The 257,298-nt window shown below is 41.4% G+C and overlaps 1 protein-coding gene and 1 long non-coding RNA gene across 4 annotated transcripts; one reads left to right on the top strand and one right to left on the bottom strand.

Annotated features, from left to right (window-relative positions):
• The first annotated feature begins 91,540 nt into the window (after nucleotides 1-91,540).
• On the top strand, nucleotides 91,541-94,570 carry LOC131132428 (uncharacterized). The gene is made up of 4 exons (XR_009130362.1): nucleotides 91,541-91,648; nucleotides 92,261-92,317; nucleotides 92,906-92,955; nucleotides 93,041-94,570. It is a non-coding gene; the product is annotated as an uncharacterized LOC131132428 (long non-coding RNA).
• Nucleotides 94,571-119,847: 25,277 nt separating this feature from the next.
• On the bottom strand, nucleotides 119,848-242,658 carry LOC131132440 (chemokine-like protein TAFA-5). 3 transcript variants are annotated; one of them, XR_009130363.1, is made up of 5 exons: nucleotides 242,143-242,656; nucleotides 166,941-167,090; nucleotides 139,140-139,267; nucleotides 127,547-127,741; nucleotides 119,852-122,306 (listed from the first exon to the last, which is right to left on the bottom strand). XR_009130363.1 is itself a non-coding variant. In XM_058078050.1 (4 exons), exons 1-4 carry the CDS (start codon nucleotides 242,243-242,245, stop codon nucleotides 122,298-122,300), a joined length of 390 nt encoding a protein of 129 aa, XP_057934033.1. In that variant the 5' UTR covers nucleotides 242,246-242,658; the 3' UTR covers nucleotides 119,848-122,297. The 3 variants fall into 3 exon arrangements, 1 of the variants encoding a protein (XP_057934033.1); XR_009130364.1 differs by lacking the exon at nucleotides 242,143-242,656 and adding an exon at nucleotides 203,982-204,533 and having other exon boundaries at nucleotides 119,853-122,306; XM_058078050.1 differs by lacking the exon at nucleotides 127,547-127,741 and having other exon boundaries at nucleotides 119,848-122,306; nucleotides 242,143-242,658.
• Between the last annotated feature and the right edge of the window lie 14,640 nt (nucleotides 242,659-257,298).

Raw genomic sequence — 257,298 nt, 5'->3', positions numbered from 1 at the left:
GTGCCACCCTGCCCATGAGCAATCATGAGGGCTCATGGCACCGTGCATAAAATCCATATCCATGCTCCGCTGTAAAAAGGGGGGAATAAAAATGACAGCTGGACTTTAAAGTGTTACTGTGTCGCTTGTAATGGCGGACACAATGAGATACACAGTCGTTAAAGTGCCTGTAATCTGAAAGTTATGGGAGTTGAAATGGTGGATACATACTGCGAAACCAAATGTCTTTCCCATCTATCTGTCCACACATTGAGCAATTAATATATCTGTTTGCTTTAATATTTAATACCATCTGTTGGATTTCTTCCCCGACAATTTGGCTAAGGCTGTATGTGGCAGAACTCGACTCTGCTTGAAATTCTGACAATTCTGATAATTGTTGGTAGGGCTTTTGAAAAAAACTAGCGATGTGGTGACATCATGTGACTGACAGTCCCTCGTTTATCACAGTTAATTGGTCCCAGACCAGGACGGATGGAGTATTTCAGTAGTTAGAGTATTGAAAACCTGTTTATGACCAGTGTTGGGCACGTTACTTTAAAAAAGTAATTAGTTATAGTTACTAGTTACTTCTCCAGAAACGTAACTGAGTTACTAACTGAGTTACTCCACAAAAAAAGTAAATAGTTACCAGTAAAAGTAACAATTGCATATATCCCCCCGTTAGGTTTCTGTGGGTTTGAGTTGCTCACACAAGACAGGGACAAAGTTTTTTTTTTTGGGGGGGGGGGGGGGGGGGGCATAATGGACATTCGGCTGCACGGTGGTCTAGTGGTTAGCACGCAGACCTCACAGCTAGGAGACCAGGGTTCAATTCCACACCCGGCCATCTCTGTGTGGAGTTTGCATGTTCTCCCCGTGCATGCGTGGGTTTTCTCCGGGTACTCCGGTTTCCTCCCACATTCCAAAAACATGCTAGGTTAATTGGCGACTCCAAATTGTCCATAGGTATGAATGTGAGTGTGAATGGTTGTTTGTCTATATGTGCCCTGTGATTGGCTGGCCACCAGTCCGTCGGGAAAGTAAGTATTACATATTATCATGAATATGCCGGTTAGTTCACGGTGACAGCGTGTACATAAAACCATAAAATATTGTTGGAGGTAGGCTGCACGGCGATCGAGTGGTTAGCACGCAGACCTTACTGCTAGGAGACCCAAGTTCAATTCCACACCCGGCCATCTCTGTGGAGTTTGCATGTTCTCCCCGTGCATGCGTGGGTTTTCTCCGGGTACTCCGGTTTCCTCCCACATTCCAAAAACATGCTAGGTTAATTGGCGACTCCAAATTGTCCATAGGTATGAATGTGAGTGTGAATGGTTGTTTGTCTTTATGTGCCCTGTGATTGGCTGACCACCAGTCCAGGGTGTACCCCGCCTCTCGACCGAAGACAGCTGGGATAGGCTCCCGCACCCGCCGCGACCCTCGTGAGGAAAAAGTGGTAGAAAATGAATGAATGAATGAATAATGGTCATTCAACGTGTACATTTTTACCTTTGACTCCAATGGGGTTAAAGTAGTGTCTGTACTTCCTGTACTTCACTCACCATCCATTTGGATGTGCTCGAAACACCCGCCCACCCAAGTTGTCTGATTGGCTGAAGACGCAATCTTACTAAACCTTAATTTCTCATTGCTTATGTGGTTATCTCATCCCCTCCCTTGTCACTCTGCAACACCCTCACACTCCCACTGCACTGCAGATTAGTTATGAAGTTGGTCATATATTTTTAGGCGGCTTCAGTAACGGGGTGTCGAAAACGTTAATGGCGTTATGCTAACAGTAAAAGTAATGAGTTTGATTACCCGTTACTGAAAAATGAATAACGTTATTATAAATAATAAATAATAATAAATAATGTTATTCCCATCACTGTTTATGACCTTCTACAGTAAATACTGTATTTACCATTAGTAGAGCCCTTAGACATGATATAACACCCCTATAGTCAACTTTACGCCTGTATGCCCCAATGTAGTAGACATAGTAAACCATCTTAAACATAAACAAGAGACTCACATATTAGCCTGGACAGCGGACTTCGTGAGGCAGCTATTGGAGAGACTCACGATGAACTTCAATCGCTTTATTAACAAGCAGAGAACACATGAAGCGAACGAGGCAAAATATTCAAATGTTAAAACAAAAATCATACATTATAATTATATAATATGATAGTGAATTATTTAAAATGTTACTTTTTTGAATGATATTGTCAATTTGCATCTGGTATAGCAGTTCTAACATTGGGTGTTGCTCTCCTTAGGCCCCGCCCTCCCTCATTACACAAATACACATCAACAATGGAATAAGCAGTTCTGTTTATACACCTTGGAGTGGGAAAATATGTGGAAAAATGATCATATTCTCAAAATACTCACTTGCTCATAGTATATACCAGGCCGCCGCTTCCACCTGTATCACGGAAAAGATTTCTTTTGTATTTGCACTCCCAAACTAGATATCAGTTTGAAGCTTGTCTAGATGGACTCATGAGATTATAGCCCTGTGACCTTGCAGATGTGTGAGATTACAGACATGTACACCCACGAGTACCTTTGCCTATCAAGGTTTCTGAAGCCGATAAAATGACAAAAGACTATGAAAGGCTCTGATGTGCTTTCTGCAACAAAGAATGACACATAAAAGCTTATATAACGTTGGTATGTCAGCCTGCCTGTTAAACAGTAACCTTTTCTTTCTTTCATGCTTCAACCATTGTTGCTATGGTTTCAGCTTTGACTTTTAAAAAAATCCATGCCAGCAAATATTGCAGCGGAACACACATCTTGTTTGGAGTGGGGATCCATCACAAGCAGAGTGAATTTTTTTTTTTTTTTTTTAAACCTTAAACACTATCCGTCAGATGTGCTGGTCTATAAATGAATGTAGAGGCAAGGCAGCCAACACACACACACACACACACACACACACACACACAAAACAAACAACTAGTGGCTATTTGGGTATTTAAACATAAAATATCCTTTGGTGCAGGCTGCAGGGTGGACGAGTGAGAGGCCTCACAGCTAGGAGGCCCGAGTTCAATCCCACCCTCTGCCATCTCTGTGTGGAGTTTGCATGTTCTCCCCGTGCATGCGTGGGTTTTCTCCGGGTACTCCGGTTTCCTCCCACATTCCAAAAACATGCTAGGTTAATTGGCGACTCCAAATTGTCCATAGGAATGAATGTGAGTGTGAATGGTTGTTTGTCTATATGTGCCCTGTGATTGGCTGGCCACCAGTCCAGGGTGTACTCAACCTCTCGCCTGATAGCTGGGATAGGCTCCAGCACCCCTGCGACCCTTGTGAGGAAAAAGCGGTAGAAAATGAATGAATGAATGAATATCCTTTGGTGCAGGCTGCAGGGTGGACGAGTGAGAGGCCTCACAGCTAGGAGGCCCCAGTTCAATCCCACCCTCGGCCATCTCTGTGTGGAGTTTGCATGTTCTCCCCGTGCATGCGTGGGTTTTTTTCCTCCCACATTCCAAAAACATGCTAGGTTAATTGGCGACTCCAAATTGTCCATAGGTATGACTGTGAGTATGAATGGTTGTTTGTCTATATGTGCCCTGTGATTGGCTGGCGACCAGTTCAGGGTGTACTCAACCTCTGGCCTGAAGACAGCTGGGATAGGCTCCAGCACCCCCGCGATCCTCGTGAGGAAAAAGCGGTAGAAAATGAATGAATGAATCAATATCCTTTGGTGCAGGCTGCAGGGTGGACGAGTGAGAGGCCTCACAGCTAGGAGGCCCGAGTTCAATCCCACGCTCGGCCATCTCTGTGTGGAGTTTGCATGTTCTCCCCGTGCATGCGTGGGTTTTTTTCCCCCCACATTCCAAAAACATGCTAGGTTAATTGGCGACTCCAAATTGTCCATAGGTATGAATGTGAGTGTGAATGGTTGTTTGTCTATATGTGCCTTGTGATTGGCTGGCGACCAGTCCAGGGTGTACTCAACCTCTCGGCTGAAGACAGCTGGGATAGACTCCAGCACCCCTGCGACCCTTGTGATGTTAAGCGGTAGAAAATGAATGAATCAATGAATATCCATTGGTGTCTAGGCATGTGAGTCTGCCCCTCGGTCTGCATAGTATATGAACAGTTTATCATGAATAGTAAGACATTTCTCTAGTAGTCATCTTTTCGGATTTCCCCATCTTTTCCCATCTATTTTGGAGCAAGCAGCTTGACAATGTGATCATTTTTTCTCCTTCCACTGGTAAAAACCAATCTACCAGCAATATGCGGCAACAGTAGCTACCAGCAACTAGTTTTTATTAGTATTTATCAGATACGGATTGGATGGCCTAAATTCACAAATGAATGTAGAGCCAAGCAGCCTCACTGAGGATTACCAGCAGCCCCAAGGGGACGAGTAAAAAGATGAATACATAAAACCCAGTTCTGCTTTGTGCAAGGTATAGACTACAGAGCACATCCATGCCAGCGAATAATCTTGCATAGTTCCCATCACAGGCTTTTCATTTAAACACCCCGAGATGCTGTCAGCCCTTCTCCCCACGGGCCATTTGACGAGTTGTCATAGCAATGCTGTTAAACGGCTTGTGTGTATGTGACAAGAGAGGAGAAAAAGGAGGACGTTAAACACTCCATAGAGTAAATGAACCACTTTATGGTTAAATACAACAAACAACGCCCCCACCTTCAGATCAATCAATAGCCCATTTGTTGGTTTTAGGGCCTCTGTGTGAGCTGGGCCCCTAAGTACCGTCATCAATGAATTACATTTAGTTTCCATGCCAACCTACTTGCTCTGTCTGATTTGGATTAGGATTCCTTATTTCTGAATCGAATATTTGAAGTTTGAGTGTAGAAAACCTGTTGTCGACCTTCTAAATATGTTTTTGTAACATTATTAAAACCCTTGAGACAGGAAATAGTAGTCTCATATTATAGAAGAGAACATAAGCAACAATAAGTCATAAATAACACTCACAAATTGGTAGAGTTGTTCTGTTTTTAGGCTGCACGTTGGACGAGTGGTTTGTGCGCAGGCTACACAGCTAGGAGACACAGGTTTGATTCCCCCCTCGGGCATCTCTCTGTGGAGTTTGCATGGGTTTTCTGCAGGTACTCCGGTTTCCTCGCACATTCCAAAAAATTTGCATGTTAGATGTGCCCTGTGATTGGCTGACTAGTGTACTCTGCCTCGTGCCCGAAGACAGCTGGGATAGGCTCTAGCACGCCTGCAACCCTCGTGAGGATAAGTGGTAGAAAATGGATGAATGTTCTGTGTTGTTGTCTTTACTTCCTGTTTCTGTCTAATCGATGTAAGACTACTGACACCTAGTGACCAGTGTGCAATACTACATGTCATCACAATGTCTTTGAATGCATGTTCTGAATGCTATATATAGTGTATACAGTATGTATTTTAGTTCATTTAGATAATGTTATGCTTGAAAATCCTTCATTTAGGCGAAAAATATTTCAAATTTGCTTAAAAGTGCATATGTTTGGACACATAGTAGGCGATATTCATACACAAAATATGAATAATAATATATTTTTGAGAATGAAACCCTTAAATTCAAAGCCCAAAGTGGAGTGGGATTACTTTCAAACGCTGAATTAGAGATTCTTCTCTAATATTTTTGGGTGTTTCTTCTGTGTTGCAAAGTTTCTAATTTCCTGGTACAAATTCTCACCTGTGAGCCACTTGTCTATGTCGATTCAGCTCACACCCTATTTGGATCAGGTGGTGCATTTATTTCGCTATTTGTCACCCCCCCAAAGAAAAAAAGAAAAGAAAAGTTGTTCATTCCTGGCTTATTATTTCTAGTTTCTTCAGGAGAAAGTTAATCTAATGAGCATTATCGGCAGCTAATGGGAATTATAATTAGGCAGATGCAGCAGATTATCTGCGCGTAATTAGCTGTGTCTGTCAGCTCCAATTAGCATGACAGGAATTAGGAAACTTTGGAGTTTGTTGGTGATGAGGAGCGAGGGAGAAGGGCATGGAGACGGAGAGATTGATGAGAATGTGCCTGCAGACGCAGTGGAGGAACGTTTTAAAGGTCAGATATTACATGATTTGTCATTGTAAATGAAATTATTTACAATGTGTGTGTCTGTAGCTTTAATGCTAATGAGCTGTGGAGCAAGCTGAATAATGGGATAATATTCGCGACACTAGCATAGTATGGCTACAGCGCTAACACTACAGTCACATTTTAAAAGCAACATCATGCTAGGTTGTTTAATGCTAATGAGCGAGCTGAGGAGTGGGACATGATTGTTCACGACACTAGCATAGCATAGCTACAGCGCTAACACTACAGTCACATTTTAACAGCAACATCATGTTAGGTTGTTTAATGCTAATGAGCGAGCTGACGAGTGGGACATGAATGTTCGCGACACTAGCATAGCATAGCGCTAACACTACAGTCACATTTTAACAGCAACATCATGCTAGGTTGTTTAATGCTAATGAGCTGAGGAGCGAGCTGAGGAATGGGACATGAATGTTTGCGACACTAGCATAGCTACAGCGCTAATACTGCAGTCACATTTTAACAGCAACATCATGCTAGGTTGTTTAATGCTAATAAGCTATGGAGCAAGCCGAGGAGTGGTACGTGAATGTCCGCGACACTAGCATAGCATAGCTACAGCGCTAACACTACAGTCACATTTTAGCAGCAACATCATGCTTGGTTGATTAATGCTAATGAGCTGTGTAGCGAGCTGAAGAGTGGGGTGTGAATGTTCGCGACACTATCATAGCATAGGTACAGCGCTAACACTACAGTCACATTTTAGCAGCAACATCATGCTAGGTTGTTTAATGCTAATGAGCTGTGGAGCGAGCTGAGGAGTGGGACATGAATGATCGCGACAGTAGCATAGCATGGGTACAGCGCTAACACTACAGTCACATTTTAACAGCAACATCATGCTAGGTTGTTTAATGCTAATGAGCTGTGTAGCGAGCTGAAGAGTGGGGTGTGAATGTTCGCGACACTAGCATAGCATGGGTACAGCGCTAACACTACAGTCACATTTTAACAGCAACATCATGCTAGGTTTAATGCTAATGAGCGAGCTGAGGAGTGGGAAATGATTGTTCACGACACTAGCATAGCATAGCTACAGCGCTAACACTACAGTCACATTTTAGCAGCAACATCATGCTAGGTTGTTTAATGCTAATGAGCTGTGGAGCGAGCCGAGGAGTGGGACGTGAATGTCTGCGACACTAGCATAGCATAGCTACAGCGCTAACACTGCAGTCACATTTTAACAGCAACATCATGCTAGGTTGTAGCTGTCATTCCAGTTTAAATTGCATCCGGATGTAATCAGTGGAAAAAAATCAGTGGAAAACGTTTGGAAAACCGATGTAAAAGCTATTCAAGGATATACGAGAATAAAAGGCATATGCCATAGTTTCCCTATAATACATACACTAAATGGTCATTTTTGGTATAAAAGCCGCTTGATTCGATGAATGAAGAGTGTCGAATTGTTCCATGCGGTGAAATCCGCCAGAATCCACGGTGAAATTGACCGAGGTATTATTGAGCATTAGAAGGGCTTAGCTTGAAAGTGCCTTGTTTCATTGAAATGAGCTCATTTAAATGTAAAACTGACATTATACGTTTTCAGGCTCTCTTAAAGGTGAATCAACTAATTAAGGGATAGATTTAATAAATACATTGAAAATAAAATCATCGTCTCCGTGACTCATCTGTGCTAAGCAAATCGCTTCCTAATGTTTTTAATCAGCCTCATATCAGCACGCCAACACCCTCCCTGGGTACCTTGTCAATGAACACCACAGCCAACTAAATAGCTCTTGATTGAGAAAGCCTTGTTACATTTGCATGGATTATCTCTTGTCTATTTGACCAGGCTGCATGTGTGTCAGTAAAGCACGCACAGTCAACAGCTGCAGTCAATAGGCTGGGGGGAGGCGGATGCCTTGACTGCACACATCCCTCGCTGAATGCACACATCCCTCGCTGAATGCACACATCCCTCGCTGAATGCACACCACACGCCCGTATGAACAGACACGCATGCGCATATAAACCCATGGGGAGGTTTCTATATATTCACAGTGACAGTCAATTTGGGATGGGCTTAAGCTTCTCTTTGCTTGAGGTTATTGATTAGGCTTCACAATCAACGCTGCGATGCCTCTGGAATGCACGCACCAACCGACGTGTACTCCATGCCTTTTCAAGGACTTTTGTCCAGATTAAAAAAGGAATAATTATTAAATCATTGGCATGGAAATATGTCTATTTTGTGAAAAAAAGTAGCTCCTGTACTCCTGTATACACTATTTCTATTTTAAAATTGATGGTAAAATCCCGTCTAGTTTTGTTCTTCTGGATGGTTACAATGGTTGTTATAGTACAAGACTAAGTATTCAAACAGTCAGGAACACATGCACACAAAAACTAACCCCCCCCCCCCCCCATCATTGGCATGGAAATATGTCTATTTTGTGGAAAAAAAGTAGCTCCTGTACTCCTGTATACACTATTTCTATTTTAAACTTGATGGTAAAATCTCGTCTAGTTTTGTTCGTCTGGATGGTTACAATGGTTGTTATAGTACAAGACTAAGTATTCAACACTCAGGAACACATGCACACAAAAACTACCGCCCCCATCATTGGCATGGAAATATGTCTATTTTGTGAAAAAAAGTAGCTCCTGTACTCCTGTATACACTATTTCTATTTTAAAATTGATGGTAAAATCTCGTCTAGTTTTGTTCTTGTGGATGGTTACAATGGTTGTTATAGTACAAGACTAAGTATTCAAACAGTCAGGAACACATGCACACAAAAACTACCCCCCCCCCCCCCCCCCCATAGTCTCAGCTACATACTCCCCCATCACAGCTCAAGGCTACTCGCCATCCCCAACAGACTCATGCTGTGTCAGTGCGCCTCGCTGTCGTCCCCCCGTCCGCCCCATGTTGACGCCTCGCCGCTCTGACAGGCACACTGAAACTGACAGCATGATTTGTACTCCAGCGCAAACAAGCAACATCAATTCTCACGAGACGCGGCCCTCGTCAAAATGCCTGGGAATTCCTTCGACTGTGTGTTTTGCATTTTGTTTTGTCTTGAGAGCGAAGAAGGTGAGCTGCGACGAGTTCAACAACTCACTCGCAGAAAGTACTTTTCTTCTTTGAGTGAGATGTTATTTCATGGTCTCGTGGGTACTTAAAATGTATTATCTGAAGGGCAGATTAAAAAAAAAAAGAACATTGAACGCTGTGTACAAATTGACCATGCTTCGCAGAACCCAAATCGGACTCCCGCCGGAGTACTTGTACTGCTCATGCATATCCAGTGAAAAGTTAAGTGCAAAAGTATAGCAACTGTCTTTATTTGTGGGAAACCTGTAGTGGGAAAGCTCACGTGTCCTATAAAGTCTTCCTGTTTTCCTACCTGTTTGGAGGCGAGAGACGAGAGAAACAGACGCACATGCACATGTGGGTGAGGGAATGGCTGACTTTGGGCATTATGATCAGTTATTAACAGACCTTTTTGCAGTATGTTCTTAAAAAAAACAGAAGAATGGTCCTGCCGTATAGATGATCTTTGACTGTCATTAACTTAGTGTTTCTGTTTTGATTTATGACTGCATGTCCAAGTAATTCATACATCCACATTAGAAAAGGTAGCATTTTAGGAACTTGTAAGACCCCCCCCACCCCCCAAAAAAAAAAAAACGAAAAAGGTTCTGGCAGCCCCTCAGTACACCCGAGTCTATGGAAGAAGAGCCAATAGCTGGTGTATCTAAATGGAGGATACATGGCCAAACACTCACTGGTTAGACTACTGCGTTACTGTACCAACAGTACACTACAGTACTTTCTGTTCATTTACAGACAATTACCCTGAACTTTAAAGTAAAGTGAAAACACAAACCACACAAGGCATTAGGAAGCTTTTAGTTCCAGTCACTTTACTTTCCACGATCTCAAAGTTCTTGGTTTTTTAGTGGAGGGACTCACTTTTGGTTTTTGTTCATTGGGATTGGTGGAGCAGAGGTTTTCCCATCGATCTGTGCCTGCAAGGGTGAGCGTGGTTCAAGCTGTGGCTGAGCCTGCCACGCTGCAGTGTGTGTCTTTTGGGCAGAATGTGTGGATTAAGGGAGGCCTGAACTTGAAACAAGAAAGGACAGAACAGTCAATAACACACTGATTAATGATAATGGCATGCAAGCCAGGGGGCTAATCTTTCTAAGCTGTTCCCCCAGCCCCCGCAATCTCAGAAGCGATTGACTAACAACATGGAGGACAGGAAGAGAAGGCAAAGCGATGTTGTGTATCGTTTCACGTTTTGAAATATAATAGCTAGTAATACTCCAAGCTTTAGACCTGACTTGGACTTGCAACCTGGCTTAAATTATTATTTTTTTTTTACCAAGAACAAATGTTGCGTTGGGCGGCACGGCGGTCTAGTGGTTAGCGCGCAGACCTCACAGCTAGGAGACCAGGGTTCAATTCCACCCTCGGCCATCTCTGTGTGGAGTTTTCATGTTTTCCCCGTGCATGAGTGGGTTTTCTCCGGGTACTCCGGTTTCCTCCCACATTCCAAAAACATGCTAGGTTAATTGGCGACTCCAAATTGTCCATAGGTATGAATGTGAGTGTGAATGGTTGTTTGTCTATATGTGCCCTGTGATTGGCTGGCGACCAGTCCAGGGTGTACCCCGCCTCTCGCCCGAAGAAAGCTCGGATAGGCTCCAGCACCCCCCGCGACCCTTGTGAGGAAAAGCGGTAGAAAATGAATGAATGAATGAAATGTTGCGTTTTGTCTGTTTACTGATATTTTGAACTGGTAACCACCAATATTTTTCTCCATCTGCATTATACAACAATGACATCTTCCACGTGCACATCCATCAGTGCACTTTTCTCTCACCTTGCTCCAAAACATGATCATAAAAAGATCACTTATGATAATAGCAAATTTTCTCCTCCTGTTATCCTGCGGCATCTTGTGACTGAAATGAAATGGAAATGAAGGTTTATTCCGTTCTTTTCCTCACAAGCCGGCCCGTTCTATGACTTGGCAGCTATTTTCACAAATTTAGGTGCTGATCCCCCCCCCCCCCACCCTGTGCTCGTGCTTCATCCACTCACCTATGGATTTTCCCCAACCGTGCGTTAATTTATGCAGCCTCATGGATGCAATCACTTCCTATGTCCACAGTCGTGAAGGAGTGGCGGGATGCTGTGACAGTCTCAAGATGGATTGGACGCTCCTTCTAGTGTTTATCTGAGGAGCTTGTCATCAGTCAGTTGGATTGCAGATTGTTGGGAGAGGCCCACTCAGCTTAGCGAGCTTCAACTCGATGGGCAAGATAAAGTGATTCATTGATTTTGGATCATTACAGATTTTGTCAACCACTCTTGTATCAAGTTTAGGTTGTGGAGTTGCTACACTCTTCAGGCAATTGAGGCATACTTAATCTAATTGCTTTCTGAGAATGGAAGTGATATCTGGTCTATGATATCCCCTCGCCACTTTTAAATTTTGTGTAAGGATGTCAAAAACGATAAATTGGGATTTTAGGACTGTGATGTTCATATTAGCAATGGCAGATGCCTTCACCTTTGTGTTTGGATGAGAAAGAAAAGAACAGGAGACACAATAACATTGTCATCCATTGTCAACTCAGGTGGATTTTAAGAGGAATCTTCTGAGTCTGATCCTGTTCAGTTGGATTTCCAGGTGGACGACTGCAACCTGCCACTGCAACCTGGACAAAAGTCTGGGTTAAGATAAGATAAGATAAGATAAGATATGCCTTTATTCGTCCCTCAGTGGGGAAATTTGCATTGCACAGCAGCAAGAGTACAGAATCAGTTCAGCAGTACAAAATACACAATATAGAAAAATAAACAATATAAACAACCCAAGTATTAACAAAATCAACAGTTTTTCCCAGAGTTATATACAAATACAGTATGTAGATAATATGAAACGAAATGAGATATATGACCAGTCTGTACACTGAGATTTTGAGTTAAAGTGAGTTAATAAGAGGCTCGCTTTAAACCCACTTTAACTCAAAATCTCAGACATTTCAGACTCAGAGTCCAACCCCGTTACTGCCTCTCCATCATCCAGCATCTGTAGGACCATTTCAGCTGTATCTAGCAGCCAAGACATGGATGAGGAAACATAATGTTTTCAATAGATCAATATGTAGCCATATATAATTTTGCACTGTTGTACAGTATCCCAGTGCCATAGTATTCCAGATTGACAGTATCTCTGACAGGTGTAATACCTATACTGCATATTATATTTTACGAAAACTGTGCTAGTGTTAGCTATTTATAAAGTGTGCCCAACAATACATATAGGAATGTTAGCCAGCTAGTGTCAGCTAGTTATAAAGTAGGCTAATTTGTTGATAAATAATACTAACACTATCATGAAGGACACACATAATATCATATGAAGATAATACTTACATGTATTAGCACTTGATGTGTAAAATAATGTTCCTGAGGTGTGACACTTCTGATATAGTCTGTGTGGTCTACAGTTAATTTATTCCTGACAGCCAAAGTTGATAAGAATCAAAAATTCCTATTGGATTCCATAGAAAATGCATGTGACCCACTTATGGAAGGTTGGGGAAGGTTGCATTTTTTTATTCAAATGGATAAAAGGTAAGTAAAAATTTTAATGGCATTATATCAAAAACATGTTTTTTGAGGAATACCTGGAATATGAAATGACAACAATTTTTCAAATCCAAAGATATTTCAAGAAAACAACCTGACCGGGTCTCCCAGCTGTGAGGCCTGCATGTTAACGTTTATGACCTTCCAAATAGACTTTTTAACATTAGAGCCCTCTAGACATGAAAGAGCATCCCTATAGTCACCCTTATACTTCTATGACCAAACTCCACACAGAGATGGCCGAGGGTGGAATTGAACTCGGGTCTTCTAGCTGTGAGGCCTGCACGTTAACGTTTATGACCATGCATCTAAGGGTTAACAAATATAACATACCAGTACACTTTAAACCTGGTAACACTTTGTGACAGAGGTTGGTACGGCCCATACCCAGAAAAACAATGGTGTATGCTGTCCAATGCAGTCTTGGTCAGGTCAAGTGAAAGAGCACTCTTTTGAGGACAAAAATGTACATATTCTGGACCGAGAAGACAGATCGTTTGAAAGAGTAGTGAGGGAGGCCATCTACGTTATAGTTGAGAAGAGGGGGAGGTCTACGACGCCACCTTTCTCCACATACACAATCTTCCTAAAAGATTCAAGATCATCTAGACTCTAACAAATAAACAAGGCAAAGTTGATATGAATCTATTCTGAAAGTACATGTTCGATAGCAATAGAAGTAGATATTCTGCTACTATTGGCGATAATACATTTGTTTTTTGGTCTTGTTTTCCAATTACCAGCTCTCTTGGCCCTGCACTTCCTGCACAAATTCCTGCCGAGTAGTTTATTCACTTCACTAAAACACAAAAGGCATCAAGCTGACTGATCAGTGGGTAGGAGCCGGGCCAGGGCTGATCGATTGATCGAGGCCTTGGGTTGGGCGGTGATGAGGGGATGTGGTCATGTTGGTAGCAGACTGGACAGGTAGGCTGACAGACGTACAATCAGCGGGCCAATCAATGACGACTTTTGCTGAGCCTGCTCGGGATGTGCTATCATCTTAACTGATGTGTTTGCTGTGGCTCTGCAGATCTTTTTTTTTTTTTAATTCCTGTACTCCGTGAAACTGAAAATCAAATGCACGATAAATGCTCTCCTTGTGTGTGCAGAGCAGTTGGTTGCACTTCAGTCTGTTTTGTTTGTCTGACCATCACATTAATGGACTCTATTGATTAGAAGGACTCGAAAACAACGGCGGCAACTTCATGTTAGCTTGTCGTCTTTCAACCACTTTCTACCACTTTCAAATGCACATTTGCTTTTGCACACAAGATTTCCTGTTACAGTCGGTAGAATAATTCAGATTTAAAGCCCCGCCGGTGCCCTCATTAGGGGCAGGCTATTGAACCTCAGTAGGCACCAGAATGTGTCAAGGAAGCAGTCGCCTTCGGGCTCACGTAAAGCTTAAGTAAAGCAGTAAAGCTAAAGTTCAGCTTGCTTGAGGTGAAAATTAAATACTTAAGGATTCCTACTTATTTCAAGCCTTTCTTTGAATATGTTGCTGATAGTCAATGTGAGTTCACTTTCAACAGCAAAAAGAAATATTTGGATTGTACACTAGCTATTACCATGTTGGCTGAACCAGTGATTTTCAACCACTGTGCGGCGGCACACTAGTGTACCTTGAGAAACCGTCAGGTGTGCCGTGAGGAATTATCCAATATCACTTTTTATAGTTAACATCGATTAATCATCATTTGCAAATATTATGTCAATAGCCATGAATATATGGACCCAAATATTCCAATTGCATTTGGTATATTTGCTCAAACAGAAAGAATTGAACAGGGGTGGAATATTCCTTTCCCCAATCCGAATGAGGTATCTTGTACCCGCTCAAACGGTAATTTGTCAGGGTGCTTTCTTCTTCGTGGTGTTTTTCTTCTTCTGTTGTTTATTGGTGGTTGGCAAGCAGCTTTCGTGTGCATTACCGCCATCTGTGAAACAGAATCTAAACCCTTCTAAACTTTATTCACAAGTCCAGTTTTATTAAAAAAGAAAATATATATCTATATAAAACATGTCCCGAGTTTAATTATAAAATATTAGCAAGATTGAATTTGATCTTTTCCTGTTTAAATTTATCCCGGGTGCGTTCTTTCAGCGCATGCTCAGATATGACGTAACACGCAGATCCAGACGTTCTTCAGTTTTAAAAATGGAGGCCAGCAATCGGCACTGGACTGCTAAGCAAAGTTTGTTTTTGATTCAAACTAAATTTCAAGACTGGACAGACGAAAAACTGATAATACAGAGTTATTCCAACAAGTGAAAGAAAAACTTGGGGAAGTCGGTATCACGTTATGTTGATGTTTACGTTTTACCGCACATGACCCATTGACTATTCTGTTTTCACAGTGCATGTAGACAAGAGATTGCAATATTCCTTTCCATGGATACCATTGTTTCCCGAAAGGTCATTTGGAAAGAGAAAACTCTTCATGTAAACGTGGCTACTGTTGAGTGTCTGTGGTGTAAAGACTGTCAGAGCAATGTAATATTGGTCCGTGTGGCAACACCTACCTTGTTCCTCTGATAGACTTTTTGATGCACGTGTGAGGTCATGGTGACATTTTGTAACATTTTTGGTTAGTGGTGTGCCACAAGATTTTTCCAATGTAAAAAACGTGCCGTGGTTCAAAAAAGGTTGAAAATCACTGGGCTAGACTGTCTGGCAGATCTGGGTTTATTTGGGTCTTGAGTTTGCCACAATCCAAAAGTAGGTGTGGCGTTGGATTTTGGAAAACTCCAGCCAGGTTGAATACTTTCAAAACCGCCATTTTCAGTGTATGTATGTGCATGGACAGCAAAAAATGGCTTATAACGCAACAAGAAATTAGAGTTCTTGCATTGGATATAAAGAAAGCTTTTGATCGTGTGTGGAACTGTGGTCAGCTGTTAAAACTGACTTCATTTAGTATTCAAGAAGCTCTACATGGTAGGGTTTCATCTTTCTTGGCCTCTTCAGCATCTGGTGTGCCCCAAGGGAGTGTACTTGGTCAGTTACTCTCCCTGATGTATATTGTTGATTGAGCTTCATACTGTTTGCAGATCATTCAACTATTCACGTTACCATTAAGAGACATATCTGGGCGTCCAAGCGAGACTTGGACGCCCTTGAGAAATGGGCTTCTGACGGGTGCATCAGAAAACTGCTAGGATATTATACATCCTGGGACATACTAAAAAGTTCCTCCCTTTCTGAGCACGAATCACCATCTACAAGGCATACATATAAGCACTTATGGAGTATGCTTCTCCTATTTGGAGTGGAGGAGGCACCGCAGCACTCACGCTATTAGACAAGCTGCAGAGGAAAGCTCTCCGATTACTGAAAATTGAGGAACCACTCAGAGTAGGAATTCTCCCACTTCAGCATAGCAGGAAAGTTGCATCTCTTTGCACTTTTTACCGACACTTCTTCATGAAAGCAGCCGATGAAATAAAGTAGCTTGAATCTCTGGCCTAAAACAACAAATACACAGATAACCTGATCTTCTGTGAGTAGTCATATTCCCAAATCCAACACCCAGTGTCATCTTTCTTCCTATATCCCAAGAACAGCGGTTGTGGAACTGTCCGACCAACCAGATTTCCAGAGATTCCTAAAATGAAATGTTTCAAGTCAGCCGTTATTTTTGGATGCAGGTATTTACACCGTAATTTCCCGTGTAAGAACTGCTACTTTTTTCTCATCTTTGAACCCTGTAATTTGTAGAGTGATGATGCTTACAGTAGCGCTTCAACAAGTAGTGAAATAGACGCTGCGTTGTGATTTGACACATTTTAAGAAAGTTTGACCCAGTGTAGAATTACTACAGCTTCCTTTCGGACTACTCAGACCACCAGCTGTCTCTATTGAAACGGGGCACATGGATGACATCATATTGTAGCGATACGCTGTGCTCACATGTTGCACTGAATAAATTGAGCCAGTTCTTCCCTCTTGTCAAAGAGTGACTTTATATGCCCAACACCTCAGACACTACACTATCACCAACATGTTTGAAAAGGCTGGACTACTTTGTGATGCGGACAACTCAAGTTGTAGGGAATTTGCCTTGTGACAAAAGACACTTAGAGAGACTGACAACATGTGTGACAAAGGAATTATGAGGTTGTTCAAGTGTGAAAATGAGGATGACGTAAGTGGTGTTAATTGCCAGGAAAAGGACGAAAACATACTAAGAAGACTTTTTGCATACTTACAAAAATCTACTTTTGCTTTACATTGACGAGCAAAGCACTTTGAAAGACACTGCTGCTACTGCAACGACTGTGGGTTTTGATGGGACAATGTTTACTACGAAGTTATTGTTATTTTGGAAGAAAGGCGTGAGCATGTCAAGGACACGTTTTTGTGTGTGACTGAGCTGCTTTGACAATACATTGAAGGCTTCCTTTTGTTGTGACTACAGTATCTGTTTTGTTCTACATAACTACACTCATGGACAAAGTTCAGCAAGACAAGGTCAGACACACAAGATCGTTTCAGCACCACAGCAGAAAGAGAGAGGAGAGTTATTACGAGTTATATGTCAACTAGACTCATACTTTTTGTGTAGAACCAATTTTAATTCTCTGTATTATTGCTATACCAGACACCTTCTTCAATGCTCCACAATGGCGCTCTCAAACTGTGCAGCAGACGACGACAATGTAGGACAATTTATCCCGGATTAGCTCTTAACACATTGCTGCTGTGATATGTGTGGATGTTCCCAAGCAAACAATATCAATGATTCAGCAGGAAATAAAGTTGCTTGTCAGCAGTTGGCAATATGTCCAAAAAGTCTAGACAAATAAATATTGCACAAGTTTACAAAGAGAGCGTAAAGCGATCACAGCCGCAATCCATTGCCTTGAATTGCTTTAGTCCTTGTGTTGATGGGCTTGTCACTGTGGTCACACTTTTCTTATCACTGTGGCTTCAGCCTTTATTCACTCTTTTCCACGGAAAATACAAAGTAATAGACTTTATTTGCTACTTCCACAAAATGAAAACATTAGCGGAAAGTTTTTTTCATCACATTCCTGGCAAAATTACTATTTTTTGATCACATGCAAATCAAGTATCAAATGGTTCCAGCTTTCCTGGATGGCTTCGAGTGTGTGGTGAAATCCTGACAGAACTTGGACAGAGAAAGGCGTTAGTGAAAGGTACGCTGCATCAGGGCCGGAGAGCTGATCGATGGCGAGTTAATTGGAAAATGGGGGGCAGGAAATGTGATAATGTGGCCGAGTCACTGCGGTCGCACTCCTCAGCCTTCGCTGTCACTTCCTCTGAAGTGCAGGGGTCCTTAGTCTAGGGGTGCTCTAATAGGGTGAGTGCCACTTGTTGACCTAAATCACTGTTCCTCGAGCTGATGGCCACCTGAGTGCAAGCGTGCAGCTTAAGTGTGTGGATCCTATCCGTAGTAAATTTGCATAGACGCAGAGGTAACTATAGATAAAAACACACTGGTTTGTCACTTGGGCAGTAAACGCAGCAAGGAAATCTGACGAGATCCCTCTGAAGGTACCAGGGCGTGTTTGATTGACCAAGCGGAACCCACCAACATGGCTCACAGATGTGCTAATAGCAAACTGACAGGAAAAACTATCAGGCTGACAGGAAAGAACAAAAGCAATTACAGTGAAGAGGAGCCTGGAGCCAAAGAGCAATGGCGGCAACACTCACCAAAATAAAAACCAAACTATCGGTCCTAAAGTTGACTTTCAACATGTACAGTACATTCCACAGCCAATGTGAAGTCATTTCAATTTGGGAGGACATAAAACAAAAGGGAGAAAGGCTGCAGGACACAACAAAGTTTATTGGAGCGCTACATAAATGTCTATAGAATTGCTAAATTGACTATTTGGAGAAAATCGAAATGGACAAGAAAGCCGGTGCATGCTGCAAATTATTGCAATTTAAGTAGCGACGGGCTTCTTCCAATCTGAAAATTCTTATTTGTATAGCATAATAGCGTAGCTTTAAGTTCAGATCGCAATGTTTGCAGATGGATTTTTGTGTGGCTGTTTTTTTTTTTTACAAACATATCATCTGGTACAGTATACAATCACGTGTCACTGGGTAATGGTAATATAATGGTAATGGTAATGGTAATGGTAATGGTAATGGTAATGGTAATGGTAATGGTTTTATTTCATTTGAACATGCATCAGATTACAATCGAGTGCAGTTCCCAGTTCCACATGTCCAAAAGGAGTAGGAAGAAGCAAAGCTTATTAAATCCTACCCCTCCATCTGGTACTTTTACAATCAGTAACTGTTACATTTGTTCACTTCCTGCTTTCCATAATACAGTTTAAGGTTTTTTATTTTTATTTTTACTTTTTAATAACCAAAGTACGAGGTGATATGACCATACAATGACATAATGGGTACCATAGTAACTGTCAATATAGTGATAAATATAGCACATCATGACTGGTTCAAGACTCTTCAACCTTGTATTATTCCCAGTATAGATGTTAGCTGGTTCTGTATGTATATAGTGGTTAGCACGTTGGCCACAGTCGGGACAATCTGGGTTTGCATCTGTTTGGGTATTTCACAATCAACCCGAAGTTCAAGTCATTACAATATCTGCCTGTACAGAGCTAATGTCAATAGTTTGATGCTCAAAGGGCTTCACTTGGTTGGCTGTCTTCTCTTGAATGCCCCATTGAGTCGTTGTGGGGAGTTCATAGCATCTGCACTTAAAGTCCTCTTCTGCTTCACCAGCCTTTGCATCGCATAATAAGTGGAATTCCTCCTTCTGGGTGAATCCTGTTGCAGCTTCTTAACAGGCAGCTTCAGCTCTTTCTGTATGTCTTTAGGACGACTGTAGCAAGCGGTGAGTCCTTGAAGGGGCCTCCCCACAGCCTCAGCATCTGCTATGTTCACTAGGTGTGCGCCATACAGGGTATACTTGACTTGATATACCAGCTCTGATGTTGTTTTTGCATTGTCCCTTAAAAGTACATGCACGCATTAGATTAACGGGAATGGGTATTTTATAGGCTGGAGGAACTCCACAAGTTTAGTGACATCTCGTACCATTGAGAAGGTCTGGCTATCCATTGGGATGCTGTGAAATTTTGTCATTGATTCTTTTGCCCAGGGGCCATTATGCTATTTTTGTTTTTTTTCTCCATTGACTCCTTTGTGGGCGGCACGGCGATTGAGTGGTTAGCGCGCAAACCTCACAGCTAGGAGGACCAGGGTTCGATTCCACCCTCGGCCATCTCTGTGTGGAGTTTGCATGTTCTCCCCGTGCATGTGTGGGTTTTCTCCGGGTACTCCGGTTTCCTCCCACATTCCAAAAACATGCTAGGTTAATTGGCAACTCCAAATTGTCCATAGGTATGAATGTGAGTGTGAATGGTTGTTTGTCTATATGTGCCCTGTGATTGGCTGGCGACCAGTCCAGGGTGTACCCCGCCTCTCTCCCGAAGACAGCTGGGATAGGCTCCAGCACCCCCGCGACCCTCGTGAGGAAAAAGCGGTAGAAAATGAATGAATGAATGACTCCTTTGTGACACCTGGGTAGTTATTATTAATTATTAATTATTATTATATATAAGTAATTATTTATCACTATTTGTAATTTTTCAATGTGTGGCAAGTAAGGGCATTTCAGTGCTTTGGGAAAACTCCATAAGCCTGATTGGATTATTAGTTTGGTGTGGTAGGACACTTTGGAATGAACTGCATTGTCTGATCTCTGATCTCTTCTTTCCACAAAGCTAGGACCGAGAAAGAGAATTTAGTTAAGGATTTTCGATCTACTCCTCATTTGCCTCCATGGTTAATCAATTGCTGTTAGTCAGCTTGCCGTTTCAGTGCTCGATAGAAGCAGTTAAGTGAGGAAAGAAAACAAGAAGTTTGGTGAAAACAGAACAGGCGTCAGGACCAAACAAAAAGGGTCTGTAGCCCTATTTCATACTCGGGGGGGATCACAAACATGTCACCAGAATACGATGAACTGCCACACATGAGTGACAGTGATGGGCACTGTGGGTCTAGCATCCGTTCCCCCACCCCCTCAGCTCAATTCCCAAGGCCTGGTCTCTATCCCTGTGACAAGATGAGGAGATGTTGTGTGAGTCGCAGCGAGACCATCGTCTCACTCCAATTCACTATTTCACTCACTGTTGTCCTTTCTGTGGGATTTCTTCATTAGCATTTCTAGGAATGTAATAGTTAACAACAGTAGCCTCTTAGAATGACCGAATATGTTGCGTTAGGCGTTGAACAATACTTTATATAGCAGGAAACCTTACTTTCACACCTGGTCAAGAGCTATGTAAAGGTCTACCATAAATCACTGGATGCGGTCTCCCAATTCTGCCATCGCTAAGGGGGTTCAAAGACTCGAGGGATAAAGAAAACTAAAATGAACTCCATGCTAGATCATAAATCCCGTCCACAGTGAGCTGACGATGCAAACGGCAACCAGTGGGTTTCCTCTGTGATGTTCCGGTCCAATGTCGCTGATTGCATTGTTGGAAATGTCCTAAATTCCGTGCAAACTGTAAGAAATAGTATGGATGACGAATCGCTTCATGAAAGAACTGAGTTTTCATGAGCAGACTTTATTATTTTGCCACTAGAATATCTTTAATAGCTTTTTGAAGGTGAGAAATAGAAAACAAATACGTTTCCTTGATGAATAACAAATGTTATCATCAATCAAGCTAAACTATACTCATCATTCTTTTGTTATGGGCTTTTCCAATCACAAAACATGCAACTTAACGATATTTAACATTAATTACAAGTGCATTAAGCTCCTTTTTCTAATCACACAGCGCTGGCGTTATCAAACAGGCACCACCGTAAAAGCAGCCTCCTCTTTTCTTTCTTCCTTTGACTATCTCAGCCTTAACGCCGCCATTTATTTAGCTCGGGTGGACAAGCCAATCTTGTTTTGTGCGGCTGTTGCCTTCCTGGAAAGCTTGCCTGGCTTACTTGTATCTCCAACTTCATCAAGTTCCTGATGAAACCTATACCGGCCCTCCTCGAGATAAGCTAAGGCGGACAACCAGATATATCCATCATTCGCCTACTTAACACACACGGACATACGCTTACCTGTGTATGTGTGCCAGTGTTGATATATAACACTATAGATTCTCTTCTCAGGAGAATTTAATGGGATTTTGTACAAAGAGTAAGGTGAAACTACAGTCAGTAGAACTGATTGAAAATATGATAAAAACTAAACTAAGAAATAAATACAACATCAAATATACAATTAAAGTACTACTATTTCCTATGCAGGCCACATAGTTAGGAGACCTGGTTTGATACCCCGCACGGGGCATCTTTGTGTGGAGTTTGCATGTTCTTCCAATGTGGGCACACAGCTGGGATAGGCTCCAGCATGCCAGCGACCCTTGTGAGGAAAAGTGGTATAGAAATTGGAACATTGGAACATTACATTGATGAGACAACTGCCGCCATGTATGTAACATATTTAATGTGTCATTTATGTTTAAGATGTCTACTATTATGTCAACTATATTGTCTAATACAATTGTAAAAGGGACTAAAGAAGTGTTATAAAAAACATATTCTTAAGGAATCCTACTTGGTAGAAATTCACTTCTGGAACCAATGAACTACAATAAATGAGGGACGACTGCATCTGTACATTATTTTTATATATATTGTATTAGTTAGGGGCGGCACGGCGGTCTAGTGGTTAGCGGCAGGGTTCAATTCCACCCTCAGCCATCTCTGTGTGGAGTTTGCATGTTCTCCCCGTGCATGCGTGGGTTTTCTCCGGGTACTCCGGTTTCCTCCCACATTCCAAAAACATGCTAGGTTAATTGGCGACTCTAAATTGTCCATAAGTATGAATGTGAGTGTGAATGGTTGTTTGTCTATATGTGCCCTGGCCACTAGTCCAAGGTGTATCCCGCCTCTTGCCCGAAGACAGCTGGGATAGGCTCCAGCACCCCCCGCAACCCTTGTGAGGAAAAGCGGTAGAAAATGAATGAATGAATAATTAAAAACTACAAATATAATAAATACAACAATAATCCATCTAATAATTTCTGTGCAGGAGTAGATTTTTTTTGATTCAATAATGACTTGGAGTGCATGAGAAAGTGGCAAGGAAAATGTAGCTGTCTTTGACCAAACATCAAACATGCCTTTTAATGAACCTTGCTCAACAGTATCATTCCAAATGACATGGAAAGATGAACAGTTAGGATCCAGGCATGACTAATCAATCTGGTCAAATCCATATATTATGTCATGTCCATAGGTATGAATGTGAGTGTGAATGGTTGTTTGTCTATATGTGCCCTGTGATTGGCTGGCAACCAGTCCAGGGTGTACCCCGCCTCTCGCCTGAAGACAGCTGGGATAGGCTCCAGCACCCCCGCGACCCTCGTGAGGAAAAAGCGGTAGAAAATGAATGAATGAATGTATTAGTTAGGTCTTCGACTGAGTGTTTAAGATGAAAACAGAGGTACTGCTCTACACCAAAGATCATACATTGTGTCGCCTGAGTTCAGCTGGCTAGTTAATCATATTTGATAGCATGCAGTACTTGTACACAATATTTGTTTGTGCACCAAGACAGCGAGAAGTCCGCCTCGACCCCAGTTAGCTGTGATGTGCCTGGGAATAGTCGCTCATGTGAAAAAGGGTGCAAAGGTTTGCTCAATGTTTGTAATTGACTTGCTGTGCCAAGTACAAGTGCATGCATTAGAAAGAAGTAGAATTGGTTGTCATGGTAGTCCTCCTGGGGGGGGGGGGGGGGGGGGGGAGTGTTGCATAAATATGCAGAGAAAGATTAATTGCGCTCGGGACGATGCGGGGGCAGGTGTGTATGATGTTATCGGCCCGTCATTTTTGACTTCATGGAGACATGACAACCACACAAACCTTGACAACGATGTCTTCTCCGCAGTGTCTTCTTTTCGGTGGCTTTCCACGGTCAGTGCGTACACAAGGTCATTTAGTTACTGATCAATAGCTCGTATCGAGCCCCCACCTCCTCCCCTGTTTCTGAAGCGGCCGTTAAATCGATGCGAACAAATGAAATTAAGCTCCTGGGTGGCTCTGAGGAGCAAATGATCTTCCTGTGATTAATAACACACTGTAAACGCGCCGTGCTCATCGCACGTACGTGCGAGGATTTTCCTTTGCCTTGTTTTCTCGAGGTAAGACCTCGGGGAATAAAGCTCTGCTAATGGTGTTTATCTGCGGGAGCGCCATTTGCCATAACAGCGAAAGAACAAATGGTGTTGTTTACAGAAATGGAAGTATATTGCTTTTGGATTCCTGTCATTTGAGAATAATTTTTTTTTGAGGCTTAAGTTGTTTATCATCATTCTCATTGGTGACATCTCAGCCAGTGTTAGAAGGATTGTGGTGAATTGATGAAAAATAAACACAGGATACGTACAGTTGAGGTCACAAGTTTACATCCACTCATCATGGGCATGGATGTCATATTTGAACTGCTCTTTTTGCAGAGTGAATGAATGGAAATGCAGGAATTAATCTAAATGATGTCTTCTTTTCGCTTATTATGTCTACTATATTGGGTAATACGAGTGTAGAGTTGCTATAGGGGTGTTACTTCATGTCTGGAGTGCTCTAATAATGTTAAAAAAAACACATTTAGAAGGTTGAAAGCAGGTTTTCTATGCACTTCAATTCATAAATAAAAAGTCTGACTTTGTATGCTGTACATTTCCCCTGTATTATAACATATTTATAAACTAGTACCAACTTTGGGTAAATATGAATACAAAATAAAACAGCCTATTTTTGGAGGAAAAAAAATGTTTTGACAAATATGAACGTATACACCAAAAAAGTTACAAGTTAGAAAGTGGTATTTGAGTGTTTTTATTGAAGTCTAAAATGTACTTTATTGTAGTAAAAACCTTTTAGCATCCTCTCCTGCTCTAAAGTACATGACAGGAAGTTGTAATTCAGCGTAACGACACTAATAATTGCCTTGATCCTTTTCATTATATTCTGTGCATCAGCCTCCCTTTTGCTGCATTGGGGTCTAAATAGAGAAATGGTTTCCCGCTCTGCTCTCAGCCCAAGACCATTTATTAAGCCGTGTTTATCATTCATAGTGACCCCGGTTAAGTGTCCTGAGAATTATATTTAAGGCCGTGGGTCCCAGTCGGCAATTAAGTACAATTCATTACAGCAGTCATACAAGACCTGCAGGGGGGAGAAAGGTACGAGCGGTGGCAAAACACTCCAGCAAGGAGGGAGAAGGCATAACAGATGGAGGGAGAGGCAGTGTGAGATGAATATAAAAAGAAAGTCTACTGTAGAACATACAGAAGGGACTCTGTTTGTAAGCGAGCCAGCCGCCATCTTGTCGTCTCTTTCATTGTGTTGTATTGATGCTGTGGGATGTTGCTGTGTTTTCTAGTTTGGCAGAATGACGTCCCATCGGCGACACTATCTACACATGCAGCACCATGTTACTTAAGCTGGACTTGATTTTTTGCGTTAGACTTTTCACTGACATGCTATAAGAACAAGAAACACCACATACACAGCCGGCATGCTGAACTAAAGAATTAAAATGATGGTCATAAAAATGACTGATGAGTGAAAAGAGCAGGACACAGCACCCAAATGGCTGACATAAGGCATTGAAATAGCAAACGCTCCACAGAGATAGCTGATATTCTTCGCTGAAAAAAGCAATACAGTCCACAAATATGGCTAACAAAGCAAGGTACTATGCAAACATGGTTGACATGATGTCTTAAAACAGACACAGTACTCCACAAACATGGCCGACATGCTGCCCTGACAGAGGAACACAGTCAACAAAGATGGCCGACATCATAAAAGAGCAAGATGCTCCAAAAACATGGCCGCCAATGTGCTGAAACTGGTCAAAAACATGACCCGCAACAGTCCACAAACATGGCCGACATAAAGCAATAGAACAGAAACAGCGCTCCACAAAAATGGCCGACATGCAGAGCCGAATACTTAATTAATTAATTTTTAATTAATTAGTTAATTAATCAGGATTTTCCAGCCTTCGATTTAAAATGTTAATGTCTTGCTTAACTAAAGTACAGGAAGTAACATCACGTTTACACTTGCACAATGACCCAAACTTCATGACCACAGTTGAGGATCGATGGTTCAATTGAAAACTTTACCTTTCGTCTGAAGTTCGTCCTCAGTCTTGCGGGCCAACCTACAATTTGAAATAATACAATAGAATATTTAAAATATGGCATAAAAGTGAATACAAGTCCTAGGATGAAATAAGATCTGCTTCTTCCTACTACTTTTCAGGCATGTTGAATAGTGTGAGGGTAAACACGCGTTTCTCTTCAATGCCAAACCATGAACATGATTGTGTTTGCCACTATCGCTGTCGACGGTGTATGCCCCCTTGACACAATGGCATCTTTTATACTTACAAGCACTTAAAATATACCGCTGATGTTTTATCATGGCCAAGACTTTTCTACTTATTTATTGCCTTCCAAAGCAGCCCAAATTTGAACAGACTTATCAGAAAATTGAAAATGAAAAATGCAAACTGAGTTTCTATGAAAGTGCTGTTGTATGAATGTTATTTGGAAGGAGGAGGGAGATCAGTCTCTTCTTTTGCTTCCAGAACCCTTTGCAAACCTTGCAATCCTCCCTGTATTGTTAGCATGTGATAATCCTGATTGATTTCTAGTTGGTACAGTAGATCCTTTTCACACACTTGGAAGCATACTGTATCTCCTTTTTGTGTGCCAGAGCCTAAATCACAGTTTGAGACATGTTTGTGTTTTAACAGTCCTGACAAATGACACTTGTGTTTTTCCCATTAGACATTTGATCTGAAACCATGTACTCTCGACTCCTGCACACTTAAATATTGAAATATTGAACAGTTAATTGGTTTTGTAGTCATTCCGGGTCAAAAATGTGTTCTTTGCATGGTCACATCTTGATAAAGTTCCACATGAGCTCTGATAAATAGAAAAGTAATAATCCTTTATTATCTTTTATTTGAGCTTGTCCACTCACAATGGTTTCAGTAAACTAACATCAACCAACCAACGATAAAGCCTCATTTTTGGGAGAATCGCCACTCACAGTGACAGGTTACCACCACTGCTCAGTGCAGGGATGTAAACACCAGTATGAATGTTCCAGTCTGAACACTCGTAATGCACAAAATAATGACCAAACTTACTTATTTGTTTATGCTAAGAGTCCACTGGGCCGGCGCCAGTTTGCCGCAAAGCAATTTGCTGTGGCACCTCGTGTCACCAATAAGGTGCCTAGTGGCGTGCAGTGGCTCAAACTGCCTCCCAACTGGCTCGTGGTGGCCTGTAACGACGACAAGAACATTTCAAAATGTTTAAAATCTTTGTGGCGCCACTTGCATCAAACAATCGCTGTGACGTGTCCACCAAGTGGAACCAAATGTCGCAAACAATCCGCCTATTGGAATCCACTGGAATGTAATGGCGCAAACAATCCACCTTTTGGAATCCCCTGGAATGTAATGGTGCGAGCCAAGTTGCGCCAATGATGCTAGGAGTCCACTGGGCAGAGTGGACTCCTAGCATTATATGATGCGCACAGAACAATGAACAACTTCATGCTCTGTGTCCTTTCTGCTCTCTTCTTTCTGGGCCGTGAGGCGTTCATGCGCACTTGTAATTATGAGTGATCGGAGCTTACCCCCATGACGATTGGTGCACCCTTTTACCATATTGACCAGAATACAAGACACTATTTTTTCCCGAGAAAACAGTCTGTGTTGTCTTCAAATGGGGTCTTGAGGTTTGTATGTTTGTCATTTCTGTTTGTAATTTTAACACTAGTCCGTGTAGCATTCACAGGCCCTTAAATGTATAGTTTAGATGCTTTTTGTGAAATCTGAGCAGGAACATATAGCAGGATTTCATTGGAATATTCGAGGTTGGCCATGCAATAATAAACACCCAAACGCAGTCAAGGGAAGTCGCTCATTGACAGGGTTATATACAGGTTTAAAATTCAACTGGCGCCGACTGTCAAGAGTCTGAACTTTAATAGACTGAGGCAGTCCAAAGGCTCAGACATTGGGATTCTTAAAGAGACTGAAGTGCAAGTATGGCTAAATGAGTGAAATTTTCGGTCTTCAAGGCTTTTTTTTGTTGTCAGCGAACAGAAGGAGCCGGGAAAGAATTGTTAAAGTTGCATGCCAACGTTGATGCTCTTTGGATTGACTTTGCTTCTCGATAGCTTAATTGCGTTTAGGTCCATCTTCAATGAAAGGCATACAACATATATACATACAGTATAAATGTTGGCAATTTAATCAGGTTTTTCTCTAGATACTCTTATACTTACATCTATATATTTGACTGAAAAGTTGTTTAGCCATACCAATCAAATAAAAATCCTAGTTCAAGAGTAATCCATCCAAAACAAAGTTATGTGATTATATCGATTTTAAGATTCTCTTACTGGTTTTTAAATGTCTTAACGGCCTTGCACCTTCTTATTTATCTGATCTGCTTTTACCATATCAACCCCCGCGGACCCTGCGGTCCTCCGGCACTGGCCTTTTAACAATACCAAAACCCAGAACGAAAACCCACGGTGAGGCAGCATTTAGCCACTATGGCTGTTGACTGTTGATATTTTTAAAAAAAGATTAAAGACACACCTTTTTAATCAGGCTTTTAACTAATATTTTAAACTTTTTTTTATGTTTTTATCTTTTTAGTCCTATTTTATTCTTTTAGTTTTTAGCTATTAACTCCAGTATTTTCTCAGGGGGGGGGTCCTCCACACTGGGGGCTGTGTCGGGTCTGCTGAGGGGGTGCCATCCTTGGGTCCCTTCGACCCGGCCGGCTGGGGGTTCCTCCCTTTAATGTGGGGGTCCGCCCGTCTGTCGGAGTCGGGGGGCCCGGGTGCTGGTCCCCCGATTGACATGGCCTGCGGCTCCTCCCAGTGAGGACGGCCCCAAAGGTGGCGTTTCCTTGATACTCAGTGCCATGCCATGTCTCCCTACTGTGTGTGATTGTTTGATTGTGTGTGTGTGTGTGTGTGTGTGTGTCTAGTATGGAGGGTGGGAGGGAGGGGCTTTCATTTGTTTCTTTGTTTTTCCTTTTAATTGTGGTAATTGTTTTTAATTCTGTAAAGCACTTTGTGTTGCATGTCTTTGCAGGAAAAGTGCTATACAAATAAAGTTGATTTGATTTTGATGACACTGAATTATTCTGCTATAATGACATTTGTCATTTTACCTGCATATAAATCAAACACTGACTCCTCCCAGCCATAGATAGCAGTCATTACATTGTAATGCATTTTGTCCACCAAGTGACAACCCTTCAACATGTCCTGCAGAACAGTCCAATAGTCATAGTTGTGCCGTCTGCTAATGACTTTGGTGACCATTTGCCTTTTCCTCTAGTGCTGCTGCTCCGAGGTTAGCGTTTCTTGAGTAAACTGTTGTGACAGCTGTTGAATGGACTTGCCATTACATGAGACAGTCACGTTCCCCATGGCGTGGCTTGTAATAATTCCGCCAATCCCTTGACATTTGGTCTGGCGTTGTGTTCCATCAGGTCTTCTTTTGGTTTATCACCTCATACTCATCACTTTGTACTCTTTGTCGTCTACGGCAGTGATTTTCAACAACTGTGCCGCGGCACACAAGTGTGCCGTGAGAAATCCGAAGGTGTGCCGTGAGGAATTATTCAATATTACTTTTTTTAATTAACATGTATTAATAATTTTCTGCAAATATTATGTCATTGTCGTGTGTCATTGGTGTAAAGACTGGCAGAGCAATGTAATATTCGTTCGTGTGGCAATGCACGTGAGAGGTAGTGTAACATTGTTGGTTAAATTAGTATGCGGATCAAAAGAATCTGCTGTGGCGAGTCCGGAATCAGGAAAAAGCTGAAAGAAGCAAATAATGTTGGTTATTGGTGTGCCGCAAAATTTTTCCAACGTAACAAACGTGCCGTGGCTCAAAAAAGGTTGAAAAACACTGGTCTACGGGACTTCAAGAACATCCTGGCTACGTATATTTTTTGATATTTACTTTAGTAATAGCGGCAGGTTTATCCAGCGCACTGGTAGCCAGGCCTTCATAGCGCCTTCTCACAGTGCAACAAACATTTCACACTTCTGCCATTCATTGCAAGAGAGACCCAGCCATGTTTGCGACTGTATGAGTACATTAGATATTTACTCAGTGTGTATGTGTGTGTGTGTGTGTGTGTGTGTGTGAGAGCTAAGCCTTGTCATCTTTTCAAGGCGGCCAACAATAAAGGCAGCAACACCGCCTCAGTGTGATTGCAGCCACCCAGGTATATCGTCTTTTCTCCCCGTACTCAGTGGGGGTGGGGGGGAATGTTTCAGTAATCCAATTTAGAAGTGCGCAACAGATTTGTCATGCGGTGACTTTGGAACACAAACTCTCCCTAATGCGAAAATCTACTGCGTCAAACTGGGGGAAAATATAACTTGTAAGCTTTAAACCTTCCCTTTGCCGTCTGACTGACTGATTTGAGTCAAGGCTATTCATCATCTGTGATGAAAGGCACAGTGGGGTTAGAGGTCACATGGGATCTTTGAGAGATTTACAGAAATACCCTGCAGGAGGGTGAACCAAACGTCACCTCTCGTCTGGGCGGCCTGCCTTTAAATGTGCTTGTGAGGGTAAAGTCAACATATGAATCAATAACAATCCATCCTGTTAACCACAGCCTTAGAGACCGGTGAATCTATAGTGGATCCATCAATGGTACTCAAGGTTTGTGTACATTTAAGCTGTTAAATAAAGCTGCGTGTCAGGCTGTAAAGCTTTAGGAAGCTAGAATAAAATAACACCCGCGTACGATTCTAGCATTTATGGTACTTTTGTGTAATATGCAAGTAACTTTCTGTGAGTGAAGGCAAAATGTTCTTATGAGTCGCTCACTGAATTGAACCAGGTACTCAATTACCTCGAGTCACCCATCACAGACCACATGAGCAGAAACCTGCAGATTTGCAACACGTTTGACAGTCGTGGTGTCGATGCTAGGTGAGCACCGGTGAGTCTGAGGAAGTGAAACTCCAGTCTTCATCGAGTAAGGGTAAGTGAAACTGAAGTCTTAATCAAGTAGCTCCCCGTTCAGTCATTGAAACTCGAGTCTTCATCAAGCACCGGTGAGTCAGTGAAAGCCAAGTCTTTGTCGAGTACTCGTGAGTCAGCGATACATGAGTCTTTGTCAAGCACCCAGTGAGACTCAGGTCTTTGTCTAGTACTTGAGTCACAGAAACCTGAATCTTTGTCACGTACCCAAGTCAGTCAGTAAAACTCGAGTCTTCGTTAAGTCCCATGAGTAAGTAAACTTGACTCTTTGTTGTAAGTTTGTGAAACTCACTTCTTCATCGAACACTTGTGAGTCAGTGGCGCTTGAGTTTTTATTGAGCATTGAGTCATTTAAATGCAAGTCTTTGTCAAGGACCAGTGAGTCAGTGAAACTCGGTTCTTCACAGAGTATCTGAGTTAGTGAAACTCGAGTGTTTGTCAGGTGAAACTTGGACTTTCACTCAGCACCTGAGAGTCAGTAAAACTTAAATCTTCGTTGAACTCCTGTGAGTCAGTGAAACGGGAGTCATCATCCAGCATCCTTACGTCAGTGAAACTTGAGTCTTCGTTGATCACGCATGAGTCAATGAAACTCAAGACTTCGTCAAACACCTGTTTGCTAGTGAAATGCTTGTCTTTGTCCAGCACTGGTCAGTCGGTCGGTGAAACTGGAGTCAACATTGAACACCAATGAGTCGGTGAAATGCGGGTCTTTGTCGAGTACTCTTGAGTCAATGAATGTATACACACACCTCTACTCTTGTTGGTTTTCCACTAATGGATAGTACTGAACATGCCATGTACTGTTAATGGCAATCGAATCAAATAAAGTCGAATTGTTTAAAAATGGGCTGCACAGCGGCGAGTGGCTAGAGCACAGGCCTCATAGCTAGGAGACCTGAGTTCAATTCCACCCTCGGCCATCTCTGTGTGGAGTTTGCATGTTCTCCCTGTGCATGCGTGGGTTTTCTCCGGTTTCCTCCCACATTAATTGGAGACTCAAAATTATCCATAGGTATGAATGTGAGTGTGAATGGTTGTTTGTCTCTATGTGCCCTGTGATTGGCTGGCGACCAGTCCAGGGTGTACACCGCCTCTCGCCTCCCAAAGAGAGCTGGGATAGGCTCCAGCACTGCCCGGGACCCTCGGTAGCGGTAGAAAATGAATGAATGAATGAAAATGTATAGTGTTAAAAGGCTGCTATTTCATATACAGCTCTAGACATATATAGAGATATACATCTCGGGCTGTCATTTAAAGACTTTTAATGAGTTAAATGATCTTTGCAAACAAGCAAGCGGTGCCTCATCCAACACAGAGTAAGGGGCTTCATAATGAATTACAAAAGCTGCAATTAATAGCTAATTAAGCCTTATAAATCAAGTCAGTCAGGTTGAACTAATAATGATTAATGAGGCAACTCTTCAAAAATGAACCAACGCACATTTTTATCGAATACACTCCAATTTGCTGGCGGTGGAGATATGTGTAAATGAATAAATTGAAATTCTTTTGGGGAACGCATTGTCTCAGACAGTTGCACGCTAATTCTGTATTCATGAGAAAATAAGTACATCTACTGTGATCTCGCTTCAATCCGGCGCTGTCCAAATGTATATATCATAATTGCTAGACTTTGATGGAATACTTAAACACGGTAAATGAAACTGCAGCCTTCCCATAACAGTGCGGCAGCTGTGAAATGCACATTTTGGGACGATAATAATCGGACATATCAGGACACTTGCAGATAATCATTTTAGCTCATTAGAAATGGCACAGCTTTGAATGTATGAAGAGCCAATCATTATTCATTCAAATAGAGGTCACCCACACTAGGTGTCTTTTTTTTGGAGGGGGGGTTCTAGATTATAAATTGCTTCTCTCTGTCTATCCTCTTCGGCCTCTCTTCCGCCCACCACCCTGCAGCGTTTGAGCAAGTCGACTGAATTTAAATGGGATAAATCATAAATCTGATTAGGTGAATATTCTCTGTGATCTGGAGGGCAATATGGGAGAAAGGTGATGAATTGAAAATGATGAGGAGACTTCTCTCATTTTTATTTTCTCTCTCTCGCTCTCTCTCTGTCTCTCTCTCTCTCTCTCGCCACCCAGCCCCCCCATCAAGAGTTACGCTGAATAATTTACCAGCACGACAATAATGGGAAGTACTTCATTAGACGAAAACGCTCTCGTGGTGTCTGCAATGTCTCTTAATTGAGAGTCCTTAGATGAATCTCGATAGGGACCATTACAATTTCAACAGTCTGGAGATTTATTATCGCAACCTTTAATTTTAAAGCGCCACAGAGCTTGCCACGCTGCCAGGCAGGAAGGCAGGCAGTCGCTAACTTGCTATTAATGGCGACTCAAGGTGGACTGAAGTGCATTTTACTCCATTTCTATATGTTGACTTTCATTTTAAAACACATATTTTAATGTCACTGCCATCACATTCTAAAACCATGACAAGTATTTGACATCTTTACTGTATTCTGTTCAATATTTGTGCAAATTTGGCACCAAAGACATGGTTAAAAAGTCAAAGCCAAGTATTAACCCTTCGTACCTTGCAGCCTGATACCTCAATGGAAAGTTCATGTAGTATCTATGTGAACTGTGCTAAAGTAGCCGTGATACATTGCAGCTGAACTTGCAATTGTTTAGTGACCCTGCTAAGGAAGTCGCCCTGCAGATGTGATGCCGACCAACAGCCAGCACCAAATAGTGATGTGAATAAATGGATTCTCTGGGGTTCCCAATAATTTCACCCATCTATTCCCTCATGCCAAGCAACACATCTTAAAGCAGCATAAGCCGCAAACATTCCAATTTTTCCTCCACCCCCCACCCTCCCCGTCGCTTCCTCCTCCAATCTCGGCATTACCCCTGACAGCACACAGCCTCCGTATCTCTCACCGATAGAGTATATCGCGGTGCCCGGCGTGTTTTGAGCCACAAACGTTCTCTATTTCTCCATCGCTCACTTTCACTCTCCCTCCATTGGCGGGCTGAGCGCGTGTCGGGATGCTATCACACCCCAGGCAATCAGAGATACAGTCATATGTCACAAATAGGTGTCAACTCTTATTACAGTGGGGAGAGACGGAGGGGGGTGTCCAAACCAAGAGAAAATTCACTTATCAGGAAGGACATAGCCGTGACATATCCCCTCTTCCCTCCCCCTGTGCCTTTACGGGATATTACCTTGTTTCCCTTCACACGCCAGTCATATTTTACCAATAACACAAAAGTGTTTCCTATCCACTCCATTGCACTACTTGACTCCATTCACCTGTATTGTTTGTTTAATATTACAAAGTGGTAGGTTTAAGTATCTTTTTAGACCATTTCCTGTTACTGTATATATCATCTTGAAGCTCAATTACCAATTACCAGTATCATCCTCAAATGTACCTTCCTCAGTAAAAAGATATTAAATATTTCATACATCCATATTGTTTACGACTTTTTTCATTAATTGTATAATAATAATAATAGTAAATAATAGCATTGCTATACTGAGGAAAGACAATGTTGCTTTTGTTCTTTTTAGTTAACCTTCATTATGTCTCCCAATCATAAGGCAGACTCTTCTGATAGGAAAGGGAAAGTGAAGTGAAATCATACATGGTAAAATGCTGTGGATGTTCAGACTGCCTATGAAATGGACATTGATAACTAAGCTGTTCTCTTGCATTTAATTCACATAATTTAATTTCATATTTTCTATGTCATTCATACGTCTGTCACGGTAATCAATAAACAAACAGGCTGTCTCACCACCTGGGAGTGTTGGTTCTATAGCAGAATGGACAGAGTGAGTGAACCCTCCTGTCAGTCATTCAGTCTTTTTGTCTCAGCAAGACAGCTGTGTGTTTTGTGTGCTACACGATCAAAAAAGTTCTCTGTACCTGTTGTGTATGAAAGACGTTCAGACGTAAGTTCTGACTTACAGTGATCCCTTGCAATATCACTGTTGGATTATTGCTGTCTCGCTATATTAGAAATAACACTTAACACTGCATGGAGTCTGCTGTCCGTGCATGACCGACATGAGTGCGAAAAAAGGTTCTCCTCCCATCCAGTGTGGAAGTGGTAAGTTTTTGTCTTTTTAAAATTAGGAGAAATACATTTGAGGTGACCTGGTTAGCTCGCTAGCTAGCGGCTGTCTTGAGTCTCTGAAGCATAAGATTTGCAATGTGTAAACAATCAAGGACAGGAGTGTAAAGGTGACTGTAGCGGTGTTATTTCGTATCTACAGGGCTCTAGTAATGTTAAAAACTGTATTTAGAAAGTCAGGTTTTCTATGCTCTAAGTACAAAATATTCTTGTAATATTAAATTTAATAGCAGTATTTTGTATGTGTACAGATATGTGCAGCGAGGGTGCAACATTGATCAGTCAAGTCTAAATGATCTATTGTATACGAGTAGAAGACACAGACTAATAATACAGATTCATGCCACAATCTACAAAATGCCTTAGGGATCCCTCAGGGTTCACATTTCACATTTGAAACAATATGACATGAGTGGACATATTGAGAGCCTTACACAATTGCACACCAGAGCGCCGGCGTCATTCATCATACATGGTTTATGGTGCGTTGATGTCACTAATCCATAATGCTGCCCTTATAGCTTGCGGTCACACTGGACATAAAGCTCATTCCGTAGGCTGCATGCATGTAACAAGTGTCTTTCAACAGCGCTGTGAAGCGTGTGCAGAAACATTCCGTATACTTGCACGGGTCCAATGTAAAGTTAGTATAGTTTTTATTATTGTTAATCATTTTTTGTTTACCTAACGTTGGAGCGCAACATTTGTGTTTATTCAACCGTTCCCACACAATTTGCTCTTCCAATCATCACCGTTATCACACGCCATCTCCCCATTTCTTTTACTTCCCAGTGTGTTTTTATCGTCTCCATCTTTTTACCGTCTTGCCGAGGCCTCCTAGGCCAGAGAGGCAAAAATGAGCCAGCCAGGAGGAGTCAGCCATCAATCTTCCTTGCTGTCATTCCTCTTATTCGCCCTCTCCCGCGCCCCTTCACTATCATTTCCTCTGTCTGTGCTCTATCTGCCTCTGTCCGTCTGTCTCGCCCACCACCCTTTCTAATCCTGACTTCAGTCAAGGTTGGACATGTGATGGCTGTCCGGCTAGACCAATATAACCCTCCTCTCGGCCCGCTCTTTATTACTCCTCTGTCTAGATAGCCTTTGTTTTAAGCGAAGCAAACATGACAAGTGTGAATGAACCCTTAGATACCTTTTCCTGCAGCCAAAAGTGGAAATCCCTAACAGATGCTTTCATATCCTAGCTTTTCTTTCATTCTTGGCACAGTAAAACATCCCTAAAGCCTCTTTTAGATGCAGCTTTTCACCACCAAGATGCTGTTGCTTTGACTCTAAGCCGATAATTAATCTGCTTTTAAAAAGTTATGCCAAGATCCATAAAGATAAAGCTGCAGATTAGATATAAACCTTGTTAAACACCTAATGGTCTCCAAAACACGGGAACAGGGTTAGGACCTCCCGTCGGGTGGCTAATACCGGAGCCTGGGGATCACAGAGGGGTTTTAACCTCCCCTGTCAGCCTAAATTAATGAGGTAATTAAGGGCTCAGGTGGAATTAGACGTAGACACCTTAAGTGCCCTCGGGTTGTAGGATGTAACGTGAGAGCGACTTGTTTCAAAGCAGAGGTCATTCAATAGGAATTCAATTTCGGTGACACTCGTTGAAATGCGGCCGCTATGACTTTGCCGTTGACAAGGATTCTGGCAGAAAAATCATAGCGGTTTGTTTCCCATTACAGGTCCGTACTGATAAGCGATCAGGCGAACATAAGGAGAATTGAAGAGGCTCTTTTGGGCAGTTTGATGTGATTACATTACATCGCCTGCTGCAGTCGTAAAATCAGCCGATTTAAAGCAAACATAAAACGCTCCCTCGGGGATCATTTTCGCATGATGGATCTTTTAGTGCCCGGTTCCGTCGCTCCACTGAGGGCTTCAGTTTCCTTTTTGGAGCGTTTTCTAACTTTTTTTGCTTGGGAAATACAATGGCGATTATTGATTGATTGTCCGTTGTGATGATAGAGGTGGCACTGGATTCATGCTTTGTGTCCCATTATACTGTATTACCACTATTTGCTTGACTTTGGATTATTTCTAGTATAGCCAGGGACGAGGGATCCAGTTTGATTGGGTCTCTACTCTTTACGGATGATGTGGTCCGACTGGCTTTATCAGGTCATGGTCTTCAGCTCTCACAGGATCAGTTCGCAGTCGAGTGTGAAGAATGAGAATCAGAACCTCCAAGTGTTCCAAGGTTCTAAGTGTCATCACTGGGTCGGGAATGAGGTTCTGTCCCAAGTGGAAGAGTTTAAGTACCTAAAGGTTTTGTTCATGAGTGAAGAAAGAATGGAACTCGAGATTGACAGGCGAATTGGTGAGGCGTCTCCACTGATGTGGAATCTGCATTGGTCCTTTGTGGTGAAGCAAAAGCTGAGTCGAAAGACAAAGCTCTCAATTTACCGGTTGAGCTACCTTCCCACTCTCACCTATGGTCGTGAGCTTTGGGTAGTGACCGAAAGGACACGGTCGCGGGACGAAATGACTTTTCTTTGTAGGGTGCCGGTGCTCTCCTTTATAAGATAAGGTGAGAAGCACAAACTCGGGGTAGAACTGCTGCTCCTCCGCATTGAGAGGAGCCAAATGAGGTGGCTCCCTGGGGAGGTGTTCAGGGCACATCCGACCGGTAGGAGGTCTTGAAGAAGACCCAGGACACAGAGAGAAGTCTGGGATTCCCTTCTTAGGCTGCTGCCCCCGTGGCCCGACCCAAATAAGCGGAAGAAGATGGATGGTTTTGTCAGTAACGTGTCAGTTATCATTAAGAACGTTTGAGGAGCAATTACATAACGTTCATTGTATGACTGTTAAAAGACAACATTTTCAATCTAATTCTTTTCAGAAGCTGAAAACACAGGTGGCTTTTTAACCTGTCGTTTTTTTTTCCTAATCTAAGTGTTTTTCTCAGGTCAAAAGCCTGATTACATTCACAGTGATCATTTTCTGTCCATTGGGCAGAGCTAATTAGCTTCTCCACTCTCTATACCGGTGTCGTGCCGTATAAAGATGGCAAAATGACTGATTATCGTGGAGGGTGCAGCCTGTGTGCATGTGTTCCCTATCAGCAGCATCCCCCCCTCCATGCGTGCCATCATGCCTGAATGCAAGCCTTGGAGATTCATCTCAGTTATAGATATAGCAGAGAATTACATTATTGCACTTGGAAGCTTTCAGATTCAAGATGCTTTTGGGTAAAGAAAAGCAAACATACAGCATATAGCGTATATAATGGAAGTCGGTAGTGGGTAACTACGTATGTTTGGTCTTTGTATTACTCAAAATGGACAGCTGGCTTTCCTGCTGTTTTAAGTACCTTTACATGCTCATCTTTGTGTTGTCTGTTTGAAGCATGCCTATTATTGTACACCATGGCAACCCTTTTCCTTTTGCATATTAGTGTGCCTACACATTTGTGGGTTGTCAAGGTACATGAACATAGACGGTACATACAGTCTTGCATTTATTGGTTAGAAATGTAGCTGCACAATAAAATGTTCCATACACACTGCATTTATGGTCATTGTTATCTATCCTTGTATTTTATAAGTGTTGTAGATGTTTTTGTATTGTAGTAGTATTTATATTAGGATACCTTGTTGTTTACTGCCATGTATTTCTGGTTTCGAGTGTATTCGGGCCATAGTATACTTTATCACATACTACAGTATTAATTGGCCCTGTACCCTAGAAACCGCCCATGAATGATACGGGAAAAGGCCGAAATGATACTATGTGAAAAAGCCCAGGGCAGTGATACTGATAAAATATAGAGTTTAACCATGTCCAGTATCAGCCCCCGTAGCTGTCCAATCAGAGCGTGCTGCTCTGGTATCGTGCCCGTGAAACAACCAATCAGAGAACAGCGCACGAGTGTGAACACACAGCGTTTGTTTTGCTGCCCAAACTTGATTAATGGAACTTTAATTGTCAGACATTGATAAGATAAGACTGTTGATAAAATATTATTGTTGAAATATTTTTGCAATTATTGTGTTTACACTGTTTAGATATAATACATGTAATAAACTGAAAATTTTCTGGAAACAAAATTGGTCTTTTGATAAAATAGTACGTGATAATAAGCTCATGATTAAATAGTATGTGATAATAAGATCATCACATGGTTTGTCTGGTATCAGGCCCAGTATCAGGCCCCCGCGTGCCAATATAAGCTGATACTGACACTTGGGGGCATGATACCTGGCCTGATACCAGACAAACCATGTGATAACCTATAAATATCAAACCAACTTGGGGAAAAAAAAAGTGTTGGTCATTACAGATTAATTAGATATGATAGAAGATAGAGATAAATATTGTGGCAAAAACAAGCAAAAGATGAGATAATAGTTCTGAAATATAAAACAAAAAAAACACATTGGTATGTAGGCGTGTGCTGTGGTGATGGCCGAAACCAGATATTTTGATTCCATACAGCACTGATTACTTTTTTGGCTTAACCCCCCCGTATAATATAGTATAATATACTGTAATATACTGTATAATTGGGCCGCAGGGTGGATGAGTGGTTCGCGCCCAAGCCTCACAGTGAAGAGACCTGAGTTCAATTCCACCCTCGGCCATCTCTGTGTGACATTTGCATGTTCTCCCCGTGCATGCGTGGGTTTCCTTCCACATTCCAAAAACATGCTACGTTAATTGGCGACTCCAAATTGTCCATAGGTATGAATGTCTTTACCTTTCTATGGAAGGATGGCAGTAACAAGCACCTTTCAACTCATGCACATCCCACCCTTTCAGGATGAATTGAGTGAAGTGCTTCCTGTATATACGTACATATATCGGGTATTCATGATCAAAACTGAAGTTAGTTAAAAGTTGTATGTATTATTATTATTATGTATATTGTATGTAAGTAGGTTGCACAGCATGAGACTAGTAGATTAGTAGGTGCTGTTATGGTGGATCAGTTCATGTGTAGCAGCACAAAAAGCCTGAAGATTTTCATGTATTTATTAGTATTGATACTTTAAGGAAGTAATCAATACCCCTTTGATACTCGTGTGAGTATTGATATAAATACCACCGAATCGATACGCCCATGCATCACTGGCGTGCTGCGTCATCAGTCCAGCAGCGGTTGTAGTCTCAGATGTTGTCAACTCCTTTGTCCTCCAGAGTGCGTCCTCTGATGTCAGTCAATAGTTTGGCTCCTGCAGGTTCGACTCCCTGACATGACAACAGACCCGCCGTGCGCTCGGTCGGACTGCCCCACTTCTCCTCTCCCTTCCCGGGGTTATCCACATATGCCAGCGTGTAATCTGACATTTCCTCGTTTTGTCCGCCAGCGCAATCTTCCGCCACACGTCTCACCTTCACACTTTCACCTTGAGTGTTTACACTGCTACATGAACTTAGTGTGCCCAAACAGTCTGTCTAAATGTCACGCGTGGCTGTAAAAATAGACCACCAACTATCCAATCTGCTTAAGCCCTCTTTTTTTGTCATTCCCGTGTTCCACACATGGTCGGAATCTGACCACGCTCTCCTTTTTGCTCCTCCGTTTTCCTTTTTTCAGGCTCAGTGAACTGAGGGAAAATGACATTTAATTACAGGAGAGCAGTCACGCAGTTTGGCTAATTACAATCCTGGGAGTTCAGTCATCATATCTAATTAACTTTCACTTTCATGAAAGCTTAATGCAGCTCCATAGGACGGCGCTGCATGTGCCGCACTTCTGGAATATTGACAAATGTTGGAGGATTTATTCCAATTTTGCCATCCTCTATCTCTTAATTTCACTTGATTTCCCTTTTGGGCCTTTTTATTACAACTAAAGAGACTATAAAAGATATTCATAATTGATCTAAGCTTGACGTAGGCCTAAATGGAAACGAATGTAATCAATCACCTGGATGCTGTTGGTAATTCATAGTTGTATCGATTGCTCATAACACACCGCGCAGTCTGATTCACATTCATTATGACACTCTCAGAGGACAATCAATTCATTATTATGCCTGCCCTTGACCACATTGTTAGCGTGCTTACTCGGGCATAATCCTCCGAGTGCACGTGTGAGCTTGTTGGTGTCATTTTTCATAGATGCTGTGGATTGGAGTTGGAGGATGGAAAATCCGGACTAAAATGGTGAACTACAATGCTGAAGAAGCATAGCTGTATGTTCGGAGTACTTTGTTTCTTTGGATTATGTATTTGTACTATACGCCATGATGGTGCATATTCCCGCCTATTGTATTCACTGAGGTCTTGACCTTGTTACCGTAACATACTTTTTACCCCATCATGGCAACACAAAGTGTGCTGATTGAGTGCTGTTGTTGATGAGATGGATGCCTCTGTGATCCCTCCAGCGCCGGCACTGGAGTGCTAATTGGTGGCTTCAAATCCCCTCAGCACTATAAAGGTCACTCATAAAATGAAGTGCTTGCTTTAGAAAAAAAATAATACATTTTATTAACACGTCTGACAGTCCTGGCCCAGAAAAATCAAATAAAAAAATCGTCTTCAGGATAAAGTTTGTAGCGACTTCATTCCTTCATTCAGTCTGTCTGTATTCAGTATCATTCTAAGCATCAGGCTTGACTTCTACCTCATTTTACATCACCTAATGATTACCATAATAGTCATGAATTAGCACGGTGGAAGAGTGGTTAGCGCGCAGGCCTCACAGCTAGGAGACCCAAGTTCAATTCCAACATGTTCTCCCCCCGTGTATGCATGGTTAATTGGTGACTCCAAATTGTCCATAGGTATGAATGTGAGTGTGAATGGTTGTTTGTCTATATGTGCCCTGGGATTGGCTGGCCACCAGTCCTGGCTGTACCCCGCCTCTCGCCCGAAGACAGCTGGGATAGGCTCCAGCACCCCCGCGACCCTTGTGAGGATAAGCGGTAGAAAATGAATGAATAAATTAATGAAATATGTTCACACTGAGGGCTGCACGGCGGTCGAGTGGTGGAGTGGAGTGGTTCAATTCCACACACGGCCATCTCTGTGTGGAGTTTACATGTTCTCCCCGTGCATGCGTGGGTTTTCTCAGAGTACTCCGGTTTCCTCCCACATTCCAAAAACATGCTAGGTTAATTGGCGACTCCAAATTGTCCATAGGTATGAATGTGAGTGTGAATGGTTGTTTGTCTATATGTGAACCTGTGATTGGCTGGCGACCAGTACAGGGTGTACCCCGCCTCTTGCCCGAAGACAGCGGGGATAGGCTCCAGCACCCCCTGTGACGCATGTGAGCATAAGCGGTAGAAAATGAATGAATAAATTAATGAAATATGTTTGCACTATCGGAGTGCTCTACAATAAAAACGATCAAAGATCCTCTATATCAGTGATTCTCAACTGGTGGGTCTGAGTTGCAGATCTATTCTGGGCGGGTTGAGACAGCACATCAAAAATAAAATTAAAATATGTAACAAACAATTAATGTCTGACTTATTTAGTAAAATGGAGCAATATTTTTGTTATCTGCAAGTTTAGTCATCAGCAATTATCATGTTTTTCCGCATTTTCCTGACAAAATGCTTTTAAGTTTTCAGCACATACTGTAGTGATGATGTAGTGGGTGGCCCCCATAATTCTGTACCGTCCTCACACAGCGGAAAAATGAAAAATGTGAAGCCCACTTTAGAGGGTTTGTGTCTTCTTGCCGTCAATGACGTCCTTTGCAAAGTGTGGCCATTCATCCTTGTACGGCGCTACACGAGTTTGTATGTGTTCTGCATGTGTAAAAGTGCTAAAAGTTCATCCCAGTGGGTGTTAAATCACTTGGTCCGCGTCGGGCTTGTCTTATCAATCTATTGACATGGCACCTGTGCTGCCAGATCGGTGCAGGAGAGAGGCCCCGCGCTCCGCCATTGCGGAATACTAATAGGGATGCAGATAGCTTTTGGTTTGGCCATCTCAGCAGACATTGATCCCCCTGCGGACTTCCAAGGTGGTGACAGATGGACTGTCACCTCTGAATGAGAGGAGATTGGGACACGTCCCTTCACATCTTCCTCAGTCAACTCTCTCCGCTGCGTTTGGCTCTCTCTTTACGGTCGCGCTTCCCTACAGCTTCTAGTTGGAGGTTCTCCCGCATATTAGAAAGGCTACAGCTTGAATCTCTGCACCTGCCATCTGTCATTTTTGGTGTAAACACCGACGGTAACTTGTCCGTCTTTATTTCTCTCATTAATGAAACGAGACAAGGCAGGGCTGTTTCCAGTAGGTAGAGTCACAAAGTATCTTCTTGTGTGACAAACTTCACTGCAATTACTTGAAAATTGGGTTGTTTGGTGGGTTTGTTAGCGGGACTCAAACTTGGTGGCACGAGTGCCAAGGAAGAAGTCATTATTTTTTGGCGTTTTCCAATTTTGACTCAAGCAGAATGCAAATGATGGAGTCGCTCTCCATCATCATTAGAGACACCTCTACAGGCGACTCGCATCTTTTTGATTGAATCCAAAAATCAGTGGGTTGCTTGGCCCAGTGATTATACCTCAACACCAGGGGGCGCTGTTTCTCAAATTGTGGTATGGAATTTGACAGACTTGGGATGATGGTGGTGACACAGCAAAACCATTTGTCAAATTTTAAGGATATCTGCATTACATACGCCTTTTTTGATGGCAGGTATACAGTATATAGGCATTCCTCTTCTTCCACTAATTAGACTCCCTGCAGAACCTTTTCAAATCACCTACTGAGCACTTTTAACTCCTTTCTCTCATCTCCAAATCCCACTTATCGGCCGTCTGCCCCGGAATCGTATTGAGAGGCGTGATGCAAATGACCGGCAGAGAAAGGCCAGATCTAATCTTCAGGTTTATTCTAATTAAAAGTGATTTACTTTCCGCACCATCCCTGCGAGGCAGAGGTGCTTAAATGTCCCTGTTCTAACTCAATTAGTTAGCCAAAGATGCACTTGGATAAAGTTTACTGGGTGTAGAACTGCTTAACATGCAACATTTCCGCTAATGGGTGGGGATGCGACTTGAATGGAAGGGCTGTCAAATGTCAAGGTTAAGAGGTTTTAGGACTTGTCTGACTTGGCGGATTTTATGCAAACATTACAACAAAGCATCCGAGCAAAGTTGTGTGTTTTAATGTGTTTGTACATCTAACGTCATTATGATATCGATTGAATGGTAAAATGTGCATCCCCATGCAGGACGGTCCTCCATATAGGCAGCATTTGCCGCTGTCACCCTGCACCCCCTCATCAGCAACACCACTTAGTGAATAAAGGTCAGGCAATCAGGCATCTGGAAGGACAGCTAATTTGTCATCCCTCGACAAACGTGTCAGAGTCCGATCTTGTCCGCCGGGCTTGATACCGCAACAAGCCGTAAAGGTTAAGAGATTCAAAGAACACTCCACACCCCCCCTCTCCTATCCGTCCTAGACCCCCCCCCCCCCACCCTCCACGCTTGCCCTGTTTCCATCTCAACAAGCATCGGGTGGCAGAGCAGAAAATTCAATTTCGGATCTGATACCGTCAGAGTTATGGGGTTTCTAGGCTCTAACGCGGAGGGGTCTTTAAGCATGTCGTCCGCCGCCTCGCTCCGTCGATCGCCGCAGGAGCTTGCTAAGATCGAGATGTTACCGTCATGTACTTGTCAACCATTGACCCAATCTTTAATACCAACCTCGAGAATGTGAAATGAGTGCTAACATGATGTAATAATTTAGAATACGACTACAAAACCACTTCAAGGTCCCATATTACACTCGTTTTCCACAGTTTTAAATATGTCCCATAACATTGTATTGGAGGTGTGTTGTCTGGATACTAGAATATAGACAAATTACTTCAAGAAATGACTGTCCCCAAAGACGCACCACCTTTGTGCTTTGTCATGAGTTATCGCTCGAATTCAGAAGTGTTTTTCACCTTCTTTACCAAAATGCAGACACATGCAGCTTTCCTTGGCTCTATTTTGTGTTACTGAGGTGAGAAACACTACGGAATTGAAGAACTAACTCAGGAACAGGAAGGAGGTGTTCATGTGGTGGCTCGCTGGCACATCGTGTCGCATCAAGAAGGTAAAAGTAACCTGAATCTTCATTGCGTTCATTATTTTTGTGCATTTAAATTAGTTTTCTGCATGTAAAAGTGTAATTGTAAAACTATAAAAATGTGTTTTGTGTTGATTCATTGGAATCTTGTAATTTTTATACAAAAAAAAAGATTCGGTTAGCGTCCCTTGGAACAAATTAATGACGTTCCACTGTATTCACTGTCCACTGTCTCACTCATAATGTGAAGACACCTGGAACTTGAACTTAAAAGCATGTTGTCCTTTGTTTTTTATTGTTAATATTAAAAAACAACAATGATAATAGTGAAGAGTTCACACACATTCTCTCAAAATCCTCCTAAGTAACTCCCTGAAATATGCAAGAAAACCCACAGAGGAGTGCGAGCCTGCTGGCGTTTGCTAAAATTGTAATGAGATTCCAGGTAGGGCATTTGAAGGCAGGTGGCGTATAAAAAAAAAAAAAATAGAAAAAAAAACATAAAAAGACATGCGGCGGGAAGGGCGTTTGGGACGGGTGACGGCGGCCCGCGATAACAAGGAACAGCGTGAGACAAGAGGGGGTGTTAGTCGCGGGTCAAGTTGCCTCGGGGCTGGGGATTTAATGGAGTTGTGTACAAAGAACGGAAGATGCAGGTTGTGGTTTGCATTGCGGAGGAAACAGATGCTCGCTCTGCAGCAGGGGTGCTTGTTCTGTATGTTTTATACGGTACAGTATACTGGAGCTGTGTACTTTATGCAGTACAACACCCTTTAATGATGCTTCTGTTTGGAGCAGGGCTGTCCAAACATTTCCCGTATTGAAAAATCAAAGAGTAGAAGGGCCATTTTGATATTTTATATTTTGTAAACCAATGTAGATATGCTAAGAAGTTATATATATTCAAAGAAAAAACAGCCTGCATCATAGCTTTGTGGTATAGGTGAAAAAAAAATTATTCATTCATTCATTTTCTACCGCTTTTTCCTCACAAGGGTCGCCGGGGTGCTGGAGCCTATCCCAGCTGTCTTTGGGCGAGAGGCAGGGTACACCCTGGACTGGTGGCCAACCAATCACAGGGCACATATAGACAAACAACCATTCACACTCACATTCATACCTATGGACAATTTGGAGTCGCCAATTAACCTAGCATGTTTTTGGAATGTGGGAGGAAACCGGAGTACCCGGAGAAAACCCACGCATGCACGGGGAGAACATGCAAACTCCACACAGAGATGGCCGAGGGTGGAATTGAACCCTGGACTCCTAGCTGTGAGGTCTGTGTGCGAACCACCCAACCACTATGTTGGTAAAGCCAAACATTATGTTGTTTATTTAATTTTCCAAATATTTCAACTTATACGGTTTCTTTTTTTTTGTAATGATATGACTTTAATCCCATAATATTTTCAGTTTACTCTGCTAATTTTAATTCTGCTATTTTTTCCAACCTAATTTTCCAAAAATTGCAACTGTATTTCTTGTTTCATTCTCTTTCTCATAATATGACAACTCTACAAAATAATGTATTTTAAGAAATTATTTTAAGTAATATTATTTGTCATTCCATATTTTTTTTCGAAATTGTATTCTCCACTGGTCACTAGGTGTCAGTCATGTTACTGTGAAGTGACAGTGAGACACACCATCACCAGACTTAATAACTCTAAGACCCGATGTCACTTCCTGTTCACTCTCCACTCACATTGTCACTCATAAGTTTTAATTATGTCTTAAATGTCTTATTTTGTCTTATTATGTCTACTCTATTGGGTAATCCAAGTGTAAATATGACTATAGGGGTGCTATTTTACATCTGGAGGGCTCTAACAATGTTAAAACTAGTATCTTGAAGATTGTACACAGGTTTTCTAAGCTCTAACTATGACAAGTCACTGTTGTATTTACAGTTGAGTCCGGAACCAATTGAGTGCGATAAATGAGGTATTACTGAAATGTTATTTTTAGCAACACACTTCCTTGTTGGATCTCTGATACTTAAGTAGTTACAACATAGTATACTATGGGGCCGTTAAAGCAACATACTGTATATGTGATACTTTGACTCTTACGCTGTGTTATCGGTGGACCAGCCTGGACCACTAGTGTCAACGCTAAGTAAATTAATAACCAGAAGCCACAATTCTCAGTAAAAGTAAAAGCATTGTGCTAATGCGAACATGAATGTTGTATTTTATCATCTACTTTCACAGTTTGTTTTATTATTATTATTATTATTATTATTATGAGATAGAAGGAAAATCATTTGCTGTCAGTGGGCGTAGGAGGAAGATGATGATGATGATGATGATATTAAGAGCTCATGTCAGCTCTCTGCAAGGTTGACTGCTCTGGGAGTTGAAAGTAAAAAATAAAAAAAAATCCCACGCATCTCCAGACAGTTAGACGGCAAATATTCGACTAGTGAAGCTGTCAGCTGGGTTGTAACATGTTGACTTTCGATGCATGTTGAAGTTCAATGAAAAACAGCTGTGCCAAACGCCGTCGGGTGTCCCATGCAGCGGTAGACACTCCTTGTAGCTTGAATGGGTGAGCACTCGGTGAGGTGCTTGATAAGTGATTAGAGTTAGATGGATTCCTTCTCCTCAAGTGTCTTGTAAACCAGCACTTCATCCCTCTGATGGACTCGTGAAAAAGAATAGAGTGAAGGAGACCTGATTGTAATCTAATGCTATTGTAATTCACACACTTACGGGGTAAAAATGCTTATTTATGTGTGTCTAATAATAAAAATGCTTATTTTTAACATTTTATTCAAATATCATATGAAGAAAATTCATTCATTCATTTATTCATTTTCTACCGCTTTTCCTCACGAGGGTCGCGGGGGGTGCTGGAGCCTATCCCAGCTGTCTTCGGGCAAGAGGCGGGGTACACCCTGGACTGGTGGCCAGCCAATCACAGGGCACATATAGACAAACAACCATTCACACTCACATTCATACCTATGGACAATTTGGAGTCGCCAATTAACCTAGCATGTTTTTGGAATGTGGGAGGAAACCGGAGTACCCGGAGAAAACCCACGCATGCACGGGGAGAACATGCAAACTCCACATAGAGATGGGCAAGGGTGGGAATTGAACCCTGGTCTCCTAGCTGTGAGGTCTGCGCGTTAACCACTCGACCGCCGTGCCGCCCCATATGAATATATCATCTTCATTATGATTTCCAACATTTGGGATGCAAACGTTGATGCGCTTGGCAAGATTCAGGTGAATTTGAGGACATGCCTCCACGTTTCTTTTGTGTCCAGACTTGAAGGAGACCCTGTATGAAACAAACAAAAACAAAATATGAAGGAAGAATAGGACATATACAAGATCTATCAGGAGGGGAAATCAAGTGCAAAGATGTATGCTGCCTAGTTAGTCTGAAGAACACCGCCGGAGGAACTTGTTTATGACTGCTGGACGCCTTGTTTTGAGGACAGAATGATTGTTTTCTCAGACAGAGGGATTGATTTGTTCTACAGACAGCATGTGTCCAACCTTGAGCCATGGATAAACACATCATAATGAATATTCTAATAAGACAAGGTGATGTGAATGCGGACTACAGGAAGATCGAGTCATCGAGTGTTAATACACTCATAACTAACACAACTAGCGCTGAACGATAATGCGGACAGAACATAAGCTTGGGCCATCTCTGTGTGGAGTTTGCATGTTCTCCCCGTGCATGCGTGGGTTTTCTCCGGGTACTCCGGTTTCCTCCCACATTCCAAAAACATGCTAGGTTAATTGGCGACTCCAAATTGTCCATAGGTATGAATGTGAGTGTGAATGGTTGTTTGTCTATATGTGCCCTGTGATTGGCTGGCCACCAGTCCTGGGTGTACTCAACCTCTTGCTCGAAGACAGCTGGGATAGGCTCCAGCACCCCCGCGACCCTCCTGAGGATAAGTGGTAGAAAATGAATGAATCATTAAATATCCTTTGGTGTCTAGGCATGTGAGTCTGCCCCTCGTCCTGCATAGTATATGAACACTTTATCATGAATAGTCAGACGTTTCTTTAGTAGTCATCTTTTAAGGTTTTCTCATCTTTTCCCATCTATTTTGGAGCAAGCACACTCAACCTCTTGCCCGAAGACAGCTGGGATAGCCTCCAGCACCCCACGCGACCCTCGTGAGGATAAGCGGTACAAAATGAATGAATGAATGAATGAATGAACATAAGCTTGCCACCATAGAGGCAAGGATAATAACTTGCTGTTCACCGTCCTTTTTGCCATAGGACCGAAGTCTTACACAAGTAAATGTCTTCAATGCTATTCTGGTTTTAATGACTTTAATCCACAACAAAGGAACAACAAACTTGTTAGCATATTTTTAGGTGCTGGCCAACTTTGACCTCCTGGTGATGTCAGAGTAAAAAAAAAAAAAAAAACAAGTAAAATATTGTTGGCCTACATGCTAACCGCATACACCGTGCAGCGCCAATAAATGCATTCATTCATTCATTCATTTTCTACCGCTTTTCCTCACGAGGGTCGCAGGGGGGGGGGGGCTGGAGCCTATCCCAGCTGTCTTCGGCGAGAGGCGGGGTACACCCTGGACTGGTGGCCAGCCAATCACAGGGCATATATAGACAAACAACCATTCACACTCACATTCATACCTATGGACAATTTTGAGTGGCCAATTAACCTAGCATGTTTTTGGAATGTGGGAGGAAACCGGAGTACCCGGAGAAAACCCACGCATGTACAGGGAGAACATACAAATTCCACACAGAGATGGCCGAGGGTGGAATTGAACTCGGGTCTCCTAGCTGTGTGGCCTGTGCGTTAACCACTCGGTCGCCGTGCAGCCCCAATAATTACATATATTTAAATATACAACAAAATAAGATTGATCAATTCATTTTGTTCTCTATTGTGTCCATGCCTTTCTGCATGTAAGTCGAGTATTTGCACGGCGGGTACGAAAGTTGCGACACTGCAGCGGGGTGTGCAGGAGGGTCAACAGCAAAGGTCATCAGAGGTCAAGCCCGTAATGGGAGCCATTTTTCATTATAGGTCCGTTCCTCATCCCCGCTCGCGTGGAGAGCGCCGGATGTAGTGAAGTGAAGGAAATGGCATTTCAATGTATGTAGCCTCTCACCTTGCCAGCCGCCCTCTTGACAAGGAGGTGGCAGCTCCTTCTCATCTCTCTCCGCCGGCCTCGTATATCACTCAGTTGCTCTCGCCCACCTCCTCATCCCCGGAGGCCCGAGAGAGCGCAGGTGTTCGCCAATCCACTCAACAATGAACACGTCTATCACCCCCCACACTGAAATAATTCTCAGGCAACTCACACGCTTGTATTTCCTGTGCTACAGATGAACTGATGACAGCAAAATCCCTTTATGGTGAGTCAGTCCAGCACATAGACTGAGATGCAGGATGGTGGTGTTACACTCGCTCTGGGAAACAACCACTTGGTGGCACTAGCAGCCAAAATCAATGAGGGAGCACTCTATAGAGGTGCAGGCTCATTCTGCCGGGATAACACAGCAACAACCATGAAATGGAATCAAAATGAATCATTTGCTGCATTAATTTAATTAGATAATGGAAATTCCATCCTCGGTGCTCGCTCAGGATGTGGTTAGGTCTGCAAGAAACACTCACTGGCCCCAACATTAGGTACACCTTCACCTCACTAGTAAGCATTGATGAATGTAATATTTTTGTAGTTACAACACAAAAAGCATGTTTACAACTTTCTAAACATTATTAGAGCCCTCTAAACATGAGATAGCACCCCTACATTATAGGACTTGTGCTCGCCTGTGTTGCTGTAAATGTGTTCTGGGGCCAAGTGTTGAGTTGTAGCTTGGTGTAGGTTACTGCGGAAATAGTAGCTTGTGTAAAGTGTAAAAGTATCACTTCAAACAAGAAAGTTCCCTTTATTCAGTATCTGAACGGTGCTTTTAGGCTTGTCTCTTACACTCAGCAATACTTACACCGACAGCACTTTGTGGGACTTCAGGAGGTTTGCCACCAGCTGCTTATAATTATCTGCCTCTGACGCAAAAGTCAATTTCTGCTATTGCTCATGAAATAACTCTACATGCATGCATTTTGTCCAAAATAGAGATTTCTCCAAATAATAACAAAACATTGTATGCCAATGTAAATGTATTGGAATGTGCAGACAGTCTTGAATTGTATACATTTCCTTCTGATCTGCACTTCTGACTTTTTCTTTATTAGTGACTTAAACCAAGACCTGACCAAAATATTAATTGATTTGATATACAAACTGATTATTTCTACAGTCAGGAATTATGTGTGTAATAATAAACAATATGAGTACACAACAGCCTGTGAGTACATCTTACGTGATTTGCATCTAATAAAAAGCACCTTTTGTGTGCAGCAGCTCCTTTCACTGTTTTTTTTCGTGTGTTTTTTTTTTTAGTGGAGCAATTAGGAGCAAAAGCCATCCGGAGCTCTGAGGGGGGGAGCCGGTTTGTGATTCAGGTCGTGTTTCCGCCTAAATGTCATTGGCCCGAGTGCAGCGGGTTAATTAAAGGCACCGCCACCGTCAGGGCCTGCTTCTCCGAGATAGTTTGAGGAAGAAGGGTCGACCTGTTTTGAAATCTGATGCCACATTCGCTCATCAGCATGCAGTTTGCACACAAGCTAAACATGGTGGCAAATGTATGGAGCGTTTTTTTTTCTTTAGCTGTGTTAGGGTTTTGTACTTTGAAACTGAAAATGTAAGTTTTGATGGTGAAATATAATTATGATCTGTAATGAGTCTGGTAATTCTTCTGAATAGATGAGCTATTTTTGTATGTGAGAATTTTTCAGATTTTTTACAATTTCAAATTCTTTCTTTTTCAGGTTCAAAATTTTGGCCCGGATGCTGCGTGTGGAGAGCGTTTCATCAATTGGGAGGGATATGGAATCATGACAAATAGCATAACAACAAGGCTGTGGATCACATTGCCTTCATAGAACAATTGTGAGTGTGCATGGTGTGTTGAATTGAAAGACCAAGGCTAACAAACAAAGGCGAACGCTCGATATATAGGCTGGAAAAAAAATTACATTTTGTAATTTAGGGCTTTTTTCCCAACTATGACACAGCAACTGTTTTCAATCGCATGTGCAATACCAACATTAGCCACGTATACATGGACCCAAATATTCCAATTGCATTTGGTTTATTTGCTCAAACAGAAAGAATGTAACCTTTGTCTACACCTCATTCCGAAAGAAAAGTGCCAATCCGAATAAATATATAATCGGATTCACAGGGGTGGAATATTCCTTTTCCCAATCCGATTGAGGTATCTTGTACCCGCTCAAACGGAAAGTTGTCAGACTGCGTTCTTCTTTGTCGTGTTTTTCTTCTTCTGTTGTTTATTGGTGGTTGGCAAGCAGCTTTCGTTTTTTTTACCGCCATTTGTGGAACAGAATCTAAACACTTCTATACTTTATTCATAAGTCCAGTTTTATTTAAAAAAATATATATGTCTATATAAAACATGTCCCGAGTTTAATTGTAAACTATTAGCAAGATTTAATTTTATGTTTTCCTGTTTAAATTTATCCCGGGTGTGTTCTTTCAGAGCATGCTCAGATATGACGTAACACGCAGCTCCAGACGTTCTTCAGTTTTAAAAATGGAGGCGAACAATCGGAAGTTTGCTTTTGATTCAAACTAAATTTCAAGACTGGACAAACGAAAAACTGACAGAGTTATTCCAACAAGTGAAAGAAAAACTTGGGGAAGTTGGTATCACGTGATGTTGATGTTTACGCTTTACTGCACATGCCCCATTGACTATTCTGGTTGATTATAGCGGCGCATGTAGACAAGAGATTGGAATATTCCTTTCCATGTATACCATTGTTTTCGGAAAGGTGATTCGGAAAGATTCCATTCAGAAAGAGAAAAAATGTAAACATGGCTACCGATACTGAGTAAAATTCAGATTGGTATCGCCGATACCGATCATCAATACTCGCCTCATGTGTCTGGTAAATCGATATTCCAGTATCGAGCATCACGTGACTCAATTCCATCATTCACAAACACACAGGAAGTTGTTGTAATGACTCTCGTCCCAGGTGCACTCTGGGAAATAATCATCTCTCCTTTGTCGTAATAGCAGGTAACTACTCCAGTGCCGTCTCGTCAGCGGGATGCGCTAATGTTTATGAAGTGAATAGGAAATGGGCAAGTCATGGCACGCATGACATCAATCAACCACCAGGGGGCTTTGATTATTATTCACGAGACGTTTACTGCTATGCTCATTAAGGGAAACACATGATGTCTTATTAAGTGTGTCATAATCACTCGTTTCTTCTCCAATATTAGAGACACGTGGAGACTGAGGTGTCGCTGATAACTTTTCGTGTCCTTGCTAGCTCGGGTTCTCAATGAAGACTCCATTTCAGAGCCTTTACGTTAACTAATTAGATCATTACGGGGAAGACATGACGGAAAGTCATTGAGAACCACAGTTCCTGGGAGATTGATTTCTTATTTTTTTTTTTTTTTGTTTGATTTTGAAATGAAAGTCCAAGCCCGAGGCAACATTCCTCTGTTAGGCTCGCTGTCTTCACTGGAGAAACTTCCAGATAAGACAAATGGTTAAAATGACCTTTGAAAGCATCACCATCTCTCAGCTGCCCTGAGAGACAGCGAGTAGGAGAGAGAGAAGAGGGAGTTATTTCTATAGAGTGTGGGATAAAAGTGGCCTCCCAAACTGTGCTGGATTTGTCTTCCCTTCTCGGAATGCTTTCTGCTCCATTTCCACAAGCAAAGTGCATTCGTCTCTGTCTCGGACTTGAAGTGAAGAAAGAGAAATAAAGGAGTCCCGGCGTTGAAGCTGGCTTTCTAACTTGTATGGCAACATTTTAATGAGCCGCTAAAGCTACCCGGTGGCTCATTAGTGTTTGAGTCCACATAGCGGGCTAGCTGTCAGCTCGACGCCCACTCTCAAAAGCCCTCTGGATATATTTAGAAAATACCTTGAAAAGTGGCAGGCAATAAAGTATTGTGAAGGTAAAAGTGGTCTGAGAAAGCGAAAGCGCTGTCAATGTTCCTCTATTCCATTCACTGTAGTCTACTATAGATGCTGGGTGCATGCAAAAATACATCTCAGTCTTTCCGAATGACTTTTCCGAAAACATGGTATCCATGGAAAGGAATATTCCAATCTCTTGTCTACATGCACCGCTATAATCAAATAGAATAGTCAATGCGCAGTAAAACGTAAACATCAACATCAAGTGATATCGACTTCCCCGAGTTTTTCTTTCACTTGTTGGAATAACTCCGTATTGCCAGTTTTTCCGTTCGTCCAGTCTTGAAATTTAGTTTGCATAAAAAATAAACTTTCCGCAGCAGTCCAGTGCTGATTGCTCGCCTGAAGATCGTCTCGAGCTGCGTGTTACGTCATATCTGAGCATGCGCTGAAAGGAATAGATCAAATTCAATCTTGCTAATATTTTGGAGTTAAACTTGGGACATGTTTTTTAGAAATATATATATTTTCTTTTTAAATAAAACTGGACTTGTGAATGGCGTATAGAAGGGTTTATATTCTGTTCCACAGATGGCGGTATTGCACACCGAAAGCTGCTTGCCAACCGCCAATAAACAACAGAAGAAGAAAAACACGACGAAGAAGAACGCACTCTGACAACTTTCCATTTGAGCGGGTTCAAGATAATCGGATTGGGGAAAGGAATATTCCACCCCTGTGAATCCGATTATATATTCATTCGGATTGGCACTTTTCTTTCGGAATGAGGTGTATACAAAGGTTACATTCTTTCCGTTTGAGCAAATAAACCAAATGCAATTGGAATATTTGGGTCCATGTATACATGGCTAGTGATAGATTGTTACTGTGTCACCGTGCTGGGATTGGTACACCACTATCTCTCCTCTCAGTGCACAAATTAATCATCCAACTTACTTATTTGTTGATATGATATACGCAGAGCAATGAACAACTTCATGCTCATGTCTCCTTTCTGCTCTGTTCTGTGAGGCATTCAGGTTCACTAGTAATTGAGAGTGTTGGGCGCTAATTGATTTCACATTTTTTTCACGTACCCCTTTTGACAATTGCCACGTGGGTACGTGTACCCCACTTTTGGCTGATCTACCTCTGCTTGCGCTTTTACAATGTGGTTTGCCATACTGTTAATGTTCACAATGTATTACCAGCATTAATGCTTTGAACATTATAATGGTGGATCTGTTGCTCCCTTGACTGCTGTGCTGTATTCAATTCATACCAATTTTTTTACAGGACACGCCCGTATTTTGATCTTCTTTCACGGCACCCTCCCATTTAAATAGTTTCCTGTATAGTTCCGTATTTTTACTTTCAGCAAAAACTGCAGGTGACAAAGGTGATTGTAGGCAAATCTGAAGCAGGTATTTCTTTCCACCCCCTCGACCAGAAAAAAAATCTATTTGTTAAATGTAAATGTTAACAGGTATGGTCCAATTGGGCATTTAAGGAGCATTTTGAAGATCTACTTAGAACCAAAGGTTTTGATCACATGTGTATTTAATTAAGAATAAAAACAGAGAGCTTCTAGAGAAACGTCTTACTTTTCATCTTTTCATCTTAAAAAAAACGGAGAAACCACGTGGGGGGGGGGGGGGGTATTGATTGTTAATGGGGCTTGGGATGGCGGGGTCTCGATCTCCTCTTCCTGTGAGGGACAGAGATAGTGAAGGGCAGATAGACTCATACTATTTGAATTAGGTGATAAGCATGTAGAGGACATCTAAACAAGGATTCTATTAGAATCACATGAAGAAGGCTAAGACATCATCTAACTGACAGAACAAGAGGAAAGCACATTACATTCACTATGAGTAATCATTTCATAATTGCAAATAAAACTTTTTTTATTCTCCTGACAGGGTTTTTCACATTTATCCTGAATCTATCACCGTAACTGCATGTTATCTTTTAGAATTCAAATGAAAAATGACTTGAAAGTGTTCAGGGCATACACGAAAGGAGGGAGATGAGGTCCAGTCTGCAGCATCACTGGTGTCCCAATTAGCTATGCATGGCTTTGAATGTGTTTAACCTTAGCGGAGCTTAATCATGTCATTAACAAGACGAGGGCTTGGGGAACCGCCTGTCTGATGCTACCTTCCTGCAGCAAAAAAATAATAATTGTCTCAACTGCTTGCCGTTTTTTTTTTTTTTTTTTTGGTGGCAAAGACATCAGTGCTGACCTCTAATCCAAGGAGAGTGTTGGCTACCTAAGGCATGAGTGTTTTATTTAGCCGCTCTAAATGAAAGTCTTATTATTCTGTGCATGTGTGTCACTGCAGTCCGTGCTGATGACGTTTAGGCAGCAATTCCATGGTCCACTTCTCCTTCTCATCAACAAGACTCTTTAATTGCTCATCAGTTTTATTCCAAGACATACCAGATTGAAAGGGCATATGGAATCGGACAGCGACCATCACAATCTAACATTCCTGGCGTGCGTCAGCGGTGTCTGTTAGCTAAGCAAGCTTGCAGCCTATTTATCGGTAATCAAGAGAAGCACAATGGAAGATAAAGATCAGCCGTGGGCATTATTTTCCCTTCAGGCTTCAAGAATGACAGGGACATTATGCGGCGCATGGAATTTATTTGATGATAATTTTTGACGGCCCGGTCGTCCGCCGTGGTGTGGAATGTTTTCTATGGTAATGATGCTTCTAGTCGAAAAGTGATTGTTGACGGGTCCATTAAGGAATGGAGGAATATTTTCACCGCGATTACATTTAGTCGTCAGCCAAGCTTATTTATGATTTCAAGTGTAGTGATGCATAGGGTTTGAACTGCCTAAACGAGTTGTGGGCCTTTTGAAACAACCTTGAACATATGAAACATCTCCATAGGTTGGCACCAAGGAATCACATAGTATGCATACGACTACCTCACACATCCATTAGCGCTGCAGGTTCATCCCCACTGTCTAATGACAAACTGCCTTGCTGTGCATTAGTATCCTGATGGATCATCTCGATCCTAATGACCTTTAAAGGATGCATGGTCAAGCCATTTGTCACCCAGGGACTAAAAACAGCAAAGGTTTTTTTTTTAATTGAATTTTTATTTTTTCACACAGGTACATTGTTAAAAAAACACATATTCAACCAAAAAAAAGAAAAGTACTGTTACAATTTTGCAAAAAAAAAAAAAAAAAAAAATTTTAACCAAAATCTTGCTTTGGTTTTCTATACCATTGCACGTAACAAATTTGTCTGCTTGTCCTGTATTATATCATTCAGTGAAATCAAGTGCTCAAACAAAGCTTTTGCGCCAAAGAAAGTAACGAATGCCAGCAGTTTCATCAAGAATTTAATTTAAACACAAATTAATGTGATTATGGGAAGTCTGCACCAACAAAAGGTTCCATCCATTCCTCATTTAAAATTATTTTGCATTATTTTCTGCGTGTAAAACTGTATGTAATATCTATTAAGTGCATTTTTTATCCGCGCCGACTAAATTTAGAGAGAAAATCAGACTTGTACATACTATAAGGACTGTAAGCCGCACATGTCCACGTCATAAAATAAAAAACATATTATTGGGTGCACTAGTGTGTGAGCTAAGCTAAAATCATCATACAGCAACTTAAGACTCATTAACCATTTTGCATGATGCACTGTTCCGAGCAGAGCCATTTGAAGTATGGGAAAAAAAAGCTAAAATCATTTTTATGAATTTTACACTCGTATTGGGACTTGTCTTGTATATTTCCTAGCTATATTTTAAGTGTTAAGCTGCTGAGTGATGATTATTTTTTTTTTGGTGATGATTTTAGCTTTCTTTGTACGATAATACAGTGAGTCCAACCGTTATATTGATAGAGAGATAGATAGACTTTCTTTATTGTCATTGCACAATAACACAGCAGTGAAATTGCCAATGAAATGTCATTGCCTGGCTCCCGTATAATAATAAATAATTATGTGGAGAATAAATAGATGGCATCAAATATGAACAATGTACAGCGTAAACAGTAATTTGTAGAAATAATTTAAATAATTTAGAATGAATAATAATAATTTAAAGTTTTGCGTGTGGGCAGGTAGAAGGGCTTATTTGGGATTCAGCAGTCTGCTGTATTTAAGGCCCAACTCGGACAAAACGGTATTAAAATTGGACTTTTGTGTGAGGTTTTGTGCAAACATTGGTCAATTAAAAATTTAGGGGGATGAAACTCTCGCAACCATGTGATGTTTTCCCTGGTGTCCTATGGTTCTCCTGTTTGGAGTCCGAAAAACTTAACCAACTAGGACACTTGGTCCCCATTTGGGACATGGTATACCCCCATTATAAATGCATATGGCGTCGTGCTCTATGAAGGACTTTTTTGGGGAAAACATTGCACATTTTGTGATTTAGCAGTTAAAAGAATAATATCAACTGATAGATCTGAAGTTGATCTAGAGATTTACACATTGAAGGTGAAAAAAAATGAGTTACTTACATACTCTTTATGTGCGTGGCCCAAACAGTCCAAAGGAGACCTGGTGTGATTGAAAAGAAAAGGATTCCGAGGGGTTAAAATCAACTGTACATTGTCACTTATTTATATTCATAAAAACTATCTGGAGTCGCCTTCATTGTGTTTCGGGTCCTTTCCTGTCACTGCCAATACTTCCACAAAACAAATCCACGAGACAATTCCCATCCTAAACATTTATCTCTTTCATACTTGGCTGACAGCTGCCTTTAACAATAGATGCCATGAATGTGACCCCTGGGGTTTGTATCTTTTGACATGTGTTTTTCACAGTGGGACTCGCAACGGTAATTGCTTCCGAGGGGTCCCTAATCCATTTTTACACTGCACTTCCAAAGCGAGAAACATGATTTATAGTTGACACATGTCCTCTTTTCATCTTCTGAGGTGTCTTTTGCTGTGATGATGGTGTTTATTGGGGCTAGCTCGGGGAGGGAGGGTTGGAAGACTTCTCCTTTCTTGTTTTCCTTCCATCAATCAGTGCAAGAAATCCAATTATCATCAACAATACCAATTTGTCACATGGGGCCTTTATCTTTTATTTCAATGTATGCAAACCCTTTGGAAGATAAACGCTTGCAATTTTGCAATGTGGAACAATAGGAGCTTGAATGTACGTGTGAAAACAAATAATTTCTACCGCTAAAGTGACACTTTTGAAATTTTGACAATGTTAAAATAATACTTAAAATACTGTAAAAATGCACATTTTAAAAATATTGATAATAAAATAAAAACACATCCTAAATAAAATAAATTTGATGCTGCTAAATGAATCAATTGACGTACTCCTGTGGGTATGCGTACCCCACTTTGGGAACCACTGTTTTAGATGCTTCAAAAAGGACACAAGAACATATACACCTGTATCTGGAGAGATACAGCTGACATATGCTCTTTAATCACCAGATAATTCATAGATTAATGAAAAACACGGCTCTGTGTGCTATTGATTTAGCTTTCGGTTTCAGGTACATGGTTGAATCCCAAGGAAGAAAGCTTCTAGAAAATGAATGTCAGCAGTATTAATGTCAGGACTTCAGCTGCAGATTTGCATCATAAAATATGACCCTAAGTTTTAAAAGTGGTAGCAAAGATTAATTGCACCCCCTACTGTTGTGGGATCACTGCTAGGACAGAAGAGAAAGGGTTAACTTAAGAAAGGGTTTAAAACCAAGTGGGGATGAAGGAAAAAAAAAGCCAAAAAAAATACCACTTCCACATGGAATGAGAGGAGAAATTCTTTTCATTCATTCATTCATCATCATGTCACTGATGCCCTTTTTGCATTGTATGATATTCTAAATCATTTTAAAGAAGTCTCATATTACACGCCGAAGTGTGTTGAAAGTGTCTGCAGCTAAGCCTTTTTCTTTTTTTATTGTGTTTTCTTGAAGGTGGAGCAAATTAGGGACTTTCTCATAAAGAGGACTTAGTGTATTCATATTTTTAAATAGCTAAAAATTGCATGACAAGTGAGTTTTAAGATACTGTGAGACCAAGCTCACAATTAAGGGGCTAAAAGCTAACAAAACGGCTAACTGGGTTTAATGACTATAGTGGTGTCATCCTGATTCAATTGCAGTTTCTGTATATGATTGTTACATTTCTGTGCCATAAAACAACTCAGACTATTTGCATATCTGATTCATTGCGACAAGAGCGGCTTGACAACCTAATCAGCAACTCTTTTTGTCGTTGCGTTTACCCCCCCTCCAAATTAGATTTCATAGGATGCCATATTCGTGATTAAAGGGAAAAAAAACGTAAACAAAGCACCTCTCCGACAATGCATGTTTTACAGCTCACCGACAGCCTCTTGAATTAAGTGATGCAAACACGCCAAATTGAATCAATTTGCCGCCTCTAAATGGATGCGATGCGTGGAGCCGGGAAACGCTCAAATGAATGTGAGAGACATTTTCTGCGTTTAATAATGTTGTTTTTGTTTGTGACTATTCTTTGTCTCTGGCTTGATGCAAGTTCCAGAAGATGAGGCGTGAAGAGGATATCAGATAACGAGGCGCCGTCGCATGCTCCTCGCCGCAAACCAACGGGAACGAAGCGACGGGCCGTGCTGGAGCGCGAGGCTGCAGAATCAAGAGGTGAGTGGAGCATATCAAGCTGATAAGAAGCCATGTGGAAAGTGTGAACACCAAACCATGCATGGAATTCCAAAAAAAGTCAGACAACAACATTTCTTATTGACAGCCATGGGTAAACGCAGGCAGATGTTTCATAAGGGACCAAGCTGTCATCTTTGTGACATATCGATCCGGTGTCGCCATGTTTTTGTGCTGGCCCGCCTGCAACACATAACGATCAACACGGAACACAAAGCTTCCGACGGTGAGGACACATTGACAGGCCGTGATTAAATCAGCAGTGGCGGCCGTGTTTGTTGACGACAATGATGATAACGCTGAGGGCACTTATCAAAGTCAGAGGCAATCTCGCAGTCTCCAGCATGTGTTTTTCCAAGTAGATGCTGATTGAGGTCATCAATTTGGACCAAGGCACAGTTGCATGCATATGCACGAGTGTAACATAACCAAGTTATGGAAGTTCTATGTAGCAAAGTTCAATGGGTACCTGCCTCGTTGCAGTTCAGCATTTGCAGATTTCTTCTCAAAATAATGACTAATTACATCAAATAATGGCTGCACGGTGCTCAAGTGGTTAGCGTGCAGGCCTCACAGCTAGGGGACCCGTGTTCAATTCCACACTTGGCCATCTCTGTGTGGAGTTTGCATGTTTCTCTGGTTTCGTCCCACATTCCAAAAACATGCTAGGTTAATTGGCGACTCCAAATTGTCCATAGGTATGAATGTGAGTGTGAATGGTTGTTTGTCTATATGTGCCCTGTGATTGGCTGGCCACCAGTCCAGGGTGTACACCGCCCCTCGTCCGAAGACAGCTGGGATAGGCTCCAGCACCCTCCGCGACCCACGTGAGGATAAGCGGCAGAAAATGAATGAATGAATAATTTCAATAACAAATGAAATAATAATAATATTTTTTTAGTATAATGACACCATTAAATCAATATTAACATTTGGCCATTGAACTGTATGATACATGTATTTTCAGTTTTGTTTCAGTTTTTTTTTTTTTTTCTTAATTAAAAATAATTTCAGGCAGCATGGCGGGCGAGTGGTTAGCGCGCAGACCTCACAGCTAGGAGCCCAGGGTTCAATTCCACCCTCGGCCATCTCTGTGTGGAGTTTGCATGTTCTCCCCGTGCATGCATGGGTTTTCTCCGGGTACTCCGGTCCAAAAACATGCTAGGTTAATTGGTGACTCCAAATTGTCCATAGGTATGAATGTGAGTGTGAATGGTTGTTTGTCTATATGTGCCCTGTGATTGGCTGGCCACCAGTCTAGGGTGTACGCCACCTCTCGCCCGAAGACAGCTAGGATAGGCTCCAGCACCCCCGCGACCCTTGTGAGGATAAGCGGTAGAAAATGAATTAATTAAATAATAATAATACTTTTTTAGTATAAATAATGGTGTCACCATTATATAAATATTAACATTTGGCCATTGCACTGTATGAAACATATATTTTCAGGTTTTTTGTTTCTTTATAACATTCTTAATTAAAAATCCTTTTCTGATCAAATACAGGGTAGAAACCTAACCAAACCAAACAGCCTCGTCTTCTCAGCTTAGTGCACAAGCCCAGCCTACCATCTAAGTGCACTCAGTGAGGACACTGATTGGATCATACCATCTGCCTGTTTCTGTTTCATGTCGCCAATCATTCATTCATTTATTCATTTTCTACCACTTATCCTCACGATGGTTGCGGAGGGTGCTGGAGCCTACCCCAGCTGTCTTCGGGCAAGAGGCGGGGTACACCCTGGACTGGTGGCCAGCCAATCACAGGGCACATATAGACAAACAACCATTCACACTCACATTCATACCTATGGACAATTTGGAGTCGCCAATTAACCTAGCATGTTTTTGGAATGTGGGAGGAAACCGGAGAAACATGCAAACTCCACACAGATGGCCAAGTGTGGAATTGAACACGGGTCTCCTAGCTGTGAGGCCTGCACGCTAACCACTCAATCACCGTGCAGCCATTATTTTATGTAATTAGTCATTATTTTGAGAAGAAATACCCGGAGAAAACCCACGTATGTACGGGAGAACATGCAGTCGCCAATCATATGATGTTTTTTTTTAATGTAAGTGTGACATCGTTACTAATATAACAGTATACACACCATGGTTCATTGATTCCGGCATTCAAGTACTGCGATTGCATCTCTTGCATGTAATTAATAATAGAATAATACGTAGAAATAATCCACAACATCAGGGATGCCGGGAGTTCATTTGAATTCCTACCAAAGCATTTACCGCCAATCTGGCGGTCACCTGATGAATAATTGTTACCAAGCGTTGATGCTTTGGGTGCCAGTCAGGTGTGCCACATGTTTTACGTGTAATACATCTGAATTAAGCGGGCCGCCGCCACTCTGTCACGTACACCCCGTCGTAAGCCGTTAAATACATAAATGGGGTTTAAATGAACACACACCCCACTTGTCTCGCTCGCTTTGCGGGGTAATTCATCTCCCAACTCCATGATTCCGTTATGCAGTCAAATTGACGAGTAATCCATTGCTGGTGTCCTTGTTGTCAACATCGAGGTCATTTTGGATTGTTGCACTGGAGCACTTTGTGTGAGAGGTGCTGGGAAACATGCCAGGCGTGTATCAATCAGCAAATAAGAAAAGTACTGTATGTTTTGGAATACTCTGTAGTCACTTTTAATCCCAGCAGCTTCCCTGCATGATGTAATCCGCTGAATCCTTTGTTGCAGACCTGTGTAGTACCTGTCAGGGGACTGACAAAAATGTAAAGCGTGTTTTTATTTTTTTTTTAACGAGTATGCTGAGGCTTTAAATAGATTACACGTTATTATCCCCAATTATATTTCTGAATACGCTTGGAAACAGACTAAACCCCTGGACTGCATGCAAACGACTTTCTTGGAACTTCTACATAGGTGCTCATGGATTATTTTTCTTAATTAATACACTTGGGTAGATGGTGTGGGGGGGGGCTTATCATATTAAACACCAAGGTCGAGATCAGATGTGTTTGGTAAACAAACAAACATATTTTTAGAACATTTCTTACTCTGTGATTTTGAAATGAATAGTTTTCTAAAAATGATTAAATTGAGTCAAATGTCATTTCACTTCACTTCTCTTCATGCATTACTCCTTTATCAAGCATCAAGATGCGTTTAAGGGCATGTAGCCTCAGTAGGGCCATTTACACCTGAGCTATTACACATCAAGTGCCGGCGGCGGCGACGACGACGACGATTGGCCTTAACAGTAACATCTCGCCGTGTCCATCACTGCCGCTGCGGCTGATAAGTTGCCTCTCCGTGCACATTTGACGTATACGAGCGCTCTTTTTATTCCCTGTCAATAAAAATGATTTACAAGGGAATCAATAAGACTGGCGCCCCTGCTTGCTGACGGAGCGTGGTCCTAAATTTACACACTACACATTGACTCACTGCAGGATTGTTCGTTGTTGATACAGTACGAGAATATATTTTTATAAAAATTTTTTTTACTGTACTAAGTTTACATTTTATATTATGTTATATTTGGCTGTGTTGTATTAATTTATGTTATGTTATATTAGGCTATGTTATTTTATGTCAGGCTGTGTTGTCAGTCACCATTCTGCTTGAATTTGCTTCCCTGCAGAAAAAGCTAATTTTCTCTGTTTGGTCAAAATCAGTTGTTTTCGCCGAAACCACCCAATGTTCTACTGCCCATTTATAAAGACCTCAAAAAGCTAGAAACAAACTCTTTTTTTGTGATGAAAGAATACATTCTGAAGTTTCTTTACATAGTTGCAATGTTTATGTCCTAAAAGTCAATATTCAATATAAATAAATAATAATAATATATATAAATATAAAAATGTAATAAATATAAATAAAAAAATTATATTTAATAAAAGTCAATATTCTTGAAAGCTCAAGACCCAAATGCCCAAAAACCATGGAGCAGTATGGAGTTCTCTTCTTTGAAAATGGCTGACAGTGAATGAGTTAATAACAGAAAATGAAGTTCCTAATAACACATGGGTGTTTCATCTTGTTCTGCTATGTACGCGTGTTTGCTTTAGAATAATTGATGTTTCCTGGGCTCCGTATACGATAACATACACATCATTGCACATCTAATATATCACTATCATGATGAACAGATGCGCTATGCACGGCCGACTCAGCTGAGGTTGCTTTTTTTAGACTTCTGATAGATTTTTTTTCCACATTGGAAAGGGAAAAAATGTGCATTTTGAAAATATTTGTGGGAGGACATTAATTTATGCATAAAGGATGGTTACAAAAAAAATTTATATGGCTTATACTAATGATGGTAGCGAGGGTGCTGTAGCATATCCCAGCTGTCTTTTGGGTGAGAAGCAGGGTACACCCCTAACTGGTGGCCAGCCAATCACAGGGCACATATAGACAAACAACCATTCACACTCACATTCATACCTATGGACAATTTGGATTCACCAATTAACCTAGCATGTTTTTGGAATGTGGGAGGAAACCGGAGTACCCGGAGAAAACCCACGCATGCACGGGGAGAACATGCAAACTCCACACAGAGAATGCCAAGGGTGTAGCCTAATTTAACACCATAGTAAAATAGTAAATAATTTGAAGAATATCAGACATTAGAATTGGTACCGTAGTTCGAGTTCTAGTAACAGCATCTGCTGTACCATTGTTATCCGTCTGCCTTCCATATCGCTCTCCATGGCTTCCTCCTCCTCGCCTGCAATAAACGTCATCTTCCATGCCAATGAGCCATGTAGTAACACCGCCGGCTATAAAAGTGGAGGTTGGACAGGCCATGCGTGGGCGGCACTCTCCTAAGGATGTCATTTAGGAAACCCTTGACCTCTGTGGCTATAGGAATTGTTGAAGCATATCTACTAGGTACTGTAGGTAGTTGCTATAGTGACACGGTTTATCCTACCTACATAAAGTTATTGGTTTCCATATCTCCTGAAAGCAAGTTAATTTATGGAGATATGTTTGATTTATTTTGCTTGACAAGGAGGGTGGTGTCCATTAACCAGACGCCCATGCATGACAGCATCCTTACGGGACCCAAGTGACATTTGCTGGTGAATTTGCATGCTGCAGCTCATTAGCTAATTAGCAATCTACATGGCCCTCGGTAGCAGAGTTAACTTTTTCCTCAGGTGAAGGACTCTCAAGCGGCTGGTTTAACAAGCGAGATGATGGAAAATGAGGGAGGGAGGGCTTTAAGGGACGATATTAAACAATATATAATGAATGTGAAATAATTGTTTTTATTTTACTTAATCCAAGTTAAAAATGTCATCTTAAATAAGTACAAGTTTAAGTTTTATTATTTGGCTTCGCATCCCACCAATTTTTTTCAGCTATAGAGCAACTATACGTTAAAATCCAGATTGTTACAACCATGTATGTTTACATCGCGTCAAAGCTAAAAAATCAACTTTGTCCGAACCAACAGACGACTCCATCCTTCGTCAACGCAGCCCGTTCCTGCAGCGGCGGTGCATGTGGCTGCTCCATCCAACGCTAATATTTACATCACCAATAAAAGTCGTTGTTGTGCGCGCCCCACTCTAAATCTGAGGGCCGCTACTGTCGCTGATGACAGAGGAGAACATAAAGCATCTCGCCCAGCTGATGGAGCGCTCCCCGTGCTTTTATTAGCCCCTGGTCACGGTCTGGCTTGGTGAAATCGAGTGTACGCTAAGCCGTAATGCACGTTTTCTTGCAGTTATTGGACATCAGGAGGTTATTAGTAACGCAATATAACATTTCAGATGATCTATGACGACACATGCTTGGTTGTGTTACCTGTTACAGTGTTAGGTTAGGTTAGGTTAGTCTGTTATTGGGCAAAAAAATGGTATGGGAAAAAAAAACCTGTAACAATATAAATTTCAATGTTATTGTTTATATTTATTTATTTATTCATTTTAGTTTTGCCCACCCTTGGCCATCTCTGTGGAGTTAGCATGTTCTCCCCGTGCATGCGTGGGTTTTCTCCGGGTACTCCGGTTTCCTCCCACATTCCAAAAACATGCTAGGTTAATTGGCGACTCCAAATTGTCCACAGGTATGAATGTGAGTGTGAATGGTTGTTTGTCTATATGTGCCCTGTGATTGGCTGTCTCACCCGAAGAAAGCTGGGATGGGCTCCAGCACCTCCGCGACCCTCGTCACGATAAGCGGTAGAAAATGAATGAATGAATGACTACAAATGTCAATGTTATTCATTCATTCATTTTCTACCGTTTTTTTCCTCACGAGGGTCGCGGGGGGTGCTGGAGCCTATCCCAGCTGTCTTCGGGCGAGAGGCGGGGTACACCTTGGACTGGTCGCCAGCCAATCAGTCAATGTTATTCATTTTCTACCGCTTTTTCCTCACGAGGGTCGCGGGGGTGCTGGAGCCTATCCCAGCTGTCTTCGGGCGAGAGGCGGGGTACACCCTGGACTGGTCGCCAGCCAATCAGTCAATGTTATTGTTTATATTTATTTATTTATTCATTTTATTTTTGCCCACCCTCGGCCATCTCTGTGTGGAATTTGCATGTTCTCCCCGTGCATGCGTGGGTTTTCTCCGGGTACTCCGGTTTCCTCCCACATTCCAAAAACATGCTAGGTTAATTGGCGACTCCAAATTGTCCACAGGTATGAATGTGAGTGTGAATGGTTGTTTGTCTATATGTGCCCTGTGATTGGCTGGCCACCAGTCCAGGGACCCGCCTCTCACCTGAAGACTGCTGGGATAGACTCCAGCACCCCCGCGACAGTCGTGAGGAAAAGCGGTAAAAAATGAATTAATTTTAGTTTTGCAAGTAAAGTAAAACAATATATATTCATGTATAGTTTAGGCCATTTTTGATAATGTTGGATTACATTAGGTTAGGTTATATTACATACACTATTTTTCATTTTGCTGTAGGTTATGTTATCTTTTAATTGCTTGACTCAGACAAGCCACTCTTTGGATAGCAACAGTTCCTTTGCACATTGATATCAGAGATCAATTATGCTAAAATTACTCTTAAAAAGTACTCTATGATATAAGTACACATTTCTGACCTAAGTGGGGCGTACAATGATGACTTAAAGATGGCTTTTAGTCATTTTTTTCATATTATATGTGCAGGCAATCCGACAGCTATTTGCAGTATAAGACTTAAAAGGAGCCGAAGGAGATGTTAGACATCTGCATGCAAAAGCAAAACGAGCCAGAGGTCAAGAGTGTCAAAAGGAAAGACTTTACGGAGTGTGAAAATGCCAGCTAATCTTCGACGGGCCCGCGCTAGTGCTTGCTTTCCAACGAGATGCGCAGTAGCAGCCAGCGGTGAGGAGAGTAGCGACTGCCAACGGCACCGAGGGCCAAACGGAGACGAGTCCTCGCCATCTGGGCCGCCCGAGGCAAGGCTGAAAACAACACTGACTCTCCAACTCCGACTTTTTTTTTTCCCCCTTCGTTTTATCTACTCATTTGGCCTCCCATCTCATTAAAACTCGATCTCCCTCCTCCTTTTAAAGGCTTCATCATCTTAATTAAGTCAAGCATGCTGTTTCATACTAGAAAGCATATTTAACACATTACTTACAGTCAACATGCAGAGGCTAAGTGACTGAAAGACGCTGCAAATGTGACTTCCACTAAACTTTCTTTCACAAGTTCCAATCAGTTTGTCGACTTTGCCGCGGCTCGGGGAAGAAGCGGCACACTGCATGGAAATAAGTATTTTTTTTAATGGCTTGCAGTGTTAATGCTAGGGGGATGGTTTTTTTTTGGGTGGTGGGGTTGATTTACATGGGATAACTTTGGCAAGGATAAATACTTTTAGTTGGTGGGACGAAACAGATGTCTGTTTAAATGTCATGTTTGTCGCCGAGGCTGCGCTGACATTTCCGTCCCAGACTTTCACCTCTCGGATTCGTTTCGCCGTGACTCATTTACCAGAATCCGGTTGAGTCAGAGCCGCTGTTGTGAATAAACATGATCTAATTGATAGCTGACCTCTCACATTAACGAGCAAATGGGACCAAGCAATAGCGAGACTTAACTGTTTGTTTATGCATCATCCAGCATCATCCCCCCCCCCCCCACCTCCGCCTATGTTAACTGCCTTGGGTATGCGTGTCTGATTCCTGCTGCATATGCAGTCAGGACAGCTGGTGGCTGCGGATATTGATAATGGCATTGGGGACGCTCAGCTTCTTGTCTTATTAATCACACCAGGCTGAGCAGTGACCTTTCCCTGAGCCCACTGCTTTGGGCTCCCCTGCTCCTTCCACCTCCCCCTCCACCCCCCTGGGAGCAGGAGGCTGACATCACTCACCCGGCGTCCGCTAATGTCAGCCCCGAGCCTTGCCGCGGCGGCTTACCGGCCCTGCCTGGCGCCCCGGACGCGGCCCAGTATGACAGAGACATTGATCATTCGGGAAGCGAGGATTGTCTGGTGGTGGCCGGGGCTGAGGTAGGGGGGGCAGACCAGGGTCCGCATATATCTATGTGTGTGTGTGTGATGTTGCACCAATTATGACTGGTGAGCATAATTAAAAGTCACATCTGGGCTCTAATGAGCAAATCAACACCCATTATTGATCAAGGATCAACTGGCCTTCTGCTGCTCCCTGATTGGATGAGCGCATGCACATGGGCTGCTGCAGAACAAACTAATTACTCATTCAGAAAACTCCCATGAATCAGTATATTAGTGATAAACGGTAACAGTGCATACTGGGGCTTGGCTGCAATGAAGAGAAATGAGATGATGTGCATTATCTTTATGTTAATAATTCATCATTTCTTTTTAGGACTACTAATATCACACAGTTTTGTTCTGTGGGTAAAACACCATCATTGCACGCGTATGCAAGTCCCATTTTGTGGTAGGTGGTCAAAATGTTTTGGAAGACATCTGTAACACAGATATCCTCAAAATGCCAAATGACTTACTGTATGGACAATTCGGTGCCATTCGGAGACATTTTTGTTGGTGGTGGCCATGTTCTTCAACCAATCTTGCTCAAATTTTATTTTACCAGTCCCTTATTGCTATGCACCAAATTTGGTTTTTTGTCTAACCTCCTTCAAGTTACAGTGCAGAGTGCAACACCTCAGTAGTAAAATAGTTAGCTCACACAAACCAATATGTACAAAATTAATTAAGCTTATCGTTACTTATTAAAACACATACTTGACATATGTTGTAAGATACACTTTGTAATCTTCTTGAATATCAAAGATGATGAGACGGTAGACTAATGAGATAATAAACAGGAAGTTACATTGAAGTGAAATGAATTGTGGCTGTGAACAAGACAGGTAGATTATGGTACTTGTAGCCTGACACAAATGATTTTTTTTTTTTTTAGAAAAAGGATGTTCCTATTTTGCTCACATGAGAGCAAACAAAAGCCGCCAAAATAAAAGTGAAAACTGATTAAAGACATCAAGATCCTTCAGCAGCCTTGTTAAGCTGTCAGGCTTTGTTTGGTTACCTTTAATTGCCTTTGAGGTACTTTTTTTCTCAGAATGACGAATGACAAATCGCATAGCGGAAAAAAAAGTATGCGTGTTTGTGTTTGTGTGTATTTTTCTTGTGATTTACGCAGTGATGACAAAAAAAAAAGCTATATTGTCTATAGAAATCTTGCCGGGCCAGCTCTTTAAAGAAGACATCAAAGTGTACAGTGATGAGGATGCAATAATAATTCAATTCAAATTATTCAAGGATAAAAAGGCTAAGATTGCAAATCAGCACTTATATTTGTGGAAAAGCACGTACACAACACTTCAATAGCTTTTAACGACCACATTTTGTGGTCCGTTAATGAGGACCTGCTTGTTGATTTGGTTCTTAGAGAACAAATGAGTTCAATTCCGTAATAATGATTTGGCCTTGATGACTTTGGATTTGTTTTGTTAATAAACTTTTCTGTCATTTATGGCCTCTTTTCTGCCAAAAAGACCATTTGGAATGGCACTAACGGCTCATAAAGATATGCTTTTAATTCTTGATCAATTCATTCATTCATTTTCTACCACTTATCCTCATGAGGGTCGCGGAGGTGCTGGAACCCATCCCAGCTGTCTTCGGGCGAGACAGCCAATCACAGGGCACATATAGACAAACAACCATTCACACTCACATTCATACCTATGGACAATTTGGAGTCGCCAATTAACCTAGCATGTTTTTGGAATGTGGGAGGAAACCGGAGTACCCGGAGAAAACCCACGCATGCACGGGGAGAACATGCAAACTCCGCACAGAGATGGCCGAGGGTGGAATTAAACTCTGGTCTCCTAGCTGTGAGGCCTGTGTACTAACCACTCGGTTTTAATTTCCCTATAAATAACAAATATTTACCTCTTGAGTCTTGACGTTTTGATGTTTTTACCGTCTTTGGTCAGACATCCTTTAACATTCAAGGTTCTCAAAGTTTGCGTTTATCTTCAAATTGCTGCTAGTGTCTTTAATTTTGACCCTAGTTACATTTTTTCTCTTTACTCCAATGTATTTTTTTTATACTATGTATAGGTTTCTGGCTTTAAAAGAGAATAACAGTTCTGCAAAGTTTGATTGAAAATCTTTTCTGCTGAAGCCCTGAAAACAACCTGCTGATTTAAATTTGAACTTAAGTAATGTCTACCCTCTTTTGTTAGATATTTTTTCACATGTTTTGACTTTGAATAGTGAATAGGTTTGTTTGAAAATCGCTGCTGCTAGAGTGTCGTAAAGAAACATCTATTATTTCAATTTTGACATTAGTTACCGCTACTCGGCCAGATATGCTTTCGCATGTGTAGGTTTCTGGCTTTGAAAGAAAACAGTAGTGCTGCAAAGTGTGAAAAGCTTTAGGTGAAAATTGCTACTGCTAGAGTGCTGAAAAGCAACACAACCTCGTGATTTGAGTTTCACCCCTAGTAACCTCTCCCCTCGTTGTTGAGCTATTCTTTATCATATAGTGCTGTAGCTAGATGTGGAATATCAATTCTTTTCTTTAGTTTTTTGTCCTGTCCAGCCATTGGGGCAGATAGTATTTGTCATCTAAATGGCCTTACATGCTGAACAGATTTGCTCTGTCAGGGAAAAGTGGAAGCTACACCTTCCCTGTTATTATTTGGCTTTATTTGATGTTTTGTTGTTATACAAATTCAGAGCGGCCGGACCAGAGCAGGAGGGGATAGAAATTAAGAATAAAGAAAACATGGGGGGATCATCAGTAAATGTATACAATGGTTATAAAAGACCACAATGGAGACAACAAAGTAATAAAAAACCTCAGTGCTATTACTGAAATGAAAAAGTCAAACATATTAGTGGTAATAATAGTAATAATGACAATATTAACCATGATAGTAAACAGAATGACAATATGACACAATGTTTGTTCTAAGAATATTAGAATATTAGTTCTTCCCTGGAATAGGTTTGTTTGCTTGAAAATTGCTGCAGCTACTGTGTCATAAGAAAACATCAATTATTTCAATTTAACCATGAATTTCCTTTCACTATGGTTTTAAAAGAGAACACTAGTTCTGCAATGTTTGAACATGTTTGGTAGAAAATCACTGCTCGGTTAGATATTCTTTAACATGTGTAGCGCTGTAACTCGCTGTAGAACATAATTCCCTGAAATTCTGAATACACCATGTATTTTTTTCCAATTTAGACATTACCTCTACTCTCCTTAGTCAGATATACTTTATCACATATAGGGGTCTATTTGAAAAATAACATTAGTGCAGCATAGTTTGGTTGAAAATTGCTGCTGCTAGAGCGCCGAAAAGGATGCGCATTCAGGTTATAAACATTAAAAGTGGAATGTAATGCGCTCACCTGCTGAAATCTTGTATTGTTTGTTGAGACCATAGTGCACACATGATCCACACGTGTTTACCTGCTGAGTGTTTAGAGAGCAGATTTCTTTGACGGCACCCGAGCAATACAGATTTGCCAATTAACCTCCATGTCACTGTAATTACCGAGTCACATCAGTAAAATGAATTAATTTCCCAAAAGGACTCGGAAACAAAATTACCTCCTCTCTTCCCGACGAGAGCCAATATGGTGTCTGATAATTGGGGGGTCGAGGGAGGGGGGCAGGTGGGGGGTTTAGTGAGCGGCTGCCATATTCCTGTCTCTGGTTGTGTGTTTTCTGTGTAATCTGCCACTAGGGGGAAGACCGCTGATCCGCCTTTCCCCAACTTGCTGTGAGATCACACCGGTGCGATTGGCGTTATGCTTGCATGTGTCGCTGATGGAACGCACGTAACGAGTTTTCTCAGGTGGCGCAAGAGCGTATAAACTTGATGAGAAAAGCGTATTAAAACGACTTGGGTGACTTGGAGGTCCCTCTCTTGAGTGGACGTACCGGCATCAATCATATTAAGACATCATTAAAGCCTCAATCTCGTTAGATGTATGATTGATGTTTTGTTTAATCAATCCATTAATTTAGATGATTACTGGACTTATTAATTAGTCTTAATGAATCAATTTGAAATACATATTGTTGGAAACAGTGATGCAGAATGTTGGGTAGTGATGACGTATAAGTTATGCTAAGTGTCCACTGGGCCGGCGCCAGTTGGTGCCAGTTCACACCAATGTAGTTTGGTGTGGCGGCTAGTGTCGCCAATAAGGTGGCTCAAACTAACTGCCTCCTAACGGGCTCGTGGTGGCCCGTAACGGCGGCAAAAATTGAGTTTGGCGGCAAGAAAATTTGAAAATGTTTAAAATCTTCTTTGCGCCACTTGCATCAAGCAATCGGTGTCCAACCAAATCCACTGGAATGTAATGGCACGAGCCAAGTTGCGCCAATGATGCAACAAGTCCACTGGGCTGGCTTCAGTTCACGCCAAAGATTATGTGATTTGCGCCCCGTGATTGGCAACATGCGGAGTAAACATAATTCGGCGCCACAGCGAACCACTACACACCAATCACATAATCTTTGGTGTGAACTGGCACCAACTGGCGCCGGCCTAGTGGACTCTTAGCATAATGTATTGATCCAAATATAAGACAGCATTTCATTGTTTTCAATAAGCAGTTTACATTCAAGGTCTACAGATTAATACATGCAAACCACAGGGGGTGCCGAACGATTTCTCCCCAAGCGCATCAAAGCTTTACTTCCTGTCACTGACACATAACAGTGACTTTGCGACACAGAGCCAAAATAAGCTGTGGCGACTCCGTAATCCGGAAAAAAACGAAATAAACAAACAAAAAGACCCGCTTGAAAAAAAGTGTCACTTAAAAACATTTTGTAGCCAGGAGACTCACTGCCATTCCCTCCTTTGCTAGCTTTATTGTACAATCATTAAAGCAACAATGGCGGTTTTTAGGCCTCACTTGGGTGCATCTGGGGTCCAGACTGACACAGCACGTAACAGCGATCAATAATGCAACGGAATCGAATAACTGTCTAGCAGCTAAGAAATATTTCCTATTTTGGACCAGTTATTTCACTGATGTACAGCACATTTTTCCAAAAGCACGTAATTGAAAAGGCGCTTGTCTTATATTTAGGGGCGTCTTTTATTCAGGTCAATACAGAATATAGACTTCAATGATTAATACATCACAGCAGAGCTTAGAATCCCCAGATGTTTAGCAACCAAACAAAACAGCTCACATGACACCTACAAAGCTATATTTTGTCTTTTAAAAAGTCATGCCAATACTATCAAAACACTTGAAATGGTATTGGGAGCCTTACAGCAATAATATACTTTAACATAAATAAATAATAGATAAATCACAAAACATTTAAGCAGTGTTTTGCGAGCCTTAAGCATGGATGAATTATTAAGGTTAACTTTTATATTGCAGCGCTAAGCTCCTAAATCAATTCAAATACATGTACGCAACCAATCAAAAGTTTGGAGACACTTTCCCATTCAAAAGCATGAGGAAGTGTGTCCAGAGTTTTGATTGGTTATGCATATGGACAAGTACAGCACATACAGTGTAGCTACGGCAGTAAAACCAGGAATTGGAAGCTCAACGGTGGCTAAATAACAAGAACCAGCGGAGTGGACACAGCCAGCAAGAAGTGTTGGGTCAATTAGGCATGCATTCAATTGAGTAAAGAGGGAAGAGAAAATGTGTCAAGTAAGTCTTGATCAGTGTCTAGTGACTGACCTTTGGCCTCCTTATCAGCTGCACATCATTACCTGAAAGTGGTTCTGTGGTCCAGTCACATTATTCACTCTTCAAATATCCACAAAAAGAGACTATAATGGTCACGGTAATGGTTTCATTGTATTTGAACATGCATCAGATTACAATGGAATGCATCACATAATCAATTCACAGTTCAACATGTCCAAAAGGAGTAATCATATCCGACCATCTATTACTTTTACAATCTGTTACTGTTACATATGTTCACTTCCTTATTTTCTTACACGTACCTAAGTATAAGGTGACATATAGTGATATAATGGTGGTGTTTTTACAACCATGACGATAATGATCATAGATTTAACCATCAGAATAAAGATATATAGTAACAAATAAGGGCTGCACGGCGGATGAGTGGTTAGCGTGCAGGCCTCGCATCTATGTTCAATTCCACCGTCGGCCATCTCTGTGTGGAGTTTGCATGTTCTCCCTGTGCATGCGGGTACTCCGGTTTCCTCCCACATTCCAAAAACATGCTAGGTTAATTGGTGACTCCAAATTGTCCATAGGTATGAATGTGAGTGTGAATGGTTGTTTGTCTATATGTGCCCTGTGATTGGCTGGCAACCAGTCCAGGGTGTACCCCGCCTCTCGCCCGAAGACAGCTGGGATAGGCTCCAGCACCCCCGCAACCCTCGTGAGGATAAGCGATAGAAAATGCTTGAATTGTTTCCTTACTCCATACTCCTTCCTTACTCAATCCATTCCATAGTTTGATTCCCCATACCGAAATTCTGAAGGGTTGCAGATGAGGTTATGCACCATTTTGAGTTTTGGAAAAGTTTCACTTACAGACATTGGATAAAAAAAAACAATGTAATGCCTATGCTGTATTATGCATCAAAAAGATACTAACAGACCTGCCAACCTTGAAGAAATATACATAATATAGTCTCACTATATAGCCTCGCCATGTCGTTCCCAGTGCTCTATCAGTATTGGTATCGGGGATTGTCTTTTTCTTGGTATTGTATTGGTGGAGCTCCATGTGCATATGTGCACATTTTCGCAGAGATTGACCCATTTTCAGCATTTTTTGTCACACAGACAAATAAACGAAACAGGTTTAAACTGAGTAAAAGAGTCGATGTAAACATCCCCTCAGAGTACATAAAAGGACGTTGGCACAAAAGCCACGCACAACGACAAAAACTAGGAGATGCTGTTTTGTGAGCTTACAGAGATTCATTATTAATAAGACTATGATAATTCAGCCTTTTTTCCCCTTGTGTGCTCGTTGTTTAAAGAACAAAAAGCTGAATCTGCTGCATGGAGCGAGTCATCGGCGTCATTAGGGTTGTTCGCTCGCCTTGGCGTTCTCTCGAGCAAATGCGCACACGCCGATGCTGTTTTACATCACTTATCTCCATGTGGCATTTGGAAATAAAGTCAATTTCCAACACAGCTGATGTTCATGACATTTGTGGGTTTTTTTTTTTTTTGGTGATGAAATTAGGCAGTGTTGAAGATGCAAGAAAAAGCCAGCAGCAAAGGCCCGTGTGCACTGTACTGTGAAATGATGAGTGACTCCGCCGCTGTGAATTCTGCGGCTTTTTATGAACAGCGAGGCTGCCGCGTTGATGTAGGAGCCCAATTAAAATACAAAATGGAAGCTTGTTTTTCCAGTTAATGGGCACATACACAAATATCTCTAACGTGTTGGAGATTTTATTGATAAAATGAAATCATAAACTCAAATGTTTTTCTCCATATAACTTTGGGTTTTGGGCCCGTGTGGAGAATCAACCCAGGTCTGTCTGATCTCCTGATCGTGTGGCCTACTTGATAAATACTTGTTCACCGTGCAGAAGACACAAATATACATACAATATACAAAAATACAAAAAATACAAAAATGACAGCACTCCAAATTGTCCATAGGTATGAATGTGAGTGTGAATGGTTGTTTGTCTATATGTGCCCTGTGATTGGCTGGCCACCAGTCCAGGGTGTACCCTGCCTCTTGCCCGAAGACAGTTGGGATAGGCATAAAAATGTCATAAAAATGACAGTGTAGCAGTGCAAAACATGGAGTTAAATAGAACCATAGAATTATAGCATTATTTACAGGAATATTGAGGGGGTGGGTGGGTTAGTGGGGGGTCCTGGGCCTTCTCCATGAGGCTGGTGGCAAGTGGAAAGAAACCGTTTTTGTGGCGTGAAGTTGGTCCTGATAGAACAAAGGAGGGGAGTGATTTGAAAAGTTTGTGACCAGGGTGGGGAGGGGTTGTAGTCCTGGAGGCCTACAGGTAAGAAGTTATATTGTTCATTCATTAATTTTCTACCATTTATCCTCATGAAGGTTGCGGGGGTGCTGAAGCCTATCCCAGCTGTCTTCAGACGAGAGGCGGGGTACACCCTGGACTGGTCGGCAGCCAATCACAGGGCACATATAGACAAACAACCATTCACACTCACATTCATACCTATGGACAATTTGGAGTCGGCAATTAACCTAGCATGTTTTTGGAATGTGGGAGGAAACCGGAGTACCCAGAGAAAACCCACGCATGCACGGGGAGAACATGCAAACTCCACACAGAGATGGCCGAGGGTGGAATCGAACTCGGGTCTCCTAAGTGTTTGGCCTGTGCCCTAACCACTCATCCACCTTGCAGCCCGAAGTTATATTGTACGATGTATAAATAAATGTAGGATCCAGACTTAATAATAAGTGAATGAATTGAGGTTGTAGTGTTTTTCTTTCCGACGTGAAACAACCACTAGGAGGCAGTCGAGATCTTTTCGCTTAATTTCCGTGTGTTTATACTGTAAATGAAATGAGATAAGTCTTAGCCTTGTAGAATGCATGAGTGATGCGTTTAAAGGTCAACCAGCGTGGATCGTAATATTGTATGTATAATTCGTCACTATTATGACTCGCAATATGTATAATGTACGTTAAGATAAACAAATCTGGCATTCCGAGGGACTGCTTTAATGAAGGCCGCATTTGGCAAGAATGTTAGTGACTTGTCTCCCATTTTGTTGGTTCGGGATGACAGCAATGGCGGTTTTAATGATTGAGTTGTCTTTTGCAACTCTGAACAAAACAAGTGAAAGCTCACTGCGTTGTTTCAGTTCAAAGCAACAATTCTCCAAAGTCTCATATCAGTCTGATTAACTAGGACAGGGAGCAAATGCAGACAACTCCCTAGTGAACAATCACGGACAGAATGGACGGCATCAAAGGGACGAAGGACATGCACAAATTGATTCCTGTAAATAGAGGCTGTGACTCCAATTAAACTTGCTTAAAAACACGATCAAATACAGGATTTTGGCAGCTTTTCAGATATTTTGGGCTTTCATAAAAATCCACATTGTGACAGAAAGACGCTGTGTGCTTTTGAGGGAGACAGATGGGACAAACCTCCACCAACCCACGGTACTTTCTCTCTGCATGACTTCTCGCCCGCCACAGTCTGTGGGTTGTTTTAGTGCCAGGGTGTCTCACATACTTGTGTACATACACACACACACACACACACACATACACAGCTACTCTTTCATTAATCATCTGCATGTGTAAATTAAGCATGAAAAGAGAGTATTTGGAGCATACAAACTTGGAATACCGTTCTTAACCGTGTCCTGTGGTCATAAATTGGATGATGGAGGGAAGTTAACGAGCTTCTGTCTGCTTTTTTTTTTTTTTTTTTCAACACAGCGGCCCCACTGAAGTGCAAATGTCACCAGTGCTCACTCACTGTGTAGGTTATGTTTGGTATTGATCTTGATTAATTGCTGCCATTTCCAGTGAGTGCGCTGCATTTTTCATTTTAACCCAATTTCAGCATTAAAACTATGAGTCAACAGCTTCACTCTATCGCCGTTTTTCAAGATATATTACGTCACCACTAGCTTTGTGGTTGAATGTGGGTTTATTATTATATTATATATATATATTCCACCATTTTCATTCATTTTCTACCACGTATCCTCACAAGGGTCGCAGGGGGCACTGGGGCCTATCCCAGCTGTCTTCGGATGAGAGGCGGGGTACACCCTGGACTGGTCGCTAGCCGATCACAGGGCACATATAGACAAACAACCATTCACACTCACATTCATACCTATGGACAATTAGGAGTCGCCAATTAACCTAGCATGTTTTTGGAATGTGGGAGGAAACTGGAACATGCAAACTCCACACAGAGATGGCCAAGGGTAGAATTGAACTCGGGTCTCCAAGCTGTGAGGCCTGCGCGCTAACCACTCACTCGTCGTGAAGCCTATTTTCAAGCATAAAATGTCAAAATAAACAAATACAAGTTTGACTGAAAATTGCTGCTACTAGAGAGATGAAAATAATGTTTTTTTTGGACCTTCCTCTACATGCAAATTCAAGAACTGACCTTTATTAACTCTACCGTCTTTGGTCAGATATCCTTTAACATGGACTTTTGGTGGGGTGGGATATCAGTTTGGTTAGAAATTGCTGCTACTAGAGCGCAGACAAGAAACACGGATCTTCCTTTCTGGTTGTTTTCTCAGCTACTCTGACCTTTTTGTGTCCAGTATCCATAAATATGGGATTCAAACGAGGGTTCTTGTTTAGAACAGTCTGTAGCACTTTGGTTGGAAATTGCTGCTGTTAAAACGCTGACACACTTTACTTATCTTAACGGTCATTTTGGATGACATGTCTTTTAATACTCATACAGTTCTTGGTTGGTTTATATCAGCTTCTTTGGCAGGTTCTTTGTTCAGAACAGAACATTAGTCCATCAAAGCTTGAATATAGTATATAGTTGAACATTACTGCTGCTAGAGTGCTGAAAAGAAAACTACAGCATTTAGTAGCTTATTCTCAAAAAGTAAGGCTTTCCACAAAAATATATGAACTCCTTCTGTTGGAACCGTCTACTTCCTGTTTCAAAGTGTTTTTTAATTCTTTGTTACTTTATACGCGCTGCTTCCTTTCACATTTAAAGCTCACAATTATTTATCTTAGTTGCAGCCCTGTGAGACTATTTGAAAGCTGCGTCTCACCCCTAAGATTAACATTTCACCAAGCGGCTTATTAGAGCAATTCATCAAATCAGTGGGCAGTGCTGATTAAATCAACTTGGTAATAAATGGAATGATCTAAAGCCTTCTGACACCCCGGGTCCTCGTAGCCCACCTGCCTGATTAGGAGGCAATTTATCCCATTGCTTTCCACACAGCCTCGCCTTTTTAATTGAGGCTGGAATGAGAATGTCATACTTTTTTTTTTCCTGATGGCACATTGGGCAGGATCTTGATGAAGGAGCATCAGAGCATCGCTTTAGCTCCATCATTCGCATTCAATAGGTAGCACCCCTCATATTGTTGTGATGCAACCATAATGTGTTCCAGTATGTGTTCCAGAAAGTCGACCTCAGAGAAAATTTGTATTTAAAACATACAGTATGTATGCCTGCACAACCCTAAATATCTTTATGTGGAATAGAATCATAGAACAGATAAGTAAGGGACTCAAATATGAGCCAGTTTAAGAAACAGTCCAAGCATATGGTGTTTACAAGGTACAGTGGGACCTTCGTTAGCTTCAATCTGTTCCACAAGAAATAAAGTAAATCCAAGTAAAAAAAAATCCACCTTCTTTATCAAAATGCTGACACGCGCAACTTTGTTTGGCTCTATTGTAGGTTATTTTGTGGCTGTCATCAAAAGAAAAGCAAACATTTGTGCTGTGACTGTCTTAGCTAGCTAATAACCACAGAGATGATGTCATAAACGAGTGACAAACACTGACCTCCGGGGACAGATGTTAATAAGGACGTGATAAAGAAATATATATATGTATATATATATATTATATAAATACATATACAACATATAAATACATTAAGAACACAGTTGGACTCTTGCAGTGTATTAGACATGACGTGTGCCTTATTGTTTGCTAACCGGAAACACAAACCGAGACACAATATTGGCTTACATTTTCAAAAAACACGCTAACTAGGGTGTACGCTATAACCTTCCACTCTATATGGAAGAAGAATATTGAGAACTATTGTCTGATATAATTTGTTATCCTGCATTTATTCTTGATGTAGTTATTCTTCTTAATACAGTAACCGTATGAACAATACAATAACTATTTTTTTTAATATATTTATATACCCTCGTCCTCTACATCTCAGTTGGAACATTGCGCCCTCACCATATCACAGTTTTTGGAAAATGTATTAATTCATATTATTGTTATTTCGTGTTTGACTATGGACTAGTCAAAAAATATTGAAAGATAAGTTGTGTTGTGATATGTATTGTGGCCACTAGGTGTCAATAATAGCATGTCCAACAGAGTAGCATGAAAAAGTTCTCCTCTCCCATGTCGTGTGGAAGTGGTTTCTTACTTTGTCCTTTCTCCTCACTCTGAAATGCTTTTTTTAAGTTTAGAATAAATACAATAGAGGCTAACTAGCTAGGTTGATAGCATGCTATGTTTAAAGTGACATCCATCTGTTGTGTCCTGTGGCTTATGCATTACATAATAGGAGTGTAAAGGTGACTTTTGGGGTGTTATTTCATGTCTGCAGGGCTCTGATAATAGTACAAACTGCATTTAGAAAGTCATAAACAGGTTTTTTTTTATGCCCTAACTCTGAACATATTCCATTTATTAATATTGAATCCTACTTTGTGGAAATTCTTTTATCGCAGTCGGGTCTGGAACCAGCTAACGGCGATAAACAAGGGGTGGCTGCCTATGAACAGGTCTCAGGGCATGTTTTGTAAGGCGCAAATTGAGGACCGTGCTTCTTAAACAGTTCAAACGCCTTTCTTTTTAATAGGAAAAAGAAAAGCAGCTACCATGACTGTTTGGGTTAAGAAACAACAGAACTCAATTAACTTACATACAAATTTCAACCTCTACCTGCATGCTGTTAGTGCATTGTTATGCATTGTCAGTATGCAGCCATACTCTTTTTGTGTCTTTCCTAAAGACACCGGGCATAATTTCTCATGGGTCACACATCTTTACCTGCACTCCTCTCCTTTGTTTTTGATTCATTTATCTTTGTTTACCACATAATCACACTCTAAACTGGCTAAATTGGTGGCTTCTTGGCTATGAATGTAGATGAGCGGCTCTATAGGGTGACGCATATGCTAATCCCCCATCCTCCTTCCGCGTCCGCTTCTCGTGTTTTTAAAATCCCACCGCTAATGTCTGCCTTTGGCATGCTTGTACATCTGTATGCGGGGATGAAGCCAGAGTGCAGAACGTTGTCGTCAGCATCAGATGGCTTGTGATGAATAGTCAATTAACTATAAACTTGTTCCAGGGATGACCAATGAATGAGGGGACGGTAAAAAAAAAAAGCTATCCATTATCTAGCGGCTAATTATCCAGCCACTGCTATTTCCATCCGCCAGAGAGTTTGTGATTAAAGGGTTTGGTCAATCAAATAGATAACAGGGATTAGAAACAGGAGGATGAGAGCGTGAGGCAAAGTCAGGAGAGTGATGGTTCAATTTGATCTTATGTAGCCTTTTAACAAAAGTTCTGCCAAAAATATGGATTGGTAGAAAAGTAGAGGTACTTTAGGATAAGCGGATGTAACATGGCTGCAGTGCAACCCTCTTACATCCTCTTTATTTAGCTATTCTTATTGTCGTTTCTTATTTTTCTTATCTCTCATTTGTCGCCTTAGTTGTTTTATTTTGTGATTAAGTGATTAAAAGTTCATTAGATATTTTTTTCAGAGCTGCTAGAAATCTGAATTTCTAGCTTAATCAAACACATCATGTACATCCTGTTTGGCGATGCACGATTGATCAGCCATCGATCAGCTGACAATGAACGCACTTTGTGGCCTATTGCTGCGAGAATCAACATGAGTCTGTAAAACCCGAGTAGCTTCATTTTGACAGCTTGATACAGGCTACGCCAATCGATGCAGACATGATTGATCACTTACTAAACCTATCGTTTGACTTTACTTGCATTTTTGTTTACACATTTTGCCTTGCTGCCACTTGAGTTATCTGTCTACCTTCTAATATTCAACCTACAAAAGTGACTTTTTTCCACAGTGGAAAAATCATAATAGGAGACTTATTGTGTTTTTTTTCCACTTTTTTGACCTATAAATGTAGTTACAATGTTGTATTCTCGTGCCAAAGTTTCAGATAATGAGGTTTGCGCATTTGCCTGAAAGACGTTTCAGATGGCTAAAAAAACTCAGTTTCAGAGAGTTGTTTCTAACACTGTTTCACTGTGATGTCACAAAATGCCGGGCTTCCTTAAATGGGCATGCGCTGTGGGCCACATACGCTCTCTGCCTTCACCGAAGTTCTGCTTCCCGCCAAGCACTGCTTCTCCGTTTACCATGTTAGCAGTGTCCCAAAGGAAGTGTTTATTCGGATGTAAGGGAAAGCTAAATTTGTATACAGTTCCTAACAAGGCATGTTAAGACTGTTAAAGCCCACTTGCATTGGGTCCAAGTAGGGTAGTAGATGAAGCTGCAGTGCAACAAGCTTGTTGTGTTTTTGCACCTGCTTTGTCGTACACTTTCCTGCCACCTACTGGACTGGAGTGTCACAGTTTTGCCTTTCATTAGTTTCGGTCTCAAGGCATCCATATTTTACCACAAGCAGGCCAATAAACATAATTTCATGGAGGAAACCCACAGACAGCACCTGGAATATTAATGACCAATATCACGCCCCCACCATGGCACACACACAAACAATAATAAAGCAGTCTTTGCTGGAGGGGCTACAATGAAGCGTCAAGGGACGAATTGCAGTGAAAGGGGACACGCCCCCTTTTGTATATAAACACTCATAGGGACATTCAGTCTCTCTGCAGGCCTGGAAAGACAATTATGTGTTTCTCTTTTACAGTTAAATCAATGCTAAATGCATCGCCAAATGGCTTTCTAGTTCCTATGTTTGTTAAGTGTCATGTCTAGCCATACACTGTTACACTTGTTAAAATAACCAAAAAGGAACTCTTATTGACTGTATTTTCCATAGTATAAATCACACTTTTTTCATATTTTGATTGTTGTTTTGTTGCTTTCCTTTACTGGTTTTCCACTGCTATGTCTGCTTTGTGTGTATGATATTGCCCCCTTCTGATGGGTGTGAGCTGGTCACTCGGGTGTAAAAAACAAGAGCTGACCAAACAGCTGCTACCAACTTCTGTTTGTTATTGCAGGGGGAGGGGGGAGTACTCTGGGAAAAAATGTAAAGCATAATTAAATAAAAAAAAGAGCATCATCAACACTATGATTGATTATGTTAAAAAAAAAGGATGGCCTGTGGTGTAAATGTAAAACATAGCTCCTCCAAAGTCTTTGCTTAACTTCAACATGAAAGTTAAATCTACAAAGAAAGCGTCAGGAGAAGAAGAAAAGCTACAAGCTAAAAGTATGCTGACTAATTGAGACAAATGAACAGAGCAGAGAGGAGCGCCAAAGAGACAGCGGTGAATTTATCTAGTCCGTCTTTTGCCCTTTTTTCCTCTGCCCGCTTTTTCTCTTTATTAAAATCCACACCCCGCTTTACTCACGCGTAGCTTTTTTTTTTTTTTCTTTAGTCGGAATAACAACGCGAAGCATCCCGTCTTTGCACACATTTAGAATCTATAAATCATCTTCGGTAAAACACACTGTTCTTCCTACATTTATTTTGCAGGACAAAAACGGTACAAAATACGGTGTCGCATATAGTTTCATTCTGACATGACAAAAAACATTTGTTATTTACTGTTTGTGAACAAGCTCAAATAAGGTTTGAGGGGGGTAGTCAAACTGGATGAAGTGGGTCAAAATACTGTATGTACTGTATATTTCAGATAAAAGCAGAATTAAGGTAAACCAATGACTGTACCTATGCAGTAACAATGCCAGTTTTGACACATCCCATTGGCTGTAATATAAAATTACACTTTTCATGTAGAAAAAAAGTCTGAAAATGACAAGTCTTATTATATTTGGGGAGAGATTTATACATCGGTAGCTAAGAATGATAATATTCACATGCAAGTGAGGGTATAGTTGTGGGGGCCGAATTACAATAAATAACAATTATGTATTTACGTAGATCTAGGGCTGCATGGCGAGTGGTTAGCGCACAGGCCTCACAGCTAGGAGACCCGTGTTCAATTCCACCTTTGGCCATCCCTGAGTGGAGTTTGCATCCCCGTGCACAAAACATTCCAAAAAACATGCTAGGTTAATTAGCGACTCCAAATTGTCCATATGTATGAATGTGAGTGTGAATGGTTGTTTGTCTATATGTGCCCTGTGATTGGCTGGCGACCAGTCCAGGGTGTACCCCGCCTCTCGCCTGAAAACAGCTGGGATAGGCTCCACATGAATGAATGAATAAATAAATTTAGATCTCAAATGACATGGTGTCTAATCATCACGACTGTTATCACTGGCACTATTTTTCATGAAGTTGAACATGAACCTTGTCTCTTTTTCTCAGTTCTGAGGTTTTCAGTCACCATATAAGTTTAAAATGGTATATTTTCTGCTACATTATAAATGGCTCAATGGCAATGCCAGAAAATACCCAGTGGTGCTGTGAGCATCACCACTGATCACACTGATCGTAAAACAACAAAGTGTCATTTATTCATGACCACTTAGTGCAATCAGTGGCACATTTGTCGTTGTTTTTACATTAAGGTTTCTAAAATGAGTAGAAAGTGTGTTTCTGAAATTACTGGTAACTTGCTGTGTTTTAAACGTTACCATTTTCTAATAAAGAGAGAAAAGAATGGAGTCTGTAGTCAGAGTGCCAAAATGTGACGCTCGGATAGAAGATGCTGAAAGTGACAAAACGGGTTCCAGAAACATCTCAAAGTGAGAGCTCCTCATTGAACAGTGTTGCAGTATTAGTTTGCTGCCAGTCGCTGAGTAGAATTAATTATAGCCTCTGCCAAGGACGTTTTGATTGTACCCACATCAGTCACCCTATTAACTGGATTACACTAAATCTACCAGAATGAGGTTGGTTTCACTTGAGCTCAAGTGTGAACACTATACGGAGCAAGGACATGGACCAGTGTTAAAATGACAAAGAAACATGCAGAAGTGCACATTTGGAAGTGCTGCTGCACTCACTCTTTCTTTAAAAGCATATTTTAAAAGATTTCCATATAATCTAAAGTCATAAATATAGCATAATATAAAAATATTTTTTAGATTAGATTCAACTTTATTGTTATTGCTCATGTCATTGGTACAGGGCAACAAAATGCAGTTAGCATCCAACCAGAAGTGCAAATTTATAAATACCTTATTAGTAAATAAATGAAGAAATAGAATAGAGCTGTAAATGGACAGATATTTGTACAAACTATAACAGGCTATGACTATGATACAGTGTGGCTATATACAGGGATATAAATGACTACAGTATGGCTATTGCAGATTATACAGATTATAAACAGTATGCACAGTATGAATGTGACAAGATATAATAACAGTAATATGTACAGTAGATGCAATGAATTTACATTATGCATATGTCTAGAGTACCGAACCACAAGTGTGAATGCAGCCATAATAGAAGCTTTTTTTCCAGTCGTTGGACATCCACCTTAGACAGTCTCGGTCTGTGGCTCGACTTGATTCTTGATCTTCCGACAATTATGCCGCAACATGAGATGGACTGTTTTGAAGAAGAATTGTAATTGGTTAATGAGTCGGAAAGGCAAAGCTTCTCCATCTCATTTCCAGTGCCTAATTAACCTTGGAGTTGGGAGATTTCCCCTCGGTGTTGGGGACAAGGCTGGGGGCACTTTGCTAGCTCTAGCTCTCGCTCTCCCCGTCTTTGTGTCTGTCTTACTGTCTGGGTTTTATGACCCCCGCCCTTCTTCTGTGTCCTTCAGCAGGCGGCAAGACTTTATTGACTAAATGAAAATATGCATAGACATCTGCATGCATATAGTTACGGTCTCTTTCTTTTTGTGACATTAAAACCCTGAACAGAAATGATGCAATGCACAATCCCACTTTGACTCTGACTCTCTCCCCAGGTCGTCCCACTTCTGGGGCCCACAGAACCCGCACCTCACCTCACCTGGAGACAAGAATGACACCTAGCCTCCTGAATAACCCAAACCCTGCTTTTCCTCCCGAGTACCTGAAATTAACGTTCCACCTGCTACTTTTTTTTCACTGCAGCTCTGTTTGCTGGAGCTGGTGGGGAGTTGGTCGTCCCCACTTGGACCCACTAATATAGTGGACCGTTGATGAGTAGGGCAAGTGTAACATGCATGTGTTTCACACTAATATTTTAAAGCACACGCAGAGGTAGATTAAGGTGCTCATGATAATTCAGATGCTATTACGGTCATCTTTCAGAGTTAAAAACTATATCAGGAGGTAGCCTTTTACCTGACTGTAGATCAGGCAAGCATCACGTCAATCAATTTGGTTCTGTACTCTACTGTACATACTCTACCATACCAGTCATTTTCTACCTATATACAAAGGGTCAAAAATTTAGATGCAATGGGGGGTCATGGAAATCTCATTACGGGGGATGTGGCTTCTTCTCCTGCAAAGGTACAGCAACAATATGAGAGATGGAAAGGCCAAAATGAATCACTCTCTTGTTGATTAAAATGTGCCTGCAGCTCGGAAACAAAGTGAATTGAAGTCTCGTTTCCCGCCCTTTTTGGTCTCTTTCGCCAAATAATTATGACTTCACTTTACTAATCCATTATTCCTCCTCTCTGCGGTTTATCCTTTCATGCACATGAGAATCTGTCATTGTGCCGCAGAAGCTGGTGCTTAGCTTGTCCACACCTGCGACTCCTCCCCGACGCTTCCAGCTTCAAAGCACATCATTTACAAATCAGCGGGCACCTCTGCACCACTTACGCTCGATGCCCTGCTTCCAGGTTCCAGGTGCAGGGTCAGTTTTTATTCCAATCGTTTGAGTTGCTTTGTTCTTCCACCTTCTGCCAAGGAAGCTTTCCATGTCCTCTCTCCGGCTCTGGCCTTCCTCCTCATATCCTTGCTCCCTCCATCCTCCGATCAGAGCCATATGGTCATAGATGTCTCTCTCTGGGCTTCCTTTGAATTCACAGCCTGCGGGTCATTCGGTCCGCTGCAGTGGGTCTCCCGATGGACGCAAGAGTAGATGTACCATCTTAATTATTATTTTTTAAATATGTGCGACATTACCGCACTTTATTACAACAGCAGGTGGAGTCACACTGAAACAGGTGGTAGTGTGACATTGACATAATGAAGGTGGATGTTCATTTAGATGACCCAGATTCCGCTCCTAAAACCAAACGAGAAAGGGAAACTTTCCCTTTCCCGTTTGCTAAGCCATGCGGAGAACCTTATGGTAAATACATTTTGGCCTAAGGGACTGTCTAAAAATCACTGAAGTGGAGAGTGAGTGGTACTCTTAAAAACAATGGCAAGGATGATTTATATTTTAATTGCACCTTGAGGAAGAAAAGTCTGAAAAGAGACTTTGCAATAAAAGTAAGTCAATACCTTTCTCTTATTATGGATTTTGTGCATAAAAGCATGGACATGTGCTTTTGACCCATGTATACGGCAGCCACTTCACAAAAAAAAAAAAAAAAAAAGAGAGAGGAAGCAGGTTGGGGCCACACATCTTAAAATAAAGCCTTCGAATAAAACTATTAGTTTAGAACTTAAGTCAATGTTTACACTTATTTATGTATTTTTTGGGCTACACTGCAGGCCAATGCTAATTATTTTACTTCTGCAGTGTGAATGTAGCCAGTAGGTCGGATATATGCAACCTAAATGCCGTGAATGTGGTAGAATTGGATACATATTTATTTATTATTTATTATTTATGACCACATCTATTTAGGCCCTTCTTGCCATCATGGACAACCAGCATAATCTGTCAACAGAACAGTTTCAGTGGCAAATTACTATCACTGCCCTGCTCCACTGACTTATTATGTATTCATATTATTATGGAAACTGAACTCATTTATTTATTCATATTTTATTTACTTACCTCTTCTATTCTGCTTTGTTTTATTTTTAAATTATCACTTTTCTTAGGACTATTTTGCAGAGCTGCTGGAAAGGTGAATTTCTCTTAGTGATAAATAAAGTATCTATCTATCTAAAAGTGCAAACTGAAGAATCCTCCCTTTGCAAACCTTCTCTGCATTTTTTATTAGGTATTAAAAGCTGTCAGGCCATGGCTGGACTTCACTCCATCATAATCATAATCACAACCAGCATCATCTCCCAACAGAAGAGCTGTTTCAGTGGCAAATTACTATCACTGCCCTACTCCACTGGCTTATTATGTATTCATGTTATTATGGAAACTGAACTCATTTATTTATTCATATTTGATTTACTTACCTCTTCTATTCTGCTTTGTTTTATTTTTAAATGATCACTTTTCTTGGGACTATTTTGCAGAGCTGCTGGAAAGGTGAATTTCTCTTAGTGATAAATAACGTATCTATCTAAAAGTGCAAACTGAAGAATCCTCCCTTTGCAAACCTTTTCTGCATTTTTTATTAGTTATTAAAAGCTGTCAGGCCATGGCTGGACTTCACTCCAGCATAATCATAATCACATAATCTGCCAACAGAAGAGCTGTTTAAGTGGCAAATTACTATCACTGCCCTACTCCACTGACTTTTTATGTGTTCATACTATTATTATGGAAACTGAACTCATTTATTTATTCATATTCTATTTCCTTACCTCTTCTATTTTGTATTGTTTTATTGTTAAGTGATCATGTTTATTAGGACATATGAGCAAAAACTCTGAATTGAAGTGCAGTGTGAACTAGCCTTAGTCAGTACTTTCCCCCTTTTTTTAAATATAAAAACATAGAAATGAGAGGACAATATTGAATAAAAAATAGATAAGGAAGTGTCAGAGCTCTGCGGTAAGATTGGCGAATCCGAGCCAAGTGTTAGTTGAAGCGGAGCGAAGCAAAACAGCAGGCCGTCGAACGGGAATAGGTGTGAAATTGAAACCAATAAATCCCGAGCAGATTCCTACAGTTGCGGGAGCCGCAGCAGCCGCAAGCCGAACTCGTGTTCCCCCTTTTTAATTGGAACCTTGCCTATTGTTGTCTGCCTGGTTGCTCGACGTGTGTGCTCAATAACACGTCGACAAGGCTACATGCGCACACCGCTTAAAACACAATGACACATTCGGATGCATTTACATTGTCTTATTGGCTCTCCGGTCCCAAAATGAAGGAAAATAGTCCCACCTAAGAGTTATTGTTGTGTTAAGGTGTTTGTATGAAAAGAAAACACATAATCCAATGATGGTTTTGTGTAATAGCTTGACAATTTATCCTTGCACAACACTTTTTTTGTCACTTTTTCGATTTAAACCCCCCTTCAGGATGATGTATGAATGCGGCACCCCCGTTAATTGACTCCACTTAAGACCTCCAATCCTCTAAAAATAGTCCCAGCAAAGATACGTGTAAACTGTAGTGCCAGTAAATGCACTTTTTAATATTGCCCATCTGGAGAGCTCTTTAAAGAATCTGATAAATGATTCCTTGGCTTGGTCCAGCAACCCCTCTGGTCACCCCCCCACATAGAGCTATTAGACCAATCTCCCAGGCAACAAACCATACGTAGCAAATGTACCTCTTTAGCAATGTGATCATTTATATAAAAGGCAAGTGAGACACACTGAATATTCCGCTGACCCCCTCCCCCTCCACTGCTATGTAGTTGGTGTTTAATTGATGGTGTGCAGTAGGCAGGCTCTCCTCAGGACCACGCCAAGTGGCGGCAACTCCTGGGGATGATGGAGTGAAGTCCAGCCATGGCCTGACAGCTTTTAATAACTAATAAAAAATGCTTTGCAAAGGGAGGATTCTTCAGTTTTCACTTTTAGATAGATAGATACTTTATTTATCTCTAAAAGAAATTCACCTTTTCTGCAGCTCTGCAAACATGTCCTAATAAACGTGATCATTTAAAAATAAAACTAAGCAAAATAGGTCAAAGAGGTAAGTAAATAAAATATGAATAAATAAATGAGTTCAGTTTCCATAATAATATGAATACATAATAAGTGAATAAGTCAATGATCTGCTCATTATATCAGTGGATATACGTATATCAGAGCCTGCCTTCCTTACCACAGCCCTGTAATTTTTGCCTCAAATATTAATTTAAATTTTACAAGGATTCATTATTTCACTTCTTTTACTCTGAAATCTCATAATTTAATGCCTTACTTGATGATTGTCTGTAACTTTGTATCCTCACATTTATATGTAAATTTGATCGTTGACACCGAGTAATATTTACATGTTATATTTACATGTTATATTTAACTAATGTATTGATATTTCAACCTGATACCAGACAGTAAAATGTACTTGGGTAATAGCAGTGAACCAGGCCAACTTGTGGGCATTCTGCGCATGCGTCAGAGGATTTTTTTTTAATTATTATTTTTTTCTTATTATTTTTTAATGTATATTTTATTACAATCTTCAATTACAAAACAGTATAAACAGTATAAGCAGAATTACAGGAACATAAAAGTGCAATTCTATAGAACAATATCAACATTAATAAAATAAAAATAAATAACAAAGAAAGGAATGTGCGAGGGATATTGCTTGAAATAAGAACAACAAAACAATAGAAAAAAACAATAGAAAACATGTCACTTAAGCTTGTTCTTCATATGAATTGTTTTTAGAACGTTCTCCAAAGGTTTTCAGTGCTTTTTGTTTTTGAATATTAGCTTCAGTGATTCATATAATATTTTCAATTCAGAAGCTTGAGTTCAGACTTGCCAATGCAAAGTTTGAGGGCGCCATGTTTTCACGGGAAGACAGTGGAAGATGAGTCGTTAAACTTGTTAAACAGTCGTTTAACAAGAAAATGCGTTGATGTGGAGCCATATGGGTAGGTAATATGCTTATCTGACTTTTTTCTGTCACCTTCCCTTTAAGTCAGTTTTAGAATATGGAATACTCAACGTTAGCATTAGCTTACCGTTAGCCTGCCAGCTAGCTAGTTAGCTATCAACTGCAAACTTTGTGGTTGTGTTTTTGGTTGCAGAACAAGAGATTTTTATGTTTACTAAACCTGTAAGGATTCGTTCGTCATATATGTTATTTGTTTATTTTGGCGGCCGTACGGTAGCAGTGTCCCGTAACCGTGTGTAGCTAAAACATACTGTGGGGGAGCGGGAGTTTTTGTTTGTGACAAGTATTCCATTGACCAAAAAGTGACAAGACAGGAACTGAATTGCAAAATTGTTGCAACAAGCACAGCTTCTTCAGACCCTGAAAATATATCAATAATGATTTAAACCTGCCTGGAAGGATTAGTCATTTGGATCAAGGTTAGTTTACCGCATCTGTGGTCATTTTAAGTTCAAAAATATTTTACGGGAAATTTGTGTCATCAGTGTTCTACTGATGAGTATAACTAAATAAACATTTGTTTTAATTTCATATTGAAACACGTGATATTTCAATGATTTGTCACTACAATGCTGTTTATTCCAAGCAGTGTCCTCTCAGTGTGGAAAGCAGTACCTTGCACCAACTAGGACGCCTGACTGTGAAGGTAACATTACAATAATACTGATATTATCATTTGCAGTATGTGATTTGAATCCTTTTGTTGAGTTTTATTAATTATTGATTTAAAGTAGTTGTATAATGAAGTCCCTCAACAATGTCCCGTCTGAAAACAGTGTAGAATAAAGATAGAAAAAAATACATTTTCCCATAAGTTGTTATTTTGAAAGTTGTAGTTTTATTTATGTAGTTTTCAAGACACAGTTTATTAAATATTGGTATAAAAACTGAGTTGATTTTGAGTGTTTTGTTTAAAAAAAGAAATCAAATATTGTCAAACAGCGTTGTAGTTGAGACTAATGTGCACACAATCAGATACCAGTGTGATGTTCTGTTTCTCACTGCAGTCTAGGATTTTCCACATGAGCTTGATATTGTTTCTGAGAGTGTAGAATTACTTAAATTACATCAAGACTACAAAACTTTTACAAAGATTTATTTTACCTGTCAGCTGTTTTTTGTGTGAGGAAAAAATTAACCAATGTAACAAGACTATAGAAGCATTTATAGTGTTCTTCAATTTTAGATTTTGTATTGTACTCATAATTAAAAAAATTCTCCATCCATTCCACAGAATATTGAAGGATGTTGACTGAAGAATTTGGTCTCAACAGTTTACACAAGGTAAGATCACAGTGCAGCTGTTGAATGACAACAATATGGTTTAGTTATTCATTCAGTCATTTTCTATGCTGCTTACCCTCACTAGGGTCGCAGGGATGCTGGAGCCTATCGGGCAAGAGGTGGGGTACACCCTGGACTGGTGTGTGTCCTGGTTCTCCTGAAGTCTACCACCATTTCCCTGGTCTTGGTGGTGTTGAGGTGCAGGTTTTATGTGTCCAATTATGTTACCAATTGGCGAAGTCCTGGATCGGTTTCTTTTATCAACATTTAAAGGCCCCCATATGATGCAAAATGAACAATTTAATGATGTGTCTACATAGTTCATTAGCGTGAAAGCTACCTACACACAAAATAGCATGAAAAGCACTTTTAAACTGTGATTTTGTCCAACATATTCTCAGTACATTATTGTGTAAAATTTGATTCAATGTGGTGAAAATCTGATGTAAATTTTGAACAATTGTTACCAACAAAACAATTGGCTACTAATACACCATTATGTTCGAATAAACCATCGTAAGCTACCTACATACTTTAGCACAGCCCGGTTATCATCAATCTCAGGCTTCAGATACCCTCCCCCCTTGAGTCCTTGTCTCTGTTTTTGGCTCTGTCTCTGTGCAAGTAGGAGGTCTCCTGATACTCACCACTGGGGTAGCTCACTCCACATTAATGCAACATCCCTCCGCATTAAGACCTCTATATACCGTACAGTATATTCCTCTTCTTGTACACTGCAGTCCTCCCATAAAATCTTTATGACCGCATGCTGCAGTGATCTAACAGAACCCCTGTATTTTAGCTTGAATGTGTTGTATTTTCATCTAAATAAGAACTGACTCAGAAGCAAATTTGATTTCCTCTTGTAAGACCACACTCGATTTTCTTTTTTGTTGTTGTTGTTTGTGCTTCTCTGCATCCTTGCACTTTAGTCAATGCTCCTGCAGCTGGAGCATGTTCAGTTAAGGGTAAAAATGGAGGTTGGTGACAGGAAAATGACAAATAATCAGAAAGAATTGCATATGCTGTGTGCAACTTTCCTGTGCCATCCTGCGTAAGATTAAATCCAAAAAGGCGATAGTTGACTGTTTGAGGGCCAATGACTATAATTCAAATATCCTACAGCTGAAGCAAGTTCAGATAAGAGTAAAAAAAATGGCAGTTGGCTCAATCAAAATGACCAACAAAGCGGTGATAAAAGTATTGGGATCCTACCAAACCAAATAGCTTGAGTAGAAGGCGTGTTTAAAAGTTACGAGGCAAACATGCTGTAGACTGTGCCAAATCAATTCCATATAACTAAACATGATCTCAAAATTGAAGCTTTGCCAAGTTCATTAAGTCCAATAATACTGTCTGCTTATTTCATAACATATAATCAGCATGTTTATTAGAGAGCGATGAGGGTAAAAATTTGACTTTGATTTAAATTGCACGTGGGGTGATTTCACCGCCTTAACTTGCCTTGTGGGAAATCTCATTTCATAGAGAGTAATAAACATATATCAATAGCCAAGTGGAAACATCTCCACCGGAAGGTCGTTGGAGATGAAAACACTCAACATGTGACATGTCATGTCACGATGATATGTTGTGTTATGTTACAGTATGTAATGTTGTGTCATGTATTATGTTATATTAAAGTATGTAATGTAACATACATATAATAACACCAACACAATCATGCATACATACATACACAAACACAACATTACATTTAATAAAACACACACACATACATTAACTCCAGGAAACGGACCCCCGGTGAGGGTATGGGAGGTTTCCACCCCTTTCCAGAAAAGTGCAGTATAAGCAAGCTGAAAAAAAACAAAAATAAACCTCTCACACACACTCAACAGGGGCCCCAGAAGCAACCGAAAAATGGCATAAAGTCCCGAACCTGGGGTGACAGGGCCTTCTCCTTTGCTTGCCCCATTCACTCCGTGCTTGCCCTGACCTTCCCAGTTTCAAAAAACAACTAAAAACCCACATCTTTAAATCTGTTTTTAATGTCTAACTTTTTATACCTGACTGCTCCCCACTTTTACTCATGTTTTACCCGTGTATAAACAAATGAATTTTGTATTTTAACGTATCTTTTACACTGTTTACTTGTTTTTATTCAACTCCATTTTTCTGGAAAGTGTCTTTGAGTATTTTGAAAAGCGCTATACAAATAAAATGTATTATTATAAAATGCCAGAGTTTGAGGGCGCTGATTTTTGACAAAAAACGTAAGGGGTATGTCGTTTTTTTCATTTTTTCAACTTCCTTCTATTGCACTTTTCTGGTCAAATAAACAGGGTAAACCTCACACACACCCAACAAGGGCCCCAGAAGCATCCAAAAATGGCATAAAATGCCAGAGTTTGAGGGCGGTGATTTTTGACAAAAAACGCAAGGAGTTAGTATGTCATTTTTTTTTTTTTCAACTTTCTTTTAATGCACTTTTCTGGTCAAATAAATAGGGTAAACCTCACACACAATCAACAGTGTGAGGGCGGTGATTTTTGACAAAAAACGTTTTTTGTCATATTTTTCAACTTCCTTCTAATGCACTTTCCTGGTCAAAAAAAACGGGGAAACCTCACACACGCTTAACAAGGGCCCCATAAAGATCCAAAAATGGCATAAAATGCCAGAGTTTGAGGGCGGTGATTTTTGACCAAAAATGTAAGGGTATGAGGTATTAGTATGAGGTTTCCACTCCACTCCGTAGGAGAGAAGTGCAGTTGAAGGAAGCTGGGGAAAAAAATCTCCATAAAAATTCATTTCCTGCATTTTTTTGGATGCTTCTGGGACCCCTGATGAGGGTGTGGGAGGTTTGTACTCCATTATGCAGCAAAAAAGTGCAGTTGAAGCAAGCTGAAAAATATGGAAAATACGAAATGCTAACCATAACATACTGTAACATGACATGATATTGCATAACATAACATAACATAACACAACATTACATGACTTAACATGGCATAACATGACATAACATAACATAGTGTAACATAACGTACTGTAACATAACATATTATATAACATGACATGATATAACATTACATAGCATCACGACATAACAAAACATTACATTACATTAGATAACATATTACATTACATTAGATAACATTACATGACATAACATAACATACTGTATTATGACATTGCACAACATTACATGACATTACCTAACATTACATGACATCATAACATGGCATGACATTACATGACATAACAACATCTCTCCCACTAAAATACCACCATAAATCAATTACAGGTATGATTAAATAAATGACATACATCCAAATACATCGATATGAACAGAGGGCAAAAGTGGACAAGAAAGCAAAGCAATGCTAAAAAAGAGCATTGCTGCATTTCCACAGTAAGAAATGCATGTTGAATATTACAAACGCTGACATTTCCATATTGTATTCTACAATTTCCCTGTTATATTTTCATAACTCTTGTCTTGAAATCAATTTGGAAGTCTGGGCAGTGAACCCCAGGGAGCGGGCGAGCAGGGCGAGGGAGTGAATTTGTACAAGCTCGGCAGTTTGTTCGCTCCAGCTGAGGCTCCCGCGTCCTGCTTTCAGGACTATTCCCAGTCAGGGCCTGTCTTACAAGCCGCGCTCCCCTGCCTACCCGTGATTTGTGGAGCCCGCTGAGGGAAGAAGCCGGCTCTCCCAGAGGTTGCAATCTGCAAACAATGAGCCCTGTGTCCGTGACGGATGGCCTACATCCCTGCCCATTTGTCTGCACTTTATCCCCATCGCAGAATCAATTGTTAAACCCTAAAGTTTGCTAACATGCACTACCTGCTATGGGCGGGTGTTGAATGTGGAGGGGACGCTGAGAAAGAGATCAATGTTGTCCCGAAGTGGATGAGAGGGACTTTCAGCGTGACTTTCGGGGTCCTAATTAGGGACAGGACAGCAAGCTACCTCTCCGGGTGACATTTAGCTGGACATACTTGATAAATGTCACACTGCTGGATACAGCCACGACAAATGGATGCATCAACAATGGCTTAATAACCTTTACTGATAGTCCTGCCAGGAATTCAAATTCTTTATCCTCGCTCTCCCTTGCATCGCTAAACACTGCACCCTCATAATCAACATTGTGCAGGGAGAGTGTCTTTCTCTAAGCCAAATTAAGTGTACCGGAGGGGGATTGGTTGTCGGTGTGTGCCCTTGCACCGCCGCGGTGTGTTCGCCGACGTGCTCGAACACGGGTTATGTGTTTGAATGCCAAATTATCTTGGCCACGACTGCGGCGAAAAGGAGACCTTTGTGAGCAGTCAGAGGAAAATGGGGAGCTTGTGGACCTCCCTCGCATCGTCCCAAACTTGTATCTCTGCTAGCTATCGGAATTAATCAGCTCCCAAGACGGCAGGAATCAGCAAGTAGTAATAGGAATCATTTAGGATATTAATGCCGTGAATAAACCCCGTTGGGTGCCCTAATTTGTTCATATGAATGTAAATGACATTTGTGGCACCTCCTATGTGTTAAGTTCAAAGCAGATACATACAAACTTTTATCGTCTTTACACAAAATATCTTCACAAAGTTTGCGGGGATGCTGGAGCCTATCCCAGCTGTCTTCGGGCGAGAGGCGGGGGGCCAGCCAATCACAGGGCACATATAGACAAACAACCATTCACACTCACATTCATACCTATGGACAATTTGGAGTCGCTAGCATGGTTTTGGAATGTGGGAGGAAACCGGAGTACCCGGAGAAAACCCACGCACGCACGGGGAGAACATGCAAACTCCACACAGAGATGAAATTGAACTTGGGTCTCCTGGCTGTGTGGCCTGTGCGCTAACCACTTGTTCACCGTGCAACTAAAAATCATTCATTCATTCATTCATTTTCTACTGCGTATCCTCACAAGGGTCGCGGGGGTGCTGGAGCCTATCCTAGCTGTCTTCGGGCAAGAAGCAGGGTACACCCTGGACTGGAATCGAACCCCGATCTCCTAGCTGTGTGGCCTGTGCCACTTGACAACCGTGCAGCCGCTATACATTCAATGACGGCCAACTTTGCCAAACTGCTATCATTCACTGACAACAAACATAACAGTGATCACAACAGGAAGAGGCGGGATTTAATGCTAGCAGCATTCCAATACAGGCAGCCAGAGAAACCTGCTACATAAAATCCCTTTCATACAGACAAACTTCGACGTGACACTTTTTTTTAACGGATCTATCAGCTTGGGTCCCATCGGAAGGTCTAATCGCACCCTGATTAGAAGTGACATTTTGGCAAGTAGCGGTGAGAGTCGATGAGCTCACATGAGGCCACTTTCGCAAGTCAACTGACGGCAGCATGGCATTTTTAGGACAAGGCAGGTGCCCTTGGACTTTTTGCCATTGTGGTTGGAGGAAGTCAGCGCTTGTTTCTATCCTTGTAATTATTAAAAAAAACAACAAAAACAACAAACCCCAAATGGTCACGGCACGGCTTGGGAAGCCACTTGTCGTTTGAAGTATGTCTTTGATGTGGAGAATATCTACATAGATTTATTTCCCCTTGCATATAAAGTAAAATCATTTATCTGATTAAAGTCTAAATTTAAACCACTTGATTTGTTTTAGAGATTCTTTTATCTAACACCGGGCTCTCCTTGGACTTGCGTTCCTGAGTGATTACACCATGTATGTGTGTGTAAATGCGTGTGCCATGTAGTAGAGTGCATGCGTGCACCTGCATATGTATGTATCAGCATGCACTCCCATGCTTCACATCATGCAGCCTTAGTTGCTTTGTGGTGGCTAATTGCCTCTCCTGAGGAATAATTAGATGACAAAAGCAAATCTAGCGGTGCCTCGGATGCAGCAAAAAAAAAAAAAAAAAAAAGAAGAAGATATATTTTATGTCTTGAGCATGGTTCGCCGAGCGGTGCCATTTTTTTGCGATGGAAATCTGCCACCGGTAGAGATAGGACGTAGCAGAGGCCGAAGCCTGGAGAAAGAAAGATGGGACGACAATTAATTACGGCTAATTAGATGTATCCGTTATATTTACTGGGCCAACAATAAATCAAATGGTTACGTTATTTTTAGCCTCAAAGATGTGTAAGCAACAACGTGTGCATGTTTGTGTGTGTGTTTTTGGGCTGGTTATTTACCGTTAGCGTTCCAGGTGTTCAGAGATGGGTCGCTGCACACACCCTCCTCTTAGATTAATAATCCATTAGTAATCCATTTCACTAATGAGCACAGTGGAAGGGCTGGGCTTTAGGCAGAGACGGTCAAGGGAAGCCAAGTGCATAAGCCATTTGTCAGATCAGATATATGTTACACTCGGATAAAAAAAAGAAGCAACACCCCAGAAAATCTGACTCAAATGACGTGAAGTACAGTTTGTGGGTGTATTGTGATAGCCAAAACAATCATTTCCCATGATCCACCCCATGTTACAAGTCGTTCACCATTGTGGCAAGGCAAGGAAATTCATAATAAGGTGCATGGAATTCCTCAGGGAAGTGTCCTCAACCCTTTACTGTTTCCCTGAAACTAACTAAAAAAGTTAGTAAATACAGTGGAAACTTAGTTTTGTACGACCCGGTTTCCGTACAGTTCGGTTTTGGCTGAAACATTTTGGCCAAAAAATATAACTCGGTTATGGTCTCCTATATCATTCTGAGTGCAGAGCAAAGCAAATGGTGTCAAAGTCTCTGTGAAAAAGGGATAGTGGTTCATTTAGAGGTGGAACACTATGAACAGATTCCAGCAAGGGAACCCTGTAATCATCCTTATAATGTGTGTGTTTGTGTTTCTGTGTTTTATTTGTACATAGAACACACGATGAACAACTGTGTTTTACAATTATAATAACCCACTATGGGACCAAAGAAAGTTGCCAACTTTGATAACGGCGGTAAAAAAAAAAACACTATTGAATTCAAGAAATAAAACGTAGCGTAGTACAAAGGTAACATCTGTTGCATTAGGTTGCAGAGGGAACGGTTTCAAGGGGAGAGTATACGGCTCTATCTGTTAGCGTTATGCTACTTTTTTGGCATCTTACCCCTTCTGCCTTCTACCCAGACTATTTACTCTCTTAATCATTCATTCATTCATTCAATCATTTTGTACCGCTTATCCTCACGTGGGTCGCGGGGGATGCTGTAGCCTATCCCAGTTGTCTTCAGGTGAGAGGCGGGGTACACCCTGGACTGGTCGCCAGCCAATCACAGGGCACATAAAGACAAACAACCATTCACACTCACATTCATAGCTATGGACAATTTGGAGTCGCCAATTAACCTAGCATGTTTTTGGAATGTGGGAGGAAACCGGAGTACCCAGAGAAAACCCACGCATGCACGGGGAGAACATGCAAACTCCACACAGAGATTAAATTGAACTTGGGTCTCCTGGCTGTGTGGCCTGCGCGCTATCCACTTGTCCGCCATGCAACTAAAAATCATTCATTCATTCATTCATTTTCTACCGCGTATCCTCACAAGGGTCGCGGGGATGCTGGAGCCTATCCCAGTTGTCTTCGGGCAAGAGGCAGGGTACACGCTGGACTGGTGGCCAGCCAATCACAGGGCACATATAGACAAACAACCATTCACACTCACATTCATACCTATGGACAATTTGGAGTCGCCAATTAACCTAGCATGTTTTTGGAATGTGGGAGGAAACTGGAACATGCAAACTCCACACAGAGATGAAATTGAACTTGGGTCTTCTGGCTGTGAGACCTGCGCACTAACCACTCATCCACCGTGCAACCAAAAATCATATTGTCTTTAAATATGAGGGAGATTCACTTAGCAGGCTAGAAAAATGTACTTTTCATTATTTTTTTAAGCTGCTGCATCTTCCCTGAAGTCCGACGGGAGGCCTGCATTGCACTTGCAAACGGCTGACCTCGGCAAACCAAGTGACCAAGTAATCATGTGTCGTTTAGTGGAAACGCGGCTCTCTACTCCCACTCCTGTTAGTAAAGAAGATCATATGACACGACAACAGAGAGGCATGATCACCGACAATGAGACGGCTCACTAGAGAGAGGTTAACAACCTGTTTTCCTTAATGACGACTGAAGAGGTGATTGCGGACTACAGGAATAGACAAGAAAAGATCTCAGATGTCACCTCCGCTACTGGACTGGACTGCTGAATTAAAAAAAAAAAAAAAAACACTAAGGAGTGAATTTAGAGGTGACTCTTTAAAGGATCGTCAGCGCACAAACGTGATAAGCATGTTGCTGTCACAATGTGCTGCCGCTGTGTGCTTTTTAACAGAGTTCCAGTGGGGCCTGAAACCCGTTACAAGGGCTGGCACATCAAAATGAGCTGGTAAACACGAACAATTCTTCACAGCCACTGCCAATCCGGCACGCCTGGAATGATCTAGATGGTTCATTTCAAGTCTAAATAGATTTCCCCAGCGCGATGCCTGCCTTCCTCCTCCCGATGGATCGTCTCACCAATGTTTAGTAGTCCTAAAGATGTCCTTTAGATGAAGCCTGACAAAAGACACTGTTAAAAATTGAACACCATAAGTGGGAAAACACGCAGTAGGCCGGCCCCGTTGTTACCTCCACCCACATGCGTGGGTGAAACCTGACACCTTCTTTTTCTCCTCACACTCCCTTGGGGTGGAAGCCCTGTATCCTATTCATTCGATCGCCCCGCATGATGGATGCGCAGTGTGAGGAATGGGCCGTCCCGTGGGCCGTGGCGTCGTTTCTGGGTTAAACAGCATCCTATATCAAAACCCATCTATACCTTCACAAGCAGGAAACCTGTTTACTGGGGCGGGAAAGCAGTACAATCCATTTGCTGTCAGGGTTTCTCACGGAAGCAACAAAAACAGAAAAAAAAACTTTGTTTCTACCTTTTCCCATTCTTCAGTAATCAGCAGTAGAACATCGGTAAGTATCGGCAAAATATCAGTTCTCAACAAAAACACAGAAAAACAGCTTCAGTGAAAATACATATTTCAAGCATGAGTTATGTTGTATTCTCGTGTTAAACGTCACCAAAGTTTCAGATAATGAAGTTTGCACATTTGGAAGTGAGCCCTGAAAGTCGTTTGGGATGGCTCAAAATGCTCGGTTTAAGAAGGCGTGGTAAAACTGGCGCTTTGTGATGTCACAGAGGAGCAGACTTCATTATATGTTTCATAGTTTGGTGTGTATGGGCATGCCCAGAGGCGGGTCGTGGGTGGAATAAAAGAAAACAGACAAATCCACAGAAATACAGCTGGAATAGGCACAGATTCTGCTAAATCGAAAAAAGCTTTCCGTGCAAGTTATTGTGTGTAGCTGCTCTATAGGAGACCACAACTCAATACAAAGGGTCAGAAATTAGCATAATAGGTCCCTTTTAAAGTACGCCAAAGTTATTTTCATCATCATAGAACTGATATCTCTGGGGGTGCCTTTTAAATGGATTCTGGACCTATTTAATGCACCAATAGATGGGAAAGATCAGCAAAGCGAAGATGATATTCCACTTTGCGTTAAATTCAAGCTAATGCGGTCTGGGCTCACCTGTACGCTGTAGGTGGATCAAGAGTCAATTAGTGGGACTAGTGGGCAGTCTTAGCCGAGGGACCTCCGGTGACAGTTTGCGGTGGACCACCTCGCTGCAGAGACCCGGCGAGGGGCAGGGGGAGTCTAAATGGAATGCTAATACGGGGCACGCAAGTCAGGGCTCTCTAATTGGAACACAGCTGCTGCAGGGACCCAGCATCCCACGAAGCCATGCATAGGTAGAGGAAGCGATGGGGCACGGCGATCGGGTCAGGTTCTCTATTTCGCCGTGTGTAGCTGAAAATACTTGGCCTCGAACCTTTAGGAGGAAAGACAAACTTTAAAAAAGACCTCTTAAGTTAGTTATTAGACATAAAAACTGCTAATGGCCACTGTCAAACTCATCGAGACGTAACTCCTATAATTGCGTCTTTGCAGTCGTCAATCATTTGTGACTTTGCTAACAAATGGCAGGTGGTTAACGGCTCTTTGAGGCTTTCACAGTTTTATTAGACAGTTAATTTGATGCGTGGGTGCTCAAACACTGAGGCAGATGTGCTTTTAAAAACCTGTCAAAAATATATTTTACAGTATCCAACTGGGATACATTGGATTTATAGTTGTTGGTCCCTGATTTAATATTATTTGGACTATTGTGTGTTTATAACAGTTTCAATACATTTTTCCCAAGACTCAAAGAAATACATATGATACTGTATTTTAGCTATTTTAAATCTCAGACGTCCTAAAATAGTGTATTACTAAAAAAGCATGTTTTTGCGTCTGTAGCTTTAATACTAATGAGCTGTATTTGGCCACGCCTCTCTCTAACAGTTTGTGTCTCCTCTGCACTTGTCCAATATAATATGGAGGCTCCTATGAAATGTGTTTATTTTTTAAATTTTTTATGGAAGCAGAAAGTTGAACAACTGCTTTAATCTCTCACAAAACGTCTACTGGGATACATTGGGGTTGTCTGATATCATGCATTTTTAGTTTTAATGGCAGTTTTATTGGATTTGATTCATGCACCTTCCATTTTTAGCTTCTTTTTTACATGTCAATGACATAAGACATGATTAGCCGGAATGAGCGCTGCCATATTTTGTCAAGCGGAGTCTAGCTTCTTCCGCGTGAGGCAGAATGGCGGCGTGGTGAAATATGCAATCGTCAGTCATCTCTGTCGACCACGTTCTGTCTACAAGCCTCCGTCTTGGTGCTTCAAAGCTCTCTTCTGCTCGCTCTTCAAATGGAAGCAAAATTTCCCAGCGAATAATGCATGAGCTCATGGCGGGAGATGGACAGCAGCCTCCTGCCTCAGAAGTCGGCCCCGCATAGACGGCGAGGCGATTGACATTAACCACCCAAGAGGGGAACCTCAGGTGGCGAGGTGTTAGGGGAGCTTTTGAAAGACAGCTCCTGTAATAATGAGGCCCTCTTCAACAACTGCCAAGACTCAGACATCCTTCAATAGCTGTTTTACATTCAAATAGAATGTAAGCATTTTGTTGTTGCTGAATGCCTCTGCTACTATTCAATATGCTCTTTTGATGACACCTTCTTGGATTGACACCTGGCCTGAGACCAATATAGACTCTTTATAATGCCAATAATACCCTTCCACCTATATTATTGAAGTGCATTTTCTCCAAGGCAAGTTTTATTTTATTGGGCAAAATGCGCAAATGTGCAAGAAAATGAATGAATGTATATTCATTGATATCCTCACGAGGGTCGCGGGGGTGCTGGAGCCTATCCCAGCTGTCTTCGGGCAATTTGGAGTCGCCAATTAACTTAGGATGTTTTTGGAATGTACCCGGAAAACATGCAAACTCCACACTGAGATGGCCGAGGGTGGAATCAAACTCAGGTCTCCTAGCTGTGTGGCCTGCGAGCTAACCACTGGTCTACCGTGCAACCGTTATATGTACAGATACGTGATTTTTTTTTTTAAACTGTTACCGGTAACTTTGTACTTCTCAAGACCAATATGGTAGCAATAACTCTTTCATATCTACTTTTTAAATTTAGATTGAATTGTTTTTAATTGTTTCGGCACTTACCCAGGTAAGAAAGACTTTAACAAATTTTTATTTGGCCAACTGTTGATTTGTCAATACCATCAAATATCATGGCATGACTATCAGGTGAACCAGAGTATAGAGGGGAGTGAGCCACCTGCTGTCTCCCAGCAAGGTGCACTGTATTCGGGCACACAATCCGAGCAGCCAATGTGATGCCACGGAGGTCTCTGGCAAACATTTTGCACTTTTCAAATGCTGCGATGCAGGAATTTCAGGTGCCTGATATATATACTAGATGATATATTTGTGTGCTTGATTTTTTATTTTTTTCCCATACCTCATCATGCAACCTTTGGCACAACATCCTTCCTCTGACCTGAGGGGATGTTACCACAGGCTGTTAACGTCACCGGCAGAAGAAAAACGGAGCACAGTACGGGCAATCTCGCCACTGAAGGCTTTTTTTAAATGATCAGTTATCAGAGCTATTTTTAATTTGATCAAATTCATCAGTGTAACACCACAATTCCCTGATATCGACCCGATAAATATCAGTCCAATCATTATTGTGCATCCCTAATTATATGTATAGAAATGTTTAAAAAGATGTAGCATCAGAAGTTGGATCTGTGACAGAAAGTACAGTTGATTTTTTTATTACTATATAAAATAAGTAAAACAAACAAAGAAAATAGTTAATATAATAATATATTGTATATAACCATAAAAGTCTGGTACAGTTTGCATATATAATTTGTATATACATAATTGCAATATAATGACATAAAATGTTATAAAATAAGTCATGAATTAATATTTAATCGCTGTAGTTCTGTATTATTTTCTGTTTTTTTTGTTGTTTTTTTAACATGTAAAGCACTTTGTGCTACATTTTATGTATGAAAAGTGCTCTACAAATAAAGTTTGATTGATTGATTGAACACAAACGTGACCATTTTTGTGTGCATTTGGCATAAAAATGCCATCAATTTGAATTACTTAATGGCCTCATTTCCAATAACTAATTTTTGTGGTCTGATGATGCTTTTAGTGTTGTGCAACTTTATCATTTCTATTTTCAGATAATTGCATCTCCGTAATTGAAGACGTTGTCTTCGTATAAAAGGTATGTTTAATATCTGCGGTACAATTACATTACTTAGAATGTGTAATAGAGGCCATTAAAAGTGTGTCAAGCTCTTTGTTCCTTCACAGAGCTGCATGGACTCCTTTAGATGTGCAACATCCAGATGGGCTGACAGGAATATATGTATATGCATATGTATATACTATATATATATATATATAAATATAAAACAGATTCCTTACAAGTGAGGTCAGGCGCCTGTATCCAAGGGCTCGGCAGAGTACACTAATATCCCCATGCTGAGCAGTGTGGCGGGTGACCATGCGCATCGGTCATACTCGGCTGCACTCGATGAGCCATAGCCGGGCAATTGATGGGCAGTGGGAGGGAAATAGGAACGAGGGGAGCTTTGAATAATGTGTCACTCATGCTAATGCAGATTACTCTGTCACATAAACATGGAGGTACCTTGATTAGAAAAAGAAAACCTGAAGCTGAACTCACGTTAGAAGTATTGTCCTTCGCTTCTGTTGTGCAGTAAAAGTGGAGTGTGTCATATCGCCAGCCTCCAGTGGCGTTTGATGGACTTTTGGAGTAAAGTGTCTGCAAGTGTCTGCGGGGAGAAAGCAGCCAACAGCAGGAGTGGAAAGTCAGCGTCGCCTCTCTTGTGTTGTCTTTTTTTTTTTTTTTTTTCCCAGCCGCCACATTATGGCCCCACTGTAAAAATGCAGCAGTGCAGCTTTCATTAGTGCACAGAGCAAAGATTATGGCTCAATGCAGTGCTATAAATTATGCATGGGCTGTGTGCGCTACCTTGTGCAGGCCTTTAGCCCCCCCACCCCAATTGGAAAATGACAATTTTCATCCTGAATATTGGAGCAGCTGCTTGGCCCCCTTAATGACACCAGGAGCTTTGGTGTACATTTTCTATTTGCATGTTTCCACGCAAGTACGTCACACATGGTCAATAATGCATACATACTGTATTACTCAGATGAGCAATATGCAAATATCTTCATCAATGAATGCTTCTATATATTCATTCATTTTCTACCGTTTATCCTCACGAGGGTCGATGGAGCCTATCCCAGCTGTCTTCGGACAAGAGGCGGGGTACACCCTGGACTGGTCGCCAGCCAGTCACAGGGCACATATAGACAAACAACCATTCACACTCACATTCATACCTATGGACAATTTGGAGTCGCCAATTAACCATGCATGCACGGTTAGAACATGCAAACTCCACACAGAGATGGCCGAGGGTGGAATTGAACTCGGGTCTCCTAGCTGTGACCACTCGCTAACCACACGTGCGCCGTGCAGCCACTTCATATGGTAAAATCCAATGCCAAATTTCTTTTAATTTTGACATTTTTGCAAATTATAATAACAATGAATTAAAAAAATAATAATAATAACAAAATAAATAAATAAATAAATTAAAAAAAGATTGGTAGCACCAATGTCTCACAGTACGATGGCTGCCTGTTTGATTCCAGCATTCAATTCTACGACACATTAGACTATACTGGTATTGTTAAACTAATAGTATTCTACCTGAACATTATCGCGTTGGCTGACTTTTCCATACAACTCTGGCATTCGTGATTACATCTTTGTCTGAACACACAGGCTCAATTTTTGCCACAAGCGTATGATCCAACTGCTGTTTAATAGCTGTGGATCGACAGCCGGAGCTCGGTGGCAGATGGCGGACATGACCACCAATCGCTAGTAATGATACGTTTAATCCATAACAAAGGCAACATTACAGATACATCTCACAAAAGTAAATACAGCAACATTTTTATGACATTATATCATCTAAAGGGATAATACTATAGAAATTAACCTTGGATATACTTTAGAGTAGTCAGTGTACAGCGCCAAGCCTGGTATAGACTCAACACATGGACATTAATGTCAAAATAGCTGGGAATACAAGCGGTCTGGGGCTGTATGAGTGCTGCTAGTCATGGGGAGCTGTGGTTCATTGGTTGAAATATGAATTCCATGATGTATTGTGACAAAAGCCGGGCTACTCAGACAATATCCAACAATACAGATGCCAAGATCACCTCCAAGATGATCAAGTTCCTTGCTAAGGAAGGTGAATATGATGGAATGGTCAAGTTTGTCTGCTCCACATCTGAAGCCAATTGAGGAAAAAAGGTGGAGGAGACCAAGGTCTCTAACATCCAACCAGCCCCACCCGTGGTGTCATCACTGTCTGGTGAATTCCATGCCCAAGAGGAGTAAGGCAGGGCTGAATGAGGGCTGTTAATTGTGTCGACTGCCGTTTAGACCAAGTGTGTCCAAAGTGCGGTCTGGGTTTTTATTTGTCTCTGCAACACATTCGAAAAAAAAAAAAAAAAAAATTAAGAACAAGAAAATTGAAAAAGAAACGAAAATCAGCAGTAATTGTAGAAGACTCGGGCCAAAATATTAAGAAAAAAAGTTTTAATATAAAAAGAAAAAGCCAGATTTTTACAGCAATAAAGTTGTAATATTATGAGAAATAAAAAAATTCAAACTAAATGTTTTTTTTCCCCAAAAAATTGTATTATGGAAACCCGATGTTATGAGAGTAAAGTCAAACTATAGGAATAAAGTCATAATTAGGAGAGGAAGTTGTAATAGGTGAAAAATGTAAAAGGCCAACAGCAAACATGAAAAATACGTCACTTTATGATAATATCAAATATTTAAAATATGAAATATATATATATATATATATATATATATATATATATATATATTATGAATATTAAATTCAAATATTAATGAAAAACTTAAGTTTCTTGCAATTTTATGAGAATTAAGTCATAAGGCTAATGCCAAATAAGCCCCTCTACCTGCCCACACGCACAAGCAAAACTTTAAATTATTATTATTTATTCAAAATTATTTAAATTATTTGTACACATTACTGTTTACGCTGTACATTGTTGTTCATGTTTGATGTCATCTATTTATTTTCCACATTATTATTCATTATTTATACGGGAGCCAGGCAACAACATTTTGTTGGCAATTTCACTGCTGTGTTATTGTGCAATGACAATAAAGAAAGTCTATCTATCTATCCATCCATCCATCCATCCATCCATCCATCCATCCATCTATCGATGGAAGAAAAAAATGCAGTAGTAGCGTCCATATACTGCTGTATAATCTGTACACTAACTACCAGAAAGCATATTGATTTCTATAGTGACAAGATACGGACGTACGTGATGGTGCACTCACTTCACTGTTGACTCTTCCTGCTCAAAAGCTTGTTTATGGAAGCAGTCGTGGCTTTGAATGATAAGTGCCTTCTTTAATCACTCCTCTTCTCCAAACCAGCAAGGTGTTTACTTTGCCCCTTTTAAGCCCTTGAGAGTTAAAAAGTCTTGATTTGTTTTCTCTGCATTCAAGCAATAGTCACCACCGGCGGCCATTCTTCCTCACAAAACCGTGCCCTTGAGAAGCACACCGACCGCATCTTTCGGAATCGTTCACAACTTCTCTTTTAAATGTGTTGGTATTGCTCATTTTCAGCACATTTCACTGTACTTCACCCAGTTATGAGTGGGTGATAAAGAATAATGGGCGGTTTTATTTCTCGTAGCACTTCACGTCCCAGTGACCCCCAGTCTTTTTGGCAGGCCGGCAGGGTTTTGATTTTAGCTCACAATCAATTCATTTTAATCACAATGGGCAGCGCCGTGGAGTCGAGGGACAGGGGGGGGGGGGTGCACTAATTGATTGGCAGGTATTTGCATATACAGTACACGACAAAATGTCACGACCGGCCTTGGCGGTGACCTGCGTGGGCCTGTTGGCGCAACAAACTGATGAGGGTAATTCATCATGCAGCTCTCGCACGCTCTCCGACGGGAGAGCGTAGCGCGGGCCACCATTGTTAGCGTCGTCAGTCACCTGTCACGCCGCGGTGGGCACGGGCAGAGGACAGATGAGGAGATGGGGAGGGAGGGATGGAGGGATGGAGGGATTGCAGATGAGGATGACGCTGGCAGCAATAACAGACTGCTGCCATGCAATTAGTGTCTTTTGATAGATTTTAAACTGGATATGCGGCTTGTGGTCAAAATGCATTCATGTCATACAGATGGATTTTATTAGGCTGATGACTTGTGATGATGGTGTCTGTGTTTTTCAACCAATCTTGAAAATATTTTCAATTGAAAATGAAAATTGACAGCATCTCTAATGTCATCAGTTTGACTCTTAGAAATGTTAAAATGGAACACGCCATGCAAGCTCATAGTTTTACATGCAGAAAACTATCGGATATGCATATAAACATTTAAGGTTACTTTTACCTTAGACGTGACTAATCCCAAAGGCACAATATGTGAGTTATTTCTTGAAGTTTCTCACCGTCTTGCAACTTTCTCTCTCATTATCGGGCTCCATTTTGGGTTATGGAGTTGCAAAACATGACTGAATTCAAGAAACTCATGGCAAAACAGGCAGGTGGTGTTGAAGAGAAAGTTATTGCTCTCGCTGCCACATTGTGTCTTTGGGAACGGTCACGTCAAGAATCAGGTCTTAATGAATTTACGTTATTTGTTTGTTCGTTCGTTTTCTACCGCTTTTTCCTCACGAGGGTCGCGGGGGGCACTGGAACCTATCCCAGCTGTCTTTGGGCGAGAGGCGGGGTACACCCTGGACTGGTCACAGCCAATCACAGGGCACATATAGACAAACAACCATTCACACTCACATTCATACCTATGGACAATTTGGAGTGGCCAATTAACCTAGCATGTTTTTGGAATGTGGGAGGAAACCGGAGTACCCGGAGAAAACCCACGCATGCACGGGGAGAACATGCAAACTCCACACAGAGACGGCAGAGGGTGGAATTGAACCTTGGTCTCCTAGCTGTGAGGTCTGTGCGGTAACCACTCGACCGCCGTGCCGCCCATTTACGTTATTTCTTATGGAAAAAAATGGATTGGGTTAGAGTCCGTTTTGGTTAGAGTAATTAATAATGCTAACCAAGGTTGGTGTCTTCAACTAAGTTTGAATGATGCTGGTGTAAATACATTAACTTTACATGCAGAAAACTATCGGATATGCATATAAACATTTAAGGTTACTTTTACCTTAATTGAAGACGTGACTCTTCCCAAAGGCACAATTTATGAGTTATTTCTTGAAGTTTCTCACCGTCTTGCAACTTTCTCATTATCGGGCTCCATTTTGGGTTATGGAGTTGCAAAACATGACTGAATTCAAGAAACTCATGGCAAAACAGGCAGGTGGTGTTGAAGAGAAAGTTATTGCTCTCGCTGCCACATTGTGTCTTTGGGAACAGTCACGTCAAGAATCAAGTCTTAATGCATTTACGTTATTTTTTGTGAAAAAAATGGATTGGGTTAGAGTCCGTTTTGGTTAGAGTAATTAATGATGCTAACCAAGGTTGGTGTCTTTAACCAAGATTGAATGATGCTGGTGTAAATACATTAACATTACAGGGTATCAATAGTATTTGGAGTTGGAGGGTGTGAAAAAATTGTTGTCCCTCGGGAAGGGGGCATGAGAGAAAATAATTTAGAACCACGGTCTTAAAAGTGGAGCGTACGGAGTGCATTGAGCTGCGTGAGACATTTCAAGTCAGTTTGTCAGCGCCACCATGTGGTGTATTTGTATTTGTTTTAAGTAACACATTTTCACCATTCTACAAGCAATGGTTCAGGAGCTACCTCAATATTATTATAATGCTGAATTGTCATTTTTTTCCAATATTGTTCAAGGTCAAATGTGAATCGACACAGGTGGCGGGAATTTGGTCCGCCGTGAAACATCAGAGCAGCTGAGGCCGTGCCGGCTGTGTCATTACTCTCTGCTGCAAAGACTCTCCAGTGTGCAAGACTCTGCTTATAAGGTAAACATTTGGCCATCGTCGCAAATAATTGTGCCTATGCACACATCCCCGTGAACGGGCTGAGCAGAAATATAGTTCGGGAGAAGGGGGGGGCTGCAGCTCATTAATAGCGTGGCTGACTTACCGCGATAACGCCGCCTCCAATTTCGGAGAGAGGTTTTACTTTTTGACCAATTAGCCGGCAGAGCAACCTATTGGCTGCCATGTGATCTCTGCAGGGACTTTATCAGAGCATGCTCTATTAAATCCACTCTCCGGCTGAGGCGTTGTTGTGCCATCGCAGTACTTAGAATGGCTGCCAAATGCCAAATAATCGTACTTGCATTTTGTGTGAAAGCAAGAGTGTGTGCGCGGAGTATACTTTCCGAAACAACAAGGCTGATTGAATAGATTACCTAATGCACACGAAGGTGGAAGGTGTCCTGAAGTTGAAATCCAGTGTTCTAGTATTCACACAATGTCTTCAAGTGGGTCAAAAGCCTTGACATTAGGTGCTGTATAATGCAGTCACAGGAGGAGTAATCCTAATGACTTGGTAAACTCTGAATAAATGGACTTGTTGATAACTGGTGAATAGTGGCAGTAGATCTCATTAAGGTTGTTTTGCTATGCCGTGTGGCTCACTTGCCTTATTAGTGGCATCAAGACAAAAAACACGGCTGCTTTTAATAAATCCGCAACTAATGTATTTATACAGCAAACGATAAAGGCCAACCAGAATTATTCATATGCATCGTACTATTATTTAAACCTTGGGTCAAGTAATGCAAGAGCTGCATCACAAATGATGTCTTAACAAAGCTGCTTTTATTAGCATCCTTTATTATTGTGCTTTCGCTTTGCAAGTTTTGCTAACATTTGGCCCTTGTTGTTTTGCCTCATATCTCAAACTTATAATTTAGTGGGCATTGTATGACAAATGTACGAGCTTATCATTATAATCAGGCAGTATAAAGTCGACTGATGACCTTAGCTCGATGAGAAGTGCTTGAAAAGTTTTCATGCATGACTTCTCAGGATCACCATTTTCTTATCACCATTTTATGGGTCAGGACCTCACCAGCCATTATTTTAGGAGTGGTGGGATGGTCTGGGGCTGCATGAGTGCTGCCAGCCCTGTAAAGCTATGGTTCATTGAGAGTAGCATGAATTCCAACATGTTGTGAAGCAGTCTATGATGCCTTCCTTTCGGACCTCTAGACCTAAACCGTTTTATTGTTTGTTGTTTATGTCTGTTCCCAAAAACTAGAGTCGCTACTAAAATACAAGAGAAGGTTATTGCTCTCGCTGCCACATTGTGTCTTTGAGAACAGCCCGATCAAGAATCAGGTCTTAATGCATTTACATTATTTCTTATGAAAAAAATTGATTGGGTTAGAGTCCGTTTTGGTTAGAGTAATTAATAATGCTAACCAAGGTTGGTGTCTTTAACTAAGATTGAATGATGCTGGTGTAAATACATTAACATTACAGGGTATCAATAGTATTTGGAGTTGGAGGGTGTGAAAAAATTGTTGTCCCTCCGGAGGGGGCATGAGAGAGGACCTCTAAACCTAAACCGTTTTTTTGTTTGTTGTTTATGTCTGTTCGCAAAAAATAGAGTCACTACTAAAATAGAAGTTCTGGCCAAAGCTGTAGGCTTTGATGCAGGATTTCTTTGTACTTTTTATTACCATTTTCTGCTCAACACTCCCACGCAGTCATCATTTTCTTGTCTGTTGGTGGCAGCATATAGTTTTGGGCTGCATGAGTGCTGCAAACACCATAAAGCTGCGGTGACATTGTGTGACATTGTGAAGTCCTTTGGGAAACTGGGCCTTCAGACCTGAACCTAAGATTTTGTAATCATCTTCTGGTTATTACCGTTGTCGAAAGGAAGACTAATGAACTTGGCCAAGTCACAAATGAATTAAAAGTGCTGTAAAGGCTTTCATGCAGGATTCCGTCCAACTTCTATGAAGGTTTTTGGCTTAAGACTATCACACAGCCATGACTGTCTTGTCTGCTGGCGTTAGCGTCTTGGTTTTGGTCGCATGAGTTCAAAGGCGTAGATCATTGAGGAAAACATGAATTCTAACATGTAGTATGACATTCCGAAGGAGAGCATTGATCCCTTCCCTCGGGAAACTCAGGTTCATGGCAGTTTTCCAAACAAACCTTCAAGATTCTGAGCATCTTTGCTGAGGATGGTGAAGGTGTTCCTCCAGAACTGAACCCAATTAAGAACCAGTGGCACGTATTTTATCTATCATTATATTCATGGTTCCTGCAGTTGCTTAAAAGTAGACTGGTGAACTTGGCAGAGTCACAAATGAATTAGAAATGCTATAAAGGATTTCATGCAGGATTTCTTAATACTTCTTAAAACCATTTTTTGGCTCAAAACTTGTTTGGTAATCGGAAGCAAACCCCCGTGGCTTGGAGCAACAGGCCAGACTTGATCCTTCCAGATGAAACACAATGTGAGGTGGTGAGCAATGGAGGGGGTTAGATAAGGTAAACATGTTAGCTTTGCAACACAAGGTGTCTGCTGAATGGCGATTCATCTGCACAATTTCCTGTGGTGCTGCCGCTCAGGGGCGGGACTTATATAAGAGGCAGGCAGCTCTAAACTACTATCATTGTTGTGTTTGTACTGTGAACGCACGCTGATCCCTCTGAGCGGCCTGATAAAAATCGACAGTCCCCGAGCGTGGTGGAGCCCATTGTTTTGGGGATTACGCAGGGATTAAGGGCGGATGCTGGGGACCAAAGACTTGAGCAGTGTGACCCTTCCACTAATCATTATGGGACAGATATACTCATACTTGGGAATGCCTGAGATAGCGTTGTCTTATCAATAATTCATGGTTGGTGGTGGCAAAGTGGGTGTGGGAATGTGAGGACTTGTGAGGAGTGCCGCTCTGCATAATAGGTTGGGGTCGCTCAATTAACACGGATTTTACTGACAAAAAGCGTCAGTATATGTTGTCCTTAAAAAGCTCTATCAGCTCTATCCACCAATCACACTCACGGCGAGGTGCATTCACAAACACCCAAAATTCAGATCAACATCACCACACAAACACTAGTCCCTCGTCCCTGAGAGGTTCCCTTGGTCGCTTCTTCAGCCTCCGGGTTCTTGGAGTAACATTGAGATCGCTGCATGTAGAAAACAAACACATCTCCCAGGAACAGATGGAAAAGACTGACAGGACGCAATACTCACTCGAGAATACTCCTACTCACCTTTTACGGGAATCCGAGATGGGAGTTGGGCGGGTACACAACTTCCCCCAGGTTGTTCAGCACTCTGCAAGGCCCCATCCGTTTGTTGTCCTACTTTGGGCAAATGTTCTTCTACCGTTGGGGCCCCTTTTTTGTCCGCCCACGTCATAGTTCCTCTTTTGTCACAACTGGCACACCAAATGTTCTACCATTCAATGTTAATATAGTTGGAGCTCCTCCATCTCTGTTGTGTTGTCCAGATGTTCTCCTGACCACTCAGAAAACTGCATCTTATCCTATACTATTACTACTATATACTATTATATACCAATTATATCAATTTTGTCCTTTTGTCCACAAATGGAAACCGCTAGCATGTGGATGGGATTTCCAACGTAGAAATCCTCCCTGTCCCTTGCGTCCACGGGGGAGCACCCCCCCCAATTTGAGATGTACCAGTCTAGACTGATGCACTGATAGAGAGATCAGATCGGCAGATACTGTAGACAGACGGACAAATAGATGTGTTGAAAGTTGTACCTGTGTGCTTCCACTATCTCTGACACGCTGTGTCATCAATCCTGCCTATGGCACTAAATCCCGGCCCGGACCTCAGAAAACCTCTATAGGTATTGGATTTCATGGGGCAGCCATGAAACACTCAGTCAAAGCTTTAAAACATCATCTTTGTCTTAATCCACTGATCGATAGGTCTGACAGGTTGAAATAAGGCAATAAAGTAGATTTAGAGGTGCGGCAAAGTCGGGACATTTCATATATCAGATTAAAGTGCTACTAAGAGATATAAAATGCTGTCAACAACAGCCTGGAGTGGCCCACTCTTTTACTGACATGAAGTCCACAGTGTCGGACTGTGAACATGAACAAAATGAGCATGAATAAAATACATGACAGTCAGTGTTTGGGATTTATGTGATAATATTGGATTTAATATAGTAATTTGGGTTGGAAGCTGCAACATTAATGCATCCTAAATAGAAGTCTTGTCGTTACAACTTCTGTCATTTCCATCAATACATTAGGGGACTCGCATTTCAAAATCACAAATACTTAAACTTGCTGATATAGTTCATCTTCAAACAGCTAAAATAATGCATAAGGCTAAAAATAAATAATTACCTAAAATGTCATACAATACTTCTCTACAAGAGAGGAGAAATATGATCTCAGGGAAGAACTACATTTGAAACACTTCTATGCTAGGACTACGTTAAAAAGCCATAGCATTTCAGTATGTGGAATCAAACTATGGAATGGATTGAGTAAGGACCTCAAACAATGCACAACGATGAGCCAATTCAAGAAACAATACAAGCAGTTGATGTTTGCTAAATACAAGGATGAAGAGTCTTGAACCAGTCATGATGTGCTATATATATATATATATATATATATCACTATATTGACACTTACTATGGTACCCATTATGCCATTGTATGGTCATATCAGCTCGTACTTCGATACGGAACAAAAAAAATTAAAAAAAAACAAAAAAAAACCCACCTTAAACCATATTAGGAAAGCAGGAAGTGAACAAATGTAACAGTTACTGATTGTAAAAGTACCAGATGGAGGGGTAGGATTTAATAAGCTTTGCTTCTTCCTACTCCTTTTGGACATGTGGAACTGTGAACTGATTATGTGATGCATTCAATTGTAATCTGATGCATGTTCAAAAGAAATAAAACCATTACCATGACCATTACCAATGTCGAGAAATGTGTCGTCGAAAACACTCACCCTGTGACAACCTTTGGTAGTCAACTGAACAGACAGCGCTGGATTCAAAATTTCAAACATCACTGAGCTCAAAATGAGGCGCCTAGAAGCCGACCCGCCGTGCACGCTCAACACCTCGATGATCCGAGGCAGGAGGCTCTCGAAAGGTGAGCCCACAAATCACTGTAATGCATTCCACAAGGGAGGCGGGAGTGTCCCCCACTCTCTCTCTTGCTGCTCCGTCTTTTCTCCGTGGCTCATCGTTAAAAATTCATTAGAAGTTGTTTGTATCGCCTCCGCAAGGATGTCACACTTGATGACTGACTGCATGGGGTGGGGGTGGGGGTGGAGGGTGGAGGGGTGGAGAGGCCGCGTCCACAGCCTGGAGGGCATTGATGGAGGAAGTCCTTCTTGGTGTGTGCTGAGATACTCTACGTTGTCGTCGCCATGCTGAGAGCCAGGTGAGTGGACCCCCGTCTGCATTTTGAGAAGTCTTCCATTGAAACTGAAACTGAAAGTTAACAACACATTACAGTATAAGATAGTATTTTTTTTTCCCTAGTACAGTCGGAAAAGGTCATCTTATAGTCAGGGTCTACAGATGCAGAACAACAGGTGTAGCTAAACAACCTCTCCCCATGGAGTCATACTATAGCTTTTCCTCCTGTCGCTCACACGCAGTTAGTGACTCAGAGAGATGATGCTGCGACACACTGGCCACTGGCTGGGAAAAACGTGTCTTAGAGGTTACACAAGTCAGAAGCAGCAGGAGGGCTTGAAAGTTCGGGATCATGGGTTTTGGTTAAGGCTCAGGGGTTCAGGCAAGGGCTAAGAGTTGGGTCTCAGGCTTATGGTCGGGTTAAAGTTGGGGTTTAGGGATTGTGGGCTAGGGTTAGGGTTTTGGGGTTCAGGCAAATGCTAAGGGTTTAGGGTTCTGCCTTTAAGACAGGGGTTTATAGTTTAGGGATTGTTAGGTGGTAATTAGGGCTAAGGCTCCTATTTAAAGCTCAGATTAAGGTTGGGTTTAAGGGTGCTGCCTACATTGGGGTATAAATGTGAATGTTTGGTGGTGGTCGGAGAAGCCGTAGGTGTGAATTGGGAGCCATGTTTCCGTCAGACAACCCCAGGGCACTTGAGACTACAGATATAGTTTACCACCACCAGTGTGTGACTGAGGAGTGAATGAATACTGGGTTCACTTCATTGTGAAGCGCTTTAGGTGCCTTTAAAGGTCCTATATAGGATTTTGAAATTTAGGGCTAGGGATTATGGATTTGGACTAGGTTTTAGGGGTTATCAGTTCAGGTTAGTGATCTACAACCTTTGCTAATTTTAAGATAATGGTCATGAAACAACTGTTAAGTCACGAAATCAGCTGGTTGTTATTTTACTGATACTGAAAATATGTTTAAAAAAACGTATTGATTGGTATTAATGGTTAAAAAGTAACATTCTTCATGAATAAAGTATAAAGTACACTTTTTGAAGATAAATGGTATCATATTGCAATTATAGTGTTGCAAGCACTAAAAGTGTAGCTAAAATGCATCTTCTTTTTACTTCACTAACTGAACTCCGTCCCCTCTAAAATTATTTATTCAAGGCTCAGCATTTAGCAGCTCTTATCCTCTCTACTCGTGTTTAAAAGTCGGAAACACTTTGCTAATCACCTTCTTTTACAAGCTGCTTGCCAAGGAAAGTGCTACTTGTGGTGCTGGTGTTGGGGGGTTGAAGAGAAGAAAAGAGAATCAAGAAACATCAATGACAAGTGGAGCGGAGAACCAGGTTGTGCCCCGGCATGGTGTGTGCACCCTACGCTCCGCCCTGTCCCGGGTTGCAGGTCGGCGGACATAATGGAAGCTGACAGGATGTAAATGAGTTTTTTAAAAGGAGCTGGTGAGAACTTGGTCATTTTTTCTCATTTAGTGGTCCAGTGTGTCAGATTGAGTCTCCAGCTGTCACCCTTTCAGAGAAGATGGGGGGGGGGGTTAGGTTGACGTACACCATAAGACACTCACATAAGACCTTCATTTTATTTTCATTTACACTCGTTTTCTCCTGTCATCTATTATGTCTTTATTGCTCCTCTACTGTGCAGTATTGGGCCGCACATAAAATTGAGTACTACAACTACTACTAATATTACTATAAATACTAAAGATTATTTTACAGGGCCAGGAAAAATGATCTGACACATTTGTGGGTTAAATAAAACACAAATAAAGTAAAGTTATAAAATAAATAAAGTTACAGATTTTGTTAAACGTTTCCACAATGAAAGCTCACCAGTCCAATTCATGGCAGCAAATGAAAAAGAAACGAAAAACAATGGCATTATAAAGAAACAAATCAAAATGACATTATATGTACTTTTTCAAAAATAAAAACACTTTTTTGTTTCTTTACTTTATTTGACTTTTATTTACCCTACAAATGTGTCAGATCATTTTACTGATACTGATCTATTTAGGTGTGCATTGTTTTTAATTAACCATGATTTTAAAATGGTAGAATATGAAATTAATAATTACATTTAAATAGGTTTTCTTTTTCATATTTGTATATATTCTGTTTGTATAGTAAAACGTCCTTTTAAGACATATAGATATACTAGTTATTATTCCAGAGTTGGGAGAGTTAAGGTTAAGGTCAAAGGGTTAGGGTTGGGGGTTACGGTAGAACTTGGGTTAGGGTTAGGAGGGTTAAGAGTTAGAGTTAGGAGAATTTTGTTATTAGGAGGTTAGGGTTAGGAGTTAAGGTTACGGACTTTGGAGTTAGTGAGGTTAGGATGTTAGGGTGAGGTTACTGTTGGGAGGGTTAGGTTAGGCGTAGGTGGTTAGGAGTTTATTTAACTGTAGAAGCAAAAAGAAAATACATTTTTGAATGAATGAAGGAAATAGAAAACCTAACTTCTGGTCTTACTTGCACTGACCACAATCTTTGATGTTTTGTGTACACATGTTGATGTAATGTTGACTGATTATTGGTCACACAGAGAGAACCATTTCACAATATTTGCAGGTTTAGCAACACAAAATTGTCTATCGATCTGGTTTCTGTGCACTTAATTCCATTTACACAGTAAACAAAGAGTGCCACTGTGAGATAGGAATTAGCTGCCAAGTCTACCAATCAACATGTATCATCATATTACATTGAGTGTGATGCCTTCTTGCTGTTTTAGCTGTAAATGAAGTGTGAATCTTGTGTCCTCGGGGGTTTAGTGGAGGCAGTGGAGATGTGTGGAAGGGGAGGGGCGAAAAACCCACACCCCACATAGTATACAGTACTGTAGTACTGTACATGATATGCTGTATCATTTTCTGGTTAATGAAGTGCAAGTCTTCTTGTGAAAAAGAGACGTCCATTCCAAAGATGTCTATGTGATACAGGGATCATTTTAACGTCATGTAGACAAGTAGCCTCAGTAGTCCTTGAAACGCACAATGGCGTATAATCATCATCATACTATACAGAGTACTACTACAAAGTTCGTGGAATCCATTATTGCACACTTTTATGCATCCATCATGGATGAATAGACTGTTAATACATGATGCGCCTCTCGGCTCCAAATCAGCCATGATGGGAGCTCCTTTCACAAGTCTAATCACTGAGGACAATTGATGAATGAATGAAACAATCACGGCCACTTGTTATAATTGTAGCAACATGGCCGCCGTGGCCTCATCTATCTTGAGGAAGATGATCTTGTTTTCAGCTTTTGCTGTGTCAGACATCAACCCGATATACTGTATCTATCCTTGTTCCCATAGCAACGTGTGATTTCTAATTTATTCTTTTTTCCATCACCAGTGATTTCCCTATTGATAATATATTCACATAATATACTTTCATACACTCTTGATCAAAATTTGAAGACCAGTTAAAAACCGGCAAGGATTTACATTCCGCAATGTCGGATCTTAAGGAGGTTCTAAGTCGAGCTTCAGTATGCAAAAAGAAGAAATAGGAGCGAGACTAAAATTGATCAGGCTGTTCCTAAACTGATCAAAAGAGTAAATCTTGATACAAATGTAGATTACTTGATATTCACACTGTCATGATCTCTTGATGGCAAAGGCAAAGCCGGAGGATCCAATTGGCTGTCCGTCAAGCTGTCAGCCCAAATGAAGCTTGTTACTGGTGCCGGGAGCAGTCCAAAAACCATCAAACGGCATCTGAGAGAGGGAAGGGGTTTAAGAGCAAAAAAACATCTTCCAAGGTCTCGTCTCATTCAACACCACAAATGTGGACCAAATGTAGAATATGCAGGAGAGCATCAAACATGGACATTGAAAGATGGAAAGTTTTATTCTCTGATGAGAAAAAATGTAACCTTGATCGTTCTGATGGATTCCAACATTACTGGCATGACAAGGACTGGCATGACTGTGATGTTTTCCACACAGCACAGTGGAGCGGGTGCCATCATGTTCTGGGCAGTTTTTTTCGTCTATGGAAACAATGGAGCTTCAGGTGGTGCAGGGGCGTCAAACGGCAACTGGCTATGTCGAGATGTTGCACCCTTTGGACTTCCTGCTGATAATTTCTTCATATTTTGTGTCAGTGTTTTTTAAACAAGACCAAACTGAGACTGTGAACACGGTCTAAATATCCAGGGCAAAATTCTTTCATGTATTTAATTTATTCTTAAAATATCTCATGATAATGATAACAATAATAATAATAATAAAAAAAACTGTATGTCAATGACTGTAATATCTGCAAGGCTTGCTCTGCTGTTCTCTAACTTCTCATTCTATTTGTCGGCATCCCATCTGTGCAAACAAACACAAGCACGGAAATAAATTAAGAGATCAAAACCCATAGAGAGAAATGAGTCAGTATTCCACATTGTGTACAATACAATATCATAGCAAATTAGCAGGTTTTTCAATGGCTTCCACTGACACCTATAGATTTACAATGTTAAATCGGCTGCAGGTCAGTCCTCCAGAAATGGTGTTTTTTTTTTTTCCTCGCTTTTTAATGGACAGTGACTTGGAAATGAGCATGAAAAGAAAGCAGCTAATGAGGTGTGAACAGAAAGCGCGCCAGCAGTCATGAGAACAACAGCGTTTGTTCACATCCTAATTGTCATTGTGAGCACACGTCCAATAAGCTTCTCTACAAAGGTACAACATAGAAAAACTGTTAAATATATAACTTTTAGGGCCTTTCAAAATACATTTAATGACATTTCTTCCATTCATTAGTACACTTTGCCCTTTGCCTTCTTTCCCAACGCAGCCGTCCCGACCGTTGCAACTAAAAAATGCAAATCAGATCTTTTTTTTTTTTTGATACACCGTTATACGTATGTAGTACCTATATCTCCAGTTCCAAAATACAGTGGTGGGCTCAGTCCGAGCAACGGAAAAAGTCTGTAAATTGTCAAAAGTACTCCTTGGATTAAGGTAAGGTGTCCATTGTTGCACCAAGGGTGGGACAGTCGCTGGTTGGCCAAGATGGTCCACTGTGTCACGGCTATGTGTTGTTTTGCTCTTTGGTCTATAAAAATATGGGAGGTTTGCTCCAGCAGAAGGCCTATTCACAGCAGAGAGTTCCCTAAATGATCCTCCGTCGCTCCTGCTCTTCGAGAAAGAAATGCTGGGGAAAGTCTTCAGTCAAAGCAATTCCGAGGACTTCCAACCCCCACGTGATATTTTCCAGAGTCTGACCCTCCAAGACGTGGAGATTAAGCTGCTAATTCGACAGAGCAGGCAGAAGTGGAGAGGAGGTGATGCCGAGACAGATACCAAGAGAAAGGAAAGCCCGTGGAGTGGCTCACAGGAAACGGTGTTGTACAGCGAGTAGTTTACCCAATGTCCGGGGTAAGACGGGACTCCTGCATTGTGTTCCTGTCTCTGGCTGTGTTATGACACCTGGGAACAAAAACAAACATGAGATTCAATTAGCAAGCTCACTTTCACGAAGATCATGGGTTCTTTGATGGTCCATAATCCACAAAGGTTGAAGCGAGCAACTGGACTTTTATGGTCTCCTGATTTCTGTCTCTGGTGGGTGGAGGTCACAATAAGGTTGTTGCCTTGTTGACTATTCTCATTCATCCAGGTCATTGTATTCCCAGGGCAGTGAATCGATCGCAACCTGGACAGTCCAGTTCAGTTCGTGCCCTGAGAATAGGGTGGTGGTTGTTGAACAATCGTCCTTTATAACAATAGGTCTGGCAGGTGGTGTGGAATGAGACAATATTTGAGGGAGAGATGTTCAGCCATTGTTTGCTGATGCAAAAAGAGCGGAATTTGACATAAATGTCTTCTTTCACCCCTCTTCTGTCCATAATTTGGACAGTGTCCCTTCTTTTTGAGATGCAAATGAACTGCTGGGATACCCTATGATGTGCCATACGTTTGTAGCGAAGTTGTTTGGTCTCTCCAATGTAGAAGCCATTGGAATCATCACTATAAACTCAATAAAGCAATATTGTTTATGCAGAATAGCTAACAATTGCTAACAACCCTACTGTGACCACCCACCAGGGACATAAATAGGGAGACTCCACACCATAAACCAGGAAGAGTCAAATGATGCAGATGACCTGGATGACAGAGAATCTACACCAGGGGTGGGCAAACTTTTTGACTTGTGGGCCGAGTATAGAACATATATTTAACACACACACACTATTTTACGCTTATAATGCTAACAGTCCGCATTGAATTATTTGTCTAATTTTATCTGTAAAAGTCATACTATCAACTGTATGTTCTCATGTCCCTTTTTCAGGAGCACTTTAAACACCAGACAACATCAAATTGCAAAATTGAATTTTACAGTTGTTGTTTTTTTTTTAACCAAATAAGATATCCGACTTGCAAGTCACGTTGCCAGTTTGTATGTTATAAGTTATACTAAGTTATAAATACTTAGAAATCAAATGGCGGGCCGGATTCAAACGCTTGGTGGGCCGCATGTGGCCCCCGGGGCGTAGTTTGCCCACCCCTGATCTACACAGACATTTTGATGTTTAATAGCCAAAATAGTTATGAATTTGTCAATGTTGTCAATATGACCTAAAAAATGCTGAAATATATTCAGAATTTGCAATAACTCAATCAAAAGTTAATCACTGGTAAGTTTCCGGAGAAACAGTTCCACTTCAGTCCTGGAGAAGGCGATCATTTGGATTTGCAGTTTGTCAATCTCCAACAAAATAGAATGGAACGCTTGTCCTGCCAAATTATTTCATTGAAATTGGTTTGTAAATTGATGTTAATTGACCCGAATATAAGATGACACCCCTTCTTTGAAAAACAGATAATTTCACATTGTGCATGAGTGACAGGAAGAAAAGCACTGACTCTTTTTTTTTTGAGGGGGAAAAATAATATCCGGCTCATGCTAACCCAAATAACTCTGCATCAAATGAAGCCACTCAACTTCACTCAAATTTCCTCACAAAAGTCATTCTCCACTGGACACAAACCAACAATAGTGACTCTAACAGAGCCAAAGCTGAGAAACAATTAATCCAACACACAAAAAGACAAATCTGGATGCCTCTGCAAACCATCTGGCTGCTTCCAGTTGCCATGTAGCCATCATGATAGTGATACCAACACTGTCTGAGATGTTGGCAATGTCATTGGGAATTGTGTCTATAAATAACGGACTTTTGATGATTTCACTGAATGGAAAAAGATGACAGGTGTTGGATGGGGAAGCGATGTGCATATATGTGATGATCAATACTGACCATTACAAACATGATAATTGTAAGTTATTAGAATTACAGCCATTAACTTTAGAAAGTGCTAAGGACAACATACTGAATCCCCCTTGAGCACACAGTTAGTGCACAACACACAAGCAACAGAACCAATGTTATATACCAATGTTAACCAATGTGACGTAGCAACATTTTAAAGCGCATGCAGATGTACATAAAGCTAATGGATGAGTTGAGTTCACCAGCTCAACAGGGCCCACAAGTCTTAGGTATAGCCATCCCACCAGTCGGCATCCCAGTAAGTGACTGTTTTATAATGTTTTTATTTTGTCAGTAAAACCTTTAGCACTCGTGCTACATGATAACGCTATTAGAATGGCTTTGTGTTTCACTATAGCCGGATCTGCCGAGCACCCAGCAACGTTATTCTCTGCCTGAGGGGAGAAGAAGAAAAAAGGCAAGAGCTGCCGGCGGCTCTCACAAAGTCTGCAATGATTAGTGATAGCATGTTGACTGTAGCGTTGTTGCTGTGAAATTAATGCGCCCAGGAAGAAAGCGTTAATGCTTCAAATGGTCAAAATACTGCGGGTATTATATGTTATCTTGAATGTACCTGCTACTACATGGTCACAGAACGTATATAAAATGGTATTGGAGGTTTGTATAGGTCCTCTATAGGTGGACTAGGTGAACCCCATTACTGTATGTGCATTGTTGGCTGCCTTGTACTTGAAGTTTTTCTCTATTTACAACACACAGGATTGTGGATGAAGGGCAAAAAAATAATAAATTCAAGTACACACTCCTTCTGCTCATGACACGGACATGCTCGAGGTGTAGCAAGCAAATAGCACAGACATGAGATGCGTTCATGTACATCAGGTCATTCCACAAATTTTTTTGGCAAAGACTCTGCAAACCCCAAAAAACGGCTCCTGGGACGCAGGCAACCCACCAGTCAATTCTATAGTCACTCACTGAGCCCCCTGGTGGACAAATTGATGAAAATGGCTTGTTTGGTCATTACCTTGTATTCCCACAATACTCCTTTCTAACCCCCCCCCCCCCCCCCCACACACACACACACGCACACGCACATACACATACAGCATCATGAGGCAAACAACCTTCCATAAATCTCCCTCGCACACAAATCTCATCTGCAGAGAAACGCAAGTCTCCTATTAAAAGAGGAACCAATGTCAGATGAATATCAGATGAATTTGCCCTATGAATAAAATTCCGAGGCCCCAGGTGATTATTACCTGGGCTGTATCAGAAAACTGCTATATTACTCTATTTTATATCTGAGGAGAGTGGGTGAATAGATGCCATTCTTGTGCCGACATGAGGGAGAGGAAAACGAACTGATGGGTGAACTTCAAGCGATGATAAGCGACGGAGGTTATAGCGTAAATAACACACAATATGCATCGATATGTACAGTGGGAAATATGAAATATTGTATTCCAGGCATATAAAAGGGCAGCTTTCTTGTAGAGGATGCATTTGCTCATACTGTCTTCTACTGTATATTGAGTACACATTCTGTATATCTATTCTGTGTATATACTGTATGATTCTGTGTATATATTCTGCTGGAATCAAAGACGACTGTATTCATAAAACATATAGACCCTCCCCAGCTGGGATTGATAACAAATTCCTTCAAAGATATGTCCACAAATGGCATTTCCTCTCCGTGTGTACTCTGGATGACTCCCTTCAAAATGTCAGCACACAGTGACCCGCAGTAAACGTGTCAATGGACGCATGGATGGAAATGTATCGACGCCGCCATTCCTAACATAACACATGAAGTATGTCAATATCTTTTGCTAGAACGTATTGAATTAAAGCTAACTTTATTTCTACTACTTTACTTTATTAAAATACAAACATACATACAGTATTGTTTACACAACTGATCTAAAAATATGAACATGAATGCACAGGCCTCACAATGAAGCAAAAGCTAGTTTCTGCTACAGAATGTGTGATGTTATGGCATTATCATATTTCATATCATATTTCCTCACAATATCAAGCATGCTACAGTATGTGCTCAATAAAATATGATTAAAGGATTCTCCAGAGACAGCATATAGAACACATATGTACGTATACATTGTAACCTCAGGAAAGAACTAATTTATCTCTGCCTTGTTCCTCATGTTGTGTCATGGGCGTATTTTTATGGAATCTCTTCTTTAAATTAAATTTTCAACCCCCTTAACCGGGTGGTCTATACAATGTGATCGTTTTTTTCCCCTATATCTATTTTTAGCTGTAAATCTACCATCGGGAATGAAAAAAAAGATTTTCCCTTAACAGCGAGTCTTAAAAAGGCACATAAATGCCAACAATATTGACTGGGAGAGGAAGCTGCTTTTGTGAAGCTCAATGACAATGGGCACTTTTATGACTGAGTCCTAATCCCTTTTATTGCACTGTAAGTTGAAAACGTCCTGCTGGCTACTACTCCATCTCCCACTATAATGTACGCTCGCATCCGGGTGTGTCTGGCACCTCACAGACGGCCGGCTGCACAAGAGCATAAACAATCTGAGAAGCACACAGATGGCGTCATCTTGTGTTGTTGCACACATGGATTTGGGGGTGGCTTAACTCACACTTGGGAACTGAATGCAAAACAAGAAAAATAATGAAGATCTCAAACAAGCAAGCAGACGGTGGTTTCAGTTCTACCAGTATATCAGGATTCATGAGTGGTGAGAGCATGTGTCCATTAAGTCTTTTGTTTGCATGTTATCTTGTAAAAAGAAGAATTTCATTGCAATATGAAGACATTGACATTATGCCGACTGATTTTGGAAGGACTCCATTTTTAAAACCCATGTACAGGATCGTGAATAGTATGATCGTTAGCAGCGAAATGTTTCGGCTTCATTTACACTTCAATTAATGGGATTGGTTTCGAAAGACAGAAAAATCTCCTATTGAAAATAGGATCCCATAATTACCTTAATAAAATAATCCTTAATGCTAAGCTTATGGACCAGTTTAACCGGGGTTTAATTTTTCATTTAAAGTGGTTTAAAACCATCCATTCATTTTCTATGCCGCTTATCCTCACGAGGGTCAAAGGTATGCTGGAGCCTATCCCAGCTGACTTCGGGCGAGAGGCGGGGTACACCCCGGGGCACATATAGACAAACAACCATTCCCACTCACATTCATACCTAAGGACAATTTGGAGTCGCCAATTAACCTAGCATGTTTTTGGAATGTGGGAGGAAACCGGAGTACCCGGAGAAAACGGACGGGGAAAACATGCAAACTCCACACAGAGATACCCAAGAGGATTCGAACCCAGATCTTCCCCATCTACTGACTGTATGGCAATAAATGTAGTTTATAGATATTATTTTTAACATACTGTCCCAATAGGGTTAACCCCCTTGCTGGTACCTTGCTGCCTCCATGAGGACCAGGGTGCAGATGGAGAACTTCCTGCCTTTGCGGCACCAGGGAATGGGCAGGCTTGTTGTGAGAGTGGTGGTAAGTTGGTAAGGTGGTGGTGGTTTTTGGCTGTCTGTCAAGGGGGTCATCAGTGCTCTCCATAGTGCAAGGGTGTGGAGGGAGACTCTTGTCGCGTCATAGGGCCTGGGGGGAGAGAGGAGGGGAGAGGTATGGTGGTCAAGCTCTGGGTTTTGAGTCTGGATTTGGACCCACACCACCACCATTTTTGTGCTGTGCTAAATCCGTTTCTTGTACTATAATGATAATATCAAATATACCAGACAGATGTGGGCGCATAACTTGGAAGAGCAGATGTAATGCAATCATTGTGTTGTTTTCCTGCCAGTTGAGATGGACCAGCGTGGCTGTATCGTTAGACTGCGTTATCAAAGTGTCACATTCAACTGCTGTCAAAACTCCTGCAACACAGGAGCAAATCATGTTATTCTGCTTACTAAAAAAAAGAGGGTGTCATAAATGTTCCATCTATTCAATTAACTAGGGTCATACTAGCCGATATTGGCGGAACAATTAGATATTGTATTACTGTATATTGGTATTGTTTTTTTCTAACAATATTGATATAATATTGATGAGCTGCAAGGTGCTCCACAGAGCACCTTCAGATTGTAAATAGGCAATTTGAAATAACTGTAAAGCGCTTTTTATGCGAGGAGGGAGAAAGACGTCTTCCTTCAATACTTGTGATGTAATATCACACCTCGGGAAAGATCACGCAGCAAAATAATAACAAAATATTTACAATTTCATTTCACTCCAGTAGTTCCAGGTCCAGTGTTCCATACTTTGCACCTTGCACGGATGTTTGTGCCACATAGAAATGTGCACTTTCCCAACATAGTGTTGCTATTGATGGTTGGACAAGGTATAATAGTTGACTGGTTATGATGTTTCAAATAAATATGGCCATCTTATAAAATTGGATTTTGCATAAATGGTGTTTATGTAGCACGAAAGCTAATATGGATTGTAGCTGCATTTGAAGTGGTCAGTATCCATCATCTATCTACCTTTATCTACCTCTGCATGCACTTTAAAATGATGCTACCAGGCTGTCGGTGTACTTTCCATACTGTTACAATATTGGTTCTGTTGCTGCTGTGTTGTGCATTCATTTTCTACCGCTTATCCTCACGAGGGTCGCCGGGGGTGCTGGAGCCTATTCCAGCTGTCTTTGGACGAGAGGCGGGGTACACCCTGGACTGGTTGCCAGCCAATCACAGGGCACATATAGACAAACAACCATTCACACTCACATTCATACCTATGGACAATTTGGAGTCACCAATTAACCTAGCATGTTTTTGGAATGTGGGAGGAAACCGGAGTACCCGGAGAAAACCCACGCATGCACGGGGAGAATGCAAACTCCACATAGAGATGAAATTGAACTTGGGTCTCCTGGCTGTGAGACCTGCGCGCTAACCACTCAACCGCGGCGCAACCAAAAATCATATTCTCTTTAAATATGAGGGAGATTCACTTAGCAGGCTAGAAAAAAGGTGTTTTTCATTATTTTTTTAAGCTGCTGCATCTTCCCTGAAGTCTGACGGGAGGCCGAGGGTGGAATTGAACCCCGGTGCTACTAGTGCTAGTCATGAAAAATACTGCTTTTGCAGCCATGGCAAGGTAACAATATCCATGTAGAAGTCCAATACCGATCTATTAGAGCAGAGTGGACAACAGAAATTGGCTATTGTGTGACTATTTTTACAGTGTGGAAGCCAGTGAAGTGAATTAACTACTAAAGTGATTCCAGTTGCAGCTGACATTCATACAGTCTAAGTCATTACTGTCTAATTTGACATTTCTAAAGCAAGTGAATACATGTTTTACGCTTCACGTGTGACAATGACCATGCTAGTCCATTGGTCCATTTACAAGCGTCTGCTTGTCAGGAGTCAAGACAGCTGCTTGCAGTTGGAGCACGAGCCATCAATCACGGCCTACTTTATGAAATCAATTATGTGTTTTCAGGCTGAAATGCGCCATTATTGGCAATTTGGGCTGGAAATAGCACTTTACACCGTTTCATTGGCCAGGAGAGCTCAAGCAATACTCACGCACTTAGGTGAGGAAAAGATCGGGATTGATTTGCTAAAGAAGCTGAAGAGGCAGCACTTTGTCAGTCTTTCTCCCTCTTGCCCCTCATTAACACGTCGGCTGCAGCCACACTTGTCATTCAGACCTAAAATAATAAATATATGCTTGGTGAGCACTTTAGTGTGGTTCATTTGGCATTCGCTGTGGTATTTTTGACATGAGCATAAAACTCCACCGTACTAAGTCATTTTTATGACAATAATGGTTAAATCGCCAAAATCACATGAAAATCTACATTGCGGTTACTCCCTCATGCTATCACAGATTATGGAAAATTAACTAATTCATCAATAACCTCCTACAACCTCTCGCTAAGACAAGTTGTATGTATTTTCGCCACTAGGTGTCAGTAATGTTACAATGATTAGACATGACATTACATTAGATTATCTTAACACTGCATGGAGTCAGCCGACATGAGTGCCAAAAAAAAGAGAAATCCTCCAATTACGTGTGGAAGTGGTAATTTTTTTGGCTTCTTACTTTGTCCTTCTTCGCCGCTCAAACCCTTTCTAAAGTGTAAAAATAAATACATTTAGTTTTTTCACTTAATATTTTGAATGCTGATTTTATTTTCTGGCCATTAAAATATATATGTGTGTGGACTGCTAGGTCAGTAATGTTACATTGATTAGACATGATATTAGATTAGATTATCTCAACACTGCATGGAGTCAGCCGACATGACAGAGTGCCAAAAAAAAAAGAAATCCTCCAATTGCGTGTGGAAGTGGTACATTTTTTGGCTTCTTACTTTGTCCTTCTTCCCCACTCAAACCCTTTCTGAAGTGTAAAAATAAATACATAGGAGTTTTTTCACTTAATATTTTGAATGCTGATTTTATTTTCGGGCCGTTAAAATATATATGTGTGGACTGCTAATAGCCCCTGGGCCACACTTTGTACACCCCTGGTATAGAGAGCCAGGACAGCTGTTGTGACTTAATATATTACTTAAAAAAGTTGAATACCTAGGTTATGTTTGTATGCCACAATTTCACAAAAAGCTTCTAAAATATACTTTTAAAGAGCACCATTTGTCATTTTTACATGCCTTTTGCTGCCATTTCAACACTGGTCCGTGCCTTTCGTCCATGTCACATTCTCATCTGAGCTCAGAGTTCATTTGCGAGCCGACTGAGACGAATCTTTCATGTAGTCTTGGGCCTCGTGTTTGGTGCACACCGGGGTTTGGGTAGTTTGATAGTATGGCAATATGGACATGGGGCACAATGATTGACAATGACAATGCACGTTATGGCCAGCTATTGGTGGAACTTGTGTAAGAAGTCAGCAGAGCTCCAGTATATGTGTGTCTTACTTTAACCTGCAATGTGCTATCTATATGTTACGGTACACACACATTCCTGATAACCAAACATGACCAAACATGACAAGTGTGAACACACCTTTATAATCTTTTATAATCCTGTATCCAAAATGGAAGCTAGAAAACACAACTAAAGGTGAGCGGCAATCTCTCTGCATGTCTGAGCTGGCCAGGCAGCTGTCTTCTTAGTGGTGATTCTGTTCAACCTACTGTTTGGATGTGCCTGGAGGGCCCAGAGGGATCAATTACACAAGCCAGTACCGACCCAGAACTACAGTAGAGAAGAGTTATTCCGTGAGGACTTCCATCTTGAGGTGCTTCCACAGAGGGATGTAGATGATGGAGAAAAGGATGGCTTGCTAGGCTGTAATGGCTGCTATGATTGGGTAAATAGCAGGGGTGTCAGCAATTTGTCCGACTATTGTAAAAATAAAATGAATAATAGTAAATAATTATTATAAGCACAAATTATTTTCTAATAAATTAAATAGAAATACAATCATATTATTAATATGGTAAATTACAAAATATATTATACATGATTTTATACACAAATAGTTCAACTTTGTCACTTTTTAAACTAGTTTAAATGCTATAAAACAAAGAAATATAATAATAATAATATTATAGTGAATTATAGTGACGGCCAGTCCAGGGTGTATCCCGCCTCATGCTCAAAGAGAGCTGGGATAGGCACCAGCCAACCCGCAACCCTTGTGAGGATAAGCGGCATAGAAAATATATGGATGGATGGATTATAGTGAATAGTCTTATATATTATTTTACATTGTTTTATGCAAAATTAGATCAAATTTGTCACTTTTCAACCATCTTTTAATGGTCATGCAGCCAGGAGATCTGTTTGGACATCTGTGTGTAGAGTTTGCATGTTCTACCCGTCCGTACTGTAACCGTTAAGCTCACATTTCGTTTTATTTTCGGTACGATAAGGGAACAAATGCAAACCATCTTAAGTTTGTCTTAAATTATTTAAAAAAAACAAAGCATGAAAGTGTCATCTGATTACAGTAATACCTTATGTTTCTCCACGAATTGGTCCCAGACTCTCCCTCAATGTGTACAGTGTAGGAAATCAGTATGCATGGGTACCAAACTAAAGAAAACCTGAATATGGACATGTACCGTTACACACCTACTAAATAGCCTCTAAGCAGATTTTAGAGTGTATTATCGAGTGTACAAAAGCTTTAGTAGGAGTAATACATATTCTAGGACACTTATTCTTTCCTGGAGATTATTTATAAAACACCTACATGAAGGACTGAAAGAGCAGAAGGGATTATTGATTATTGCAGCATGTTCTTCCTACTCCATTTTGGACAAAATGCAAGTGTAAAAAGGTATTTAATGTAAATTTGTTAAGTCAAATACCACAAACTCAAAGGCACTGAGTACTAAAACAACACCATTGTGCAGCAACCAGATGATGCTGCACTGGTCTGCCCGTGTCTCTTTTGAATCGTTCATCTTATTAGCCTGTCAAAAAAAAAAAAAAGCCTCCACATCACCTGGGGTTATTTTGCTTTTTCTCCTCTAATGGTGCAATCACTCCGCCGCCATCTAGTCAAGCGCCCCTGCACACAGAGCTTCTTGTGTCGTTTTATCTGCCAGTCTGAAATGGTGGAAGACACAATGCACAGCGTCCTCCTCTTGGGACAACGTCAGCAGCAAGGAAGAGGAGGTGGAGGAGGACGACGACTGAGATTACATTTGGCAAAAGACAGTCCTTTGGAAAGGCAGCAAAGGCATTTGTCTGTGGTAACTCAAGTACATTTACATCGTTTACTATCATTCAGGATGAAAAGTGAGCCATCCCCTTCTCCATTACTGTCTGGCTGGCTGTATTTCTTAGTGCTACTATGACTTTGCAACCAGGCCATCAACAAGTCAGCAATTTGCCCGACTACTGTAAAAATAAAATGAATAACAGTAAATAATTATAAGTACAAATTATTTTCTAATAAATTAAATAGAAATACAATAATATTACTAATATGGTAATTGACAGTATATATTATACATTATTTTATACACAAATAGTTCAACTTTGTCACTTTTTAAACTGGTTTAAATGCCATAAAACAGAGAAATATAATAATAATGATATTATAGTGAATTATAGTGACGAACAGTCCAGGGTGTACCCCGCCTCTCGCCCAAAGACAGCTGGGATAGGCTGCAGCCTACCCGCAACCCTCATTAGGATAAGCGGCATAGAAAATATATGGATGGATGGATTATAGTGAATAATCTTATCCATTATTTTACATTGTTTTATGCAAAATTAGTTCAAATTTGTTACTTTTCAACCATCTTTTAATGATCACGCAGTCAGGAGATCTGTTTGGACATCTGTGTGTGGAGTTTGCATGTTCTCCCCGTCCGTGCGTGTGTGGGTTTCCTCCCACATTCCAAAAACATGCTAGGTTAATTGGCGACTCCAAATTGTCCATAGGTATGAATGTGAGTGTGAATGGTTGTTTGTCTATATGTGCCCTGTGATTGGCTGGCAACCAGTCTGGGTCCGGCCCAAAGTCATCTGGGATAGGCTCCAGCATACCCCCATAGTGAGGAGAAGCGACATAGAAGATGAATGGATGACACTGTAATTTGATAATGAATGAATGCTATACTAGGCTGCACAGCGGACAAGTGGTTAGCGCGCAGGCCTCACAGCTAGGAGACCCAAGTTCAATTCCACCTTTGGCCATCTCTGTGTGGAGTTTGCATGTTCTCCCCGTGCATGCGTGGGTTTTCTCCGGGTACTCCGGTTTCCTCCCACATTCCAAACACATGCTAGGTTAATTGGCGACTCCAAATTATGAATGTGAGTGTGAATGGTTGTTTGTCTCTATGTGTCCTGTGATTGGCTGGCCACCAGTCCAGGGTGTACCCAGCCTCTCGCCCAAAGACAGCTGGGATAGGCTCCAATGCCCCCCGTGAAGACCCTTGTGAGGATAAGCGGTAGAAAATGAATGAATGAATGCTATACTATAATATTTAAGTGTCACAAGAGTGCTTTTTTTGTCCAAATATAATATAAAGTATAAATGCTAGACTTTGTCGTGTGATTGGGTACTTGATCTCGATTAAAGCTGTGCACCAAACTGGCAACCAAGCAACAGAGAATTGTTGCATCGAGACTTCCATCATGGTCAATTTGGTTCATATCGAGTGGTACATTCAGTTCAGTGACAATATTCTCTTCTTTCATTACCACTAAAGAATTACATTTTCGAGTTCTATCAAGAAGAATGTTGATATATTGCAATGAACGGCATGACATCCCTGTCGTGTGTTTCTAATATGTGTCCTGCTGGTAAAAAAAAGTAACGTGGTACAAAAGCGGCAGTGTAAGCAATGTACATATCAATCTTCATATGTTCTTCAGGACAGAAAAACAAATCAATGTGTTTATATTGACAGGGCGTTCAGACTAAGATAAATGCATGGTGAAGATAAGCGAGGGGGTTGGTGTGTGTGTATGGGGGGGGGGCATGATGGGGGAGATATTTTTAAACAGAGAATAGCAGCGGTTGCATGAGTGACAATGTTTGTGTTCAGGGGAGATGCAACGGTCGTTTGATGTGCTTCTCGACTCACAATGAGCCGTGTTGTAAGAGCGAAAGCAGAAAAGAGGTCAGCGGTGTCATCCCCAACAACAATCCTACTCCGCTCAACAGAAGAAGAAGAAGAAGAAAAAAAAGGAAGTCGCAAACATTTGACCAATACACGCAAACTGCTTCCTGACATTTGTCCAAAATAGCCCTTTATGGGGCTTATGGGGCTGAGTCAGATTGACTTGGCTTGGTCATACGCCCCCCCCGGGGATCCGCCTGCTTGTCTGCATTGATGTTTTCACACAAACACCTGACGGACAGGTCGGACATGCTCACTGGACTGTGCACAGCACATACTCATCCTTTGGCAATATCTGGGCAGGGACAGTTTGGGCTTATACTTGGAAAAGCCTCGGGGAAGGGGGCATTCGTTCAAAATAAATTGACTAAACGGTTTTGCTTTTGCATATCATCTTAGTGAGAGTCTGCAGCTATAACAAGACGGTTGATGTTTTTTCTTCCTGAAATTTCTGACCTTTGATGCCCTTTTAGTAGTTTGGGTTGCATCCTCGGAGGCTAATTCAATTTATTACCACAACGAGAAGACTCTCAACCTACACATACAAGCAAAGGGTATTCAAACCATGCCTTCAGGTAGAAAGAAGCAGTAATGATCATTTTATTTGTTGTCCTTTCAGCTAGTGTGAGTGATAGTTTCACAATTTTAGTCCTTTTTGCTGGAAAGAGTGACATTTTTGCAGCTGAGGGTGGTAATTTTACATTTGTAGGTCTTTCTGACGGACAGGGTGATACTTTTAGTTGATTTTTGTGAATGTTTGCGCCACGCTTGGCTTGAAAGGCGCGTTGTGCCACTCAGCAGTGGTGCCAAGCTGACAGACGACGGCTGGCATTTTGTCTCCTCTAAATGTCTCCCACTTCTGCAGCTGCTGTTCAGAAGGCAGCGGATGTGGCTGGAGGGGCCTGACAGAGGTGGACAAACCCGGTTTTCATTTAATAATATGGGAAGACTAGAAATACATTAATTGTAGAATACAAAAGTTGTGATACTATTGTTATGTGATACTACTTCATGTTCTGGGAGCATTTGGCTTGGAATAAGAAGGGCGGGTAGCTCCTGGCCATTTTCATTTTGTATATAATTTGTATATAGTATAGCCAGTAGGACATTGAAACACTGCATGTCTGTGATCCGTATTGGTATCAGCCGATTTCACTCAAGGATTATCGGTATCAGTATCGGCAGCATAAAACCAGATCGGAACATCCCTACTTTTAGTCCTTTTTGACGGACAGAGTGATACTTTTACTTGATTTTTGTGAATGTTTGTGCCACGCTTGGCTTGAAAGGCGCGTTGTGCACACTGTTTTCAGCAATGATGCCAAGCTGACAGACGATGGCTGGGATTTAGTCTACTCTTAATGCCTCCCATTTCTGAATCTGCGGTTCAGAAGGTAGCGGATGCGGCTGGAGGGGCCCCGACAGAGGCGGACAAACCTGCTTTTCATTCAGGTTTTCATTTAATAAAAATATATTAATTGTGAAATACAAAAGTTGTGGATACCAGCATTTTGGCCATGTTGCTTGAAATAAGCAAAGGTGAGTAGCTCTTGGCCATTTTCATTTCGTATATAATTTGTATATAATATAGCCAGTAGTACATTGAAACACTGCATGTCTGTGATCCGTATTGGTATCAGCCAATTTCACTCAAGGATTATCGGTATCAGTATTGACAGCATAAAACCAAATCAGAACAGGCCAAAGTGATACAATTTTTCAGTCCGTTTTGCAGGTCAGAGTGTTTAGTGTAAAACATATTTAGACCTTTTGCTTGTCTTTTCAGTCATACTTACAGATCAGATTGATATTTTCATGATTTTGTGCTGAAGAAGCCTCGCCCCACAAAAAGACACCAGTCTGGACTAACCAAAGACTTCCTTTGCAGCAGCATTAAAGCATCCATCATATTTTAAAAGGAATTCTCAACAGTGACCCATGACTGCTTGCTGCCAACTACTAGAATCCATGACAGTGAAAGCTGTTTAAACATGCACGCATGGCCGTCCGGCCGTTTGACTAGCTGTCACTGGGCTTAAAGTCAGAAACGCCTGTCATTGAGAGCTGATGACTGACGTACTAAAGGAGGGTATGAAATGTACATGTAGGCCAAAAAGTACATGGTCTCCCTTTGCAGCAAGGTGCGCGCTTATGAATATGCGAAAAAAAAAAATACATGTGTATCGGTCAGCCATGGAACGCTACATTTGCACACTGACGCACATTTTGCACAAAGCTGCTCTTCTAGCTGTCAAACATAATAAATGGATGCAGCTACGTATTGCTTATGAACATGCGTGCGGCCCATGTATCCTGCCCAGGTAACAAATGACATTGTAGGTTCTTACACAAAGCGTCTGTCACCCCGGTCGACCACGAGCAGGTATATTCAGATATCTCGGGCGAAAAGCTAACCGATGTGTGCGCTCATCTTTCATCGGCAAGGCATAAACAAGTGAGTCAGCTGATGACTAAATGATGACAGATGCTTTAATGATGCCCCGCCAGGCCTCAGCCTTCGCCCATTGACATTCACGGATAGGGCGGATGGGGTCGTGTGTGTGAGCCCTGTTGATGTTTGGACCAGTTAAAGAAGATACAGGAGGGGGAATTCATAATACCATGAAATGTCTCTCCCATTACCATTAAGAGCGTCCCCAATTTGAGATCATTCCTGACGACAAGGGGAAATATGAATAATGGACATTTAGATGAGCTTTAAACAAAGACAGAGGGTGGAAATGCATCTCAGGTGCTTGAAGGTTTTTGTGTTTATTTATTAGCTACAATATGATAAGACAATACTAAAGTGGGGGGTGGGTTTTTAGTTTGTAGCTCTTTGTGCAGGTGAGGGTGATATTTTAGCATTTTGAGTCCTTTTTGCAACTCAGAGTGATTATTCTACAATCATTTTAGTCCTTTTTACAAGTCACATTGATACTTTTACAACATTTTTGTCCTTTTGCAGTATCACCTCGTACTTAGGTACGTGACACAATAAAATGTGCTAACCAAGTGACAAAATAAAAAAACAAACAAACAAACAAAAAAAAAACTTAAACTATATTAGGAAAGCAGGAAGTGAACAAATGTAACAGTTACTGATTGTAAAAGTACCAGATGGAGGGGTAGGATTTAATAAGCTTTGCTTCTTCCTACTCCTTTCGATCCCTTTTTTTGCAGGACAGAGTGATACTTCTGTGTTTTATATCCTGTTTGCAGGTCATTGATAATTGTATCATCTTTTTAGTTACTTTCTTTTTTTTTTGCAAAATGACTACAACACTGCGGCACGGTGGTCTAGGGGTTAGCGCGCGGACCTCACAGCTAGGAGAACGGGGTTCAGTCCCACCCTCGGGCATCTCTGTGTGGAGTTTGCATGTTCTCCCCGTGCATGCGTGGGTTTTCTCCGGGTACTCCGGTTTCCTCCCACATTCCAAAAACATGCTAGGTTAATTGGCGACTCCAAATTGTCCATAGGTATGAATGTGAGTGTGAATGGTTGTTTGTCTATATGTGCCCTGTGATTGGCTGGCGACCAGTCCAGGGTGTACCCCGCCTTACGCCCGAAGACAGCTGGGATAGGCTCCAGCACCCCCCGCGACCCTCGTGAGGAAAAGCGGTAGAAAATGAATGAATGAATGAATGACTACAACACTGTAAAAGTATCACCTGGCATAAAGCATGACTAAAACAGACCAGAGTAATCATTTAACAAGCTTAGAAGTCCCTTTTTGCAGGTCAGGGTGATCATTTCACAATGTTTTATCCTTTTTCAGGTCGTCATTTTAACTCGTTTTTCGACATTTCTGCAGAAAAGGTCGCTCATGTTAGCAAAACCTTAACATCTATTTTCTATCCATATCATCATGCAAATTAGACACATTTTCCATATAATGCATCTCGTCAAGCATAGAGATGTACAAAATCCTCGCACAATTAACTTCCTTTCATTTCCAAATGTTATCCCGCGTCGTCGCGCAAACAACAATTTTTCAATCTAAATCATTTTCAGCCACAGCAGGTAGCTGCATGATTTCTACTGAGAGAGAGAAAAAAAAAAGAAATATGTGCTGCCAGCATTTGGAGTATTTAACAGGCGATGCAACACAGCAATGAAATGAAACTGCAAAGTTGTTTTTGTTTTGGACTTTGTTATAATTGTTGGGATATGATCATTATGTTTGGTGCGTACCCTGCATGGGCGATGACACAAAAAGGTGATACTGTTAACCACTGCACTGCTGTGCTGACTAGTTTGCTGTTTAAATGGTGCTAATGAGCTGCTTTCACAGCCTGGGACATGCTCAGGTGTATTCTAACAGCGACCAGTCGGTGATATCAGCATGGAAAAACAAGACGTGTACAAAATGGATTCTATTGTGCTTAATTATACTGCAGACGAGGTGGGAGAGAGCCTGAACTCACCGTGGTTGTTTTGACTCGGCCTCCGGGTTGCGTACAAGTCCAGCCAGATTTATTGACTAACAGGTCGCAGCCTTCATCCTCCAAACACGGCACCATCTCGCACCACTGCTTTTTCCGAACAATGGCAGCTGCAGAGAAGGAGATAACAATCAGAAGTGACGGGATATAAACAGATGAAGAAGATTAACATAGAGAGGCTGGGTGGACATGATGGGGGTTGAATATTAGAAAATACACATTGAACTGTAAATGGAGTGAAACATGGCGGCGGGGGATTTTGGCAGGGTGGGAGTTGATGCAGAGCAGCCGATTGGAGGAGAGATGAGGGATGCGGGCAGATGAAGAGCAATGAAGTGCACGCACAATTGAAAGATATGAGATGGCGCAGTTGGGCCTGACAGTGAGAGACGAGGGGATCAGACAGATAGCAAAAGTGGGATCATGGGATCATCCAGGTAAAATGTGGAGATTTCATCCAACATATTCAACAACTGAAATACCGCAAATGCTCCAACCATTGCCACTGCGTTTATTCACTCAACGCAGCAACTTCATTTGGAAGGGACCACATGGTTATTTAATAACAGGTACATTGCACAGCATAGTAGCAACAGAACCAATGTTGGAAGGAGCCAGAATTAATACCGCCGATGAGTTAATTATGATGCTGTTCACACCAACAGCTGAGTAGCAGCATTTTAAAGCGCACACAGAGGTAAATACAGCTACTGGATGCCCACCAGTCATGGTCCCTCAAATGCAACTACTGCCACATTTTAAGAAGACACTTTGTCAAGATTTTTTCACATGAAATCCGATGATTATTTGCTCTTGGAGGCCACACACCCATGGTGTACCCTGCCTCTCGCTCAAAAACAGCTGGGATAGGCTCCAGCATACCGCAGCATGAGGATTGTGTGTTGTATTTTGGATAGAAATATGCGTGTAGTCTAGCAGAATTGGTTCAGGGGGTTGGTGCATGAGTGACATGTAATCATTGTGTCTCAAGTAGCAGTTTTTGTGTAAAAACAATTCAGAAAAAATGTAAATTGTGCTAGGAAACAATAAAAACACACATTGGACACACCTGATTTACAGTGTACTCTTATATAGCTCAATATATTTTGTACAAAAAACAGCCTAAAGCAGTAGAATACTGATTTTGCCATATTTGCTGCATGTTTTTTGATCATTTTGTACTAAATGTTTTTGTATATTTTGCTTATTCATTCATTCATTCATTCATTTTCTACCAATTTTCCTCACGAGGGTCGCGGGGGTTGCTGGAACCTATCCCAGCTGTCTTCGGGCGAGAGGCGGGGTACACCCAGGAATGGTCGCCAGCCAATCACAGGGCACATATAGACAAACAACCATTCACACTCACATTCATACCTATGGACAATTTAATCTAGCATGTTTTTGGAATGTGGGAGGAAACCGGAGTACCCGGAGAAAACCCACGCATGCACGGGGAGAACATGCAAACTCCACACAGAGATGGCCGAGGGTGGGATTGAACTCGGGTCTCCAAGCTGTGAGGTCTGCACGCTAACCACCCGACCGCCGTGCAGCCCATATTTTGCTTATATCGTAGCTAAATCTCAATGATTACATTTACATAACTAAGAAAACCAATGTAAATATTCAGTTCTACAAGCAAGGAGTGCGTCCTTGGAGCGCATTATTGTTTTAATTAAAAACACCGACACTAAGAAGTAGCAATGACACAGACTAAGACATTCCTCTCTGTTACACAATGTTTATGTGTTTTATTATGAAAAAGAAATACAGTATAAGATAATATAATATTACATATTGCACTTACTTGCATTAAATATATAATAATATAACATAGCGGATATTTCATTACTAACCAATTACCCTTACATGCATTTTTATTAAATAATAAATAGGAGCTATTAATTATTCAAAAAACAATGATGAGTGATTCTCTCTGGCATCACTGACAGTTTCTCATTCGGAGAATGATCGATCCGACGAGCGCCACCGGGGGGGACAACACGGGGTGTTAAACTGTGCGGTTATGTCTTCTCACTCCGCTAGTTTGTTATCGCCATGGCTACACCCACCAGTGGACACCATTTGGACATGGCCCACAGCAACTGCATGCTGCTTATGAATCTAGAATAGTCAAATAAATAAAATGAACATTAATTATGAGAATGGTAGTCATTTCACACGTTCTACTCATGGCCGCCATTCTGAACAGTGACGATGTACTTCTAATATAAGATGGTATTTTATCCATGAAAAAAACTCTCAGAAAGACGGTGTCATATTTTATTCAAGGCTGGCCTTTACGGTGGAGTCAATATGGCTCCGAGGAGGTCTTTAGGTGTGCAGCCGGTTTTTTCAAATGCACTGAAAAATAAGAACTAGACATTGAAACATTAAAAACAACATCCCGAAGAAAAAAGAACTGCTTAAAGGATGGACGGGAGACCCTGAATTAATTAAAGAGGCACTCACATGTCATATTCTCTTGTCATGGGTAACACTCTCGTAAACATATTTGCTTTCATATCTATAAAGTGTGCATGGAGGGCACCTTGGATGTGTCATTCTGTCACGTGTAGCTCATCAGGAGGCACTGTGGGTAATGCTAATTCCTTCACCGTGAACTACCTTTGAATGCAACAAACAAAAGCCTTTCTCTGCACATCACAGTCAGTGATAATTTGTCTATGTTTGGCCCACTGGTAAAAAAGGGACCACCGAGGTAGGTGCTTCAAGGTTGCCATGGCGATGACAGATACCTTATAAGAAGCCACTGAATAAACTGACTGAATAAATAAACACATCACAACGTTTGGACAACGTTTCGTCAGTGGAGATAGGGTGTAAAAAAAAAAAAGAGAGAACATGATTACACTCTCTGTGGGACACTTATCTCCCCACCAAATGGTCCATCACACTCAACACTCATGTCAACAGCCAGCATCTTGGCCTAATAAATTGTATCTAATCCCAAAGCAAGATGGCAGAAAGATGGAGTCCTACGTAAAGAGAGAGAGACGACATATCAGATCTTCCATGATGAATGTGTCACGGCACTTCCCAGATGAAGACTTTTGATAATTACCGACTGTAAAGACTAGATAGAACCTGAGCAGGTATCAGCAGGAGCATCTAGTTCCTAATATCTCATACGCATAACCCCGCATATAAGACGACCCTGAATATAAGACGCAGCCAGACTGGAACAGATCACTGGGTGAGGGAAAGATGTAAACACACGGCACCGTGACATCACACACCAAACTATAGAAGAAGCAATCATTTCCAAGGCTCGTTGAGAAATATGATTTCCGAGAGTCATTTTGGAGTATGAGACAACAAAATATCAGGAGAATATTGACTTCGGCGAGTCAGACCAGTCATTATATTATATTCAGATATTATGAAGGCTTCTAGTCAAAGCTCACTTCTGGTTTCATATTTTCAAAAGACACAGTTTCAAGGCACCCACAACACTGAAACACTAAAACACTTTGGCGTTTTGACCTGAAAACGTTTCAGTGTGGCTCGCCCCTTTGTCACTGGTGTGTGTGTGTGTGTGTGTGAGCGACAGGAAGAAAAGCCTTGGTTTGCTGGTGTGAAGCTGTTGGGCGCCACCTGTTGGTTTGTGTGTATAAATCTCAAGACTGTGAATATAAGACAACCTGACGAGTACTGTCTTATATTACATTACATTATATGTACATTATCAATTAATTATACAATTCAGGACATATGATATCAATGTATAATTATTTTATACATACATAAAACGATATTTTTATATTTTTTTTTACCAGATTTAAATCAGATGCAATATAGAGCCCACACCGATAATATTTATCTTCTATGGTTAACTTGATTAACTGTTATTATTGAATGAATGATTAATGGTTTGTCTGATTAATCGTCAACTAGTCATTTTTTTTCATTTATACATGTAAATGTGATTTTGGAAAACAATGAGAAATATTTTTGCCTCTTTATTGACCAAACCAGTTTGTGTTTGGTTGATATTGATTTAGTCCGTTTAGAATCATCCAAAGTGCGGCCCGGGGACATTTGGAGAACACAGTTTGTTTTTTATTGTCCCGAAAAATCATACCCAAAATATTTAACTAATAATAAAACAAAAACACAAACACATGTCATCAACATGAACAACCCTGGAACTTTTCTGACACACTTATAGAAGTTTGTTTTTAAATGTTTGTACATATGATTATTAGTATGTGGCCCTTGGTAGGAAAGGACACCGCTAACCGTTTTCTCGATTAATCAAAACCACTAGTTTCAGATTAAATGACTAAGAAAATAATCACTGCAGCCCTATTCGCAATTCTTGTCTTCTACCTTGACTGCCCTTTCTGTTTTATTTAAATAATGCAGCACTTCCACAGCATTTTAACACGTCTGGGTATTATTCTGCTGAAAAGCTATATTGCACGGGTATGTTTAGTGAAGCTCTATGCATCAAATTGTTTCAAGGTTGCATTTTCTGCCACTCACATTGGTTAGCTGGAGCAGCAGCAGCGAATCAACATTATTCATCATTCCCCCTGCAATGAGCCGCTTGTAAATTGGAGCTTGCGCATACAAATAAGCATCCATGTGTGAGTCTGACTGTGTGTGTGTTTTCCTGTGCTTCTTCATCAATTCCCTCCTGCACGCCGCCTCCTCCTCCTCGCTAATGCGCCGCCATGTTGCCGAAATTCAGACAGAGTCAAATAAGCTTTTACGGCAATTCACTGTGTCTTCATTTGACGTGAAGTGCGGTGAATGCGTTAGGGTTTTCCTGCCCGGCCTCTTCATCCTACTGTAAGAGTAGAAATGTCCCCACGGTACATGCAAGTAAGTGCACATTACCACCATGCATCAGCACACAAAGAGATGCCTGTTCTCTCCTATTACCGTCCACTTTTATTGTTGGAAAATTGGCAATTTAGTGCTGTGCCTCACCAATGTAGCAAACTATGCACAATATTTTGGATTGACTTGTTTTTATCTAACCTTCTGGCTGAGCAGAAAGGACTGATAGTAACTGATGGGTGCCTCATTCATTCTTCTTCAACTTAACTCACTGGTTTGATGCCTTTTTTCATATACATCATCAGCAAATATTGTCAAGGGAATATAAATATACATAAATGGAATATTTCGTATTTAGAGCATGGAAAAACCTGCTAAATATGTAACATTTGGAACATTGTTAGAGCTCTCTAGACATGACATAACACCCCTATAGTCACGTTTCCACTTGTATTAACTAATATAGTAAACAGAATAAGTGACAAATAAGACATATACAATAAGATTTGCATATGTTAGTGTCGGTTTCTTATTGTTCTTTTTTCTCTTCCTGTCCTGTACAGTACTTCCTGCGGTAGCTATTGCTTGGTCAAAATTAGCTTATTTGAGAATATGTTATTCTGACATTGATGCAGCAGCATTTTAATCACAGTTTGGACTTTTTTTTACCTCCTAAAGGTTATCATATGTCATATAATTCCTGATCACCATTGAGTTTTAGCTGCTGATAATGACAACTGAATATGAAAAATAATGTCATTAGTCACAACTCAGAGCACAACTTCCTGTTTGTGATGATTGGCGGACGATCACGATCAAATTTGATTTTGTAATAAGTTGCAAAAATTATTGTGTTACCTTACAAAAGTTTCGTGAGATCTCATATTTTTTATTTCATTATTTTACCCATCAAAAGGTAAGACGACTTCACTGTTGTGTTTCAGAGGTGCTCCAATCCGATTTCAGTCCTCGGCCTTTGAGAATTGATGGTGTAAATCATTAATTACCTAATCATGCAGCAATATTATTAGGAACAAAAAATGTATATTTGATGCACAAGTAAATTAATACAGATATGGAAAAGTGGTAGGCTCGGTTAAATAAGTTTGGCTTCTTCCTGCTCATTTCGGACATGCTGAATTGTGCCAAGTGTAAACATGTGATGTTTACTGCGTTTTATTGTGGTGTGTAGCATTGCTTCCGGGTGTGTGTGTGTGTGTGTAAGCCACCAGGTAGTGCTGCTATCATTCACTCACAGATGTGCGCTGACATTTCCGCACAGCTGAGCGACAACAGTAACCCCTGATTTGTTGGCGCTCGCACACACAGCTCCGCGGACACACACATGTGAAGGAGAGCCCAGAGGCTCCGCGAGCCAGAGGAGGAAATGTCAGCGTCAACAAGCACATGTGGGAAAAGAGATCATTTAACACCACGGTCTACAGAGACGCCACTCCATCAGTGGTGAGTGATCAGCTCTTGACATGTAGCATACACATTATAGCATTCAATCCCTAAAGATGTATTACTACATATTCAAGTCAGCATCAACATGGAAAATACATTCACTGGACACAACTCACATAATAGCAAGCATTTTTACTGAAGTATATCATCTCAAGGCACAGTACTATGTCAATGAAACTTAGTAGTTAGTATACAGCTTGTGTATAGTATCATATCATATATGTATGTATATATATATATATATATATATATATATATATATATATATATATATATATATATATATATATATATATATATATATATATATATATATATATAGTATTTTGAGTATCAATCTCAACTGAAAATTACTCCACACAGAGTCGTTATTGTTCAAATTCACGTTGCCCCCAATGAACCACAACTTCCCAGTGGTGGCGGCACTCAAGCAGGCCCAGGCCATGACGCTACCACAGCAATTCTTGACTTGTCCTGGTACTCTCTTGCAGGCTATTTAGAAAATATTGTTTCTCTTCATGAACCACAGCTCCCCAGCGGCGGCAGCACTCATGCAGCTCCAGGCCATGATGCTACCACCACTATCCTTGCCTTTTATTGGTAATCTCTTGCAGGCTATTTAGAAAATATTGTTTCTCTTCATGAACCACAGCTCCCCAGCGGCGGCAGCACTCATGCAGCTCCAGGCCATTATGCTACCACCACTATCCTTGCCTTTTCTTGGTACTCTCTTGCAGGTTATTTAGAAAATAATGTTTCTCTTCATGAACCACAGCTCCCCAGCGCCGGCAGCACTCATGCAGCTCCAGACCATTACGCTACCACCACTATTCTTGATTTGTCTTGGTACTCTCTTGCAGGCTTTTTATGGCCAATGGAAGCCTATTTCCAGATACACAAGTCCAAGTCCTAACTTAGGCACTTTTCCTCTCATTTGTCATTCATCCGTATCACAGCTACGAAGTCAGCAAGTATAAATTCACACTTTGCTGCAAAGCAGACACAAATTTTAAAAGCTTAAACATTAACCATGGTCTTGGCCAAGTTCCCAGGAGGTACTAAAGTTGCACTCATTGATTTCCATCTTGGCTTGTGCATGGCACGGAAAAAAGAAAAGGAACGGGATGTTTGTCTTCACCGATTATGAATAACAGAAACAAGATAACAATGTAGAAACCAAAGTGTTGTCAGCCTTCTTCTTGTAACCAAATGAAGTCGGAGGTAAGTGGGGAAAAGTTAATTTATTGTCAACAAGAGCTGAGGTCAACCAGCATATGCATGGTGTGACAAGTGGACACATCATCACGGCAGTGGAGATGCGTGCAGTGGTAATGAAGGTGACTCAGTTGAAGAGGATGAGAAATGACACATTGACATATTTTAAGACTTAAGTAGAACACACTCCCTCAATCCCTCCCCCCTCCCCACCTCAACCCCTGCTGGCTACAAACAACAATGAACACGCTGGTATAATTAGTTATCATGTTTGCTGCTGATAAGTGCACTCTTGTATATTTTGCATTGAAAACCGAATGTTTGACTTCCTGGTTGTTGTCTTGTCTCTTTAGCCTTCTTGACCTCTATATATCCCGAAACTAATCCGCCTTCAATTATACGTAACCTTTTAGTTGGTGGAGCTCCCTCCACACACACCTCCAAGCACCCGCGTCTTCTACCAATAAATCTGTTTATTCCCCTCCTTGCTCTCATATAATTCTGCCTAAACAAATTCTAATTAAGCAATACAGTAATACAACGTGAATAATAATTCCCCCCAAATGCGATAAGAGCTAATCATTGACGATAATGTATAAGCCTTGGTTGTTATCAGGTTAGCTGCACTTTATGAATACTAATAGCAGTATTTATGGATCTTTGACTAGCGTTTTTTTTGTAGTAGATTCATTAAAAAAACAGCAGCTAATATATTATAGAGCAGGGCTTCTCGGTCGGCTCACCCATATACTGAAAACCATTCAGTCTCTCAAGAGAGGAGCTTGTGCATGCAGTACTTTCTCCGCTCTGCAGGGGGCTAAAGTGAGCAGTGTGTATCCTAATGAAGCAGCAGTAGAAGAAGAGTAAAGACAAAAATGGATTCTAAAGGACAATAAAAGTGATTGTACATTTGATCAAATGTACTTAAATATTTGTCAGACCAACCCCACATAGATGTTCTGCACTCTTAATCACTGCACTTATCCCTATCACAGCAACACACAGGAGTGTGTCTAAAAATGGCTACAATACGGATGGAGTTCCTAAGGGATTGTAAAGTTTAGAAAGTCTTCCATCAAGCATAAATGATAGCAGAGGCCCGGACAAAAAAGTGGCAAGAACTTGAACCAACCTGGACCCCACCCCAGTGGTCCTGACCCAGTTAAAGTGCTTCTGTGACGGATAACTGATGCAGAGTCCTTCAGACAAGCTTTATTGAGACGATAAATGAGGCGGACCTCCGGTGGAACGTCCAGGAATGCGAGTTATGTATTTAGAGTAATGCCTGGCTGAGCAGCACATCCATCCTGCTCTTTCCTCTACCCCCTCTCTCTCCATCTCTTATTTTCTTCTAACCTGGCAGACCTCCAGTGTACCAGGAACTTACCTATTTTGCAATCCTACACAACTCCTCCGCACACTTTGGCAGAAAAGTGCAGTGTAACAAATCAAAATCTGCTTCTGTGATTTCTTTTTTCTCTCTCTCTCTCGCCTACAAACTCTGTGCCAAAACTTTTCCACTCATGCATTTGATATATTTGTCCTGCATGTGGACTCAAATGGCATTTCATTTGGAAAAAGGCGATAAAAAATAGCCACTGTTGTAATGTCTTTTGCAAGTTGATGGCAATAGAAGGTATAAGGCAGGGGTGCTCATTAAGTCGATCGCGATCTACCGGTCGATCGCGGAGGTGGTACTGGTCGATCGCTGGTCGATCGCGGCGTGACATTAAAAACATATCATCCTAGCATCAATGCCGTCACTTGATTGATATACAGGGCAGCCATTCGGATGACAACTGAATGTTGCCCTTCGGGCGACCAATCAAATCAAACAACGTCTCTAAGTGCAGCAGAACTTACGATGTCAGCCTATCATCCATCCCCGTGACTTGATTGACATACAGGACAACCAGTCAGATGACAACTGAATTTTGACCTTTAGGTCACCGCTCATGCGTAAACAGCGATGCAAAGTGCTAAGCTAGTCGGCGAATTGCGTCAGATTTTAAGCCCTCGCTAAAGTTTATGGTCACTAAAATGAGTGAAGGAGCTGGACCAAGTAAAAAGGCAAAAACATATCACTTCCATACGGAATGGGAGGTGGACTTTTTTTTCACAATGTCTTTTTCGAAGTGCGTTTGCCTCATATGCCATTCTACCATCGCGGTACCAAAGAAGGGAAATGTGGAGTAATGTGGAGGTAATTACAAAAAATGTTAATTGTTAATTATGTGTGTTTTGCAATATTGGCTCATTTGGTTATGTAAGGTACATCAACATACATTGTACGTACAAATAATCCTCAATACATTTGAAAATAAATAGATGTTTTGCATTTTTGTAGTGGGTAGATCATTTTGACTCGGTCATTTTAAAAGTAGCTCACATGCTGAAAAAGTGTGAGCACCCCTGGTATAAGGCATATATAGGCTAAATGTGCCAGTTTCAGACCAAAAGTAACAATAATTTAACTGTACATGGCTAGAAATGACAACACTTTGACAATTACACGGTTTTTGTATTAACTCAAAGGGGAATAAGTCATTAGTGATCATTTAGGTTACATATCTTGCAGATTGTGATAACAGAGCTTTTACCTGGGCATTGAGGAGATGGCAAGAAGGTAGTCGATCAACAATCACTTTAATAAAACAATCATCCACTCCAAAACGACCATAGTCATATATCTGTAACCGCCCCCCCCGGCCTCCAAGACAATCAAAAAGTAGAAAGTTCATTTCTCTCACTCACATTTAAAAAAAAAATTCCATCCACACAAGTTTGACAACACATGGAAGAACAATCACCAGCTGTCATGCAGCCGGAAAATGCAACCACAGCAGCGCATTATATTGCAAAGTCGGTTCAATTCCCAGCATTGCACGCACAGGGAAAATGTTTGCAGGCTGCTTACTTATCTATTTGACAGTAATGATGCAACATTTACTCAAAATCTGACCATACGAAAGAATATTTTTTTCAGCCCTGATTATTGGGGCATGTCCTATCATGTCCACAACATCAAACAAGCTCACTGATGAGGCATATGATGCTACATTTCATGTATCAATTATGTAGGGTTAAAAGGACAAGAATGTTTATGGAATAGTATAAAATGGAAGTGTCAAAAAATTGTAGGATTGTAGATTATGGGCAGTTTTCCTTTCAGTGACATCACAACAGTCCACATGTCCAGTTGTAATGGTTTTGCAGCAGTGAGTTCAAAACCGGTAGGTCAAGGATCCCTTTTTAATGTATTTGTGTGACAATATTCACCGAATATTGACTTTAACTGAGTTTGCATCCTTTGCTGAAAGATCTGTTTTTAATGTTACTAATGTAACGGCACAGGCCGAGTGGTTAGCGTGCAGGGGACCCGAGTTCAATTCCTCCCTCAATTCCGCCATCTCTGTGTGGAGTTTGCATGTTCTCCCCGTGCATTCGTGGGTTTTCTCCGGGTACTCCGGTTTCCTCCCACATTCCAAAAACATGCTAGGTTAATTGGCGACTCCAAATTGTCCATAGGTATGAATGTGAGTGTGAATGGTTGTTTGTCTATATGTGCCCTGTGATTGGCTGGTGACCAGTCCAGGGTGTACCCCGCCTCTTGCCCGAAGACAGCTGGGATAGGCTCCAGCACCCCTGCGACCCTCGTGAGGATACGCGGTAGAAAATTAATTAATGAATATTACTTGAGTTGTACTTGAGAACCATTGTGTTTGATAAGAGGTGTTTGTGTGTGGAGTGGAAAAGGAAGAGAACCCCCTGCACCTTTCTAACCTGTGTGGAGACCCCCCCGGGGAGAAAGGAGATTGATTGATTCATTTGGATTGGGAAAAGTCCATCTCTCCTGCTGAAAAAAGCAGTTTCCTTCCAAAGCTAATGACAAATGAGCTATCGATTTGTTGTTTACAATCTGGGGGGGTTCAGACTCCCCCCCTTGTGTGCACATGATGGACGTCATAACGGCTGCCTTGCTGAACTTTACCAAGGTAGAATGACTTACAGCAAGACAATAATTGTTGTCGACACCACCCCAAAAAAAAAAAAATTGGTATATCTCAACACCTCACACTGCACACCCCACAATTGCTCAGTGCAGTCCACGCACACACAAAGACTTGAAGATCAGATCAGACGGTGAAGATAAGTAAGTGTCTTCACTGCAAATAATTATGAATCATCCATGGTGGTAGTTATAAAATATTAAACAAGCTGTAAATGATCATTCTATTGTACTTCAGAGCACCAGAGCTGTTCAATTAAGTTGTTCTGCAGCCAACATTACCAGGAAGCTAAGGACTTCTTTCTTCACCATTATTCTTATTTTGTGCTTAATGTCAACGTAAATCTCATACTCAAACATTAGCACGTTTGCCACAGCAAACAGTGGTCATGAATAAAATAACATAAGACCCTGTTTCGAAGGAACGACACTGAAGTTGAGTTTTGAATCTTAATTTTATCGCCTTAATTTACTCTCCTACTTTTCATTGTTTACATCACATTGCGCAACTCTGATACTGAAGGGGACTTGAGCCACTAGCAAGCTAGCTCGCGAGCTAACCAGGTAGACTTGAATTTTATTCATTCATTCATTTTCTACCGCTTATCCTCACAAGGGTCACGGGGGGTGCTGGAGCCTATCCCAGCTGTCCCACAATTTCTGAAAAACTTAACTATACCGAGGGGCAAGATTGTTCAGGATGTTCAGTTGATGGAGTTATCGTCCGCTTGCATTAGGGCCGACATGCTGCAAATGGGTTTGGCAGTCATTACCAAAGCCTATAAGACCGGATCACTTCATACGTCACACTTCTTCCATTAAATAACTCAGACGGACATGTTTACCACAGGTCTTCTAGTTCCTTTCCACAGCTTTTCAGTGACACATTTGTAGCGAGAGGAAAAGTGGGTGAGGAGAATGGCTGGTGTGGTTCTGCACTGATGGTGTTTTGTGTTTAAGTGGGAGAAAGGGGCCCAATGTTTCTGCCACAGGGTCGCTGATGCTGAACGGCACTGGCAGATGGATTATACCTGGTGCTGCTTTGTCCCTGGACAAATTTAAAGCAATCCCTGCAACTAGGCACCAAGGGGTATTCCGGACACAGGAGAGTTTTGCCCATCTTATCTTCCATCTTTCTTGATGATTGTTGATGACATTATGATTCTTGGTTGACAAATCAATGGACTTCTCTGAGCGATGTATGTAAACATAGTCATTAAAGGGGCATTTCAGAGACGTTTCTAAATATATATATTGGATTAATTTCTTTGAATAAAAGACTCAGCTCAGGTTATTTAGATGGTCAAACTGCCTTCTTCTCCTCTTGGCAAAAACGCAATGCTTCCGAAACACTGCACCACAAACCACGCCTCCTCAATCGCGACTGATCATGGCTCCAGCCACCCAACTCCAGCCACTGTTCGGACACACCTTCGTCTTTGGTGTTGAATTTGAGTGAGAGCAAATCGACTGTGAGGTAAGTCTTTAGCTCCCCAGAAACAAACACAAATCATCCAATTGCAGCTTTACTCCGATTTAGAGACGCAATTCTTACATCTGAAAAAACTTTCAACAATTCCTGGCTGCTATTTTTTGTAATCCTTATTATTTTTTTAATCTTATCGTATTTCACCCATAAAAAAAGGTCCCATTCCACCAAAACATCGTTAACACATACAACTGTGGATAATGACTTGACTGGTTCTGCTACTGAAAGGTAGAGAAGGACAAGTGGGGTTTATTTTTTTACACTGTAGATGAATAGCAAAGAGATGGTAGGCAATTGACAGTGAATCACCCAAACAAGAGAGTTGCACATGGAAGAGTGGTGTTTTTCGGGAACACAAAAGCAGAAGCATATACAGTACAATCATTTGGGAATGTGAAAGGGAGCGCTTGTGAATAAAAAAAAGTGCTTGACTGGGTGATACAAAAGTGGCATTAAATGAAAAGCTGTATTCAAACTGCGATACAATGAATAGAATCTGTGTATTTATACAGAGCATCCATACTACAATGATATTGCACGGTGCTGTGACTACAAGTGAAAACATCTATCCCGTAGGTTAGCTCAACTCTCTTTTACACACACACACACGGAATAAACTCCTCACTGCATCTTTTCCTGTCACTATAAGTCAAGCCTCTGGTGGCCTGCTCCCTGTGGGCTTGGTGTAACTGCCCATATTGACTTTGTCCTGTCTCAGGAGATGATGGCGTCTCCCACAGGAATACTACCTTTTTATGCACATATAGTATCACACACAAAAAAAAGACTCCCTTTCCTCTCTCACACACTAAAAACAGATGTACTATATGTATGAGGGGAATTCTGGTGAGTTCAATGTCATCCATGATCCAGTGTACCGCATGCATGTTTGCTCATATATGCAGTTTACTTCCTCCCAGTGGACTGTTATGACTTTGCGTTGGCTACCATATTTCATACGCGAGACAAAACTAGTTATCATGCAAAAGGACTATTATTAGATACAAACAAAAGTTATATAAACATAATTTGCCATGCTAACATTCTAGAGATCCACCCAAAAATTATTTAAAAGTTGGGGAATGGATGGATGGCTCTGTAATGCTGCTTCTGTCCACTACAGGGAGCCAGAGGAGCCCCGAGGGAGGCTGACATCATTGCAGCACTGATGAATCCTTGGCTAGGATGCAATGCATTATGGGAAGAGATTAAAATTGATTTTTTTTTTCTATTGGAAATTTGTATCGTACGTGTTTTTGTATTTGTTAGGTATATCTTTTGCATGTTAAGTTGTATAAATAAATTGTCATAAATTAATTAATTAATAATAAATAAATTTTATAACAACAATTTAATTTTGCAGCTTTTTTTATGTGTATTCAAAAAAATGTTTCTTAAAGAAATCCCACTAAATTACTATTAAAAAGGCTGCTAGTAATAGACTGCCCTTGTTTTTAATGGAAAAGGATACATAGGCATACATATGTACAAAGCTAAAATAATTGTCTGTGTCCCACAGAAACAAAGCGAGTGTTATGAGTCACCTTGAGACTCTTTCTCTAAAACCTAATCATCAGGTTAGAAATCCAGTGTAATAATGGACTCAGACCTAAGCTTTAACGGCCATATTAAATCAATAACATCGACGGCTTTTTACCAAAAGAACATTTCCAAAATCAAGGGAATAGTGTCTAAGACAGATTTAGAGACTAATCCAGCCTTCTCAACGGGCTCTCTAAACAAGCTGTAAAATAGCTGCAGTACATCCAGAATGCTGCTGCTCGAGTCCTGACTAGAACCAGGAAATATGACCATATTAGTACTTCCTGTCACACAGAGAATAAGACTTTAAAACAGCTCTGCTTGTGTACAAGTCTTGTCATGGTCTTGCACCAAAGTACATCTTTGACATTTTACAGCCACGTGAACCATCTTGGGTTCTGGGAAGCTGAGGGGGTGGTCTCCCGTGGGAGCCCAAAGTCAGGACTAAACACGGAGAAGCAGTGTTTCAGTTTTCTGCTGCCAAAATCTGGAATCTTCCAGAAGATGTGCAACAATCCTCAACCTTGGCAATGTTCAAATCCAGGCTGAAAACTGTGGATATGACAACTGAAAGTATTTTATCTGCATTTATTTGTTTGATTTATAGCAATTTATGTAAAGATTTTAAGTTTTATGGACAGATTTTATCCTTTTTTTCTGTAAAGCACTTTGTATTACCTTACGGACAAATAGTGCTCTTAACATTAATGAGAATAATTAGAGGCACTTATGAGAGGGAGGGGTAAAAGCAAATATGCGCATTACATTCTCCTACATGAATTATTTTCAATGTATCTCTATAAACACACTGCCAGGTCCTTGGAGAGGCAGTCTGTACATCTCATATATACTTCAACCCTTTTAAAAGAAACCAGAGAATAGAAAACACATTTCAAGAGCCTTTGCCCTTTAAAAAGAACCAAACCTCACTTGGAAAATTCTCAGGAAGGCAAAGGTGTGCTCGCCTACCTCGTCTTCCATCTATCAACAACATGGAGGTGTGAATGTGTGCTTTATACACATACGAACATACGCCCTGGTGGCTGTAATCGGTATTGACATGACATCAGCGCAGCGCTATAATCTTCAGGCGACGACACAATACACTATTAGTTGACTATATAAAAGTAACAGCATCCATCCCATCATGACATAGTGACACTTACACACAGTAAATACCCCTGCTCACCTCTAAGAGTGCATTATAAACACAGAAGGACACAAACTTAATCAGATGGAGTGAGACGGCGAATGAGAGCAAGAGAGAGAGAGAGAGAGGCCACTGCATTAGTGCACGTGTGATTTATTCTCCCCTGTAGGTGAAGGAGACACCATTTGTATTCATTTGCCTTTATTTTTATCCCACATTCGCCGTCACGTGCCTGTCGCCGCCATACTAATATTATTTTGGCCACAGCGGGCTCTTATAAAAATTGCCCCCGTGTGACTGCACACACACACACACACAAGGAAGACGTGCCACTTCATTTTATATCATCCATCTGATTTTATTCCGTTTTTTTACAGGTGGATTAAAAAGGACAATACGGTGAGAGGGGTGGGGATGATGATGTCAACTACAATGCTATGCACGCAAACATTTTTTTTTTTTTACAGACAGCCTGGTTTGTTGTTTTTTTCCTTTAACAGTGGCAAGGTGAGCCAGTGGCGCTCCAAGCCAAGGACAAAGACAATAATGTCCATAAGCTTCGAGCAGGGTGGCACAACAGCCTGCCTATGTAGTTGTCCCTCGCTACATTGCGGTTCCAATATCGCTCTCTTACTCTATTGCAGTTTTTCAAAAACATATTAATAAATATAATAAAGTTCTTGGTTGACTGTGGCCCATTGTTAGTCTCAAGTACTGGAATACAAGTTATACAGTATGTAGTATTCTGGCCATATTGACGAGACATGACATATCACATTACCAACACACTGGCACATGGCATGTCTGACATGACACGTGAAAAGGAGTTCTCCTCTCATTCTCCTCTCATTCCATGTGGAAGTGGTAAGTTGTTGGCTTCTTCTTTTGTCTTTCATCCCCACTCCATCTGGAACCCTTTCTTAAGTTTAGTTACATTACTAACGAGCTGTGCAGCCGTGGCCGAAATTAATATTATTATTTATTTTGGGCTGCACAGTGGGCCTCGTGGTTAGCGCGCAGGCCTCACAGCTAGAAGACCTGAGTTTAATTTCACCCTCGGCCATCTCTGTGTGGAGTTTGCATGTTCTCCCCGTGCATGCATGGGTTTTCTCCGGGTACTCCGGTTTCCTCTCACATTCCAAAAACATGCTAGGTTAATCGGCGACTCCTAATTGTCCATAGGTATGAATGTGAGTGTGAATGGTTGTTTCCAATCCAATCCACTTTATTTATATAGCACATTTTATAAACAGAGTTTCCAAAGTGCTGCACAGACTAGTAAAATAAAAAGTAAAAATAAAATACAATAAATAAAGGTACAAATTGAATTTAATCCAAAACTAAAAAAAAATCAGATAAGAAATACAATAGTAAAATAGATATTAAAATATTAAAAACAAGAAGCAAAGCAATAAAAGTATAAAAAATAAAACCAATTAAAATAAAAAGAAAGAACTAAAAGACACAGGACCATACGACTCACGCCGAGTTAAAAGGCAGAGAATAAAAGTGGGTTTTAAGATGAGACTTAAAGCTTTCGATGTTGGGGGCCTTTTTTACTTGGGGGGGGGGGGGGGGGGGGGGGGGGGGGTCCATAGCTTCGCCCGAAGACAGCTGGGACAAGCTCCAGCATCCCCCGCGACCCTCGTGAGGATAAGCGGTAGAAAATGGATGAATATTAATATTTATTTTAAGTGAGTTAGTTATTATTTTTTCTTAAATTATTCACGCCAAACCTGCCTTCCCTGACCGCACGTCCCTAATATGCACCATAGAAGAACGACATTGATCTTCAATCGTCATGCTAAGCTAAGAGCTAGCAGCCACTGACTCCAGTTACCCATAAAAATGGGTCCCAACAAATGATTCCCTTTGAACGTCTTGTGATCATACTGCCAACATGATCATGAGCATGTTTTTTAATGAACCCTCAATCTCTCTTTCTTGCTATGCATTCCTCTTTGAGCACTCCGGGCTACGCAACAATTACAGGTGGGTCGGCAAGCGTGCACAATAACCAGACGCATGCATTATTAAATGAACCCGCGTCGCCACAGAATTGCTAAGCCAACCAATAAAGGCAAATTACCAAAGACAAAACGTGGCGAGGCGAGCCTGAAAGAGGAGTCTGCTTGAAATTACACTGCATTAATGAACAACATCATTTTTGAAAATGGAGGGGAAGCGCAAGGTTGCGCCTATCTATGCAAGACAGAGCGAGTGTGTGTGTGTGTGTGTGTGTTTAAAACAAGGAGGGAAGAGATGGAACACAACATTGACTACCTAATTATGCATTTTATCATTTCAGTCACAATAGAGTGCCTCCTTTCTTGCCCGGTGTAGCCGTGCAGCTGTTGCTCCGCTTCTTTAATGAGAAAGATAAAGAATAATCAAAAGCGTGCTGTATTTACGTTCAACCACATTAGGTCCTCTCGCGGTTTGGGCGAGGGAGGGGGCAAACCATCACACTCCTAAACAATGCTTGTTTTTGACTGTCAGTAGCGCTTACGCTCAATTGATGCGAGGTAACGCACTGCAAGTCTAACATACCGTATACGCTCCAATTGATTGCCGTGACCCCTTCGTAAAAAGGCTGTTTGCAGGTTATCTGACAACAGAGGATGAGTTATCATGCTAATTCGAAGACTATAATAGTGACTAATGAAGCAGAAATACCTGTATGAGATGTGATGAAAACATCATGAAAAAAATGTTAGTCTTTGCAAGAAAGAAGACCGTTTCAATTTTAGGGGGCTTCACACATCCTTCTTTGACCTTGTTCTGTCTTCGTTTATTCAATAATCATTGAACAAATGCATGTCATCAGTATGCACTCCTGTCATCGACTATTGAGCTGCCATGAGTGATTTGATATCTGCCATACTAATAATCCATCAGCTTTAAAGGCAGCAAGGCTGTCGCTATTCACCTATTCAGTTATGACAAACCATCATATACAAAAATGAGAGGTGTGCACTATAGTTAACCAGCACTAAACATTTTTAAGACCAGTTGAAACGTTGCAGGAATTTACATTTTGCACTTTGGATGCACGTTGGATTCAGGAGCTTCACTCCTGCTCCACTGGGCCGACGCTAGTTGGTGCTAGTTTGCGCCAAAGATTGTGATTGCCGCTTAGTGGCTCGCTTTGGCGCTGAATTAATGTTCACTTGGCATGTTGCCGTTATTCACCGCCACAGCGAGACACTACACGGCAATCACATAATCTTTGCCGCAAACTGGCACCGACTGGCGCTGGCCCAGTGGACTCCCAGCATCATTGGTGCAACTTGGCTTGTGCCATTACATTCCAGTGGATTCCAATAGGCAGATTGTTTGCGACATTTGGTTGCACTTGTTGGACACAAATATTTTAAACACTTTGAAATTTTCTTGCCGCCAAACTCAATTTTTGCCGCCGTTATGGGCCACCACGAGCCAGTTGCGAGGCAGTTTGAGCCACTGCACGCCACTAGGCACCTTACTGGTGACACTATGTGCCACAGCAAATTGCATTGGCGCAAACTGGCACCAAGTGGACTTACGTAAGCATACGTAAGTAGAGCTTCAAACTGCTAAAAGAATACATGTGAGTGAGATAAAAATTAATTATTATTGCAAACAAGTAAAATGGATGTTCATCATCAAAATTTACCCAGAACCCCCTCTAAAATAGGAATACAAGGTCAAAAAATTGGTTTGGGTATGTTTGATGCCAGTGTTTCCATAATGAGGATGTTGCTCCAGGTGGTGAAGATGGCTTCACGTAGGGTGTCTAGTCTCTGGGTTCATTTTTGTAAACTTCCCAGGCAAATTCTCAAGTCAACTGGATTTAGATCAGGGGAACACGCAGGGGGGTCCAAAAGAGTGATGTTATTCCTTTGACAGGCAAGGGATGCCCCAGCAACATCGCTACAAAGCCAACTGCCGTTTGACGCCCCTGCACAACTTGAAGCTCCAATGTTCTGCTGAAGGAAAAAGCAGCCCGGTTCATGATGGCTTGGATCTCCTTTTCACGCCAGTAACATTGGAAGCCTTCAGTTCGATGTTTTCTGTTGAGCTGAAGATCAACTCTTCTCTTAACGGACAGCTAATCGGATCCTCCGGCTTTTGTTTTGACTTTTTTTTGTTCCATAATCCTCAGGATCTTTGAAGATGTTTCTTACTGCGTCCAACCTCAGCACCAATGGCGCACTGCGAGAGGCTTTGCTGATGTATCTCAACAATCCCAGACAGAAAGCCTTTTTTTCCCTTTGCCATCAAGACATCATGACAGTGTGAACACCTGACAGAAAATGCCATCCAATCCATATTTTTGCTGTGATCTTAAACTTTGAACAAGGTGATGAACAGCCTATCTCTCTTGAATGCTTGTTTTAGCCTCACTCCCATTTTTTCTTTTTGCATTTTGAAGCCCTAATTAGAACATCCTTGACATCCAAGAGTGCCAAATACAAATTCTAAAACTGGACTTAATATTTTCATTAGGAGTGTGTTTATTGAGGTTGACTTGCACATTTTCACACATAATAAGCGCCAATTGTGACAACACTATTGCACTAATAAGAAAGATACAAATTAAAACACCAAACCCTGCTAGGAGGTGCCTGCATGCCCAAGCGCTAATTATTATGAATTAATTGTTGATAGCCTGTAGCTGGGCGAACAGACAGACGTGGCCGTTCGGATATGTGCTCACAACAGGGGAACTGGTCCAATCTTCCAATTAGACCAGTGAGATGGAGGGCATGGACCATCAAACAGGGAAGTGTTAGTGAGAGGACTTCTGGGAAAAAAGGTATAGCGCTTCAGTTTCATCACCTTCCTCAGCTTCTAACATCCCCGCCACCTTATTTTAAAACACAATTACATTACATAACAATGGAGCAATGAACTGATGTCTGTATATATGCGGATGTTGGGTGAGATCGGAGCAATCTGATTGGTCTCTTTCTGTATGTGTGCTTAAATCTTCAAACACGATATTATATATTCACGATATATGATATTCATGCTTTATTGTGCATTTTCAAGGAAAAGTACAAGTTGTAAGTGAATGACAGCTGAAGGAGGCGATTTACGCCTACTTAAAATCTTCATTATACGACGCTGATGAGCTTCAGCTAGTGATTTGTATGTTGGCCTTGCGGGGAAAAAAGGAATTCCAAGAGGTGACTATAATACTTCAACACAAGAGCCCGATGGCTCATTTAAAACCCGGGGCGACATCACACGTAGTCAATCTAGCGAGCAAACATGGCTCTTCATGGACACTCGCGAGCAGAGTTAAACTTTAGTTGAATGGCTTTGCATTTAATCAACACGCTACTTATCTTGAACGACACACACACATACGGTTGCTTAGGTAACACATCAGTGGCACACAAGGAAAAGAGCCTTGTCAGGTGGAACAGTCCGAGGAACTTCATGGACGTGGATTCATTAGAATGAAACACAGGCAGAAACGCGCTCCACATCAATAATGTCTCAGAACCTGGGAACACCTGGGTCCACTTCATCACCCCATGCCTGCTGGATTTATGGAGGCGTGGGGTGTAAGGAGGGGAGGATATGAGGATAATGCAACTTCATTAAGACGCTGATGTGTATGAGCTACAGTATATCATGTGCCATTAAATATTTACAGTCAATGCAATGCAGAGTACTTAGTCATCATTGGTTGCATGAATGCATCACATACCAGGATTGTAATTACTGTATTACTATAAGTCACACTTTTTTTCATAAGTTGGCCGTTCCTGGGACTTATACTCAGAGAGACTTATAAATGAAAAAAAAAAAGTGTTTATGTTACATAAACAATGGACACCTTTTCTGTTCATGTTTATTTTTTGTGTGTCTGAATAACCATTGTGTTAGCATATCTTACACCTATTCAGCCTGTTCTGTATTCTTTTATTGTTAGAACTTGACTTCCAAGAGGATGTAATGTCTGTTTTGGTCAAGTAGTTTGGAAAATAAATTACCCGTAAAAAATGCGACTTATGTATGTTTTTTTATACCTAATTATGCATTTTTGGCCTTGTGCAACTTATATTCCGTAGCGACTTATAGTCCAGAAAATACAGTATACCTTTAAAGAGTCAAGTTTCCGTATGATTCCAATTGTTTTGAACATTTTCCTACATTAAAAACTGCAAAATTTGGCTACTTCCTGATCAAATACATATATGAAAGCCAGGACGAGGCTGACGAGAACGTCCCTTCTTGCCTTATTGTGTGAGCTCAGCCTATCTATGATTGCGCTCAGTGAGTTAGATCGGGGCGTCTGCCAGTTTCTGTTTGTCAGCATCTCACCAATAATATAATGTTGCAGAATCTTACTGTTACCTCCTACAGTCCGTGTAATGTCTTTAATGTATGTGAGACATAGTTACTCTTGCTCATTTGGATAATAAATTACATACTGATGTCAGTACTGTGCAGTACTCGCTTCTGATCATTCCATAGAGAGGAAAATATTAGTTTTTTGACAGCAGCTGGAAAGAAGCAAATGCATTAGAGATATGAATTTGTGTTCCAAGATGGAGGATTGTATAAATCCAAATAAACGGAGGGTGATCAGACTTTTACAACAAATTATCAGAACTTTGCCTGGAGAAGGATAGGGTGCATGTACTTGAGATCCAAATCAAAGGTATGGAGACAAGAGTGAAATATTTTCTTAATGTTGAACAACTGTGTCAAATACCTCATTCGGGAATTCATTAGGGAGAAATCTACAAAGACATACATGACGCAAGGCTAATAGATAGCAGTCACTGTAACGCTGAAGCGGCTGCTACACAATAAAAGGCACGGTTGTGTTTTTTTATGCTAATATGCACCACATAGCCTCAACGCCCTATGGGGAAAACACTCTCATTCTTTGTGTTATATATTCATGCTTGTCAAAATCCAAAACACAAACTGGCTCAGTGTTTCTGTGTAAACCCCACAAAGAAACTATTTTGATAGCAGCCACTCGGAAGAGAGCGAGAGAGTGATCTGCATTCATATCAGCACAATGCAAAACAATAAGAAATAGAGAATTAGACTTTTGTTTGGTTCGTTTTCTCAGTCGCTCTCATTGCCTGTCTTAACACTGCAGCAAGTTGACTCAATCGTCTTTAGGCTTCATTCATTCATTTTCTACCGCTTATCCTCACGAGGGTGGCGGGGGTGCTGGAGCCTATCCCAGCTGTACACCCTGGACTGGTCGCTAGCCAATCACAGGGCACATATAGACAAACAACCATTCACACTCACATTCATACCTATGGACAATTTGGAGTCACCAATTAACCTAGCATGTTTTTGGAATGTGGGAGGAAACCGGAGTACCCGGAGAAAACTCACGCATGTACGGGGAGAACATGCAAAATCCACACAGAGATGGCCGAGGGTGGAATTGAACTCGGGTCTCCTGCACGCTAACCACTCGGCCTGTGCAGCCCCTTTAGTAACATTAAAAACTGATATTTCAGCAAAGGATGCAAACTCAGTTAAAGTCAATATTCGGTGAATATTGTTACACAAATACATTAAAAAGGGATCCTTGACCTACCGGTTTTGAACTCACTGCTGCAAAACCATTACAACTGGAAAAAAAGCACTTTTTGGTGAATTTTGCCCATAATCTACAATCCTACAATTTTTTTTGACACATATTGTACTATTCTATAAACATTTTTGTCCTTTTAACCCTACATAATTGGTGAAATGTAGCATCATATGCATCATCAATTTTTCTCTGTGAGGCCTGCGTGCTAACCACTCATCCGCCGTGCAGCCTTATCGGGTTTTATCTTGTATAAAAAATGTCAAAATTTCACAACACATTTGATTTATGTTTTTTATTCCTTGCTTCTACACCATATATAGCTCATTTATCATAACTAAAATGCAAGACAAAATCACAGACTCGCAAACAACCAGCTGCTGATCTAAAAGGACACAGAGATTGCTTCATTTTACAACATATGGGTGGAAAATTGGGGTAAAAAAAAATCACTATTTGGAAGCTGCGTTAGATGATTAATTATCAGAAGAGATGAGGATTTCAAGTGAATCATGCACGCTAACACCAAAAAGCAATCGAGCGTGAATTTCAAAGAGCAAAATGCAATCACAGTGCAAATGAGAGATTATCTCATTCCTCCAGGTTGGATATAATAGCAACAAGGAACGATAAAAGAGAGATTTCTACACAGAGGGAGAGTTGTGTGACTCGGATGTGATTGGCTGAAAAATAAAAAGGCGCCACGTGATTTGTGTCACGTTCCTCCAAACCAGAACACTCGAGGAGAAGCGGTCGACCTCAGGGCTGCAGTACCCATCTGCCTGCCCTCTGCACCTCCTTTGACAAGACCACAACCCATGGCCATCAGTTTACTCGTAAATGTAGCACAGAACGTGAGAGAGGGACACAAAACAGAGAGGGAGCTGCATTACACATTCACCACTACACCATCTTTTCTAGTTCTAGTCCCTCCGGATAGTTCTGTGGTAGGCGGCTAGCTTGCTAACTGGCTGCGGGAGCTGACATGACATGTTTCCCCAACAGACCCGAGCCCGTCCCCGCATTCCTTCCTTCCTCCCTCCCAGGATCAGATCAACCCAGTGGCTTGATGCAGTGTGATTGGAGCTCTGGTAATGTCTAATAGCCCTGAGAGCCAGTCTGACGCATTCTGTTGGTTCTATCGCCTGCTGATTCACGGAAAAGCTCACGCTTAGGCTTGCCAGGAGATGAGGATCACAGTCCATAGCTTGGAATACAGTACAATGCATATAATAGATCAAAAATGGATGCAAATTCTATCAAAATATCTGGCAACACAAGTAAGAAACAACATAATTGATGGTGGTAACGCCACGATCTGGGGGTGCATGAGTCCTGCCCGCACTGGGGAGCTGCAGTGGAAACAATTATCTTGTGTTGTCATATTATCCCTTAAGAAGATATCCCAAAATGGCTGCTAGAAGCTCCCCACTGAGCGAGCACCCAAGGATGCTCGGCTTGTTTACACAAAACCAGCTGAATGGATGACACTGCTTTATTTTCTACCGCTTATCCTCACGAGAGTGGCGAGGGGTGCTGGAGCCTATCTCAGCTGTCTACGGGCGAGAGGCGGGGTACACCCTGGACTGTCGCCAGCCAATCACAGGGCACATATAGACAAACAACCATTCACACTCACATTCATACCTATGGACAACATAATCGATGGTGGGAACGCCACAATCTGGGGGTGCATGAGTCCTGCCCGCACTGGGGAGCTGCAGTGGAAGCAATTATCTTGTGTTGTCATATTATCCCTTAAGAAGATATCCCAAAATGGCTGCTAGAAGCTCCCCACTGAGCGAGCACCCAAGGACGCTCGGCTTGTTTACACAAAACCAGCTCAATGGATGAGACTGCTTCTTTTGACATGACTACCACAACATTCACAATGGAAGCGCTGCTCCGACAAGAACCTGCAGCAGCCAAGCTAAGAAACTCCTAGATCAACACCATTGTTTTCAGAGACCTGGAAGCTGCCGTAGCCTTTTGATGGCAGCTCCGGATTATCCCGTGGTGACCGCTGCCATTGCACACGGAAGCATGAAGGACACAGATCATGTCGGCCGAGGCGGCAAAGGCATTTTCAAGCGGAGTGCCAGACCTCAAGGACTCCACTAGATTAGAACTGATTGAATTCCCATTTGTAGCATTTAGGGTCATCGATGTCAGCACTCTTTCTCTTCCACTCTCTCACTTTCAAAGTCTGCAAAGTGAGTCAGAACAAATAAAACCGCACTTGCAAAGATAAGCATATTTGCATGGCAATAATATCAAGCACTCAGATTTTGAAATATGAACAGCAAAAAAGTTTTTATTTCGACAGGAGGTAATATAATATCGCAGGAAATTGGAAATTACAACCATCCTCAGAAAACACGCACACAAAGTTGTGTTTTATGTGCGCTATATATGCAGACTTTGTTGTTTTTTGATCTTTTCCCTATCTAGGACAGGTGTCTTGATCAATACAAGGAGGGAACAAAGTAATTTCCCCGCTGAAAAAAGGGTGAAACATTGATTCATCTGTGTAAGAATAGCCGAAAGGACAAGAGATGAAATTCCACCCACTGCTTTTCTTGCTGAGGGAAGCATTGCAAATAATAGCTGAGTCATACTTCTCTCTGTCTGACAGTGTTTTGTTTGTTTAACATCCATTTCATATTAAAAGTTAAAATGTGCACTGAACCAAGCTCTCTATCATTAAAAGGACCATTTCTGTGACAATTGCGAGGTAATACAATTTTTTCGTTTTTTTCCAGCAGAAATGACATCTAATTCACCCTACCTTGGAAATAATGTACAAATTATAAATGTGAATGATACATGTACACAGTATTTATATGCTTATGTCTTTGCGCTTCACTGATTATGATTTCACACGGATTTCAGCGCTCTTTCAATGCATATTTTTTCTATAGAGAGACAAGCGAAGCTACTGGAGCTGAATCTAATCCAATTACTGTCACATTTATTGCAAATGTTCATCCAAAATCGGAGGAAAATGTCAAAATCTAGCTTGTTTGTGGGAGGGGAAGCGAGCCATTACTCTATCACGGCTCTCCAAAAATATATGAATTAAGAATTTAAGGAAGGGCATCCGGAATATTAAGGCCTCAAGCCAAAAATCAGTATGCGGATCAAAAAGATGTGTGGCGACTGTGGCGACTCAGTAATCAGGGAAAAGCCGAAAGAAACAAACTAAGTACTGTTTCCTGGTTGAAGATGGCCTATCAAAAGGGAAAAAAAATATGTACATATTTTTAACAAAATCTCATGTATGTTTTTCCCAAGTTAAGCATTTTCAAACATAAACAAAAATACAAATATAAGGCATTCAGAAGACGCATTGAAACGTGAGATGATATGTATTACCGTATTTTCTTGACTATAAATCACAGGGCCAAAAATGCATAACTAGGTAGAAAAAAACATACATAAGTTGCACTGAAGTATACGTTCCAATTTTTATGCGTGTAATTTATTTTACAAACTACTTGACCAAAACATTACGTCATCTTGGAAGCAAAGTTCTAACAATTAAATAATAGAGAACAGGCTGAATAGGTGTAAGATATGCAGAAAAGGTGTCCAGTGTTTATGTAACATAAACAGTTTTTTCATTTCTAAGTCACTCTGGAGTATAAGACGCAGGAACAGCTAACCTATAAAAAAGTGTGACTTATAGTCTGGAAAATACGGTATTTTATACTGGTCACTGGAGGTGTGAGTGATGCTACTGTCATGTTCAGTGAAACACACAAGCACCAGACCAGATTATAACAAGTTTGATTGCAGATTCCAAAAGACACAACTAATTCCTAACACGGGCTACTGATGCGTCTATAAGATATGCCTTTATTCGTCCCTCAGTGGGGAAACCACACTAAGCTCCACCCCTACCCCAAGTCACATAATGTCATTGAGTTGTGTTTTCTATCTTTAGAACGTCCGTAAAAGAGAAAGACTTGTGCTCATGACTCACACGTAGATGATGTCCTCCCCACAAAAAATGCAGTGTTCCTTGGAGTCCCGCCCTTTTTGTTAATCAGCGAGTCAAAGATCCTCTACACGACAGGACTGCTCTAAATGATTTGATTAATTTTGACCCCTTTGTGTGCAGCACCAAATGCATCACCTGTAATCTTAAGCATTGTGAAATGATGCCCAAACGCAGCGTGTAAGTCACGATGTAAAACACTGCTACTGCACAAATCCTGTCAGTATGCCACGGAATACAAGCCCATCTGGTCATGGGGGGCTTTGGAAACCCGCCTGCAGCGACGTTCTTCTTAAATAGCGATTCAACTGCGAATTGGTGCAAGCTTTAGTTACATCCAGTCATTCAGCTTGATCCACCTTAAGTCTGCCTTAAAAACAAGCCAAACCTCTCTAGCCCGAGGATTAATAACATGACTCAACGCTTGGATATAGCCGCATGCGCTTAATTGTATTTATGTGCATCAAAGCTCAAAGACGCCCGAGGACAAACATGTTCATGTCTGAGTCGTTTTCAAGAGAAGCACAGCACGTCTTACCATCCACACAGGCGGGTCTTGCTCTTGTAGTTCCGGCGATCTGGCCCTTCTTGCAGGCGCAGCGGGCCGTCTGCCTGGCGATGGTCCGCCGTGGTTGGCTGCTGTCCCTGTCCAGCGTCACAATTTCACATGTCCCCGCCGCCAGCTGGCCTGCGGATGACAATACACGGCAGGAAAGTGAGGTCAGAGACGCACGGGGCAAGATAAAACAATCTGCTGTGTGCGTGTTCCGTGACACGGTCTGTCATGTCACTGTGACTATTCATAGGGTTGCTCAATTAGCAGCACGGGAGCCATGTTGGAGGAATGTGTTTGTGATAGATGGAAAGATACAAAGATGTTGAGATATGGTGGTAAGCCACATCCCATCAGCACGCTCTTTGAAGGTAATGTAACCATGAATACTGATAAACTTTGTAATTGCAGTCAAGCCCCCCCTCGTCACACACACACACACACACACACCCACACACCATGTATTCAATCTGGTGACCTTTGGCTGTGTAGCCGAGGCCCTTGTTGCTCACAAATTAACCTTTGTCTGTATATGGAAGCCCTAAGGTGCCATGCTGGAGAGGCTTATCAGGATCTAATTGTGATTGGCAAGAGGACGGAAGTTGTGATTAAATCTGGACTTGAGTCGCCAACACTCGGGTGGTTGGCTTAATGAACTGAGCTGCGAGGGGTCACACCTGGGGTAATGAGAATCTATCAGGATTCATCCGCATGCCGCCACTGCTGCTCCCGGCGCCAACCATGGCCATGTAGAGACACGCTGTGTGTGCACTGAGTGGAAAGTTTCTTCAATTAGGTCTCCGTGCGCTACTTTTAATGGTGACTTTCAAGTCATGTAAAGGAAATGCTTGGCTTCTATGCTATTGTCGTAAAAGCCTTATTTACACCCGTTTGTATACAGACTGGCTGACTGATGTGGACAAAGGCATGGTCACATTTTTGAACCTATGGCAGCTGTTTCCCAACATTTTGCCATATTTTTATTTATTCAGTTTTCATATGAAAGTCTAACAACATGAGTATTGTGTATGGTTCTGACCTGCAATGGAGGGGTTGGGCTGTAGAGGGCAGTAGTGTTGGCCCGCTAGTTAGAGCCAAACCAATAGAGAAGAAGAGTTGCCAAGCCGCATTGGCCACACTGAAGTATGGAGTGCATTGTAAGGTATACAGTGTCGTTTTTTTAGATGCCAATAAAAAGCTGATTTGTGCACAGTCATCCCGCCTCATCGTAATTTAGCTTTACAATGACAATAAAGCTTTCATACTTTCGTTAGCAAATCTTTCTCCTGTTGGCTAACAATCAAAAAAAGAAATACATGAATCCAAGTTGGGTGCTTTTTTTAATGCAGTGTTGCAGTGGTGTCCAAAGGGCGGCTCCAGGAATATTTGTGGCTGTTTTTTAAGCGGCCCACGGCACGGTCTAAAAATAGAATTTAAGAAGAAAACTAGAAAAATAACTATTTTTTTTTTAAATCAGCAGTCAATCCATCCATCTTCTTGCGCTTAGTTGAAAAAAAGTCAGCAGTATTTTGTCAAAATATTTAGACAGAAAAGTTGTAATCCAACAAGAATATCTGTAACTGTTCTAGAATAACATAATAATAAGTAATATTACAGGAATATTGTTTATTATGTTACATTTTCTGGACTTTGACACAGTTTCAAATGGCTGTACTTTTGACACCCCTGAGTTATGGAGATATTTGATGGAGATATTTGGAGATATTTTCTCCAGAAGCCGTCTGTTCAGTTTGCATTAATTTATTTCTTTGCCTACGAGCTTTATGAAATTTGTACCACTCTATCAACCATGTGTATGTCGATGTTGACTTAAGCAGACAATTTTTAGTTGTACCTATTTCAAGTCATGTTTTCAGTATCAGTGCAATAACCAACTGTCAAAGGTGGGTGTGAGTGACAGAAAGAAAAACTCTGTGCCAAAACCTCATGTAACTGACTGCTTTTTTTAACTGAAAAAAATTACCATCATATGTCAATTTTTGCCTGCATGGCGGACAAATGGTTAGCATGCAGGCCTCACAGCTAGGAGACCCGAGTTCAATTCCACGCTCGGCCATCTCTGTGTGAAGTTTGCATGTTCTCCCCCTGCATGCGTGGGTTTTCTCCGGGTACTCCGGTTTCCTCCCACATTGACTCCAATTTGTCTCCAATTTGATTGGATACAACAATGTAAAACTATGCAACAATATCAAAATAACCAAATAATAAAATAATTCCCTTTTATTGAGCCACAGCAATCGACCCATTAATCTCGCATTTCATCCTTCCCTCACTTCTGAACAACAACAACAACTCTTCTACTTGGAGCACTAATCTCATCCTCGATAGGAGATGGCACTCCACCCTTTTCTTAGCAAGAATCATGGACTCGGACTTGGAGGGCCGACCGGTAAGAGGCCTCGTGGAAGACCCAGGGCATGTTCGAGAGACTATGTCTCTTGACTGGCCTTGGGATCCACATTAATGTCCTAATTAAACACCATTTCAGTCTAAAATATGACATTTGTCAATCCACACAAGTATCATATATGTAACTATAGTTGCACATTACTTACAGACACAGCAGATTCGTGAGTATTCCACAACTAAACGTGTTTATGCTCTGTATCATTCAAGTTGTATGCCTATCTGCCTCCCAAGGGGAAAGAAACCCACCAGCACCTCACTTTAAATTTAATCACAGGACTAGCCCAGGTTTGAAAAAACGTATACTCCGGAAAATATATGCGAGGATCCACTGTATATGAAGACGATACAACACAACATTAGAACAATAGTCATTGTCTGTTCATGACAGCCTTAGCGGTGACAGTAAACATGAGGCCCCTCGTTGATGAAACGTGGGCGTTTTAATGAGCTTCTAAGACTCCACAACAGAGGAGCCGCGACTTCAGATTTGCGGCGACCTTTGAGCTTGTTGACTTCACGCGGCGTTGCGATCCCAGCAATTACAAAAGACATACAAACTCTGTCAGTTAAGCTGTCTTTGCTGTTGGGGGTTCCAAAGGAGCTGACAGGGAGTGGAAAGAGTAAAAAAAAAAATGGTGGGTGGACTTGGGGAGCAGGAAGTAAATGCAGGCGTACATGAAAACATTCCCACCCACACGGGAGTTTATATGACAAGTCATTATCCGCCATCAGCCAGAGAAGCAGCAACAAGGAGGAGGAAGTTAAACTAGAAGGATGGGATGGAGGAAGAGGCCGGCAATGAAGGTGGAAATCGGTTCTTGATCTCTCAAGACATGACACATTTGATTTTGTTGACATGTATTATTCAACAAAGAGAATTTCAGCACTCTTCTCTTCTATGGAGTCGTATTTATAGATTCTCACTTCCTGCTGTGAGGCACAGTGGCATCACGGAGCACTAAAAATATTCTAACCACGTTTCAGTGCATTGGCCGTAATGACCGTAATTCATCTGGTTTTACGCTGATGCCTGCTAATGAACTAATTCTTGAATGTTCAATACTTGTAGTTTTCTTTCTTTTGTTGTCCCTTTTTGAGTCGGGAGGTTCCTTTCTCTTTCAGAGTGATGCCGTATGTTAAAAATGGACACTCATTCATTCATTTTCTACCGCTTATCCTCACGAGGGTTGCAAGGGGTGCTGGAGCCTATCCCAGCGGTCTTCGGGCGAGAGGCGGGGTACACCCTGGACTGGTGGCCAGCCAATCACAGGGCACATATAGACAAACAACCATTCACACTCACATTCATACCTATGGACAATTTGGAGTCGCCAATTAACCTATAATGTTTTTGGAATGTGGGAGGAAACTCCACACAGAGATGGCCGAGAATGGAATTGAACTTGGGTCTTCTAACTGTGAGACCTGTGCGCTACCCACTTGTCCACCGGTCAGCCCTTGTTGTATCCAATTGTTCACAAATAAGGGTGCTGATACATCCATCCATCCATTTTCTATACCGCTTATCCTCATTAGGGTTGCGTGGGTATGCTGGAGCCTACCCCAGCTTGGTGAGAGGCGGGGTAATCGTAATGGTTTAATTTCATTTGAACATGCATCACGTTACAATTGAGTGCATCACATAATCAGTTCACAGTTCCACATGTCCAAAAGGAGTAGGAAGAAGCAAAACTTATTAAATCCTACCCCTCCATCTGGTACTTTTACAATCAGTAACCGTTACATTTGTTCACTTCCTGCTTTCCCAATATAGTTTGGTATATACGTTTTTTTTTTTCAATTTTATTTTTGTCACGTACCGAAGTACGAAGTGATATACAGGGTACACCCTGGACTAGTCAATACCAAAATATGTCGCATCACCCACCTCTTCTTGCGGAAATTGTATACAGTATGTACATGTCTTTAGAAAGAAGACATATTTTGTGATGTGTTATCATGTGACATATGATGTGCTCGTTGTGATGCACAAAAACATCGGCATCTCGTCTTATCACGCACAACAGTGACAGCATGATGTGTATGTCACTCGCGTTTGGCTCGTAAATCAAAGTAATGATGAAATCTGCAAGCGGATGGTGGTGGCCCTGGGTGGGAAATTTAAGCATTGGCAGAGACATTGAAGCTCATGAGAGGTGATCCATCCTAACGATAGCAGGACTTTTTCACTCACAACAAGAGTGAAAAAAAAAAGAAAAGCAATGAAAGAGATTTGGAATGGCTGCTGAAAGGGAAAGGTGAGGGATCAGCAGAGGCAGCGGATGCCATACAATCTATTCTGACATTTTTTTACTTTTGAATTGATGTATTTATTCATTTATCTTATCTTATTAAATTATAATTTAATTGTATTATTTATGGCTGCATGGTGGTCGAGCACAGACCTCACAGCTAGGAGACCAGGGTTCAATTCCACCCTCGGCCATCTCTGTGTGGAGTTTGCATGTTCTCCCCGTGCATGCGTGGATTTTCTCCGGGTACTCTGGTTTCCTCCCACATTCCAAAAACATGCTAGGTTAATTGGCGACTCCAAATTGTCCATAGGTATGAATGTGAGTGTGAATGGTTGTTTGTCTATATGTGCCCTGTGATTGGCTGGCGACCAGTCCAGGGTGTACCCCGCCTCACGACCGAAGACAGCTGGGATAGGCTGCAGCCCCCCCCCCCCCGTAACCCTCATGAGTAAAAAGCGGTAGAAAAGTATGAATGTATTATTTATTTCACTTATTTCTTCTTTTCTTTCATCACTACCTAAGCCATATAGTTACTGTTACACGTGTCCTTTTCTCTACCAAACACGTTTAACAGTGAAAGTGTAAGCAAGAGATGTTCCCCATTGTACAGTAGGTGGATGAAACACATAAAAGCACCATGAATACAGCAGACTAAGGTGGTCTACCAGCCAGCAGAAACAGCGGCAAGCCCCTTACAAATGGCGTTTACTGAAGGTACAAGTCATTTCAATAGAAGGGTGTCCTTCACTGACAAGGTGCAGCCCAGTCTCTTTTCGTGTGAGCAGCGGAAACAATCTAAAATTGGCATGTGTCCTCAGAAATGAATCCAAAGCCGCTAGCGGCATTGCTATGATTTATCGTCACCCTTACTAGCTTCAGTTTGCCGAGCCGTTGTCAGCGTGGCCGGCCAAATGGCTGATTAAAACGTATGTGTGGCCACCCTAGAGTGAAATGAACGCTGTCGCCGTGACAGAAGATGGATTCATGTGGCAGCGCCGCACGTGGGATAATACACGCTAACGTTATTGACATACCCAATGTCTTATTATTTCGCCTCCCACTCCTCAGCGCATTGCAATTGCTCTGTCATTGCCGGCCATTTGACAAATGTGCAGCCTTGGCGACAACATGAGCAGACATTTGTTTTCAGCCTGACCACTTTTTTGCCCAAAGGTTTCAGCGCATGTTTCTTCAGGAGACTCTTTTTTTTCTAATGGATGCTCATTTCAGAAGAAATTCTACAATTCTGATATTATATCCAAGTATTATTTTAATGTTGAAATGTGAGTGACGCAGTCACTTTTATAATCACTTTGACTAATAATATAAAAAAAACATGTCCTTGAACGCCAGAGAATCTTAGGATGGAGATAACAACATATGGACATTTGTAAACAGATTCCTCGCAGTCAAAAGCTGCGCTAACAAAATGTCTTCCTCAAATAATCTCCACTTAACCCAAAAATGCTACATGACAGCTTGGTGTAGTTGGAAACAAGCTCGGCATCTGTTGTGCTGGGGAAGGCAGTGTGTAAATGTTAGACATCGTCATCCCCCCCCCCAATAAATAAATAAAAAGACTGCATCACTCCTGCATGCTACAGCTGTTCGACATGAGCGAGGAACGTCTGCCGCCAAGACTGTGAGAAATCCCGTTTTAGATCCAAACGCCGCATTGGTCCAACCTTGATGTCATGCTTTTGCCCTGAGGTCGGGCAGTCTATTTTTATTTTATGTTTTAATGAATCCTTTTAAGAAGCCTAATCAGAGGTTGCAAGAGTCAAGTGAAGCAGCAGGAGAGAAGAAGAAGACAGTGTGGATATTTTTATGTTTGTTATTATTCTCATTATTATTACACAATATCACAAAACTCGCCTTGATTGCATTATATCTAATTGGACTATTCTACAGGGTCAGACAAAATGATCTGACACATTTGTAGGTTAAATAAAAGGCAAATAAAGTAAAGAAACAAAAAAGTGTTTTTATTTTTGAAAAGTACATATAATGCCTTTGTTTCTTTATAATGCCATTGTTTTTGGATTCTTTTTCAGTTGCTGCCATGAATTGGACTGGTGAGCATCGCGCTTTTATTGTGGAAACGTTTATCAAAACAAACGAATCTGTAGGCAAATAAAAGCAAATAAAAATAAAAGGCAAATAAAGTAAAGAAACAAGAAAGTGTTTTTATTTTGTTTTGTTTTATTTTGTTTTTATTTGATTTAATTAAAAAAAATAATGAAACAGAATGGCATTTTATGTACTTTTTAAAATTAAAACACTTTTTTGTTTCTTTACTTTATTTGCCTTTTATTTAACCTACAAATGTGTCGGATCATTTTGCCTGACCGTGTATTACTTTACCTTACATACGTCAGTTGTAACCATGAGTGAGGGCATTCATGTTAAATCATTGCTTCAACGGTCTGCATTATTTGATTTTAAGAGTTCCAAATGTCAAGTGTCTGCTCTGCATTGCTCCCCTGGATGAGGAATAAAAAGCAAACCTGAATGACAACCTTATGTTTTATTATCCAACATTACAAGGTTTACCCCTTCGTGTAGTTTTTATTGCTCCATCAGTTACTTCATCTTGGCACCGGGCCTACAATACACTAATTTAACTTCCATCAACCTACAGTATATTTCCTCATTTCCATTGAGTGATTTTTTTCTCTTTTCTGAAAGCTTAAAAAGGCTGACGTCTTTGATTGTAGAGCTGCTGCTTCAAATCACTTACAGACTGGAAACAAAAGGTTACAGATAATGGGCTAGATTGACAGGTTGTCTTTGGATTTAGAGATACAGTACATGCAAACTAAGGGTTGGCGCCAAGCGACTTCTCTGTGTGTCAGAGTATTTCTTATTGTCACTCACAGTCTGCAGAAGTGGGTGGGCTATTTGTCTCAAGGAAGAGTTTATGGTAAGTCATTTGCAAAAAGCTCTCCAGTATAGATTCCTAGGATGCCAAAGTGTCAGCATCAAGATGATGACAGGAAAGAAATGGAGAAGGAAGTAGAGGTGGTGCAATCGCACCACAGACAGAAGGTGAGGTAGGCACAGTGGTAACCAGCAGAGCAGGTTTGGGCTTCTTCCAAAAGACCTAGGTCAGCCAGGCTCAGGGGGAGGAGAGACACCACCTTCTCCAGGAAGAGCTCCAAGCAGGGCTGGAAGAAGAGTGAGTGAGCAGGGCAGCAGAGCTCTGGCAGCAGGGAACATGGACCAGGATCACCTGGTCTAGCATCTTGCAGGCAGATTTCTGTGGCATCCGGTTCCTGTTGCAGGCAGTCTACAATGCCTTGCCAAAACCCAGCAAACCGTCACATCTAGGGAATAGCGAGACACCCTTCTGCCCAATTTGCTCTGGAAGAGCATCACTGGAACATCCACTCAGCAGCTGTCCAAAGGCTCTGATAGACAACCGCTACCGTTGGTGACAAAAAGCAGGTGCTGTTGCAGAGAGGCTAGTGTAAGCCATTAACATCAGCAAACATCACCGCCCACCCATGAAAGCTGGGGACAAACTCCAGGCTTGGGCAAAACCAACAACAGGCCTTCCTCAAACAGCCTGCGTTTGGAAGTGGCAGGCTGACCACGGAAAGCGGCTAACATTCACCATCACTTTGTCCGGAGCTGATCATCACCTCTGAGGCTTCAAAACACCTGATCATGCTGGCATTGACGCCGCTCTGAGAAGATCGAATGAACCGATCGAAGACCAAGGAGTAGCATAAGTGTGCTCGAAAACTTTGAGCCCAGAGAAGTCAGTTGCAGTGGAGGATGGTCACTCTGCAACATCTTTACTCGGCTAAGCTTCATAGGGCCAGAAAAGAAGAGGGGAATCAAATCAACCAGTGGGAGCAACAGGCTGCTGGGATGTGGGTTGGGGCCTTGACTGGGTCACCTTGGAGAGGGCGGAATAACATGCGAGTGACCCTGAAAGAAACGGCCGATGGTGATTGCTGAAGCGGAGTTATCCAACGATTCTCTCTTTACTATTATTTGCAGTTTCTTTGCTTTAACAGTAACCACTCTGCCACTGGTCCTATATTTCCACACTTCCATTCAGTGTTTATTCTCCTATCTGAAAGCCACCAAAGAGGCTGAAGTCTGACTGTAGTGCCGGTGCTTTAATTCACCCACACCGACAGAATGAAAGCGAAAGGTTACAGATAATGTCACATGTGTGAGATTGCGGTTGGAAAAGAAGTACGCTCATCTCATCTCAAAGTGCCTGGACTTAGAGCAGGCATTCATTTTCCCCTCCAAAGCTGATCGATTGACTGAAAAGCCATCATAAAGCAAGCCTTGGAATTATTAATACCCTGCTGGTGCTGCCATGACTCAGAGAAAGTTCTGGAGACAATTCTCACCGGGAGCATGCTCTAATCACAGCGAACGGAGGGGTGAAAGAGAGAGAGGGGTCCATCTATTTTGAGTGAGGAAAGCTTGTCTGAGCATTTGCTTTGTGAAGACACTCTTGCAAGATTTGATGTTTCCTCTCTCTCCTCGCTTCAAAAAAAAGAAAGATGCTTTGGCAAGCAACTGGCACACAGGAGGAGCAGACACACTACAACATCAGCACATGCACTTACAACATAAGCAGCATATAAATGTCAAAGACAACCACAAGACAGACTTTTCTCTCTCTTCCTCTGACTCATTCTTTCAAGCACGCAGCAGGCTAAGCCATTGTTGCTATGCAACCACATGCAGCAACAACTAAACTTATGGAAGGCTTCTTTTTGCTTCCCACAGAAGAAATGCTCGGCTGCCAGCATATTTTTTTTCATTTGGCAAAATTACCACTACAAAGCCCCCCTCCCAAAAAACACACTTTCATGTCTCACTTACTTAAAAAAAACTCACAGCAGACATTGCTGCGTGCTTTATTTTTTTTTGATTAAATTCCACAACGATCAAACAAAAACAGCCTGCTGCTTTCAAACTAGTAAAATGTGGAGACATGCTGCTTGTTTTGGAGTTACTGATCCTCCAAAAACTATTAAGACGAATAGCAAATTGATTTGAATGAATAATAAAAGTCAACAACTCCACGTTACGGAGACTAAATACCAAAACAAAAACTGCATCAATTAAAGGATAATACATTGTCTTATATTCCGAGATTCATACAAAATAGCAGGCGGGGACCAAACGTGCAAGCTAACAAGCTAACAAATCAGAGCTTTTCCTCCTGTCACTCATTCATTCAATTCATTGATTCGTTTTGTACCGCCTATCCCAGCTGTCTTCGGGTGAGAGGCGGGGTACACCCTGGACTGGTGGCCAGCCAATCACAGGGCACATATAGACAAACAACCATTCACACTCACATTCATACCTATGGACAATTTGGAGTCGCCAATTAACCTAGCATGTTTTTGGAATGTGGGAGGAAACCGGAGTACCCGGAGAAAACCCACGCATGCACGGGGAGAACATGCAAACTCCACACAGAGATGGCCGAGGGTGGGATTGAACTCAGGTCTCCTAGCTGTGAGGTCTGCGCGCAAACCACTCGACCACCGTGCATCCCTCTATTACAATATTCTAAAACTAAAATATTTGAGTTCATCATAATATATTTTAAATCAGGTAATTATTGATGATTTTTTATTATATTATTTAATATAATTCCAACAAATATGAACATTGTTGTCTTCAATTTGGGTCAACATAGGAGTAAATGTACAGGAATAAAGTCCAATATTCTGGAAGCAATTAGTGTTCAGGGAAATAAAAATAACACCACACCTGGCGTCAATGAGACCCACATTGTGTTTATGATTGAGTTTGAGTCCGTTGAGAGGCGGCACGGCTATTAAGCAGCATTCCTACAACTCAAAGCATCAGATTAGCGTCCTAAAGGTTTTGAGGCCCATTTGTCTTATCAGGCTCATGTATTGATTGGATTCTATTTTGCTTCAAATAAATTAAGCTCAGTCCCCTGTACGACTAACGGAGTTTTCACAATGACGCCTCATTTTCTTCTTCTGTGACCTTGTGTTAAAAAAATCACAGCCTGGAATGGCGTTCTCCCGCGGGACGCCCTCTTTCCCCCGCAGCTTTATAATAATGAACGCTGCTTAATAACGTAGCGGCAAACAATGAATGATCATCAATTAAAGCGGCGAGAGAAAAGGGGAAACAAATGACCCCTGTAACCTCGCATATGGATATGAGAGCCACCTTACTGCTGCAATTAAGGGCATTTCCATCCCTTGGGAGATACATCACAACGGGGGCAATGATAAGGTAAAGTCCTGTAAATGTGGCTGTGATTTTGCACACTAAAGACCTCTGAGTGCATCGTGTCTGCACACCCTCAGGGGACGTTAGCACAGCATTCTGACAAAGTCTATAATAAAGACGGCCTAATCCTGGGATGTCCCAACCTTTTCCACGGAGGGCTGCATTCTGAAATATGAGCGTTTGCAGGGGGCCATTTTGATATCTTTAATTTCCTAAAAAGACTAATCGGCTGTTGCTATTCTAAAAGATTAGACTAGGGTGACCAAATGTATTGTTGTCATTCCTTGTCCATCACTTTGAGGATTTTGAGGAGGATTTTCATTGTTTTTTATTGGGACTAGGCACGGACTGGTTACCGGTTCCAAGGTATACCACAGTATGAAAAAGTAATGCTTCCAAAACCATTGAAATTGTCCATTATCATGAGACATGGTGTAGCTTATGATAATGTGACTTTTGAGTACTGTGGTGTGACTTGCGGAGTTCCACAAGGATCAGTGCTTAGCCCTCTTCTGCTCAATATTTATATGCTGCTGCTCAGCGACATCATCGCTAAATCAGGCACGGCGACTATATTTAAATACTTTGTCTTATAGTCTTTATTATATAGTCCATATTATTCCTGGGATGTGTTAGCATTAGCATTAGCACCTGTTATGGCCGACGTCGCTTGTCATATTACTCACGTCGAAGGTCACCAAATGTGGACATGTGATTCAAAATGAGACAGGATTCGAGGATGTAATGGTATAAACCGTTTACTCTTACTCTTGATGAGTTGAAATCTCGTAAAATTCACACAAACGATTCTTCAAATTCCTTCCGCTTCAAGTACTTCCTGAAAATATCGGCTACTTCAGGTTTTGGCAATACATAACATTTATATATAAATATAATAATTTATATGATTGCATTTATAAGGTATATTTGAGTACACGTGCCATGCCAAGTGTCCTGGTTTGTGTTAAAGGTCCCACCTTTGTGTTAAAGGTGACATGGTGTATTATTATCAAGATATCACAACTGCATTATCAATATTTAGTCCCAAGAAATGATGTTTTCTTCATTTGTCACTTTTTGCTGCAAACATGAAGAATGTGCCCTGAGGCTAATAAACAAAAGGAGCGGTGTAGCGCAAATGGCCCCCGGGCTGCACTTTGGACAACCCTGTCCTATGGCATTGTTCAGATGAGCTGTTAATTAGCATATCTTCTGCAAATGTTTCACTTTGCCCTACTTTACTGGATGCAGCCTTCCTCATTCTGTGAGAAGATGAACGCAAAGAGAAAAACAGCAAACCTCGCATGTCACGCTCACCGGCACAGAAATAAGTCAAGGAAGGGATTTACGCTCCTGCAGCTCGAGCCGAGGCACACCTCTTCAAAAATGTAACCACAGCTTCGGGCTTGCACATTGGAGACGGCAACAACTGTGACCGGTCATGTCAAGCTCCACGGGCGTCGGCCTCACAGACAGAGGGAATCTAACATGACTTCTCAGTTCGAGCCGAATTGTCAACAAGCAAAGCTGCTTCTCTAAGCTTTCAGCGTTGCAAACACAATTACTCCAGTCGTGTAATTATTGTTTGACATTGCCTGCTTGTGTGTGATTAAGGTTTTTTGTGTTTTTGGATTCATTTTATGAAGAACATCACGTCCTGAAACCATGTGGAATATATCAATGTTTATTCTAGAAGACTTCAGACAGTCGCAGTATGACCCACTTTTTACAAATGTATTTGGATCACCTTTAGCTGTTTTTTTTCCACTCACTTTTATTCAACACAACCAGTTTTTAGGTATGTTATACATCTAATCTATTGTTAGCTACATTTCCCGGCCATAACGTGACATATTGGCCTGCAGCATATTGTCGAAATAAAATGAAACACTAAAAAAACAGCAAAAATAGAGCAAAAAGGTTGAAAAATTGATAACACACAGCTTTTTTGTAAATAAAATAAATTAATAAATTAATTACCACCCTCGGCCATCTCTGTGTGGAGTTTGCATGTTCTCTAGGTTAATTGGCGACTCCAAATTGTCCATAGGTATGAATGTGAGTGTGAATGGTTGTTTGTCTATATGTGCCATGTGATTGGCTGGCCACCAGTCCAGGGTGCACCCCGCCTCTCGCCCGAAGACAGCTGGGATAGGCTCCAGCACACCCGCGACTCTCGTGAGGAAAAGCGGTAGAAAATAAATGAATGAATAAATTAATTAATAAATTAAAGCATTTTTATGAATTAAAAAATATTTCTAAAAATAATACAGTAGACCCCAGCATCTTTTGATTTGTCTGTATGGGGCCCTGTGTGGAAAAAGTTTGAACACCCCAGGTTTCAATAATAATGTCAATATATAATAATGTAAATTACAGAATAATAATAGAATAAATAATTGGTAACAGTCAACAGTTTATGACAATTCTTTGCTCAATCATCATAATCAATGATGTGTTTGAGTACTAAGTGAGGGACAGTAAAAAAAAAAAATATTCTCACTAATTGTGAGCTGTAAAAAAGAGCACTATTTTTCTTGAGGTGACAGGAAGAAAAGCTCCAACTCGCTGTTACGTACTTTCCAAACCACAAATACAGGGTCAGGCAAAATGATCTGACACATTTGTAGGTTAAATAAAATGCAAATAAAGTGAAGAAACAAAAACGTGTTTTTATTTTCAAAAATTACATATAATGCCATTTTGCTTTGTTTCTTTATAATGCCATTGTTTTTTGTTTATTTTTCAGTTGCTGCCATGAATTGGACTGGTGAGCATCGCGCTTTCATTGTGGAAACGTTTATCAAAACAAACAAATCTCTAACTGCAACACAACGAGAGTTCCGTTCCGTTTGCACTTCAATCTTGGTAGACATGATCCCGTACCAACTCCAAACACTATCTTGTGTTACCAACTTCAGAACTACTGGATCTGCATTGAAATCAAAATCAACCGGCCGATCTCGCACCACCAGAACTGATTTAATTTTAAAAATATAATGAAACAGAATGACATTATATGTACTTTTTGAAAATAAAAACACTGTTTTCTTTACTTTATTTGCCTTTTATTTAACCTACAAATGTGTAAGACCATTTTGCCTGACCCTGTATAAGACGACCAAAACAACACTGTCTTATAAATTAATTTCACAAGTCTATATTGAAGAGCTTCACTAAATCATACTGAGACATGTATTTTTCCTATCTAAAATTGCAAAATAGTGAAAAATATTTGTCAACAAAATTTGAATGGACTCTTAAATGGATTTTTAAAACAATATATTTCTGGTTTGCTTGCATGGTGGTAAAACAGCTCGGTATAGTGGCCACTCTTCCAGTGGAATGAGACAACCTTTGGGGGAGAGATGTTACAGTGTTGTTGTGATGATGCAAACCTTGTCCTCTGTTCAGAGTGGCTACTCATAGTTTGACATAGATGACTTCTTTCAAACAGCCATCCTCCCGACACCATTTTCCTCAAAATGTTTTTTGTCTGAGATGCAAATGAACTGCTGACTCAGGGCCTGAAGAAACTGCTCTCTTATGTTGTACCACACGCTTGTACAAGGGTTGATTGGTCTCTCCAATGTAGAGGTCATTGCAATACTCACTACACTGTTTTTGTGGATCGACACAGATTTTTTTTGTGCTATATTCCGCTAAATCTTCATAAAACATATTGCAGCATGAAGAGCAGACAAGACTGGGCACAAGCATGACTCACTACCGCCGCCCTAAAGGTCTAAAGTGGTACTGTGAAGTGGTAAGACGAGGTTTGGAATATATAATTGTAAGAAATATGGTGTCACAGTAGCTGAGAAGTATATGCTCAGTGCTGTGCTGGTGTATGGCTCCTTTCACTGCGGCTTGATCAGCATGCAGGCTGAGGTGTGGCCCGAGTGTAGTGATTGAATACAGAGGCTGCAGGCCCCGGCACTGCCTTTAATCTCCCCTCCCCATTTAACTTGGCCTCTATGCTGCCGCTCAGCTGGGCTATAAAGACACACACATACGCCTCTCACACACTCCTATGCGTCTTGTGAGGTGTTGCTCTGCTTTTTTATTTATTTATTTTTTAATTCTGCTGCACAAAATGTCAATTGTCATATCTCAGCGCAATTATTCTTTGGAGAAATGCATCAGAGCGTGATCTGTTGTATTTTATTAGCCAAAGGGGGGCCACTTGTGATGGCATTTAATAAAATCAGCGGTGGCTTCCGGGTTATGGTGCAGTTACTGTTAGCGCCAGCAATAAAGAACTGTTTATAGGATTCTTGTGATGAAACTCATATTTTCTTTGCAGTATTTGCAAGACTTGTTACACCTGAAGCTTGGAGATGTCCGTGACCCAAGCGACTGAAAGCTTCTAAATTGTTTAATTATTCACAAAGCCGCAATAAATACAGGAAGCGAAACCATACTTGCTTGTTCTACTGGAATTTTATGACTACATTATGAGGGAGTTCAGGTCGGCGTACAGTGCATCCACAGTAAATTCAAGCAGACAGCCAACACTTTTCTACATATTTTAAACAGTCCATTATAGGTGATTGACCTCACCCACCCACCAATACTGGGCATTGAAAGCCGCTGATAGACTGAATGCACCATTGGAAAGTTGGCAGTCACACCGGGCTAAAATGTATTTTTGGGGGCTCAGGAGATGGGGGGGAAAGCAGCTTTAAGCACCAATTTGGATGGATGAGAGGAGCCCATTGTGGAGCACGGCTGCCTCATTAAGCAGCGACAGTCGAGGTGTGGCTAATTGCTGCATAAATTATGAAGAAGAACACATGTTTCAATGCATAGATGATGTAATCTTTACAGTGGAACCTTAGTTTCTGTATGATTAAAAAAAAATTTTTTTTACAATATTGCACATCACGAACTAGTCCATATGCTCGTCTACGAAATCGAGTGCCCGAACAAAGCACCGTACATGTTGCTGACTCACTGGCCATGTCTGCATTTTTTATTAAGTGCGGGTGGTGAAATAGCCCACCGTGGGGCCAAAAAAAAAAGTTGCACACTCTTGAATTCGTTTTGAACAGGATGGACTTGAACAACAATATCAACAATATGTTACATACACTTGTGATTTATAATTATGCTTCATTGTTTTCTTCGAATGGGAAAAATTGCCTGGGTTAACAAACTAACCCGAATAACTACTAACTAATAATAGCCGCTTTACAGTAATCCCTCATTTATTGCATTAATTGTTAATTTGTTGCAGGCCTGATCGTGATAAGAAGCCGTCCTTATTTATGCATACAACATAGAAACAGCATAGAAAACCCGTACAATCATCTTTTCACATCAATAGAGCCCTCCAGGCATTAAATAACACACATATAGTCACCTTTACACTCATAAGGTAATAACTAATATGCAAAAATAAGCCATTTAAGCCATAAATACGACTGGTGCTCGTGTGCTGTAAATGTGTTCTGCTGGTGGGGGAGCTGATTGAAGTTTTGGACATGAATTAACTTTGCAGGTTCAGAGTTGAGTTTTAGCTTGGCGTGAGTTACAGTTGAGGATTAGTGGGCCTGTTGAGAGATAATTCAAACCTGCAATAAAAAGCTGTTGTTCCGGAGATCAAGTCAGGTGCTTGTGTATCTCAGGGTGACCGTTGTAGAATACTGAATATCATTACAACTTATTTTGATGCCTTATATTTGTGTCTTAATGTCTTAATGTAGACAATAAAACAAATGTATTTGCTTAAATGTGCATATTTGTGACTAATAATAAGCCATATTCAACCGCAAACGAGTAGGATTTTTTAAATTAATGTATTTTTTGAAACAATCCTGATGGACTGAAGCCGTGAAGTGTATACTGGAATGACTGTATACTGACTGAAATGCATTTTGTACCATTTGGGTAGAGAGACAAGGGGGACTCATACTTTTATTTCTAGCGCCTGTTGCAGTGTGTAGGACGTGATGACATGCGGCTGTCAAAACACACCGTCAAAGCCGTCCAACAGCATCGGTTTATCAGTTACACAACAGTTACAACACAAACAAATTAGATGCAACAATAGAACGATGCAATCATGCAGGCCTGAGGCGAGTGTGACCGACAGAAGACTTTTACACAGAAAGGTCACGTCTCATCTTGGTAAGATTTGCTGCAGCTGATCGCACTATATAAAGTACGAGCCTACCCATGACACCAACCAGAACAAAACTAATCAGGAAAATAATATTATATGTGCCTACATGTCTCCTGATAACAAGTTTGGCTGCATTTGCATTCCATTCCATTGCTTCCTGTTCTTAATATAGTGTATTTTAGATCCTGAAATGCATTAGGAGGCTAAAGATTATACACAAACACACACTTACAGCAAAATACTCAGCTTGGAAATACTCATTTGCATTTGAAATGAGCCAATTTGTCCGTAAAAGCTAAGAATTTAAGCATTGTGCAAACCTAGACATTCAACTGAATACTTTAATGACTGTACGTATGTGTGTGAACCACTGCACACAAAAGGGTGAGAATCTGGCAAAATATGCACTCCTACTATGTTACCTGTGCTATTATTTTTCTGATGAATACACCACATGGTGGCGCTGTTATTAAACCCCTTGAAATTTCTCACACAGCTCCATTCCTTCCACAAAACACCCACTGTAACATTACGAATCACAAAATTCGGCACACATCTTTAGGGGACGGATAAGCACATGTCAGCAAAAGTCGAACAAGATTGGTTAAAAAACATGGGCGCCATCCATGAATCCATTTTCTATGCTGCTTATCATCAATAGGGTCACGGGTATGCTAGAGCCTATGCCAGCTGTCTTTGGGCGAGAGGCGGGGTACACCCTGGACCGGACGCCAGCCAATGGCAGGATGGACAATTTGAATTCAGTGATTAACTGAACATGCATGCTAACCACTTGGCCACTATGCGGCGTCATTGACCATTATCCTCGCTTATCCTCACAAGGGGGTTGTCTTCGGGCAAGAGGTGGGGTACACTCTGGACTGGTCACCAGCCAATCACAGGGCACATATAGACAAACAACCATTCACACTCATATTTATACCTATGGACAATTTGGAGTCGCCAATTAACCTAGCATGTTTTTGGAATGTGGGAGGACCCGGAGAAAACCCACGCATGCACGGGGAGAACATGCAAACTCCACACAGAGATGGCCGAGGGTGGAATTGAACTCGGGTTTTCCAGCTGTGAGGCCTGCGCGCTAACTACTCATCCGCCGTGCAGCCCGCGTCATTCACCATTTCTCTAATAACATCTGTATGACATGTATGCTAACGTGTCTTCCAAAAATATGATGAACTCCATTTTGTAAAAATGAAACATTAATTTCCAATCAGCTCTGTAATGATTTGTTTCACAAAACCATTTATAACTACAAAGCTGAAACAAAACAACGCAATCATCCTCCATGTATAAAAGCTGAACACCTTCATTGAATGTAACAGCCTTCCGTTTTAAGGCATAATGAGTAACCTCTAGGCATCTTCTTTGAATGTATTAAAGAGGTGTAAAGGCACAGTGTATCATAAACAGGCTGCATATATATACTGTAATATATAATACCGTATTAGAGGCTGGAGTAAAATGAAAGAATCGGCAAAATCAAAGCACATGAGCCGTCTGTAGGGAACGGTGACATTAATAAAGAAACTCCCCAATGCCTTGTTATGTAGTGCATGTGTTATTGGGTTACATAGCAGTTACCCCATAGCCATTCATATGCGGTATTTTGTGCTGTGACACAAGGTTTGCTTTCGGATTTGACTCAACATGGTTTTTGCGATAGATTTTGAAAGTATATTTTATATTTCACGCAGTGCGGCACCCTGCTGTGAATGCCTATACAGTAGACACTTGTTCAGCTGGTGTATAAGTGACAGCATTGTGACAAGCTGCAAGTAGGCTGCCATCAGTCTGCTGTCAGCCTGTTCATCGGGGGAATAACATGAATTAGAGTTCTTTGTTATAGAAGCTTTTTCGTCTTCTAATGTCGAGAGTAGAAAGACTTAACCAGGTAAGAAAGGTGATTAAATCAAAACATGCAGCTGTTGAATACACAGATAAAAAGCATTTTCTGTCGCCGGTTAAAAAAGTCTAATGTGCATGCTAATATGTCATTTATTGCTCAAAGCGTGATATATGTGCACCATCTCTGCTCAAATGGTTGTTCTGCTGCTTTTTCACCACTGGTAGAAGGAATATTTCTTTGCACGGAAACAGAACCCCACCTCCGTGAAGTGGTCCGTGTAGTTTGCAAGTGGGGATAGTTGTGCCGTGGGACATGCAAATACATCAGCTTCCTCCCAACACATTGCAACGAACAGAAGTGAAAACAAGGCCATAAAAAGGCAAAGTGCGTCTTATATTTCACTATTCTAGCGGCCAGACGCCGGCTCATGAATATTTAGGCGATGCTGCTATGAATATGCATTAGGACGCCACAGCGTCGCTATCAGCACGCAGATTTATGAGCTGGTGTGGAGATAATGATAAAGGAGGGGATAACCTGGCTGCTGGGATGATGAGCGGAACACACACAGCACAGCAGATGGAGAGCATGCATACACTGCGTCCGTACGCTCCTTTTCACCTGCTGGTATTGTTGTACATCTGCTTTGAAGCATACTAAACCTATACAAAAGTGGTCCTCAATAGGCGGCACGTGGGCTACATCCAGCAGGCCAACATCACCAAATACGAAAAACCATTCACTATCACTACAGACGCCATGCAGTACTGCCTCCACTCTGCAGGGGGCAAGAGCGAAGCGTATGCATCATAGTGAAGCAGCAGTAGAAGAAGAACAAATATGGCGAAAAGTAAATACTGTTGAACTGGGCTGCAAAAGATGCATTTTCAGAAAATACACAGCGGAAGCCGATGGGTTGACTTTGTAATGAATTAAACGTTGTTTCAGATGAAACATCATAAATTTTACACAGTCCATCCCCTGATTATTATTAAGACTGTAATTTTGTGGCTTGCTGCAGCGTCGGTAGTATAGGTCTATTAATGCTGACCAAAGCTGAAACATGGACTATTCAATCATTCTTCGCCACATCGCAGTTCAAATGTATCTGTGTCACATTATCATGGCTTTTCAAACATATATTTTTGTTGTTATGTGGTTGAATATGGGCTATTTATAGTAAAAAACATATGCAAATTGTGCATATTTTCGCAAAAATTAAGCATTTTCAAGCACAGGAATGGCTAGATTGATTAAAATAAAAATATAAGTCATTAAGAAAACACATTCAAATTGTGAATGTGAATTCTACATTGGTCACTAGGGGTCAGTAATTGTTCCCTGGAATAACAGGATTTATTGCAGGTTTTACCATCCATCTTCTATGCGGATTATACTCCCCAGAGTGGGGGTCTTTTTGGTCATTTTGGAAAAATACAAGTTCAAAAAGGAATGAAAATGTATTTTGTGCCGAACCATGATTTTTCTGTTATGTCGCACCCTATATATATATATATATATTTTTTTTTTTTCCATTATACTACCTGGCCTTTACAGTGTCTGCCAAGAAAAGTTCTGGCTCTTGGACAAATGTAATTGAGGACCTCTACCACAGAAGCTATAATAACCTCTGCAATACCAGGAGCATGTGCGAATTGAATGATAGGACACCTTGGTCCATTACCTTTTTTTAGTCCATCCATCCGTTTTCTATGCCACTTATCGTCACTACGGTTGCAGGTATGCTGGAGCCTATCCCAGCTGTCTTCAGGTGAGAGGCGGGGTACACCCTGGACTGGTCGCCAGCCAATCACAGGGCACATATAGACAAACAACCATTTGTCGGAGTCGCCAATCAATCTAGCATTTTTTTGGAATGTGTGAGGAAACCGGAGTACCCGGAGAAAACCCACACATGTACAGGGAGAACATGCAAACTCTGCACAGAATCGAACCCTGATTCTTCCCGATCTCCTGACTGTATGGCCTTTGTGCTAACCACTCGGCCAATGTTTACCATTTTTGTATTTCATATCTTATTTTTTTCTTGTTTTTACTGCAATTCAATTATAATAATTGTTTTTAATCATACAATGCTTTCTTTAGGCTTCCTGCTGGAAGAATAATAGCTATAATAATCACTTGTTGTTTTGGCATGCACTTTACCTACCGCCTGTGACGTATTCACCAATACATGTTAATGTAGAAAAAAGTCTTTTAGATTTTGTGTCGTGTGCCTGAGGAAATGTGGAAGCGACTATCAAAACTCATCAAATTCCAAATATTGCAAAGGCGGTTATTAACACGGCACAACAAATCAAACAACGGGACAAGGTACCTCTGTGGCGCCTTTGCATTAACTTCAAATATTAAGGTTACGCATTCGGATGAACTCGCAGCAAAACGTGTGACAGGGCTAATTAAAGTTCATTTCTCATGCATACTATGTGAGTCACCGTGGAACGCTTGCACTCAACTAACTTTGTTGGAGGCAGCTGATGTCAACCTCCTTCCTGCACAAATGTCAAAGGAAATTAAAATATGACAAGTATCGTTTTTATTCTGCCATGTTTTTTTGCAATTTAACAGTCACCACCCACAGCATTATTTTTGATATTTAGCATGTTAGCACATGGGGTCAGCAAAAGGTGGTACGCAGCATGGAAATCCATCCCAAACTGAATCGTCAAGACAAGATAGTATCGTATTTAGCATAACAAAAGAGGAGGAAATAAGGACACTGTGAGAAGAAGAAAGAAAAAAAACAGAAGTGAGGGATGGTGCATGTCAAGTATGGAGAGGAAGTTCTCTGTTTATGAATATGTGTGCTGGTTTGTGTGCATGTGTGTGTGCATTAGTAATAAAGCCAGCGGGGCTAGGAGTCGGCGCGCACACACAGTCAATGTGCTTTAATGGAGACGATGTGCTCACTTCGTTGCGGCATAAATGATAAATTATTCATTTGCTTCAACATCAGGCGGCCCCTGTTATTACCAGGCGCTGGTTGGCCATCAGTTACAGATGCAAATGAAACGACTGGAAGTTTTAAGAAACTGGTCCAATACACCGAATCCCACATATGAGTACAGTTGTTCTTTTCCATTTGGATGCACGGTAACATGGCACCGAGGGGGTTCATGGAAAACAGCACTTTTGGGGGAATTTTCAAATGACTGTCTTACTGCGCCCAACCTCAGCAGCAATGGTGCACTGCGAGAATCCTTGCTTATGCAGCTCAACAATTCCGTTCAAAGAGAGAAAGCTTTTTTTGCCTTTTGCCATCCACTCCACATTTTTTTAACGTCTTTGGCCTTAATGTTTTGATCAGATAATGAACAACCTATTCCATTTCAAGGCTTTTTTGTATTTTGAAGCTATGCAGATTATATAGTGGTGGGATAAATGATGGCTGTGTTCCAATCTGGTGACATTTCCTTTACCTCACAACTCATTCATTCATTCATTTTCTACCGCTTATCCTCACAAGGGTCGCGGGGGTGCTGGAGCCTATCCCAGCTGTCTTCGGGCGAGAGGCGGGGCACACCCTGGACTGGTCGCCAGACAATCACAGGGATAGACAAACAACCATTCACACTCACATTCATACCTATGGACAATTTGGAGTCGCCAATTAACCTAGCATGTTTTTGGAATGTGGGAGGAAACCGGAGTACCCGGAGAAAACCCACGCATGCACGGGGAGAACATGCAAACTCTACAAAGAGATGGCTGAGGGTGGCATTGAACTCTGAGCTGTGACATCTGCGCGCTAACCATTCAACCGCCGTGAGGTAGGGGTACCTCACAACTACCACTAATCATTTAGATACTGTGTTGCTCATGAGTCAGTGAGGAGGCGGTAGCTCTTTCTTTGGCTGGAGCCAATTACAAGCTATCGTTGCACTCACAGCGAGCCTGTCAACTGATTGGAAATCGCAGGAGGCCATTACTCGATGTAACAGTCTGACTAACCTAACTGTGCCACCTTACACAGAGTGCTAAACCGGTCAGCGTGATACAAGGCAGGTACAAATATGAGTTTGCTCCCTCTGTCAAGCAGGGGGAGGCAGAGGAGCTGAGGACCCATATGGAGGCTGACATCATTGCAGCGCCCTGGCAACAATAACCAATGAAATGCAACCAATGAAGTTGAAATAGCTGTTTTTTTTATTGGACGAGCGGACGAGTGGTTAGCACACAGGCCTCACAGCAAGGAGACCCGAGTTCAATTCCACCCTCGGCCATCTCTGTGTGGAGTTTGCATGTTCTCCCCGTGGATGCGTGGGTTTTCTCCGGGTACTCCGGTTTCCTCCCACATTCCAAAAACATGCTAGGTTAATTGGCGACTCCAAATTGTCCATAGGTATGAATGTGAGTGTGAATGGTTGTTTGTCTATATGTGCCCTGTGATTGGCTGGCGACCAGTCCAGGGTTTACCTCGCCTCTCGCACGAAGACAGCTGGGATAGGCTCCAGCACCCTCTATGACCCTCGTGAGGATAAGCGGGAGAAAATGAATGAATGAATGTGATGACTTTTCTAATATTGAGTAATGACCATTGAGCTTCCTGAGACATTTCAATCTCAAGAGCTTTATGGCAGCCAACTTTGAGGGTTAATTACAGCTCAGCATGTGGTGTATTTTTGTGAAAAAAATTACTGCACAGGCAACAGGCACTTGTGCACAACAGTTCAGGAGTAGAAGAGTTACAAAAACAAATACTTTCTTTCCATAACTGCAAAATTGTCATTTTCAAAGAAAGACAGTATTGCTTTGGTCCACGGCTCAGACCAATCGACTACTGTGTCCCTCTCTGTCCTTGCATTCATCCTGTGTCTGTCTTGCTCCCACAGCCCCTATTCCTGTGCATCTTCAGTGGAGGCGGTGCCAGGCCAAGTGTGATTGGTATGCAGGCTTCGTCTGATCCAATGCAGAAGCCCAGTTAGAGCCGAGAAACAAGAGAGGAAACTATCTGGATGTCCAAGGTAACCAGTGTGGGCGGTGTTGCTGCTCTTATTAGTTCAGATTTTTTTTTCTTCCTTTGGTTTCTTTCTCCTCTTGTTTTTCTCACCTAATTATGGACTGCTTGTGGGTTGCAGTCGCACACATTAATGACAACACTGCACAATGACACAGGTGCACACACACAATATGCATAAGGAACACATGGAATGGCACCTGCATGCAAACACCACTGTTACACAACCGCACACACAGCCCCCTGCGGAGACGCTCCTCTCCCACACACACACACTGTCCTATCTCCTCTCAACTCCACAGGGCTACACCACAAGACGCATGTACTTGCACATCACCATTATGGCACTATTTTAAGGATGCAGAGTAAAAATATCAACCGGCACTCAACTCAAACTGCCGCATCCCTCACGCAATATAAAATAAAATGTGCCCTAAATATAAAATAATAATATATTTTTTCATATGACACCACTGAAGCCACATGAAACAGCTCGCTGCATCCAAAGGGTTGTTTATTTTGTCGTAATGAGCCAAACATCTTATATAACTTGCAACTCAGTGTGTGACTTTTTTCTGTAATAAGCTTTTGCATTAATGAAGGAAGGTGATTAAAATGCAAGCAGGCACCAGGAGTGATGTGTCATTAAAACTTCACCTTCGACCTCATTGGAACGGCACACAGGCACGATATTAAAATGACGCCTGTAATACATTGCTTGGATCATTTTGGAATTTGTTAATGCTCTGAATTAGGACTATTCTAAGAGGAGCATCCCATCAGAGAATATAGATTGGATTCAGACTCTCCTGGTTTTCAACTAAAATTATTGCTATAAATAAATTATTGCAATAAAACAATACATACACATGTTAGGACACTATAGACAGATTCCAGCCAGGGAAATGTTCCCTGTTGTGACCAGTGCTGCTGTGCTGACAAGCCCCTAAACACAGAGATAATGCTCAGTTTTAATTTTGGCAGTTTTGACTTGCTGTTGGGAGTATTGACTTGCATGAAGCCAACAACTATAATCATAGCTGAAAACTACATCTGCAATAATAAACATTAGGGGTATCTTTTAAAACACATCATTTTTTAATACAGCTTTTGAATAAGATTTAGTGGACATGGACCAAGTCTTTGCGTTTCCACCATTGCTTGCCCAAATTCAGCCACTATGTCGGTTCATTAGCCATGTGCGTGTGTGTGTGTGTGTGTGTGTGTGTGAACATGTGTTCCATAGAAGGAGCAGGAATCCGTCAGCAGCTAATGAAATAATTGGCACACACACACTTGCACAAGCAGGCATGAAATGGTCTTTTTATAGATTTGCCACCACTTTACACACACACACACACACACACACACACACACACACACACACAATGCTAGCTCAGCATCCAGTTGAAGTCCATCAATTAGGCGAGGCAATTTGCGCGAGTGTTTCCACCTGGGCCAAAAGGCAGGTGGGTTGCTATGGTCTGTTTATCCATCAGGCGCCATTAGGGCTGGGATGTCACTGATTTTGCTCCGCGTCTTTGCACCACATCATGGTAACCACAAAGTGTGGCGGCCATGATTGGGTTCCTTGAAGAAAAGTGACCCGTTTGTGGATTTGTATGCAGCGGCACATGCTTGCAAGCATGTGATGGAGGCACACGCACACGCTGTCACATTCTGTTTGATGGTTGATGATTTTCTAATGTACTTATGCGAACATCAAGGAGGCAGTGTGTAAAGTTGGGTGACATGAATGGGGGGTGCTTTAAGGCCATGATGTCTATCTGTGATTGAACACATATAGTTAAGTCGCACCTAAAGGCACTTTGTTAGATTTGAGCTACTATTTCCCAAGATGTGGTATTATCGTCTGGCTTAGGTGGCAGTGCACAAGGTATAATTTCTTGCCTGTTCAGCAAGGCAAATGTGCCTCGCTGGCATATATTTCCTTTGCTGAATACATGCGATTATTAAAATCCAATGATTTTTCCCCCCCCGCCCTCCCTCTCGCCTTACTTTTTATGTGTGTGTGGAGGAATTCAGTCTCTACATCGGATTCACGGTCTTATTGTGACTTTCTTCGTGATAATAAGCGCTGAAATATGGAGGAGCGGCAGCAGACGTGGCGACGCAGTGACATATTTGAAAGTAGTCAGGTCACATCAATGCATAGCAAACAGACCAAAAAAAAAAAAAGTGCATTACTTCTCAGATGATGAGAAAGCTCACAGAGCTGGTTATAGCAGTCACTCTTTGCTATAAATGATTGTGTTTACAGTATATAATCTATGCATTAAGTGAGGAATGAGGCTTTGCATGGAATGCTAAACAGAAACAAAGGAGGATGCTTTTTGTATTCATGAGTTTGCTTTAAATAGTCCCTGCAGGTACGATAATAAAGTCCACCTTCCCCCATGCAGAATGGACCAAGATGATGATGATGATGAAACATGATCGCTCCATGTTTTGCCTTATTATATTTTCCCCTCTGTTGGGAAAAAGCTCTACAATAATCCATATACACTATATACTCTAATAGATATGTAAAGGAATTACCTTAACTTCCTCTGCTGTAGCAACAGTTGGTAGAGTTACTTCTACGAGTATCATAGCGGCACAGGTATTGCCCTTTAAATGCACCCCTAATTTGTCCCTAATGACTCAAATTATGGATGCACCTTTTTTTAATAATCTCATAATAGGGCAATATGTATACGTTTTCCTTTTTCCAAAATTCCGTTTTTTTTGTTTTGTTTTTTTTTTCCCAAAATTCAGTTTTTTGCTACAAATTGCTCAACAGAAAGTAAAGGTTGTGGAAAACAGCACTCTTAATTTTTAAATTTGCTTCCTGTCCATGGGCATTGTAAAACACTCATACATCCTGAGTGGCATACACACAGCCAACTAGCATGCTCTGCTAAACTCAGCTAACCAAGCTAGCTTCATTCACGCTTTGACACAGAGAAGATCCTAAGGTTTTTTTTCCCACTTTCGACATGTTTAGTTCAGGAGGTGCCTGCCTAGTGCTTGTGATGAAATTCTGCCACAATTGAGTGGTCCGCCGGGGAAATACTTCCCCACATAAATGTTTGCTCTCATGTGAATTTTAGGGATATGCTGTGGTTAACTGCAGATTCCATTTCATTGTCCAATTCCACAATTACGGAAACTAACGGGCCCTACGATTAAACTATAGCTTGTGCACACCTGTAGGTAAGAACGACTCTAACAAAGTTGGATTTGACAAACCGTACCTGGAAATGTGTCCTTACCAAATATCATGATGTCGCTACTTTTAACAAAACAAAAAGTAGCAGTGGCTTAGAGGTAGAAACCGTGGCTCTAATGGGTTTACTAGCTGACAAAAGCTGGTGTCTTCAACAATACTAAGGGCTCGTCATCTGGAGCTATCATCAAATCTCTACTCAGAGGCAGCCAAAACTGTGGAAAATAATACTGTAATTACAAATGAATATTTGAGGGGGTTAATATGTCATGTTTAAAAGTTCAGCCATTAGTTGTTGAGTGTTGCAAAAGCCATAAATCAGCGTTGGGAGTGATAGCATGTTCGAGCACCGTGTTTGAAATTTAATGGATCACAGGTTCTGCCTTTAATAGACACTTCATAAGACAAATGAGTAAACAAGGAGAGAGAAAAAACACACACCGTCATTACACCAACGTTACTCCTGCATCCTGTTTGATTAGATTTTTGACATGTGCGAGGCTTCGCAGAAGAACAAGGTACTGAGTTATATATCACTTTGCTGTACTACTAATACCCGTGTCGCCACCTTTCCCTCCACGCGGCATGATGGCATCAGACAATAAATGATCCTCCCCCTGCTTGTTATGACCCATAATGTTACAGCTTGTCCTTTACAGTGGGATAAATCCATTTTCTATTTCAGTGATAGGAATTGGAAGCCCGCAAGCAATTTATTCAAGGGTGCAACAAGCTAAGGGGATGTGTCATAGCGGCTAGTGATTTTCATTATGCATCATTCGCTTCTAATTCGTTTTCCATTGGTGCAGAGTGGCGACAAAAGGCATGGATGAAGGTTGGAGGATCTTGTTTAGCAGCAGGACAACCACAGAAAGGAAATAATGATCTTTATGAAATTGCTTGAGACACAATGTGACAGGTGAGACAAAGCACATGGCTCGGCTTGTTCGAATCGATAAAGCTTCCATTAGTTTTCTAAGGAAGAAACACGCAATTTCTTTCGGTGGCGTGGAGCATAGCATCGGTGATATTCTGTCCTTTCTGACGCCAACGTGAGCTAATGCACTATCGCTAACCTAATGTCAGATTAGAGCCAGACATTTGTCAGATGGAAATGGAGGAAAAAAATCAGAAGCAAGGGATCCATAAAGCGTGACCAAGCTTGTTATCAGCGACACCATGTGTGCGGGGGCGGTGCCCTCCGGGCCACCAAAAAAAAAAGAGGCCTTGTTTCTAAATCCATTCAAATGACTGCGGACTCAAAGACAATCAAACTTCTTAAGTGGCTATTGATTAGCTAGATGAACAGAGACGCGGCGGATTGATCGACCGCAGGGATGACCTCATCTGTACCTTTGACACAGCAGGAAAGCGCAAATTGAAAGCGCGGAAGGGTAAGCACACTTCTCACCCGTCATTTCCTCCAGAAACCGTGGACGGAGCACACTCAAGCACCCCGGCGGTCACGGAATCAATAGTCCGGAGAGTTAGCGCCTGAATAAAGCCGTCCAGCTTGGTGCCCTTCAATCAGCACTCTCTGAGCTTATACATCTAGATAAATACACACGGAGCTCCAGGGGGGATTGTCTTGTGAGCGATGGCGGTGATGGACATGTTGCCGCTGTTGCAAGAACCCGCCCTTCCTCGGGAGGAAACTGCTGATCTGAGGGGATCTTTGTCTCGTCTGTTGACAAGCAGATAGACAAATGGCCCGACTAGTCTCTAACCTCTAAAACTGCTGGCCCTCCTTCTCCTTTTACTCTGAGTGTGCATATCATCTACCATCCGCCCACACTCCCAATCCATACAGCTCCGTCAGTCTGCGGTGACCATTTTGTTGGAATCTTCTATTGGTATAAATGTGAGTGTGAATGGTTGCATGGAAGATGGGTGAATGGATGTACGGTTCTGCCTAATCCAGAACCTAAACAAAGCAGATTTGAGCACTACTTAACCGAACCACAACCTCCAGTTGACTCTCTACAGACTGAGATCCATCTCTAAAACGGTCGAGATGATTGTTTTAATCAACCGTGTGAAAGCATCCTTATTCAAGACTGGTTGGACCACTGGGATGTGTGTAGATAACGTGTCATTCGTGGAAAGGCGAAAATGAAGTGTGCAAGGTCACAGTCTTCTTCCTGACTCGTGAAGGCCAACGAATCGAAAAGGGAAGCGGGGGTGGCTCTTCGCGGCCAGCTTTTCATTAGCGCCAACTGCACGGGCCCCTGCCTTTCATTTTTTATTGTCCCACTGCGCTGCCAAAACGCAATCAATAGGACTTTAGCAAAACAGGGTGCAATAGTGCACACTTTTTACTGTCCCGCAATCGATACTGCTAGTAAAATACAGAGACATGAGTGTGTTGGAGGTTACACACACACACACACACACACACACACAGAAAGGTGACAAGTGCCCTTAGACACACAACACAAGGGGGTCATTTGAAGAAGCTTTGATTACCTTGAACACACCGCCACAGGTCTCTGTTGTGATTAATTGCAAACACATTCATTATTAACAAACCCTTTCAGTAATGAATCAATTAAGTCATTGATTCATGCGTTTTGCCCTTATGGGTTACAACTGATACTGCTCGTTAGAAATAAATTCACCAAATCGGTTAATACCGGATCGGGCGCCCATACGCTCACTGGCATGTAGCGAGGGTGTGACATCACAGAAGATTTGTCGGGAAGAAGGCCTCTGCATCGCTTCTGTATGCCGAAGGAGTATTACTGCAGCATTAAATACAAGCGCATTATCTTTCTGTCTCTGGAGCCGGGAACTGTGCTTGAAGGCTGAGATCTGTAAAATCCCTTTTTTTTCCTGAAGATGAATAATAGATGGCTAAAAAGGGAAGACTTAATGACTGACCCCGCCACCGCCGCTGCTAGAGCTCAAACATCTTCAAGTCAGAATGCTGCACTTTAATGTCTTTACCTTTTAGGTGCATTCAGTCAAATACATCTTTCATGGCTTTCTTGAGAACAAACTCATTTCATGTTCTCATTGATTGAACATTGGTGTCTGAGAATTTAAATATTGACGGAGTACACATCCATTGCATCATCGCATACGAGACTGTTTGGGAAGCTTGCAAATCTGTTAGCCACATCCATTAAAACCAAGATAATTGTGATAAAAGTGCTTCTTTGGCGCTATTATATACATAATCAAAGAACACTGATTGGTCTGGAATCCTTAATGGCAGCAACTGAGATCAGGGTTCAGTACTTACCTTGCAGTCACGGTTTGGTTCATTTTTAGTACAGTGGGGGGGTGGGGATGGGCGGGGGGATCCAAGGCTTTTTAAAATGGATTATAATAAACTACAAACAGCTAGCAGGTACTTCTAAAATTCTCAATTAAAAAAATACAAATTAAAAAGTGCAATGATTACCTGGTATGCAGCATTAATAGTTCAAGTTTGTAAGCTCACCCCCCCCCCCCCCTGCCTGTTATGTATTTCAACAGGAAGGCCAAATGTCCCCAAACAACAGATTAGCCATGGTTACCGATTTCAAGGTACCATGGTATTTCAAAACCACTAAAATGATTTGTCATACCTGTGATATAACAGAAAGAGGGGGGGTCCAGTGAGGCCACAACGTGGAAATTCCTCACAGTCGAAATTGGGCTTTGATGTGTTCAAAACACAGGCGTATGCTGTGTTGCCAAGAGTCGGGTATACTAGATAGCACTGGTGTTAGCTGCATCATTAGCTTTAAGCGGTGCTGGTATGGATGGCCACAATGTTGTCGTTGTTGTCGCTCAACATATTACTCACATGGAGGGTCACCATATGTAGAGATAAGTGGGATAAACTGTGTAGTCTCCATTGAACAACAAACAACAACCACTTAATGTCTCGGTTTTAGAGCAGCAGTTATAATGCAGTCAAACTGTCAATCACTGATATTTTAGGTCAATAATGTCTTTACATTTTAGATGTCATGATGTGCTATATATATCACTATATTGACAGTTACTATGGTACACATAATGTCATTGTATGGTCATATCATCTCGTACTTCGGTACGGGACAAAAAAATTCAAAATAAAAAAAAAACTATTACGGAAAGCAGGAAGTGAACAAATGTAACAGTTACTGATTGTAAAAGTACCAGATGGAGGGGTAGGATTTAATAAGCTTTGCTTCTTCCTACTCCTTTTGGACATGTGGAACTGTGAACTGATTATGTGATGCATTCAATTGTAATCTGATGCAAGTTCAAATGAAATAAAAACATTACCAATACCAATAATGCCGTCAAAATCTCATAGCGGTCCATTCCCACAGGAGACTTTAATGATGGGAGAAGCACTACATGCAGTTCAACCACACTATTCTGGACTTTTGTGACCATCATTAAGGATCAAGATGGTATTGTAACGTTGTAAGGATGACTCAAGCAACAAAGTCTTTGTTGCAAAAACAAAACAGGCTACTGGTGGCAGAGCAATGCCACAACAACATCAGCAAACTTAACTGTCCTTTTGTTTCTGTGTTGCAGTTTATTACTGTTTCATTAAATTATTGTACTTAGTGTTGTATTACAGTATTTTAATGTGTGTTCTTTGTACAGGGTGAGTGACTTAGGACCACTTTACATTTCCGGTCCTTCACTTAATGTGTTCCTTGATAGCAACATTGATGGCAACCCCTGATAGCAACATAGATTTTTATACCATATACGATGACATCATCAGGATTTACTAGTTGAATTTCAAGTCGAGACCGAATATGAGTTTGATCAACAGAATCCCCAGCAAACCTGCACCAAACTGTGACTACTTTCCACTCTGTTTTAAGTCAACCCCCAAAGCAGCTCCACACTTCAAAGCCAGGCATTTTGCCCAAATGGAGACTGCTCCAATGAGAAGTTGAATGCAAGTTCAGCTTCATTTCTCCTTCAATCATAAAGCATCCCTCACCACTCCTGCAGTGTCCTCCGCCTGCACCGGTGGTCCTTCCGCAAAAAAAAGAGGCTCACACAATCTGCCGCCTGACACCCTGCAGTTATTGATCCTAAAAACCGCAAGGTTAGGTGTAATGGTCCAAAGCGACAGGGACGTGTGTATTCATACAGTCAGGTTGATACCATGCAACCCGCTTTGATTTAACACATGCAGGAAAAAAAGCTTGTGAATTCTCTTGAAAGAAGAAAAATAGGATGGGAGTGACTCGGTGTGGCGTGGCAGTTCTGCTCAGAGCCTCGGGCAGATTTGGGTCAAGCTGTGTCAAAGGCTTTGTGTCATGCACGTATATATGGTCTGTGGAGAAAGGGAGGGCTGTCACTTCTTAGGCTGGGAGTTATAACTTCAGGTAGAAGAGCAGGATTACTACTGCAACAACATTGCTACGGTAAAGCTAACCTGTCTGTGACAGTCTAAGTCCAACTCATGTTGCCTTATAATTGGTGAACAATCCAACATTTGGTCCTTGGTTCTTATTTCTGCATACATAAAGGTACCATATTGTAACATTTTCAGTCTTTTTAAATAAGGTCCCACAATGATGTATGGAACACAACCTAGGCTTAATGCTACAATTTAAAAAGTGCTTTTAGCAGGCCCTCCAGGGAAAAGACTGCCTAATGTGTCTGTAGCTTTAATGCTAATGAGCTGTGTTTGTAAATGTGATTTAACAAGAAAACTAAAATAATAATAATAAGAAGAAGAATGGGGGAAATATCAGCTGCAATTTTACAAACACAACCACATATAAAGTTCTAACTTTTGGAAAATTAGGTCACAGAAAAAGTTACAATGTTATGAGAATAGAGTCAAAATATTATACTGAACTTACAAGAAGAAAGCTGAAATAAACTCATACCATTATGAGGAAAAATAATGTAATTTCAATAGCAAAGAGATGAAATATATTTTAGGAAACAAACAAAACAAAATTACACTGTAATTTAAAAAAAATAGGTTGCGAGAGAAGTTATAATAGGGGAGTAAAAAGTGTTACAGAATAAAGTAGAAATATTTGGAAAATTCAAAAACAGCAAAAATGGGGAAAAACGATATGTTAGTTTACAAAATATCAAAGTGACCCTTCCATCCCTTCCTTTTTCAGTATGTGGTCCTCAGTGGGAAACATTTGGACACCACTGCCATACAACAACGCAACATGAAGGAGCGGGACCATTAGCATCATTAGCTACGGTTCATTCACGGTACAGTCACATTTTAACAGCAACATCATCCTAGGTTAGCCTATTTGCTGATGAAAAACAACATGACCAAACGTACAGCTCCCACATCTGTAGCTGACTGATGGATAGTTTCAGGCTTTATTTTAAGATATGTAGCGAAGCCTGTTGTCGTGTTCTGCTTTCTCAACAGGAAGTGGGCTCATACATGTGGCTAGGGTGCATCAGAGGCGGTTTCGTGTCTATAAGGAAGAAGGTCTGGGGAGTGAATGAGCTGATGGTGTTTTTGATGCTGTTAATTTCATCACTATCTAATCACTAATCAATATATGGTACCTAAGTGTTCAATAACGACCCACAGGATTAAGTCATTTCAGAAAAGCACATTTGCTGAAAAAATTACTAATGATCCACACTCCAAATAGTGTATACAGAAGGCCAATCTGTGACAAATTAGACTAAAACACGTTGGTCTTTGTGTCAATGGCGTACTTGGCAATGAACACTCTTAAAAAGGGTTTTATAATAAGCACGGACATTCATTATCAACGTCCCAATACCCTCCTTTGAATCCATGCCTATCACACTCAGTACTATTAGACAGCTTTGACCTTGGCCATTCTTTTCGCCACAAAGTGAGCACTACTCCACTTCGTCAGTGTGAGACTTCAATGTCAAATTACATCTGTGACCAGCTGCACATCCCGCCGCCTCTCTCTCTCTCTCTCTCTCTCTCCCACCAGCACCACCTAGTTAAAAGCTATTCAGTGTCAAGCTTGAAAGCAAAAGGAAATGCACATCAGCAGTGAAGGTCAGAAATGGACAAAAGTGGACAATGCTGAAGGCCTAAAGTCTAGAGACACTTTCTCACGTGACCACAGTATGTGGGTGGCCACATGATGGTCTTTTTGAAAAGGGATGGGCAATATGTGGAGCAAAATTATGGAACGGATGGACAACATTGCAAGGAATATGAAAGAAGAACACAGAGAACAATAGTGCCTCATATCACGTATCCTTTTCTCCTGCACGTTGTTTTTTTTATTATTAATTAATCAATACCACTGTTCTGTGTTCCTTTTATTAGTCCAGAAATATTGAAAGACAAGTTCGATGTAGTATTTTGGTCATGAGGTGTCAGTGATGTTAAGTTGTTGAGACACGACATTATATTAAATTACCTTAACACTGCATGGAGTCAGCCATGGCTGAAATGATATAGTGGAAAAAAAAAAGTTATCCTCCCATTCCATGTGGAAGTGGTCAGTTTTTGGCGTCTTAGTCTGTCATTCTATGTTTGAATTTTTTTGTTAAGTTCAGAATTAGCAAATTGGAGACTAACAAGTTAACGAGGTCGTCTCTTAGGTCCCTGTAGTGGACCCAGTCTGCACGTTACAGTTGAGCAATGCAACAATACAAGTGCAAAGGTGATTATAGGGGTGTTATATCATGTCTGTAGGGCTCTAATAATAGTCAAAATAATATTAATAAACAAGTTTTTACTACAAAAATATTCCGTGCATTAATATTGAATCCAACTTTGGGTAAATGTACTTATCATGGTGGGATCTGGAACCAAATAACCACGATAAAAGACAGATGACTGACACACATATTGTCTTTTTGACCCCATGTTGAAGTGACACATGTGTCACACAATGTAAGGGGAGCTTTGAGCAACAATCTCAAACAATGAGCCAGTTTAAGAAAGGTAAGGTATATAAAAAAGTGTAGTGCCATAATGTATCCTTACTTCATAGTGTCTGATATCACTAATCCTGAAGTCATTATTCATGATACATTCAGTATTATGATGCACTATAGAATATTTCTATCAGTATCTACTCCTGTATCTATTTTTTCATGAAAAAGGGATGGGCAATATGTGGAGCAAAATTATGGAACGGATGGACAACATTGCAAGGAATATGAAAGAAGAACACAGAGAACAATAGTGCCTCATATCACGTATCCTTTTCTCCTGCACGTTGTTTTTTTTATTATTAATTAATCAATACCACTGTTCTGTGTTCCTTTTATTAGTCCAGAAATATTGAAAGACAAGTTCGATGTAGTATTTTGGTCATGAGGTGTCAGTGATGTTAAGTTGTTGAGACACGACATTATATTAAATTACCTTAACACTGCATGGAGTCAGCCATGGCTGAAATGATATAGTGGAAAAAAAAAAGTTATCCTCCCATTCCATGTGGAAGTGGTCAGTTTTTGGCGTCTTAGTCTGTCATTCTATGTTTGAATTTTTTTGTTAAGTTCAGAATTAGCAAATTGGAGACTAACAAGTTAACAAGGTCGTCTCTTAGGTCCCTGTAGTGGACCCAGTCTGCACGTTACAGTTGAGCAATGCAACAATACAAGTGCAAAGGTGATTATAGGGGTGTTATATCATGTCTGCAGGGCTCTAATAATAGTCAAAATAATATTAATAAACAAGTTTTTACTACAAAAATATTCCGTGCATTAATATTGAATCCAACTTTGGGTAAATGTACTTATCATGGTGGGATCTGGAACCAAATAACCACGATAAAAGACAGATGACTGACACACATATTGTCTTTTTGACCCCATGTTGAAGTGACACATGTGTCACACAATGTAAGGGGAGCTTTGAGCAACAATCTCAAACAATGAGCCAGTTTAAGAAAGGTAAGGTATATAAAAAAATGTAGTGCCATAATGTATCCTTACTTCATAGTGTCTGATATCACTAATCCTGAAGTCATTATTCATGATACATTCAGTATTATGATGCACTATAGAATATTTCTATCAGTATCTACTCCTGTATCTATTTTTTCATGAAGCAGAGTAGAGTCATACTGGTCGGTGGCCACATGATGGTCTTTGTGAACCCGTGTTGAAAACACAAGCATGTCACAGTACATTAAGGGAGGCTTCTGAGGCAAGTGCCAGCACAAAATCCTCAACTCAAGTTCCATTTTGGCTGACGCACAAGTTTTTTGTTTTTTTTTTCCTCTCGGTATGCTTGGATAGTCTCCAACTCTTGGTAGTCATACACTCTCCACAGCAAAGGGGAGACTGTTTGACCTGAATATTTGTCCAGGGATTGAAGCCCACTATAAGGCCGTTCCATGCCACGCGTGCCCGGAGACAAACTCAAGAGTGTCAAAGGGGCTTCTGTTTGCCCTGAGCTCTGTAAAGGGAATATTAACTGCCAAGTTCATCAAGGAGAGCGACCATTTGACTTTCATGAGGAGCTCTGACTTTACTCCCCTGGAGATCTATTCTGTGCAGCATGTAGGAGAAAGGCCTTGAATTTGAGGTTAAATTATGAAATGAACCGCAACCGTCAAAAAGAGCCGAGCCACAATGCAGCACGTCTGCAGGCTATGTCGTCCATGCAGCATGGAAGGGCAGGTGCCGATGACGATGGATTTTTAAGCAGCTGGAAGAAAGAGCATTCAAATGATGATGGTGATCATCTTAATGGAATTTCAGCCTGGTTGAAGCATTTGAAGGTAAGATTTGACGTTAGAGAGTGGCTTGACCTCAATGTTACCCTAAAGCTAGACTCTAGTGCCATCTATTGAGAAGCTGTAAAACAAGAGGCTGTTTAATTGCTTCTCTGTATGCCCCATGCAAGAACTTTCGGGTGGAAATGAGATAAAAGGAAGCTTCTGAAAGTGGTGCATTGTGAATTTTGTTTGCAAAAGCAGCGTCTCGCAGCGTGATTACCTTCTTTGAGCAGACGAGAGTGGATGAGGAGGATGAGGAAGCAGCAGATCGCAGCTCCAGTTAGTGCCCACGCAACGCGGAGCAGCTGCATCCTGGCGGAGCGGGCTGGTGGTGGACTGAGAGGGAGCCGTGCGGGGCAGGGATGAGTGGGGGTGTAAAAGAAGGACGTGTGGCTCCAACTCAGAAAATGACACTGCTGTGGTATAATTTAGCATTCATCCCTTGTTGTGTTTGGTGCAATCCAAAGCGTTAGTCCGATGTGAGGAGGTTAAAAACAGAACATAAGCGCGCTAACGTCGGTGCGTCACTCCAAGACAGCTTGGGAGCCCATCGTCATTTACTTCTTCTCCTCCTCGTCGTGGTGGCTTATTTTCTTTTTTTACAGTTGGATCCAAAAGAGAGTGTCCCGTAAGGATGCGTTCATCATCGGCGCGGAGCAGCCTTGAGGCGTGCGCACGTTTCTCCAAGGCGCGCAGATGATGATGCCCGGCGCTGCATGTTAGACACTCGTCACCGCGACCACCGACGCTCAGGCTGAGGCAAACACTGGCCACCAAGTCCCCCCTTGCAGCCTCTGTCTCTCTCTCTCTTTTTCTCTCCCCGATTTCCCCTCCCTCGCTCCCTCTCTCGTCTCTCCAACTCTCTCTCTCCTCCTTCTTTTTGCTTCTCCGGGCGGTCCAATGCGACTTATTTACGCGCGATAAGCATGCATCTTCTCAATAATCACCATGCTTGATAAATCCTTATGCTATCAGCTTATATTACAGCTTCTTCCTTAGAGCTGCGGCTGCCAATGAACCCAATGGCTGAGATCCTAAAAACCATTCTATCACTACCTGATGCTGCACTGTAGACGTGTTCATGCGCTCTAACCTGAGGGCATCCTATGTTATTCTGTTTCTTCAACTATGGCAGGACTTGGCCACCTTTAGTATTGAAAGACCTATTTTGACCCATCTTACATGAAAAAAAAATATGGAGCCGCAAACATAACTCGAGTTTCTTTTTAATGTATTTTACCCATTACAACAACAAAATATAACAAGCTGAAGTGCAGTTTTACAAGGCCATTTTGTACTTCCCGAATTAATTTGTGTAAAATTAAAATAAAACGTAGCCTAAAACCATGCTGCAGATAGTACAATGTTTCATGATGGATCTGAAATAAATGTTTTCAGGGGGAGGTGCAAGGCTTTGTCATGAGCAGTGAAGAAGGAGATCCAAAATCAGAGAAAAGCCAAATTCAAGCTAGGATGAGGGTTTGGAGGCGGTGGTGAGAGCCTGTGTTGTGTGCGCTGTAGACGCGAAGGGTTCTGGTGCTGAATCTGATGTCATAAGAGTCACTTTTATTGCAAATGTTGATCTGAAATCCGATTAGTTAACTTGGAGCTAGTAGGAAGGCTTGGAGGCGGCGGTGTGAGCCTGTGTTGTGTGCGCTGTAGAGGTGAAGGGTTCTGGTGCTGAATCTAATGTCATAAGAGTCACTTTTATTGGAAATGTTGATCTGAAATAAGAGGAGAAGTCAACTTAGAGCTAGCAAGAGGGTTTGGAGGCGACGGTGTGAGCCTGTGTTGTGTGCGCTGTAGAGGCGGGGGGTTCTGGTGATGAATCTAATGTCATAAGAGTCACTTTTATAGCAAATGTTGATCTGAAATCCGATAAGTTAACTTGGAGCTAGCAGGAAGGTTTGGAGGGCGCGGTGTGAGCCTGTGTTGTGTGCGCTGTAGAGGCGGAGGGTTCTGGTGCTGAATCTAATGTCATAAGAGTCACTTTTATAGTAAATGTTGATCTGAAATCAGAGGAGAGGTCAACTTGGAGCTAGCAGACCATATTGTTATTCACTTTTCTTCCATACAGTGTCAACTTGCATCTGCTTGTATAGAAATATGTTGCACCACCGAAAAAACCCTAAATTCCTGCACCTTATTAGTAAAGCCTCCACAAGCATCAGTATGCTTTCTCATGCTGAGATTCCAGCTCATTATCCAACCTTATTCGACACCCACTGAACGCTAGTCCATATATGTAGCCCAAAATGTCATCATATCACACACATACAGTAAAAGACTGATGAATGCACGTTCTTAAAAAGCATTTCTAATCAAGCATTTTTAAAAAAAAGGACACTGCGAAAGCAATGTGACTGGAGGAGGACCAAATATAGAGCAAAACAGCCAACAGAGCCAAACAATAGCTTGTGTAATCCCTCCCCTGCAGAGCAAAACAAATGCTATTATTCCTCTTGTATTTATATTCCTGCAAGCTTCTTGGATGTATAACTCAACATATAAATACGCAGTTTGTAGGTCAGCCATTTCTCCTCAATAATACACTCTCTTTGGCATGCTTATCTCCACTTGTGTGCATTTCTAATTGACAAAGATGACAAGTGATGGCACCACTCAAACCGGAAAAGTGTCGCGACAACGAGCACACACCCCGTCCCCTGCAGCTCGCCGCACTAATTAGCTGATAACAGTCTCTGCTATCAAGCGCCAAACTGTGTGTGTTGATGTGCACATTTTGGATGTCAATGCCAGTTAAACCGTGACTGTTTAATATGTTTAAAGTGGGGAATAAGAGTTGACCCCGGCAAGGATTTGGGGTGGGAATTCTGTGCATGTCCAACATAATCATATGGCCTGAGCATATGCTGCTAGAGCGGAGGAGCTAATTATAGCTGCGTGTGCAATGAGAAATACTTTGAAAGTTTCTAAATTGCCCGACATTTTCATGCACCTGCTTCTGACACCTAACCTGTACACACACACAAAAAAAAGAGTCCCCCAAGGCTCCGTCCCCCGCCTCCTGCCACCTCATATTAGCAGTTGGTGTAAATGAGAGGAAATATTTATAACGCACCGTCTCCAACACCTAACGCTAATTAAGCTTCGTCTGTTAACACTAGAAATACGCCGATTGCATCAACGCTGTGGGCTTCAGTCACAATAGGTGTTTTTACCTTTACAGGCTCATACATAATATTTTGACTTTATTTCTATAGTATTATAACTTTTTCCATAATTATAACTTTTTTGTTTCATTGATTTCTCATAATATTACAACTTTATATATAATGTATATTTCAACTGTTTTCTACTAAAAGGACATTTTTCCTCATAATATTACAACTTTATTCTCGTAAAATTATGACTTATTTTTCTCATGAAATTATAACTAATTTCTCTCAATTTACACTTTATTTTTGCAAAATTTTTCATTTTATAGTTTTCTTAAATTACTAAGTTATTATTATTAGTTTAAGTGATTAATAGTATCGGCCACTGATAATTACCGGTCGGATATATATTGGAATATCGGGTCAAGCCACTCTAATGGCAGAAAAGCCAATATCAGACATCCCTAATTATTATTAAGTTTAATTATATTTTTAGAATGTGCTGCTGGCCGATAATGATACAACCAGAGACCACAAATAGCCCCTTGGCAACATTTTGGACACCCCTGAATTAAACCAACAAATACACCATTTTGTAGTAGAGTGCAGAAGTAAACTAAGTCAGAAAAAAAGCAAAAATATTGTCAGCACCTAACCATTAGCATTGGGGGGGGGGGGGGGGGTAGGATAAGGGGGTGTATGGCCTCATTGGTGAAAATAAAAAATAAACGCCTCTCTCTGTACCTTTATCCAGACACTCACCATGCATCACGCCTCTAAAAAGGTCCATGGAAATGATTAAATTTGACCGTTTTTATGAAACGCTAAAACAATATTATGCATGTTAGTCGTGAAAGTCGTCAGCTAATGCTTGTATAGTCGCTTGTTTCTTAGCAGATTAAGTTTGGGACTCGTTTATTTGGGACCGCCGCCTTGGGGATGAGCTATTCTGTCTAGACACAGCAATGTTTGATGTTAGCTTTTATTTTGTTCTAATCCCTCTTTTTCTCCCACACAGCTCTGCCTTATAAATTAATAAATCATTTTCTTCGCCGTTATCCTCATGCCACCTACTCGCCACGGCCGCCACGTCTCCCATCTCCCTTCCTGACACCCCCAACCCCGATCTTTGGCAGCCGCCAGGATAGGCGTTACTCGCTTTGTCCTTTCGCAGGTCACTGGCTGAGCGCCAGGAGGAGCCCATGCCAATAAAAGCCATGAGTAATGGCCTAAAACCTACATTCACTGTGTTTCCCATTATTTCCCATGGCCAATAAATCTGGAAGAGGGCTTAATCAGAGGGAAAAGCCGGAACATAAGGCGAATATCCACTAAGGTGTCCAACACAAATGTTCTCACACTTTAATCAGAGATAAAAGTTGAGGTGGCAGCCGCTTATACGCTCTTCCTTGGGTAGCGACTGTGTCTTCCTGACAGGGCCATTATTGTTTGTTTGTTCGGCCACGTAAACACACCGCTGCTGTCTGACAAGGAACATTTGCTGTCTCAGGGACGGCGTGAACTCTGAATAAACTCATTCCGAAACCTAATAGAGGCATAATTAAATGAATATTTCATAATTTGTTTTAGTCAAATAAAAAACAAGAGAATCTCAGGAGGGCGTATTCATAACATTGTTTGAACTAAACAATGGCTTTGCTGCAGTATGTTTTTCTAACTTCATAAATTGACTTATTTTACTGCAACATATAAAGTTAGTTTACAGGCTGAACTAAAGCTGCTGGATGCTACCAATAGTATCAATTCAAAAACATATCAGGGGGTTGTCTACAGCCACAGCTGTTAATGCCAGGTACTAATTAGACACCCTGGCACCTTTTGTAGACTATACACCTGGGTAACTACACACTGGGGTGCCATATTGGGACTGGGGGGTATTATTTTATTTTTTTTTGGGGGGGGGGGGGGGCATTTCCTGGCGGTGCCCCTAACGATAGGAGACAATGCTGTTAATTGACTAGAGGCATTAATTGGAGCGTTTACTGTGAAAATTAATAATTGTTTCAATGAAAAACTTCATTCAATTCAGATAGAAGTGTGGCTGTTTACTGGATTGCAACCGCTTCTTGCGTTTGGCAACATTCCTAGCTGCTGCCTCTTTTAATTAATGAAGAAATCAGCTTCCAGTTGAAGCAACAACAAGTCAGGAATATTAATGACGTTTGTTGTTGATGGTATACAGTATATGTAACAGTGGTCTGGCCCTGAAGACACCGGGGCTTGAAACCATATGATAATAAAAGAATAATGTAAAAAGAATAATGTCATAATATGATAATGGCATTTTGTAGCATAAAGTGAAAATATAAAAGAAAATAAATATTATTATAATGGATAAATATTAAAGGGGACCTATTATGCTCATTTTTCGACCCTTTGTATTCATTCTATAAAGCAGCTACACACAATAACCTGCAAAAAAGTTTTTTTTTTTTATTTTCCAGAGTCCGCACCTATTCCATCTGTATTTCCTTTGATTTGTACCTCCTGCCAAAACGGTCTATTTTAATTTTTTCCACCCTCGGCATGCCTCCAGACATGCCCACTCTGCTGTGACTGGCCACACACCTAACTATGAACCATGTAAGGAAGTCTGCCCCTCTGTGACATCACGAAGGAACAGTTTAACCAGGCCTTTTCAAACTGAGCGTTTTGAGCCATCCCAAACTTCTTTCAGGGCTCACTTCCAAATGCGCAAACCTCATTATCTGAAAATTTGGCATGTTTTAACATGAAAATACAACATTCTAACTACATTTATAGGTCAGAAAAGTGGAAAAAGCATAACAGGTGCCCCTTTAAAGATGAAAATAGTTGTTTTTAAAGTTGTATTATTAATAGAAACAAACAAAAGAAAATAAAGGTGTCAAAAATAAAGGTGTGGGAAAAGTTATAATATTATGGGAATAAAGTCATAATATTCAGACAAATGTACAAGAAAGAAAGCAAACATGGAAAGATAAAATTTATAATAAAATGTGAATAATAACTACATATTATGAGGACAAATATACAGTATACCCCAAAACATAATGTGAATAAAGTTATAATATTTACGAAGAAAGCTGATATATTTGGAAAATTAAAAAAAAACCCCAGCCAACAACAAAAACTACTATAATAATAGGCTTTTTCCACATACTGGATGTTTTACCAACATCCCAAAATTAAAGAACATGCTAACCGGGGCGTACGTTAACCAAGGTTCCACTGAACTTCTATTCTCAGCTCATGAGTGATATTTCAGCCGAATAGATACGCATCGTTACATCTCTTAGAAATGCCTGCATCGCTACAGTACACTGAATTCTTGGAAAATTAATTAATTTCATTTGAATCCATTTACTTCCAAGATCACATGAGGAGGCCTTCTCAGAATTAGTGGCTGAAAGTTTGACTGATCAATAATAACAGTTCATCACAGTGTTTTAATATATTCAATCTGTGCGTTATTCGTTTGCAAACTGCCCAAAACGCCATGCTGTTTAATTGGAATAAGTGTCACTCACACCGACTTCAGCAAAAAAAAAAAAAAAAAAAGATTATATATTTAATTATTGATGACGCGCACACACACATAAAGAGTGCATACATTTCATTAAGTCTTATTACAGGAAATGAAATATATTTAGCTCCCAAACACAAGTGACGGACTCGTCCCTGTGGAGCCTGCCGCTAAGCTTCTTACATTTCCTGTCGTCTTTGGAGGGAAAGCAAACAACCCCACACACACTTACACCCCCCCCCCCCCCTGACCCCCCCAGCTTCCTCTGCATTTGCCGCATCGTCATCCATCACGCCCTCAGCACTGATGCCTCACCTGGCATGATTAGTTACCAGCAAAGTGCCACGGCACAACAAAAGAATCAGACGCCAAGTACTCTTTATTGCTTCTTTCCATTCATCTTTAACTTCCTGTTCAGACGCCCAAGATCATGACGTATGGTGACAACTGCGGCCAAAAGCACTTTGGCTAAGACGATTGTGCAAATCTATCCAACTAAACAACTTTAAAGACAGAAGTAATTCCAAAAGCCTCTTAAATGGACACTGTTTTAAAAAAAAAGCAAGCTAAATCCAAATACTGTATGTACAATGACGGTACCATTTGGGTTAATATAATTAGCATACATTAGACCAGGGCTGCCATTTGTGGGTCACAGATGTTTTCTTCTTTGCCTGAGGCACATTTTAAAAACAATTTAATAAGATAACTGGAAAAAAAGCACCCACAACAGAAAAAAGGGTTAAATCAGAGTACATTTACAAGAATTATGTCAAAATTGTAAGAGGAAAAACGTTGAAAAAACGCGTTAATATTTTAGTCTTGTAATTTTACAAGACTAATGTCATAATATTATGAGGGAAAAAAAAACAAATTCAGCAGCATAAAGTTGAAATATTAATGAAAAAATAATATTTTTTAAGATGAGAAACAACCAAAACAACAAATAAAGTTGTACATTTTGGAAAATTAGGTTGTGAAATAAGTAGAAACATGAAAATTTTAAGTAATTGAAGTTCCCCATGAATCTAAATCAGGAGTGCTTGCACTTTTTCAACCTGAGAGTCGACATTTATCTCTTACTATAAAATATATAACTTTCCAATATTAGAATTTATGCCGAAAAACGATATGCCGACTGTCAATTTCTGATACCGATATGCGCGTAACATAATCAGCATTTTTTTTTATATCGGGAAAACATCTGATATCAATATCAATCCATATTTCATTGTTATGCTGATATCACCACATATAACGTATAACCGTATAACTAATCATAAACATTTAAGCTACTATACTAAATACTAATGATTAATATGTCACATTCAGTTTAAAACATTGACAAGTCATCAAAGTAGTTGATATCATTCACAAATAATTCACAATTCAATATGGCAATAAAGATAATTATACATAATTCCTGAATACTTGGGATATAACCTGAGTTCCGGAAATTTGTCGGTCAAAATAGCTCTGTCGCGTTCTTTAGACACACACTTCATGTATTACGATTAGCATTTGCTATCAAACATTACTGATATAGAAATAAAAATGATTATGCCAAAGATCCGAAGTCAAGGCAACCTATTAAGAGGCCTTTAGCAAAGGCCACATTTCCAATTCATCCTGAAATAATAGTTTAAGAAACAAAAGAGTATAAAAACAAAGATTTCTATAGTGGAATTCCTGACACAAACCAAACAATTCAATTTTTGTACTCCATAAATAGAAGGAATAACATTTGTTATACTATAGGCATACTATAGGCATCTTACATCTGAGTTAGCTTATCCATAATTGGAAGAATAAAGATGAAAGTTGCATCTCTGTTTATAGTTTGAGACCTCGGTTCGCCATTGCCGCAGGGCAGCAAGGGCGAGTCAGGAGGGGAGCTTAATGTCAGTCGACTGATGTTATATGACATCTACAAAGTGACGTTCATGTGATCGACCCGAACTACCTTCAGGATCGACCGGTAGCTGGCGATGGACATAATGGGCACCTTGTGTGTCGAAATGACGAAATGAACGGCACACTTGGCTTCTGTAATAATAGCTGCATGCTTCCAACACTTATTCAGTGGTACATTTAACAACTTGTTATTTGCAATATAACATATATTTATAGACTTGTCACACAATGTTGATGTTTTCATGGCATCCTAGGTCATGGAATCTCAGTATCCTGGCTCAAAAAGGCATAGGTGATAAATAAAGGTAATAATACCCAATTCTACTTTATCTGCACAATATGTCATTGTCCCAGAGGCGAGCTGGGAGTTGATACCAGAAGGGAAGACTTTGCGAGATAAAGAAATGCAATCAAGCTTTGACTTCTGACCACAACAGAAGATAACCAAATAATTACACCTTAAAGACTGTTCAAAAAGGCGTTTTCAAAAGCAGTCTTTGCAATTTAGCTGTGTTAAATGGAACGCTTCATCACGACCATGACCTTGAAGACTCGACAATATGGAAAACCCTCTTATGCCTCTGATGCAAGCGAACCAGGAAAGACATCTGACTCATCGCTTTCAGTATTGACCACATTTCTCAAAGATGGGTGTCAAATTAAATCTGTTAAGACCTAATTAAAAATCCATATTGTGACCAAATTAAATGAAGCACCAGTTTTTTTCCAGCGCTGAGGGAGGCAAAGAAAGTGGCTAACAAGTCTTTTTTTGCATAGGAGGCAGCAGCAGGCGGGAAATATATGTATGGAAATGAGAGAAGAAAGGTGACACGCTGATAGAAGCAATAACATGTGCCTTTGCCCCAACCAAAGCATTAAAAACCAATCGGGGGGGTTTCATCCACAGAGAGAAAAATAAATGAATGGCTTGACCTACGCTACACTTCTCCATCAGGTAAGGGAAGTTTTTGTGTATCATGGCTACCCTGCATCTGCTTAGAAATGTGTTAAGCTAATCACACCTGCCATGTATCTTGTGGTGTCCTACTGACTGATATCCCTGCTCCCTCGGCGAGATTGGTTTGGTATGTGGGGGGGGGGGGGGGGGGGGGGGGTTATTTATATGAATTTCTCTCGTCTCGATGGTAGCTGCTCATGAGTGTTCAGTACGCTAGAAAAGTGTTCAAAGCATCTGTGTATTAGTGACTCAGTCTCTGTGGAGAATGGATAGTGGTGCTTTAAGAATTGGGATACTATAGACAGATTCCAGCCAGGGAATCCTTTAATCATCTTTATTATGTATGTGTGTATGTTTATTTGTTTATAGAATGCACATAGAACTACGGACAATTCAGGTTCTGTCTCCTTTCTTCCTCATAAGCACCGTGAGGCATTCAAGCAGACTCAGTATTTCAGAATTTTAGACAAAAATGCAAAATGACCTTTGAAAAAGAAGGTGATAAACACTACTGAATTCAATAAAAGAAATATTCAGGAAAAGCGTCTATTACAATAGGATGGCTATGTAAAGGTTCCTTTTTTAAGGAAAAATGCCCATCAACAATCCTTATGTGAGACATGCACACTTAATTTTTTCTGCGCCCTCTCAAGATTTAAAAATAGATAAAAAGAAGCAGCTAGCAATGCACTTAATGGAACGCACCATAAAGAAAGCCTTCTGAAATTATCTCCAAAAATGCTCCGTTTATATTTGACCTGCATATGAACTAAGTTACAGTGACATTGTTATTAACAGCCTTACACCGAAGAACTATGTTATTGGTGTAGCGACACCTCGTCACACCAGACTTGCTAGCTATTAGCCGGCTAGTGACTAGCATCAGCGTCACGCTCACAATGCCTCAGGCCCTGACCGACAGGTTTGAGTATGGAAAAGTTAACGCCGGGTGTAGCGCTCATTTCCATGTTGATATGTGAAATTAAAACGCCCAGGAAGGAAAATCAGTTAATGCTTAAAATGACCGAAATACAACAAAATACTGTAAGTATTACAGTATTTTATACAGTAGAATGTGTCTACTGTTACAACATGGTTACAGCATGTAAATAAAACCATAAAACCTTGTTAGAGGTTTTAATAGCAGGCTTTGTAGGTGGAATAGGTGTGTCCCATTACATGCATTAATGAGCTGCCCCTTTTTTTAGCTGTTTTTATACCTTAATGCCAACAGTGGTGCCTCTCCACACTTGCAACAACTCTCCACTAACATTAACAGCGAGGTGCATTCATGAACATCTGAATTCATGTGTTGGTCACGCTCAGGAAGACGCTGCCCCTGGCATTTTAGCGGAGAACCAGCCCTCACCCCTGGCTGGAGAGCCATAAATGAATCACAGGTTTTCAGAAGGGCTGAAATAGTGACGTTGCTGTAGCATAATTCAACCTTAAGGGAGACACATGACAGATAGGGAGCTGGGCCAGTGTGTGTAATGATGAGTGTACCTCCTGCTGAAGTTGACACTAAAGTTCAAGTGAGCAAGTATACAGCTCCAAATGTCCTCTCTTTAAAGTTAAGTATCTAACGGACCAGTGAAACAACGTCCACGCTTTCTCTTCTCTCACGCTCCTCCCTCCACTCAGTAAAGGTAAAAGTGATGTACAATATTAATTTATCAATTTCATTTTTCAGTGATATGTACTCTGCATGTTTTCTGCATGTAAAACTAGAATTATTCTTGTTTTTTGGTCGATATGTCTGTGCCTCTGGCAATGATTAATTGGACTGCCATGATTTCCTACAGATATAATTGCTCCAGTTTTCGTACACATTGGTTTTGGAACTGATTAATGATGAAAACTGAGGTTCGACTGTATTAGAAAATAGCAACGCTTGATCAGTAATTGCTGAGACATGGAGAAGGAGTTTCTTCATAAGGCGGTGTTGTTTTTTACCATCCAAAACCAATGTTACGTTATACAGTACAGTTGTCCTTCATTTATCTCAATTAATTGGTTCCACTTCCAATTCAATATCAATAAATTTAATATATTTGTACTGAGAGCATAGAAAACTTGATTATGACTTTCTAAATATGATTTTCAACACAATTAGAGCCCTGTATGCATGAAATAACATCCCTATAATGACTTTTAAACTCCTATTATCCTTTGTTTATACCACATTGCAAATGGGTCACTGCGGGGACGCCACACTTTAAGCATAGCATGCTAGTGAGCTAACTAGTTAGCCTGAAATGTATTTATTTTAAACTCAAGACAGAGTTTCAAACGGAGTGGGGAAAAAGGACAAAGTAAGAAGCCAGAAACTTACCACTTCCACACAAAATGGGAGGAGAACATGCCATGGCTGATTCCATGCAGTGTTAAGGTAATGTAATGGAATGTAATGTCTCATCAATGTTTCGTGTCATTACTACCAGAAACTTTCTTCCATATTGCTGCTTAGGTTTTACATGTAGGTCATAGTATAATGCAGTATAATGGATTTTGACACATATATAACATGCATTCATGTAATCATAGTGACGCATGGCACATCACATTATTTAACACTCAGAGCTAGTGAATACATTCCACGCTGTTATACACCTAGCCCCGGCCACAGCGAACTGAAAAAGCTATGACATTTATGTCTCTACACACATTTTCAACTTCAGTTGTTGTGAGCAGTTCAAAATATTCAATATAGTCAACACATTTTCCAGGTTTTCCAATGCAAAATATGTCAACAGGTGGCGCTACACCCCCTAACAAATGTCATATGGAAATCCCAAGCCATCAATTAGTACAAGCCGTGTGTCGGCTACAAATTAAGCTGAAGTCTTGCATACTTAAATAGCACATCTGACCGTCCACGTTTTGCCCTTGCGTGCTGATACATTGATTAAAAATGCCGCATTGTTGTTTGTGATAGAGTTTAATCAACTTTTCTCTCCGTGATAGCATGCAGCAACATTTAAACATGAGAAGTGAGCAGCTCTTGGAGTAATTAAATAACTTTTTTTGGACATGGTGAATTGTGTAAGTGTAAAGATGTGATGCTCCTCATGATCATTTATATTATAAGGCATGTGTTCATTGAAAGGTGAAACTCAGAGGGTGTGTTATGTTTAATAAAAGAGCTTTAAAGCAGCTGATGCTTGCTGTGTAGTGAGTATAATGTTGGACAGCACCACCTCAATAACCTTGAGTCACCCTGGGATGCTTGTGTTCATCCAGTAAAAAAAAAAAAAAGAATAAAGAAGGAAGGCTGTAAAGCAATGCGATCATTAGATGGAGGGCCTGAAAGAGACAGCGGGAGAGTGGATAGAGCTGTGCGGAAAGAGAAGGCACGGGGGTCAAATGTGGAAAGGCAAATTTATTGTCTCACAGGGTTCCAGGAAGACAAGAGTGAAGCGTTTGGAGTGACACAAAGGGCATGGGGTTTGGTTTTTTTTGCTTTAGCAGACAGTCAAACACTAAGACTGTCACCACAGGCTGCTGATGGACACATTATTGGATCCTTGGAGGAGCCCTTTGCTCACTCGCACTTCTTCAATGTGGACATGTGGCCTTCAGTGCAGGGATTGTTTGGCTGGGTTATTGGCCGTCTGAGGAAGCTCAGTATTGTGACATAGAATCTAATAAGAGTGTGTGTTCTTCTTGTACTTGATGTAGGATGGTGTGATGTTTATTACTCAAGGGCCAATACTGTAGAAATGAAACTCGGATTTACTTTAGGGCAGTGAATCCCACCTGCTGGGGGCGTGTTTTGCGTGGGCCGCAGGACTTAAACCTTGCGCTTATGCCAATTGACATGCATGCACACAAAACATGTTGGTCAGTACACATAGCCCCATTTCTGGCGCATTTGTGGTAGTTTGAAGGATTTTGTGACACAGATTTTAAAATAATATTCAGATCACAATAACTTTTGCCTACATCTCAACCAACATCTACAACTCTGAGCATCAGTTTCCCCAAATGACAAAATACACCTTTCGATGTTGCATAGGTCGGCTTATCGCTTGTCATTACAGGGTGATGATGGGTCATGCAGCCAAACCAGTTTAGAACCGCTGCTTGAGAGAAGTCAATGCAGTGTACAGTCATTACAGTCCTCTGGAGATAATTTAACGCACAGTCGTTACTGTCAAAATAGTAATAAACACCTTACGCAACATGGACAAAATCTCCAGATTCGACAAAGTATTAGAAACCTGCAGTTCCAAGTATGCACTTTTCTATTACTATTCTTGCCTATGAACAGTACAAACACTCTAACTGACTCTTTTTCCAAATACCACTGGAATCACTTTGGTTAATGCTGCTGTTTATTGGCCATTCCACGGCCTCCCCTGAACCATCCTAAATGGACCTCCCTGCCATACATTCACATCAAACGTCAATTGAACTTCACATTGCCGCAAATGGGCATTCCTGGGGAGTCATTTAAAGATGTCACAAAGGTGCCGCGTGTTTGATTTAAACTATGAAAAGGTCACCGGCAAGCATAACTCTGACAAGTTGGGATTAGAACAGGTTGCAAAACCTTCAGCTGTATTTCCTCAGCAGTGATTTATAAGCACCGGGACGGGGACGCACAAAAAGCCCACACATGTATGACTGTACACGGATGACTAAGAGAATTGAATGGTGGACAGGGGCTCAATTTTAACCTGTTGGCTCTCTTTAGGGCCGTCACACAAACAGCAAAAAGCAGGTCGATATTGGCTTTCCTACCTGTATCTGACATATGTACCGATATTGTCCAGCACTTTATTTCTGATACCGATATTAGCAGCTCTTCCTTCAACCTCATTCATTTTCTAACTTATTGGTCGCCAGCCAATCACAGGGCACATATAGACAAACAACCATTCACACTCACATTCATACGCAGGTATGCTAGATCCTAACCCAGCTGTCTTTTGAGAGGCGGGGTACACCCTGGACTGGACGCCAGCCAATGGCAGGATGGACAATTTGGATTCGGTGATTAACTGAACATGCATGCTAACCACTTGACCACTATGCGGCATCATTGACCATTATCCTCGCTTATCCTCACGAGGGTCACAGGCGGGTGTCTTCGGGCAAGAGGGGGGTTTTAAAGACAGTCAATTCAATGCCTGCCCCCTTTCGTTGTAGATATTGACATGATATTGACGCCATACACAAACATTAACATCTAGGTGTCGTGTTTTAATAACAAAAAAGGGACTCGTTTTCATTTAATAAGGGACTCAGTTTCAGTCCAGACCACCCGGAGTTGTGAACAAAGTCTCTGCTGACTCTTGTTGTGATAACTAGGGAATTTTTTTTCACTACCGCTGGTTGCTTTGTATCATTATTATTCTGCATGTGAATCTGAGTGGTTCTTCCTGAGGTGTGATATTACATCAGAAGCGTTGGAAGACACCTTACTCCTCCCTCGCAAATTGTCTACATACTTCAGACATATTGAGCTAGCAAGCATGTTGCTATGTGGAGCGAATAAGTTTGAGCGCCGATATCATTATCTACCCTCAGATATATGAGGATTTTTACAGGGGTTGCATATTTATTCGGCCCCAGTCTCAGAGAAACACATGATCACAAAACGTTAATTTATAGATCCCACCCAGATGCACACAAGGTTGAATCCTGCATGACTCAAAGGCAGCCCCCGAAATATTTATCATCTCCTACACACCGACTGCATGTACGGACGTATGCATACACCCAAACACACAAGAACGATCTCTGATAATCACCTCCTTCTGTGGTTGCCAAGCACACAAAAATGTCTTCTTTTAGCCACAGGGATTGATGCATGGAGGAGTCAAGGTGGAGTGGAAAGGGCATCAAATTCTCACTTGGCAAACACTGAAGGAGAGAAGCTTTAAGACGATGGAGTGATGGCATCAACAAACATAGCCGATAAAAACAGCACAACATTTACAGTTCCAACACAAGGCCATTGAACCCAGTACCGAACACTACAATTATGTCATTCTAAGACTCTTTTTTTTTGCATAGAAATCTAATCTTAAAGCTACTTCAACTATGTAATCACCAAACGTCCCTATATATTCTTTAAACCAAGGCTGAATGAGAATAAAGAGCATCAATTTAGGTATACGAGAGAAAAGGAAGCAAAGTGGTCATGAAAAAGTGTCTTAAGAGCGCTGCCATCAAACAAGGCTCACTAGACTCTGATCACTCATGTGTGTGCATATAAAGTAGCACCCCTCTCACCCCCCTAGCCCCCTTCTAAAATGCTTAGAGGGCACCGGCAATGTTTCACTGAGGCACATTTGCATATTTATCGGCCAACAATTTTCTGCCTGTTTTCTTTTTTTACAGCATTAGCTTTATTTATTGACTGATTTGAGCACAGTAAGCGCAAAAAAAGTGTGAAAATGAGCACTTACGGAAGAGCATTTGAATTACCCTATCCCCATCACACCCCCGCCTCACTTATCAGCATTTTCTATACACAACCACATCGCTAATGTGCCTATATCGGCACTTATATCTCCGGCCTTCATGCACAAACACATTCCAAGAACCGCCTGGTGCTGATGGAGAAGGAGGAGGAGGAGGAGGGGGCTCCATCTGCGTCGCCAAGTCAGGTGCCTGGCAGCCTCCTCAGACTACTGGGCCATCCATCCATCCAATCCGTCCCTGCCTGCTTCGAACTGACCACCCCCAACCCCAACAAATCCCCCAATCCCTTACATCCTGAACCAGAACCATTCCCAATCCGGGCCACCCTGTCTCCTTTCATGTGACAAGCGGAAGTATAATACTGGCGCCGACCCCGGTTGTTTGATGCGGTCGCTGCTGATGCCCAGACTGCCTGATTGGCTGCCACCCACCCATAGACTGACACACAAGGGCAGCTTCGTGTTCAAACACACACTGTTGTGTCTTGTGTGAGTGCCGGGGGTGGACAGACACCAGTTATAGCGCCTGAAAAGCGCCTTTAGCATGATTTCTTTCACTACAGTAAGCAATCATAAGTGTCTGTTAATAGTAAATGAATTTTAAAACCAAATTGGCACACGATTTTAGCGAATTGAAAAGTGATTTTAGCAAGCCCTGCTGGGAAAAGTGCTTTTGTGCACTTTATCCAGTTTTTACATGTACTGTATATGTTAACTGCACTTGCCCAACGCAATAGATGCCATATATCATACATTGACCATATTCTGATTACTGAAAACCAGGACACTCGGCCCGACAATAAAATACTGAAATTATACGGGAATTTTCACCACAACAAATCAATCTCCTCCATCCAACCCTGTCTTCCGCATCTATCTCACTCACACAAACTACCCTCATGTCCTCCTTCACAGCATCCATCAACCTCCTCTTCGGCCTGGTTCAAAACGTAGCATCCTTCTAACAATATATTCACTATCTCTCCTCTGGACATGTCCGAACCATCTCAGTCTGGCCTCTCTGACTTTATCTCCAACGTCTCTAAACATGTAATTTCCATCTGATGTAGTTGTTCCTGATCCTATCCATCCTGGTCACTCACAATGAGAACCTCAGCATCCTCATTTCTGCTACCTCCAGTTCTGCTTCCTGTCTTAATTTTACTCAAAGATGCCTGATATAATTTCAACAAATTAAAATTATTCCTCCTATGTATCGAAATATTATTTATAACCAATGACATAAATTCAGGTTTATATTATTATTATAATATTATTACTATTCATTGAATAGTAAGAAAAGAAAAAAGTCAAGAAAATCAAATGTATAGCTCCCAAGCTGACTGTAAACTGTAATTGTTAGAGCTTTATTTTAAGGTGTGCACATTTAACATTTGAGCACATTTTCTTTCAAAAGGGCCAGAAAACAGGTGTAGATGATGATAGATGCTTTTCACATTTGGCACTCATAAAGAGCTCTAAGGACACCTATTACCGTCACTTTTGCCTACTGTAATAACGGACCTTTCATCACTCACACTATTAGCGCTCATCCTTCAGCCGATAAAACTGTAATCTGTCTCCTGTCGCTCTAAGCAGATAGTTCACCTCTCAAGTGTTTGAACCCTGCACAGTCCCGCTGTGTGCCCTCACCAGATAGAAAGCAGGAGGCCCGCCATGAGCAAATCAATAATAGGCTACTCTTGCGATATTACCAGCGCTACTGCCAAGCCCCCGGCTGATGGAGCGGCCCACATTCAAAAGGGCGACTAGGGGAAGAGGAATTTTGATTAAGTCCCTTTCAAAGATTGGCGCCTAGTTGAAAGCTTTTGATAGCCTCTCTCTCCTCATTGATTCTCTCTTGATTTCTGGCCTCTTTGCTTGTCTTTTCTTCCCTTCCCCCCATCTTTGCTTTCAACTTTCCATTTAACTCTCTTGCACTTTTCAATTGTTTTGCCTTCTTTATTTATATCTCCCTGCTCTTAATCTTTCCTCCCGTACACGGTGTAATCCATCTCGACTGTCCATACGCCAAACATCAGTCGCCTGGTGCGCAGATGAGTAATGCGGTGCATTTAACGGAAGTGCGGGGCCTAATAACCTCGGCGAGCGGTGGCAGCATGACATAATCCACAGCTCTCTGGGAAAACTGCCTTGCCACAGTTGGGCAGATTAAAGCCAATCAATTAGTCCACGCTAGCTTCCAGATATAAATAAATGAATCCCGATAAAATTAGCATTTCTAGAAGATGATTCTGTCCCTTTGTGTTATCATGGAAACCATAAATGATGGAAAACAGATGTCTAGTACCTTGCAGACATGACAACGAATACATAAGTCTGTGGTAATCAGTGGTAATAAAGTGTAGTTTTCATAAATGGAGGCGGTGATGGGGGGAAATAGTCCAAAAAACACACCTTTATCACTAGAGAGCATCCTTCTACACTTGGACGAAACCTGGGTGCATGCTGGGAGCCATGACCTGCTCCTTTATCATCACAGAGCCAGGTGCACTCTGGGAGCTTCCTGCTCACCCTTTATCAGCGCCGGCTGCAAAGATGCAAGCATGCTTTGAGCATTTCTGCATCTGTTAGCCAAAAGAACAGATCAGATTTTTTGGGCTGTGCTGGGTAACACAGCACAGGTTGTGTTTTAGCACACTGGGGAAACAGCAACTATGTTTGGTATGTGCTTGTGACCAAGCAGCGATCAGGTCCCGAGTTTTTCCCTGTGGGGTCTGTCACTTCAAAAGGGCCATGGCGCTCATGCCAACCTGCACTCCAGGGGGTGAAATCCTGTTTATGTGTCGAGGGCCTCACTTGGCCTGGATCTTGCTCAGACTGCCACCACCCATGCAGGTTCTAATCCCCAACCCGTCTGTGATACGGCAGTATTCCCGTTTCAGAGGAATATGCTTGAATCAAAAAGAAAGAACACAAATTATGTGACATGTGGTTAAAGATGACAGGAAAAGGGAAAAAGCAAATAAAAGGACAGAGAGTGAAGAAGCTTTGCTTGAAAAAAATGGGGCCACTTTTATCACATCAAGCTCCGTTGATCTGAAAAAAAAAAAGGTTCTTCAATCCACTTCATGCCCCTTAGCGATCCAGCTTGACACATTCCCCACTAAGGCACTTTGAAGTGGATTTTGATAGTGTCACGCAGTGATGTTGATGTGATGTTAATGTGGCTGACAATCCTGATAAACTGTTTTTGGCAAGTTATTTAGCTCTAGGATGCTCTCTGCTTGGATCTGTCACAAACACACAAACAATACGCATGTGGTCGTTTTATGTAACAGGTTGAGGACAAGAACAGGATGTGACAGTCAAATATGAAACCCCTGCAAAGAGGATGCAACCTGGAAAATGTCCACTATTTCTTTATTTGGAAGATGCTTGAGAATTTCAGCCAAACACTGACGATGACCTTTAAATAGAATCCCAGTACCTAAGTACCTCTAAGTTCAAAGTCAGCTACCTCCTATCTGGATAGAAGGGAACTTGAGAGAACCGAACCGTGCCCAAAATGGCATTTGTCACTCAAACGAGAGAAGAGCCAGGGAGGTTCATTCATTCATTCATTCATTTTCTACCGCTTTTTCCTCACGAGGCTCGCGGGGGTGCTGGAGCCTATCCCAGCTGTCTTTGGGCGAGAGGCGGGGTACACCCTGGACTGGTCGCCAGCCAATCACAGGGCACATATAGACAAACAACCATTCACACTCACATTCATACCTATGGACAATTTGGAGTCGCTAATTAACCTAGCATGTTTTTGGAATGTGGGAGGAAACCGGAGTACCCGGAGAAAACCCACGCATGCACGGGGAGAACATGCAAACTCCACACAGAGATGGCCGAGGGTGAAATTGAATCCTGGTCTCCTAGCTGTGAGGTCTGCGCGCTAACCACTTGACCGCCGTGCCACCTGAGCCAGGAAGGTATTAGGTGGAAATTGTAATGACCTCAAACAATTTTCAACCCATCCATCCTTTGCTTATTCGAGTACGGGTCGCAGGGTCAGCAGCCTCACTAGGGAAGCCCAGACTTCCCTCTCCCCGTCTACTTTCTCCAGCTCCTCCCAGCAGATCCTGAAGCGTTACCAGGTCTGTTCAGAGACATGTTATCTCCAAGTGTCCCATATCTTCCCCGAGGCCTCCTACTGGACGGCCGTGCCCTGAACACCTCCCCAGCGAGGCACCTGGGAGGCATCCTGACCAGATGCCCAAGCCACTTCATCTGGCTGTTACCTTATCTCTAAGGGAGAGCCCAGCCACCCCACGGACGAAACTCAATTCGGCCACTCATACCCACAATCCTGTCCTTTCGGTCACGACCCAAAGTTGATGATCATAAGTGAGGGTAGGAACGTAGACTGACCAGTAAATAGAGAGCTCTGCCTTTCGGCTGAGAATGCAGAATCCACACCATCCTTTCCTCAACTTGTGGTAGAATCTCATCCCCAAACCGGAGATGACGCTCAAGGAAACTTTCAAATCGAATGAAAAAAGTAACCATTGCGGCTATGCAGCCCATGCCTGTGAAGATTCTCATTCATCCAGGTCATTGTATTGGTACATCAGTATCTCACTGTATTCTCCCCAACATACAAGACAGCCCAAGTCCATCATTACGTCTGAATGGAAACGACTGTCATTGGCTCTCAGAGGCCCCGCTCCATTGTGTCCTAAAAACTGTCATTTGACACCACAACAGAGCAAAGCCATTCTTGTTTGGACTTACAGTCCAATCCTGTGGATCCTGCACCAACTCGAGAGCTGAGTCGAGACGAGAGCTGTCCCAGATGAGAGGCAACCTAACTATGAAGCCCAAAAGACAGGCTGTTGTAATTTTTGTCTTGCCTCAGTGAACCACAACTCACCCAGTGCCAACAGCACTCCTGCAGCCCCCATTCCTATTGTCCTTGAGAATATAGACTGGAATAAAACTGGTTTATGAATTCTGAGGGGTGTAGTCACAGTATCTGTTATGGAGTATTACTAGGATTGTAAGGGATAAAACATGTTTAATCTCCCTTTACCTTCTGTGTTACTTGGTTGTTGTACTTGTCTGGAATGACCTTTGTAAAAATAGATACACAACTTCCACTATAAGAACTGAAGTTGTCTGTCATCATTGAGATAAGGGCTTACTGGCCTGGAGGAGGTTCTACGGACCGGAACTCCCCCCCTCCCCTTCATTGCAGATGTGAGTATAGACACACACCTCAAAATGATCCCACCTTCACAAAGGCCTCCAGACAGCAGACTCCTTCTGCCTCAGTGATGAAATCCATCACATTTCTATGATTGCAGAAGGGGTCCTGCCCCTCCAGAGTCACTCAACTGCGTCCTTCAATCCAAAAAGAAAGTAGAGGAGAGCTGAAATAATTCTGGGAAAATATATAACCTCAATGACCTGATCATGTTTTCTTTTGGTGGCTCTCTGATGTGAACAGCTCTTCATTCTTCATACTTGCCCAATGTACCCGACATAATCAAAGACAGAAAGGAACATTGAAAACCTGTTGCGAAAATGGTTAAAAATAGAACGACACCAGTCAAATGCTTGGTAAGTTTTGGACTGTAATCAGTATTTTAGGTAAAAATGTGCCCTCACACCAACTTGGGAATAAGAAGCAGCGATGGGAATGATGTCCCAAATTTTACAGACTTCAACTTGGCATGAGTCAGAGGGTTAAGTCTGTGCGGATGTTTTTTTTGGCAGGACTAATCCAGAAGAAGTGCATAAACAATGCATAAAGAGTGCAATCAACAATGAAAACTAGGACATTTTCATCACTTTGTAAAACAGGACGGCCGAAATGTTTGTCACCGTATGACGATAATACTGTCCAACTGATATTATTGGCCAATATTGGCACAATATCGGAATCATTTTTTGCACAAAAGTGAGCCCTCATTAAACTGCACGGTGCTCAACACCGCAACAAACTCAGGATGTTTCTCAGTAAGTTTCACCTTCAGATTGTGTGAATATCCCATCTATAATGACTATAAAGCACTGGTTATGCAAGCATCTTCCTTCAGTTCTTGCAATCTAATATCACACCTCAGGAAGAATCAGTCAGTCACATACAGCTTGTAATGCATTTTGCAGTATGTGTCTTATTTTGCAGAAAAAGTGTTTATTTATGTAATGCAACCAGTGCCATAAAATAAGCATCATGTGTTCATGACATGATTTTTGTTGGAGGGAAGCCTTTATCGGTATTGGTGATTGGTGGTATCAGTAAGATAGCCAATATCAAACATTTCTAACGATGACCTATAAACATAACTGGATAATTCACACACTATTCGCACACTAGTGCTAGCATACTACTAGTGTCAGTAGGTCTTAAATAAACATTGTGCTATAATCTCATCACATTTATTCTATGACTCTCCTGCTTGCTCCCTGTCATTTTTATGTTTGGTTTTTATTATGTATGTAATAACTTTTGGTTGGTCTGTATGAATCTGCTGTAAAATAAAGGACATTATTAGTTTCTAATTTATTTATATTGATTTACAACCTTAACTCCTATTATAATACATTGTTAGAATGTCTTATCATTCTTGTATGTTATTCAGAATTGGTAAAGGCTACCTGTTCAATCCAGGAAGTGAAAATGTATTAGCAATTGATGTGAGACAATGTGTGATGTATTCCAATGTAACTTGCAGACCGTTACCCTTGCCTTAGCTGATTAGATTTGGTGAATGAGACAACCACTTCCACACTTTGGTTCATGCCTACAGTATACTAGCTGTGGGTTGTGATTTGTGTTTATTCAGCTGGGCTGTCTTCCTGTCGGTTCAGTCCATCCGAAAAAAAAATTTCTAATTATCAGACAGGGGTGTCTTATTTTCCGGCCAGTAAAGGACCCACTGTATATGCTGATTTCTGCTTCAATTCTTTTTCATGATAATTGTTTCCTAGCTAAACCTCGAGGGCTACACCTTATATTTGACTTGGTGTTTACTCCTCCGCCAGCTACTCTAAGCATCTTGAGCGCTATTAGTTTGTTTTGTTTTTTTTTTATAACAGAACATACTCCCACTGAGTTGACACAAGAGGACTGTTCTTTTGGAGTGTGGTTCGCCTTGGGCTTTGGAAAATGCCCCTCCACCCACACTCCTTCCCAAGAGAGCTACTTATGTATGATTATTTAACCAGTGACTGAAGGATCGTGAGTACGTGAATATTTATTTTCCAGAGAGGAGCCGAGTTCATGCATTGTGCAGAAGGAGTAGTAGTAGTAACAGCATTTGGATGTAGGTTATTCACTTGACCGTGTGATGGGTTCCTGGTGGCTGTCAATCATCATAAGCTGGTACATGTTAGCAGCTGAAGTGTGACCACAAGACAAGGGCTGATGACAATTCTTAAGGTTCTGTGTCTATGTACTTTTATGACCCAGCCATTAAATGTTGCTGGCTTTTTGGGTGGGATATTCTCACAAGCGAGTACATTTTAATACTGTATTTAGGTGCATTTCCAATAAAACCCCTGTTGTTAAAACGAGCTTGACTGCTGTGCGGCGAATGGCTGTTGTAAATGAAGATAATTGCAGCATAGAGTAGAACAGAATTTAGGGAAAAACACCTCAAATTAAAAATCTATTTATCATGTACAAAAAATGGCAATGCTTTCATTTAATCTTTCATGACTGAAACTTTTTCTTTGTAAACAAAAGGCCAATTTTTCCCAAATATTGGTTGCAATACCGTGTTAATGATAATGTCATGATGTGCTATATATATCACTATATTGACAGTTACTATGGTACCCATTATGTCATTGGATGGTCATACCACCTCGTACTTCGGTACGTGACAAAAATTTAAATAAATAAATAAAAACTTAAACTATATTAGGAAAGCAGGAAGTGAACAAATGTAACAGTTACTGATTGTAAAAGTACCAGATGGAGGGGTAGGATTTAATAAGCTTTGCTTTTTGATACTCCTTTTGGACATGTGGAACTGTGAACTGATTATGGGATGCACTCAATTGTAATCTGATGCATGTTCAAATGAAATAAAACCATTACCATTAATGAGCACTTCTCTTTTACAGAGATAATCCGTCCTCAATAGACAACATTGATATTGCACAGGTGTGCCATCGGCTGGCCATAATAAAAGGCCAATCCAAAGTGTGTAGTTTTATCACACAGCTCAATGCCAAAGATCACCATTGTTCATTTCTCTAACATAAGCTGTTTCCAAGTCATACATCCAACCAGCCTCACACTGCAGACACACGTGACCACACCTACCCAGGACACATCCAACATCTTCACTTCTAAGAGTCCAACCACCTGGACAGCTGATGCAACCAGCATTTGGATAACCATAGAATTTCTGCACAAACTGTCAGAAACCGTCATGCTTGTTGCCATCAACATTGCCTCAACCAGACTACAGTTCGTCCCCTTAAACGACTTCAGTGGGCAAATGCTCACATTCGATCGTGTCGGGCACTTTGGACAGGTGTTCTCTTCATGGATGAATCTCGGTTTTCACTGTACAGGACAGATGGCAGACAGCATGTATAGCGTTGTATGGGTGAGTGGTTTGCTGATGTCAACACTGTGACTGGAGTGGCCCATGGTGGTGGTAGGGTTATGGTATGGAATAGTCTATGTTATAGACAACCAACCATGTTGCAATATAATCATGCACGGACCCATGTTGCAATGTTCTGCACACAATTTCTGGATGCTAAAAACATCCCAGCTCTTGCGTGGCTGTAAGCATTGGTGAGCATGCTCTGGATCGGCATGTTCCAGTTCCTGCCAATATCCTGCAACTTTGCACGGCCAACATTCCACAGGCCACAATCAACATCCTGATCAACTGAAGGAGATGTGTTGCACTGCGTAAGGCAAAACGATACGCTGCAACTGCACATTTTGGAGTGGCCTTTTATTTTGGCCAGCCTAACCTGTGCAATAATCATGCTCTCTAATCAGCATCTTGATTTGCAAAGGAGAAGTGCTCCCTAAAAAATAATTATACACATTTGTGAATAATATTTCTCAAAAAACAGACTGTGTATGTATATTTACACTGTATATTTTGTATTTTCATTTTTAATAGATGTGTCTTCACCTGCTTCACCAAAACAAATTCCTAGTATGTGTTTGATCATACCTGGCAATAAACAATTTCTGATTCAGATTCAAATATAGATGACACGATGTTTTTAATTTGGTGCACAATTTTTTTGATTTTTCTCATTTTTATAAGATCAAAATTATATATAGAGGGTCAAATATATACATTATCACCCACATATTATAATAATTGCCGCTAAAGGTTCCAGAATGCCTTTTATCGTGATAATGCCAAGCCCTATGAACATCTTGTTTGAGCGCATGACTAACTGCACCTTATAGTGTCTCTTTGGAAGCAGAATATAACGTGTATTTGACTGTAATACAAGGCAAACGCTCACATATTCCTATCACTTTCACCACTACAGCCTTTTTGGTGAGTGGTGGTGGTCCCTTTCCTGCTCTCCTTTTTACAACATCTATTCAATAAAGAACCTTCAGGGACTTCAGGAGGAGCAGAAAATAGAGTGAGCATTCAATTCAGCCTGAATCATCCCAGGGTTTGTGTGCTTACCCTCGATAAAAGAAAAAGAGAGAGGAAATCTATGGCTTATTTAAAGGCAAAGGCAGACTTGCACCCAAATTGGGTCTAAATTTTACATGCCCGCGAGGGAGCTGCTACTTTACATGGAGAGCGGCATTGTTAAGTGTGCCACTGAGTGTTGTCGAGTGACTTGTTGACCTGCGACGTTCAAAAATGCTTGTGTGGCTGTGAGACTCATGCAAAGGTCAAGGATTTCTGGAGATTTTTGCACTGCTAACTACACATTTCTGCAGGTTTAAGCACTTTTTTGGGGTGTGAATAAGGAAAAAAAAGGCAGAAGACCGGAGTGAAGAAGGAGTTGTAATTGATTTCATATGCTCAGATACCAGCAAAAGGGAACAAAGCCGCATTCTCTCACTGCTGCTCTGACATTCCAATTCACAGCGGAAACAGGAAGCTCGATGTTCAAACGCTTCAAGGTCAACACTCAAGGACACTGCATTACAGTGGTAAAAAAAAGTACACAAAAAATATATATATACAGCCTGGTGGAAAGTGAAGACATCCTCGTCAATGTGTCAGGATAGATACTTCAGCATCACTAAGCTGCTATCATGTGCTGCCATATCCCTCAGCAATAATCAATTAGCTCCACCAAAGCAACTGCATCTTTCCTCATTTGGCTTTCTAAACCCATACTGCAAGTCATTAAATGATGTGAGGCTATAATGTACTGTACGGAATGAGGGCAAATTCTACTCTTATGGAATCATGATGGCTGTGATTAAGTTGTACTGCACGGAGCTAACAGATAAAGATGAAATGCGGGGAAGCTTTAGGGAAGCTGTAAGTATACAAGGACTTCCCTGTGTTCTCTGCAGGTGTTGACTAATTAGGTGATTACACCGAGTGTGAGTGTGTAGGACTGATCCGTCAACCAACAATCACACATCCTCAGATAATACATTGCTTTTATCGCAATACAATTAGCTTCAATTCAACACAGGCTCTAAGCGACTGGATATCTATGACTGTTATCATAAAAGATATGCATGTGGGTTAACTAAAGGATATGACTAAAGCAGCTACAGGAAAACAGGAGAGAACTCTTGTCACAAAGGATCTTTGAAGAGCATTTTTGCAGTAGAACCTTAAAAACAGTTGAGTGCTACCCTCATAAGATCTTTCACTCACATTTTTGAAGGAGATCCTTAAAAGTAGAGACATATAGACGCTAGCTAACCACTGTTTTTTGCAGTTCGTCCTTAAAACAGCAGATACATCTTGTCAGAGAGGATCTTTGACTAACATTTTGGTACTAGATCCTTAAAAACAGCACAGTTCCTGACATTTAAGGGATAAATAACTTTTTTTTTGTGGTTGGTCCTCAAAAACAGAGCGAGAGAGTCCTATCATATTGAGAATCTTTGTCGTGTTGCTTGTGTTAAAAAGACTATATGAGCCATTCAGTAAGGTAAAAATATGAAGGTATTAGCAGAGCCTCGCCTTGACATTAAACGTATAAAGATTCATCATTTTTATATAGAGTAAATGATCATATATCCTTTCTTGAAAATATCACACATGGATAATAAAGCATGTCTGAATTAAAAGACCTACATCCACTGGTAGCATTGACAAAAGAACCCATTCGAATGAAGGTTGTGCACTTCACACACACACACACACACTGGCTTGCCAGTTGGTTCCCCACAGAGACATCGTAATGAGCTCCTCAACCCTTGAGAAGCAGGCGTAACTCACAAGTTCCGCTGTCAGTGTAACAATGGGAGGGTTTATCAGTGCCAAGGCCTCAGGAGAGAAGGAGGCTAGAGTGGAGAGGGAGGAGATACTGTGTACAAAAGAGACACAGGCTGAGGTAGGAAATATAAAATCTCCTCCAGCATGCTGTGCATGTTTAACAGAGGTGTGTATCAGCATGCACAAGTGGTGGGAAGTTTTCAGGAGACATTTACTATGATGTCCCTTGCAGCTATAACCTCCCAACACCCCCAGTTGCACCTCTTTGCTTTTTTTGCACATTGTAGCCATTTTCAGAGTACATCCAGCTGTGTATTTGTTCAGTCGACTATCACATGGCAGCATAAATAACAACAATCAACAAAGACACAGGAATAGTGAACGACGGCTAATGAGCGGTAGTGACGTATATCTAACATATGGTGCCAGCATGTACTGTACAGTACAGTACAGTATGGATGCAAGCGGGAATCAGCTGCTAGCAGCGAGAATCAGGTCGCGTACTGTATACATTCAGTCATCTCACACGAACACAGAGCAGTAAAGCCCTAAGGGGAACCCCACGTGCCAATCGTTCACCACTTGCACTGCATTTCAACATAAGAACAATAGCAGCGTCACATAATATATAAACATGAAGGTTATATTGCATTCTTATCATTTAGAGCAGAGGTCTCACCCTTAGGCAGGTCATATTTAGATTATATACGCCATAAGTCGCTTTAATCAAGAAATAGCCAACACTGAACTCACAGTGAGCAAAAAAAACAGGGAGGTCACTATCCAGAACACTAACCACAGTCATGGTGTGGCACAAAAATGTCAGCATGACATGAGGACACGACTACGGAGAGTCATAAATAACTATGTTAACTCTGCGCATGTAACCTCAGCAACTTTTTACAAAACAAGTGTCACCTTTCATGGCTAAAATAACTACAGTTCCCATGATGCTTAGAGTGCAGATTCAAGAAGTATTGAATTGGAGTAGCTAATGTCACATGGCTTGAAGTCTTATGCAGCGATCGTGTTTTGATCTGACAAATCTTAAGTACGTTTGATCAAGTGAAAAATTGCTACTGCTTCTACTTTGACTGCTTGGACTCTTCAACTCAGATAAAAAAAAAACATCTCAAGTCTCAATCATCAGAGTTAACAAGTGATGCTGGGATTGCAAGGTTTATAGCGTGCATTTTTATAGTGTGGTCTATATTCATTCATTTTGTGCTGCTTATCTTCACGAGGGTCACGAGGGGTGCTGGAGCCTATCCCAGCTGTCTTCAGGCGAGAGGCGGGGTACACCCTGGACTGGTGGCCAGCCAATCACAGGGCACATATAGACAAACAACCATTCACACTAACATTCATACCTATGGACAATTTGGAGTGGCCAATTAACCTAGCATGTTTTTGGAATGTGGGAGGAAACCGGAGTACCCGGAGAAAACCCACGCATGCACAGGGAGAACATGCAAACTCCACACAGAGATGGCCGAGGGTGGGATTGAACTCAGGTCTCCTAGCTGTGAGGTCTGCGCGCTAACCACTCGACCGACGTGCAGCCCTATGTGGTCTATATATTTACTTTTTTTTAAATTGGTGGGTGTGGCTCATATTCAGATGTGCTCAATAGTTCAGAATTGATGGTAGTTGTTGTTATCCTCATAGTAATAATAGTTGCCATGTGCATACGTAATCTACCTGTTGATTACCCAGCCTCACCCAGACTCTACCTCCAGCAGCCCCCAGGTAAAGTGAGTTTGAGACCCCGGGTTTAGTGCAGCAGGTCCTTAAAAAAACAGCAAAGACGTCCTGTCAAAAAGAACCCAACCTATAACCCAACCTATAATAAATTGTCCAGATGCCGTGATTCATATTACCATTAACCCCAGCGTGACACCAAAGATGATACAATGGGGCAAGGAGGGTGAAAGCTCATACGAAACAAGCAAGTAGATGCTCTGGTTATCCACTTCAAATTGCCGCCAAGATAATGCACCGCATGGCAGCGAGCCAAACGTCTGACTGACCGACTGACAGGCGGCCTGACTCTCCCGCAATCCTTTAAACAGCTTCACCAGCTCAACAGTGTATGACACACGGGTGCAAAGAGAGTGCAGCTGTCACCGAGGCCATAAATGTCCCGCAGATTTGACTCGCAGACACATTAGCGTTGAATTGTGGCTGTCAGCATGTGTGTCAGCGGGCTGTGGAGGTGTGCAGAAACACATGCACAAGGAATAGGATGGGATTCAGGGGACGCCCTAAAGGCCCTTAGAGCAACTTTGAGAGTTTTGTCTGGTGAAAGTTTATCTTGTTAAGAGTGGAAGTCAATGAGGGACACAACTGATTGAACAGAGTTGACTTCAGCACAATTTTCTCCTGGTGGCGACATACATCAAACGAGCCGTGGCTCCTTATATTGGGCACCTTAACTACCCTTTGCGGCCTCCCATTGTGACAAATGGCTGGTGTCTCTTCTAATGTAATATTTGTTTCCACTTCTGAGAGCCTCTAGGATACTGCGTCTGCAGACTGCTTCATTGTGTTAGTTGACTTTATTCCCCGGCCGCTTGTCAATTGGCGGCCCGTCTCTGCGTTCTCGTCTGTCCGTCTTTTGTCTCGTTGCCTCAACTGTCCTTTTTTTCTCCTCGTCCTACGGCTCCCAAGTCGACCTCTGACTCTGTCTGTCTCGCGCTCGCCATTTCGCTGCCTTCTCTGTTGCTCTCTCGTCGCTCATCCCGCTCTCTCCTCCTCATTCCCTCCCTCACTTCACCCTCCACCCTCTCTTTTCTCCCGCCGCCGTGTCTTTGCTCCAGATGCTAGCTGTCTCAGCTCCGTGGGCCGTGTCTCCGTGATGGGCCCCTCCAGGAATTCAAAGCACCATTCTGGCATTTTCTTCCAAGCAATTGCTTTTTGTAGTAATAAAAGAAAGGAAGTGGATGGGATGGGGTGAAGTGGGGGTGGTGGTGGTGGTGGTGGTTAGCTTTAGCATCTCTCTCTGGATGGCCCAAGGCAAAACATGCACAACTGCGCATCCGTGAATCCTCTCGAGACAAAAGCACAGCGGCAGATTCCTGTCCAAATTCTGACCCAATTAAGGCGTCTCACACAACTTAAAGCATCGGTTTGGAAGCACAACATTAATCACCATGTAAATATTCTAGGAATAATGCCAACATCACTTTCATTTCTGACAGAATATCGAACATTAGTCTACCATTAGCCATATAGTCAGCTCCCAGGATACTCCAATTGCATGCGTAAAAGATTGATTTGAAAGTAAAACATGAAGTACAATGTAAATATCCTATTAATAAACCACATTAATTACTGATAGAACATCGAACATTTGGGCTTCAATTAGCCCTAGAGTCAACATGATAGCATGTGCAAATTGCATACTTAAAGGAGTGGTTGGAAAGTAAAACATGAATCACAATGTTAATGTTCTATTAATAAAGCCACGAGAACACCACATTAATAATTCCGAATGGAATATCGAACATTTACTGAGAAGTAGACAACAATTGCATACATTGAAGATTGATTTGAAGGGAAAACATGAATTACAACATAAATATTAACTAATTAATGAATCCACACTAACACTACATTAATTCATGATGGAACATCGAACATTTACCTTCGATTAGCCATATAGTCAGCGTTGAGAAGCAGACTCTAATTGCTTACGTAAAGGATTGAGTTGAAAGTAAAACATGGATCCCAATGTACATATTCTTTTAATAAAGCCACGCTAACACCACATTAATAATTCCTGATGGAACATTGAACATTTCGGGGGCAATTAGCCATGTAGTCACCATTAAGAAGCATGCGCAAATACTTAAGGCATTGGTTGGAAAGTAAAACATGAATCACAATGTAAATATTCTATTAATAAAGCCACACTAACACCACATTAATTCCTGACGGAACATCGAACATTTAGGCTGCAATTAGCCATGTAGTCAGCATTGAGAAGCTGACTCCAACTGCATACTAAAAACACTTCCCAGTTTGCTTTCATAGAGTAAATGTCACAGCATATTAGCATTCTATTAGGGTACACAGCAGTTTGGCGAGGGTGCCGGCCGAGATGTCTTATGAGCGAGGAAGTGTGAGATGAGGAGGCTTTTGAGCATGAAGGAATGCAGATTCCGTGGGAGCGAAAAGCCTCCTTAACGCAACTTTACATAAACAACAAGTGAGCCAAATGTACTTGAGTGACGTAAGGGCACAGATGCGGAGCGGTCATGGAGGAAGGACCCAAGTCTGGTAACCATGTAAAACATGCTAACGTTAACATCAACCAAAGGGAAATAACAACTATACATGTTACTTATATGTTACTTTTTTCAGTAACAGGTAATCTAACTCATTACTTTTACTGTCAGCATAACGCCGTTACCATTTTCGACACCCCGTTACTGCACGTTACTGAAGCCGCTGAAAAATATATCACCGACTTCATAACTAATCTGTAGCGCAGTGACAGTGTGAGAGTGTTGCAGAGTGACAAGGGAGGAGGTGAGATAACCACATATGCAATGAGGATTGGCTCAGGTTTTAGTAAAATTGCGTCTTCGGCCAATCAGAGAACTTGAGTGGGCGGGTGTTTATAGAGCACATAAGCATTGAGGTTTGGCTAAGGTTTAGTAAAATTGTGTCTTCGGCCAATCAGAGAACTTGAGTGGGTGGGTGTTTAGAGCACATAAGCAACGAGGATTGGCTAAGGTTTAGTAAGATTGCGTTTTCAGCCAATCAGAAAACTTGGGTGGGCGGGTGTTTTCGGGGCAATAGTTACTTATACTGGTAACTATTTACTTTTCTAGTGAAGAAACTCAGTTACTTTTTTTTTAGAAGTAACTAGTAACTATAACTAATTTCTTTTTTAAAGTAACGTGCCCAACACTGGTAGACAAACGATAACGTAAAGAATGTGGACATTTCATATACAGTATGTGCAGCTGCTCCACTTTTACTTTGACGAGCCACAAATCAATAGTTTTAACAAGAAGACCACGCACACACGCTCAAACAGAGAGGCTGTAATTGATAGCAAAGCTGCCTTTATAAATGTTACGTGTTTTCACCTTGTCAGCTAAAAGGCCAAGACTCATTGATTCATTGCGCGTCGGCGCCACACGTTGCACCGTGTCAGTTAACTTTCTAAATAATTCCCCTTGACCTCTGTGTTTTCAATGAAAATCAACAAGAATGACACACCATTACCCCCCCCCCCCCCCCCCAAAAAAAAAGACTGCTAATTAGCTGCTCAAACTTTAAACTGAAGTCCATTATTGAAAAGGCCGGCTTAGGATTTGGGAAAGAACAGCTGTCAGCGTCAGCCATAAATTAAAGTGTCCTGGTGTGATGTAATTGCCTCCATGCGGCCCAAAGTGTGCAGACCTCAACACATTTTTAAAACTTATGGGATGAGCCAGCAGTCAAACCCGAGGATCACCACAAGCCCCCCTTTCGTTCTAAATGGTTCTCTGAAGGCAAAAGACACCAAAAAAAGGAATAAAATCAGAACGACGATGCCAATTTCCTGGGATTTGTGCACAGAAGACACACAAGACCCACCCCTGCTTAAAGTTGAATATCTCAAGTTGCAAAATGGCAATATGCTTTACAGAACTTGAGACTTTCCGTCTGTGGCACGCTCGTTATGTGATAATGGCAAATCTGATGCCGCCGCCACCGCCGCCTTCTCGTTCAAATGCTCATCACGGTCTTTAAATTTTGCACAAGCACTGTCTAAAAAGCTGTTCAAATATGTATACACTCTCTGGCCCAATTTCCAGAGGTCCATAATGTGGCTTTTCTCCTTCTCAGAGGAAAACTCGTTGAGTTGACTCCCTTTTATGAATTTGCGTCCCCCAGGCCATCGGCGGGGCCGCTCTGCTACTTCCTGACAGCGGTTCCTCTCTCAGCCTCCCTCCCTGCAGAGGAAAAGGCTCCAGGCTATGCTGGAAATAGGATAACATATTCAAATATGTGCACGTGTTCACCTACAAGTGAGGTCAGCCCAGGCCTGTTTTTATTTCTTTTTTATTTTTTTTGCCCCGGCTGGTGAATCAGCGGCGGCGGCGGCGGCGGCGGAGGCTCTTCTCAGACATCACAGACAAAAAGGCTGCGTTTTGTTTGTCTGGGAGCGTGCACGCCAAGGTATGTATACCGTATGCTTGCATGCCTCGGGCTATCAGGACACGTCACTGGCGGTGCACGACTTCATCGGTAAAATAAAACAACAACACAAGACGGCAGAAGAAAGCACCAGAGAGCACGCAGAGGCAACAGAATTTCACACCCATCACATTCCAGTACCCGTTTTAGTGTGTCTTCAAAGGGACGGCGTTATCGAAATGAAGACACTTTGGAGTAGTCAGTGTAGAGCTTGTATAGCAGTGTAGATTGTGAGTACCAAGACATTTCTCATGTCATAGTCTTGGGTGGCACGAGTGCTGCCGACACTGGGGAGCTGCGGTTCCTTGTGGGAAAACTTGTGTCTCGGGGTTGTCCAACATCAACCATCTCCACCAGTGATGTCACCATGGAGGACGCCATGTCCAAGAGGATTAAGGCAGTGCTAGATAACAGGCAGCACTCATGCAGCCCCAGACCATGACCACGCTTGACTGCTCCATGCAAAGATCTTGCAACTCACATGTGTTTCTAGCGACATTTTGAGTGGATAACATCTAAGTAGGTCACGTATGATCGCATCTTTTCAAAAGGAGCCCGAACGTACGTATGCAACAGTGGAGGTGTCACGTACACCCTTGAGCCCATACAGTATAGATGCCCACTAGACTGCATCCTAAGGACTCCAATGAATCAGCAGCGAGTCGCCCCAGGTTTTCTGCGTGCCAGTATGTGCATCTCTCATCAGCACCTCAAGCATGCTAACCCCGAAAGCTAAGATTAGCATACTGATTAGCTCGCCAAGCACAGACGACAGCCTCATGAATAAAAGCAGCACATGCAATAGAAATGCACGGCCGGGAGGTTCCAGAGGAGGGAGCTAGAAGGCAGATTGTTTCTTTGTTCTTTTTTTTTTTCTTTGGAGTGTAATCAGCAGCTAGTGAAGCATTCTTGTGTGATTAGAGTTTCAAACACCCTCTTACAGCTTGAGCAGTTAAATTGTTGAGCAGCTGCCATTTATCTTGCCAGAGTTTCTCTCCCTCTCGCTGGCTTTTGTCTCTCCTTCACTGATTCTTTCCCTCTTCCTATTCCGTTCTCCGTTCCCTTTCTTTTGGTCATCCATTCCTCTTTCCCTAATCGAAATGAGGATCGAGTTACTCTATCCATTCCTCTCCACCCTCAGAAGGGCCAGAGTGAGAAAGTGTGAAGTTGGATGTTGATTGTAGGTGACAGGCGCCATATGAAGGGTGGACATAATCAAAGAGCTCGCTCAATCCGCTGCTTTGGCAACACAACACAACAACAACATAGCCTGCGGTACAAACAATAACCATGACAAGTATTCAGCGTGAATGCAAATGAAAAGTATAGACTGTACAGCGTAAGCAGTGTAGAGTCTAAATAGTAGTGGTTTCATTGATTGAGCAATGGAATTGTGCAAAATATGAATTATATCTATAGTAAACAAACATGCATTATATCAATATAGCATTATGTAACATATACCAGGTGCAGCTATGCAAAGGTACACTGATAAACCTTCGAGTCGCCCTGATTGCACAATTTTGCTTGTACTCCTGTATAAGCGACAAGAATAAAGGGCTATTACTACTGGACATTGAAAGCTGAAAGTTGAAAGCTGAGGCTTTTAGCTCGATAGCTAGCGCTCTTGACTCTATTCCTGATTGTGTGCAGGTGTTCCTTTCACTGACAATTATCCTACTCTTTTCCTCCTACTCAGTTTTTAACATTATTAGAGCACTCTAGACAAGAAATAGCACCCCTATAGTCACATTTACAGCTGAATGTGGGATATTGGGCATTTTGGTTTTGCATGGCTGCAACAATACATGTCACACTGAGCATTGTAATAACATTACTGACACCTAGTGACCAGTTTAGAATACTACATATGATTATTTTTGAATGCGTCTTCTGAAGGCCTTATATCTGCATTTGGTCATTGTTATGCTTGGAAATGCTGCAAAAGCATTTAACATGTAATATTGGCCGTATTCATCCCTGAAACAGCAATATTTATGAATGAATATACAAGTATTTATGAAGAACTGTGATAAAGTGAAGCCATAGAGGGATGAGGGATTACTGTAATTACATCGCCATTGATGAACACATCCTACGATTGCATTGGCACTAATTGTATATCCTACACAATTAATTAATGTCATGTGTACACATTACAGTGGACATGGATGACAACTATTTATCAAATAAATATATGGTTGAATATCGTAAGGAAAATGAGACATTCAAATAGTATTTTGTCATTCTTGAGTGCCAAGTTGCTAGAGAAAGGGGTGAAAGCAGGAATGGTTAAAAAAAAAATGCTGATACAGCAGAGTCAGCCAATAACATGCCGTCGTCAGCGTAGACCTTCACCAGTTTGTTGAAGTCTAAAATAACAGGACTGGTTGGAAAGCAAATGAGAGCAATATAAAAAAAAAAAGATTGCTTGTGTAAGGCGGCAGAAAGGAGGCAAGTCAAACAAAATGCAAATGGACAAGACGAAAGACACAGTTTAAAGAGTTTGAATTGATTATCAGCCAAAAAAAAAACGTCCACCACATGCCAAGAGAGGATGAAAGACACAAAATAGCAGGAGAAACAAAGAAAGAAGGATGCTCAGGAACTTGGAAGAAAATACTGAGAAATATCAGCTTCATTTCACAACAAATTCTTGGCAAGCGAAAAACAAAGGTTTCCCCTCCCTTAAATCCACAAAGAGCTTAGTAGCTTGAGGTCAGCAGACAGCAGAGCACAGTGAGAGTTGAGCTGTTAGAAAAGAAACACAGGAGAACAGCAAGACTCATGAAGGCATTATTCCGCTCCAGAGAGGTGTTGCTGGGTAGGAGGTCCAGCTCCTTGGGGGACGCGGTGACTTGCTGACTGAAACAAACACCCAGGCAACATTGATTGGCCCAAAGCAGGAGATCAATCGACATGGCCGGAGGCACCACAAAAGAAGAAAACAGCTCTCGCTCTTTATCCAGAACCGTACGCTCTAAAGTGAGCCTCTCCATTGATTAAGCTGGTACTGGTGTGATTACAAAGCATGCTTGGGTTTATCTTGAAAAGAGAATGGCTGAGAGGGCTCGAGGTGCTTCTGACTTTTAGAAATGGAGACTCCAGCCTTTGTTCCACATTCATGTATAATAACAGTTTTATATTACACTACTATGTCATTGCGTGCATCTTTTCCAGGGCTAAAAGGTTACTGTTTTATAATAAAAGGCAAGGGCAAGGGTAAAAAAGCAGTATATTTGAGTATAAGAAGCCATTGTATCCCTAAAAAGTACATCAACATACTTCTACCCAACAAAACAACACTCCAAGGTAATTGTGTTTATTGTTCCTGTTACCAAAAACCATACTTCCAATTTACACATAGCACTTTTAAGGGTATACCACCCCAGTGAGATCTGCTTAAATACACAAATGTACTCTACTTATTGGAAAATCAGGATAAATTAACATACACAAACCTTATGAAGAAGCAACAATGGTCTGAAAATGTTCTATTTATCCTCAAAAATGTTCCACCCACTGAAAATGACTCAACACAAATCCACTGCTGTTGAAATAAAGCACCAAGATAATTGTGTCTTGCCTGGGGCTGCATGAGTGCTGCCGGCAGTGGGTGCATTGAGGGAAACATGAATTCCAACATTTACTGTGACATTTTGGGAAACTGGTTTCCAACATAATATGGTGAAGTCCATGCCCAAGAGGATTAAGGCTGCATTATATAAGAATGGAGCTTTGGACACTGTATGGACATCCTTTCCCTTTGTGTTGTCAGGTACAGTATTCAGACAATAATGGCTGTGTGTTGACATGTCAGGGAATTGTACTTCTATAAGCTGTACACTGACTACTCTGAAGTACATCAAAGTTACATTTCTATTGTATTATCAGCCTCAAACAGTAGAGTAAAGAAGCAAAAACAATATTGCTACTGTGCTCCAAGACAGGAAAATGATATTAATCATTAGCTAGCTATCTTTTTTTAATGGGCATGGGAACCTTGCAGAGCTGAACAGTTGGTCGGAGCTGTGTGCCAGCTGAGCATGGATGCGTCAGAAAGAAAACAAGGTGCCAGGAATGAGCTGGATTTTAGTGAATGTGTACATGTGTGCAGTATGACAAAAAAAACGCATGAATGAATGAATGACATACGTTACCTGTTCACATTTAAGATGGTGGCAAAGATGGAGTGCATGCATGTTTGAATGTGTGCAATGTCCAATAACCATTGGCAAAGACGGAAACACAAATGTCATCAATACGCTAAGAAAATACCAATAGATACATAACAGGAACAAGGGACAAACACGGCTTGTTACTAAAGCACTGCAAGTTTGATACCCTGTTAGAGGAGCAGCTGCAGGGAAAAGCAGTGCTCCAGCCTCTCGTGGTGTATGATTGCTATGGTAACGGTGATGGTTTGGTTTATTTTGAACTGGCTTCACAAAGTTATGTCACATGTTTGCAACTCAACTGTCTGAAAAGGAGTAGGGAGATGCAGATCTTATGTAATCCTTCCCCATGTCTCAATAATTGCTAATAGTCTGGTCACTTCCTGTATTAAGATCCTTTTCACACATATTTTTTTATTTTTTTTGCAACTAGTTCAGCATATGAGAAACTAGCTATACCATACCATGTTACCATTTTCTTATAGTGGAATCAGCCTTCTCAATATAATAGCTCAAAATAATAATAAAGTAGGTGTAATCATGTTATTTCACAATAGGTGCTCAACAGTGTGCAAAACAGTCCAATATATGCACGAATGTGCTCACCATCTCGTCGTCTAACATGACATGCACCCCCCCGCTGCGCACCAGTCAGGAGGTCCAACGTGCGCGCACCGGCACTTACCGCAGTAGAGCACCATGAGCGCGGTGAGCAGCACAAAAGCCCAGAAAGTTGACGACATTCTCGGCCAGCGACAGGCGTCTTTACGTCTGGTCACCGAAGCCATAAAATTATACACAGGGGATTAAAAAGGGGGTGGGGGGGGGCAGTTCCAGGAAGAACACCGCTCACAATCCAACTGGGACTCTAATCAGACGCATTTCTCCGTGCGTTAAAAACAACATATGGGGGGGGTTTGCTCCTGTGGTAGTCAACAGAAAATGTCACATCCTCCATGAAAAAAAAATAGTAAACGGTCTCCTTTTATGGAAAAAAAAAGTGCGCTAAATCTCAATTCCCGTGATATTTCACCAGGAGGACGCGCTGGTGGGTGACTGCGCTGAGTGGATGCTCCAAGTGTTCAATCATCTATACCGCAGCGTCGTAAAAGATGCTTCCACCTGTGCTGGCTGCTGATTTTTCTCTACACAGCCTCCCAAGCAGTGCTGGCAAAGTCCACACCCCCTTAAAAAAAGACATAAAAATACCCACTACACGATCCGGGTGCGTGGAGGAAGGAAGTGATCGTCACGTGGAAGATGGTGCATGCAGGAGAGAGTGAGGAGGAGGAGGTCCAAAGTGAAAGGTTATAATCAATATTACGTCATAGTAATAATTCCCTTGAGATTGCAGTCTATAGTGAAAAACCTCGTTTTACATCACAATATCAGCAGGGATAACAGCTTTCAGCTGTTTATTGATTGGAATATTGTGCATACTATGTTTGATTTGGAAGTCAATATGAATGATTGATCACGGCAGGTCCAGCTCACTAGGCACACATTCACCTATATGCCTCAAAAACATAATTCCCCAATATAAGTGAGGCTATAGTGTTGTTTTATTTAGCTACATTAGATTAGAGTAGACATAAATCAGTCTACCTAATGAATATAGTATAGTGTAAGTGTATAGTGTATTACAAGTAGAATTTAATCAGCTATAACAATTGGTACAAGTGAAGAAAATGTATAATTTACCAGCATCATAATTAAATACATAATGAGTAGTTAAATCATTTGTAAAACGCATTCGGCTGAAAAATATTGTTTTTATTTCAGTATAATTACTTCTAATCAAGCCATGTTGAAGTTGGAGTTGCACAAAAAGCTGAGCAATGGGGTTCAGGACCATGGACAGCACTGTAAAGTCATATCTATCCTGTAGAGTTCCAAGACTGCAAATTGACTTGTGATCTACAGAACCAGGGACAGCACCACCATCATCAATGTCAGTGTAAAAAGAAGTTGAAGCCTTCTTGCTTCAGGCGTAATATGATGTCAGCGTGGAATGTACCATTATTGGAGCCACACCTTGGATTTCCTGCAGTTTTTACTTTCTCTTATTATGGAATATAACATTCATTCATTCATTTTCTACTGCTTATCCTCACGAGGGTCGCGGGGGGTGCTGGAGCCTATTCCAGCTGTCTTCGGGTGAGAGGCGGGGTACACCCTGGACTGGTGGCCAGCCAATCACAGGGTACATATAGACAAACAACCATTCACACTCACATTCATACCTATGGACAATTTGGAGTCGCCAATTAACCTAGCATGTTTTTGGAATGTGGGAGGAAACCGGAGTACCCGGAGAAAACCCACGCATTCACGGGGAGAACATGCAAACTCCACACAGAGATGGCTGAGGGTGGAATTGAACTCCGGTCTTCTAGCTGTGAGGCCTGCGTGCTAACCACTCGGTCACCATGCAGCCCGGCATACGTATAACATAAAGCAATCAAAACATAGCCTCACACCTCTCCTACTTGGAACAGTATGGTAATGGTAATGGTAATGGTAATGGTTTAATTTCATTTGAACATGCATCAGATTACAATTGAATGCATCACATAATCAGTTCACAGTTCCACATGTCCAAAAGGAGTAGGAAGAAGCAAAGCTTATTAAATCCTACCCCTCCATCTGGTACTTTTACAATCAGTAACTGTTACATTTGTTCACTTCCTGCTTTCCTAATATAGTTTACGTTTTTTTTTTGTTTTTTTTTTCACTGTGCAAACACAGTGGAGTTACTGTATCGAATATGGTTTGACAATTATGCTAGATTTTTACTTCGTTTCTATGTGGTTTGATGGTTCGAGCTGATTCTGACTGCTTTGAGGAAGTTCCACAATATGAATCCGGAGACGGACCCCCACGTGGACCTGACCGCTCTTTTTTATGATGGTAAGCCAAACCTTCTTCTTTGTTGGTGTTTGTGCCTATTCGTGAAGCAAGCATCGAAAATATAGGACTCCAAATTAAAAAATTGTGAACAATCCCTTGAGAATCCCATCGATGATGGATGCCCAGACCTATAAGGAACTGTTTTTATTAACATTTCAACTTGCAGAAAAGTGTAAAAAGTATCACTTCCTGCTGCCTGTATGGTCAGTCATGACACCGCCCACTCATCTTCAAGAAGCATGATTGTCATGATTTACATTTTTGTCACAGGGAACTGAATCACAGTTGAAGCAGGGTATCATTTCCACCAAGTAAACATTTAATTAATCGACATTTCAAAGCTATCCCGTTTAGACTTGCTGCAGTAATGAGCTCTAAATTGGGTGTCTTTTAAAACAGACTATAAAAGCGCACTAATAAAGTAGCTAATTGCTGCGTATGCCTTGTAATCCGCTAAATCTGTGTGTAATTGTTCAGTTTGACTACTTCTGCAGTGAACAATTTTAAATCCTCTGCGTGGTCTCGTTCGGAAAAGCTGCTTTGAACTCTTATGGACTCCTCTCCTTTAAACTGAAGTACAAGTCGATGGATGTCAGCCATTATTATTTATAACAGCCTTAATAGGCCCTCAGCGATCAGACTAAGCCTTATTTTGCTTTACATCGACAAAACTGAAGTGCAAAATGTATGAAGAGCTCCAACATGGATTAATGGACAACCCCCTTTTTAAGGTTTTGCACAAAAAGGTAGCAACTGGCTGACTTCCTCAGCAGTGTACATTAAGAGAACATCACATTATTCTCTCTCAGCATGAATCAACATTGTGGCAGCCACTCTGTTGACTCCCGGTGTGCGCCAGTGCGTTAACGCTCTGGCCTGCGCCGGAGTTCAAATGGTTTTGACAAATACATGGCTGCTTAAAATGGAGACGAGGAGGAGGATTTTAGATGAAACTCCTGCCACAAGTGCTTTGAGATATCAGATAAACACATCGCCTCGACTAAGGCTAGACATTTTATTACACTTAGCTGCAGTTTACCATGTGAAAAATAGCAGCAAAGGAAACACAGCAGGGGGGTTTGACAAATTTTCTGCTTTTTGTGTGTTCAAGACTGGAACGGTTTGCTTACAGCAGGGCTGCATAATGCAAAATAAATGGTTATTTTTATAGTGTAAAAAAAAAGTTCTATGTGACACGTTCTCTAATATTTACAGGGATCATCTAGTCCATGCATATTTTGGAATTGAAGGTGAAATAGACATTAGATTATTTTGATTGATTGTCAGATTTGGAAGGAATAAACTTGCACAAATGTCCATGTAAATTCATGTATACTCTGATATATTAACTATTGCAACTTTCTGGGATTGTGTCGCACATGCACAAGCACAAACATTGCTTGGCTGGACGTTGATATAATCGCACGTTCACGCATGTTCCGTTAAAAATGAATGAACTAAAGGTGACATCGCCTACCATGTGTGGCACCCATTAATCCTTAGGAAGTTCTTAGTGATGTTGTGTTTGCAAAATCCGCACACAATTTCTGCTACACTGATAATATTGATATATATTATATATATAATATATAAGCAAGAAAGGCTATACTTATTAAAACTACATTTTGTTAAGTAAATAATGTATTGATATCTAAAAATCATGTGGTGTCCAATCATCATGATTGTTATCACTAACATATGTTTGGTGAGTGCAAGTTTTTATAGTTATATTTTTACATATTTTTATGATGTAGCGGTGATTCAACACTGCAAAAAATAAGCAAGTTCTGAGTGCACCATAACTTTTGGAAATTTTGACTCCCTTGTCAGGTTTTCAGTCAGCAGGTTCAGAGAAAAAGTCAAAAACAAGACTCACAATATATTTGGTTTCAATAACAACACTAATTGAGTACATTTAAATGCAGATTTTGCATAGTTACAGCCAAACCTTGTTTTTTTTTCAAATGATTTGTTTTGCAGCAAAAAATTCCACCAATATATGTCCCTGTTTCTTGTACGTTATGTGTTAAAACGTGAGTAAAAACACTTATTTTCTATCTGCAATTACGAGTTAACTATGGACAAAATGTGATTAATCGTGATTAAATATTTTAATCAATAGACAGACATAAGAATAGCATTTTTTGGCCTCATCTCCAAACTCTGTCACACCTCTATGATGCCATCAGCGGCCAACTAACACTACTGCTATGTGGGGTGCTGTAGGCCAATAAAAAACAAGCCCACTTGACCACTAGGGAGCACCGGCAAGTCTGCAGCCTTGTATATCAAAGAGAAAGAGTTTATATGTCATGTCTTCTTCATCAAAGTACCCATGAGATCAATCCCCAATATTCAATTAGCGAAGGAGACAGGTGAAAGCAGAGGACGATCTATATCCAGTTAATTCAGCTGTTAATTAAAAGCCAATACGAGAAGATCAATATGGCGTTTGTAATTAAGTAACACACTCCAAAGACTTTTAGGTGTGTTATTTTTGCACTGAACAGTGAAAAAGGACATGCATGTGAAATGCCACAGAGCTTATCGTGCTACCAAAAGAAAAGCGGGGTGCGTTGCCTTTCGATGCTACAAGCATCCGAGGCCTGACCTTTCCCTCCACTTCCAGGCTTTCATCCATCCAGACACAAGCTGCTGCTTCTTCCGCTTCCTCCTCTTCTTCGTGTTCTTTACTGGGCCACCGAGGAGCGCTTTGAACTTCACTGCCACTCACGGATTTAAGTGAACAAAGTCTTGGTGGTGCTATTGGAGGCTCTGTCTTACTGTCACGGATTAAGAGAAAAGACGGGAAGGCTTTCAGCTTTTTGGAATATCCACCACATACACAAGAGAATAGCATACTACTTATTAGAATGAATTTTACAATATGGTTTCCAGACCAAAGTGACGGCTTCAAACTCTCCACAGACTTGCTTCATCTAATTTTGATATCACAGACACTGAAGCTGACAGTGCAGCTCTCGATGACGAGCAGTCATCATTTTATCTCAGCTGTGCTGGAGTAACAGGAGCAGCGCTAAAGGGCAATATATCTTCCACCAGCAGGGGTAAATGTTGATTCCAGGTAAACAACCTTGTGAGAACTGAGTGGCCCACCTGCTCCCCTCGCTGATCTTCCAGGCTGTCTTTTACAAATGGATAACAGGTGCATTTGCTTGTATTGCCGCCATGATTTGGCACATTGCCACATAGTAAATAAATAGAGGGAAAGCTAACAGTAAGTCAACAAAAAATGACAACGACAAAGCTGTGTTGCTAACGGTAAGTGGGGTTAGAAAAAGTAATTTGTGCTTTGGTTGGTTGACCAAAAAATGGATGCCAAAATTTTGCCTTGGTTTGTGTACATTTTTTGGTTAGCGTACAATATGGGAAAAAAACAGACCTTCTGGAATTAATTCAATTCTATATATTTTTTTTACACCTACTGCAAAATAATCCTATTTTTGCTTTTTCCATTTCCTATTTAAACCAAGGGTGCTCAAAGTGCGGCCCGTGGGCCATTTGCAGCCAGTGACTCCTGTATTATTGGCCAGCGGCACATTGTGAAAATACAATGAAACACAAATAAAAACAGCAAAAAATGTCTCTCTCACACCAACTACCCTCATGTCCTCCACTACATCCATAACCCTCCTCTTTGGGCTTCCTCTACGCCTCCTACCTGGCAGCTCTAAACGCAGCATCGTTCTACCGATATATTCACTATCTCTCCTATGGATATGTCCGAACCATCTCAGTCTGACCGCTCTGACTTTATCTCCAAGGCCTCAAACTAATCTAAAGTCCCTCTGATGTACTTGTTCCTGATCCTATCCATCCTGGTCACTCCCAATGAGAACCTCAGCATCCTCAACTCTGCTACCTCCAGTTCTGCTTCCTGTCTTTTCCTCAGTGGCACTGTCTCTAGGCCAACCAACACCACAGTTTTATATACCACTAAATACTAAATTTATGTATAAATATATATTTGGCTTTAAATCTATATATTTGTATGTATAATAAAATAAAAAATTACGTCATATTTTAAGGTGAAGCCTTTCTTTCTGCTAAAGATTTGGATTGAACAAAAATGTTACATTTCCATTGTGCACCCGCATGCTTCCGCGTCAACATGACCAAGTTAGACTTCAGTCGGCATCCGCTGCAGCTGAGCACTGCAGGTAGCCTATCTGCATGGATGGCAGAAGGACTGTAAATGAATGGCGGGCTCTCACAAATCACGTCGGAAATGATTTTGTGTTCCTTTGTTGGCTCTATTGCGGCTGATGAAAGAGGTTTTATTATCCTATTATGGGGTGTGCATCGTGCTGACGTGATGGCTACCATACAGAGAGGGGGGGGGGGGGGTCGGATGGAGGAGTTGTGTGGGTGCGTTGGGGGGCATTACAGTTATCAGCAGGCAATTCTCTTTCTTGTGAACAAGGTCCCATTAATTGCCTTTGCGGGGACTGATATGAAGTACGGCGAATGCTTTAAGTCAACGACTCCCAAACTCATTTGCATGGTAATTAATATATTTGTCTTGAAATCCCAAATGCTCCCATATGAGCTTTTGGGGAGGTGCTCGGCGAGCGTCTGGAAATAGGAGATGAGCATGCATAGGAGCTGTAATCAAAGCCACAGTGTGTGCATTTTCCTGTTGCTTTAAATCTGCCAGGCGCAGTCTGAAGCCCATAAAAAGACCATTTGTCGAGGAGAAGGAGCTGAACCAGTGGCCATTGTTTCTTTCTCATGCAACTCCATAGTCTTTCCTCTCCATGTTGCGCTTCCATTTTTGCAGCTTTGCTCTGTCCTGTTTTTCAAAATATATTAACTCATTCGGTCCCAGACATTTTCCAAAAGACTGGACATTTGAGACCAATTTGACTGGTCTCTTAAGGCACACAGAATATTTTGTTCAGTGGCTATATAAACATGGAAGCTGCCAAAAGAAAGATTTGATTCCTGTCTTTCATGAATGAAATCAAATCAACTTTATTTGTAGAGCACTTTTCCTGCAAGGACATGCAACACAAAGTGCTTTACAGAATTAAAAACAATTACCACAATTAAAAAGAAAACAATTACAAAGAAAGCCCCTCCCTCCCACCCTCCATACTAGACACACACACACACACACACACACACACAATCACACGGAGACATGGCATGGCACTGAGGATCAAGGATTCATTAGAAAAAATAATGGTTCTAGATTTTTCTGTATATTTTACATCTTCATTCTTGATTTACTCTTATGTGTATTATACATATATATAGGGGAGCTACTTTATGTCTAGAGGGCTCTAATAACATTCAAACCTGTATTTAGAAGGTTGTAAACAATTCTCTGCATATGAAAATTTTTAAATAAGGAATCCTACTTTGTGAAAATTCAGTGACCATAGTCGGGATGACTGTACTTATACTTCTATAAATGGAACAAACGTGAAAGGTTTCCATATAGCAGGGAAGGACTCTGACAAGCTAGACTGGATTAACGCTTCAGGCAGTATTGGAGTCTGCTCATGTCCTTATTAGATCACAAATAGCGACTTTCTACTTTATTTTATCACAACACCCTGCAACTCAAACAAAATCCAAAGCACACATCATTCTTTTTTGTACTGGTCTATCCAACCTCTCCACAGCTGCCCCTCATCTGTCTGTGGCACAATGCAACAATGCCTTCTTTATCATGGAATCCTCAGGAAAAAACAAACAAACAAACAGCAAATTGACAGGCCTGAATCCTCAAGGTGGCTTTGTGGATTTCTGCTTTCATCAAAAGGGAAAGTGCAAGACCAGCAAGTGCAAAGGAAAACAATAAAATCATCCCCAAAAGAGATCCACAAATACGGCTTGTGGCTCGGCGCTACGAAGAACCATGCTGATCCTGGCCGGAAACAACTCAAAGTGATGTGTGAGGGACAGAGTGTAGGAATTGTTTTCCTTTGACACAGATTCACTTCTACCTGATTCAAGGCCACTAAATGATTATTAGTTTTTTTTTCAAATTTTTAAGGTCGCCTATTATGCAAAATTGACTTTTTAATGACCGTAACATGTACCAAGGACATTCTTTCATTTTCTACCGCTTATCCTCACAAGGGTCTATCCCATCTTTCATCTATCTTTGGATGAGAGGCGGGGTACACCCTGGACTGGTCGCCAGCCAATCACAGGTCACATATAGACAAACAACCATTCACACTCACATTCATACCTATGGACAATTTGGAGTCGCCAATTAACCTAGCATGTTTTTGGAATGTGGGAGGAAACCGGAGTACCCGGAGAAAACCCACGCATGCACGGGGAGAACATGCAAACTCCACACAGAGATGGAATTGAACTCGGGTCGCCTAGCTGTGAGGCCTGCATGCTAACCACTCGATCGCCGTGCAGCCCTGTACCAAGGACAATGCTTCTCAAATAGTGGGGTACACTCACACAGCTCAGATGTATATGTGAAAATTGTAAATATGGTGTTGTTATTTTGTAAATCATGGTGTTATATTTGTAAATAAACGGTCATTTTCATAGTAAACAACAATGTTTTGTGTTGCTTATGATGCGGCATACACATGGCTTACCTATTAGGATTAGGATTTTATGACGTGTTTATGACGCCAGGAAGGAAAACCGTCCTTTCCTCGTGGACATCATCCAATAGGTTAACCTTGCATAATCCTGATATTGCTGTTCGAATGCAAAGAACTGCTGCTCACATTGCTTTGCTCGTGTGTTATCCACCACTCCTTAATGTTACGTTGTTGGATGTGATATATAGCATCTATTATGAGGAAGTGTGTATGTAAAAAGTGGATAAGGGCACCATAGCGCTTCTTGGAGACACATATCGGTATCGGAGTGTATCTACATTTCAGCACCAAGGCCAGATTTTGTCCATATGATGGACTCATACTCATATGCAATGAAGCTGTTCCATGTCACATCCTCTTCTTCCTTCCCGTGACAGACTGTCCGGTCCAAGGTGTTTAACCTCTACAGTGTTGTTTACCCCACCAAGTCACGGTGGTCAAGCTTGGGGTCGTTTGTCCACCTGGCTGTCAAGTGGCAGTCATTAGAGTCAAGAGTCGGGGGTGTGAATAAGTGTCAGGATGACATGTCAGGCCGGCGTTGTCAATGACTGATTAGTAATGTCGCACGACCACCTCGTCTGATGACTGATGGTGTCTCCACTTGGACGCAGATGGCCTCCTTCACTTCTCTTTCAAACCATCTGTCTCCCTCTACGTTAGTGTCCTTAAAGAAGTGTCCCTACCGACTTACTCAGAGAAAAAAAGTTCTCATCGTTCTTCCTGTTTCCTCCAAATGCTGTTGCGAGACTCCTTAGAACGTGCATCTGGACCTTCTTCGCTAACCCTAACCCTTACCAACCCTAACCCTAACCCTAACCCTAACCCTAACCCCTAACCCCTAACCCCTAACCCTAACCCTAACCTAACCTAACCTAACCCTAACCCTTACTAGCCCTAACCCTAACCTTAACCCTACTGACCCTAACCCTAAACCTAACCCTAACCACTCTAACCCTAACCTAACCCTAACCTAAACCCTAACCCTCTAACCCTAACCTAACCCTAACCTAACCCTAACCCTCTAACCCTCTAACCCTCTAACCCTAACCCTAACCCTAACCAACCCTAACCCTAAAACCCTACTAACCCTAACCCTTACTAACCCTAACCCTTACCCTAGCCCTAGCCCTAACCCTAACCCTAACCCTAACCCTAACCCTAACCTAACCCTAACTCTAACTCTAACTAACCCTAACCCTAACCCTAACCCTAACCCTAACCTAACCCTAAACCCTAACCCTAGCCCTAACCTAACCTGACCTAACCCTAACCCAGCCCTATACGCCTAACCCTAGCCCTAACCTAACCCTACCCCTACCCTAACCCTAACCCTAACCCTAACCCTAACCCTAACCCTAACCTAACCCTAACCTAACCCTAACCTACTAACCCTAATTCTACCCTAACCGTAACAACCCTAACCCTAACCTACTAAACCTAACCCTAACAACCCTAACCCTAACCACTCTAGCTCTAACCCTAACCCCTAACCCCTAACCCCTAACCCTAATCCCCTAGCCCCCCCCAACCCTAACCCTAACCCCAACCCCTAACCCTAACCTAACCCTAACTCTAACTCTAACTAACCCTAACCCTAACCCTAACCCTAACCCTAACCTAACCCTAAACCCTAACCCTAACCCTAGCCCTAACCTAACCTGACCTAACCCTAACCCAGCCCTATACGCCTAACCCTAGCCCTAACCTAACCCTACCCCTACCCTAACCCTAACCCTAACCTAACCCTAACCTAACCTAACCCTAACCTACTAACCCTAATTCTAACCCTAACCGTAACAACCCTAACCCTAACCTACTAAACCTAACCCTAACAACCCTAACCCTAACCACTCTAGCTCTAACCCTAACCCCTAACCCCTAACCCCTAACCCCTAACCCCTAACCCTAATCCCCTAGCCCCCCCAACCCTAACCCCAACCCCTAACCCTAGCCCCTAGCCCCTAACCCCCAAACCCTAACCCTAACCGTAACCGTAACCCTAGCCCTAACCTAACCTGACCTAACCCTAACCCAGCCCTATACGCCTAACCCTAGCCCTAACCTAACCCTACCCCTACCCCTACCCCTACCCTAACCCTAACCCTAACCCTAACCTAACCCTAACCTAACCCTAACCTACTAACCCTAATTCTAACCCTAACCGTAACAACCCTAACCCTAACCTACTAAACCTAACCCTAACAACCCTAACCCTAACCACTCTAGCTCTAACCCTAACCCCTAACCCCTAACCCCTAACCCTAATCCCCTAGCCCCCCCAACCCTAACCCTAACCCCAACCCCTAACCCTAGCCCCTAGCCCCTAGCCCCTAACCCCCAAACCCTAACCCTAACCGTAACCGTAACCCTAACCCTAACCTAACCCTAAACCCTAACCCTAACCCTAACCCTAACCCTAACCTTAGCCCTAACCTGACCTAACCCAGCCCTATACGCCTAACCCTAGCCCTAACCTAACCCTACCCCTACCCTAACCCTAACCCTAACCCTAACCCTAACCCTAACCCTAACCTACTAACCCTAATTCTAACCCTAACCGTAACAACCCTAACCCTAACCTACTAAACCTAACCCTAACAACCCTAACCCTAACCACTCTAGCTCTAACCCTAACCCCTAACCCCTAACCCCTAACCCCTAACCCCTAACCCTAATCCCCTAGCCCCCCCAACCCTAACCCTAACCCCAACCCCTAACCCTAGCCCCTAGCCCCTAACCCCCAAACCCTAACCCTAACCGTAACCCTAACCCTAACCCTAACCCTAACCCTAACCCTAACCCTAACTCTAACCCCCTAACCCCCTAACCCAAACCCCTAACCCCCCCAACCCTAACCCTAACCCCTAAACCCCTAACCCAAACCCTAACCCCCTAACCCTCAGCGTCATTCACAGCTTTGTTCTCCGCGACCATTTATTTATGTACGTCCATTTGCCGCAGAGGAATATTCACATCCAGAAATAGCTACAAAAATCTATTTGTGTTTAGTAAAGAGTACACTTGTGGGGGGTGTTATCGATTACTTAATTTAGTCAGTTAATCATTCCTATAATTAACCAACTAATCCAGCCATGGAGCCCAAATTGCTGCTAGCAATGCAAGAATGTTTAAATGATTAATCCATTTTTGCCACCAACAGACAATATTTTATTATATTGATGATTTTTTTTTGTTTGTTTGACTGCCTCGAGTGTTCCTGATGATTATTAGAGGAGCCTAGAGAAAACAGGCCATAACGTTTACGCTACTCAATTCCATATGCCGTATTTTTTGGCCAAAATGTGTTGTAATTTCTGTATTGTAAGTACAGTAATACTTCAGTAATGGAATGTGAGCATTAAATGTTTTCTGATAAATCTTTAATGATAGCCGTTGTGAATATTAAGCCTCTAACGCTCCTCCCACCCCCTGCTGTGGCTGCACTATTTCCGGCATGTTAATGTTAATAAGATGATGGGTCGTCCGCATCTTCATAACACAACGCCAGCATGTGGCACTCCAGGCCGCCAGAATGCTGCTTTTTAGCGCAAACGTGATTATCTAAAGCCTGAGTTGAGCCGCTAACATTAAACTGTTAATCTTGTTTTCCTCAAATTTCCCTGAATCCTGATGCATTCGGCACAGCGGTGAGACGGTTTGTTTACACCCCCGACTCGTCGTAGCGTGGTAGTTTGTGCGCCGTTATCAAATTGATGTTCAAATCCACATTGGCAAGTGGTGTCTTTTGTAAACCGACGCAGCTGTGATAAGTTATTTTTCATCTCGTTGCCTCCGGGCTGCTTAGCGTAGTCAACCAAAAAGCTGAGAAACATGCTGGCATACATGCTGTATTTTAGAATTCCAGTACAGCCATAATCATGACCATAAAGCTGCAGAATGCCGCATTGTAACTGCAAGTCACGCTGACAGAGGGGAGCATTTTTACCAACAGCAAAAGGGGTGAAAACTACTTAATTTCCTTGATAAGCCTTCTTGAGGGAGTATCAAAGCATGCTTTCATCGGGAAGCATCCAGCAGAAGGTTTACATGGGTGTTCAAGGCGTTCCCGCGGGAGGTGTGCTAACCAGCAAACGACGTTCAACGGCAACATGCCAAAAGGAAGTAAGGGGAGGCGGCGGATGAAACGCAAACACAGCTGGATGTTTGCATCAGGTTGCTGTAGGCCGTGTTCTCCAGGTAGGGCTAATTAGATTGATGAAATGGATGGCGAGTGGTAAGTGAGAGGAGTGGTGGCTGCAGGCTTGAATGAAATGAATCAGGAAGAAGTTGCCTGTTAGGTTTGGGATAATGGAAGGGAAGGAAGGGAGGGGAGGGCTACGGGAGCTAAGTGCTGCATGCACAATGAAGGCAAGCCAGACGTTTTTTGAAGTTTCATTTTGGTCCGTTCTTCTCCAAGGTTTTCCTGCAAAGTTTCAGCTCCCTGCACAGATTTTCTATGAGCCACTCCTCTGTGGCTGTGGTCATCTTGGGTCCAGGACCCATCCTCAACCCATTTGTGTTAAAAAAACATTCGTTCGAAACGTCGTTTCAGTGGTGAAGAAGGAGAGACCTCATAAAACCGAAATATCACTCCATGCTTATTCGAAGATACCACCTATGGAGACAATAAGAAAGCAAGCAGGAGGGAATGTGAAGCCACTGGTTTGAATTGTCTTCCAGCAAAGGCCAAGTGTTCTGAAAATTTGAACAGATGGTGGTGAAATAATTACTTTTTGGCTATGACCGCACATAGGACCGTACTAACAAGTATGGAAGATCACTTTAGAATTCAATCTAGACCTCATTGAGAAGCATGTGCTCAAACCATACAGGCAACTTACCCAGGAAAATGAAATTAGAGTGGATTTAATAGAGCCCAATTATGGCTAGGCTGCATCCACTGTCAATATGGCCCACAGGCATGGTTAACAGGAAAACTGCGCTTTAAAAAAAAAAAAATGTTCATCCATCATCCACAATCATGATGCGAGACATGACCGCATGTCTTTTTCTTTTCTGTGTGTTTTAAAGATATAAAAACAGCTAAATTGACACAGCAACACGGCGGGTATATTAACCAAGCTACAGCGGCTTGTTAGCTCATTCTCAATCAAAGACATGTTATTGCGCAATAGACAAAAACGGTGATGATGTAACTGCAGAACAGAAGAGATCAGTTCAGTATTAAGCCATAAAAACGACCACAAGGTCGCAGAAGTGCACTTTATAAGAGCTCATCATGCTTATTTCCCATGTAAGCTGCTGCTGTTTTTGTTTTTGAGTTAATGAAAGTGAATGATAGATGTAGGTGTTTCTTTCTATGATGCTATGTGAAATCAATGCACTTGGGAAAAACCAAAATATGGCAAAATAATAATAATGTTACTACATGGGTACAGCATGTATATAAAATGTTGGTGCTTTTTTAAAACAAATCTTTGTAGGTGGCATAGGTGTGTTCAGTTATGTCTACTTTTATCTGTTTTTATATATTTAGAACACAATGAAAAGAGAAAGACCTGCGTTCACATCTCACATAATTGTGCCATAATTGTGGATGATGCAAACTTTCAAAAAAAGTGCATTTTTCCGTTAAAGGGCTAAACTGGGCAAACACATGGCACCAAAAACCCCGCATTACGTATAGACACAAAGGATGCAGCAGTGCATCAGCACACAGACAAAAGCATCACACTCACAAAGACCTTATCTCCTTACGCATTCATGCCACGGATGCTCCGATCGATTCCTAACCCAGGGATTCAATAGTAACCACATTAATCCACCACTGGGCACAGTCGCCGTGTCTACCAGACAGCCACTCTGTCAGCCACTCTGCTGCCTGGGATCACTATTGGTTTACAGAAGGAGTTCGCGGTAGTGCAGCCGCAGACGGGAATGAATGACTGCTGGGATTCTTCAAATGTCACTCCATTGTTATGCCCTTTTGGAAAAGTATCTGCTTGTGGGCGCCAAATCAAACTACAGTGGAAGGCAAAGTTCAAGCTACGGAAACGCAATGTTTGGTGTGTTTGTGGATGCACCCGAAGACAAATTAGAAAACAGTGATGTCATACAGGGCTCCACAGTGACCGAGTGGTTCGCAGGCCACACAGCTAGGAGACCCATTGAGTCCGCTGCAGCATCCAGAAGAAGGATGTCTGTGTGTGTGGGACTTCCTGTCTTTGTGAGAGTTTTGCACCGTGCAAAACGAGTCTAGAAAATGTCTCACATGGAACACGGTGGAAAGACTACTCAGAAACTTTATATTCAGCTTCAGCATTTGTTTCCTGCCGGTCAGTTTCCACACCTCCTTGTGCATCCTT

This window comes from Doryrhamphus excisus, chromosome 7 (genome assembly GCF_030265055.1).
Source record: "Doryrhamphus excisus isolate RoL2022-K1 chromosome 7, RoL_Dexc_1.0, whole genome shotgun sequence".
NCBI lineage: Eukaryota > Metazoa > Chordata > Actinopteri > Syngnathiformes > Syngnathidae > Doryrhamphus > Doryrhamphus excisus.
This window is presented reverse-complemented; position numbering and strand designations above follow the sequence as displayed.

Bases quoted from the DNA above. Each gene is read 5' to 3' on its own strand.
- LOC131132440 (XM_058078050.1), bottom strand. From the start codon at position 242,245: ATGGCTTCGGTGACCAGACGTAAAGACGCCTGTCGCTGGCCGAGAATG. The intron at 167,091-242,142 runs GTAAGTGCCGGT...TGTCATCCGCAG, and splicing joins GCTCATGGTGCTCTACTGCG to GCCAGCTGGCGGCGGGGACA. The intron at 139,268-166,940 runs GTAAGACGTGCT...CCTTCTCTGCAG, and splicing joins AAGACCCGCCTGTGTGGATG to CTGCCATTGTTCGGAAAAAG.